The 288,358-nt window shown below is 36.1% G+C and overlaps 14 protein-coding genes and 5 long non-coding RNA genes across 23 annotated transcripts; 10 read left to right on the top strand and 9 right to left on the bottom strand.

Moving 5' to 3' along the window:
* Window positions 1-10,107: 10,107 nt before the first annotated feature.
* On the bottom strand, window positions 10,108-27,729 carry LOC136801365 (condensin complex subunit 3-like). The gene is given in 15 exon segments (XM_067058002.1): window positions 10,108-10,192; window positions 11,884-12,065; window positions 19,540-19,739; window positions 19,741-19,745; window positions 20,295-20,380; window positions 20,686-20,805; window positions 21,096-21,212; window positions 21,607-21,789; window positions 22,868-23,081; window positions 23,420-23,554; window positions 23,956-24,178; window positions 24,521-24,793; window positions 25,183-25,419; window positions 27,087-27,258; window positions 27,442-27,729. Coding segments are annotated over 15 exon segments (2,463 nt in total). The 5' UTR covers window positions 27,697-27,729; the 3' UTR covers window positions 10,108-10,131.
* Window positions 13,075-17,587, top strand: LOC136801364 (uncharacterized). The gene is made up of 6 exons (XM_067058001.1): window positions 13,075-13,293; window positions 13,405-13,941; window positions 14,139-15,376; window positions 15,494-15,969; window positions 16,141-16,313; window positions 16,447-17,587. Exons 3-6 carry the CDS (start codon window positions 14,477-14,479, stop codon window positions 16,902-16,904), a joined length of 2,007 nt encoding a protein of 668 aa, XP_066914102.1. The 5' UTR covers window positions 13,075-13,293; window positions 13,405-13,941; window positions 14,139-14,476; the 3' UTR covers window positions 16,905-17,587.
* A 20,416-nt stretch (window positions 27,730-48,145) lies between the features above and the next one.
* On the top strand, window positions 48,146-49,763 carry LOC136801337 (uncharacterized). The gene is made up of 2 exons (XM_067057976.1): window positions 48,146-48,582; window positions 48,691-49,763. The coding sequence occupies exons 1-2, from the start codon at window positions 48,214-48,216 to the stop codon at window positions 49,687-49,689; spliced, it is 1,368 nt and encodes a 455-aa protein (XP_066914077.1). The 5' UTR covers window positions 48,146-48,213; the 3' UTR covers window positions 49,690-49,763.
* A 222-nt stretch (window positions 49,764-49,985) lies between these two features.
* On the top strand, window positions 49,986-75,558 carry LOC136801363 (uncharacterized). 2 transcript variants are annotated; one of them, XM_067057998.1, is made up of 4 exons: window positions 55,080-55,150; window positions 65,082-66,475; window positions 69,859-69,954; window positions 70,269-71,115. In XM_067057998.1, exons 2-4 carry the CDS (start codon window positions 65,099-65,101, stop codon window positions 70,770-70,772), a joined length of 1,977 nt encoding a protein of 658 aa, XP_066914099.1. In that variant the 5' UTR covers window positions 55,080-55,150; window positions 65,082-65,098; the 3' UTR covers window positions 70,773-71,115. The 2 variants fall into 2 exon arrangements, with proteins under 2 accessions (XP_066914100.1, XP_066914099.1); XM_067057999.1 differs by lacking the exons at window positions 65,082-66,475; window positions 69,859-69,954; window positions 70,269-71,115 and adding exons at window positions 49,986-50,958; window positions 73,916-75,558 and having other exon boundaries at window positions 55,081-55,150.
* A 285-nt stretch (window positions 75,559-75,843) lies between these two features.
* LOC136801361 (uncharacterized) lies at window positions 75,844-79,083 on the top strand. Its single transcript, XR_010845847.1, has 3 exons — window positions 75,844-76,048; window positions 76,882-77,242; window positions 77,413-79,083. It is a non-coding gene; the product is annotated as an uncharacterized lncRNA (long non-coding RNA).
* Window positions 79,084-85,298: 6,215 nt separating this feature from the next.
* Window positions 85,299-91,550, bottom strand: LOC136801387 (uncharacterized). Its single transcript, XM_067058026.1, has 12 exons — window positions 89,984-91,550; window positions 89,742-89,879; window positions 89,528-89,650; window positions 88,693-89,295; window positions 87,588-88,586; window positions 87,324-87,506; window positions 86,801-87,222; window positions 86,294-86,672; window positions 86,110-86,208; window positions 85,763-85,992; window positions 85,467-85,650; window positions 85,299-85,369 (listed from the first exon to the last, which is right to left on the bottom strand). Exons 1-12 carry the CDS (start codon window positions 90,303-90,305, stop codon window positions 85,299-85,301), a joined length of 3,753 nt encoding a protein of 1,250 aa, XP_066914127.1. The 5' UTR covers window positions 90,306-91,550.
* A 3,988-nt stretch (window positions 91,551-95,538) lies between these two features.
* On the top strand, window positions 95,539-96,855 carry LOC136801386 (uncharacterized protein F54H12.2-like). The gene has a single exon (XM_067058025.1). It carries the CDS (start codon window positions 95,539-95,541, stop codon window positions 96,853-96,855), a length of 1,317 nt encoding a protein of 438 aa, XP_066914126.1.
* A 682-nt stretch (window positions 96,856-97,537) lies between these two features.
* Window positions 97,538-98,398, top strand: LOC136801362 (uncharacterized). The gene is made up of 2 exons (XR_010845848.1): window positions 97,538-97,891; window positions 98,175-98,398. It is a non-coding gene; the product is annotated as an uncharacterized lncRNA (long non-coding RNA).
* Window positions 98,399-103,902: 5,504 nt separating this feature from the next.
* On the top strand, window positions 103,903-104,325 carry LOC136801336 (uncharacterized). Its single transcript, XR_010845837.1, has 2 exons — window positions 103,903-104,170; window positions 104,290-104,325. It is a non-coding gene; the product is annotated as an uncharacterized lncRNA (long non-coding RNA).
* A 10,964-nt stretch (window positions 104,326-115,289) lies between these two features.
* LOC136801385 (uncharacterized) lies at window positions 115,290-118,313 on the bottom strand. Its single transcript, XM_067058024.1, has 8 exons — window positions 118,258-118,313; window positions 117,803-117,905; window positions 117,288-117,542; window positions 116,874-117,096; window positions 116,508-116,643; window positions 115,940-115,972; window positions 115,742-115,829; window positions 115,290-115,503 (listed from the first exon to the last, which is right to left on the bottom strand). The coding sequence occupies exons 1-8, from the start codon at window positions 118,311-118,313 to the stop codon at window positions 115,381-115,383; spliced, it is 1,017 nt and encodes a 338-aa protein (XP_066914125.1). The 3' UTR covers window positions 115,290-115,380.
* Window positions 118,314-118,941: 628 nt separating this feature from the next.
* Window positions 118,942-122,808, bottom strand: LOC136801384 (uncharacterized). The gene is made up of 7 exons (XM_067058023.1): window positions 122,720-122,808; window positions 121,482-122,552; window positions 120,729-121,207; window positions 120,440-120,590; window positions 120,056-120,252; window positions 119,564-119,883; window positions 118,942-119,425 (listed from the first exon to the last, which is right to left on the bottom strand). The coding sequence occupies exons 2-7, from the start codon at window positions 122,500-122,502 to the stop codon at window positions 118,942-118,944; spliced, it is 2,652 nt and encodes an 883-aa protein (XP_066914124.1). The 5' UTR covers window positions 122,503-122,552; window positions 122,720-122,808.
* Window positions 122,809-128,948: 6,140 nt separating this feature from the next.
* LOC136801353 (TNF receptor-associated factor 3-like) lies at window positions 128,949-212,347 on the bottom strand. The gene is made up of 6 exons (XM_067057992.1): window positions 212,277-212,347; window positions 201,385-201,544; window positions 188,658-188,811; window positions 160,330-160,482; window positions 132,814-133,095; window positions 128,949-132,539 (listed from the first exon to the last, which is right to left on the bottom strand). Exons 2-6 carry the CDS (start codon window positions 201,534-201,536, stop codon window positions 131,919-131,921), a joined length of 1,362 nt encoding a protein of 453 aa, XP_066914093.1. The 5' UTR covers window positions 201,537-201,544; window positions 212,277-212,347; the 3' UTR covers window positions 128,949-131,918.
* LOC136801350 (uncharacterized) lies at window positions 165,920-174,530 on the bottom strand. The gene is made up of 8 exons (XM_067057987.1): window positions 172,957-174,530; window positions 171,750-172,468; window positions 171,300-171,470; window positions 170,487-170,651; window positions 169,523-169,891; window positions 168,690-169,059; window positions 167,975-168,107; window positions 165,920-167,079 (listed from the first exon to the last, which is right to left on the bottom strand). Exons 1-8 carry the CDS (start codon window positions 173,523-173,525, stop codon window positions 166,564-166,566), a joined length of 3,012 nt encoding a protein of 1,003 aa, XP_066914088.1. The 5' UTR covers window positions 173,526-174,530; the 3' UTR covers window positions 165,920-166,563.
* Window positions 175,940-180,155, top strand: LOC136801355 (uncharacterized). Of its 2 annotated transcripts, none has more exons than XM_067057996.1 (8): window positions 175,940-176,126; window positions 176,760-176,961; window positions 177,178-177,412; window positions 177,844-177,996; window positions 178,335-178,427; window positions 178,569-178,665; window positions 178,889-178,939; window positions 179,185-180,155. In XM_067057996.1, exons 1-8 carry the CDS (start codon window positions 176,024-176,026, stop codon window positions 179,424-179,426), a joined length of 1,176 nt encoding a protein of 391 aa, XP_066914097.1. In that variant the 5' UTR covers window positions 175,940-176,023; the 3' UTR covers window positions 179,427-180,155. The 2 variants fall into 2 exon arrangements, with proteins under 2 accessions (XP_066914097.1, XP_066914096.1); XM_067057995.1 differs by having other exon boundaries at window positions 175,941-176,126; window positions 178,335-178,433.
* On the top strand, window positions 201,667-213,219 carry LOC136801357 (uncharacterized). Of its 2 annotated transcripts, none has more exons than XR_010845844.1 (5): window positions 201,667-201,883; window positions 211,948-212,435; window positions 212,658-212,679; window positions 212,929-212,950; window positions 213,161-213,219. It is a non-coding gene; the product is annotated as an uncharacterized lncRNA (long non-coding RNA). The 2 variants fall into 2 exon arrangements; XR_010845845.1 differs by lacking the exon at window positions 201,667-201,883 and adding an exon at window positions 203,034-203,445.
* Window positions 213,220-213,411: 192 nt separating this feature from the next.
* On the top strand, window positions 213,412-283,928 carry LOC136801383 (DNA repair and recombination protein RAD54B-like). Its single transcript, XM_067058022.1, has 16 exons — window positions 213,412-213,420; window positions 214,441-214,583; window positions 215,394-215,441; window positions 215,577-215,655; window positions 216,455-216,535; window positions 247,328-247,589; window positions 248,454-248,560; window positions 249,064-249,136; window positions 249,679-249,900; window positions 250,562-250,767; window positions 259,914-260,051; window positions 260,695-260,821; window positions 261,428-261,534; window positions 265,619-265,684; window positions 282,021-282,134; window positions 283,755-283,928. Exons 1-16 carry the CDS (start codon window positions 213,412-213,414, stop codon window positions 283,926-283,928), a joined length of 1,956 nt encoding a protein of 651 aa, XP_066914123.1.
* LOC136801360 (uncharacterized) lies at window positions 226,128-226,898 on the bottom strand. The gene is made up of 2 exons (XR_010845846.1): window positions 226,731-226,898; window positions 226,128-226,436 (listed from the first exon to the last, which is right to left on the bottom strand). It is a non-coding gene; the product is annotated as an uncharacterized lncRNA (long non-coding RNA).
* LOC136801356 (uncharacterized) lies at window positions 228,824-234,707 on the bottom strand. The gene is made up of 4 exons (XM_067057997.1): window positions 234,282-234,707; window positions 231,465-231,623; window positions 230,185-230,465; window positions 228,824-229,290 (listed from the first exon to the last, which is right to left on the bottom strand). The coding sequence occupies exons 1-4, from the start codon at window positions 234,382-234,384 to the stop codon at window positions 229,165-229,167; spliced, it is 669 nt and encodes a 222-aa protein (XP_066914098.1). The 5' UTR covers window positions 234,385-234,707; the 3' UTR covers window positions 228,824-229,164.
* Window positions 235,291-244,953, bottom strand: LOC136801354 (uncharacterized). 2 transcript variants are annotated; one of them, XM_067057993.1, is made up of 9 exons: window positions 244,879-244,953; window positions 243,386-243,730; window positions 242,596-242,690; window positions 241,365-241,763; window positions 240,373-240,702; window positions 239,792-239,932; window positions 239,239-239,323; window positions 237,783-237,904; window positions 235,291-235,455 (listed from the first exon to the last, which is right to left on the bottom strand). In XM_067057993.1, exons 3-9 carry the CDS (start codon window positions 242,609-242,611, stop codon window positions 235,292-235,294), a joined length of 1,257 nt encoding a protein of 418 aa, XP_066914094.1. In that variant the 5' UTR covers window positions 242,612-242,690; window positions 243,386-243,730; window positions 244,879-244,953; the 3' UTR covers window position 235,291. The 2 variants fall into 2 exon arrangements, with proteins under 2 accessions (XP_066914094.1, XP_066914095.1); XM_067057994.1 differs by lacking the exon at window positions 237,783-237,904 and having other exon boundaries at window positions 235,348-235,455.
* Window positions 283,929-288,358: the final 4,430 nt, after the last annotated feature.

The following is a 288,358-nucleotide window of genomic DNA, read 5'->3' as shown; positions in this document are numbered from 1 at the left end:
AGCCAAAATTACCGCCACGTAAAAATGTTATTATATTTGGAGGAAAAAAACCCTTATCTTCAATTCCCAACCAAACACCAGTCATTGGTAACCCTAAACCATTTTCTTTATTTATCGGAGGATTCCATCCACAACTACAAATTACAGACATTCAGGAAACAATCGAAAAGGATGTAGGAATTAAAGTAATTAAAATCGAACTCAATAAAGAAAACCAGTACAATAAGTCGGTCAAAGTGGACATCAACGTCAGAGACAAAAACAAAGCTTTAGAGGAGAAAGCCTGGTTTGAAGGTCTTATTGTTAAGCCATATCGTCACAGGAGAACACCCAGAAACATGGACAACCACCCAGAACGACAATATCAGCAATCAGAGGATAATCATCATAAACGAACAAATCATTACAACCATCAAACCAGATTGAGGCGAAACACTCACGATGTAAACCATTGGGACTCACTTAATGATGGAAGGTGGTAGAAAGGATACAACCACTACAGACAAAATTAAATTTATAGCTTTAAACTGTAGTGGATATAAAGCTAACAGTGCATACGTTGACTCTCTAACAAATACCTATGATTGTCTCTTCCTGAATGAACTCTGGATAACAAAAACAGAAGAGCACCTCTTAAATCATTACAAAAACAAATTTAAAACAATATTTCAACCAGCGAAGAAAAGTAACACTGGTCGTCCGTCTGGTGGAACTGTTCTTCTACTGAGAAAACAAACATTCCACAACACAGTCACCATCATACAAGAAGATTTCCTAACCACTGTCAAAGCTTTCATCAACAACACGCAAATTCTTATCTCCGGAGTATATCTTCAATCAACCTCTTCGAACACAGAATATATCTACAGATCCCAATTAGCCACACTCACCGGTATTACCGAACAATTTTCAGAATCATGTGAAACAATCATCCTCGGTGACTTTCAATCATATCCAAAAGTACAAAAAACAACAAGATTTGCTCAGCAAAATAGACTCTCTAAATACCTCATTGAATTTATTGAAGATAATGAACTAAATCCAATAGACATAACTAAAGGCGAAGGTCCCACCTACACGTATCATCACATATCGCTACCAAACAGATCTTACATTGACAATATCCTAACCTCGAACGAGCTTACGTCGAATGCATATGAAACCAAAGTGTTAGAACCCTCAGCATCCAACACCAGTGATCACCTACCGGTAACCACAACTCTCAATATTCAGTGTTCAGTTCCTGTACAACAATCAACAAACCCAAACGAATCAAACCAACAATTTCAACTACCCAATTATATATGGCACAATAATCACTTCATTTCTATATACCAAAATAAAGTTACCACCGCTATTCAACAACTAGAAGCTACAAATGACGTTGAAACAGACTTAACAAACTTAAATGAACTCCTCTTACAGTGTGCTCCTCTGACAGCTATGCCAACCTGAAAAACAATAAGTTTCATTTCCAACCAAAGAAATGGTGGAACAAAGACCTTGCCGAGGCAAAAAACAAATTGAATCAAATGTTCAATCCATGGAGAGATCAAGGATTCCCCCCGCTCGCAGGACAATGTGACATACCAGAGATATATCTTCGCCAGATAAAGATTTCGGAATATGGTAAAGCGCGCAAAAAATCAAGCCAATGTTGACCATTTCATAAATGTAGACAATCTTAAAAACCTGGATCCAAGATCTTACTGGAAGAGCATCAAAGTAAATAAAGCTTCAACACAAAAACTATTCACTATCAACGGAAAGACCACAAGCTCAGAAATCACAACAGAATTCCACAATCACTTTGAAAATCTTTTGAACACACCACGAACTCAAAATATCGATAACACAAAATCGAGAACCAGACTCCAGGAACTACTAACTACCTTAGAAAGATCTACTTCCACTGACTTTTACATCTCGGAATGTGACGTTAAACAAGCTATACTTTCTCTATCAAAAAATAAAACTCGGGATCCTTTCAATCTTAGAGCTGAACACTACATCCATGCTTCAAATGACGTGTTTATCCAACATATTACAGAATTAATCAATAAACTCTTTCAAACTTCCACAATTCCATCGGCGCTGTGTACATCCCTAATCATCCCTCTTGTGAAAAACCACAAAAAACCTCTTTCAGATCCCAACAACTACCGTGGCATTAGCATCATCCCAATTATAACTAAGATTGCTGAACTAGTCATAATAAAGAAATGTCCGAACATAAAGAACAATAATCCATCTCAGTTCGGCTTCGTTAACGGGTCTTCAACAATCCACGCAGAAATCCTCATCCAAGATACGATCCATTATTACAATAAGAATGATTCTCCTGTGTACGTTTGTAGTCTCGATGCAGAGAAAGCTTTTGACTGTTGCAATTGGCAGGTGTTATTTGAAAAGTTATCAGTCAGAGAAGACATCCCAAATGAAATCCTCAATTTTTTGATAAAACTCTACTTGAACAGTGAATCAGCAATCATGTACAACGGTCATAAAACAAAATCTTTCAATCTCAGTCAAGGAGTTAGGCAAGGCTCACTACTCTCCCCCTACCTGTATAACTTTTACACAGAAGATCTGCTTACAAAGATCAAAGATTTAAAAATTGGAGCGACCTTGGGAAATGGACTGAATACTTCAATAATTGCATATGCTGATGACCTAATTCTGCTCAGCCCAACGCTAAGATCCCTTCAAGTTATGATAGACAAATGCATTGAGTACGGCCAGGAACATGGGCTCAAATTCAACCATTCGAAAACACAATTCTGCATTTCGGGAAAGTGTCAACTACCTAAACCCACCTTAACTATGTACAACACACAAATCCTTCCGAAACAACAACTCGAACACTTGGGTTTTAAATGGAAAACCAAAAGGTTTGATTTGTTCGTTTTGAGTGGTTGACCTGACTAGGCCCTTTTCCACTATTTACTTGATTAAAGGAGTGTATCTCAAGAACGTGAAGAAGAGTATCTATAGATGTCTGTAAGCGATGGACTATGTCTTTTTGTGGTGGAGGAATATGTAGTTATTAATTGTGATTATTTGATAAGTACTTTCAGAGAGAATTACAATATTTTTATTTGATTTGGTTTATGTATCAGAGATAAAGAGTAAAATTAGTTAAAAAGATATTATGACATAGATGTAGACCCAGAGGGTAGAAGTCAGAGAAGTGGTGAGTGTGCATGAAATGAAGATTTTTTTTGTCATAAGATATCCACGAATGTTAAAATAGATACTATGTCGAAGGTGAGGTTCCCAAAGAGGGTAAGAAAAAGGTTGGAGGTGTGTGTGTATGAAATGAAGATTTTTTTGTGACATAGTATCTAGGTATGGTTAGAAATAACCTCATGAGGAGTGAGAAGATTGTCAAAACCATTGAAGTAGACTTCACGAAACAGAGAAACACTGTTTTTGTCGTTGGACTTTGCTTGGGTCAACCAAGATTTTGCAAGATCTTTAATTCTTTTGCATAATGGTTGAATGTTGCTCTCGTCCTGGAGAGTTTGGACTCTAGTATACTTTGATGAGTTTGTGACTAATCTCAAGCATTTATTCTGAAAGATCTCAAGTTTAGATTCATTGACTTTAGAAAGAGTGCACAGCATAGCTGATCCGTACTCTAGAATTGGTCTGATGAGTTGAATGTATGCCTTTCTTTTTGCCTTCATACTGAAGTTGAGGTTATTCATCTTGATCAGAAAGTCTAGTTTGGAATGAGCTTGACCTATCTTCTTGGATGTATGAGCGTTAAGGCTTAGAGTGGAGTCGAGGGTCATACCTAAGAATTTACATTCCAGTTTAGATGTGATAGGTTGATTTTCTATCATGTAATTGGTAATAATAGGTATGCCCTTGGAGATACGTAATAAGATCGTTTTTTTAACATTGATCTTCATTCTCCACTTCAAACACCACTTGTTGATGTCGTTGAGAAGCTTTTGGAGGTCTCTGTTGGCTGTGTTAATGTTCTTTCGTCTCTTTCCTTTGCTAACCTGTGCCATGAGTGCCAGATCATCAGCAAACTTAGTCTGTTTGACTTTGTCATGGGTTGGAATGTCAACAACAAACAAAATGAAAAGCAGTGGGCTAAGACAGCTACCTTGAGGAACACCATTTTCAGGTGAGAAGGTATCACTTTTCTCTTTGCCATTTTGGATGTAACACTTTCTGTCTTCAAGGAAGCTTTTAATGATGGATAGATCTTCATCAGGCATTCCCAGTGCTTTAAGTTTGTACAAGAGTCCTTTATGCCACACCTTGTCAAAGGCTTTTTCAAAGTCTATGAAGATTGTGTCTGTTTGCTTTTTCCTGTTGAATCCTTCAAAACAGAATTGAGAGACAGTGTACAGTTGGTCGTTGGTGGATCTTTTGTTTCTGAATCCTGCTTGTATTAGATCTAATTTGTTATTATCTTCTGCCCAGAATCTAATGATGTCAGCGATAAGTGATTCAAAGATTTTCCCAAATTGGTTTAGGAGAGATATAGGGCGGTAGTTGGAAGGATCGAGCTTACTCTCTTTCTTGTGAAGCATTTTGATTTTGGCTATTTTCCAGTTATCTGGAAAGTAACCATAGTTATAGCAGGCGTTGAAGATAATGTATAATAGTTCAGTAATAGATGGTTCTAGATATTTGATTATTATGTTTGTGACTCCATCTGGACCAGGTGCTTTTTTGTTCTTGAGTTTAGTAATTTTTTTCTTGATTTCAGCTTTTTCAATATATATCTGGATGGGTCTATGGTTGTTTCTGAGTGAATCAAACCATCTATTGACTCTGTCTTCATGGATCTGATCAGAGACAGGATTTCCTTTAAAGATGTTGGATTGGCTTGTTTTGAAAACTTCAGCTATATCTTTTTCAGAAGTTTTTGTTGAGTTATCAGATGGATCTATTATTTCACTTATTAAAGGTGTTTTCTTTTTTCTGAAGATATTGTTGAAGTTCTTCCACGATTTTTTTGGATCTCCAGACTCTACTTCGTTTATTTGTTTTTGGAGTTTTCTTTGTTCTGATTGTTTGATGTCCTTTTTTATTTCTTTTGTCAGTCTGTTAACATTCCTTTTGTCTGATGGGTTTCTGGTTCGTTTATGGATCTTGATCAATCTACGTTTTTCTTTAATCTTTTCTCTTAATGCTTTAGATATACCTTGATTGCTAGTTGTGATTTTTTTGAAAGGAATTTTATCTTGGATATTAATTATTGTGTTCTCAAGAGTGTTGATGAGATTTGAGATTCCTTGTCTTGAGAGGTCTGTTCTATCAATATCAGATATTTTCTGATTTGCTTCTTGCCAGTTAACTTGATGGTACAGAGGTATTGATTTGGTGTATTTGGGTTTGGACAGATTGCATCGATATTGAACAAAAGAGGTAGGTGATCACTACCTATGTCATCCAAAATTAGGGGTGCGACAGATTTGATGTATCTGTGTTGAGATCTCCACAGAGCTATGTCAATGACACTATCTGTATGAGGAGGAGTATGACTTCTGTAAGTTGGTTTGTCATGAAAGGTGTGAGAGATGTTTTCGTTTTGTATAAGGTTGTGAAGTTTTATTCCTCCAGGGTTGTGTGATTGATCTCCCCAAGTTTGATGTTTGCAGTTCAAATCTCCAACAATGATGGAGGTGTCTGTTAGTAGTTTGGAGATTTCTAGAATATCAATATTATTGGAGCTTGGGTTATATAGTGAGATTAGCTCAAGTGGTTTATCGTCGTGAATGAATTTTGAGATGATATATTCGTTGTTTTTTTTGGTGACAATTTTCTCAGATTTGGAGTGTTTGATGCTATCTCTGTAGGCTAGAATGATGCCTCCATGGCATTTAAGAGGTCTACGAAAGTCTTTTAAGGTGTAGCCTTTGAAGTTGATTTTTGGAGGTCTGTTTTTTGAGAGGAAGGTTTCCTGGATAGAGATAAAGTCTGGATTATGGGTTTGTATCAGATCCTGTAGTTGATGTAGTTTGGATTGGATTCCTTGTATATTTATATGGAGAATTGTAATAATCATATTGTTGGTTGGCCGTTAAGAGATAGTTTTGTTCTCAGGATGACATGGTTCTGGACTTAGATGGTTTTTTTGTGAAACCACAACTAGCCATCAGCTGGTCTAGTTTTGGGATGTCAATGTTTCTGTTGAATAAGGTTGAGAGGTATGTTTTTAGTTTATTAGATGTTTTCGTTTCGTCGTTGCAGTTTCTTGAGAGACTCCACAAAGCTATTGATAGGGTCATTAGAGTTTCAGGTAGGTCATTCACTGGTGACTCTTGAATTTTTGTTTCTGCTAGGATAAGCCTATTGTCAAGAGTGTTGATTTTGTTTACTTGGTCCTGTAGCTCTTTGTTTTTTTCCTTAAGAGATTTGTTTTCTTCTTCTAACATTTTGATTTTTTCCTCAAGACTTGTTAAAGTTTGGGAATTTTTGGTGATGTTGGTCTCGTTTGTTTGGGTGATCTTTGTTATGTTAGCATATGAAGTTTTGTTTGTTTCTGATGATATTTCATTAATGGCTAAGGATAATTCTTTGATTTTTTTGTTTTGTTTTGATTCTTTACGTTCGACATAGGCTTTTTCCATTTCTTCCCTATATGTTGGGCATCCTCTGTAGTAGGTGCTGTGGTTGCCTTGGCAGTTGAGACATTTTTTGTTTTTGTCGTTAGGGCAGTTTAATCTGATGCAATCTTTTTTGTGGCATCCAGTGCATATTTTCTCTTCACAGGTGTTGTGTTTGAAGGAGTGGCAGCTTTTGCAACGAAAGATGTAGTTGGATAAAGGATCATATGGTTTAACGTAGGTGATCTGGTTGTTGATAGGGATTTTTTTGTCTGAGTGTTGTTTGTTTTCCAGGTCTGAGGTGGTGAAGACGATTGTGCCGTTATAGGTACGTTCTATGTGGATTATTTCTATGTTTAAGGTATTGTTTATAGTGGTTGAGATGTCTGATAGATCGGTTTCTTTACTAACTTTCATGAGGCAATAAGAATTATGGTCAATGAAGTTTTTGGTAAGGGAGCATTCCATATGATTGGTCAGCCAGTTTTCTTTGGATAGTACCTTAGAGATGTCCTTACGATAGATCTTGAGGGTGGTTCCACTTTTTAGTTCCCGTGCATTAAGGATGAGGGCGTTTTTGGATAGTTCGTTGAATAGTTCAGTGGTGTCTTTACGAGCGTTGTCATTAGTATATTTGGAATAAATAAAAATTGTAGGTTCGGTGTTTTTGTTTTGTTTTTTGTTTTGCTCATTTGCTGTTGGGGATTCAAGTGGTCGTTTTTGTTGCGTTGATTTGGTAGCGGTTGGGGTTTCAGGTAAGGAGGATTCAGACATTTTTAAAGATAAAATATAAAGTGGAAATAAAGGTGGATAGATAGATAATTATAATATAAATAATATATGATAAGTTAATGATAATATATAAATTTCCAGACAAGTGAGTCAACGTATCACTTTTTAGGTGAGTTAGTTGACTTCACTTCAAAATTTCAGAGAAAAGACGAGTTAAGCTATTGCCGCTTTCAACACTTAAGTGATTAACGCAGCTGAGATCACGCTAATCGTGTCTCGAAGTGAAATAGGTTTCCAGACAGTAGCTTGATTAGATTTCCTAGAGGTGAACTCTAGAGGGGAGGTCAAATGAATGACCTACCCTTTAGCTTTAGTAATTTTCCTAGAGATTAACTCTAGAGGGATAGTCAAGTGAATGGCTTACCCTTTCTTTCCTTTAACTAAGAGTTGAACTCTTAGAGGGGGAGTCAAATGAATGACTCCACCTAAGAGGTTTTCCGCACTAAAATAACAGTGATTGCTCACTGCTAGGTATACGATTGTCCGCTGCTTACGATGTCCGCAAGAACGTTTTTCCGCACAGGAATTGATTTCTGACTTTGGAGAGATGTTCACCCTTGGAAAACCAAAAGAAATATCCTCAAACTTAACCATCACAAAGATGTACGTTTATCTGAACTTTGGGCCGTTACTTCCTCCTTGATCTCAGCAGGAATCAGAAACACTCACCCAAACACATGTCTTCAACACCGTTGTTATACCAAACCTGCTCTACGGATTAGAAATTGTTAAACTGTCCAACTCCGACATCGCACAACTAGAAGCCCAAGCTAGTTCAAGCCTCAAAGCACTTATGGGAGTCTCCAAGCACAGTCGAAATCTTATCAGTCAGATCTACAAAATACCAGACACTTCATCGTTAATCAAGAAACGTGCAATGCTACTACCACATCAACTACTCAAATGCAACATGTTACGAAAATATCTTCTACACCTAGCAACCCTGGATAGCGCTCAAAGATCCTACTCTTCAATCGATACAGTCTTTCAATTGTATGCTCAAAATGACTTGTCCATTGTCTCTACCCTAATAGGAAACAAACCAAATATACAGTTTATGAAACTACCTGAAGACTCAGAAAACCTTGAAATCACCAGCTGCAAAACTCACTTAGAAAACTGGCACGTCTACGAGCATAGAGTTGCATTCAAGGCCCTCCTAGAGGCAAAAATTCAAAGATGAATCTAGTTTATTTTATGATATATTGGTCTACTGAATAATATAATTATACAATGTTAGGTTTTATATCACTTAAGGTCACTACATACTCCTTGTGAGCTTTCACTCCCAACTAATCCATTTGCATTTTCCATAGCTCCAGGACAGAATTCTTCAGGACCTCTATTCGTCCTGTTTTGTCCTATGTTTACATTTTCGGGGAATCTCCTGCTTAAATATTAGTATCTCAATCGGTTAGGTTCTACTTTGTTTTTGTTTATCAAGAGGGAGATTCCTACAGTCCGGGCGGAACGTAATCTCGGGAGAAACAACCCTCACCTGCGGATAGACCCCGTAACGGAGTGTTGTTTCTTTCCAGAGCCCGCTTTTCGCGCTTAGTGGTCTACTGATCACTATTCTGTTCGCACGCACTTTAAAAAACGAAAACTTATTTTTTTTTCTAGATATATTTAGGATTTTTCTCTTCTTTTTTTTTTCTTAAATGTAAATATTTACCTTCAGAGACTTATTATATATACTGATATATACCAGATTATTGGTGGCAAAAGAGAATCAATCGTAAAAGGGGTTACGCACGGAGAACGAGTCTCGTGTTCGCAAAGCGAAATGATTCTATAGACGCCTCAAGCCCACACTAGTTATGTAAGAAGAGGTGAAGACTATCAATCCGCTGCTCAAAAGAATATCGCACGTACTCTTTTTCCGAAAATCCCAAACCCCAAACAAATTCCGAAAATCCAAAATTTCATAAATCTAAAAATCACAACTTAAAACGGATCAAATCAAAACTCAAAATACTGTGAATCTTGTGCCCATGAGGACGTCATTTTGGCCCTAAATGTCGTCACCGCGAAAGGGTAATAAATTTTTAACTTTACTGAAATAAAATCGATTTCTAATTGATCCGATAGATTCTATCTATCGATGATTACCAATCCAATGAAGACTCAATAAGTAATAGTTCGCATGACTTGAGTGTCAATAGCGGAAATAATTTACGAGCGAGGCGAACCTTTTTATTCAACGTAAAATGTAATAGATTTAGTCTATTTACAGAAGTTAAAAAAAGAAACAATCGGATAGTTAAAGGAAGCACAATTTCCCGAGTTAGAAATCAAAATAACTCGGAAAGCTAAAGAAAGCAAAAATTCCAAAGTTAAAAATGAAAAATCGAGTGAAAAATAACTTCCGGGTCTCTAGATAATTTCGAATGTTTTTGTTCGAAAATCTTGTTAATTCGAATTAAGATTCGAACAAAAACATTCGACTGAGTTCCGCGCTGAAATAGCACATCAAAATAAAGAAAAAGTTTGTCATCCAGAAGCTTCAAAATAAATGCAGCAGCTTTTTCAGAGATGTGAAATGATTATACATTACTATACACAGAAAAAGAAGATGTATTGTATTTTTCGATTGAGAAGAAATTCTTCATTATTGCGTTTCTCTATCAGATTGATAACACTTTTCGATGTTTTTGTTTCGATGCATAGATGAGAAAATGCAGCTGGTTTAAGCCATTAATAGTCTGAAACAACATTTTTGCAACAGAACTAATGGGGCGAACTTTTCGACTTTCAACTATCGTCAAGCTGTAAATGTGTCGAATTTTCGAAGTAATGAAGTGTTGATTGTTGAAGAATTGATGCTGAAAAGTCAAAGACACAGTTTTGTGGAGGATGGAGAGAGACACAAGGGATTTTTTACAAAATCCCTCGTTGGTTACCTGGTTTAATCAAAGACATTGAAATTCCCTTGTTTTGTTAAGAAAATATTCTTGAAAGTATTAAAGAATTTCAATTTTTATGGCATGCATTGATAAAAAGAACTGTTTGGTTTTCACGAAACGAACGAAAGTGGCGAAAGCTGATTTATTTGCTTTGGATCGTGTCACGGTGTGTCGAGTAGTTTTGTAATAATTTCTACGTATTTCATCAGTTTTAATTCACTGACTGTGACTTTTTGGAAAGAATGGAGTAAGAGCTCATCAAAAAAGTTTTTTTTACGTTTTTCCATTATTTATTCCGAGTTCAGTTTTTTCGGCTGTTTGGTTTGATTTTTTCACGCTGCTTACCCAAATGTTAACCAATTTTTATTTAAGTCGTCTAAGGCCTCATAACCCCCTCTCTCATTGCATCTTGATAAATTTTTCGATCCAAGAGGGGTTAGCCATTTCCAAACTCCTTTCCAATCTCGAGTTATCGCATTTTTTTGTTTTGATGACATCATCAACTGAAAATGGCTAAAGATTCAGCCAAATTTAAAAATCGTACTCAAGCCTTATAAACCCTCCCATCTTATTCACCATAAAATCCCCGATAGAATGAGGGGTCAACGACCTCCCAATTCCTTTCCAATCTCGAGTTATCGCATTTTTTTGTTTTGATGACGTCATCAGCTGAAAATGGCTAAAAATTCAGCCAAATTTTAGAGTCCTACTTATGCCTTATAAACCTTTCGATTTCATTCCCCATAAAGTTCTCGATCTAATGAGGGGTCAACAACCTCTCAACTCCGTTTCAAACTCGAGATATCGCATGTTTTCTATTTTGATTACGTCATCAGCTGAAAATGGCTAAAAATTCAGCCAAATTTAAAAGTCCTACTCAAGCCTTATAAACCCTCTCATCTCATTCCCCATAAAATTCCCGATAGAATGAGGGGTCAACGAGCTCTCCACTCTTCTTCAAACTCGAGATATCGCATTTTGAAGTTTTTCCCAAACCCGTGACGTCATTGGGTCCCTTTGCCCCTAATGTTGTCAACGGTCAATTCGCAAATTTTGAAAATTTTGCGGTCAACAGGTACCTTATGCCCCAAGGGTCCCAAAAAACTAAAAAACGTCAATTTTTTCCAAGGGAAAGTGGGTTTTTAAATTTGCGAAAGATTGACACTGCAACGACTTCTTCTTAAAAAACGCTAATTTTCACGAAATCTTTAAAGTTGAAACATTCTAGAGGCTAAACATGTTGGAATAGCGGCTAGACGAAAAAAAAGGTGAAAAAAAAAAACTGAATTTCCATTTTTAGTACCCGCATATCATTGAAATTTTGTAAATTTTGCTTACGCGCATGCGTTTGCCAAAAGAGTCGCACTCCGCTCGCTTACGCTCGCTCCGTGCGTAACAAGAAAAAAAAAAAAAAAAAAAATGGCTGATGAAATAATCCAAATTGATGATGCAATCACACGCACCACGATTTAAATCCGAAAAGAAATCGAAATTGATAATCGGGAAACCGGGGTAACACATTTTGAGTTTTCGATCGTCTTATGCCCCGGAATAATAGGGAAATGAATGCTCAGCTGAGGCTGACCAATTAAAAATAACAATCAGTTTACCTATTCTCAAAGGAGAAGAGTGGAAGAAACACGCCAATACAATGACGTAATTTGATGTCGTCCTCTGTGATTGGATTATACCATAACAAGATCAAACGCGTCAAAATCTTTGCGCTCACGATTCGTCCTGAGGTCAGTAATTTAGCCATCCCTTCTGCGACTGATGTACGTAAATCTGGACTCTACAAAGGAATACCGTAAAACATCAAATTGTTACAATGACAGCAATGAATAAAAATTTTAAAAACTTCTATTTAGTCCAGGCAATATGGGGCATGTACCCCCACCTTGGTGCCTTGGTGGTGAAAAAGGTTTGACACTGTTTTTGAGTTCCAACATACCTATATTTTGAGATTCAGGATGGTTTCTGGGCTAACTAGGTGGCAACCTTGCCGGGTAGGGGGTAGAAGGGGGTAGGTAGAAGAAATTTCGATCAAACCTAACTCCTGGGGTAGGTCACTAATTTGGTTAATTTCTTCAAAACTACTAACGATGTAGTAATGAAATTTTATACATAGGTAGCAAAGATATCAAATAATATTCCTGAAAATTTTCAGGTCATTTCCATAAAAAATGTGTATTTTACAGACCAGAATGTGAAATTTTCTTCCAAAAATCACCTTTTTTGTCCAAAATGGAGCAAAAAAGTTTTTTTTCAGAATTTTTCATCTTCGTGAACCGTACCAAAAGTGCTTTTTCATCAAATGTAGTGCTCCAGGAGCGATTTGGGAAAGTTTCTTGCATTAAGGAAAATTAGTTGATATTTTACAGACCATTCAATTTCACTGTTATTTTATTATATTTTCAAAAATATATATCTCCTCAGGGCCCTCAGGCTTGCATTTGTCATGTTAACTAAACCATTAGTTTCAGCCTTCAGGTATTTCATATGATAGTGTAAAATATAACTGAAAGCATCTCTACAAGCTTTCAGGATGTCTCAACAACTATTGTCTATTTTACAGACCAGAATGTGCGAAAAATCCTCCAAATTAGATGTTTTCGTTTTATAAAATAGCCATCTGATAAAAGTTGGTAGAATTACTCAAATAATAGCCACTCTAATGAGGGAACTACTGAGTTTGCTTTGAAGGGCCCAACTTAATGTGTAATTTACAGACCAGAACGTTTACAAACCTTTATATGATCATTAGATTTGTCTTTTACAAATTCCGATCTGTTTATATTTTTAGAATTATAAATAATGAACTGCATAATACACTATGAAAACCGAAATAATTACTCAACAATTAAGAAACTCTCGCAGAGGAACATTGAAAGAATATTGGAGGCAAAGGAGAAAAGAACGAAGCTTGGAGGTGATTTTGAGCATAAAGATCAAATTAGACAAATTCCAGACGAGATTGATGAAAATTTACATGGAATCCATCTTAACCCTTGCTATAAAAGGTAAATCCTTCGTTCAGATCTTTATTTAATAGTCCTTACATTTGTATATGTATAATAATTTAACGTACAATTCGATATTGAATTGAATTCACAATCATTTTTTATCGTTAGATTTACCGTTGTCCTTGGTGACCGAAGATTCTCCGAAACAACTGATAATGTAGCTGAGCCAGTGGAAAGAAAAAGACGTCGACTGTCTAGCCCTGATACATCAGTGTCACCTGCTGATCTTTTTGGAAAGGAATGCCAATTATGCGGTAAAGAACGGGTTCAAGTAAAAGGAAGTAGAATTAAACCACAAAATTCTAACAAGAGTGGCAGAGGCAGCCATCAAGAACACAGCAAAGTCGAAAGATCCTGTGCACTATTTCGACATTGTAAATGTTGACCTTGTTACCAAGGACTACAAAGTGCACAACTCGTGTTATAAAAGATTTGTTAAACCCACAACCGTTGCGACAAAATCAAACAAATCGTCGACTTCATCAGCCAGTTCAACATCAAATGGCAACGAGGAAAAAATAGGATGTCCCTCATATGAAACTTCCAACTTCGCTGAAGTAAAGGAGTTCGTTTCCGATGTAATCTTGGGTGATCAACGTGCTGTATCAATTGCTTCCTTACACGAAATTTATGGATTAGGGATAGGTAAATATTTGCGTACTTTTCTAGAAAGTTCTAGAAAAGATATTAAAATTTTGAAATCGAATCTTTATTTTCAAATTTCACGAGATTTTCTGGTATCTTTGACTCTATTTATTGCTCACACCTTTAAGAATATTTTCAATACTCAGAACTCCTTGTGTAAAGTTCGATTGACATTGTCAATTGTCTTTTTTTTTAAGGTGACTCCCGCTATCGAAGCAAGTTGAAGCAACGTCTTAAAGCAGAATTTTCCGATAAAATATGCTTCCTATCATCTGAAGATAATAAGCCTGAAATAGTGGTCGCTACAGAATCGCTGACGTCGACAAGTCGCCTTTACCACGACCCTGAGCGAATCGTTTCGAAAGCAGGAGAGATAATCCAAGAAGCTATTCAACAAAAATTTAAAGATACACCAGAGCTTACATGGCCCCCTGATCCTGACGTTATCAATAGCCAGACATTCAAACCACCGAATATTCTATTAAAACTCATCAAAACTATATTGACCACGTCCAAAAATAGAGCTTCCAGATCAATGTCAATCGATCGGCTGACTCATTCCATTGCAGAGGATATTGTATTTTGTTGCATGAAAGGGAAAGTGTTCCAAACTAAACACTTGCTTCTTGGGCTCGGCCTGCACAATTTAACCGGATCGCGTATGGTGATTGATCTTCTTAATCGACTTGGGCATTCCATAAGCTACAATAGTGTTTGCGACATAGAAACTGCACAAGCTGAAGCGGCTCAAGAGGCAGCAAAATCAACCTCTGTGTTGCCATACCAACCAAGCTCCATCACAGCTTTGTTTGCCCATTATTGGATTGACAATTTCGATATAAAAACGGACAAAGAAATAGGAGAACGTTCCATACACACGACCCATATGATGGCTTTTCAAAACATCAAACCATCAGACAATGTCAGAAAGACACCAGCCTTATCTGTTCCAAAGCCCAAGAGTCGTAAGATATTCGTTGATGATTTAAATGTTGGAAGCATCACTATCGAAAGGAAAAAAGATCCATTGATCAATTTTCAACAGCAACCTGACTTATGTGACAGCTCATCTTTCGACCAAAAGTACCTCCTTTGGCTCGTATTGCGATATCAGTGTAACACTAATCAGCAGATAGCAGCATTCAAGGGCTGGAATCTCAAGCAGAACATGGAAAATTCAAAAGAAAAACCTATCAAGACCACTGAGACATACCTCCCGCCTATCAATTCCAAAGTGACCGAGTTTAGAACAATCTTACAATATCTTCAGTATCTTCAAAATCTAAGCACAACAATGAATATGAAATACGTTCATGTTACGATGGATGTCGGAGCTGCCATCAACTGCTATCTAATGTTATGGAACAATCCAGATTTATTCAAAAATATTCTAGTTCATCTTGGTGGTTTCCACTTCTTGAAAGAAAATTTTCAGGTATGATTATTTCTTTTCAACTTATTAAACTTTCTTGTACTGTCATAACATTTTAAAGGTTTTGAGCATTCGCACATTTCTATCCTTGTTTCACTTCGAATTTAATTTCACTTTAAGGTACTTGGTGACTTCGTGAGAGGCACTGGCTTCAAAGACGTCATTTTTGAATCAGACCTCTGTCGTATGGGAAGTCTTGAGGGCGTTTTGGCAGGATCCCACTACAATCGTGCATGGGTCATTCACGATGCATTCTCAGAGGCACTTGAGAGATTACTGCTCAGACGTTTTCTATTTGACAAAAGTCCTCACATTCCTCACGCCTTGAGAGCAGTTAACTTTGAAATGTCAAAGCTAGATGACAAATCTTCCGAAGGCTTAGATACCTTTTTCAAGAAGTATATATCCTATCGTAAAGAAGTTTCAACAGGAACAATCGGAAACACAGCAAGATTCTGGATGATCTACCTCGATCTCATTAGAGCGCAAACGATGGCCCATACTGCCATCCAGGAGAACGACTGGAAGTCTCTCATGCACTGTTGGAAGGAATTCGTGCCGATGTACTTTATTCTAAACAAACGGAACTACGCAAGGTATGATAATCAATAAATTTGCATTAAATGTATCATGAACAAATCAATCAGCCTAACAACAAATTGATGACTAATAGGCTCAATTCTTTTTATGAAAAGGAAGGTTTAGGTTACCATCATGATATACTATACTGATTTTGTATTTTTGTGTTAATCTTTGATACACAACAGGTACGGGGCTTATTACTACGAAAATATGACGAATCTCAAATCAAACTATCCTGGTGCAGAGAACGATTTATCACTAAACGGCATATCGGTTCAAGCGCAAAGTAACTACCCCATAATGACTGCCGCAGATCAGAGAGGGGAGCAGACAATTAATAGAGATGCCAAAACTACAGGTGAATTTTGAAATGAATTTGAACTGTAAATGTAACATTCTAGAAAAGTATCGAAATACCTTTTGCGTTGGCAATACTGAAGGACATGGGACTTTTTTTGCTTTATACTAAATAAACCTGTTCAAAATTATAGGTGGAGTCAAAGGATTTGCGTCCGATCAGATGAACGTACGAAAATGGTGCCTTAATCGCCCTAAGCAAGCGGACGTCATGCGAAGACTTAAAGATCTATGCGGGCTGGATGGAAAAGATACACAATACAAACCACTTCGAAAGTCTCAAGTTGCCAAGTCAGAAAAGTACGTTCAGACCGTGACTGGGGTTTTGGATGAAAGGTTCCTGAATCCTTTTGGTGCTGATACCGACAAAGAAGAATGTGTTTACAACCTGAGTTCTGGCTTGCCGTTCAAAGGAGATGCAGATGATCTACTAAATATTAGAAAAAATGGCGATGAGCTGTATAAAGATTTCAGAACTCAACGCTTACACTCTAATGAAAAATCGATTCATGCCAGGCTACCGAAACAAAAACCAACATTGTTTAGCCAAACGCTAAAAAAAAACAAAGACAAAGAAAAGCAATTCATCTGAAGTCATAAAGGCAAACCAAAACATCTTAGGGAAACTTCTAACACTATCATCAATTATGAAGCAACCAATCGATTTTGAAAAGGCGTTATCATACCCACTTTATGATGTACCACTCAGTTTAGCTTTTCCCGATGGTACAAAGAGGTCAAACCAGAAAAGTCTCTTGCTCGATATCATCAAGGCAACAATGGAAACTAAAGACAAACTGAAAGCGAAGGAAAAAACGCTGGCAGAAAGAAAGATTACCACTCTCATCGTCGATATGATTGCCCACTATCGAGTGATCTCGCAAAACCTCCCAGAGACGTTCGAAGAATGGATCAAAAAATTTCTGAGTACAATCCATAACGACGAGAGGTACGAGCGCATTGATATTGTAGCCGACACGTACAGATCTTTCAGCATCAAATCTGGGGAACGCGCAAAGAGAGGGTCGTCAGACAGAATTTTGATGAAGTCAGTAAAAGGAAAAGTCCCGAGAGACATTGACAACTTTTTTAAAAATGATGAAAATAAGACACGACTAATCAATATGACATTTGATTACATCAGAGACAATGCTGAAGAGTGTTTGAAACTCCTAAAGTGTGATAAAGTTGTCATGTCTGGAGATGGTTACTGCAATATTCTAACCAAAACAGAATATATATCTCTAGATGAGCTTGCTAGTGACCGTGAAGAGGCTGACACTAAAGTCATTCTGCATGCCCTGAGTGTATTGTCCAACAGCCATGACAAAAAAGAATGCGTTTGTATTCGATCCCCGTCAGGCGACACTGACATCATTGTGATTGCTTTAGGTACAATAGCCGAAAGATCTAGAGTCCTCTTTGACTGTGGACCGTCTCGTCAAAAGACTTGGCTTGATTCAATAAGAATGCCAACAGATCTGCGCCAGGCATTGATTGGGTTTCATGCGTTAACAGGGAATGACTACGTCTCATCTTTCTTCAGAAAAAGTAAAGTACGTTGTTGGGAAGTCCTAAAAAACGATAACCTTGCCATTGAGGCCCTTACCAAGCTTGGAGAAGGATGGGACCTAGCTGACGAAACCATAGATGTGTTGGAAAGCTACATATGCAAGATATATGGATCTACCAAGAAAACCGTAAACGAGGCTCGCTTTCAACTATTTGAAAGAAAACAGAAGAAAGGAGTAATTGTTGACTTGTCGTTGATACCGCCTTGCAGGTCAGCTCTATATCTACAGTTCGAAAGAGCCAACCATGTTGCAAAAATATGGAAGCTTTCCGGTACATCTATAATCGATGCTCCTCATCCAGCAGGGCGTGGTTGGGACGTCGATGGGGACATAGAATGGATTAGAGAGATGTTTCCTGATGACATTAGGACTTTACTAATTTCTACACAGCATGATAGTGACGGAGAGAGCGACAGCGAAAGTGAAGAACAAGAGGAGTATGGAGAAGAAGAAAGCGATGTTGAAGAATCCGATGACGACGAAAGTGACGAAGACGACGATTGTGATGAAAAAAGTGACACGGACGATGAAGCTTTTGAATGAAATGGACAATAAACTCAAACATCCCTTAATTTTTATATTGCAGAGCATACGTAAATTTTCATTTTGATGTTATTCACTATAAATTTTATCAAATCGCTACTTTTAACACGAAAACATCTAATTTGGAGGACTTTTTGCACATTCTGGTCTGTAAAATAGACAATAATTGTTAAGACATTCTGAAAGCTTGTAGAGATGCTTTCAGTTATATTTTACACTATCATATGAAATATCTGAAGGTCTCTGAAGGCTAATGACAAATGCAAGCCATCTAGCTGAGGGCCCTGAGGAGATATATAATCATTTTTTAAAATATAATAAAATGACAGTGAAATTGAATGGTCTGTAAAATATCAACTAATTTTCCTTAATGCAAGAAACTTTCCCAAATCGCTCCTGGAGCACTATATTTGATGAAAAAGCACTTTTGGTACGGTTTACTAAGATAAAAAATTCTGAAAAAAAACTTTTTTGCTCCATTTTGGACGAAAAAGAAGATTTTTGGAAGAAAATTTCACATTCTGGTCTGTAAAATACACATTTTTTATGGAAATAACCTGAAAATTTTCAGGAATATTATTTGATATCTTTGCTACCTATGTATAAAATTTCATTACTATATCGTTAGTAGTTTTGAAGAAATTAACCAAATTAGTGACCTACCCCAGGAGTTAGGTTTGATCGAAATTTCTTCTACCTACCCCCCTTCTACCCCCTACCCGGCAAGGTTGCCACCTAGTTAGCCCAGAAACCATCCTGAATCTCAAAATATAGTTATGTTGGAACTCAAAAACAGTGTCAAACCTTTTTCACCACCAAGGTGGGGGTACATGCCCCATATTGCCTGGACTAATTCTCTGAGGCTGGGATCAATTGAGAAAAATAGTCCCTTATTTCGACAAAAAAAACTATAGTTTTTTTTGGGCAAAAGTTTGGAGACAAGAAATTAATCGCACTATATAAACATGGCAGAACAAGATTTTCCATTTGTGTAGGAGAGCAGATTTTTATGACACAGTTACTGTGTCACTAAGATCTGGTCTCCTACACAAATTTCGTGCCTCTCGTCTACGCAATAAAGTTGTTCTACGGTCTTTGACCCAATCTTACCTCCCCTTCAAGAAACATGACCATAATTTCGAGTACACTTTCTGCAGCATTGCCAGCATTACTTTTCTGTTCTTCAGGTGGTGTTTCTTCAATAATTGTTGGCTCTTCATTTTCACCTTCTTCTTCTTCAATATTTGTTTTGTTCCCTTCCGTTTCTTCTTGTTCTTCTTGTGAAACCATTGTAGTGTCTTCTTCATTGTTTGATTCTTAAAAAAAGACGACCAATAGGCATTTTCATAAATTACTTTGAGCGCAACGACTGCCTTGTTTTGAAAACATTACAAGTGTTAATTTTAAATGATAGAGTAAACTTATTATGAACTCGACTCTGGGAATAAACTAACAAAGTAATATTTTGGAAACGAGTTAAGCGTTGCTCATGACATAATTCATGAAACAATCAATGATTGTAACAAGCCGGGTAGGAGTAAGTTTATTAGGATCAAAACCTATCCAAACGATTTCATTAACATAGACACGATAGACGTGATCCAAGATTTACACTTAGTGTTTCTTTCGTGCTTCAAGCCAAACATCCCATATGACCTTATTGAAGTCGTTCTTGGTAATAAACGCTTATCCTTATAGCATCCAAGTTATGATTAGCAAGCATAACCATATGTCCGCGGTATTGAGGCATGATAAAGAGAGATAAAAATAATCAACACAGGCCTGCTTCTGAGTTACCACATTTGAAAGCATCCTATGAAGCGAAGATCGTGAAAATTTTGTACTGCATTGAGAAAAGATAATACCTTCCTTCTAGACCATACATGAGGAACAAATCAAATATCGTGTTGACAGATGTGATTTGTAATAATTCTTGATCCACTTGAGCAACCTAACAATCATAATGAGAAGTGTTTTTGAAAAATGTGATCTTATGAAAATTTCATCTCACCTTGTTCTCTTCCTTCAGGTTTGTCTTACTTATTTCTATGGTATGATTACCCATGATGCATTGGTATCGTCATCAATATCGTCCGTGAATTTTTTTGCACAATGCATCATGGGTATTCATTCGGGGAGAATTTGGTAAAGCCGATATCGTCTATTATAGTGTCATCGTGGCGATGGTGGATAAGTGGAAAGTGAACTGTAAAATTCACCAGCATAATCAACACCATAGAAATAAGTAAGACAAACCTGAAGGAAGAGAACAAGGTGTTGTGCAGCAAAATCTTTGCTGATCAACGAAATATGACCAAGACATTTGATGGCTTCATTACGAATGAATGGATCTTCATTCTTCATACCTTCGAAAATCTAAAAAAAAAAGAATAGAAGTTGGTTTTAGTATGAACAAGCATCTGAAAATATTCATGCTAAATGGACGTTTCTGACATTTTATTCTGAAATATTGGTGGCGCAAAACCTTTTTATGTGACGTAGATAAAAGTTGAATATCAGCACCACCCCCAATTGTTTCATTTTAAGTCTACTGGACTCTCAAATGCAAAACTAATAAAATGATGGCAAAAAAGTTTTTTTAATCTTTTGAGCATGGATTTGATCAAAAAAAGGCTGAAACCATATGATTCTTGTTGCCTACTCACCAATTCGTCTTTCAAGGTTAGGAGAGTTGATGACTTAGCCAAATGAGCAGATTTTCTGACATGGTAGAGCATCGAAGACGCGACTGTCATACATTTTAACATTGTTTCAGGGTCATCCTAAAATAAAGAAACAAAGATTTGAAACTTTTCCGGGAAAACAGAGAAGTAATTTCCATACAAAATAATCACAAAAGTTTTCTCATAATTATTGCTGGTTGCACTAAAAGTCTTGAATTTCTTAAAATCTAGATGGATCGGAAAGTGGGATGAAATTACACTTTTTCAACTTATACAGTTAAAGATACATGTAAAAAACTTATAAAGACCTTCCTCAGCTATACAAAGTCAATATTATTATTTTTTCGATTTTGGCTTTTAAACAAGGTCGGTCGGACCCGTTCGGACTCGTAGAACAATAAATTAATTTGGTCTCGCCTAGTTGAAAACTTCCTAGAATACTTGCTTTGTTAAGTTTCCAATGATAGCCGAACGAAAAAAAAAAGTCCCTAACCTTTTCCACGCGTTGAGGTTCATTGATTTTGCCCATGTTCATTTCATCTAACAAACTTTCTTTTTCTTTTTCATGTGACGTCATCTGCTCTTTCAATACTGCAGCTTGATGAAAATCATTAGACTTGACAGCGTTGTCAAGATCTTCTTGGCATTCATTGATCGCAACTCTGATCCTTGCAAGCTAGGTAAGAAAAAGCGAAAGCATCCAACGAGGACCTTTTTTTAAATATCTGTTTCCCAGACATAGGCTTCCTGGAAAATTTGATCTGTTGGCCGAATATTTCAAAAATCTTATTCCTAGAAACTAAGATCTGTTTCTCCGCAAAACCTAAATTTTTAATCTCAAAGTATCTTTCCTAGAAAATTTGATCTGTTTCCACAATTTTCAGAATTAAAATTTTGATCTGTTTTCCCAAATAGGATATCTGTTCCCATCTCCTGGAAATTTTCATTTGTTTCCCTTTCTTTTTGTTATTGATATCTGTTTCCCCCATAAAGTCCAATCTGTTTCCGAAGCAATATCATCTTTTTTGGAAACAGATATCTGTTTCCCAATTCATTATGTCATCTCCTAGAAATATTGATCTGTTTCTCTCTGATGACGTCATCAGCTGGAGCGGGGAAACAGATAGTTTTAAGGAAAAGGTCTCTCCTAGAAAATCGGATCTGTTTCCCCATTTTTCAAAAAAAGTTCTCTCCTGGAAAAGGGAAACAGATATTTCGGGGAAATGGGCTCGTTGGCTGCTTCTGAAAAAGGAATTCAGATTAAAGATAAGTGATAAGTGGAATACTTAGCGATAAATTTACTTAGGAAATCCTTTGAGAAATGGAGACTTTCTTACACGGATTTCGTAGCTGAAGGGGTCACTGTAATTCTTTAGTTTAAACTGCGATTCAAACGATTCATAACGCTAAACCCAAAGAAACCTGCGTTTTTTGTATTCTTTTAGAATGAAAAAAGAACAGATATGGAGGCGATATTTTACATGAATAATTCTATTATCTTATACATATAGACAAACTTTCGATTATTTAACGGGACCAACGGCCAGCCGAAGCGATTAATTATGAAATGAGCAGAAAATTGGAAGGGGTTTATATTGTAATCCTTAAAGGGTTGTTTCAAAGAATTCGGGAAAAGTTTTCTTGCTTGGTTGTTGACGATGAGCAATCTCAGCTCATCTGAGAAAAATTCTCACAGAATTAAGTGTAAGTTTTTGGAGGTCAGGATAAAATATTGACATAATATGTTTAAGAACCTTTAATTCATTTCTTCGGTTGTTCTCCTTCATAACTGTAGTGTCCACTTGAACAAGAGGTTGTTTGATGTCTGCAATAGTTTCCACAAGGTCTGTGACGAATTTATTCTCGTCACTTTCAGCATTGATGTATCTTTCAACCAAAACTGATGCCAAGGAGAGAGGCATGGTTTCTGCAACCAATAAATCATGCACCAAAGACTTCAAATTCTTCCTGAAATTTTTTTTTATTTTTTAATGAAGAGACATAAAGACGCATGAAAAATGATGGTCACGACAATCTTACATCGACGATAAGTAACAGTTAAGTAGCGTAATTTGAGAACAGTTTCGATAAAATCATTGCTTTGAAAAATTGCGTTACCATATAATTGGTTGATGAACAGGGAAAGTTTGATTAAATTTGATTAATTAGCACAATGAATACAACGAGGCCTTTCCACAGAAACACTAAGTCAAAAAGATACTTCTCTTTCATCCAAAAAATTTTCAAAACGCTGCAGACATTATTTGGCAAACCTATTACATTCAAGCTAAACATATTTTTTTTACCTTCCCACTTCATCAGAGAAATCAAGGAGCCCAGCAATTTTCAAGAGGTTTTCCAAAATGAACTCTTGGGTTCCACTTTCATCTCCGTTGAATGCTGTGATGATGGCAGAATCGATGAAATTCTTTTCTGCATAACTAATGGACAAAAGTATAATATCCAGTTGCCGAAACACATTGAGCAAAGCCTCCAGTCCGATTAACTTTGGCTCTTTTTCGTATTGCAGTGGGAAAGGGCAAGCAAGAAAACTTTTGTCATAATTTACATACCCACGAGTCATCCTCGCTCCCCTGAATACTTAAATAATATGAACTATGGCGGATTGGCTTCCAGTTCCATCAATTCATGTGGCGTAGTTTCAGTGATATCTATTATTTCAGTAAATCTTATTCAGTAATTCTTCTCAAAAGCTCAACCAAATTATAAAAACATTCAAACAAAAATTATATTTTCCCCACCATAAACATTGCGATTAATTTACAATTCTACAAAACGAAAAGCATAAACATGGTTGGTATGAGATTTGATGAAAACTTACAATTTAATATATTCGCAAAAGTTGGTCAATTCTGGCAGCAACTGTTGAAACATCAGTTCACCATTTTCACCCATCCCAATCAAATGTTTGCACAACATGTACCAAAAATAACTGATCTCTGGTGTCAGCTTATCAAATGTCACAAGTTTAACTGGACCGTTTGTCTCTTCACCCAAGTCTTTGACCAGTTTGATATACTCTTGGAGCTTTTCTGGTAAGGCCTCTGCAAATTATAAAAACTTTTTTTTGTCATTTTTGGAATGAAAATTTTTAATTCTTTAAAATAAACAAAAGAGTATAGGTATAACTTACACAAAGTCATTGTCATTGTCCAATTGGGAAAAATCTATCAGAAAACAGGTCAACATAACAAAAGCCAAGTGACGTTGATAAGCACTCTTTTCTTGCAGTAGACCATCCCACCGAAGTTGAGTTACATGGCTAGCAAACGTTTAATTAAAACTTTGCTTTAGAATACTAATAGTAAAAAGAGTGAAAGGATCCTATTTTCATCAATTCCTAATCTAAGAGCCAAACAAAATACATATTCAGATTATAGTATTACCTTTCAAGATGTAATCAATTAGATTCTCAGCGCATTCCACAGATTCTTCAAGATCGATTGCTTCCAATAATTTGAAGATATCTTGATTGTAAGAACGCAACCAGGCTTTCACCATCTGACCACAGGCTTGTTTCACAGCATTGGAACGATCTTTCAGCCCCACAGACAATAACCTAACACGCTGAGCAATAGTGAAAGCTCGTATGGATACTTTCTCAGCAAGGGTCAAAAATGCACTTTTCCGGCTAGAATCTTTGACGTCTCTTGTACGACCTATTATGATGAAATTCACATGAAAAAATCAGAAAATAATCAAAAAAATCATAAAAAAAAACTTCATATTGGTATAATCTTTTAATCGTGTTTTAAAAAGGAACATATCATTTCCATTTTAATTCTGCAGCGCAAGCTACTTCTTAATGTAATGCAAGTTATGATACACAAATAGGGTGATCAGCAAAAGTGCTTAAGGCAGTACAAACAGTAAAAGAATATGTTTGATTGACTATGAATCTATCCATTTGTTTGATGTTCCCTAAATAATCATTTAAATAAATTTGAATCATAGGTGCAACATAAAAGGCTATCAGATGTGTAACCAAAAATCAAAATAAAACTAAACAAATTGTTTTAACAACAAATGAAATGAATAGCATCTTTACCAATGACGTAAGGTAATGTTTTCCTTGATAAAGCTATATTGGCCAGGATGGTTCGCCTGACATCTGCATTGCCATCAGTTCTCATAGAATGCAAGAAAGCATCGATAACTGGACATTCTTCGTCTTCAGGGTCTTGCAAACGAACCAGGGCTAGTACTGCTTGAATGCGGATACGAGGTGATCTATCTTTGATTCGAATCATCATACATTCATAAATACTATCACTAAGATCTTCATCTGAAAGGTTAATAAGAATAAAAAATGTACTATTGCTTTGTATTGTATTGTAATGTAAAATGTGTTAAAAGTGTATTTACTTCTGAAGCATGGAATGCACCCCCCCTGTGCTTAGGGGGGCTAAACCATTTTTGCTTGATTGGAAGCTGTATTTTTCAAAAAATACTGGGGGCTGGTTTGCTAGGGGGGAGGCTGAATGTTGTGTAATAGAACTGGGATGCAGAGATGATAGGTTACATATATTTTAAATTATGTTAAAAATCTATGCTGTGGTGAAGGTTTCAACCCTCTTGAAAAATTTTTTAGCCTGCGGCGCAATAAATTTATTGTGTATTTTCATGCAAAATTTTTTGATATTTTGCTTTGTGAAGGTGGGGGCTATGTTTCAAGAATTTAGCCGGGGGGCTATTTTCCTTAGCCCCCCCCTGAAAAATGCTGGGGGCTGAGCCCCTCTACTATGCTTCTATAGGGGAGTTACAAATTATATTCAAGGCATTTTTAGCTAATTTAGTCCAAAATGTTGTCAAGAATTTTTTGAGATATAAAGGAGAAACCATGAACATATAAATGACTGGACATCTAGCTTCGTTGTTGCCTGTATTTCAAAATTGATATGAAAACTCCGACAATATTCCGTCAGAATTTTATTTCTTTGAATTATTTAGGTAAAAGGATTAATAGAGCTTGAACATTAGTCCCAATTCACAAAAAAAATTATTCTCAATATTTTTTCACAAGTTTGCAATATATTTTACCAGCACTTTCACCTCTAAAATGCAGAATTTCAACTGCGTGTATACTTTTGAATCACTTTTGTCACTCCAATAATTTTTATGACTTGAAAAAAAATAGCTTGCCAAATTTGAGAGCCTGTGTCATATGAATATCAAAATTTGAATGTGACACTCTCTAAAATTTTGACACTTTTAAGTCAAAATTTAGAAATATTGGTAGGAGTTTTGACAAGCTGACGACAATTTTTCCTCTGTTATCAATTATCATATAGATTAAAAGACTTGAAAAGAGTAGAACAACAGAGACTTTTGTCGAAGTTTTGACGTTGTTAGCAAGGTATTCCCAAAATTTATTGTTTCACTTTATGTTTTTAACGAGGCGGCAACGAAGCTAGCAGCGCTTTCTACAAAAAAAAACAAAGGAGATGGATGTCCAGTCATTTATATGTTCATGGAGAAACTGAGTAAACCAAATTTAAGTGAGCAAACTAACTAAGAATGAACGCAGTATATTAATACAATATCAACCCGTGGTCAGCAACTGGTAATGAATTTACGAGGAATATTTTTTCTTGGCGCATGTTATTAGGCTACATTTTACAACTAAATCAAACTGAGAAAAATTTCACCAAAACTCTAGAGACATTTTCCTAAGTCTCTGCAGTGCAAACTATTTTCAGCAATCAAATAGCTTAACTATATCGACGTTACCTTATCCCATCAATGCAAGGATATCTTACATTTTTCACAGGAGCACTCCTAAACTTGTGTTTTTGATACCGTCCTCAAGAAGAGATTTTCTTTTATTTTCGTTACCAGTCTCCTCAAATAAAAAGCTGACCGCGTCACTAAAGGTTTGATAGGTGTCTCTTTCCAAGAATGTCACAAAGGGTACAAAAGAAATGACTAGCAAGCAATCACAGCCATCCTTACCTATCATGGCATCTTCTCCCATGCAATTCAAGATCTTGTTGATGAGTTGGCAACACCGGTATCGGACAGCTTTATCTCTTGAGTTATGATTTTGTACCAAAAATTTCAAAATGTTTGCTAAGAAGACTTCTGTGACGTCATCTTCCAGCTCACTTGCCATGGAATCTCCTTCCTTGAAAAATAGTCAACGATTTCAATTTCATTTTGAAACATCAAAACATTTTTCTTTGATGACGCAATGAGATTTCTTCATTATAACAAAATAAGAAAGGGTGTGCAAGTTAAAAAAAGACTATACAACACTTTTTAACTTTTTAAAATATTTTGAGCCTACCCAACAAAAATAAAGATTTACCTTTGCTTCTTTCTGTTTCTTGATAGTTGCAAAAGTAGTGAAAGCAGCAGCAAACTCCATCACTCTCTCAACACACGTTGCAGCATTATAAAAAACCATGGCTTTTTGTAGATGATTAATGAAGCCAGCATAAAAAGCATCCTCATTGTTGTTCTTTTGGATATCTTCCATCATATTGCACAGCTTGGATGCTACAACTCCATCTTGAGCCATGTTAAAAAGCTTCCGCATTTCCGATACAAGATTGTCTGCCATATCTATTTTATTTTGAAAACAATATTTCAAATACTAAAAGAGATAGAATTAAGAAATAATAATAAACAGTTATATCCAGAAGCAGCCAACGAGCCCATTTCCCCGAAATATCTGTTTCCCTTTTCCAGGAGAGAACTTTTTTTGAAAAATGGGGAAACAGATCCGATTTTCTAGGAGAGACCTTTTCCTTAAAACTATCTGTTTCCCCGCTCCAGCTGATGACGTCATCAGAGAGAAACAGATCAATATTTCTAGGAGATGACATAATAAATTGGGAAACAGATATCTGTTTCCAAAAAAGATGATATTGCTTCGGAAACAGATTGGACTTTATGGGGGAAACAGATATCAATAACAAAAAGAAAGGGAAACAAATGAAAATTTCCAGGAGATGGGAACAGATATCCTATTTGGGAAAACACAGGCCAGTCTCTCTAAAATATCTACAAAATAGAGCGATGCATAAATTTTCAAAATTCTACAGATGCCTGTAGATTTACGGGACCCTCTCAATATCGACATAAAACGTAGAATGATAAAATCTACAAATTCCGTAGAAAAAGTAACTGACGATGGAAGATTCAGCCCGTCAAGTAAGACTGGCGTGGAAAATCTAACCCACTACTCAAGCATACAGGTAATCTAGATTTGGTTCCTTTGGATGACACCCACTGACCTTATATCTTTATATAAAAGGTCAGTGATGACACCCCAGGATGGTAGGATGGTAGCAGAAGATTGTGATATCGCGTAAGAAAGAAAATAATGGAAAATTAATATATTCTGAATGGCTTTGTGTTTAATCATGTCTTTGATGTCGATCAATGGGCTGCCCTGCCTCCTTCTAACTTGTCACTTCTGTGGGACACAAACATAACAGAGCCTGACCACCAGCCAGGTCCCCGTGCCTGGCCCTGCCCTGCTCGCTGCTGGTGCCTCTACTATCCTCTCTCTTCTCTCAGCCTAGGCCTGGGCAGAGCAGGCTCCACCGGCTAGGAAGTATGAAATATCTGTTCTTAAAGCCTCTTTCTCCTGAAAAAAACGATATGTTCATTCTGTTCCTGGATTCTTCTGGCGGATTAGCTATGTATCTATTTCTGGGGAAAAATGAGACTCCTGGAAAATGTATAGCTATCTGTTCTCTCATCTCATGCTACTCCAGTAGTCTGAATGCAAAAGTCTACAGGTCCACGCCAAACAAAAAAAGTTCTGCTAAGTGAAAATCAAGGGGGGTTTATGGGGCACACTCTAACGGCATCAATCTAAAAAATATGTTCCATGCGTGTCGCCAGACCGACTCACCTTCAAAACATAAATCTCGATTCAGACAAAATTTTTGATAGCAAACACTTCTTTAATCATCATCGCATTTGCTTTGAGTTTTCGTTTACTTAACCCACATTGAATCCTGTTTTGAGTTTTTTCATGTACCCTTTTATTGAAATTTTCAAGTCAAAATTAGGCAACTTGGCACCAGTACTTATAGCGCTGATGTGAAAATAGGTCTGCGTGAGGGGAGGTATTCTGCGTGAGTATGAGTTTTCGAAGCTGCAGCGGAGGAGATCATCTTTTATTTCATAAATTCTCTTTACGGGGGTAAAACATAAGTTCACGAGCGTGTTTATGGAACTTGTTTTTGTTTGATTTTTCTTTATTTGAACAATTATTAAAAGGGTATTCTTCGTCATTATGCATCAAATAATGGTTAATATTTTATTTGAACAATTATTAAAAGGATTTTTTGTCATTATGCATCAAGTAATGGAACAATGGATGAAAATATTTTCTCTCATGGAACAACATTGGACATTTTCTATTACACTTTCATTACACACACGCGCTTTATTTTGCAACTTTTTTCTGGTCAGTTTTTGTTGGAGAAATTTTTGGATTTTGTGCCAGGTACAGAAACCGTTTTGGAAAGAAAAAAGAATAAAAGTAAGATCGAGAAAAAGATGAGGTAATTAAAATTAGATATTTTTTATCAGGTTTTTGTAAAGATTCATTACTATAACTTCCCTATGTATATCACCCGTCAACTTAGTAGCTCACTATTTTTTCAAGGAATCGAAAAGCATTTTTTGGAGTGATATTTAAAAGCATTATTTGGAAAAAAGATGGCTATATGAAAAGTGAAGAAAGTATGAAATATCTGTTCTTGGGGTTTCCCTTTTCTCCTGAAAAAAACTATCTGTTCTGTGTGTTTTTCCTTAAAATGTGCTCCTAGATTTTAAGAACAGATGTCTTTAAGGCAACCTTTGGATTTTACCTGGTGTGTCTTTCCTAGATTTATCCATAAAATTTACTTTCCTGAAAAAAAAAACGATATTTCGAAAGCTACATTAGGAACAGCTATTAATTAGCAAAAGTGAATATGGGTTTTCGTTTTTTATAAGAATTATTTGGAGTAAAAGAAAGCTTAAGTAGGAAAAGTGAATATAGGTTTTCGTTTTTTATAAGCATTGTTTGGAGTAAAAGATGGCTAAATTAGGAAAAGTGAATATGGGTTTTCGTTTTTTATAAGCATTGTTTGAAGTAAAAGATCGCTAAATTAGGAAAAGTGAATATAGGTTTTCGTTTTTTATAAGCATTCTTTGAAGTAAAAGATGGCTAAATTAGGAAAAGTGAATATAGGTTTTCGTCTTTTATAAGCATGGTTTGAAGTAAAAGATGGCTAAATTAGGAAAAGTGAATATGGGTTTTTCGTTTTTTATAAGCATTGTTTGAAGTAAAAGATGGCTAAATTAGGAAAAGTGAATATGGGTTTTCGTTTTTTATAAGCATGGTTTGAAGTAAAAGATGGCTAAATTAGGAAAAGTGAATATGGGTTTTTCGTTTTTTATAAGCATTGTTTGGAGTAAAAGATGGCTAAATTAGGAAAAGTGAATATAGGTTTTCGTTTTTTATAAGCATTGTTTGAAGTAAAAGAAAGCTTAAATAGGAAAAGTGAATATAAGTTTTCGTTTTTTATAAGCATTATTTGGAGTAAAAGAAGGCTAAATTAGGAAAAGTGAATATATATAGGTTTTCGTTTTTTATAAGCATTGTTTGAAGTAAAGGATGGCTAAATTAGGAAAAGTGAATATAGGTTTTCGTTTTTTATAAGCATTATTTGGAGTAAAAGATAGCTAAATTAGGAAAAGTGAATATAGGTTTTCGTTTTTTATAAGCATTGTTTGGAGTAAAAGATGGCTAAATTAGGAAAAGTGAATATAGGTTTTTGTTTTTTATAAGCATTATTTGGAGTAAAAGATGGCTAAATTAGGAAAAGTGAATATAGGTTTTCGTTTTTTATAAGCATGCTTTGAAATAAAAGATGGCTAAATTAGGAAAAGTGAATATAGGTTTTCGTTTTTTATAAGCATTGTTTGAAGTAAAAGATGGCTAAATTAGGAAAAGTGAATATAGGTTTTTGTTTTTTATAAGCATTGTTTGGAGTAAAAGAAAGCTATTAGCAAAAGTGAATATGGGTTTTCGTTTTTTATAAGCATTATTTGGAGTAAAAGATGGCTAAATTAGGAAAAGTGAATATAGGTTTTTCGTTTTTTATAAGCATTGTTTGGAGTAAAAGATGGCTAAATTAGGAAAAGTGAATATAGGTTTTCGTTTTTTATAAGCATTGTTTGAAGTAAAAGATGGCTAAATTAGGAAAAGTGAATATAGGTTTTTGTTTTTTATAAGCATTGTTTGAAGTAAAAGATGGCTAAATTAGGAAAAGTGAATATAGGATTTCGTCTTTTATAAGCATTGTTTGGAGTAAAAGAAAGCTATTAGCAAAAGTGAATATGGGTTTTCGTTTTTTATAAGCATTGTTTGAAGTAAAAGATGGCTAAATTAGGAAAAGTGAATATAGGTTTTCGTCTTTTATAAGCATTATTTGGAGTAAAAGATGGCTAAATTAGGAAAAGTGAATATAGGTTTTCGTTTTTTATAAGCATTGTTTGAAGTAAAAGATGGCTAAATTAGGAAAAGTGAATATGGGTTTTCGTTTTTATAAGCATTGTTTGAAGTAAAAGATGGCTAAATTAGGAAAAGTGAATATGGGTTTTCGTTTTTTATAAGCATGGTTTGAAGTAAAAGATGGCTAAATTAGGAAAAGTGAATATAGGTTTTCGTCTTTTATAAGCATTGTTTGAAGTAAAAGATGGCTAAATTAGGAAAAGTGAATATGGGTTTTCGTTTTTTATAAGCATTGTTTGAAGTAAAAGATGGCTAAATTGGGAAAAGTGAATATGGGTTTTTGTCTTTTATAAGCATTGTTTGAAGTAAAAGATGGCTAAATTGGGAAAAGTGAATATGGGTTTTCGTCTTTTATAAGCATTGTTTGAAGTAAAAGATGGCTAAATTAGGAAAAGTGAATATAGGTTTTCGTCTTTTATAAGCATTGTTTGAAGTAAAAGATGGCTAAATTAGGAAAAGTGAATATAGGTTTTCGTTTTTTATAAGCATTGTTTGAAGTAAAAGATGGCTAAATTAGGAAAAGTGAATATAGGTTTTCGTTTTTTATAAGCATTGTTTGAAGTAAAAGATGGCTAAATTAGGAAAAGTGAATATAGGTTTTTGTTTTTTATAAGCATTGTTTGGAGTAAAAGAAAGCTATTAGCAAAAGTGAATATGGGTTTTCGTTTTTTATAAGCATTCTTTGAAGTAAAAGATGGCTAAATTAGGAAAAGTGAATATAGGTTTTCGTTTTTTATAAGCATTGTTTGAAGTAAAAGATGGCTAAATTAGGAAAAGTGAATATAGGTTTTCGTTTTTTATAAGCATTGTTTGAAGTAAAAGATGGCTAAATTAGGAAAAGTGAATATAGGTTTTTGTTTTTTATAAGCATTGTTTGGAGTAAAAGAAAGCTATTAGCAAAAGTGAATATGGGTTTTCGTTTTTTATAAGCATTCTTTGAAGTAAAAGATGGCTAAATTAGGAAAAGTGAATATAGGTTTTCGTTTTTTATAAGCATTGTTTGAAGTAAAAGATGGCTAAATTAGGAAAAGTGAATATAGGTTTTCGTTTTTTATAAGCATTGTTTGAAGTAAAAGATGGCTAAATTAGGAAAAGTGAATATGGGTTTTCGTTTTTTATAAGCATGGTTTGAAGTAAAAGATGGCTAAATTAGGAAAAGTGAATATGGGTTTTTCGTTTTTTATAAGCATTGTTTGGAGTAAAAGATGGCTAAATTAGGAAAAGTGAATATAGGTTTTCGTTTTTTATAAGCATTGTTTGAAGTAAAAGAAAGCTTAAATAGGAAAAGTGAATATAAGTTTTCGTTTTTTATAAGCATTATTTGGAGTAAAAGAAGGCTAAATTAGGAAAAGTGAATATATATAGGTTTTCGTTTTTTATAAGCATTGTTGAAGTAAGGATGGCTAAATTAGGAAAAGTGAATATAGGTTTTCGTTTTTTATAAGCATTATTTGGAGTAAAAGATAGCTAAATTAGGAAAAGTGAATATAGGTTTTCGTTTTTTATAAGCATTGTTTGAAGTAAAAGATGGCTAAATTAGGAAAAGTGAATATAGGTTTTCGTTTTTTATAAGCATTGTTTGAAGTAAAAGATGGCTAAATTAGGAAAAGTGAATATAGGTTTTCGTCTTTTATAAGCATTGTTTGAAGTAAAAGATGGCTAAATTAGGAAAAGTGAATATGGGTTTTCGTTTTTTATAAGCATTGTTTGAAGTAAAAGATGGCTAAATTAGGAAAAGTGAATATAGGTTTTCGTTTTTTATAAGCATTGTTTGAAGTAAAAGATGGCTAAATTAGGAAAAGTGAATATAGGTTTTTGTTTTTTATAAGCATTGTTTGGAGTAAAAGAAAGCTATTAGCAAAAGTGAATATGGGTTTTCGTTTTTTATAAGCATTGTTTGGAGTAAAAAAAAGCTATTAGCAAAAGTGAATATAGGTTTTTGTTTTTTATAAGCATTGTTTGAAGTAAAAGATGGCTAAATTAGGAAAAGTGAATATAGGTTTTTGTTTTTTATAAGCATTCTTTGGAGTAAAAGATAGCTAAATTAGGAAAAGTGAATATAGGTTTTCGTTTTTTATAAGCATTGTTTGGAGTAAAAGATGGCTAAATTAGGAAAAGTGAATATAGGTTTTCTTTTTTATAAGCATTGTTTGAAGTAAAAGATGGCTAAATTAGGAAAAGTGAATATAGGTTTTCGTTTTTTATAAGCATTGTTTGAAGTAAAAGATGGCTAAATTAGGAAAAGTGAATATAGGTTTTTGTTTTTTATAAGCATTCTTTGGAGTAAAAGATAGCTAAATTAGGAAAAGTGAATATAGGTTTTCGTTTTTATAAGCATTGTTTGGAGTAAAAGATGGCTAAATTAGGAAAAGTGAATATAGGTTTTTGTTTTTTATAAGCATTGTTTGGAGTAAAAGATGGCTAAATTAGGAAAAGTGAATATAGGTTTTCGTTTTTTATAAGCATTGTTTGAAGTAAAAGATGGCTAAATTAGGAAAAGTGAATATAGGTTTTTGTTTTTTATAAGCATTGTTTGAAGTAAAAGATGGCTAAATTAGGAAAAGTGAATATGGGTTTTCGTTTTTTATAAGCATGGTTTGAAGTAAAAGATGGCTAAATTAGGAAAAGTGAATATAGGTTTTCGTCTTTTATAGGCTTACTGTATTTTAAGAAATAAAATATTTCTAGAAATAAAATATTTCTAATTTGTAATTTAAGAAATATTTTATTTCTTAAAATACGAAAATGAGAAATACCCTTATAACTTATCAATGGATGATCCAAATGACATAACACTCCACTGATGTAAGGCACAGGTATTGACAGTTTAGAACACAAAAAATTGACTTCATATGCTGACGTCAGCAAATTGTGCTAGGACATTACTTAAATTACGAAAATGAGAAATATAATGAACCCAAATGGTATCTGCACGAAATTTTGCTCACAGACTTGTATTGGTAGGAGGAGGGCTTCTGAAAAATTTCATCTCGTTTTGCTGACGTTAGCACTTTTTATAAGAATATTTCTTAAATTCGTAATTTGAGAAATAAAATATTTCTCAAAATACTAATTTAAGAAATATGCTCGTAACTTTTGATTGGAAGATGACAGCAAATTCAAATTTTGCAGTATTGTACCACATCATACTCCGGAGTCTCGGTCCAAATTTGAAATCAATCCAATGACGTCATCGATTTATATGGCAAAATCATCATTTTCGACTTATGCAGCCAAACGTGTAAACTTGGCCAAAAGCTAGAAATGGCCATAAATTCTGAACTAGGAATAGCCAGTCGCCAAAATTTTGCTCACAAGCTCGTATTGGTAGGAGGAGAGCTCCTGCAAAATTTCATCTCGTTTTACTGACGTTAGCACTTTTTATAAGAATATTTCTTAATTCGTAATTGAGAAATAAAATATTTCTCAAAATACTAATTTAAGAAATATGCTCGTAACTTTGGATTAGAAGATGACAGCAAATTCGAATTTTTCAGTCTTGTACCACATCATCCTCCGGAGTCTCGGTCCAAATTTGAAATCAATCCGATGACGTCATCGATTTATATGGCAAAATCATCATTTTCGACTTATTCAGCCAAACGTGTAAGCTTGGCCAAAAGCTAGAACGGCCATAAATTCTGAACTAGGAATAGCCAGTCGCCAAAATTTTGCTAACAAACTTGTATTAGTAGGAGGAGGGCTTCTGCAAAATTTCATCTCGTTTTGCTGACGTTAGCACTTTTTATAAGAATATTTCTTAAATTCGTAATTTGAGAAATAAAATATTTCTCAAAATACTAATTTAAGAAATATGCTCGTAACTTTGGATTGGAAAATGGCAGCAAATTCAAATTTTGCAGTCTTGTACCACATCATACTCCGGAGTCTCGGTCCAAATTTGAAATCGATCCGATGACGTCATCGATTTATATGGCAAAATCATCATTTTCGACTTATGCAGCCAAACGTGTAAGCTTGGCCAAAAGCTAGAACGGCCATAAATTCTGAACTAGGAATAGCCAGTCGCCAAAATTTTGCTCACAAACTTGTATTAGTAGGAGGAGGGCTTCTGAAAAATTTCATCTCGTTTTGCTGACGTTAGCACTTTTTATAAGAATATTTCTTAAATTCGTAATTTGAGAAATAAAATATTTCTCAAAATACTAATTTAAGAAATATGCTCGTAACTTTGGATTGGAAGATGACAGCAAATTCAAATTTTGCAGTCTTGTACCACAACATACTCCGGAGTCTCGGTCCAAATTTGAAATCAATGCAATGACGTCATCGATTTATATGGCAAAATCATCATTTTCGACTTATGCAGCTTAACGTGTAAACTTGGCCAAAAGCTAGAAATGGCCATAAATTCTGAACTAGGAATAGCCAGTCGCCAAAATTTTGCTCACAAACTTGTATTAGTAGGAGGAGGGCTTCTGCAAAATTTCATCTCGTTTTGCTGACGTTAGCACTTTTTATAAGAATATTTCTTAAATTCGTAATTTGAGAAATAAAATATTTCTCAAAATACTAATTTAAGAAATATGCTCGTAACTTTGGATTGGAAAATGGCAGCAAATTCAAATTTTGCAGTCTTGTACCACATCATACTCCAGAGTCTCGGTCCAAATCTGAAATCAATCCGATGACGTCATCGATTTATATGGCAAAATCATCATTTTCGACTTATGCAGCCAAACGTGTAAGCTTGGCCAAAAGCTAGAACGGCCATAAATTCTGAACTAGGAATAGCCAGTCGCCAAAATTTTGCTCACAAACTTGTATTAGTAGGAGGAGGGCTTCTGAAAAATTTCATCTCGTTTTGCTGACGTTAGCACTTTTTATAAGAATATTTCTTAAATTCGTAATTTGAGAAATAAAATATTTCTCAAAATACTAATTTAAGAAATATGCTCGTAACTTTGGATTGGAAGATGACAGCAAATTCAAATTTTGCAGTCTTGTACCACATCATACTCCGGAGTCTCGGTCCAAATTTGAAATCAATCCAATGACGTCATCGATTTATATGGCAAAATCATCATTTTCGACTTATGCAGCTTAACGTGTAAACTTGGCCAAAAGCTAGAAATGGCCATAAATTCTGAACTAGGAATAGCCAGTCGCCAAAATTTTGCTCACAAACTTGTATTAGTAGGAGGAGGGCTTCTGCAAAATTTCATCTCGTTTTGCTGACGTTAGCACTTTTTATAAGAATATTTCTTAAATTCGTAATTTGAGAAATAAAATATTTCTCAAAATACTAATTTAAGAAATATGCTCGTAACTTTTGATTGGAAGATGACAGCAAATTCAAATTTTGCAGTCTTGTACCACATCATACTCCGGAGTCTCGGTCCAAATTTGAAATCAATCCAATTACGTCATCGATTTATATGGCAAAATCATCATTTTCAACTTATGCAGCTTAACGTGTAAACTTGGCCAAAAGCTAGAAATGGCCATAAATTCTGAACTAGGAATAGCCAGTCGTCAAAATTTTGCTCACAAGCTCGTATTGGTAGGAGGAGAGCTCCTGTAAAATTTCATCTCGTTTTACTGACGTTAGCACTTTTTATAAGAATATTTCTTAAATTCGTAATTTGAGAAATAAAATATTTCTCAAAATACTAATTTAAGAAATATGCTCGTAACTTTTGATTGGAAAATGACAGCAAATTCAAATTTTGCAGTCTTGTACCACATCATACTCCGGAGTCTCGGTCAAAATTTGAAATCAATCCGATGACGTCATCGACTTATATGGCAAAATCATCATTTTCGACTTATGCAGCCAAACGTGTAAGCTTGGCCAAAAGCTAGAACGGCCATAAATTCTGAACTAGGAATAGCCAGTCGCCAAAATTTTGCTCACAAACTGGTATTGATAGGAGGAGGGCTTCTGCAAAATTTCATTTCGTTTTGCCGACGTTAGCACTTTTTATAAGAATATTTCTTAAATTCGTAATTTGAGAAATAAAATATTTCTCAAAATACTAATTTAAGAAATATGCTCGTAACTTTGGATTGGAAAATGGCAGCAAATTCAAATTTTGCAGTCTTGTACCACATCATACTCCGGAGTCTCGGTCAAAATTTGAAATCAATCCGATGACGTCATCGACTTATATGGCAAAATCATCATTTTCGACTTATGCAGCCAAACGTGTAAGCTTGGCCAAAAGCTAGAACGGCCATAAATTCTGAACTAGGAATAGCCAGTCGCCATAATTTTGCTCACAAACTTGTATTAGTAGGAGGAGGGTTTCTGAAAAATTTCATCTCGTTTTGCCGACGTTAGCACTTTTTATAAGAATATTTCTTAAATTCGTAATTTGAGAAATAAAATATTTCTCAAAATACTAATTTAAGAAATATGCTCGTAACTTTGGATTGGAAGATGACAGCAAATTCAAATTTTGCAGTCTTGTACCACATCATACTCCGGAGTTTGGGTCCAAATTTGAAATCAATTCAATGACGTTATCGATTTGTATGGTAAAATCATTTTTTTTGACTTATGCAGCCTAACACGTCAGCTTGGCTAAAAGCTAAAAATGGCCATAAATTCTGAGCTACGAATAGCCAGTCGCCCAAATTTTGCTCACAAACTCGTATTGGTATGGGAAGGGCTGCTGAATAATTTCATCTCGTGTTGCTGACGCTAGCACTCTTTATAAGAATATATCCATTTATATCAGCATATTTCGGTTTTTGGCCTTCCTTTGGGCTCTACGAAGCTAATTAACTACGAGAACTAATTTCCGAACCACTAGTAGGGGGGAATTCGTTCGTTTTTTTGAGGTCGCTCGATTTTTTTAGTCAAAGCACTTGTTATACATTTTTGGAAAGCTAAGGGGTAGGGGAATCAAAATAACTTGGGTGCCAATTTTTTTTCGGACACTTTGGTGTGATTTTCGGATAAATACGACGGTCGCAGGCAAAAATCATAGGTTGAAAAATTAATGAAAATTTTAGCTTGAGAAAATTAAAATCTAAATGTTTTACACCTTTATTAACCGAAATTAGTGCTTTAAACCTCGAATTACAAGATCTTTTTTGGAGCTAGTAAAGGAAACCATTTCATTTGGACAATTTAGTTGGGTCATAGTGACTAAATTGTAAATTTTGTCGAGGAGAAAAGTGACGAATTTGAAAATTAGGTCGGGGGAAAGTAACGAAAATGCCTCTAGATGACAAAAATTTTTCCCCGACTAAATAAAACTCTGACATTTTTTTCCCCGATAAGGTATTCCCTTGAGAACGGACGAGTCCGAAACATGTCGGGAAAAATCAAAATATAATAGCTGCATTCTTCTTCGCCGTTCAACATAAATCGCATTTAATATTAAGATAAATTTCTGCGTTTAGTTTAGATGAGGTTGCGGGTCATGTCTGATTTGCTTTTTCAGACCTTTGCTGAGAAAATGAAAGGCAGAGCGATTATGTAGTAGGGCACTTGAGAGAGCTTGTTAACTTAACCAGCTTCTCCTTGTAACTGTACTGAGCTGACGTACAGGTCAGATCAGCGAGGTGATTTTTCAGTGATGACATTTACATAACTGTATGAAGGCAAACGACCCCGAGATGCCCGAGACACTTTTAGACCAGTTTAGACCACAAAAGGGAAAACATTATGACTTTCTCTTCATAAAAATATCATCTTTCAAGAATGAAGAGTGAATCATCCCTATTTTTCATTTTCAAAAATTAATAGTAAAAATTTAAAGAGACAATTTTATACGAAATAAACGGAGTAGGATAGAAACTGGGGGGGGGAGAAGGCAAATGGAGGGTACGGTATGTGCCGCCCTTAAGGCTACCTTTTTTTGACTCCCAAAGTCCCGCTAAGGGTTGGAAAAATGAGAAAATCGAATTTCAGTCCCACTAAGGGTCGGAAAAATAGGAAAATTTCAACTTTTTACCCACTGAAAGATCGAAATTTGGTCAAAATTGGTCAAATTTGTCCCGCTGAGGGTCGTAAAATTCCCAAAACTTTCCTTTCTTTTCTCTTTTTTAGTCCCGGTAAAGGTCCAAAGTTCGACACCCCCCATCAGCTCGCAACCCAAGTACCCCCCGGATAGAAATAACACACTCATGGGGTTTTGAAATTAGCATGAGTTGTTGCAGTAAACAGACTGTACACATTTAAAAATCATAATGGTTGGTGAGTCCAGTCAAAACACAGATTTGATCTGTAGCGTCACACGCTTCACCATTTCTCAATAGATGAGTCAAGTTGAAACAACTATCGCAAAACACAAACTCTCTGGTAATTTTTCTTAACTTCAGAAAAAGTAAATACCCTATTTTATGTTACAAAAATTGGGAGGGGCGTACGGGGTTTGCGATTTACGAAATACCGATGAATTTTGCCAAGATACCGATTTTTGGCGTATTTTTAATCGTTTTGACTAATTTTTCATCAAATTTGATTTTTCATGTACGAATTCCGAAATAAGAGGATAAAAACTTTATAATACCGAAATTTCGAAGCAAAACTTCATGGATTTCCGATACCGAAACAATTTCAGAATTGGGCCATAGAGATTCTTCAACGAAGAAAAGCTTCATATTCCCTTTGGGATAAAAAGAAGCTGGGGGATTTTATTCATTCATACAAACTGTTATCTAAAATATTAAAAGACTTACCGTTTTTTTGCAAGACTTCGTCGTTACTGACAAACACAGGACACAAGCCAAAAATAGATCAATATCACTATCACTGGAAGTATATATTTTGACTTTTTCATCGCAAACTGTAGTGTGATAGTTTTAGAATCCAATCTAAAAATTTTCCTCTTCAACTCCTTCAGTTCAAAGGAAAATTTGAGTACTTTAATCAGGTAAAACATTCGCATCAGTCATCAAAAGGGGCTATCTTGTGCAAATTTTCTTGTTGAAAAGTTTATTTGTTCTATAGATACGCAGACTTGTATTTTTTCACTACGTCACATTACGTTTTTCTATTGGTTAGGGTTATACACAGACTGGTATTTTTGCACTACGTCGAATTACGTTTTTCTTACGTAACTCCCGTCAACAAGGTACCGCAAATCTGATTTTTGGCGTGAAGCAGCGTCTTTTAGATACTAACACACGTGCCAAATTTCTCTGAATGATATATAACGGTTCAAAAGTTATTTGAGAATTCTGCAGATTAGTAATTTGCGGAATTTCAACGTAACTCTCGATGACGTCATTGTATTGGTCTGAAATTTTTCATGTGAGCTTTTGTCACAAAGGGGCTACCTTGTGCAAATTTTCTTGTTGTGAAACATATTCATTCCATAGATACGCAGACTTGTATTTTTGCACTACGTCACATTACGTTTTTCTTACGTATCTTCTTCCCACGTCGGTTAGGGGATTTAATTTTTTTAGAGAGGACTTTTATATATACCTTACGTGTTCACACCTAGTTTGGGCTTGTTGGTCCAATTTCTCTTTGAATTAGAGTAGTTCTAGGTTTTGGTGCTGAACGGTTATAGGATGATTACGTGATTTTACGTTTTTCTTATGTAACTCCCGTCAACAAAGTACTACAGAGCTGATTTTTGGCATGAAGCAGAGTCATACGGATACTAAGATACGTGCCAAATTTCGTTTTAAGATATACAACGGTTCGAAAGTTATTTGAGAATTCCGTAGATTAGTAATTTGCGGAATCTTTGTAATCAGTACGGCACTAAATGCTTTATTGGCCGTAATTACGGTTTACGTAGGTTTCATATTTCAAAATTTGGCATGTAGCAGCATTGATCCATTATGAAGACACGTGTGAAGTTTTAACAATATACCTCTATTGCTTCAAGAGATATCAACGTATTCCGTAGATTAGTAATTTGCGGAATAAAATTCCGTAAATTAAAAGGCGGAATTTTATTCCGCAAATTACTATAAGCCCTTTGAGAAGACGTTAAAAAGACTTTAAATTGTCCACAAAGAATTGAACTACCTTAAAAGCTTAAACCCCCCTAATCCCTCCGAAAAAATTATTTTAAGAACTACAAATGTTTCAAAAACAATTTTTATGTATAGTTTATAAGTGCTTTCATCCCTACTCTGAACCATAGTAAGTCCCCCAACTGGAGGGGCCTGGAATTCCCGAAATATTTTTTCCCAAGTTATTTTTTTCCGAGTTATTTTGCAAACGACGTCATAATTTCAGTTTTTATGAAATCACCACAAAATGAAAACTCGAGTTTTTTTCGTGCCTTTAACTTCTCGAGTTATTTGGTATTTCTTAACTCGGTTTTTTTTTATGCCTTTAACTTTTCAAGTTACTTGATAAAAATTATAACTCAGTTTTTTTTGTGTACCTTTATCTTTTCGAGTTATTTGATAAATTTTAACCCGGTTTGTTTCCATGCCTTTAACTCCTCCTCGGGTTATAAAGACTTGATTATACAGTTGACACTCTCTAATTCGACGTTCTGTTATTCGATAAGCTCCCGTTTTCGGTCAAATTGAAAGTCACTGTCAAATATCCTTAAGAAACTCTATTAAACGACGCTCTACTATTCGACATTCTTTCGATAAGCTCCCGTTTTCGATAAAAATTTAAAGTCCCATGAAGGTTTTGGCCAAGCTGCTGCCGAATTTGGACCCAGACTCCGGTGTGTGGTGTGGTACAAGACTGCAAAATTTGAATTTGCTGTCATCTTCCAATCAAAAGTTACGAGCATATTTCTTAAATTAGTATTTTGAGAAATATTTTATTTCTCAAATTACGAATTTAAGAAATATTCTTATAAAAAGTGCTAACGTCGGCAAAACGAGATGAAATTTTTCAGAAGCCCTCCTCCTACTAATACAAGTTTGTGAGCAAAATTTTGGCGACTGGCTATTCCTAGTTCAGAATTTATGGCCGTTCTAGCTTTTGGCCAAGCTTACACGTTTGGTTGCATAAGTCGAAAATGATGATTTTGCCATATAAATCGATGACGTCATTGGATTGATTTCAAATTTTGACCGAGACTCCGGAGTAAGATGTGGTACAAGACTGCAAAATTTGAATTTGCTGTCATCTTCCAATCCAAAGTTACGAGCATATTTCTTAAATTAGTATTTTGAGAAATATTTTATTTCTCAAATTACGAATTTAAGAAATATTCTTATAAAAAGTGCTAACGTCAGCAAAAGGAGATGAATTTTTTCAGAAGCCCTCCTCCTACTAATACAAGTTTGTGAGCAAAATTTTGGCGACTGGCTATTCCTAGTTCAGAATTTATGGCCGTTCTAGCTTTTGGCCAAGCTTACAATTTTGGCTGCATAAGTCAAAAATGATGATTTTGCCATATAAATCGATGACGTCATTGGATTGATTTCAAATTTTGACCGAGACTCCGGAGTAAGATGTGGTACAAGACTGCAAAATTTGAATTTGCTGTCATCTTCCAATCAAAAGTTACGAGCATATTTCTTAAATTAGTATTTTGAGAAATATTTTATTTCTCAAATTACGAATTTAAGAAATATTCTTATAAAAAGTGCTAACGTCGGCAAAACGAGATGAAATTTTTCAGAAACCCTCCTCCTACTAATACAAGTTTGTGAGCAAAATTATGGCGACTGGCTATTCCTCGTTCAGAATTTATAGCCGTTCTAGCTTTTGGCCAAGCTTACACGTTTGGCTGCATAAGTCGAAAATGATGATTTTGCCATATAAGTCGATGACGTCATCGGATTGATTTCAAATTTTGACCGAGACTCCGGAGTATGATGTGGTACAAGACTGCAAAATTTGAATTTGCTGTCATCTTCCAATCAAAAGTTACGAGCATATTTCTTAAATTAGTATTTTGAGAAATATTTTATTTCTCAAATTACGAATTTAAGAAATATTCTTATAAAAAGTGCTAACGTCAGTAAAACGAGATGAAATTTTACAGGAGCTCTCCTCCTACCAATACGAGCTTGTGAGCAAAATTTTGACGACTGGCTATTCCTAGTTCAGAATTTATGGCCATTTCTAGCTTTTGGCCAAGTTTACACGTTAAGCTGCATAAGTCGAAAATGATGATTTTGCCATATAAATCGATGACGTCATTGGATTGATTTCAAATTTGGACCGAGACTCCGGAGTATGATGTGGTACAAGACTGCAAAATTTGAATTTGCTGCCATTTTCCAATCCATCATACTCTGACTGCTAACGTCAGCAAAACGAGATGAAATTTTTCAGAAGCCCTCCTCCTACTAATACAAGTTTGTGAGCAAAATTTTGGCGACTGGCTATTCCTAGTTCAGAATTTATGGCCGTTCTAGCTTTTGGCCAAGCTTACACGTTTGGCTGCATAAGTCGAAAATGATGATTTTGCCATATAAATCGATGACGTCATCGGATTGATTTCAGATTTGGACCGAGACTCCGGAGTATGATGTGGTACAAGACTGCAAAATTTGAATTTGCTGCCATTTTCCAATCCAAAGTTACGAGCATATTTCTTAAATTAGTATTTTGAGAAATATTTTATTTCTCAAATTACGAATTTAAGAAATATTCTTATAAAAAGTGCTAACGTCAGCAAAACGAGATGAAATTTTTCAGAAGCCCTCCTCCTACTAATACAAGTTTGTGAGCAAAATTTTGGCGACTGGCTATTCCTAGTTCAGAATTTATGGCCGTTCTAGCTTTTGGCCAAGCTTACACGTTTGGCTGCATAAGTCGAAAATGATGATTTTGCCATATAAATCGATGACGTCATCGGATCGATTTCAAATTTGGACCGAGACTCCGGAGTATGATGTGGTACAAGACTGCAAAATTTGAATTTGCTGCCATTTTCCAATCCAAAGTTACGAGCATATTTCTTAAATTAGTATTTTGAGAAATATTTTATTTCCTCCTACCAATATTTTATTTCTCAAATTACGAATTTAAGAAATATTCTTATAAAAAGTGCTAACGTCAGCAAAACGAGATGAAATTTTGCAGAAGCCGTCCTCCTACTAATACAAGTTTGTTAGCAAAATTTTGGCGACTGGCTATTCCTAGTTCAGAATTTATGGCCGTTCTAGCTTTTGGCCAAGCTTACACGTTTGGCTGAATAAGTCGAAAATGATGATTTTGCCATATAAATCGATGACGTCATCGGATTGATTTCAAATTTGGACCGAGACTCCGGAGGATGATGTGGTACAAGACTGAAAAATTCGAATTTGCTGTCATCTTCTAATCCAAAGTTACGAGCATATTTCTTAAATTAGTATTTTGAGAAATATTTTATTTCTCAAATTACGAATTTAAGAAATATTCTTATAAAAAGTGCTAACGTCAGTAAAACGAGATGAAATTTTGCAGGAGCTCTCCTCCTACCAATACGAGCTTGTGAGCAAAATTTTGGCGACTGGCTATTCCTAGTTCAGAATTTATGGCCATTTCTAGCTTTTGGCCAAGTTTACACGTTTGGCTGCATAAGTCGAAAATGATGATTTTGCCATATAAATCGATGACGTCATTGGATTGATTTCAAATTTGGACCGAGACTCCGGAGTATGATGTGGTACAAGACTGCAAAATTTGAATTTGCTGTCATCTTCCAATCAAAAGTTACGAGCATATTTCTTAAATTAGTATTTTGAGAAATATTTTATTTCTCAAATTACGAATTTAAGAAATATTCTTATAAAAAGTGCTAACGTCAGCAAAACGAGATGAAATTTTTCAGAAGCCCTCCTCCTACCAATACAAGTCTGTGAGCAAAATTTCGTGCAGATACCATTTGGGTTCATTATATTTCTCATTTTCGTAATTTAAGTAATGTCCTAGCACAATTTGCTGACGTCAGCATATGAAGTCAATTTTTTGTGTTCTAAACTGTCAATACCTGTGCCTTACATCAGTGGAGTGTTATGTCATTTGGATCATCCATTGATAAGTTATAAGGGTATTTCTCATTTTCGTATTTTAAGAAATAAAATATTTCTTAAATTACAAATTAGAAATATTTTATTTCTAGAAATATTTTATTTCTTAAAATACAGTAAGCCCTACGATCCGATCACCAAACTGAAGCTCAAAACGTTTTCCTACATGACAACGAAGACAACGATGAAGATTAATGATAAATTAGTGACACTTGCTGCTGAAAGGTCGATGTTTGGTCGGCTTCTCGTCATCGCTAAATGTGAGTCAGGAATATCCCTACGTCAGGTGCTCCAGTATTCCCTCAGTCCAATTCCATGGGCTCTTGGTCTTCCTGATGGTACAATGGTGAAAACAATGAAATCCAAGCTGATGAGTAAGTAGAATGATAGCCTTGCTATTTTTTGTTTTGAGTTTTCTGACTTATTTATGTCAATGTCAAATAAGAAATATAATTGCCCCCGCAGGAGCGCAGCGACGAGGAGGCACTCATAGTTTCACGCATAGATATTGGACTGGAATCTCGAAATTTTGTTGTTTTTTTGTTTTGTCGCGCAAGCATCCCCGTAGTTAGTCTCTTCCGTAAATGTTCGGTTTTTAGTAGTATGCGTATTTTCATATTACGTTATATGCTATTACCATTATTACGTATTACAATTTATTAGTTTTGATTTAGCTTTGAAAAGCTGAAGCGAGTGTTATAAATGCAAATTATTTATAACAGTGTATGATATAACACGAATTACAATATTACTTGTGCAAATCAAAACAAACAAAATGGTAGACTGGTTATGATGATGAGCTGATTCATTGACTGGAAAAAGTGTTTTGTATGTCAAGTTTTGTTTCTTGTCTTTGAAACTGAATACTAAATACTGTAATTTAGTCAGAAGTTCATTTCAGCAATGATTTCAATTCTTTTTCTGGAATCTTTAAAGAAATTTGCTCAAGTTTTTTAATGTACGTACATTTGATATTTGATATTTTTTGTTCAAACTGTAATTTATCTTTGTCTGTTATTATATTAATAACTAGCTTTATTGTTTATAGAGCTTCTTGAGCTTTAAATACCATAATATGGTCGTAACTCGAGAAAGTCCTTCTTAACTTAGTAAAACAAGATACCGGCAAAGTTCAAAAATGTTGAATGTATGCATATGGCCATATGTAAAGTTGAATCCAAAAGTGGTTGAATGAATGTTGAATGTTGAATTTCTTTTGGATTTACCTCACTTAGAGTGTATTCACTGTTTTAACATTCGTTTAACTTTACATGCGCCAACATGCGCATATTCAACTTTTTCTAAATAACCTATGCTCCAGTGGTTTGGTGAAATAGCTCCAATTCTGGCTTTCCAAGTTAGGAGGGACCTTCCCGAAGGCATTTAACGGTGGTTAGACTAGATACACAGACAGTCATACGGAAACACAATAAAGTGAAAGTATATAGCTATAAACTCAAAAAGTCTAGCTTCCTGGAGACACGTCTCTTCATTGTCTGCGCTGCGATCATCTTAATGGCTTCGATCCTTTCAGCATGGAGAAAAGATTGCATCTCATCATGAAAAAGTACTATGCACTTGAAAAAAAATTAAAGCGCATTTCAACTTTTCTCAACTGTAAGTCTGAATAGACCACAATGGCATTTTCCTTTATTTTTTTCTTTTGACCAACAACATAGAAGATTTTGCTTGAGAAGTGCAATCACAGCGTACACAAGAGGAGCCCGGGCCTTAACTAGGATTGATTTCTATTTCACCCAATTTAAGATGGCGCAGAACTTTGTGATAAATTTTATACGTAGTATTTTCTTGACTATTGTTTATTAGGCAAAGTAGCAATAGAGAATTGTTGAAATATAGCAGCCAATGAAAAAAGCAAGCTATTTCTGATTGGTTGCCTTGTTGATTTATAGACCTTTTTTTAAAGAGGCAGCCATGTTGAATAATTATGTACTCCAGCATAAAAACAGTGACACAGCCATGCATAATTACTGTATTATGCATATTTTAAAAATTATGCATGGCTGTATCATTGTTTTTATGCTGGAGTACATAATTATTCAAAATGGCTGCCTCTTGTTAAAAAAAGGTCTATTCACCGCTATATATTTTGCCTACAATCTAAGAGTCTGCGGCATTATCAGAAAAGGTCTATTGTGAATAATAATCATGACATATATTGTTGTAAGAAAGAGACTGGGAGAAAAAAAACAAACAGGAGATGTGAAAACCAGTAAACTAATGATACCATAATTTTTTAAATAAATTTTTGAGAAACTTTTCCTTAAATTTTATCAAATTATCAAGCTGCATGAATTCTTCAAGTATTGTGTTAATGGAATATAATTTTTTTTAAGCATATGCCTCAATCAATTAATCAATCATTCAATAATTAAATCAATCAATTATTCCTGATTATTTTTAATGCTTTAATCTTTAAAGCATTAAAAGCTTTATAAGTGCATGACATGATCTTCTGCGTGGGCATTTAGTGAAAGCTATGACTAGTTTTAATTAAGGAGTGATTATTTTCTTGTTTTGTCTCCTCCCCTATTTTCAGCTGTTTTAGAGAATGTGTAATCAATTTCTTTTTTGCTTTACCTTTAAGCTGCGATCGAATCTGAATGTTCTGGTCCAGTGACGTATACCCTTCCGAACGACATCCCCTATATCTTTGATGGAATGGTCCTTCTCCAACAAGTTGACCCGAAGAAAGTTGAAACGTTTGGTGATGTATCCAAATCAATTCTCGAGAGGATAGCAGTCAGCTCTATTGTATATTTTGTGACAGACCAGTATAAGGAAGGTTCGGTGAAGTCTTTCGAAAGACAGAGAAGACAGAACAACGGTACAATCAAAATGGAAGTAGGAAAACATCGTTTGTGTCCAAAACAATGGAGCAAGTTTTTGGCAGATTCATCCAACAAGTTGGAGCTGTGTGATTTTATTTTGAAAGATTGGATTAATCATCACTCAAACATCATTGAAGGTCGGACCATCTACTTCAACTTGGGATCAAAATTCTTCAAGCTGACTTCATCTAACGGCCAGGTTTGTGATATACTTACTATTCTTATAGCACTTTAGTACAAAGTTTGTGACAAAGAATTAATATTTAGTAGATTATAGCTAATGATTTTTCTTGTCTCTATTGTTCAGGTACTCTGTGAAGAAGAACTCAACCTATCGACGGATCAAGAAGAAGCCGACACTAAAGTGTTCCTGTGTGGAAAACATGCTGCTCGTCAACATCTAGCCGAGAAAGTTTGCATCAAGACCGTCGACAGTGACATATCGATTTATGCCATCTATTTCCAATCCCATTTCAATGGAACAAAGCTGTACGTCGAGACTGGTTCGGGTGAGAATCTCCGAACCCTTGATATCACGGCCATTGCCAAGCATCTTGGAGAAGGTTGTTGTAAAGTGTTGCCAGCACTCCATGCTTTCACTGGCAATGACTATACCAGCGCTTTCCATGGTATTGGGAAGGTCAAAGCCATGAAACTGATCAAAGACTCAAAGAAATTTCGGAAAGCATTCAAACGAATCGGTGAGAGCTTTGATTTTAATGCGAAGTACTTTCCCGTCATCGAGGAGTTTGTCTGCATGTTGTATGGTGCAAAAGGATGTACAAACGTCAACGAGGCGAGATACACAAAATTCTTTTCCGCCAAAAATGGTAGCACCGAGCCTAAAAAATTACCACCTACACGAGACGCACTACTTCAACACTGCAAACGCGTCTCCTACGTCACTGCCGTCATCAAACGATCCTTGGAGAACAATCCCAATATTCCAGACACTGATGGTTATGGTTGGTCGAGAAACGGTGACACACTTAGTATCAAGTGGATGCTTCTCCCCCCAGCACCTCCGCAAATCTTGGAACAAATTTCGTGTGGCTGTAAGAAAGGGTGTACGACCCGTTCCTGCTCTTGCAGAGCCCACGGGATTATTTCTTTGGTTGTACAGAGTTTTGCAGATGTAAAGGGTGCACAAATATCTCAAACGAAGACCACATTGATCAAGACGAAGGCGATGAACACGAGGAGGGCTTCAATGAGGATCAGCTCCAAGACATGTTGGAGGAAGAAGTGGACGCGGACACTGATGTTGATTTTGACGTTGATAACGAACGCTTTGAAAATGTTTTGAAAGTGTTGACATGATGAAATTTAAACTCTAGATTATGTATATATTATGTATATAATGATTTATATTGTATGTATGGGTGGGTACTTTTTCTATTGTCGGATTTTCGGATTTAAAGTCTAAAGCTGTGCTAGTAAAGTACTCTTGATCGAGTTACAATTTTTACTTTTTCCTCCCGTTTTCTTTTAAACCCATAGTAGTTTATGGTATTTCTCATTATTTTTTAGAATTGTTTTTAACCCAACTTGAGTGTAGATAGTTATTTCGCATTAAAATGGTCACAAAACTTTTATTGTTTCTGATATATGTTTGTATATCAGAGTTTAGATGCATTTGGTTTGTTTTGGTTTTATCCGGACTCTTGGTTCAGCCTCACTCTCATGTCTATATAAGGCCTCAGTTTCTTCACATGGACCTTTTTCAGTTCTTCATTTCTTAGTGCTGACTGCTGTATTTTTGCTGTTCTGTATCCTGTTCTATCTACTCTGTATACTGTATACTGTATTAAACTCTACTTCAACATGCTTGCCGAAAGATTATGCTTCACTATACTAATGTTCTTGACCACACCACCTTGTACTCCTCCACCCACCACTGAGGGAAGTGGGACACGTAAAAAGAAATGCCCTGGCTGTCAGAGGACCCATGACGATCATACCTTTGGTCCTCCAAGCAAGAATTGTCAAGGACCAGTGTCGCCATCTCCCTCTCCTACTGATACTTCTCGTGCTGATCGTACCGAACAACGCAGACAACAACAAACTCCAAGCTCCAGGGAAAACCCTGATGCTGGGTTGTCCTCTGATCAGATCGATCAATATCGCCGCCACTTACAATTCTTGAAGGATCAAGAGAATGAACTCCTAGAATCAATTAGGAAAGATCAAGAAAATCGCGAAGAAAATGTTTTGAGGGATGAGATTAAACGTCAAACAGAAAAACTGGAACGTTTGAAAGCTTCAAGGTCCCTCTCTTCTCGTTCCGCCACTCCGCCCGTTTCTTCTCGCTCAGAGGAAACCCATTCGTCACGATCCGCCATTTTGAATCGCTCTTCGACTGACACTATGTCTACTTTGCTCCACCGTCCGCTCCTTGCTCAACCACAACAACAACAAACACAATCGCATCTCTCTGGTTCTTCGTTTGATGTTGCTGCTTCCCTTCCTCATTTGAATTCTGGTTTGGCTTCGCAAGACTCGCTCCTGGCTAACCGTCCAATCTCTCACAATGAACTGTTCCTTCGTCCAACTCGTGCAAATGATGTAACTAGAGGTAAAGCCTTACGTATAATTGACTTTGTTTCTCGAATTCGACCAGCTGAAGATGAGAAAGTTCTCTCTTATGATAACAACTGTAAGCTGGCCTTAATTTTACAAGACACAAAACCTAAATTGTCTAGTGTTACTATTGAACAGTATAATATTGCAAACCTTCGTATTTTTTATGAATTACTTTTTTCTGGGAAGCTTTCCACTCTCCTCCATGTACAGGAATACCTCTCCTATGCGATCAAGGTCTTAGAGCTGGCGACTAAGTACACATGGCAATCCGTGCTGCAGTATGATGATGAATTTCGGATTCTGCAGCACACCTATGGTTTCTCATGGAGTACTGACCATAGTCACCTACATGAGGTCGTTCTTATGCCTCGCTGGGCTGCGAAGCTACCTCGTGGATTTGGGCTGGGCAATGATACTTCCACACCCAAGAGTGATTCCTCTTTTTTGTCAGGCCTTGCGGGTAACAATAAGGGTCCAGCCATCATGTCTCATCTCTCCTCCGGTTTGGAGATTTGTCGCATGTTCAATTCTCGGAAAGGATGTCAGAAGTCTCCTTGCAAGTTTGCTCATGCTTGTAACCGAAAGGTTGGTTCACAGGTTTGTGGAAAATCTCACCAAGGTTTCCTTCATCCTGTGGGCGAGGGTGGCTCTCAATGACTCCTTTCCAATAAACCTGCTCCATCTCCGCTTGACTCTGCAGTTTGGGACAAAGAACTCCTGAATGATCCGGACCGTCAATTTCTATTTGACGGGGTGGTCAATGGGTTTCAATTGCTCCCAGCAGATGCGACAATCAGCCCTGCGGAGATGGACAACTACAATTCTGCAGTTGGCCCGGGTTCCAAAGAAAAAGTTGAAGCTACTATTTTGGAGGAACTCTCAGCCGGAAATTATATTTTAGCGAATGAAAAACCTGTTATTGTCAGTGCACTTGGAGCAGTTCCAAAGCCTGATTCAGAGGATCTCCGTTTGATCCACGACTGTTCGATGCCCCACGGTTTGGGTGTCAATTCTTATATTGATATTGAGAAACAATCTTTTCAGACCCTAGACGACGCCTGTCGGTTGATAGGGGAATATTTCTTTATCGCCAAGATAGATTTGAGACACGCGTACAGATCTGTCCCTGTCCACCCTGCTAACCATGCTGCTCTTGGTTTGAAGTGGAAATTTAGTGGGGATGAGCACTACACGTATCTAAAAGACACACGTCTCCCTTTTGGAGCCCGCAGCGCTCCTGGTATATTTCATCGTTTGACCCAGAGTGTTCGGCGCATGATGCAGAGAAGAGGCTTTCCTTTGATCATTGTATATCTTGATGATTTCCTGGTCATTGGTCGGACTCAGCAGGAATGCCAAGCTGCTTTTGATACCCTTCACTCACTCCTGATATCCCTAGGTTTCACTATCAGTCCTTCTAAGCTTGTTTCACCTTGCCAGAAACTTGTGTTTCTTGGTGTTGAGATTGATACTACAACATTGACTCTCGCACTTCCTGCCAAAAAGCTAGGTGACCTGAGAGACGTTCTAATGTCTTTTCAGTCCCGAGCTCGTGCATCTAAAAGACAGTTACAACAGCTGGCTGGCCGTCTCAATTGGGCCTGCAAAGTCATCTATGGCGGCAGGACCTTCTTGCGTCGGATCTTGGACCTTATGGGTTCCTTGCATAAGCAGTCATCCAAGTGTCTGCTCAATGAGGAATTTTTTAAGGACATCTCTTGGTGGCTAGATTTTCTTGACGTTTTTAACGGTCAGTGCTCATTCCATGACATGCGACCTGTGACTAATATCCACACAGATGCCTGCAAGACAGGTATTGGAGCAGTGTTTGAGAACGACTGGTTTTATTCCAACTTGTTAATTGATGCCCCTGCTTTAGCAGGTTTGCACATCAATTACAAGGAGGCTCTTTGCATTGTGTTTGCCTTAGAACGCTGGGCTCCTTACTTGTGTAATAAGGTAGTCCATATTTACTGTGACAACACGGCTGCAGTGGGTATGCTAAACAAAGGATCATCTCGCAACCCGCTCATGATGACTTACCTCAGGCGTCTGTTCTGGTGCTCAGCCACATACAACTTTCGCCTCAAAGTTTTCCATGTCCCGGGGGTCCTGAATGTTGTTGCTGATCATGTCTCTCGGTTGCATGAACACAAACATCTTGCAGCTTTTCTCCAGTATCTTTGTAACTGTTTCGATCAGTTTGATCCTTCCGATGACATTGTCTGGCACATGTCTGAGAACTGTTTCTTTTTTCTTCTTGGTTTATATGGGTCTGGCTCATGCCTTCGCTCTGCCTTTTAGAGTTTGCGTCTTCGCTGCTGGCAGAAGTGCAGTTATATCGTGAAGCCACCTACGCTGTCAATACCCGCAAGGCCTACCGTACTCACCGAAAGGTCTATCTCCAGTTTTGTAATATGCTTAATATTTCGCCTGCTCCTGTTCAACGTATTCACCTCTGTATGTATGCTGCCTACCTAGCACGATTCCTGTTGCCACAGTCTGTTTGTGTTTATTTGAATTTTGTTGGTCTTCTTCACCGGGAGATGGGTTTCCCCAACCCCCTCCTCGACAACTGGTTCCTGTCCTCTGTGCTCAAGGGTATTAAGCGATCTAAGGGTATCCCTCCTGTCCCCAGGCTCCCCATCACTGTGGATATCCTCTCTTTCATTCATTCCCAACTCAACCTCCTAGATAGCAAGCAGGCTTCCTTCTGGGCACTGTGTCTGGTCTCCTTTTTTGGTCTTTTCAGGAAGAGCCACCTTTTGCCTGTTTCCCAGAGGGACTTCTCGTCTAGTACCTTTCTCACTAGGTCTGATTTTTCGTTTGTTGGTTCAGGGGTGCATATCAGAGTGAGGTGGAGCAAAACCATCCAGTTTGGTCAACGTACTGTTACTATACCACTGGTTGCCATACCCTCTTCTCACCTCTGTCCGGTTTTGGCTGTGTCCCGTGCTTTTTCCCTCACCCCGGGAGCCCTTCCTTGCGATCAAGCCTTTTGTTGGAGGGATTCCCACCTTGCCTCGAATCGGGTTTTTGTGTACCGGGATTTTATGTGCATCCTTCAGGCTCACCTCTCTCGTTCTGGGCTCTCACCCCGTCAATATGGGTCACACTCGTTCAGACGTGGTGGGGCCACCTTTGCTTTGGAGGCCGGGGTACCTCTTGACTCCATTGCAGTCATGGGTGATTGGAAGTCTGATGCAATGTACCTCTATTTACATATGCCCCTGTCCCAGCGCTTGCACGCCCAGCATTCTATTTCTTCCTATATTTCATCTTTACCTAACTAACACCCACATTGGATTTGGACATTTATTTTATTCTAGTTTTTATTCCTGTACATATTTGCCATGTCATTGTCTTCATTTCAAGAACTGAAAATACCATGTAGATCACACTGTGTGCCTTCCTGCCTAGTCCCCCTTTCGACCACTTGTGTTTAAGTTTCTGATATATGTTTGTATATCAGAGTTTAGATGCATTTGGTTTGTTTTGGTTTTATCCGGACTCTTGGTTCAGCCTCACTCTCATGTCTATATAAGGCCTCAGTTTCTTCACATGGACCTTTTTCAGTTCTTCATTTCTTAGTGCTGACTGCTGTATTTTTGCTCCTCCACCCACCCCAGCATCTAGGGAGCTTCCTTTTAATTTAGCAATTTCGTTTTATTTTAAGCCTTGTTTATTTATACCTGCCTTTTAGTACTATTACTCCTGTTTTGTCATTTTAAGCCATATACTCAATATTGTTTACATGTACTATTTACTGTTTACTGTTTTTGTCATTTTGTCACTTTTGCTGTTTTATAACTATATGTGTTTGTATGTGTTTTCTTTACGCGTATCTGTGTATTCATTTATTTTATTCTAGTTTTTATTCCTGTACATATTTGCCATGTCATTGTCTTCATTTCAAGAACTGAAAATACCATGTAGATCACACTGTGTGCCTTCCTGCCTAGTCCCCCTTTCGACCACTTGTGTTTAATGTATTGATTTTCGCAGAAAACGACATCCCTCAGCAAGAGGTCACGTGACATATTTCAATGGCTTATAACTTTCGATAGAACAGTTTTTAGGTATCGTTCCTGACCTTTTTCTTAATCTACGTTAGGAGAAGAAGAAGGGTGGAGAAAGAAGCTGAAACACATGGAAATCCAATCCATTCCTATCTTGAGAAGAAGGTGAGCATAAATTTCTTTCTGATTTCCATCATGTATATATTGTCTAGATATTTAAATGGTCAAAACTTGGAAAAGCTTGCACTCTTCTCAGTGCCCCATTTTTAGCCTTGATGCCAGATGCTCAAAAGAAAACTAGATCATAATAGATGCTCTTTTCTCCCTGTTTACCTTTCTGTATGCTCCCCTCCCTTGTATCTTTTGTGGGCTCTCTGGGATCCTTTGGTACGTTTTGTGTGGTTCTTTTTGTACACTACCCATGGTCCTTTTTGAATGCTTTCAGGGTACCTTTTGTACGCTCTCTGTTGGTCCTTTTTGTGTGTTCCTGGGTACCTTTTTGTACGCTCCCCGTGTACCTTATTGTACGTTCCAGTGTATCTTATTGTGCCGTTCCCCGTATACATTATTGTACGTACCCCATGTACCTTATTATACGTTCCCCAGTACCTTATTGTATGTTCCCCGTGTATATACCTTATTGTACGTTCCCTGTGTACCTTATTGTACGTCCCCCGTGAACCTTATTTTATGGGCAGGTCTAAAACGCCTAATACCTACTACTTAATACTTACTACCTAATACTTAATACTGACTACCTAATCTGTTTGGATACTTTACAGACCAGAACTTCAATGCCCTGGCTCTCTCCTCCGCCTTCGAAATCTCTATTCTGAGAAAATTGGTTTCGTAGAATTTGAATGTGTTATCTAAAAGAATATTTAAACAAAGTAAATATTTTCTTCACCTCATATGAGTACAAAGCAATTAAGGTTATTATCTTAGTTTTTCTTCCTTTTACTGCTCTTGTGACTTTGATTTAAATTTAATTATAAGAACACATGTGCAAATATCTAAAACAGTAATATTCTTATACACCCCTGTCTCCTTTATAAAGATCCAAATGGCTAAAACGTTACTAAAACGTTCTTTGAGGTTAAATATAGGTCATCATATATTAAACATAGGCATTCTATCGAGTAAAGTGTCATACATTAGTTTGTAGGGCTTTATCATCTCAACTGATTCTTATAAATAAAACTAATATGAATGAGCAAGCGAAATATTTTTCTCCTACGAAAAAGTGTGTCTTGACAAAATGTGTGTAGTCTGTAAACTATATAGAAAAAGCGCAGGAAAATGAAGTGAAGAGAAAAAAAGAGAGAAAATATTTTCATGTCTTTAAAACGCTATAAGACAAAAAGTTGAAATTTTTTTAACACCAAATTTTCAGATTTGGTCATATTTGGCATGCTGATTATTTTAAAGGTATTTTCGAGCAATTTTGAGGTATATACAGTAAATATTAAGTATTAGGTAGTAAGTATTAGGTAGTAGGTATTAGGCGTTTTAGACCTGCCCCTTATTTTATGTTCCCGTGTACCTTATTCAGTAGCGGCCTGGCTTAATTTTCTTGGTGGTGCAAACTATGAAATTGGCGCCCCTGGTATTTTTGCGGCTAGTTCGAAACGCAGGTCACAGGTCAACAGGTCACAGGTCACAGGTCACAGGTCAACAAAGTGCAGACCGGAAAAAAGATAATAAGATCATAACATATACATAACATAACATCAATACATAACGCATTAAATTACAAAAAAGTAATACATGTTATTTAGATATTATAAAATGACAATTGAATAAAATAACAACCTAGTGACACTTACTTACAAAAATAATGACAAAATCATAAAATATGATGCCTAACAAGACAAAAGCACGAAAAATATTTATTATACAAAATGTGATGTGGATGGTGTGAATGGATAAAAAATGGCACCAAACAGAAGCTTGCAAGGTCCCTAAGAGAGTGGTTTTAGAAGGATGGAACTAATTAATTATTCAGTTATTATTTTAATGACTTAATGACAACTTTTGACAAAAATGTTGACAGAATCACAAAATATCATGTCTTACAAGAGAAAAACACCAAAAATATTTAGCATACCGAATGTGATGATAACAATATGGCTGGATATAAAATTACACCAATCAGAAGCTCGTGAATTCTCTGAGAAAGTAGTTTTAGAGCGATGAGTTTTATTATATGTAACCATCATATAACATTACAAACATTACAATATGTAATATACCTGTTATACGTATAATATGGTTTTAAATCTTCTGGTCTGCATTATACACGGCGCAAACTGCGAAAGATCCATAAAAGCACATGGTTAAATTTTGATGTTTGAAATGGTTTTATATGGATGAAATTGCTTGAGAATTATGTTTTTGATAATTCTTTGTGTTTTCCAAACATTTTCCTCTGCAATGACATTGATTAGAGTCAACCTGTCATCACTGACCTGTGACCTGTGACCTGTTGACCTGTGACCTGTGACCTGCGTTTCGAACTAGCCGGTATTTTTGTCCTTATTTGCGCCCTCCACCATTAAGTGAAAATATTAAACTGTAAGAGCAGTGACTGGTTGAAAGTAACACCCGGAATTTCTGAGTTAACAAACTTTTATTTATAGAAAGGTGGTGGTAATTATAACTTGATATCTATTTCCTTGTTATTTCCTGGTGTTACTTTACTCTCCATTAAAGATCAATGGCTGAAAGAGGCCCTGAAATTCCGAAAGTTGGCAGGAATAAGGGTTCTTTGTAATTGTGGCGCGGCAGGCAAAAAAATTTGGTGTAAGAAAGGTCAAACAGCTCAAAAGATATTCTAAAAAGGAGAAAGTCAGTCCGCATGGGAAGTCGTCAGTAGTCCGACACTTTCTAGTCCGACAGTAAAAATGTCCGACGTTGGATTTGACGAATGCGTCAGTATTCTGACAGCAATTTTGTCCGACGAGTAAAAAAAACATATAAAAAACGAAATATGAATGGCTGAAGAGGAGGCACTTTTATAAAAATCCAAAGTTCCGACTTTGATGTTAGGCCCCTAAACCCGACTTTTCTTGAATTTTAGGAAGCTTATTAGGATTTAGGATTAGGCTTTCAAGAGTCAATAAATTGGATTTAACTGTTTTTGCCACCCTCCTTTTGTGATTTAAAACCCTTATAATAGCATAATTCTGAACATGCAAATAGGGAACTTGATTGGTCCTTTATTTCTAGTTATGTCAAAATGCTGCTAAAATGAACTTTTATTAATATTCATCTCCGTGAAAAACCCTTATTCAACATTCGACACTCTTTCAAATCTTTCCTTTTCGGACAAAAGTGACGTCGGAAAAAAAGACCTCCAAATTGTAAATTTATTTTATAGATTCGGACTATTTTACTGTCGGACTAGAAAATGTCGGACTAGTGACATGCACCCGTCCGCATAAGACCACAAAAACCACAGCGAGCAGTTTCGATCAATCCATCATTTTTGGGGAAAGCATCCTCTTTAACCCCTGGTGGATACACAACACTTCTCTTGCTTTGACGTTTCGCAATTCAATGTTGATAGTAGTTTTGGAAGCGGAAGGAAGCGCCACAGGCGAAAAAAATTTACATTGCACTTATAAAAGGCACTAAAAACGTGTCAAAGGGCGCCAAATCGCCCAACCAAAGATCAAAGAAAATTTTGGCGCCCCCTTGAAAAGCTTTTTTGGCGCCCCTCTCAGGTCTTTCTGGGTGGTGCACTGCACACCCTGCACCCCCTGCCAGGCCGCCACTGACCTTATTGTATGTTCCCAATGTACCTTATTGTACGTTCCCAGAGTACCTTAATTGTACGTTCCCAGTGTACCTTATTGTATGTTCCCTGTGAACCTTATTGTATGTTCCCCGTGAACCTTATTGTATGACCTTATTGTACGGTCCCAGTGCGCCTTATTGTACGTTCCTCGTGTACCTTATTGTATGTTCCCCTTGTACCTTATTGTACGTTCCCCTTGTAGCTTATTGTATGTTCCCCGTGTATGGTTGGTTTTTGGTAGCAAAATTGCATCAAATTTTTTCAGGTCATCAAAATCACAATCTGATTCGTCAGACATGCCCGATGGACGAAAATACGTTCATCAGGCACGCCTGATAACTAAAATACATTCATCGGGCCCGCCTGAAGAACTAAAATACGTTCATCAGGCATGCCCGATGAAATAAATTAATTCATCAGGCATTTCTTTAGACAAACAGCAATCTGGTCTGTAAAATTTCAAAATTCTGAAATCTGTTCTGTAAATTAAATATTCCGGTCTGGAATTTTTACGTGCGCACGAGGTGATTGCTGGAGTGGAAAGTAGACAGTACGAAACCTTTCATTATTATAGTTACGTAGCTAAATAAAGCGACGTAGCTAAATCTAAGTATGTTAGCTGATGTTAGCTCAATCGTGATTTCAATACGTAGCTATATTTAGTAACGTAACAAAATTAATGAAAGGCGTATACTGGTAGAAGAAGCTTTGAACTGGTCGAACGGTCTGCTGTGCACCAGTACAGATTCTTGCTTCAAAGGACATTAAAGCCAGCAGGCAATAAAGAAGAAAATATTTATAAGATTTCGGCATTGTTTTGTCAGGTTTGTCTGTTTGTGTTTTTTATCATCACATCACATCATTTTCCATAGTCTCAGCTCCAACAAAATAAAGGGGGAAATCCCACTTGTTCGACAGTACATTTGATCGACAATTGTCGAACAACTGAACTGTCTAACAAGTGACCGCTCAGTTGTTCGACAGCCCAGTTGTTCAACATCTCAGTTGTTCAACAAATGCGGTAATTAGCATTTTTAATGCACTATTCTGATGGGTGCATGTCACTAGTCCGACACTTTCTAGTCCGACAGTAAAATAGTCCGAATCTATAAAATAAACTTAAAATTTGGAAGTCTTTTTTTCCGACGTCACTTTTTAAAGTGTCGAATGTTGAATAAGGGTTTTTCAGTGAGATAATATTAATATTAATAAAAGTTCATTTTGGCGGAATTTTCACATAATTAGAAATAAAGGAACAGTCAGGGTTGTAAATCACTAAAGAAGGGTCGTAAAACAGCTAAATCCAATTTCTTGACTCTTGAAAGCCTAATCCTAACAAGCTTCCCAAAATTTAAGAAAAGTCGGGTTTAGGGGCCTAACCTCAAAATCGGAACTTTGGATTTTTTTAAAAGATGTGCCTCCTCTTCCGCGATTCATATTAAGTTTTTTATATGTTTTTTTTTACTATCGTTGTCGGACAAAATTGTTGTCGGAATACTGACGCATTCGTCAAACCCAACGTCGGACATTTTTACTGTCGGACTAGAAAGTGTCGGAGTACTGACGACCTCCCATTCTGATGTCTATTTTAAGAAATTCTATTTTCAATTCATTATCTGATCTTTTCTGGGGTCAGGATTAGAGTACAACAAAGTGCGAAAAGAATAAAAACTTTGAATTAAGGATGAGAAAGAGTTGTAATTGTCGAAAATATCAGAGTCGATCAAGTGAATGACAAACAACTCCAGACGATCTCAATCGAACGGAATCGACGATCGAACCAGTCGAACCAAATCGAACGCAATCGACCAATTGAAATTCGATTGTCGAATGCAATCGAATCTCAATCGAATAGACCTTTTTTCAAAGAGGACGTCCTGTTGAATAATTATGTAGTCCAGCCATAAAAACAATGATAGAGACATGCATAATTACTGTATCATGCATATTGTAATAATTATGCATGGTTTTATCATTGTTTTTCTGCTGGACTACATAATTATTCAACAGGGTGGCCTCTTTGAAAAAAGGTATATATTACCGCAATTTTCAGATTCGATTGATATTCGATTGCGTTCGATTGATGTTCGATTGCGTTTGATTGCGTTTGATTGCGTTCGATCTTCGAATCATTGACCCCCAGATAGTTCATCGCATAATTTCTACGGAAAATCGAAAGTAATTTCATTCGGCTTGTGATATTTGAGAGCTTGGATGTTGGGAAGCTGCAAGAATAGACCTTTTTTTAAAGAGGCAGCCATGTTGAATAATTATGTACTCCAGCATTGTGTTGTTGGCGTTGTGGTATAACCTTGATTCCTGTACAGGCGAGGTTCGATTCCCACTCACAACGGTTCACTTGGCAAGTGAACAAACCTTCGCCCGGTCAACCCATACCATGTGAGGGGAATTGGGTAGTCAGTTCAAGGTGCTGACGGGATGCTTACTTAAAGCATCTATAGTTGCGAGAATGGGCTCCCAGAGCCTCCTGTAACTCAACCATAATAGAATAGATAAAAACAATGATACAGCCATGCATAATTTTTAAAATATGCATGATACAGTAATTATGTATATGGCTGTATCATTGTTTTTATGCTGGAGTACATAATTATTCAACATGGCTGCCTCTTTAAAAAAAGGTCTATAAAGCCAGACGATCTCAATCGAACGGAATCGACGATCGAACCAGTCGAACAACAATCGAACCAATCGAATATTACCCAGAATTTTGACATTCGATTGAGATTCGATTGCGTTCGACAATCGAATTTCAATCGGTCGATTGCGTTCGATTTGGTTCGACTGGTTCGATCGTCGATTCCGTTCGATTGAGATCGTCTGGACAACTGGGCTGTCGAACAACTGAGCGCTCACTTGTTACTTGTTAGACTGCCCACTTGTTCGACAATTTCATCAAAATGTCGAACAACTAAGCTGTCGAACAAGCGCACTGTCGAACAAGTGACATGGCACCAAATAAAAGCCTTATCAGAGTTCCTTTTGTGGAAATGAGAGCCATTACTAATATTTAAATCTAAGCTTTTTCTATGCTAACAGTATAATTTAAAAAGATGTATATTATTAGCTTAGTTGCAAACAAATCTGGCAAAACATGCTTGCCTATGCTTTTTTGATTGAGTTCGATCAAGTTTGGTTGCTTTGATCGATCAGTTCAATTGATTTCAATTGACTGACTGGTTTGAAGAATTCTCTTTTAAAAATAGCATCTACATTATTCCCAAGAGCAAGACCAGGGGATGTCAATCGTAAATTTTGATTGTCGAATCGTTTGTAGTCAATCAATGTCGAATTAAGTTAAGTGGTAGGTTGAATCGATCGAAGTGATCGGTTGAAGCCAATGTAAATTTGGCTTTTTACGACGCAAAAGTACTGTACTATTCATGATATTCATGACGTAATCTTTTATATGGAAGCATCCGAAATAACCAGAACTAGTGGCAAAATAACAAAAGAACTAGTTCCGGTTTCCGGTTATTTCTGGGTGCTTCCGTATAAAAAGATTACGTCATGAATATCATGAATACTGTACTATAGAAGCCAGAATCTTTTGCCAACGCAAATAAATCTGAATTTTATATGCGCGACAGATAGGAAACAGAATTATGCCGTTGTTTACCAGTCTAGGATTATACTAAATTAAGGGGTCCTTATATTAAGGGACAGTCCCTAAATTAAAGGACACTGTCCCTAAATTAAGGGACAAAAATATTAAAGTGCAAATATCTTTAGATTGGTGCATCAGCGGTTTCTGAAATTTGCACTCCATTGAAAGTATGTTATTACGACCATTTTGGCTGAGCTAGAATTCAAAAATTACGTCAGACGAACGCTGAATCAACAAATTAATTGATCTTTCTAAATTAAACGCGTTTGAACTATAAAGCGTGTAAAACTAAGACCAAATAAAATAAAGAAATTTTGAAAAATAGAGACCAAAATGTTACTCAAAACTTTATTATTTTCTTTTATAAAACAAAATTGTATTGTAAATTTGAATAATAGAATCATTAAAATGACCAAAAACATGAAACTTAATATCAAAAGTCTTTGTTTTACACGATTAGGACCAAGTTCCGACGACTTTCAGATGCAAACATAGCTTTTTTCTTCCCAGAATTCTTATTTGATAATAAGTTCCGACGACTTTCAGATGTAAACATAGCTTTTTTCTTCCCAGAATTTTTATTTGATAAAAAGCGCGTGGAAAAAGCTGCAACAAAAATAACTCTAGTCTAAGCTCTCGACCGGTTAGTGTAAAACGCAGGTCACAGGTCACAGGTCGCAGGTCACAGGTCACAGGTCAGTGATGACAGGTTAACTATAATCAATGTCATTGCAGAGGAAAATGTTTGGAAAACACAAAGAATTATCAAAAACATAATTCTCAAGCAATTTCATCCATATAAAACCATTTCAAACATCGAAATTTAACCATGTGCTTTTATCGATCTTTCGTGGTTTGCGCCGTGTATAACGCAGACCAGAAAATATTTGAAACCATATTATACATATAACAGGTATATTACATATTGTAATGTTTGTAATGTTATACGATGGTTCCATATAATTAAACAAATCGCTCTAAAACTACCTTCTCTGAGAACTCACGAGCTTCTGAAGGGTGTAATTTTATATCCAGCCATATTGTTATCATCACATTCGGCATGCTGAATATTTTTGGTGTTTTTCTCTTGTAAGACATGATATTTTGTAATTCTGTCAATATTTTTGTCAAAAATTGTCGTTAAGTCATTAAAAAGACAATTGAATAATTAATTAGTTTCATCCTTCTAAAACCACTCTCTTAGGGACCTCACAAGCTTCTGATTGGTGTCGTTTTATATCCATTCACACTATCTACATCACGTTCTGTATTATAAATATTTTTCGTTTTTTTGTCTGTTCTTGCATCATATTTTATGATTCTGTTAATATTTTTGTCAAAAATTGTCATTAAGACATTAAAATAATAACTGAATAATTAATTAGTTCCATCCTTCTAAAACCACTCTCTTAGGGTCCTTGCAAGCTTCTGTTTGGTTTCATTTTATATCCATTCACACCATCCACATCACATTTTGCATAATAAATATTTTTCGTGCTTTTGTCTTGCTAGGCATCATATTTTATGATTTTGTCATTATTTTTGTAAGTAAGTGTCAATATGTCAAAATAGGTTGTTATTCTATTCAATTGTCATTTTATAATATCTAAATAGCATGTATTACTTTTTTGTAATTTAATGCGCTATGTATTGATGTTATGTTATGTATCTGTTATGATCTTATTTTTTTTTCCGGTCTGCACTTTGTTGACCTGTGACCGCGACCTGTGACCTGCGACCTGTGACCTGTGACCTGCGACCTGTGACCTGCGTTTTACACTAACCGGCTCTCGACTTTGTTGGGATTTCATATTTTGCAAGCTCGTAGGGCTAGTGGAGAAGCATTGTAAAAATGGAGGCCCGCTGATGAATGGTTGTCAAAAAATTGAGGTTTGAAAATTTATGTCCCTTTATTTAGAGACTGTCCTTAAATTTAGGGACATGATTTTAATCAATGTCCTTTAATTTAGGGACGCCCTTAATTTAGGGATGTCCCTTAATTTAGTATAATCCTAGACTGTTTACATTTTATCTACTTAGGCGAAAATATAAAAAAATGTTGTGTTTCCGGAATGCGGGTGAGGCAAAAGCTTTGTCATGCGGCCGACCGCAAAATAATTTTTTTGCTATTTGGCGGCTATTGAAAGACAAAAATTTATGTGAAAATTGCATAAAAAGACTTCGAAAATGTATTTTGTTATCTAACTTTGTCGGACCAGGTCGGACTAATATATTTGTCGAACTTGTCGAACAAATTATGTTATCAAACTTTGTCAAACTCGAAACGATTAAAATCGAACTACCTTTAAGGGAACTAATTTTCGCTGGAGCTAACTTTCGCGGTCGAAAAAAAAATTGAAAAAACCGCATTTCGCAAGAATTAATTTTCACGATTTTCCCCTTTTTGGGACAAATTTCTTTTATTTTCCTATTTTCCTTTTATTTTCCTTCGTAAATCTTTTGCCAAAAAACCGCGAATAAAGCGAAAATTAGTTCCCTTAAGGTAATCGAATTCTCACAATTATTACGATTTTCAATTAGTTCGATTAATCAATTTAATTGAACTTTTGTTGTTTGACTAAGTTTGATTGAGTTCGATTAGTTCGATTGTCGAACTGTTCAATTAAGGCGGTCTGGTATTTTGAGAATGGTTTCTCACTTTATTCCAGCTTTTTGTTAATAAAAAATGGATGCTTTACGGCAGCAAGTAATCCAAGAAGTTATAACAGCATTATCACCACAAACAGCTGGTGGCTCAGCTTCACAAACTCCCAATCAGGGATCAACACCTACTTCAGCACCTCGCCTACAGGGATCAACACCTGCTCCATCACCTTCACAAGCAGGGCCTTCATCCTATCCACGCCCTATTCGAGCAACAGCGTCAGCCTTGATTGATCGGACCCAAAGCTTAATTCGAAATTCAGCACGATCGTGTTCTATTCCTACTCCCAACCACCCGAACAGAGCAGGAAAGCGTAAGAAGGTGGAAATAAAAATTACAACCCATGAAATTTGTTTGTTGCACCCATTTAACCCAGAAGAAACTTCTTGTGATCCAGTTACCGGTTATGTTGATGACTATGCCATAACCCAGGCAAGTGTTCACACAAAACAAGTATTTGTCGAATTGAAAAGCGACTTCAAAGAAGATGATATAAGGGAAAAAATCTGTAATGTTCTGAGAAACCGAATTCCCAACATAAAAAAAACAGACTTTGAGTTTGTTAAAAGAGATCTGGGTCGTATATATACCCCAGTTGTTGAAGAAACATTCAGCTTTGATTACAAGCAAATTAAAAAGATTGAGGGTACTGGGAAGCTTTATGTTAGATTGAACAGAAAACCTGTAGTTGATGATGAAACATCTTCAGATGATGATGATGACTTTTTACCACCGGTTTTGAGGCCACGACCTGCAATTTCAACAACCTCAAACCAACCAGGATGTAGCAGAGATGTTAATTTATCAGAGATTTTCCCAGATGTTCCAGCAGATACCCTCAATGAACTTCTAAACAGTAACTCAGACATAAATGAGGCTGCCAATGCCATTGCAGATTTTAACAATAACACCTCTACACCTGAGGAGGAAAGAAATGATAACTCTGCCCCAAATATTACTACCAATCCTTCACGAAGTAGACACACATTGGCGGTGAACGAGGACACGTTATTTGAAGATTGCTTTTCATATTACAAAAATCCCAACTTTGATCCTGAGACACCAATTAGAATCAAATTTGAAAATCAACCTGGCATTGATGCTGGTGGTCTCACCCGCCAGTTCTTTATGTTAGTGTCTCACCAAATCATTGATAAGCTCTTTGAGGGTAATGCAGGCAACATGTTGCCTAAAACCAGTGCAAACACTATATTGAGCGAAATCTATGTTGCTGTTGGAAAAGTGATAGCTCACTCCATAGTCCATGGTTGTCAGGGATTGCCATTTCTCTCGCCAGCAGTGTACAATTACATCTGTAGTGGATCTATTTCGAAAGCAGCAAGATTTGTAACATTGGAACAGGTTGCAAATGGTGTCTATGTACATTACATCAAAGAGGTATGTTTTTTACTTCAGAACTTTCATATTTTTCTCCCAGGGGGGGGATTTTTCCCCAAAAATTTTCCAAAAGGGGGGGGGCAAATTTTTTGCAAATTATACAAAGGGCCCAATAATTTTTTCTGGGAGGAGCCTAAGGTTTCTGGGGGGAACTGACCCAGGAGGAAACTATACCTTTGTTAACATGATATAAAGCAGATTTCAGTCAGTACGCTAAAGCTCTAAAGACACAGTAAATATTCCATCTGGCATATTTGGCGTTTTTACTGCATGACCGCGTTTTTAGGAAATCTAGGGGAGTCGAGCGTGCTCTTCCGTGCTAAATTGTAGTTTTGCACTTTTTCAATGTTTACACCAAAGTCATTTTATAATAACCCCTCATTTAATGACTTTAGTCCCAAAAGTGTCAAAAACCTTCATTTCCTTAGGGAAAATCACTCCAATATCCTTTAACTATGATCCCCCATTTAATGATTTTACCGGAGCTTTCCCCTGCTTATCTGACCTCCCCTATAATTTTTAAGCATTGAAGAGTAATGAGGTGTTATAATTAGCAAAATTTCAACACCACAGGTGACATCAAACCAACAAGTCTATTCTGATTTCCAGAAAAAAAATAGTTTGAGTTCTGTTTAAAAAGTTTAAAATTAAAGTTTAAAAATTTGGGCCAAAAACTGCCTAAAAATAGGGTTTTTTGGACTTTGTGCAAAATTCTTCATTAGTTTTTTTTTTATTTTTGGCAGAAAGATAGAGTGCAAGGTACCCTAAAATATGGCCGAAAATTTTTTCGGTTTTTGGGGTAATTCCCTTTGACCATTTTCCTGTTGCTTTCATTATAGTTGCTAATAAATTTTGATGACCATTTTGTTTATTGTTTTTGAGTGCCTAGGGGGCATTCAGAAAGTACTTTTGTCGCCAAAGGAAGGAGGGGGGGTCAAGTTTACATTCAGTGTACTTTCAGTTTTTTGAAGAAGGGGGGTCGAGCTTCGATCATGATTTTTTTCCGTAATGTTATATGTGAAACAATGCTTTCTATCTTTATTGATAACACTTTAGGGATCTTCTCAAAAATATAATCGATTTTCGATTATCAAGTTCGATTAATGATTCGACTATTTAATCGAATAGCTGCCGTCGTTTAGTCGAATAGGTTCGACTATTTAATCTCCTATATTCGATTATTTAATCTCCTTTATTCGATTATTTAATCCTTGTATTCGATTAATTAATCCTTTTTTGCTTATATCTTAGGGATCCTCTCAAAAATACCGAATTTCGGTAAATTGGTTTTCGGTTAAACTCGGCTGTTTGTTTTGGACAATTTTCCCACCCATCGCAAGTGAAGAGGATAAAAAATGCTAAAAAATGATATATAAAAAAGTACAGGTTGTAATCCAATTTTCATCGATATTTTTGCCTTGAAGTTATATCTTTTTTCAACGTCAATTTTAACTTCACGTTTCAATGGAAGCGCAATTTCGAAAAAGAAATCCCTTTATTTTACAAATCATCGACACATATCTACTCATTCTCTTTAGCATTTTTTACCTCCAAAATAAATAAAACTTACTGGTTATCCTTGGGAGTTTTTGATATCCAAAAATGAATCACCATTGATAAAAACAAAGTTTAGATAAATAAAGGCTCCCATCGAAAACTAAATTTCGAAGGGAGGAAAGTCTGTAGTGAAAACTGAAGCAAACAAAGCATTCCATTTCCATACATACATACCTCTTACAACCATATCTCAATGTAATAAATGTTATAACTTTCTGTTTCAAAGTCTTTTCAAAAATACAAAATATGAATAAAATCACAATATTTTAGGTTTAATTTTTAGAAAATGTTTTCTTCTCAAAACCAAACTCACAAATGAATTCAATGTTTTGATTGCAACATTTTCGAATCTTTCGAATGCGTGACGCAATTTGATTGGCAAAAAATAGAACTCACGCGAAAAACAATGCAACGACTTCATTTTTTAGATGAGAAAAAGTGCAACAACATCAATAATTCTGCGCGATGATTCGATCTCTTATCTAGCCATTAAAAAAAACCTGGATGTAAAATTCGAATCCATTTTTGCAAACAGAATAATAGAGCATGACGTAACTTGTAAGAAAAAAATGTTGCATTGACCAATCAAAATGCCATGATTGACTTTTGCGAACAGAACAATAGAGCAAAAGATTGTTTTCTTCCTGCTTTTATATGACGTAATGACGTATTCTTGATCTTGTGAGTGCTCTCCCTTTTATCCTTTTATCTTTTTTTTGTTTTGCCCTTTTTGATTTGAACATGAACACAGCGATGGAGTGCTATTTTCGAATCGAAAAACAATAACAAAGACATAAGAAGCAACTGTGTTGAGAGGTTGATCACAGAGGAAAGTGTGTGGAAATTAAAAAGATAGAAAAAGAAAGAAGTACTTTATCGTGGAGAGATCGTGGAATTGTTATCCAAACATTAAGAAACTTAAAGATGATGCGATAATGTGATTCACAAAAGGATTATTCTATCATTTCATAATTTATGATGCCCCTTGGTAGATCAAAAATCCTTAAAGGTAAGAAGAATTATGCAGTCATTGGTTGATTTGACTACGGCTTTTTGAAAATATTTTTTCTTTTGTCTTTCAAATCCACAGTAGACAAAGGCTTGTTTGCGCTGTTTTCGATCTACGTAAGAAAAAATAACCGATATTCGACTATCTTTTGGAAAAAATTCGATTATATTTTGGAATCAAAAGGATTAATTAATCGAATCATAAGATCAAATAGTCGAACCGAGGGGACTAAATAATCGAACTGAGGGGACTAAATAATCGAACTGAGGTGACTAAATAATCGAATTTCGATTGTTAAATAATCGAAGTACTTCGATTCTTTAAGCGAATTTTTCGCTTAAATTCGATTATTTAAGCGAATTTATTTTTGAGAAGATCCCTTACTACATAAATGACAGAGCAGACTGACCATACATGTTATAATAATTGGAGTTTTTTTATTATAAAAACCAACCAATTTTCAATAAGAGCATGACAAAAGAAAAGTGTAAAAAATATTAACTTTGAAGTCACCTTGTCTAATTTTCCAATTAAGGGCAATTAACTCCAAAGTAATTTTATACACTGAAAAAACATTTTAATTTTAATGGGTATAAAAATCAAAACTTTCACTATTTCGGGGGGGGGGGGTAAGAAATAGGAGACAATTTAAAACAAACGTACAAAGGGGGTACCTTAAACGAACGCCGACGGAAAAATAGGTGAAAATGGATGAACATACTATTTGTTTCTTATTTTATATCCATTTCTATTTCCATTCTATATTTATCATAAGGTAGGTCCAATATGCAATGTGCTTGTTCCATTTTCAATTTAGATTACAGATGCCGATTCTGAGCTACTGCACACGTTGTCTCAAGATGAGAATCTAATTCAGATAATTGAGGAAGTCGGCGAAGTGTGTATTCTAAATGTAAGTTCATTTTGATCTATTGACACCCCTCCATCTTGTAGGCCTAGCCATTATAGCGTGCTATGGCTACGTCGACAGTCCAAAATCAATTGCATGTGTCAAAAATAGCACGTCCAAACTCTGCTAAAATTTACTAGAATTTGCCGAAGTATTGGTTTGCGTATTATAGCACACACAAGGTTTGACTCATGGGCAGGCCTAATATTGGATTTTTTTAGCGTTTGGTTTATTAGCAATAGATTTTGCTTGTTGGCTGAACAACCAGAAGATTCATGATTTTGATTCTGATTTTGATGTCATTTTTTTGTTTTTAGGAAACAACTAAATTCATAATAATCCAATCCATGATGATCCATGATATCATTGTAAAGAGGAAGGCATCCTTAGACCAATTGAGATGTGGTCTCCAAATCCTTGGAGTGTTACGCGCTATCACTAACAATCCTGATTCGATGGCAAAGTTTTTCATTCAAAGCACAAATGAAATTTCTCCAGAAGCTCTTGTCTCAAAACTTGAATTTGCGGCAAATGAATTGGCAACAGAATCCAACAAAGAAAAGTTAAGATTTGCTCTATCTACTTTTACCAATGAAGATATAAACAAACTTTTGCTATTTGTCACAGGAACATCAAATATCTTTTCTCTGTACCCTTCTCAAAAAATTAAAGTGAGATTTTTACAAGTAGATGAAATTTGTGCATCAACTTGTGACTTTTCCCTCGTTATACCTGATGGAATGGAGGACGTTGACATGATGAAATCAGCACTAATTGTTGCAATGGAGGAAGATAAAAAAAAGAGCTTCAATACATATTAGTTTTACTTGTTCGGCTCTTTCAACATGCATGCCTTTTGATCTTTTGATTTGAACACTATTTGATGTCTTTTTGTTTTGTATATATTTTGAAAGTTATAGAGAGCCAACTTGTACTCCAGGAACGTTAAAATATTTTGCTCAGTAATGTTGACAGTGCCGTTAATATGCAGCTTTTGCAGTTCATTTCTCTCAGCCAATTTTTCAAAACTTATAGTGATAAGAACAACATTAGGAATTAGAAGTTCTCGTAGGTTTTTCAGTTTCAATATGCACAAGACAACGTCTTCATTCATCTCTTGATAATATAGTCTTAAATTCAAATTTCTAACGTTTTTAAATTTGCTCACGATTGCAATGATGTTTTCATTGAAAAAGTGGTAATAAAAACGTTCGCATTGTATTATAATTGTTTCAACTCTAGATGATTTACATGAATCCAGCACCCTCGTTAAATTTTGTATTGTTGCGTCCTCATTTTCATTGTCCTTCTTCCTATTTTCTTGAAACGTCAATGCTCTGGTATGTTTCAAATTATCAAGCTTTGAAGAAACTTCATCTTCTTTAATTGGTAAATGCACAAATATTGTGTGCCAAAGATGCGGTGTCACTAATTCCTTGAGAAACTTATTACAGCAAGCTATAGTTTTTAAAGTTTCAACTTTACAGTAATCAAAAACCAGCTTTATGATTTCCTCATATTTAGGTACTCCAACAGAATTAGTTTCAGAGATTTGTTATATAACACTTATTGCAGTATTACTCTAATGGAATCTTCTAACAGAATCTCTTCAGATCTCTTACAATGTTTGAAATTGCATAATAAGCAAGCGGAAGCTCTTTTGATTTTGTTTTATTTTTTAGGTTTTGCTGTTCCTTTTCAAGTAATTCTTTTGATATTGGCTCTGCAGTGCTTTTTCACAATAGCATTATAGCTTCTATGAAACTCTAAAAACGAAAACACTTTATTTTTTTGATGACATTTTACATGGTGATATTTAGCTTTATACCTCACCATAGCACATCATTATATATTTTATTTTAGATTATATATTTTATATGTTGATATTTATTTTTATACCTAACCACTCAGTGCTTTTTCGCAATAGCATTATAGCTTTTATGAAAATTCTAAAAAGGTTTATTTTTTATTTTTTTTGATGACATATATTTTACATGCTGGTATTTACCTCTATACCTCACCATAGTGTCATTATATATTTTATTTTAGATTATATATGATTATGTTGATATTTATCTTTATATCTAACCATATAGTGGTTAGGTTAGTGGTTGGCTTTATGGTGTGTTCATTCAAATTTAGTATTTAAAAAAAGCCAGTGCGAAAAATCTTGCCTTCATAAGCAGAATTACAGGTGGCTGACTCTTAATTAAATTTCCTCTGAACGTACTTGTATGATTGACTTTTTTCTTTTGATTGTACATTAAACATATTTTTGTCCATACCTAAAACAAATTTCACAGCACATTCATTAGCAGTAATTAGGGTTAGTATTTATCTATGTCTTTTTCTTTTTGAAACAAAATTAACTACTGGCTAGTTTATTTTCTGTGTTCAAAAGAGATTTTCTTCTGTTATATTTGATGTCCCATGTTCATTTGTTTGTCTCCTAACCAAGTTGAATATGTGCAGGGTAGTTTCGGTGTACCAAACAAGGATTGTTTTCGTCCAAAAAAATATTGAGTAACATGGGAAAAATGTGACTTTTTACACCCCAGAATGCAGTTCTTCGTTCTGTTACTCAAAATTTCTTCTTTATCATTCGAAAGTGTCCCCTGAGCTTAGGGGGGGGGGGGCTAAACCATTTTTGCTTGATTGGGGGCTGCATTTTTCAAAAAATACTGGGGCTAGCTTGCTAGAGGGGGGCTGAGTGTTGAGTAATGGAACTGGGGGCAGAGCTTATAGGTTACAAATATTTTAAATTATGTTAAAAATCTATGCTGTGGGGAAGGTTTTGACCCCTCTTTGAAAAAATTTTTTGCCTGTGGTACAATAAATTTAGTAAAAGTTTTCAAACAATTATTCCTTGATACTTTGCTTAATGAAGGTGGGGGCTACGTTTTTAAATTAATTTAGTTGGGGGCTATTTTCCTTAGCTATTTTCCTATTTTCCCCTGAAAAATGCTGGGGGCTGGACCCCTCTGCACACTATGTGTCCAAACTGAAGAATACGCGAATATTCTGACAGTTTTATTAGCCTAAAAAAAGCAAAATATTGTTGCTAGGGAAAATCTGGTTATTCCCATCATTTAGAATAATTGACATCATTTACATTTTCATTAAATCAACCATCAGTCTAAAATTGATTGCCTTTATGAATTACAAAAACTGTGAAAATTTCAGAGCACTACCTATTTCCAATCAAAAGTTTTTTTAGCGAACATTCGATTTAGCGCAAGAAATCACTTAAAATCACAATGCACCTCAGAATGCAGGTGAAAATTGACGTTATTCAACACTTTATATCTCATGGTACAAAGAAGCTACAGATCTAAAATTTTGACCTATTATTCTTCTCATGTGTATCTTCAAATTCCACCCTGGCTTTTTTGACTTATTTTCTAACACTGTGGCGATAGAATCATTTAAATTCAAAAATGGCATAATGTTTTTGAAGATAATTTTGCAATAAAGCTAATAAAAGTCAACCCTTGAGTTAAAAAGTTCAGAAACTTGTCTGATTTGGTGGTAGAATTAACATACAATGTATTAAAGAAAGATTTGTTCCTCTTGTGAGTTTGGGTCAAAAAGTACAAAAGAAAAACTAACGACCAGCATTCTGGGGAGCAGAACCTGTAGTTGAATTATTAAATCAGTTTCAATGCTAAAAATTATAAAGATTTATAAAGACTTGCTTGTATAATTCATTTATGTTTTTAATGATAAAATTTACATGCCAAAATTTTGAAGATACCCAAAAATTGGCTCTGAAAAAAATCCAGTCATTTATGGAAGGGTGCATTGTAATTATATTAGTTTTACATTCATGAAATTAACCCCCTGAACATTGCAATTTTTGAATCAAGGGCTATTTTTGAGGTAAAATCAACTTCAAGAATATTTAAACCTGGCTAAACAGCAAATTTAAATCTAAAATTTAAAACACTTTTATTTTTTTTTACAGAAGTGTGTTAAAAATGGCAGAAACATGGGAACAGTTTTTTGATGATATAATACAGCTACTTGACACTGCTAATCAAGCTAGCACAAGAAATGAAACTGAAATTGTTATTTCTCGGCTTGAAGGTGTAGCATTTGCTCTTGCTCAGATATTGCCAGGTCCAGGGAATTATGCACCATTCATTTCAGAAATTTTGAATAATATTAATGAATTGATTAACCTGTTTTCGTCTTCGCTGGCAACTATGGGGACTAGGCCAAGTTCACTGGCAACATTATTTCATGAAACTCCAAGAGTAAATGATAATAGACCTGGCAGACCTAAATTTGTCATTCCTAGAGACATTTTAATTAACTTGAGGGAGATGGGTAATTCCTGGACCAAAATAGCAGAAATGTTCATGGTATCAAAGTCAACTATTTTGAGACGTGTTCAAGAATATTGCTTAGAAAACTTTGGAAGGTTTTCAGATATTTCAGATATGGAGCTGAATCAAGTTGTACGTTCCTTTTTCCAACAACATGGCTGTTTTGTTGGTTTTTCACTGGTGTATGGATTTTTAGAAGCAAACGGAATTCATGTTCAGCAAAAACGTGTTAAAGAAAGTATTAGGTTCGTTGATCCAGAAGGTACAAGTATTAGATGGGCTATAGTTGTGTCACGAAGAAGCTATAATGTCCGCGCTCCAAATAGCCTGTGGCATATTGATGGACACCATAGTTTGGTGTCCTGGAAATTTGTTATCCACGGGGCCATTGATGGCTATTCCAGAATGATTACCTATCTTAAGTGTTCTACAAATAATAAGTCTGAAACAGTACTGCAAAACTTTGAACATGCAACGGAAAACTTCGGTGTGCCTTCTAGGGTTAGAAGTGACTATGGAGGTGAAAATGTTTTAGTATGGCAAAGAATGGAACAGTTACGTGGTTTAAACAGAGGTAGTGCCTTGAAAGGTACCTCTCAGCAAAACCAGCGCATCGAGAGGCTATGGCGTGATGTTTTTAGGTGTGTTTGTTGTACGTTTTATTACTTGTTTCAAAACATGGAGAGTGATGGGTTGCTTGACAGAATAATGAGGTTCACCTTTTCATCTTACATTATGTATTCCTCCCTCGAATCAATCATTCATTAATTTCGTTTACAATGTCCTGGAATATGCATCCTGTAAGAACAGAACATAACTGGAGTCCAATGAGAATGTGGGACAATGGAATGATTGATTTACGTAACCGTGACTTGAATACAGTTCAAAGTCTTGCATATGACGAAGATGATGAAAGGATTGCACTTGATGATTTAGAATGGTATGGCTATGATGCAAACGTAAATGATGTCAATCAACCTCAGTTAAGTCAAGTTGAGGTTGATGACATTGATGAGCCACAAGATGGTTTGCTAGCACGTTTAATTGATAATATTGATCCCTTACAACAGTCAGATAGTATGGGTATTGATATTTTTATTCAGGCACTAAACTTAAACAATATTTAGAGGTTGCTTGACTTTAATTAATCTTAGTCTATTTTTTCCTCGAATTTTAAGATTAGATTGTAAAATATTTTAGGAAAATGAAAGATTGTCACGTTTTGATGAATTATTGGAGGTTTATTTCAAAATAAAAAGTTATGTTTTCTAAAACTTTACCAAGTTGCCATTCATTGGAACCAAAAATGATTCTGAAAATCAATTTATTCCTTAAATCTTGGATTACTTGACGTTTCCCCGAACAGACAGTTCTTCAACGGACACAAGCCTGACATTTCCCTGACCACACCATCTATCTTCAAGGGAGACTCAGACCCCGTTTCCATACAAATGAAAATTTTAATCGCTCCCCCATTTTGTTTACCTTTGCATTGGTTCCAAAGTTTTTCTTTGCTTGAGTTTCATTAATTATAATTTGTTTTCTTTTTTCTTTTTTTAGAATCTAAAATTACTAAAACTGAAAAATTTTAATTGAGTTTAAATTTATGTCTTGGTGCGGCTTTAAAATTATATGGATTGGCACTGGTTTATTGGTAATTTGATTCATGATAAACAAACTGGAAGACATCACGAGAGTTACTATTGTACATATTTGGAACTTTGGAACTATTGATGCATTTCTGTTTGAACTTATGGAGAACAAATATTGTGAGTTTGTATTGCTATATAATTTGAACTTTTTAACTTGAATTTAAAAGAGCCATTACTTGAAGAATTGATTTTTGTAACAATAAGAAAATTAATTTTGGGTTTATGTGGGTCTTCTTAATGAATGCAGTGAATTTCAAAAATATATTCGACAAAGTGACCATTCCTTTAAAAAGGAAAGGAGACATTATATTCTAAATTCCTCACCCATGATTAAAATAGTTTTGAAGTCTTAACCTCATATATCATGCAGTTTTAATGAACTCCTTTATCTCAATTGGCGAAACCTTATTGACTCATATAAATGTTGAAAATTAGATTAGTTTCCGACATAGGTGTATGAAAATGTGATGTTTCATAGGAAAAAAAAGTACAATATTACTTGTACAATTACAAGTGTCAAAGTGTTTCCACAATCTCTACAAAATCCCTGAAATATTATTGCTTAGGAGAAAGAAATTAAATTCGTTGTATGGGCCCTACTAAACTTCTTTTTACCGAAATTAAAAAAAAAAGATAATATGGAATTTCAACTGTTGTAAATGTTATGCTACATACTGGTTATTAAAAAAAACTGCATTTCGTGAAAGAGCTCAAAATATGAGAATATAAGTATGAAAATATGAATTCAAAGTGCCTTTGAATACATTTCGATCTTCATTTTAAAAGGGTTGATTTTAGATTCATATAAAACTCAAAAAATAAATTTTTGCACTTTGCTGACCATAAATTTTGAAAAAAGTACCGACTGGCTAACCCATATTTCTCCTATGATCTGCCCGTAGAACAACAATTTGATTACTTTCGCCTTATTAATGTTTTTTCTATTTCAGAATCTAAAATTGCAATAGCACTATCAGAAAAATTGGATTGAATTGGATTACATCTGCTTACCACAATGAATGAGTTTGATTTCATCCGTTTACCATACAATGAATGAATGGAGTGGATTGAATTGGATTGCATCCGCCTACCTCAAAGAGTGAATTGGATTAAATTGGATTGCATTCGCTTACCACAACGAATGAATTGTATTTCATCTGCTAACCACACAATGAATGAATTGGATTAAATTGGATTGCATCTGCTTACCTCAATGAATAAATTTAGTTTGACACATCTGAGTTGTACATTATTGGAATAGTTTTATAAAAATGTCCAGAAATGCCAACCTCCTTGATGCTGCTCTACCTGGTATATTTATAGTATTCTAGTATTACCATATCATTTGAGTCACTCCCTTCTTAATTTGAGAATGCTGGGCTGAAACTGCAATTATTCTGGATTTTTCTGATGTATGATTACAAAGTCTGCTTTAGCTTTGCATTATAATTTGTAATTTGTTGTTATTTCTTATGTTTTAGGTAACACCAGGTAACACACGAGAAGATGCAGTGTGAACATGAAACCGTCATTATGGTATGTTAATATTTATTTTTGCATAGTGAAATAACATATTTACTACATTCATTAATATTATTATTCAAATTTTAAGGTATGTCAAAAAAGTGTGCAATTATTCTCATAGTTTGCTTCCTTTTTTCAAAAACTTTCTATTTGAATGACAGATATATAACTTGACATCTCGAGGCCTTTCAGATAGAACAAAATTCAAAAATAACTCTTGAAGAAATTTTTTAGCTTGTCTTCAAACTTCACTGTCCTCAGGTTGTAATGTTGTGGTGTGATGACTGGTTTTTCTCTTTCTAAAACGAATATTACAATTCATCTGGGAATATACGTGTTTCTTTTCTTGATTTCCAAACGTCTGTGATTTCTTTGATTTCAGCATCGCTTAAGGTTCTTTTCTATAAGTGACGCACATTGAAATTCTGGCTGTTATCGTCAAGTGTGCATCTCTTTTTTATCATTATCTGGCTCATCAGATAATTAGTATCCAATACATTTGGCATTTTTGTTAGTGTGTACGGTGTTATCTAAAACGTCTGCAATTTGTGTGTATTGCACAACCATGTAGCACCATCAAGTGTCAGGTAATCAAACCAACATTAGGCATGACTCCAATGATTTCAATTCTTTGCAAGCTTTTCATTCTCATTAAACACAATGCTTCTTTACTCACTACACAATTCTTCGTTTTCTTTTCCCAAACCAATGTGCATGAATATGCGTAATTTTTTCAGTGATGTGCTTTTAGCAATGTGGGTTAGGCACAGTGGTGTTAGTTTCTGGTAGGTTGAACCTTTGCTTCTGTCTAAGAAAGTTAAGTTAAATTTAAAAAGTAACGTCCTCCGCGGACGTAATCGGCATATTTTATCTGAGAATCACCCATTCTAGACCTATAGAATATGCATAATTTATCAAGCGACACGGGCTTGTTGCACTAAATAAATTGTAACGTTCAATGGAAATATGCCGAAAATTGTTTGTTTCAAAACTTGAAGACCATGAGGAATGTTTTTATATTTTAGTTTTTTGTTAGTGCAGTTTGTTTTCTCTATGAATTGAGGCTAATTTGAGCTTGTTCTACCATATATATCACGTTTATATTTACAAACTCTTTTTCCAGCTAGGATTTTTTGTTAAATCAAGCATTTTTTATTTTTATGTACATATGAAAAGTATATCTGATTGGTACTGGAATTTTGGTCCCTGCATACGAATGGATGCATAGACTTGGCGTTGAAAGGGACTTCTCTTCATTAGAGGGATGAAACACTTCCTTCCTTGTCTCTCATTGAAATAGCTGATAATGCCCCTTTTCTCCGTTTCATAATCAATTGCAATATTTGGAGCTAAAGCCTTCTAGGATGCCAAGTTTAAATGATGATTTATCTTTCTTTACATTCCAAGCTCCTTCAGTCTTTCCCAGTAGCTCAATGCTTTGACATATTTGGTTTGCTGTGTAATTGATTTTTTGAACAGCCTCAATTCCTTGGATCAGGCCCTTTTCTTGTGAGTTCGAAAGCTGGGAACAATAGTCCAAATGGGGGATCATAGTATGAACCCCCCCTTTTTTAAGGGGGGGGGATCCGAGTTTTCAAGGAAGGCTTTATAGGGGGGGATGGGCAATTTTCCAGTTAAAATGGGGGGTTTGAGCTTATAGGGGGGGATCAAATAAAAATGGGGGGGATAGTAACTTTTTGGTTAAAAAATTATTAGTTTACTGTTTATTTGCTAGTGTTTTCAAGTTCATTGACTATTGGTACGAATTCACACTGAATAATATATTTCATTCATCAAAATTCTTCCCCAATACTGGGAGTACAAATTATATGCTGGGGGCTCGGACCCCTGTAAATGGTGCGGGATCAAAAAATTTTAAAAATAGGGGGGATACCTTTATAGGGGGGGATGAAATATTAATGGGGGGGTTCAGACCCCTCTGCACACTATGGGGATGATTAACGACTTCCATGGTGTTGTCATCACTTCTTTACTTCTGGATTTAAAAGTTATTAAAACCCAGCCGACAAGTTCTGTTGATTTTTTTATTATACCATTAATATGCTGCTTGAAGTTGTATCCTCTACACTACACCAAGGTCTTTCACTGCAGATTCCTCGTCGATAATTTTCGAGTGATCAGTAATATAGCTATAGCCAATGCCATCTGTTTGCCATAATGAGTGTGTTCAAATAAATTTCTTATCATTAACATTATGTTGTTATCTAATGCCCATTTGTAAACTCAGTCTTCTTGAAGTTTGAAGGTGTCTAGCAGGTTCTGGATAGCCTTTTTCCTTCTTGTGTCATCTGCAAAGCTTGAGTGTTGAATACTCCACATTTTCATCGATGTCACCGATCATGATAATAAACAATAAAGGGCCCAAAACTGAGCCTTGAGGGACACCAGAAATTGTCTCAGCTGCTTTAGAGGTTTCACCGTCAACTACTTGTTGCGTTTGGTTAAGAAAGACTTTATCCATGTCAGAAGTTTTTTCACTTTCCCCATCAGCTTTCAGTTTATTCAATAAAATGACATGGTCTACTTTATCGAAAGCTTTACTGAAGTCAATGTAAATCACGTCAACATCCTTGCCATCCTCCAGTTCTTTCAAGACACTATCAAAATGTGTAAGAAGTTGGCTAAAACAAGATCTCCCCTTTCTAAAACCATGTTGAGAAGAATTTTGTTCATCTTCTGGAAAATTGGTAATAAAAGATGATCGAATCTATTCATAGGGTAAAGGAATCCGGTTATAGCCAAGCTTTTTAGTATTGCTCCACATTGAGTTCCTTACTGATGACTTGACCTTCAACCAGTTTGACCAGAGTTACAACACCATTATTTCGCCTCAACACAATGTGCATTGATCGTTCAATCTCCACAAAATCATAAAGTATATTCAACTCGCCAAGAAGATAGATGGAGTAAGAATACTTCAGCTTACTTTGAGAATCAAACTCTTTAATCTCCAAAGTTTTGCCAAGCTTTTCAATGTATTGATTCATATTGAGTTCCTTGATACTGATGACTTGACCTTGAAGCAGTTTAGCCAGAGTTACAACTCCAGTACATCGTTTTCAGAATCGAATTCTTTAATTATCAGAGTTTCGACAAGCTTTTTAGTATTGCTCCACATTGAGTTCCTTACTGATGACTTGACCTTCAACCAGTTTGACCAGAGTTACAACACCATTATTTCGCCTCAACACAATGTGCATTGATCGTTCAATCTCCACAAAATCATAAAGTATATTCAACTCGCCAAGAAGATAGATGGAGTAAGAATACTTCAGCTTACTTTGAGAATCAAACTCTTTAATCTCCAAAGTTTTGCCAAGCTTTTCAATGTATTGATTCATATTGAGTTCCTTACTGATGACTTGACCTTGAAGCAGTTTAGCTAGGGTTACAACTCCGGTATATCGCTTTCAGAATCGAATTCTTTAATCCGGCTAAAAATTGCTTTGAATTTTCCTGCTCAACGACCGTAAGGAAGGTTTTTTACGTTTTTTTAAAACAGCATGAACTTTTTCCATATAAACATCGCTGTTTTTGGGCTTAAACGGAGCGTATCTATGTATCAGTGAAGGCTCTGGCCAGGCAGATGGTAGAAAATGCATAAAACTCAAAAAATTAAAAAATCAGCCATTTTGATGACGTCATAGACAGAATATAACTTTATGTATAAACATGTTAGAGGTCTCAAATTCCGACCACATACGGTATCTAAATACTTCAATCTATTAAACTTGAAAACATTCAATTTTTTGCAGATGTCAGCATTTTTTAGTCGAAAAAGCTTTTTTTGCAATTTTTTGCTGACGTCATCATTTTTCGAGTTTTATGCATTTTGTACCATCTGCCTGGGCAGAACCTTCACTCATACATAGATACGCTTCGTTTAGGCCCAAAAACAGCGATGTTTATATGGAAAAAGTTCATGCCGTTTTAAAAAAACGTAAAAAACCTTCCTTAGGGTCGTTGAGTGTTCGCTGGTTGCACTCGCACTGAAATATTTCATCTTAAAGCTTTAACCCTATTATTATCAGGCTTTTTCGGATTTTGTATTCTCAAGGGGGGGTGTTTTCCACCAGCCTTGCATAACTTTTGATCTAGAAAAGATATGGACTTGAAATTTGGCAGAAATGTTCTCTACCATAAAAGGAGTTCATAGGAAAAAATTTTGGTTGATGACGTCATCATAAAGGTGATGACGTCATCACAAAGTTTCACAATTATCGCTGACCAATGAAAAAGTACTATTCAATAAAATAGCAATTAAAGTTGAACGAATGGAGATTTTTCCATTCTGTTTTGAATTTCTAAAAGCCAAAAAGAATATCTTTATCATATTTGCCGGTTTTTAACATACTAATAAAATTGAGGTTTAAAATCCATGCAGAAAATGAGTAAATTTTTTCAAAAAACAATGACATCATTGTTGATGACGTCAGCAGTTTTTGAAAAATTTTAAATGATTTTTTAAAATTTATTATTGATACCTAAAACCTGTCAAAATTTGAAGTCAGTTGGATGCCTAGATCAAAAATTATGCTAAATTTAAGATTATGGGATTTTACAGGGTTTTAGCTGGATTTTATGATTTATGCCTGCACAAAAAAGTCATAAAACCTGATCTGGTCGGTGTATAATTGTAAAATTTGGTATACATGCTGCTAATAGAATTATATTAAAAGTCAAAAACTTTCAGAGTGTTAAAAAAAATTTTCAGTGAGCTATTAGCAAAAGAGTGCCAGCCTGGTGGAAAACACCCCCCTGATAAAAATAGGGTTAAAGTGATCTCAACAGTAAAGAATTTTTTTTTAAATTTCGCTCGCATTCATTGTCTTATATCAAAACAAAAAATAAGCAACATAACGACATCGTAGTTTTTAATGGAAGGGGCGCAAAATAGACTAATTAGCGGGCGCTAAAAGCAAAGATTCTCATTTTGCCTCCTGGATACTTGCTCCTTGGATAAATACGAGTCTGCTAAATTGCATGGGTGCGTGGGTTGTAAACCAGTGTGGGTGCGTGGGTCAAAGCTTTTTGTGCGTGGGTCCAAATTTTTTTTCACGTGGGTCGATTTTTTTTGCGTTACAGATTGCGTATCACGTGACATAAACATTCGAAATATTTTCGAACTGTAGCATCCTTCAAGACAAGAAAACTGAAAGCTAAAATTGACATATGTTATATACACAGTAGACTTATACTAAAACTTTGCAATTCTAACTATTTTGTTCTAGTTATTTTCTGAAATTTTGACCTTTTATTGACACCATATTTGGTTAACAAGTGAACCAAAAACCTCAAAATTTGTTCCTGCAGTATTTATTAGACTAGTGGTCCCATAGGCCGTTTAAAGTTTGACTTTGAACTGCTTTGAACTTGTTAATTTTTTTTAAAAACTTAGAAGAAAAAAGGGCTCGGCACTTAAAGGGTTAAAAGGAAGAAACGTTACATTAGTAACATTAGACCAGGGTTTGTGAAAAGAGGATGGGAAATGAGCTAATCAGTTTTCGATATTTTCCTATTAGATTATTAGTACAAAGCATACTTGCTTATCATTAGCAGCAAATTAAATGGTCAAGATGAGCGATTTTTCTCATAAGAACTTTGCCACTTTTGAAAAGATGAAAAAAAGAAAAGCTTGAAAAGTTTCATGTATTTGAATAATATCACGGTAATATATAGTATATACTAGAACAACAAATTTAGAGAACTTATTGCACAAAATGGTCAAATGTACCAACTAGGATTTCGAAAAGATTTTTGGCTTGTGCAACTGTTTGGGGATAAGTTAAACCATGTTCTCCCATAATGATTCTTGCAAACTGTACACATTCCTGTGAGCAGCCGAACATTAAAGGTTGTTTGATCATGTCATCCGTCAATGCATCTAAATCTTGACCTAAAATATCAAACCTACAGTCTCTTCCACCATATCGCGCGGATAAGTCGTATAAAAGATCTGGTTTTCCCGCCGGGCACTCTGAATTATTCACATGTCGAATTCTATGAGTGTTCCAAATCTTTCGAAATTCATCTAACTCTTGCTGTATAACTCCAGTAAAACAAAACCTTGCACACTGCAAATGATAATTCAAACTAGGATCATACAATCCATCATCAATCATATCTTTAAAAAAGTCTATCCACCAATAGTAGTAAGATATGGAGAGAGCTGGCACATTTTTAACACCTCCAGCAATGCCGAAAGTGAGTGACACTACAGAAAGTGAGTGACACTACAGAAAGTGAGTGACACTACAGAAAGTGAGTACATTTTTACAATAACACCATGTGAAAGGTTTGATATATATAGCAATGTTTATATTAACATGTTATTATTATTGTTATTTGAGTAAGGAGAGAATGAGCTTCATTCGAATTTGTTCTAAGCTCTGGAATACTTGGTTCACATCTCGTGGTTTTCTTTACGCTTTGGGTTTCATTTTCTTCGCACTCTCATTACATTAATCAAGTAAGCAATGGAAGCATCAACGCCGATTCAAAAAAGAAATGAAGTGCTAAACCGCTGTCCAGCTGCTCCGAAAAAGAAGAAATGCTTTGAGACTAGAATTTCAAAATGGAAGGATAATCGTAGTCTCAGTTTCGGTGTTGAAACCTACTTCGATCAAGATGGAGACGAGTTCATCATAATCGAACAAAAATTCATTGGACAGCAATCAAACTCCTTTATCATACTAACACCTGGCAAAGCAGAAGTTTTAATCGATAATGTTTCGAAACGTTTGACTGAATACAATCGAAAGAGATACAAAGAAGAAATGCAAAGTGTATATTTTCTATTAATTCGTGAAAAAGTTTTCAACGTGCGAAGGGAGATGTGCGAAGGGTGTTTAGAAGGTTATCCAAGTCAAATTCACCATTACTGTCTTACAACTGAAGCAGAACGATTCGTTGAAGACGCATTCTCGAATCTCCTTAAACATGTAGACGAAGAGGAAGCAAATAGAAATTGTAACAAAGCTATGAACATGAATGGCGAAGTCATATTTAGTAAATCTGAACTTTTAGTAGATGATTATTGGGTTAAAGGTTTAAAGAGTAGGATTGTAAACTTTTAGATTCTTAAATTTATATTTACATCTATTTAAAAATGATGAATAAAATGAATATAAAAAGTACAAAAGATCAATAAAAATATGTTCGGATTAATTCCTCAATGAGTAGTGTCCATGGGCTAGAGTATGAATACCATCATCTAAAATGTAGCGCTTGTCATCGAACGGTGATAGACTTTTTTTATTTTGTTCGATGGTATAGAGAACGTGCTTGAAACTTCGGATCGAATTAAATGTTGTGGATACGGTTGACATATCCATCAATGTAGATTTGTAATCATCGTGTGTCACTCTATTTTTCAAAGTGATCTTTTTAACACCTTTTGCCTTCTTTGATTCGATAGGGATGACTTTTTTCTGCTTCTTGTCATATGTATGATAGTACATCGAGTACATTTTTGCCTTGAGACCGATGAACTCCCTCAAGTTGTCACCTCCTAACTCATCTTTAAACTTGCCAATGACCTTCTTGTTCGTAAGATCATAACACATATGTGAGTCAGGATAATTACTGAAATCGAAGAGGTCACGATCGTCAGAAAACACTTGGTACATATTTTGATCTCGGATCGCGTAGCACAAACTATCCGTATCAGTGAACAATAATCGAGATTTTTCTTCTGGAAAACGTTGCTTTATGTACTTATAATGAAAATCATACATGAGGATCTTGCTTAGATCTAACACTGTGAATCCAATGTATATTGGTTTGTTCAATACAATATTTTGCTGGATCCGTTCCACACCCACTAAGTTTTCATGGAAAATGTGCAGCTTTTAAATGATGGTTGAGCTACAAATCTTCTCAACGAGTTCGGTGCTGAAAGAGAGAAAGAGAGAGTAAAACAATGATGTACTTGTTAAAGTAAAAATAATAAGAATAAATAATAATCAGAAATCATGAAAATTAAAAGTACCTGTAACCAGATTGACTTTCCGTCTTTTTCTCATATTTTCCATGGTCTTCCCAAACATTGAGTTATTCATTAACTTAAAGAAGTCTTTCTCAAAATCATTGGTCGATCGACTTCTTTGAATGGTATTGTACTCGATGTATGGCTTCAACCACTTGGATTGCTTGAATGTGAGGATTCTGGAAATCTGAAAAATATATAATAATAATAATATGGTTATATACGCTATTCAATCACCATCAATACCACAACTACACGCATACATTCATACTAAATAGCTTTTTAAAAATATTTCTTACCGATTTCAATTTCATACCCAATGATAGATAGCACTTGAGGTTACGGTAGTGGAGAACATACTTTCTTTTATCGAAAAGATTTGGTACGAGTTTAGGATAACTTTTGAATTCGGTGTTCTCTTTTCTTAGAATTTCTTTTTGTTTAGGTGAAAGCATGTCTTCTGCAACTTCCATTCGTTCTGGCGCCAGTGGATATTCAGAGTGTGCATCGTGTAAGATAGCAGGATAATCTGAAATAGTATGATGATACGATGAAAATAAAAAAATTCATCAATAGTTTATGTTTAGTAACTTCAATCTTTCAGAACATCATCTATTATTCTATGAGTAAATCATTCATCGTTTACCTAAATCACACTCGATGATGAAACCATCTTCTGCCTCATCTGAAATTATGCTAACATCGAATTGTTCAATCTCGTCATCCTGTAACCATTGAAAATTTCCTAAGATAAAAACAAAAAGATAGATAGAAAAATGAAGTTGAATTGAAATAAACAAACCACATGAAAAGTGAAACTACATTTTTACCTATGGGTAATGATTGGGACATTGCCCAACCATAAAGGTTGTTGGCGTCGAGATAAACCAAATGTGTATCTTTTATTGTCGGGTCGTAGTTCGGAAGATCTTCAAGATTTGCTTTCGCATAACGTTGTGTTATCATCGATATGCCACCTTTGATTCCTTTCTCCACGAAAAGATATTGGTCAGGGTCGGTAAGTAGTTGCAAACTGATACCTGTCTTTTTCAAAGCTGCTTCCCATGACATCCCTGGAGCTGTGAAATAGTGAGCTGGATCTAGTTGGTAATGTTGTAAACAGTTTTTACGGAAGGCTTCGAAGACATCAGCCATAATCAACACATCCGTCAACACGTACAAGTTATGATAGTCTTTCAGGCTTTCCATCTAGATAAATGTTAACAATAAATATAATCACCGTCATAAGAAATCTCATCTCACCTTCTCATTTGTTACGCATAAACAAACAGGAAACTTCATTTATAAAATCAAAATTTCAAATCAAAAGCCTTTACCTCGAACTTGTTCCATACATTTTTCGCATGATTGTAATCTTCTTCGCTCACATTCTCTTCTGAAAGTGTGCTGTAGAAGGATTCTCTTGGTGGAAGTTCAGTTTCATCAAATCTCGTGATGTCATCGAAGTATTCGTAAGGATATATACCTTTTCTAGTCAAAAGGATGAAGCGCTCTTCAACTTCATTCGTTTGTCGAGGGGAGAGGTTAGGTTCTTCATAACACCTATGGTCTCTGTAGTCACCGCTGATATCGTTTCCATCCACATTCATACTGTTATCGTCCTTGTTTGAGGTTGTTGACTTCAGATACCGAATGACTTGAAGGAACTGATCTTTTGCGAGATTCGAAGCGAGCTTAGCCATTGACGAAGGCATGAATTGGAACGAATCGATGAATGTGATGTCTCCGATTGAAAAGCCTAATGTAAAAAGAGTACAGTATTGTTTAAGGATACAAAAGAAAGATAAAAAGAAAAAGAGTGGTGGGGGGGGGGTAGAAAATGGAAATAAAACAACTTACCAATGTATTTCTCACTTGATTGCGGGATACAGAATGTCTTTCCATGCTCTGGCTTTATTGCAGATAATATTAAGTGACTATCATAACCTTTAAGATTATGAAAGACGACAGGAATTTTAATCTTTTTCGGATTTATTCTTAGCTGTAGGTTGCATATCGAATGTGCCGGGCCCCTGTATTTTCCTGAAGGTAAAACAAAGGTTATAAGATTACTTTCAAGCTCAGCCTAAGAAGAATAATCATGGGGAAAAAAAGAAGTCCTACCTGTGACATGGTTATGGTCGCGGACTTTGATTTGATTTCGATCGAAGGTCCATCCTTCTGGGAATGGTTTACCACAAATGTAACAATTTTTGGTTTCTTTGTGTTTTTTCTTCTGACTGCTGCTCAACTCTTCCATTGGGATCTTTCTTGCTAAGATCTTTCTAAGACTAGCCACTTCCTCTATCAATTTATCCAAAAACTTTTCCGCTGCGTCTTCTCCGAAGTAAACAAACGGTTCTTTATAGAATCGCGGGTCTGAGCTAACAATGTGTAAAGCGAATCCGCTCGGTTTGTGGATGTTGCTCTTCTTTGTTTTCTTGTTAAAATCATCTTCCCCTGTCATCTTCTCAAGGAAGCATTCGAAGTCAGCATAGATTGTGAAAGGTAGTTTCAGTTGATGCTCGATTTTAGTGAATGAAATTACATCGTCAATACCATTGTTCTTTGGATAAGACACAGCCTGCACGCCATGTTGTTTACAAATCTTTGTGTGTTCTATTTGAACCGAGCTTTTATGAAAACCATGCAAGCAATACATGCAAATATACTTTTGGCCATTGTGGTTTGAAAGTTGCTTAGTTAATAGTTTAGATAAGTCTTTAATCCATGCGTAGTGAGTTGATCCTTCACCGTTGGAGAAGTACAGCAAGTTGACGTGTTTCTTTCCATCTTCGATGTTACTGCTCACGAACAGAGGGAAGAAGGTCTCATCTTCATATCCAATCACGTTCACCGAAATGTTGTTCTGGGTTTCAAATTTGGGTACATCTTTGATCAAGACAGGGAAGGGGATTCCCTTGAAGTTCAACTTACTCACATGCTTACGATAATGGGTATGCCTCTGACTATTCCTCTCACATGAGTATAGAGCAGCTAGGATGGCCCACATAAAACATCTTTCATCTGTGTTGTCAACGTTTACACATGCGTTTTTCGATGACACGAATTTTGGTAAGGGGATGTATGATGATGCATTTAGTGGATCATATTTAACTGCAGCTGAAAAAAGAGAAGAAATTATGTTAGCTTAACTTTACAACACACTGAAAAGTAGAAATACTTGTTAATGTAAGATAGGGAGCATGTAAAAAGTCTTTACGTTTACCTAAATCAATAGAGAGCAATTGATCAACAACCCATCCGCTACCATTTCGCTCGTAGGCTTCTATCTTGTCTATTATTCTCTTTAGTGCTGATTCTATTTGTTCTGGTATCATCGTATCATCGTCTAGAAACGTGTAGACATTTGAGGTGTGGATGACAGGAGGGTTGGTGATATGGCTTGGATCCTTAGCCTGATGGTAAAGCAGTTTGACGGAAAAATAGAATTTGATGGAATGATTAGAGCGAATAACATCAAGGAATTCTCTAAGATCTGCAATTGTTGGAATGATGTTCCCTCTGTTTGCTTGCACCTTTCTTCGGTAGATTTTTACCATGCGGTTTATGGATGTCTGCACCAACCTGATGTTGTTGTTGTTGGCTTCATCACCATCATACACAGTTTCGTTGATAGCTGCAGTCTGGTCCTCGTCATTGATATTACTATTACCCGCACCAGTTTGATCTTTGTTTGAGCATATCCGCATGTGATATGTGCGATTAGCTTTGCTGCTTAGTTTCTTGTTACAGTAAGGACAAAAGAAACCTTTTGTTGTTTTAGTAATGTGATCGGTAATTCTATCATCGGTTACAGTTGTTGACGATTCTGTTGTTGGAGGAAATAGATAATTTCGGTAGGTTTTTTTTTTTTTTTTTTTTTTTGGAGGGTCATTTTTGTTACTATGTAGAAACCATGCTAACATAATTAGATTCCTTTGTGAGTGGTTTCTACATTATGATAAAAAAGAGTGCAGTTTAAAAGCGAATGGACTTTAGTAGGCTAAGAGTACTATAAATATAGAACACTTTTCGAAAGCAATATATGAATACCTGCCTACCTTCTGGGGAAATCAATTCCTCTTCACCTTCAGTATTGATCACGGAAGTGTTCATTGGGAGACCAGTCGATGTTGGTGGAAGACCATCCACTGTTAAAGCATCAGTTTGGATATCGTCTAAATCTGAAAGATAAAGAGATAAAGTCTCAACTTCTTCTTAAAGAATAACTCAAGAGATATATGGTATGAAAACAAAAACAAAATATTTACTCACCATTTTGCAGAAAGAATAAGTCTTCAATATTAATGTTACTGAAATCATGATCTGATCCAATGCTCTCAGTGTTGGGTATTATATTGCTGAAAAACGTGTCATCATCATTTCTTTCTTGAGCGGCTTCGAATCTTGATACTGTTCAGTAATGAGAAGAAAATAAAAAGATGTAAAAGCAAAAATTATAACAACAAAGGGAGTAGGGTTAAAAAAAATAGTAAGTAAGTAAAGAAGAATCTTACAAAAGTCTCTGGAAAATTCAGCCTCGCTTTCCCTAGCAGTTTCGAGTATATTGTTAAGTTCTTGTGAATTTATCAAAGATGAATTCTCTTGATGTTGTTGTTGTTGTTGCTGTGACGTAACTTCTTCTACTTGAGGCGAAGATTGATCAAATAAAAAATCAAAATCAAAATCCACATTAGAGCTTTCATTATTTTGCTCAATCTGTTCATCACCAATAACTGAATTACGAAGTTGACAACGCGTTATGTGTCGTCTTAAACTCCACTCTCGATTGAAAGAGCTGCAACATAATTCACAAAAGTATTTTTTCGACTTCCCCATTTTTCAAAGATGAAATGAAAATGTCACTATATCCTCGCCTTTTATAGCCTGTTTTTCTCTTCTTGTTGCAAAATGTTTTGTTTTTTTCGGTATTGTCACTCATCTTCTGTAGTGTCACTCACCTTCTGTAGTGGGGTTTTTTCGAAAACCAAAACATGATGATAAAGTGTGAAAAAATGCAAATGTGATGAATAGTGCAGCTGAAATACTTATCTCGTGCTTCTCATCTTCGTCATGCTTGTGGTATGTTGTTGTTGTTGTTTTTACTTTTACTTGTGTGCGCGTGCGTTTTTTTAATTGGCTTGGGTTTTTTTTTGTTTTTTTTTTTATTTTGTTAGTTACACCCGTAAGCCCCGCCTAGGCGGGGCTTACGCCCCGGGGCCAGCCAGAAGTGCAGTGAAGGTAATCTTTGAGGGTGCTATAAATCAGGTCAACTTTGACGTTTAGGTCATCACTTTGTGATACATACCTTTGAAGCTAACACGTTCACAGTAAAAAGTTGTAACAGCCACTAAGAAATTAAACTATGATTGAAACAATGGATGTAGAGTTGAAGCATCCTTTCAGTCTACTCGTCAGTGGTTCAAGAGGTGCAGGGAAATCTGTTTTTGCCCGAAATCTTATCAAATACAGAAATGATGTTTTCGATAAACAGTTTGATAGAATAGTATGGTTGTTCGCCAAGCATCAAGAAGATCTTTTGGAGGAATTGAAATCCTACTTTCCAACTGTAGAATATGTATTTGGATTACCCGCTGACCTTGATGAAATGTTCGACAAATCGAAAAACAATCTGTTGGTTTTGGATGATTTGATGAACCAGGCGAGCTCTGATCAACGTATCGAACAGCTCTTCACGCGTGGAAGACATGATAATCTTTCCATCATATACCTGACGCAAAATCTCTTTCACTCCAAGCAAAGGACCATCAGTTTGAATTCTGACTACATTGTTGTTTTCAAGACGCCCCGTGATCAATCGCAATTTCACCATCTGGCAAAACAGTTTCTTCCTGGAAATTCCAAATTTTTGCTTTGGGCTTTCAAAGATGCTACCAAAAAGCCTTTCTCCTATATCTTTCTGGATGCGCGACCTCAAACGAACGACAAACATAGAGTGAGAACGAACATCCTACCCAACGAAGCTCCACAGTACGTTTACATTCCATCCTAAGCACCCCTAACAATCATCGTCATATCAACTATACTTGTCTGTGGATTATTGAATGTACTAAGAACAGTAACAACGAATTGCTATAAAAGAATGTTGTGGTATGCTCTACTCTTCATTTCACACACGTAAAGGATGCAGTTAACATCGTCATGACTCAACGAATGAAAAAGAATATCTCATACCTCAAATTTTTACAACAGTGTTCACCATCAGAACGGAAACAACTCTTAAAGGTGGCAAAACCTGAAGCTGTCAACACGATTTGTGATTGCATAGCTAACGTTGTTCACGGTAATATTCCCATCAACAGCAAACAAAAGTGTCAACTCAAAAAGAAGGTGAACGTCTTGAAGTCCCTTTGCGACTCTAAAAAGAAATCTGCCAGTAAAAAGAAACTTTTGATTCAACACGGTGCCGGAATCTTTTCTTCTATTCTCGGTCCGATTATCAAAGCCATTGCTGAAATTTAGATAGATACCGTTGCGCGCTCACCATGAGCGAAGTTGGTGGGAAAAAGTTCATTGTCATCACACCGGAGGAGTATGAACTATTAGTGAAAAACAGTAAAAGGGAAATTTCTTCAACGCTGTCAACATTTAACAATGGTAAATTGTTGGAACCACCAGAGAAAGTAGCTTTACACCAGTCCAACGAAAAAATCCAAAGTGTGTGGGACCGTCAGGATGTCGGAGAAGACGAAAAGGTTCGGATATTCATGAAGGAATTCAAAAAGTTTAAAACATACTATGATCAACTTTCCAAACCAAAGATTGTCGAGATTCGCAACTCAGTTCCATCGTCATCATTATCAGCATCAATGGGAGCCGTTAGACAGAATGATAGCAACCAAGGTGATCAAATACTGAAAGATTTGGGGAAAGTCCACAGGGGAAATGCTGAGAAGTTGATGAAGCATATCGAAGAGTACGGTGGCGATAGTGTTAGGTGGGATAAAAAGAGTGGAGAGCTTGTGTACAATGACATCCGCTTACAGACTTCTAATATTAGCAAGTTGCTTAAAGATGTTGTATCAGCTGGGAAAAGGCAATCTTCAGAGCCACAGCATCTTTCCACTTTTCTGAAAGCTCTCTCTGAGATCGAGACCCCTCTTTCGATGGTTAAAAACCCTAAGAGTCTCTCCTTAATGAGAGCATACGCTGAGAAAGGTGAAGAGGAGAACAAATCAAACGTTATGAATGAGGTCACCCCCAGCCCAAGGAAAAAGATGAAAACCACTGGAACTCCGCTTAAACCGAATAATCGAAATATGATGATACCATCGCTGGAAAGTCCCCCTGTGAAGAAGTCTTGGATTTCATCGACTCGTGCACAACGTGTTAAAAGGTGAAATCCGTTGCTCTAGCTACTTATTCACCCTCTACGCGTCATACAATCAACATCGTTTTTCCTGCAGAGAGTGATGACAGCGTTAAGAATACGTATTCGTGATGTGTTACGGAGATTTCGTTTGATGGTGGTTTGTTGTAACTCAAAACTGATCGTGGAGAACAGTCAAATTGATGGAAAACCAAGGTCAGAAGAGACAGAAGAAAAAGAAGACGAAAAGCACGACCAATGAAGAGCTTCCATTTTTACATAGACTTTGTAAAGCTATAAAATAGCTGCAACCCATTTTCATATATTCATTTGTAATTATTGTATCGAGAGACATGGAAGATAAGACTGAACAAAGAGAACTGTTGAAGAAATTGTACTATTCCTTTGATCACCCCTCAGCCTACTCAAGTGCCTATTCGCTTTATCGAGAAGCTAAGAAACACAGCAAAGACGTCAGTTTCAAAGATGTCAAGAAATGGCTGAGCAAAGAACTCGCCTACACGCTTCACCGTCCCGTTCGAAGAAAATTCAAGACTCGTAGGGTGATGGTATATTCCAAGGATGAAAGCTGGCAAGCAGATCTCGTCGACTTGTCTAAACTCGCAAAGCAGAATGATGGTCACAAGCATCTGCTCGTTTTGATTGATGTTTTTTCGAAATTTGCATGGGTCAGACCTTTACCCACCAAATCTGCGAGTGGCATTGAGAGGGAACTGAAAAGTATACTGCTGACATCAAAAAGACAACCGAAAACCTTACAAACAGACAAGGGGAGCGAGTTTTTAAACAAATCCGTGAAGCAACTCTTACAAAATCGAAACATTAAACTTTTCACTACGTACAGTGAGCGAAAGGCATCTGTTGTGGAAAGATTCAACCGCACATTGAAGAATCATATGTTTCGATATTTCACAAAGCAGGACACTCGTCGTTACGTTGACGTCTTGCAAGAATTGGTTAGGAAATACAACAATACAGTCCACAGATCAATTAAAATGAAGCCTTCAGACGTTACCGAGGGGAATTCACCTCAAGTATGGATCAATCTTTATGGTGAAACAAAAACCGAAAAGAGAAAACCTAAGAAACCCAAATTCAACATAGGGGACTTGGTGAGGATAAGTGTTGAGCGTGGACCCTTTAGAAAGGGCTATCTCGAAGGTTGGAGCGAGGAGATTTTTGTTGTTAAGGTAACCGTGACAGGGGGTAGTGTTGTTGTCTACAAGTTAATGGATCAAAATAACGAGGAGTTAAAAGGTACTTTCTACACAGAGGAACTTCAAAAGGTTCTTTTACCTTCGAGCTTTCGTATCGAAAGGATCATCCGTAAAAAACGACAAAAAGGCGGGAAGACGTTGCTATTTGTTAAGTGGAGTGGATACCCTGATACGTTCAACAGTTACATAGAAGAGGACGATCTAATCAGTGGAAGTCGATAGGAAATGGAACAATCTCAATTTTCAATCGTACTACCTAGCAACAGTTCGATGGAAATGTTTCCAGACAACAAGACCTCAAGCTACAAGGTGGTATTACCCCACACGTTGAAGGTTGACAGAGAACGTTACGAAGTGGCATTGTCAGAAATACAATTTCCAGTCACATGGTATAACATGCGAGAGGGGAAAAACTTTTTTGTCAAGACAGTTCACAATGTTACGGATAAGGAGTTTTACAGTTACTACGAACGCAACGATATGATTCCTCTGGCTAAGGAGCACAAATTCAAACCGACACCGGGTACTGTCAAAGTAACGATTCCACCGGGACATTATTCAAAACCAGAGGAGATTGTCACATTGTTAAATGAAAAGGAGTCGAAAAGACTGAGACCCATCAAATTTCATTATGATTCGATCGGGAGACGTATCAAGATGACTTTGGAAAAGCACTGTACTTTGAAAATGTCTTCGTCCGACATTGCCCTTTGTCTGGGGTTTCATGGACAGGAGTACAAGACAGAAAAGGAATCGAAGTCGTTCATCTCAGAATCGATTGCATCCGTCACGAGCATGTATCATTCGATTTATGTGTATACAAACATAATTGAGAACCAGCACACTGGGAATTTCAAAGTCCCACTTCTCAGGGTGGTCCCTGTCCAAGCAAATTATGGTCAGCTAAGCTGTGTCAACTATGATCGTCCGCACTACATGCCTCTGAGTCAGTCAGAGATACAAACTATTGAAGTAGACTTAAGGGATGACACTGGAGATTTAGTTTCATTCGAGTCTGGGAAAGTGGTGACGACGCTACTGTTCAGAAGAAAGCAAGCTAAATTCTACTATTAAAGTTATATCACGGAAAAGGAAAATGACCAAGCGTCCTATTCTTCAACATGGTAATGGTCTTCCAGCATTTAGAGGAGGTATCATGCAAAGAGGGTATGGTATCGGGGGGCTCTTTAAAAGTCTCCTGCGAGCTGCTGCACCTAAACTCAAAAGTGTTGGAAAGCAAATTGGAAAAACCGCAGTGAAGGCAGGACTACAAACGTTTGGTGATGTTATTGGTGGGGAGAGTTTGAAGAGTTCTGTAAAGAGAAGAGCTACCGAAAACTTTAAACAATTGATTGCGCCCCCACCTCCAACCAAACGTATAAATGCAAGCACAAAGGGGAAAAGCGTCACTCGCCAATCGAACAGCAAAGGAAGAAGGACAACAACACAAAGACGTGGAAAAGGAAAGAAAAAATCTTCATTCGGTATATTCTAGACAAACGAAATGATGGAATCAAAGAATAAAGAAAATCCTCATCACATAGAGTGTGGACTCTCGGATGTTGATTTGTTCAGCCCAACAGTTGTCCAGACTGATATACTAAAGAGCACCTTTGAGGAAATTTATCCCACCACCAAACTGGAAGACAATGGTCCCATCGATTTTACCATTGAAAATAACACTAAGAATTTCTTGGATCTCTCGAACAGTTACGTGAGAGCTAAGGTTCAAATCTTGAATGGAGATGGTACAAACATAGGGGTAGACGATGATGTTACCAGTGTAAATTATACTATTGGTACACTTTTTCGACAGTTGGATGTGATGTTAAATGGTTCAATCATTTCAGACTCTACGAACACATACGCATATCGTGCTTACATGGAAACTCTGTTGAATTATGGAGAGGAGGCTAAAAAAACTTCTCTTAGCATGGGGTTATACACGAAGGATGAGGCAAAAAAGCTGGATGAGTTAAAAACAGCAAATGGGAACAGAGGTTTGGATGAGCGAAGCGCGTACACAGAGAACAGCAAAATTGTTACAATATGTGGACGCCCTCATATTGATATAGCTCATCAAGGTAAACTGCTTGTCAACGGTTTACCTATTAAAATTACGCTTCACCGTCAGAAGGATGCATTTTCTCTTTTGACAAATGATGAGACACCGACTTATAAGTTCAAAATTGTCGATATAGTTCTCCGTATCAAAAAGATTGAGCTTACACCTCATAAATTTGGAGAGATACAACAAACCCTTGAAAAAGAATCGATTGCATACCCAATAAATCGGGTTACAATTAAGACACGTTCTATTCCTATCGGACTGGGAAGTATGAACTGGGAGAATTGTATCATGGGACAAATGCCCAACAGAGTTATCATTGGAATGGTAGAGAACAACGCATTCAACGGCTCCTACAAGAAGAACCCGTACAATTTTCAACACTTTAACGTTTCAAGCATTGGGGTTTATGTTAACGGTGAATCTCTCCCAGCAAATCCTATGAAACTAAACTTTGACCAGAGTGATTTTTTAGATGGATACAGAAGTCTTTTTGATATCACTGGAAAGTTATACCGTGACGAAGGATGCGCTATTAAAAGAAGTGACTATCCAAACGGCTATTCATTTTTCGCTTTCGATTTGTCCCCTTCACAGTGCGGGAGTCATCAAGAAGTTCAAAAGACTGGGAGTTTGAGGATCTCTTTTGAGTTCTCGAAAGCTCTTGAAAAATCTGTGACGGTGATTTTATATAGTGAATTCGATAATAGTATTTCAATCAACAAGGCAAGAAACATTCTCAAGGATTTTTGATGCAATGAACACTACAGAACTAGAAGCACTTTTGAGTTTGGACCAGAAAATTGAAAGACATTTTTATCATGGTGTTTTTGCACTCGATCAATTCGTGGAGAATACAGAAGTTGAGAAGGAAAATCGTGGTGTTTGCATCGTAAATGAGCAAGCGTCAGAGGCAGCTGGAACGCATTGGGTGTTAATATATTTTGATGAAAAGAAAGTTGTTTTCTTTGATTCTTTTGGTAGACCGCCCGCCTATTTCAAACTCAAGGCAAAGATAAACAAACTGTCGAGAAGAAAGAAAAAGACATTAGAAGTTTCCAAACAACGGCTGCAGAGTTATCAAAGTGTGATGTGTGGTGGATTCGTGATTTGTTTTGCTTTCTTTTTGTCACGTAATTACAACTTGAAAACAATCTCACGTTTCTTTTCTAAAGTTGACACCGCGTATAATGACACTTTAATTAGACGCTTCATGGTGAAGGTGTTTAGTTTTTACTTCTACTAATTATTATTTAATGTTTATTTAGTATATTCCAATTAATTGTTGTATCTTTAATTAGATAATTTTTAAAAGAAAACCGACCATAGATGAGACAAAAAATTTATGTTTTCTATTCATTTTCATCCAAGCAGGTGACTTAAGATTGAGGTTTTTTCAAGATTGTCCCTTCTGAAAACAAAAAGGTGATTTTCTTTGTCTTGCGAAGTGTATAAATTTCCATGAAATTTGACTTCCACTTCATCAGATCTGATCTACAGTCGCAATGGTTTTTCATTTCGCAGACATTGTCTTTGCCATTTGCGCTTTTATCAAACTACAGCAACTGCCCCACTTAGTGGTGTGGGCATTCAAAAATAATAAATATCGTGATTTGAGAAAATTTTTGGAAGTCAATTCTTATTGTACAGCGTTAAGGGAGGAAACTCAACAAAAAACGATGATGATGTTTTTGGAGCTGAGGATGCGAGAAAGTGAAGAAGGTGGTGTGCGTCGGTGGGCGAAGAGAGTTTTGCTGGAATTTAAGTGTACGTGTGGGATCTGTCGATGGTAAGTTTATTTTCTTTTTTCTTTTTCCTTTTTCTTCTTCATTTTCTTTTTTTTTTTTTCTTTTTCATGCTAAGTTTTATATAATTTTATTTACCTCACAGACCTCAGACTGGCTTGTTCTTTACTTTTAACATTTGAAGACTTTAATCTACTTTGTTTATTTGCTTTATTTGGGAGTTCAGATGATGTTTGATATCAGCGGTGTCTTCTAAATTGTTCTTAGGAATTCAAGCTTTGAAGTGCATTTAACTTAAAACATTCTCACTATTTTTTTATTTCCCAGGCTCAGAGACGAGGATGGATTGACGGATCCCACAAAATGCTTGATATGCACGACGAAGGAACGAAACGCTGTTCTGAGTGGGTGTGGATGTGTGGGGATTTGTCATGGATGTGCAAGTATGCTGTTGATGTTGGACAAAAAGTGCCCAACTTGTAGAACCCCATTCACATCCATTAAGAAATTGTTTTATCAATAAAATAAACAATTTACATATATAAAATTGATTTGATTTTGTCCTTTTCTTTCTTTCCTTTTAATTACTGTAAATATTTTACAAGATATTTCAAACATCTACATCAGGATTTGAAAATAATGTTTAATACTTTTCGACATTAAATTCGTTAATTGATACTTAGACTTGATAATTTTCAGACTATCAGATGAATTCTTCAACACAAAACATGTTTAAGGAAAAGAAAAAATAAATAAAAAATTTAGTTGTTCTGCTTCTTGATCTCTTTCACTTTTTAAAGAAAAGTTTTTATAAATTATGTATGTGATGACAGATATTTCGATCATTATGATTAAAAAAAATTATCACCTACTAAGTCTGCATCGTTTACAAAAAGGGTTTGATATTTTTCAATATCAAATTTTTCAACAATATATCTTAATAAATTTATAGCTTCTAAGTCATACATATAGACACTACCTCTAAAATTTCCTAGATGATAGTTTGTTAATCTTAGTTGTGGTGTAGATTTTTCGAACTTGACAAGACTCATGATGATTGCGTTTTTCTTCTCTTCGTCTAGAAAATGTTTGATTTGAACGACTTCTGCTTCACTATCCTCACTGAGCATTATTTGAAAATTTTCAGCATCTAGCGGTTCTAATTTTAGTGCTTTGATTTCATCGAACATTGCCTTGTCAACAAACTCTCCAGGTTTTTCGAGTTTTTGTAAAAGGGATAGCACACCGTTGATCAATACTTCAGCATTAGCTCGTCCTTTGAAACCGAATCTGTAATCTACTGTATCTGAGAAGACATCTCTAACGACCATAGCATCTTCCTCCCCATCACGTAAATAAACCACTTTGTATTTTGATAGACATTTTGCCATCGACTTTGTTTTCAAAAGATTTAGTTTTCTTGATACGGCTTCCTTTTTCACTTCTTTCTTCATTTTTTTACCACGAGGTTCACCACTTGAACTAGTATCTGATGAGCGTTTTTCACCTTTCGATTCCATTTTTCAGTTTTTGTTTCTTCGTTGATGACTTTTGAATGATTAGACTGTGATGGTTAGTGCTTTTATAGATTACCAGAAAATTATTTACCACTCAGAACTTATTCTGTAGTGTCACTCACTTTCTGTAGTGTCACTCACTTTCTGTAGTGTCACTCACTTTCTGTAGTGTCACTCACTTTCTGCAGTGTCACTCACTTTCTGTAGTGTTAAAATAATTTTCAATCAAATGCCTTGAAGACTTTCAAAAAACGAACGTTTCCAAATTCATCTTTTAAAATCAAAAATAAGACTTGGTCATTTTCTTTAATCAGAATTGTTACTATCTCACACATGTTTTCTATAATAACCTGTTAGTATAAATATTGCTCTATGTATCATACCTTTCATATGCTGTTTTTGTCAACAATGTACTCACTTTCTGTAGTGTCACTCACTTTCTGTAGTGTCACTCACTTTCTGTAGTGTCACTCACTTTCGGCATTGCTGGAGGTGTTAAAAATGTGCCAGCTCTCTCCATATCTTACTACTACCAATGTGAAAAACCCCTTTTCAACTGCGACCACCATGCCTCTATTCTTTGGTTTGCTGTTGAAGTACCATACTGGAAACTTCTCTGGCCAGCGAATGAATCATTATGCGACCTTCGAAAAAATCTTTGAATTCCACAAATGTTAACGTTTTCAGTTCCACGGTCCGTTCTAATCAGCCTTGGTACAAATTTTGTTTCTTTAATGCAGTCTACGTAAAAAGATGCAGTGACTTTAGGGTCATTATTCGTTTCTGAAACTCTTAGCCAAAGTATTTTTCTGCTGTAACCATCAATACAGGCGTGGATTGGAAACCCGAATGGTTTGATTTTATCGTAACCATCCAAGTGCCATGTGTAATTTGGACCAACAGATCTGTATAAACGACGGTGCAAACGATGCTGTGCTCTATTTTCGACCCCCTCAGGATCAAGCTGCTTCAATATGAGACGAACAGTTTCTCTGTCTACAGTCAAACCTTTGCTTCTCAAAACTTTATGCATCATTCGGTAACCCAAACATTTCTTCGAGCTTCTCAATTCCTTTGCTACAGTTTCAAATATTATGTTTATTGTGTCTTTTCTTTTTCTTCGATACAAACCAAGGTTTCTAAGTATACGATGAAGGGTTCTTATAGTTATCTGAATGCCTTGTTTATCCTCTAGCGTCCATAACATCTCCTGATATGAGTAGTTTTGTAGGAACATACGTTTGATCTCATCCTCTCTTCTGTCCATCTTGGAATCTATGAAAATTTGTTCACATTGTTTTTGTTGATGAATATCCATTCTACGCATGCTGATTTGCTTCTTTGCGCATGCTCAGGTATTTCATTGCGCATGCTCAACTTCTTTCTAACAAGCTAACTGGCGAATCGCCACTTAATAGTTTCCGAATCGCCACTTAATAATGTGCTAACTGGCGAATCGCCACTTAATAATTTGCTAAGTGGCGAATCGCCACTTAATAATTTGCTAAGTGGCGAATCGCCACTTAATACTTTGCTAAGTGGCGAATCGCCCTGGCTAAGTGGCGAATCGCCGCTTTTTAAATTTTCATTAAAAAACACGTCTAAAATGTCATATATGGGCCACGGTAAAAAGTAGATCAAAAATAGATCTTTTGCTTTGTTTCATTTTTGAGCGGTGTCAAATCAGAAGCTAAAAGCGGAAAGTCCAGATTTCACATGTAAATATATGACTCCCGTACTCCTATGTTCTGTCTTTGAATGCAAATGTGTGAAATTGACTATAGGTAAACTAGAAATAATGCAAATCTTTTTGACAGATACTTAATCATATTATGAAATCGATTTTTGTAAATTTATATTATTAGTACGACATAATATTAGTTTTAAAGAAATAAAAAATTTTCTCCATCCATTTATTGCTGACTCGCATCTCATCAATCCCCGTTTTACAAGTTAGATTAGTCTAGAAACGCCTTTTCAAGTAAAATGTATATTTCAAATTGCGGTGTAATTTTACGAATGCCTTATCGGTCGGGGAAAACTTCGAGAAAGAAAAATTTCTTCACCTGGAGACATTTTCGTCACTTTTCCTCGACCAAAATTTCATACTTGTCACTTTTCCAAGACCAAATTTATAATTTAGACCACCTACTCTTTTGTGCTTAATTGTAGGGGGTGTAATTAAATGGCGGGGGGGGGGGTCGAACAAAATTTTTTTTTCTAAGGTAGTAGGAGGGGTAATCAATGGCTTAAAGTGTTTCTCTCACTGTAGGTGTTTCAAAACCGTTTAAAATATATTTCAAGTATTCTTTGAAATAGAACACTTTTTTGGTCAAAATCTTTTCCCAAAAAATGGAAAATGACCTCCCTCCCTCCTACAATTAAGCACAAAAGAGTACTAAAGGAAGATAGTTTGGTGGGCGGATGACGGATTTTTAGATCCAAAATTAGCGTAAAAACATTGATATCGCATTATTTTGGGGATAAATTGTGAAAAATCGGATGGCCGATGGCCGATAAAAAATTAATTTTGGCGGGAACTTAATTCGGCGGATTTCAGAAAAATTTGCCAAAATTTCTTCCTTTAAGGTATGAATTGTCCAAAAATGAAATACACTCTTTTTTATAAGCATACGGAAAATCGGGTCGAGGCTCAATATGCTTAGCAAAATCTCATTTTCAACCTTAATTTACCTTAAGTGTATTAATTTTGGCGGGGATTAAATTTGGCGGATTTGGCGGTTTTTGGTAAAATCCGCCAAAATTTTAGAAATTGATTGCCCGCCAAATTAAATACACGCCAAAATTAATACACTTAAGGTATGATTATTTAGAATTTTCAAGTCGAATATCTCATCAAGACGAACGAGTTTTCTGTAGCCTTCATTCGCGATACGGCAGTTTTTCACACGGTTTTCAACGGTTTTTTTCAAGATTTTTCGTTCTTGAGCAAAATAGATATTTGTAGCCGTGCTATGTCTGCCTTGATCCCGTACTAGTCTGTGAAAAACAGCCGTATTGCGAATGAAGGCTACAGTGTACAGAAAACTCGTTCGTCGTGGTGAGATAACTCGGGGTAATTTTGCGCCGCAGGTGAAAATTTTGTCCAAGAAAGCTCAAACAGTAACCCCAAATAGGTCAACGTTTTAGAAAAGCTGTAAGAATTTTTGCATTTCAACTTGGAGGTATGCTTATTTTTTGGCGAATCTGAGCCTAAGTATGCTTTTAAACGTTATGCTTATAAAAAAGAGTGTAGTTTCCTTCTTTTTGTTGACTACCTCAGACAAGAATAACATTATTTTTATCGGGGTCACAATCGTACTCTGTACCAGAGTGTACCTCACGTTAATCGTTTCGTAGTACACTCTGTGCGCATTTTCTGTTTTGCCGATAATCCCCCGTAAAAAAGTCTCTGTGGAAAAGTGCATTCGTGGGGCGCACGCCGGGGTGTGCTCTGTCTGTGCACATATTTTGTTTGAAAAATCTGCGCGGGTATGAGAAAAGACAATGACAACAGACCCTCTACGTCTACGGAAATTAATTTTGAAATTTCCGTCTACGGAAATTAATTTTGAAATTTTTGAAATTTCCGTAGATATCGGGTCTGTGTACAGACAATCTCAATCGCTGCTAATCTGCTAATGGTGTAAAAATATTGCATTTTTTCAATCCAGCCATCAAAACAAAAAACGCGCTTGCTTGTTTTTCACCTTTAAACCTCATTTTTCAACTCTACTGTAAATAGTTTTTTTGTTATTTGGAATTTTGTTCAAAATGGCGATTTTGCCAATAGCTCCTAGTCTACTCAACTGAACTCAGCGTCATAAAAAATTATCAGAAAGCAAAGCCAGGAGTAGACTTTAATCTAGTCAAGATAATTGTCCGAGTTAACAATAGACTGTGTTCTTCCTAATACTTGGATAGCACACCGTGTTTAATCTATAAATAGACATGACTTTCTCTAGTTGACCGGCTTTCAATCCCATCGTTCATACAGTAGAGTCTCCATAACTCGAACAGCCAGGGAGGAAGGAAATCGTTCGAAAGATAGAGACATTCGAGTTGTAGAGGTTTAGAAGTTTTTACGAAACACCCTTCTTATTTGCGGACCAGGTGTGTAAAAACGGTAAATGCATCATATATTCTTGTGTATAGGGGGTTTTGGGTTAGTTTAAAGTCACTCCTCATAACGATGAGCAGCCACATATGGGAAGCTGAGTTGATGTTATCAAAATTTTCAGGCTTTTTTTTATAAGAGTCCGTTGTTATTCGAATCCTGCGTTCGAATAATGTAAGGCCCGCGCCACACGTAAATATTTAAATAAAGACTCAAAATATGAGAAAAACTTTGCTAAATTTTGCATAACATTGCAGGAAAATTCGAGTTATGGAGACCAAAACCTTCAAGGGACAAGAAAATTCGTTCGAAAAAAGGAAATTTTCGAGTTATGGAGGTTCGAGTTGTAGAGGTTATTTATAAGAGTTTATTAGGAAATTTTCACGGTGCCAGCGAATGTGTTCGAAAGAAGGAGTGTAACTGCCGCAGAGCTGCAGTTTATATTTATTGTAATGTCATTGTGTTTATTTGTAGTTAATTAGGTTTATATACTTTATTGTTTGCTAATAGCTTTGTACTTTGTAATTATCTTAGGAATATCAATGTCTCTTGTGTATTGTAATGTCTTGTAAGTCCCTTGAGACAGTTCGTTGTATGTTTCTTGTTAAATGTTCAGTGAATTTCCGTGCTTGAAAAAGTGTGTTAATATTGCTGTCAGTGTATGTTAGTGTACGTGGAAAGTGTTTTTAGTAAGTATATTTTATATCTTATTTCTTGATATTTCTCGACTTTCTTGTACTTTAACCTAGACCTTTGTATATAGTTTGTCAGAGTTTGTTTAAACTTGTGTTCTATATTTGCTTTATAGCCGTTATTCACAGAATACACGCGTATGAAAACCCAACCACTTGACTCCCTTACTGTTGCCTAATCTGAGGACTGGACGACAGTAACAGGAGACATTCGAGTTATAGAGGTTCGAGTTATGGAGACTCTACTGTAATTATGACGTTTGCATAACGGAACGCTATTGGATAAATTTTCGTAGGGACTCGATTTTTGGGGAGACTTCAGCCGCCTCCCCACTTTTGAGCAAAATAAACTATTTGTCTCGATTTCCTAGCGAAGTTTAAACTATTTCAGCCTTCAGCCTCCCAACTTTTACGGTCGTTCCGCCGGCCCTGTTAGACTGCTACATTTTCGTCCGTCGTCGTGATTTCTGCCGATTTACTGCTACATGCTATTTTCTATTCAATTTTCAGGGGGAAAATGCACAAATATTTGCAGATTTCCCTTCAATATTGAGGATTGAAGGGATATGTGCAGTGCATTTTAAAATTGAATAGAAAATAGCATGTAGCAGATGCACGAATCCTATGAAATAGGCTAATACTTTCACGATTTTGTGCCTTTTTACTACCAAATCATGATGGATGGTGGTTTTCGAAATACGCGTTAGCGCTTCTTTGATCCCAGTAAACATTTCAAAAGCAGTTAAACCTTATAATTGGAACCAGTAATTTATAAGGTCTAACTGCTTTTGAAATGTTTACTGGGATCACCAACAAACTATCATTGAATGTTAAAAAAACGAAGTACATACTTTTCTGTAAAGGCAATAAAGTTGACGACCTACCTCTAAGACTCCCTCCTTTAAAAATTAACGGTACAGAGATTAAACGTGTTTACGACACAAGCTTCCTTGGAGTTATAATTGATGAATCTTTAAACTGGAGTAAACACATTAAAGCTATAGAAAATAAAATCTCTAAAAACATCGGAATTCTATTTAAAGCTAAACAGGTTCTTGAAATCAACTCGCTAAAAAAACTTTACTTTGCATTTATTTATAATAGTTATTTAAATTATTGTAATATAATATGGGGTAGCACATTTAAATCTAACCTAAAAAAACTCTATAGTAAACAAAAACATGCACTCCGCATTATGTTTGGTGTAAATAAATTTAGTCCGGTCAGCCAACACACTTTAAAGACTTAGGCGCGCTTAATATTTATCAAATAAACACCTACCAAACTATTGCATTCATGCAAAGCGTTAAAACCAAAACCTGTCCTGATTTATTTTTGAACCAATTTTCTCAAATAAGCCACAAGTACCAGACAAGATATTCAAAAAATGCTTTCAAAATACAAATGCACGATCTGATGTTAAAAGGTTTGCCATTAGATATAGGGGTCCTTTTATGTGGAACAATGTTCTTAGTAATGATCTCAAACAATCATGTGAAAAAATATCAAAGCTATGTTTCAAAAAGTCTGTTAAAAAATATATCATTAATGTAGATGTTGAGAACTATTATTAAAACACCTCGTTTTTTTTTCACTTAGGCGAGACCAATTTGATTAGTTGTTTTACGGGCCCGACCGACCCTAAAATCTGAAAAATCGAAATAAAAATAAAATTGAATTTGTTAGTCCATATTTTTATTTTTATTGTTGCCGACTGTCAGTTGTTCAGAATTTTGTTAGGTTTTTCAAGTTTGTAAGAGTTTCATGTTCAATTTTTTGTCTTTACCACCAAGCCACTCTTTCCATGTCCTCTAATATTCTACTTCGTGATTTTATCATGATTTGGTAATTTTTGTTGTCATTTTAGGGTGTTTTATGGCCTAAATTTAACCTTTATTTTAATTTTTTTGCCGACCGACCGACCCTCCTTTTTGAGCAGCTTGGCCCGTAAAACAACAAATTAAATTGGCCTCGCCTTATAGTGCCCATAAATTATAATTATCTTAAGCACTTTTTTTTCATATTACTTTATTTCTCTTTATTTTATTTTATCATATGAAAAGTGGAAAAAAGATTTTGAATTTTCGGTCCATTATATTGGCAGCAATTCTCAAAAAAAAAATAATTCAAAAACACTTTTACTTTGCTGGCAGCCAGCATTTTTCTAAAATAAAAATCGAAAAATCACCACGGAAGAGTGCTAACTTCAGCCTCGTTTGCAAAATCGTCCGGTAGGACTTTTTACGACCTGGGTTTCCATAATCAGCATAAAATTTCCGTTCCAATGGTATATACTTTAAGGGCTCTGGATACACTTAATTTTTTGATTTCACACCAACTTAAATGGCAATTTCTGCATTTTACAGAGATTAATGTATAACTTTTTTTATATGTCCTGTTGATCTGAGAAGTACTTTCAGCGCTTGAGTTAAAATAGGTAATTGCGTGAGAATAGGTGTTGAAGTGAAAATGGGTTTCAATAGAGAGAGGGAAAAAGTAGTAAACAATAGCTTAACAGATGTGCTATTTACTGTCTCTCCTACGTTGTGACTTTTCTAACACGGGGGTAGGGTTTTTTTGCTAAGGATTTCACAAATGAGTAAATCTATTGTTTAGGTGAATTTTATTATAAGAACGTTTTTAATCTAAAGACACCTTTAATTCTTATAAGGCGTGAAAAGCTACACTGTATTGAAAATATCTTTATAAAGATTCTTAAATGCAGGGGCAATGCAAGGTTATTAAAGAACGAAAGTGCTATCAGAATATGGTAGTAAAAATAGAGTTTCATCTCGTTTCATCTCAAGCAAGGAACTTTAATATCTTGGCTCCAGCTATATGTTGTAGAAATTACGGCATTGGTCTTATCTTTAAACGAGCCTAAGTTCTATGTTAAATGTTGTCGAAATTACAGCAAAGTGAAAATAGGTTTTATCTTCTAATGGGTCTAAGTTCCAGCTGAATGACGTCGAAATTACGACAAAGTGAAAATAGGTTTTATCTTTTAATGGGTCTAAGTTCCTGCTGAATGACGTCGAAATTACGACAAAGTGAAAATAGGTTTTATCTTCTAATGGGTCTAAGTTCCCTGCTGAATGACGTCGAAATTACGAAAAAGTGAAAATAGGTTTTATCTTTAATGGGTCTAAGTTCCTGCTGAATGACGTCGAAATTACGACAAAGTGAAAATAGGTTTTATCTTTAAACCAGCCCAAGTTCCCTGCTAAATGTCGAAATTACGACAAAGTGAAAATAGGTTTTATCTTTAAACCAGCCCAAGTTCCCTGCTGAATGTTGTGGAAATTACGAAAAAGTGAAAATAGTTTTTATCTTTAAACGAGCCTAAGTTCCCTGCTAAATGTTGTCGAAATTACGGCAAAGTGAAAATAGGTTTTATCTTTAAACGAGCCTAAGTTCTAGCTGAATGTTGTGAAAATTACGAAAAAGTGAAAATAGTTTTTATCTTTAAACGAGCCTAAGTTCATCCAGCTGAATGTTGTCGAAATTACGAAAAAGTGAAAAAGGTTTTATCTTTTAATGGGTCCAAGAGTTCCCTGCCAGTCCCTGCTAAACGTTGTCGAAATTACGGCGAAGTGAAAATTAATTAACCAAAGCTGCTTGCTGCAAAATGTCGAAATTACGGCAAAGTAAAAATAAGGTTTGATCATCTTAAAGAGTCTAAGTTCCAGATGAATGTTATCGAAATTATGGAAACGTGAAAATAGGTTTTCATCTTGATCAACCAAAGCTCCTTCTATACTTTTATGAAATTTCATTGAAAACGGGGGCTATTTCGCGCAATTTATGAGACTTTCTTTTGCAAATTTTCGTTTAAGGAGGGGCGTTCATTCATGGGGGCGTTTATTTGATTTCGAAGTATTACGGTATCTAATGGTTGGTATTAGAAAGAAACAAGTAGTTTTTACAAAGTAATGATTTTTTCAGAAAAATATAAACCTGGTATATAATACAAATATCTACAAAATTTTAAGATCAGTTTTTTAGCAAAGAAATCATACGTTTACCGTGATCAATCAAATTTTAAAGAATGCTGAAGAAGCATTAACTGTACAAGGAAATATAAATGCAGTGTAAATATAAAATATAGGTTGAGGATAGCAACCTTTTAGAAAAGAAAGAATTGTGATGGCTCTTACTTGGAAAACGTAAATGTTTACTGGCTTGTTTCTGAGCGATTAGAGGTTTTGAAACAAACATTTGTTGGAGTTTTACACCGAGAACTAATAGGAATCACACATAGCTCCGAAGGTTGTATCGCAAATTGCTCATCTGCCGTGAAATAAGGGATAGGTCTCAATCAATTCTTAAATTTCGATAGTTTTGACCAAGCAAAGGTGTTGCTTTAATAAAACACATACGCAATGACAAATTTAAATGAGGTCCCATAAACAGGTATTATTTGAAAGAATTTTCATATGAGATGTGTTACAGAGGTGTGGTGGTGAGACATGTAACATCAAAAATAGGTGCCTTAATATTTCACCAAACCGCATGGGATTGTAACTCTATCTTCCGAGATAATTATCATGGAAAAACTTAAGATGATAACTTTTTTCCACAATGTTCAAGAACAAGTAGGGTGGTCTGGAAACCGCCATAGAAGATTCTGGCAAAGAGTTGTATAATTTTTTATGAACAACATATTTAAGATAACAAATTTCATTCAGTTTGAAAATCTCCCTTTTCTAAATTGAAAGCACAGTGCCAGCAATAACCAACGAACCTATTCGTCTCTTCTAGGTTAGTATAGACTTTCACGCAACCCCCAGAAGTCCGGTGAAAACCGGATTCGAATTTAAAAGAATCACCACACTTCATACAAAAATCTACTACGACACCTGAATAGTAATATTTACGCCTTGTCTCTTCGTCCCATTTTGCTGCTCCAAAGTCTATATCCAAAAACTTCCTTTGAACGATCGCTCGAAAAACATCATTATCGACGATTTCTCTCCATTTTTTACAAACTCGTGCAATAGTACTGTGCATCGCCTCTTTTCGATAACAAACTTCTACGAAAATATATTTAAGAATTTTGGTTGGCAATCCATTGATCATTGACCCGTCCGGATTGGAACATAATCTACAAGTCCAATTTTCCCACTTTACACGATTACTCTTATTAATCTCATTAACAATGCAATTTTCATGGAACAATTTATTGCATATCTTACATTCACGCATCCCAGTCGTGCGAGGCTCCGGTTGGGAGCAAATAGAGTGCAATATATTTTCCCACTCGTAAAGTATCACACTTTCAGTAAAGCTATGTTCTTCCATTGTTTGCAATAAAATCGCATCGTCAAGGCCTTCTCCCATTTCCAAAAATCTTACAAACGAACTCAACAGTTCGTCATTCTTAAAAATGTAGTTACCTGGATTCTTGCCCTCAGATAAAAGGTATACAAAAAACAAGGAATAAATACCGCTGAGTTTTGCTGTGTTAGCCTGGGGTACATCCATCACTTCGAACCGAATACTTTGTCCAGGGTATTTTATCAACGAGCGGAGCTCCTTAACAAATGAAAATGGATATTGTATTAACCCTTCTTCTCTTCTCTCCGATGGAAAACGAAAAGGGTCAAAAATATATATTGTCTCTGTTGGAACTTGTCGACCAAAAGTTGCAGGAAAGTTGCTACAGACAACAAGCCATTGACTAGAATAAAGATGAATCATTTGCAAGAAACCATCCTCAGGTGCGTAAAAGCCACCTTCTTTCCCTATAGATTGAAGATCCGTTCTTCTTGGAAGTGTGAACAAGTCGAAAACAACATTCATCAACGCAGCAGAAAATTCATCACCTGAAAGGATGCAACACTTATCTTTTACATATAATGTGGCTTGGCCTCCATATCGATCTTCACGAAGTTCCCACACGTCATCGAGTTTCTTACGATGTTCAGTTACCGATACACGATTCCGCTTTGTTATCTGTTCATCAACTACAAAGTCAGTGAATCGTTTACGCTTATTCCTCTTCGGGTTTTTGCGTATTTCTAAGGCATTGCAATCTGGATCATTCACAATCATAGGTATTTCACCTGCTGAAGAGGATTGTGGATTTGGGCTCAGAGTTTGGGAGGTCTGAGATTGTGGACTCCAAGGTTTAGAGCTTGCAGGTTGGGAACTCAAAGATTGTGGACTCCAAGGTGGGGAACTTTGGGGCTGAAAACTCGAAGGTTGTGGACTCCAGGGCGGGGAACTTTGAGACTGTAGACTCGGAGAACGTGGACTTGCAGGGGCTTCCGGTTCTCCGCAATGAACCCTTCCAAACGAATCGAAATGAACGTGACCGAACTTGGCGGAAATTTTTCTTAGTTTCTCTTGGTCTCTTTGCTTGTTGGTATGACCAAGCATTGAGCGGAGCAAAAAAATGTGATTCACTGGGTGACACATATTCAAAAAATGATTTGACTCTTTGAATTTCCTGTGTAGCTGTTCCTCTACTTGACTGTTTATTAATCCATCAAGTTCAGGAATAAGGGTAATTCTTCTCAAGATTTCAATTTCCGAATTTGTGTTACGTTCGTGAAACCTGTCAAATAAACAAAAGCGTCTTTCGCTACCAGTCACAGGGTGACAACCTGGTTCGATGTTTGCATGACACGGTAGATGTTTTTCTTTCTTCATCCACGGAAAAGATCGTTTTAAGTCGCCACTAGTTGCAGCATCCACCATATCACGATCATCTGGATCTTCAACCATGCCATCAAATGGGTGAAATAAATTACCTTCATCGTCTCCTTTTCCATATCGTATAGTATCTTCTCTTCGAGCTCCATTAGCATGACGGGCTAATATATGAGCCATATCAATAACAATCACATTCGGCACGTGTTTGAAGGAAAGAATCCCGTCAATGTAATCCCTACAACTTTCAGCCCTGATGAGAAACTTTACATAATAAACAATACCATGTAAGCATGAAAAAGTAAGCCAACCTCCCGAGTGACCCCAAAGTTTCGTAAAAAGTTTTTTGAACTTTCCCCCGTCAACCTTAATGGTATCTTTTATACGACTCAATACATCCAGCTTTGTCCCGTCGGCATTGAATCCACAAGATCTTGCGATAGTTTTTACTCGTTTTGATTTTTCCTGGGTAAGCATTTCTAGGATTCTCTCCTCCGTTAGCTCTCTGAAATCTTCCTCCATGACGTCTCCGCGGGAAGATACTTTCTTAAATTCAGTATTTATAAGTTTATCTGAATTCCTTGACTTTCTACTCATGAAAGGAGCCCAGTTTTTCAAATTTGGCTTAACAAATGACATCGACTTCCCTGGGAATGATCTGCTGATAATTTCGATTTCGATATCTTCCCAAAATTTATCAGCGTCCATTTCACCGTCAAAGTCGTCATCAATGTCATCTGCCCCGATGTCTTCCATGGAGCATTTAAATGCTATTTTGCGGTTAACATCGGTTACTAATGCCCATGGATGATCTCCGCAGATGGAACATTTAAATTGCACTTCAGGTGTTGAAAGGGTTTCAAAAAGTAAATAAGCATTTGAAACTTTCTGCTGGTCTAAGGAGACGCCAGTAACTAAGCTCGTAGCAGAAATAAATGAGTTGATGGAATTGTTCTGTAAAACATGACCTCGAAGATGCATACAAAAATCAAAACCAAGCAGCAGAACGTTATTAAAGTTATGTATTCCATCCTTACTTTCCTGATATCGGTAATACACGTTACACAAAGAACAATATTTACTGTATGTCGTGAAACCCGTGTATATTCGGTTCAACGTAACTAATCTAGCTTTTCGAGAAACGACTTCTGCAACAGGCAAAGCTTCTCCACAATAAAAGCACACAGTTTCCGTTGGTTTGAGTTCTTTAGGAACCTCAGAAATATCTAAATACATGTTATTCTGTATATCAGATTCGGAATAAAGCTTTTGTTCTCGTATATATTTACACGTTCGCACAATATCAAACTGCGATTCAGTTTCATCATTGCCCTGTTTGTCGACTACACCTGACATTGTTATTATATCCCCAGAATTCCTATCTTTGCTTGGCGTCTCAGCATGACAATTTTCAAAAAGAATTTCCAATTCTGTGCGACATGATACAAGGTTTTGGATTTGAAGAAACAAAAGTGCAATTGCTTTGTGAACACAAACATACTTTCGTTTGTTACACCTGCAATCAAATTGTCCAGACGATCGATTATAACTAACTACAAATCTTTGAAGTTTCGCATTGTAATGCACTTTCTCAGAAAAAACCGACATGTGGATATAACTTTCAAATACCCAGGGAACAATGGCTTGTTTCGATTGTTCTCTCGCCGAATGAAGCAAATGAACACATTTGTCAATAGTTTCTTCTTTCAGAATTCTAATCGTGCTATCTTCACTTGCCGCCTCTCTAATAAGTTCTTCTGTGAGCTGAAATAATTTGGGATACTCAACTTTGTCATCTACATCACGCAAATGATCACAAAAGGTAGCCTTTCGGTTACTCAAACTGGAAACTCCAAAAATAATGTTGCAATCGGTTGACTCACATATAATTTTGGGATCCTCAACATGTATTAGCTTCTGGACATGGATCGGGAATGGCAAGCCTGTTGTACTTTTCATGACCATAAAGATAGCGTTCTCCCTGTCCACACAAATTGCTTTTGGGGGCAAATCATCGGCATGTTTAGTTGAAATGTGTCGTTTGATTGAACTTTTCAACATGGACAGCCCACAAATATTACAATTTGTAGATTCGGTAGGTAAACGGTTTATTTTAGATTTACCAACAGCCTTTGTTGAATCAACACTGCATCCTTTGGCTTCATTCGAATTCAAATCTTTACTCGTTTGCTTGGGCTTATTCTCAATATCAGCCAGTTGTTTATGATTGTGATAATGTTTTAAGAAGTTACCTCGCTGCTTGATAACTAAAGGACATACTGGACAATGGTAATGGTAATGATTGTTTTTTTTGTCAGATGTTTTACAATGACTTGATTTTTTGCATGGGATACTAAAAACTTCGAACAATTCAACTGCATGAAGAACTGAAAAGTGAGTCTGCTTCAAATGTCGATTTAAACGCCCGGGTGTTGGAAATGTCACATCATCACATAACATGCAGTGAAAATGGTCCTGTGCATTATTGGAGCATATTTTGTTATCTTCGTTACACACTGAACCAGCTATTTCAAATTTTTCAGCTACAGTGAGATTTTTAAATATTTCAATCGGCATATTGTATTCAAAGCTAGGGAGCTGCTTATCAGTAGCCCTTTTTGTATCAGAAATAACGGAAAAATCAACCTTACAGTTTTCCAATTCTGTATCTGACAACCGCTTTGAATCAGAATGAAGATCAGCTGATCGCGAATCAGAAATGATTTTCGAATCATTTGTGCACCTTTTCAAGTCGACCAATAAAACGTTCACATCTATGTTTCCAAATAACCAACGGAAAAGGCAACACCTCAGGAAGCAGTCATAAGACGAAACATCTCTCAAATAAGAATACTCAAAGTTGCTCCGAGCAACGCGAATCAACAAAAAAAAACTTTCTTTCTCATATGTACATATCACAGCCATCAAAGACACCAGTACTCCACATATGACTCCACATGATTGTAAAGGGTAATTTTCAGAACATCTACCCTTCTTACAAGAATGCGGGACGATGCTTGAGCTACTGTGACACTGGACAAAACTATCGATTCTATCAATTCCCAGCTTCAACAGTAAGAGATTCATTCTTTCACAAAATAGCTCGGGTAATTCCCAGCCTGTCGAACATGCATAAATGATGTTCTGGTTTTTTAAATCAACGATTGCAATAGAGTAATGACAAGAAGGAATTTCGTTATTGTCTTCACCTACACCCTGCCCTACAAATGTTTTGAATTCGTTTATCGAATCGTAATGGTAGCGACCTGTATTCAAGAACACAATGAGAAATTCCGGTGCGCCACTTTCAGCTTTACGCTGAAACCCAGAGAGAACATTGTCACTCCATTGCTCACCATAAAACTCCTCCGTAAACGATAAACAAAATGTTTTGCTTTGTTCATCAGAGTTTAGCTTTTCTATAACCAGGGAAATAATGTCATCGCTGACACGCTGGTTCGTAGAAAAGTCCATAGCCAAACGACGTAGGTTGCTATCCTCAAGAACTGATATATTTGATAACAAATCTATAACAGAGTTTTTGAAAGCTGGACTTAAGTTTCTCGGTGATCGAAATTCTTGTTTTACCTCTGCAAGAAGGTTCCATCGATGATCCTCCTCCACTGAATCGGCTCTTGTCTTCTCTCCTCCAGCTCGTCTTGGCTCAACAGTCAGGTCAAATGAAGATTTCTTTTTGCAAGTGACCATATGATCCAACCATTGGTTTTCATCCAAAAAACGTTTACTTCTGCAGTAAATACAAATCGATTTCTAAAAAAGATTGTATTGTAAAATTTTAGTTGCTTATCCTTAATCGTTAATAGATTTAACTTTCATAGTGTGAACCTAACTCTAAAAGCCGTAACCGCAAGTAATGAGGACGAGATCGATTTTCAAAAGCCAGAACTTTTATAACAACATTTCGATCATGTGCCATAAAGCCTGTTTTTTTATTACTTTAGTTTCAAATGTATGTGAAATTATGACCCAAAGATACCGGTCTATTGTAAATTATGATCTTACCATTTTCAGAAGCAGCCAACGAGCCCATTTCCCCGAAATATCTGTTTCCCTTTTCCAGGAGAGAACTTTTTTTGAAAAATGGGGAAACAGATCCGATTTTCTAGGAGAGACCTTTTCCTTAAAACTATCTGTTTCCCCGCTCCAGCTGATGACGTCATCAGAGAGAAACAGATCAATATTTCTAGGAGATGACATAATGAATTGGGAAACAGATATCTGTTTCCAAAAAAGATGATATTGCTTCGGAAACAGATTGGACTTTATGGGGGAAACAGATATCAATAACAAAAAGAAAGGGAAACAAATGAAAATTTCCAGGAGATGGGAACAGATATCCTATTTGGGAAAACAGATCAAAATTTTAATTCTGAAAATTGTGGAAACAGATCAAATTTTCTAGGAAAGATACTTTGAGATTAAAAATTTAGGTTTTGCGGAGAAACAGATCTTAGTTTCTAGGAATAAGATTTTTGAAATATTCGGCCAACAGATCAAATTTTCCAGGAAGCCTATGTCTGGGAAACAGATATTTAAAAAAAGGTCCTCGTTGGATGCTTTCGCATTTTTGAAGTGGGTTTTTCTTTTTTCGCTTTTTCTTGATTTTTAAACCTTTTAACGCTCGATGAAAGTTCTGTCTTTATTGGTCTTTTCTTCTAAGAAGGAAAACAATGATTAACAAATGTGTAATTATTGATATACCCTAACTAAAACACATAAAAATCCCGCTGAAACCTGGCTTGCTAAAATAGAAATGGATAGTGTAACGAATCGTTCTTATAAAGCCAATATTTAGTTACCTTAAAAGGCGTATTCTTACAGACATAATGGAATCACAAGACTTGCTTTGTGCTACCCAGTATCAAAAAAGTGTTACTTATTAGAGCTTCTTACGTTTCGAACATAATGCTTTAGGGTTTCAGTCTTCACAAAAGTCTGATGATGAGGAGTAACGTTCTGAATGAATGTGTACTTGTCCAATCTGTAATTGAAATATTCAAATCATTAAAAGAGATATCAGATTTATTAAAGCATATAAATAACACTATAAACGTTCGATAAACAAGTGTATAGTAATTATGTTATACGTACGGTTTGATATTTTTTCTTTTTGACGTTGGTTTCCTAATAAGTGTAAAGGACAAAATGCACAAGATTAGACCACTGTATTAATGCGTCTTAGTAGCTGAATACATTAAGCAGCTCGTATATAAGATAAAAGTCTGCTGGGGTTTGGAATCGCCAGGTCTTTCTGATATCTTAATATTTTCGGACCGTCAGTAGAAATGCAATCTTTACTTTAACGAAAAGCAAAATATTATTCAACATTCAGTGAGCCATTGACCTATGAAGTATATATACCCAAAGGGCTAGAATCGAAACTCCTTGGTAGGATTTGAAGCCTACTAAATCCCACCAAAGTTGCGCGGTCTAGCGCGGTCCGCCTGGTTTTTACACATATGACAGATTGAAACTAAAATCTACACCTAAAAAACAAAGGAATCGCTATCTCAATCCTACGTCAAAGATACGGCGCATATTTTAAGGCTTCACTTTTTCTTGCCTGAGAGAGGGTAAAGATTCGATTCTAGTCCTTCTGGGACTACTTCATTACCATTGACAACGCTAGCCTTGATCTCAACTTTTATATTGAGTATACCTTTTGAACCATTTATAAGCATTACCACGTTGCTCGTTATTTGTGGGAAGATGATTTTGATTTACAAAGCAATTACGCTGAAATGCTCCTGGCGTTTTGAATATTCTTTTGCTTTCTCTTTTTGTGAGAATGCGATCTATAAAGAAACAAAAAAAACACATGTCAATAAAAAGTTGCTTACTGTAGTGCTTCCTTCAAATGTCCTCAATTTTAAAAGCGTACTTTAATATCGATTGTTCGTTACCAACAAGTTTTCTAAATACTTTGAACAAAATCTAAAATCAATTACATTGTTTAAAAAAATTGCGTTTCAAGCGTTTCAAGAGTTGAACCTATACGTACTAACCACTTGGTTGGACGACTTACTTGACTTGACTGAGTCTACAACAATGGCGTCGAAAAATGCAGGGAGCCCACAACTGTCAAGACTGAGATGGACTTTGTCTTTCAGTTTCCATGTATTGGGATTGCTGTAATCCAAATCCACCTCCAGAAATCCTACACTTTCGTTGCAAGCTACTTCCTTCCATAATTTGTTAATCCAAGTGACATCAGCGTCCAGTCGTTTGGGTACAGAAACAACGGTTATCTAAAGATATCAGCATAAACTTACTTTTAATTATGGAAACTCCAAACTATATGGTTAATTGGCTCTTTTCAGTACTCTCTAAGGTTTCAGGCTCCCTATATTGCACTGTAAGGGTCAGAGAGACGAAGTGATGTCTTAGATAAATCGAGACTAGTTCCAAAAAACTTAGGATAATACTTCCAGAATCTTACCGGAGTACGTGGAAATTTTTGTTTGGCAGCATAAATTAGATTCTGAAATTGTCGAAGCGTAACGTAATCACTGGACGATGAATTATTGGTTCCGGCAACAAAATAAACACAAGAAGGCTGAACGATGGAAGCTTCCAGTTCAATTTGAATATGTCCTGCTGTCCCACCAGGTGTACAATTGACATAAAAATTGGGAGGAGCTTTCAAGAGCTTTTGTACGACTGGTCGTAGCAGGGAATCAGAAAACACTGCAATCTGAAAAAGTACAATTTTCAAACATTTCTAACAATTTTTCAAAAATTTATAGATGATCATGCATGCAATCAAATCTCGTTTCATTAATAGTACGCCTAAATTATCATATAAAATGAATTGTTTTGAAAAAGATTTGTTGAATTACAAGGATTATACCAAATGAAAGTGATACCGAAAATAATGATAAAAGTATAAAGTACATACTTATAAAGCCTATAAACTACTAAGAGAGTAAACAATTGAATAGAAAAGATACTTACCGGATTCTGGCTGCAATAAGAAGCAGGATAGAGCGACTTGTTTTGTTTCGTCGAAATTCCGCGTCTCCAGAAATCAGGAGTATAGGTCTTACCAGTTCCAAAACTAAAAATAATTTTAAAATTATTCTACACCTATTTATTGCTTTTTATAACTATCTTTCACTCCAAACAATGATTATAAAAAACAAAAATCTAGGTATTTTCACTTTGGCTACTTTAGCTTTCCCTTGCTTCTTTAGCTATCATTACAAGCTTTTTTTTTTATAAGAATAGTGTACTTTGGTTGAGGGTGAGCATTATTCTTATTTTTCTATTGTTCTAAACAATAGGCCTATTGTTTTAAACCCGAAATCTCACCCTGATATTCTTATAGAAGTTATTCTTATAAAAGAAAAAGCGTGTACTCCAAAAAAACGAAAACCCATAATTCACTTTTGCTAATAGCTTTCTTTTACTCCAAACAATGCTTATAAAAACGAAAACCCATATTCACTTTTCCTAATTTAGCCATCTTTTACTTCAAAAAATGCTTATAAAAAACGAAAACCCATATTCACTTTTGCTAATAGCTTTCTTTTACTCCAAACAATGCTTATAAAAAACGAAAACCCATATTCACTTTTGCTAATAGCATTCTTTTACTCCAAAGAATGCTTATAAAAAACAAAAACCTATATTCACTTTTCCTAATTTAGCCATCTTTTACTTCAAACAATGCTTATAAAAAACGAAAACCCATATTCACTTTTCCTAATTTAGCCATCTTTTACTTCAAACAATGCTTATAAAAAACGAAAACCTATATTCACTTTTCCTAATTTAGCCATCTTTTACTTCAAACAATGCTTATAAAAAACAAAAACCTATATTCACTTTTCCTAATTTAGCCATCTTTTACTCCAAACAATGCTTATAAAAAACGAAAACCTATATTCACTTTTCCTAATTTAGCTATCTTTTACTCCAAAGAATGCTTATAAAAAACAAAAACCTATATTCACTTTTCCTAATTTAGCCATCTTTTACTTCAAACAATGCTTATAAAAAACAAAAACCTATATTCACTTTTCCTAATTTAGCCATCTTTTACTTCAAACAATGCTTATAAAAAACGAAAACCTATATTCACTTTTCCTAATTTAGCCATCTTTTACTTCGTAGAACAATTTCTGCGACGTTTCAATACGATCACGAATGAAACTTTTCATCGCAGTCTCACCCTTTCCAACAGCCTTGATCAAATTATTTTCAACCAAAGGAGATGCTTTGTGCCCAGAAGATACATTGATGAGGGCGTCCCGCTTTTGAAAAGGGGAACCCCAGCAATTCAAAACCTCGTAGGCTTTTTCAACGGTACAGTTATTGAACGTGTGGCGAGATTTTCCTAAATCTTTAGGGATTGTTGGTTTCTTCGTTTTACCAAAAGAATTTTCAATGTCGTTGATACATTTCGAAGCAATGTGGCTAGTCAATACCCAACGTTGAATCGTTCCAGGAGAAGTGCTATATCCTTTGATACCACCATGACACTTCTGATCCCTGTTGATTGTTTGTTCAATCGCTTGATCAGATGGAACCTTGTTAAACTTTCCACAAGTTCTTTGGACAGCAAAATTCCCGTTTCTAAAAAAGAGCGTAACTTAAGTTTAAGATTTCCGAGAAAGATTTTTTGAACAGCAATTAAGGGATGAATCAAAAAGTATGTGATGACAAGACAAATATGAAGACCGAAAAAGTGAAATAATGATTAATTGGCCTTACTTGAATTCTTCGTAGATATTTGGATGCGAAGTAGGAAGTTGAATCATGTCTGACCAGTAATACGTAAAGAAGCGTGAATAATTAGGGCGATCGTACGCGAAAAACCACGGAATCATCTTTTTCGTCGTCTCTAAATGTAAGTTCCAATCGCCAAGCTTGATGGACCGTTGAAAGTTGAAGAGAATGTCCATCATCTCAATGAATGAATACCAAAACGTTGATGCTGGACCGCGTTCGTTTTTCAAAACCTTTTCGTGTAGCTCGATAAGTTCAATGAACTCAGTATCGTCAAATACGGCGGAAAGCGCTTCCAGAGTTGGCTTAAATTGAACAATAATTCAAAAAACTTACAACTACTCTTAACACCCCTGTCTCTTTGTCTCCTAAACTGCAGAGCAACCGGAATGGTAAAGACTTCAAATTATGCTTTTATGCTTATTCCGAAGATGAAAATCATTGCTAAAAATACGTCTGATTAAATTCAAAAAGTACCTTTTCTTTACACGACTCAAAGTCTGATGAAGAAATCACTCGTTCAAGGATGTTTTCGCTGGCCTTGCCTCTTTCACGGATCCATTCTTTGAAATTTTCCACCTTGAAGCGTGACAAAGCGTCGTACACGTTCTCTAACACCCTTGTTGCATAGTTATATTGCTTGCCGTTGAGAACACCTTCCAACGATCCGCTCCCTGATTGAATAGGAAAAATATACATAAATCGAAAAACAGATAGAAGTTACTTACAAATTTTAGATGCTAAAATAACTCTTGATTACAGATAAGGTCCATTTAGAATTAAGCTGTTCGCTCGAGTTATGGATACATGACATGTAACGATCTTATTAGTATTATTCAAAACTTTATTTTATTCTCTCACCAATCAAGTCTCCTTCGATAATCCAATCTCTCAAACCAGCGTCTGCAAACCTCTTCCCAATAACAGCAATAAAAATGCATTGTGCATGGAAGGCACCCATTCGAAGAACGATGAAGTCTTTTAGCTCCTTGTAGACTGGATTCATCAAAATCTAAAAAATAAGGACAAATCGATTTGATTGACTTGGACCCAGTAGATTCTTGATGAGATAAAATTACATACCAAAAAAAACTTGAACATGGGATATGACTCGATTAAATAATGAGGAATCTGCCAATGGCGAACCCACCTCACAAGCCTTGGCATAAATAGCCTGATCCAAGACAACATCAGTTTCTGCTAACCCGAGTTTTTCAGCTTTTATTTTCGATTGGGTTAACAGCTCCAAGACAGCATCCATCTTGGTTGGTGATTTATTTATTGCTGGTAAGTAGCAAATATTGTGAACTTGGTCGTTAGGCTCTGGTGTTATGAGGTAGTTAAATCCTTTCCATCCTGGCACAAGATTGGAATGAGCCCGTAAGAATACCCAAAAGAAATTCAGCAGCTCGCAAGCACGAAACAAGTCACTTTCATTCTCTTTAGGTAGTTTCTTGTTCTCTGGCCCATCTCTCTTCTTTGTTGAATTGTATTTTAGGAGCGGGTTTTCCACAGCTTCGAAAGAACGTTTTCGGTTTGTATTTAGGCGTTGACTTATCCTTCTCGTTTGATTGTTCGATTCATGTTTTAGTTGGATAACGATACCGTTGGTAACGTGCATTGATACACCTAAATTAAGAAATTCTTAAATTAAGAAATGTTTAACTATGATTAACAGGCCCAATTTGGCGAGCTTCTCCCTAAGCTGAAAAAGGAAAGAAATTATCACACACACTTAAAGAATCAAACTGAAAATTTAAGCTTCAATGCTGGTCAACTTGTTCTTTTATGAAGTCCTTTAGCTTGACTCGAAGTTAACGCATGACTGTGTAAATTGATTGGCAAACCATTTCAGTAAAGTATAGAAACACTAAAATGAAAAAGCGACCTATAATAAACAAACCTTTGATCGATTTCGGATTGATATCATTGTTGTCCCAGACGAACGTAACAAATATAGATGGTAGAATTAGTGATGGACAAAAACTTCGGATTGATTCGTTGTACATTGCATCCATTGCGAGAATAGTTTCAAGGTAGTTAACATCGTCATAAGAAATGCAATGGCCGAACTTATTCATCCAACCGACCAGTGTTTTCGAGCCCGTTTTCCTTTTGATACAAAATCCCAGTTTTGTTTGTTTCGAGCACCGAAAACGACCAGCTCTACTGTTATAAATCACGTCCTCGCAAAGTGATGAAATAATGGCTTTCTTACGTTCGCTTAGTCTTGAGATAGGAGTTGCCGTGAGCACAGTCGTCATTAATAGTTCTAACTCGGCAGGGATATGTGTTTTGGATGTAATGAGTTCGTTTTCATTCGGTGGCCAACTTGTGTATGTATCAGGGAGATTTTTAATGTTTTTCTTGATTAATTTTCCCACGTTTTTAATTTGTGTTTGTAAGGAAGGTGCTTTTTGCTCCTTAGCCTGTTCAATCTTTTTAAACAGGATCTCAATGATTTCACCCTTTTCAATTTCTTCATTGAAGAGGAAAGCCTCTCCATACTTAGGTGACCACATCGAAACTTTACCACAGAAATGTGCAATGACTTTGTCCGTCAAAGTTCGTTTGTGCAACTTTTTGCCCTTACGAGGGAGAGCATTTTCGTAAACTTCTACCAATCGGTCAAGGGTAACTAACTCTCTCTCATCTAAGACTGTTGATTGAACGTAGTTGATAACAGCGAGTAAAGATTCCTCGTTTTCAGGACTTTTTGGAGCTTCAACTATTGGCCGTGTGAAAGATTGATAGCAAGTTCTATGGTAATGAATTTCCTGTGGGACAATCGAATTCCAATTCAAACCACTCATATATGCGCGAAGATTGGGATTAGAATCACATGCTAAAGCATATCTCTGAAGTGTCTCGGCAGCTTGTCGCGTGGTACATTTCGTAACTGGCTCATAGCCTCCACCTTTCATACATTTCTTTTTGTAGCAGATACAACATTCCACGTCAGCCAATACCCGTCCTAAAAATTTGAATGCAAATAATCTGGTTCGAAAATGTTGACTAGAAGAAAATAAGGGTAGCATCAAAACGATTTTTCCCTTTCGCATTATAAAAAAAGTACTTAATAGGAGTAAACTCCGTGCCGTTACTCGGAAAGGTAAGCTTGAAAATGATTTAAGTGCTTACCACAACGATCTCGCTTCCGGTTTGATCTGCGTAACGGATTCGAATCATCATCATCATCATCGTCATTCGAAGTGGTTTCCTCCTCTGCGTACCTCTTTTGAATGCGTTTGAGAGTGGTTGAATGGGTATAAATGCCGTAGCATTCGTTATGGAATTGCAATTCATTAGAAATCTCAAGATTCAGATCACGAACCAGATGGATGACTTTGTCGTCTTTGCGTATTTCACTGATAAAAATGAGCAAGAAGCGAGTAGAAGGAAAAGATAACTCCGTAGATTTAGTATTTCGGACATAATAAGATCATAAAATTATTGATAAGATAAGTAAGCTATGGCTCCATAAATAAACCCGTAAATAAAGCACATCCACTCCTTCTTATGTGCGCCTATAAATCAAACTGTAAACTCGAGCGTCATGTGCTGCTCGAAAATCTTTGACTAATGTTTCTTTCTTGCGCGGATACGGGCTAGAGCTTGCTCTGTTTTAAATCCGTAGCATTTTTTTACCACGGACCCAGGCTAGTGGAGGGTTTGTTGCACTCTCACCCAAAAAAGTACGTAAGAAGTTTAAAAAGTAGAAAAATAAAACTACTATAATGTCAAAAATCAAACAACCAGCTTTTAATGAATTAAGGAAGAGGTTCACTCACCTTGCATTTTTTACTTTATCCAAAGCATTTTGCGAGAACTTTCTCAACTTCAAATTTTGGGCACTTGCTCCAGAGTTAGCGTGGTGTAAGATACATCTCGATACAAGCTCCTGTGTTTTCTTACTTCTTCTCTTAGGAGTCAAAACCAATCTTTTATTTTTCTTCTTGGTCGAAGGAGGGGATGAAGGCAGTTCCATTACAGAAAAAAAAACAAAAACAAAAACACCATCTTCTTTTTCTCTCCGAAATTTATTTTTCTAAGACGCACATTTTTACTTTTTCCCGCGTTAAAATAATTAGAAATGTAAATAGAAACAATTCAGGGGGTTCATGTTGCTTTTCTTTTTAACTACTTTTCCTAATTTAACACTAGTTTGATAACAATAAGCTAAATGAGTTATTTCAAAGTAAATAAGAAAAAGAGTTGATAAAGTAGATTGAGTTTAATAATTTGTTTATCAACATTTTAATGGGATTTATAAAAACTTACAAACCCCCGTCATTGTTGTATGTTTTGAAATCGAACGATTGAGAAAAAGAGAGAAACAGTAGAAGAGAAGTGTAAAAGATGGCGGATTTTGAGTGAGAGATGAATCGTATTTTTTATGATTTGTTTTGTGAATATCATTGACCTTAAATGATTTCAAGAACGCCGAGTAAGTGCATTTGTATCAAAAATGTATTTGTAACATGAATATCTACTTTATGAATTGTCCCTTAATTTTTCACTGTTTCACTTTTTTTGATGCAATTAGCTGCCTGTCTATGAGCTTTATGGAAGGATGTATACTATTTTTTTCCCCGCTAAATCTTCGCGACGATTTTTAGTCACGTGACTGAAGAGCCTTTACATAATGTGCAGCACGAATAAAGAAAACATTAACATCGAAAATGGAAGAAGAAACGGAAAAAGGCCGTTTTAACAAATATTCCCCTAGGGAAATATTTAACTAAAGGGTTTAGTTTACATGGAATGACTCGCAGATTTTTATACCTTTAAAAAAAGAAAAATGGCCAAAATTAGAAGAAAGTCGCAACAATTAATTCTAATCTAAAATGTTGTTTGTTTATCATCCGACAGTGACCTTGGTTGAGTCTAATGTCTTTACATTACGCACATTGGAAATGCACCGTTTGTGAACAAGCTGTAACTTCAAATGATAGTGTGAATGTTTCTTGAGTCCCAACTTGAATGTGAAGTCGCTTTAAAGACTACTCTAGGGTACTACTAATAGCCGTCCCCCTGCTAATTATTTTTTTCGCAAAATTTCCACCCAGGACATTCTTATTCCAACCCCCAAACCCCCCACTTATTAATTTTTAAGAAAATGTTTTTGAAAATTCCCTCTTTTGTCCTAATTGTCTTCCTTGTCTTCAAAAAATTTCTGACAATATAATCATCAATGACCTTCCACCTACAGACAATAATGAAATAGAGAAACACATCCGTCTCCTCAAAAACAACAAAGCTAGCAATGATGTTGAAGCCGAGCTACTAAAAAAATTTCTCATCCGATAATGATGCAAGTAATTCAAAGAATCACCAACAATTTGTGGGAATAATTAGATATACCGAATGCTTGGGGTAACTCCCACCTGAGAACATTGCGTCATTACGTCAATTACGAATGACGCGATTACGAATTTCGTTACGTCAATGTTCAAAAGACAGACGATAATTCTTAATCATCCAGTCAACTCTACATACCCACAATCAATTGTCGAATTAAACGAATGCCAACTATCCAACGTATCCGAATTCAAATACTTTGGAGCCTATCTCGATTGTAAGACCAACCAAACACTGGTGAAAAGGAGATAACCCACCGTATCCAACTTGCCAACGCTAAATTTCAGCAATTATCAAATTTGATTCAAAATATTTTCGAGTTAATCTGAAAACTCGCATATTATTCTTGAACAGTTTTGTGCAAAGTAGGCACATAGTATCTGATAGTATACGCATGTCAGAATGGGAATCTGACTCGACAACAACTTGATCGCGTGAATGCTGCGTATCGAAATCTTTTTCGTCGAATGATTCGAGGTGGATTCAAATTCGTGAATCTAGATGCCAACGACGATATGCAATAAGTAACGCTCAACTTCATGGTATATGTGGCACATCAGATTGTCAGCTTTTTTATTAGATCATAGCAACAAAAATACGTCAGCCATACAATTCGAATGCCAGTAACACGAACTGTTAAATTACTAACATTCAATGAGGACCACTATACTAAAAGAGGTCGGTCAACAAAATCGTTAATGACCAAGTCATAGAATTTGAAAATGTTACTCTGAACTAATATTCCACTCTTGCCTTAAGCAAGAAAACTTAATTTCTAAAATTTTGATAGCTCGACATAGTCATGGCTCTCAGAAGTGATTAGGCCTCGCAGACGAGAGTCATGGCTCTATGTCCAACCATGCCCAGCAATGGGTGGTTGTAGAGTTGTTATCATTATCATTATTATTTTACAAGAGAATTCGGTCCGTCTATGAAACGGGTAAGAAAAAATGAATTCTTTGGTGTCTTATTACACGGCGACACCGACAACTCGTGTAACGTATGGCATATCCGAAATGAACATAATTTTGGCGCAGAAAATTTGGGGACCTTAGACATGGTCATTTATACGTCAAAAGAAGCGTATTAGGGTGTAGATTTCAGAACTGCTTGTTAATAGAATTAATTTTTTGACTTTTTTGAAAAATTAGGGAAAAAGTAATTTATGACGACATAATTTGAATATCTCAAAAACTAGCGATCAAAATAGGATTAAATCAAAATACCTAATCATTTTCTCAGCCATAATAAACTTTTCTGACGTCCTCAAAAGTTAGCAAAATTTCATAATCTTTTGATAAATACTTTTCGAGATGTTCAAATTTTGAATTTTATGACGTCATCAATGACGTCATAAAGCAAGTTTTCCCTAATTTCTCAAAAAAGACAACAATTTAATTCTATTAATAGGCAGTTCTGAAATCTACACCCTAATACGCTTCTTTTGACGATTAAATAACCATGTCTAAGGTCCCCAAATTTCTGCACCAAACTTACGTCCTTTTTGGACATGCCATAAGTTACTCGATCCAATATCGAATCATTACCAAGAAGAGTTTTTCTATTCCACATTACACCTTTACGAACTTTCAGCAAATCCAATATCGAATCATTACCAAGAAGAGTTTTTCTATTCCACATAACATCATTACGAACTTTTAGCAAATCCAATATCGAATCATTACCAAGAAGAGTTTTTCTTGTCCACATAACACCATTACGAACTTTAAGCAATAATTGACCATTCATGAAACATAAAATATATTCTACTTTTTGACAGTCTGGCGAGAGGCATGTCATAATAGCAAAGCATAATAACTTCTTTCCCATAAAATGGTCACAGATGAGAATGGTATTACTGTTTCTGGTGCATGATGAACTTTCCAACGATTTTGTAGATCGTTGTGATGTAGTGTTTATGAAAAACAAATTAATTGTTCTTTGAACAAATATTGAATTCAAACAATAATAAATTGTCGAGTTCACCATTGTAAGTTTTTGAAAACTCTTGTTCATCTCCGAGAAGAGTAAGAAATCTTTCAATGTGTTCATAGTGAAGATAACGGTTGATGTAAAATCTTCTTTTGGACCAAATTTGGCTCAAACCAGTCCTCAAAAGGAAAAAAAACAAAATGCGGTCTCGTTCCCTCGAATTTGGTAAAGTGCCTGTCTGTTATACAGAATAGCACTCTAAGGATCAAATTTGGGTCAAATCAGTCCTCAAAAGGGGAAAAAACAAAATGCGGTTTCGTTCCCTCGAATTCCGTAAATTGGCTGTCTGTTATACAGAAGTCTAAGGCAATCTGACGGGATTCTCGTAATAGTAAAACCCTAACTCATATAACATGACTATTGACAAACTAAAACAACGCTTTTCATAAGCATTTCGAAAATTAAGTTTGAGTAACAGGGAAGGGGTCTGACGGGATTCTCATAATAGTCAAACCCCGACTTCGTCTAACATTAGTCAACAGTCACCCCGGTGAAACAAGATGATGGAAATTAGAAACCCAGTATAAAACCATAGAACTAAACAAATTTGCTAAAACCCCGGGCAGTAGCTCATATCCTTTCGATACCCCAGCCTAGCCAAAACCAATTATGTCAAACAAAGTACAGAAACAAAAAAGCCAAAAAAGAAGAAAAAACCTTCACACTTGCGAAAAGTCAGTTTAATAATAAAAAGCCTCCCGTAAAATCCCGACTTCGTTTAACACGACTAATTTGACAAAGTAAACCGAGGCTTTTAATAAGAATTTCGAAAATGAAGTCCGAGTAACTTGGGATCTGACGGTGGGATTCTCGTAATAATCAAACCCCGATTCTTTTAATATGACTCATTTGACAAACTAAACCAACCAAGACTAGATCCATAGGCATTAAAAATGATGTCACAAAAAAATCACATCTGCTACGATAGTCATTATGATGGAAATTTTTACGGGAGTACCAGTTGTGGGAATTAGAATTTCTTAGAAAAACCGCACCCATAAATGGAAAATAAGTATTCGTGACATCAGAATTTACTTCAAATAACAAATCTTTTCTGTGATTAACAAAAATTTTCTGTGATTATCAAAAATTACAAACAATTATCAAAAATGGCCAACGGCATCATAAAAATAAAACTGTCCTTTTTAAATATAACTTTCTGTTGTTAAAGTTGCTAAAAATATGAAAATGTTCAAGTTGGATTATAAAAAAACTATTTAGTTTCCAATGTAAAACAATATGAAATTGAAATTGAAATGAATAAAAATATCGTTTTTAAAATATCTAAAAATAAAAGAAGAAGCCGCTTAAAAACAGACACTCACTCCATATATAGGTATAATCCGCATCAAAATATGAATTTTATAGTAAAGAAACACGACGTCAAAAAGCGACACCGGTAAGAGATCTGCAAAGCAATGTGCTATCAAGAAGAAAGGGAACTTTTCTTTGTGGAACGTAATTTTACAGGTTTTCGACTTGCAACAAAAATTACAGCTATCGCGTAACTTGTTTAACATATTAGATGCAGTCCAAAAATTAGTTCCTGCAAAAAGTAATTCCCTTAAGGTAAATGTTTTCGAAGATTTTAAATAATACATGAACTATTAAATACATAAATGGTTTCTTTTTTTGAGCTTTTAAAATAATACATAGTCTACTAAATACATAAATGGTTTCTTTTTTTGAACTTTAAAAATAATACATGGTTTAAAAACATAAATGGCTGTATCCTTTAAAATAAAATATGATACTTTAAAGGAAGAAACTTTCGCGGAAAGAAAATTTTGGGCAAATTCGCGAAATTTATTTCCGCGAAAAATTCTCCAAAGGCTGATTCGCGAAAGTTTCTTTCCGAGGAAGTTTCTTCTTTTAAAGTATACTAAATATATACTACTTTCTTTACAAGTTTCTTTAATAAAACAAGACCTGCTAAAATCAGAAGTCTTATCAATGAAAAGTATTCTTTTGGGTAGCAAAAGTATCTTATTCAGACTTTTTCCGAAAATTTTTTTTGAAACGATCCTGAAGCTTTCTGACTTTAAATCTACTTAAGGGAAAGTATGGTTACTTCATCCAACCGATCAATCTAAAAAATTGGAGATTCCGAAAAACGGAACTGAAACAGATTATGACACGTGGTATAATAAAAATGTAGATGGCCATTTTTATTACGGGAATAAAAATTCTGTCATTGTTTTCGGTATGATAAAATAATCATTTATTATAACTATAAGCTATCGTTTAAATCTACTTTTTTCTAAGAAATTATATTCCTTCACCCCTGTCTCCGCTATTACCTGTGTATTTTCGGATTTTTGATGCTTACTGTTAGCACCCAAACCTCTAAAAATCTGGTCTATAAAATGTTATGTCTCAAGGAGCCTGTTAGGGAAATAAAGATTTTAGAACATAGGGAATTGACTGAAAAGGATCAGCCTGGATAAAGCAGAAGTTCTAAAAACTAACTACCTTATCGGCCAAAACTTAGTCAGCCCTAAGTGACTTGGTGACTAAGATTAGGGCCGACTAAAATTTAAGGCCGACTAGAAATTTGGGCCGACTAAAATTAAGGCCGATTTAGCTTTGGCCGATAAGGTAACTGGTTTCTGGAATACAGTTTGCTGCCAGAAGAAGGGAGATGGATTTGTATTTTGTATTGGAGAGTTGAATTTCCTATTCATTTTTCTCTTTTCAGGATTCTTCGGACTTGTTAGGAACCATCGTGTCTTCAGGCAATGGCAAATATCTTTCAACACTTGTAAAGCCGAATGTTATTAAAGTCTGGGTTCGAGAGGGCGGAAGGTTTGTAGATACGCATGTCTTGCATGTAGTGCCCTTCTAGTCGATTCCAGAATAAAGATCTAGAAATACTCTTAAGGTTTTTACGTAAAAAAGCACTTTGATCTACCAATACACCTTTTTTATGAGAATATCTAAAATGTTTGAAGCCATTGAGCCTAAAAATGTTCTCAAAATGTTCTTAAAATGGTCTTAACTTCACCATTTGAAAGTATTTTATTGCCAAATTCTCTATGAAATCGGGTGGTTTTGAGTCTGTAAACTCTTGATGTTCTTAACTTCTTCTTAATATTTTGGCCATCGAAGCCTCATGTTCTTGAATATAGTTTGTTCTTATAAGAAAACGTAAATCCCTACCATCCTATGATAAAACCCAAAACCCTGAGTCTTCAAACATTTCACAACAGAAATCCGCCGCCAACGCGCAAATTGATGTCGTATTTTCAAAACCATTCACAAAAAAACAGATATTGAGTCACAACTTACCATCAGATTTTATCAAGTGATTGAATCAATCTGGCTTAGATTTCTAGGCTATTTTTGGCGGTGATGAGTTGTAAAATCGATACGACTATTGGGTACTTTAATCGCAGAAATTTCAGCGAGACTAATTTTAGCGTTTTAGCGAGTTTTCCCTATTTTCGCTAAAATAAATCTCGCTAAAACACGCCGAATCACCAGATCGCTAAAATTTATCCGCGCGAAATTGCTGGTTATATTGCCTTGATACATTTTTATCAATAGGAAGGGTTTCAGTGCAAAGAAATGCTAGAAATCGAAAGCAATCAATAATGTAATACGAGTATTCGCTAAAATTTATCCACGCGAAATTTTTTGAAATCGTGATTCGTGACTCGCTAATATACGCTAAAATAAGTCTCGCTAAAATTTCTACGATTAAAGTATATGTATTTCAAGAATTCTAAGGGTGTGCGGCCGTTAATAAATGAGTAAATGACGGGTAGGTAGAAAACCTGGCCCACCTCTCTGGCCCGGGCCATATGGCCTACCCTTGGCCTACCCTTTGGCCCACCTTACAACTCTAAAAAAGATTTGATTCTTATCATTCTGAAAATCTGCAAACCAATTCTGAGGTTGGACTTTGGTTTTTCTGGCATTTAGAAAAACAACGAGACTGAAATAAACAAAAAAAATAAAAAGTTTTGAGTCTGCATTTTATACACCTGGCATAGATTAAGGGGACCCCCGGGAGAGGGTCTGGTTAAGTCCTGTACGGGTGCCAAAAACCCCCGTAGCGCTGTTTCTTCAACTTTTCAGGACTTCGGACCCCTTTTTTCAGAATCTTCACCCAAATAAACATAAAGTATCAAAACCAGGGCTTCAATTTCGCCGTTGATAGTGACGGTATTGACGCCGATGATAAGATTGACGGCTTTCTAACATAGCTAGCACACGTGCTCCATATTTCTAAAACCATAAGTGTTGCTTGAGGTTCCTGTATCATGGTTTTCATATCTATCTTCGAACTATTTTTCGTAAGATTTAAAGATTCGGATCGATGTGTTATATAGTGTAAATCTACCAGATCAGGACTCGAAACATCTTTACATGAAATTAGTTTGTGCGTTTTTCGGTTAAGTCGATTCACAGCGTTGATATAATGTAGTGTAATCGAAGGACAATCAAACTTTGAAATGTAATGTTGTGGTAAGAATGTACAACTCCAATATTTTTGGTTAATTTTCAATGACTTTGATATCCGAGGAGTGTACGGTTTTAATGTAACTGAAGATATAAAGTTAACATAAGTTTGTGTGTTGACGCCAATTCTCCTGGGTAGCAAGGTAGGTGAAAATCTCCGTGAAGTTCGAACCGACTTCATATCTGTTTGGTAATAAAATGAAGATCTGCAGGAACATATGTGGCAATGGCAGGTTCTGATTGTCTTTTGCTGATAATAGGTATAAACATGATTATAATTTTTAAGATAATGTTCAATGTGTTTATTGTATAGATCAAAGGTTTGGAATTTTGCAGAAAAAAATACAGTTTTGAAATTCCATTTTGTACAAGGGTTGCGGAAACGAAAATATCCGCAAGAAGTTTATAACAAAAATGAAGTCTAATATAAATTTATTACTTCTAAGTCCTGTAAATCTTTCAGAGTGAACTGGCGTTATTTTACAAACTACATTTCGTGATTCTGGGTTAAGTTTACCAGCATTTACTTGAGCTTTATCTCTAAAAAAAAGCATCCATCCTTGATAAAACCCGAGTTTGGCTTCTTCAGTTTTTCCTGCGAAACAAAATAAGGGCATCCTGATGCGATATTCATGTGTTTGGTCGGTTTCTTGAAACTTGAGGAGTTAACATCAGCATTGAACGTTTCCACAACATTCCTTTCTTGGTTTTCCTGATTGATTAAAGTGAAAGTAACTTTCTTGTTAAAAGGCCATTCTAACAGAGTATCGAACTCAGATTTCATTAGGACAAAGAAAAGCGACACATGGGTGCCTTTACCCATTCCGTCACCGTTCAGGTAGAGTCGTGCGCAGAATTTGTACCCATATCGAGAGGTGAATGAAGGTGCACTGTGTAAAGCTGTTGTTTTTCCAATTACCGCTTGCTGGTATCGCGTTTCAAAATTGTCGATCTTCCAAATCATATGTCCGTCGAATGTCGTGTTTTCGTGGAGCTGATGACGTAAGTCGACGTCGGCGAGATTGTGGGTGATGTTGCTGACAGTCTTGTTCATTTGTGTGACGTCATCGCGTGTCTTCTTTATCTCTTTGTGAATGCCAGACGACATCTCCGCACTCATGACTGTGCCATCGCCACCGCTTGGCTGGAAAAAAAAACCCGTAGGCTTTCCTAAGACAGTGTAAGGACCCGTAGGCCGTTCGTAGATACCTTTGGCTAACTATCCTTTGGCTAAGTATTTCGTTCATCTTTCTTGTGAATAAAAGAAAGTAGCCTACGATTTAACGACTCCTGAGGTTCGAGGATAAAACTTAAAATCAAGAAAGCTTCCTGGCACAAAACTTCTCGTAAAAATAAATCATAGCGAGTGCCGTTCCCACCAAATCATAAGTCGAAAAAGAAATTAGCATGAAACTTACGCCTCGGGCTTTAATAGCCTCCACCTCTGATAATTTGACCTGCAAAACTTTTTGAAACTCTTCAATTTTGTTTTCAAACTCTTGCTGCATTTGTCGAGTAGTTTGTGTAAATTTTTCTTTCGTTGAATGCAACTCGAGTTGTAATCCTTTGATCTGGTTAACCATATCAGTTTTTTCTTGCTGGTGCTTAGTTTCGTTTGCTTTGTAATGTTCGGAAAACATTTTGGCATGAAGTAAAGCATTTCTTGTGATGTGCTCATCCACTGACTCGAATTCGGAAACCTGTGAAAATGTAAATAACTTAAATAACAGAGAAACCTCCACGAGTCCCAGGTAGGGTCGCAAAAACACCAAAATAGAAAAATCAGTCCCTCGTAGGGTGCCTATTTTTGGACAATTTGGGGAAAAAGTAGAAAATTTGAGAACATTTTGGAATTTCAGTCCTATTCAGGGTTTTTTCGCAAAATTCGAGTCCCACGTAGGGTCCATTTTTAGAACCGTCGGTCGACAAGGGTAGTACCCCCTCCCCCGGGAGAAATTGTAATAAGATCGCCCGACTAATTGACCCTTTTACCTTGGATTGACATCCAACATGCAAGCAAAACGACATTAGTTGTTTCTTGTCGACGGTGTCACAACTTGAAGAAAGACGACCGTTTACTTTTAAATTAGCAGCCTCTCCAGAGGCATGTAATTAAAAAGGGTTTCCACTAGCCGTCACCCGGCGTCGCACCCGCCGAGTAGAGTGTTGTTGAACATATCAAAAGCCCTTTGGATGGTGGGGGGGGGAGGGTAATAAGGTTTTTTCTGTTTTGATGACGTCATCAACTGAAAACACCTAAAAATTCAGCCAAATTTTAAAGTCACACTCAAGCCTCATAACCCATCCCATCTCATTCTACATAAAATTCTCGATCCAATGAGGGGTCACCAACCTCCCAACTCCTTTTCAAACTCGAGATATCGCATTTTGAAAATTTTCCCAAATCTGTGACGTCATTGGTTCCCTTTACCCCTAATGTTGTCAACGGTCAATTCGCGAATTTCAGAATTTTTGCGATCAACGGGTACCTTGTGCCCCAAGGGTCCCAAAAAACCAAAAAACGTCAATCATTTCCACGGGAAAGTGGGTTTTTAAATTTGCGAAAAATTTGCACTGCAACGACTTCTTCACAAAAACGCTAATTTCCACACTCTTCCCCTGACCACTTTCGCTTTCGTTTTCAACCACCCACCCAACCATCCAACCAAAAAATCGGTCACGTAATTCTCGAACCCCCATCTCAAAAATCCATAATGGCTTCCCCACGGCTCATAGAAAATTAGCTTTTTAGTATATAGACTAGCCGTCACCCGGCGTCGCACCCGCCGAGTAGAGTGTTGTTGAACACATCAAAAGCCCTTAGGATGGTGGGGGAGTATAAAAAGATCTAATTTGTATATTGTAAGCCGAAAAAACGAAATATTACCATTTATCAATAATCGAAGCTTGAAAAATCGCATATTTTATGTTTGGTGACGTCATTTTGGCCCTAAGTGACGTCATCGAAAGGGTAATCAACTTTTTACTTCACTGAAATCAATTTGTCATTTAACCAAAATATTCTCTTGATGATTTCCGATCCAATGAGGGGTCAATCATTGCTTAAATCGTTCTCAAACTCGAGATATTATATTTTTCCGTTTTTAATGACGTCATCGGACCGAAAAAGCCTCAATTTGACTATTTCTAATTTTGAAAGTTTCTATATAGCTACTCTTACCCCTCCCAACTTATTCTTCATTAAATTTCCGATCCAATGAGGGGTCAACGACTTCCCAGCTCCTATCCAATCTCGAGATATAGCATTTTCCCTGCTTTGATGACGTCATCAACTGAAAACGCCTAAAAATTCAGCCAAATTTTAAAGTGACACTCAAGCCATATAAACCCTCCCATCTTATTCTCCATAAAATTCTCGATCCAATGAGGGGTCACCGACCTCCCAACTCCTTTTCAAACTCGAGATATCGCATTTTGAAGTTTTTCACAAATCTGTGACGTCATTGGGTCCCTTTACCCCTAATGTTGTCAACGGTCAATTCGCGAATTTCGGAATTTTTGCGGTCAACGGGTAGCTTATGCCCCAAGGGTCCCAAAAAACCAAAAAACGTCAATTATTTCCACGGGAAAGTGGTTTTTTAAATAGTCGAACGTGCGCAACGCACTGGGCTCAACTTCAGTGGCTTCAAATTATTCATAGGCCCAATTGTAGACCCCAAGATATTCACCCAATGAACAAGTGTGCCAAATTTCAACCAAATCCGACCATTTAGGAGGCCTGTAGGCTGCTCCAAAGCTTTAGCCTCGTTTTGGCAAAAAACTCGTCCCCATGCCCCAAAAATCAAAATTTTTGAAAAATGCAAAAACCACACCCAGATATTCACCCAAGGAACAATTGTGCAGAATTTCAGCCAAATCAAACAATTTTTGAAGTCTCCAGGCTGCCCTAAGGTTTTAGCCTCGTTTTGGCGAAAAACTCGTCCCCAGGCCCCAAAAATCAAAATTTTCAAAAAATGAAAAAAAACACCCCCAGATATTCACCCAAGGAACAAGTGTGCAAAATTTCAGCCAAATCGAACAATTTTTGAAGTCTCCAGGCTGCCCCAAAGTTTTAGCCTCGTTTTGGCGAAAAACTCGTCCCAGGCCCCAAAAATCAAAATTTTTGAAAAATGAAAAAAACACCCCCAGATATTCACCCAAGGAACAAGTGTGCCAAATTTCAGCCAAATCGAACAATTTTTGAAGTCTCCAGGCTGCCCCAAAGTTTTAGCCTCGTTTTGGCGAAAAACTCGTCCCAGGCCCCAAAAATCAAAATTTTTGAAAAATGAAAAAAACACCCCCAGATATTCACCCAAGGAACAAGTGTGCCAAATTTCAGCCAAATCAAACAATTTTTGAAGTCTCCAGGCTGCCACAAAGTTTTGGGACATACACACACACAGACACACAGACAGACACACACACACACATTGTCAGATTCTAACTCAACTGAAGTTGAGAATTTGCGAAAGATTTGCACTGCAACGACTTCTTTAAAAAACGCTAATTTTCACACTCTTCCCCTGACCACTTTCGGTTTCGTTTTCAACCACCCATCCAACCAAACAACCAACCAAAATCGGTCACGTAACTCTCGAACCCCCATCTCAAAAATCCATAATGGCTCCCCCACGGCTCATAGAGAATTAGACTTTTAGTATATAGACTAGCCGTCACCCGGCGTCGCACCCGCCGAGGAGTAGATACGCTGAACGCATCATAAGCCCTTTGGATGTTGGGGAGGATAAAAAGATCTGATTTGTAAGCCCAAACAACGAAAAATTACCTCTTTAAATGGTTGAAAACTAAAAATGTTGAAAGATTTAATGTTTTGTGACGTCATTTGGGACCTAAATGACGTCATCGAAAGGGTAATAAACTTTTCACTCCACTGAAAGTATTTCTTCATTGACTAAAAAAATTCTCTTGATGATTTCCGATCCAATGAGGGGTCAACCATTGCTTAAATCCTTATCAAACTCGAGATATTGTATTTTTAAGGTTTTGATGACGTCATCGGACCCAAAAAGCCTCAATTTGAATATTTTTAATTTCGAAAGTTTCTATATACCCACTCTTAGACCCTCCCAACTTATTCTCCATAAAATTTCTGATCCAATGAGGGGTCAACGACTTCCCAACCCCTCTCCGGTCTCGAGATATCGCATTTTTCCTGTTTTGATGACGTCATCAACTGAAAACGCCTAAAAATTCAGCCAAATTTCAAAGTCACACTTAAGCCTCATAACCCCTCCCATATTATTCTCCATAAAATTCTCGATCCAATGAGGGGTCACCGACCTCCCAACTCCTTTTCAAACTCGAGATATCGCATTTTGAAGTTTTTCCCAAATCTGTGACGTCATTGGCTCCCTTTACCCCTAATGTTGTCAACGGTCAATTCGCGAATTTCGGAATTTTTGCGGTCAACGGGTAGCTTATGCCCCAAGGGTCCCAAAAAACCAAAAAACGTCAATTATTTCCACGGGAAAGTGGGTTTTTAAATTTGCGAAAGATTTGCACTGCAACGACTTCTTAAAAAAACGCTAATTTTCACACTCTTCCCCTGACCACTTTCGCTTTCGTTTTCAACCACCCATCCAACCAAGCAACCAACCAAAAAAATCGGTCACGTAACTCTCGAACCTCCATCTCAAAAATCCATAATGGCTCCCCCGCGGCTCATAGAGAATTAGACTTTTAGTATATAGACTAGCCGTCACCCGGCGTCGCACCCGCCGAGTAGAGTGTTGTTGAACACATCAAAAGCCCTTTGGATGGTGGGGGAGGGTAATAAGCTTGAATTCTAAGCCCAAAGAACGAAATATTACCACTTATTACTGATTGAAGCTCGAGAAATCGCATATTTAATGTTTTGTGACGTCATTTGGGGCCTAAATGACGTCATCGAGAGGGTAATAAACTTTTCACTACACTGAAATCAATTTATCATTTACCCAGAATATTCTCTCGATGATTTCCGATCCAATGAGGGGTCATCCATTGCTTAAATCCTTCTCAAACTCGAAATATTGTATTGTTCAGGTTTTCATCACGTCATCGGACCCAAAATGCCTCAATTTGAATAAATTTATTTTTTAATGTTTCTATATACCCACTCTTACCCCTCCCACCTTATTCTACATTAAATTTCCGATCCAATGAGGGGTCAACCATCTCCCAACTCCTTTCCAATCTCGAGATATCGCATTATTCCTGTTTTGATGACGTCATCAACTGAAAACGCCTAAAAATTCAGCCAAATTTTAAAGTCACACTCAAGCCATATAAACCCTCCCATCTTATTCTCCATAAAATTCTCGATCCAATGAGGGGTCACCAACCTCCCAACTCCTTTTCAAACTCGAGATATCGCATTTTGAAGTTTTTCCCAAATCTGTGACGTCATTGGGTCCCTTTACCCCTAATGTTGTCAACGGTCAATTCGCGAATTTTGAAATTTTTGCGGTCAACGGGTAGCTTGTGCCCCAAGGGTCCCAAAAAACCCAAAAACGTCAATTCTGCCATTTCAGAGCCAAAGGAGGTAAGTTACAAATTTTCAAAAAATATTTTTTTTCAAAAATCATGGTTTTTTGACCTGCTCTATCAGATGGTGTTACTAATTTTCATTGAAAATGCCTATTTCAGACTTGCCAAAAGAGGTATGTTACAAAAATTCATAAATTTCTCATTTAAAATGATGAAAAAATGTTTTGAAAGTGAAAAATTGGAGGTAAGTTACAAAATCTGTTTAAATAAAAAGCTGTAAGTAACAAAGATTTTCCAAAATTTTGCTTAAAAAGATGTAAGTAACACATTTCTGAACAAAAAATATATTTAATCAAAATACTTTAAATAAGATCTGAATAGATTTTATGGAAATCGATTCTTTGCTAGATTCTCTATATTTAGTGTAAAAATTGGTACTAAATGGACAAAATTGATCCTTCTGACACGTTTTTCTTGATTTATTCCTAATCCAAAATATTCAGAAATTGTTACATACCTCCTTTGGCTCTAAAACGGCAGAATTATTTCCACGGGAAAGTGGGTTTTTAAATTTGCGAAAGATTTGCACTGCAACGACTTCTTTAAAAAAAACGCTAATTTTCACGCTCTTCCCTTGACCACTTTCGCTTTCGTTTTCAACCACCCACCCAAACACACAATCGGTCACGTAACTCTCGAACCCCCATCTCAACAATCCATAATGGCTCCCCCACGGCTCATAGAGAATTCTACGTTTAGTAATATAGACTAGCCGTCACCCGGCGTCGCACCCGCCGAGTAGAGTGTTGTTGAACACATCAAAAGCCCTTTGGATGGCAAGGGACGTGTCCAAATTCACAGCAAAAATTTCCACATTTTAAACGCACGTCTGCGCACGTGGAAGAAAATGTCCAAATTCAAAGCAAAAATTTCCATATTTTAAACGCAAGTGGAAGAAAGTGTCCAAATTCACAGCAAAAATTTCCACGTTTTACACGCACAGCGGGAAGAAAATGTCCAAATTCACAGCCAAAAGTTTTTTCCACGTTTTAAACGCATGTGGAAGAAAATGTTGACCAATGCGATAATGATATATTGTATCATGTCGGTCGATTATCTTTGAATATTAAATCTAAACGTGCATTTTAAACGTGAAAAACCTTTTGGTTGTGAATTTGGACGTTTAGATTCTAAAAAGTGAGTCGGTCGGTTTAAAAAGTGAGTCGGTCGGTCTAAAAAGTGAGTCAGTCGGTTTAAAAAGTGAGTCGGTCGGTCTAATAAGTGAGTCGGTCGGTCTAATAAGTGAGTCGGTTGGTCTAAAAAGTGAGTCGGTCGGTCTAATAAGTGAGTCGGCCGGTCTAAAAAGTGAGTCGGTCGGTCTATAAAGTGAGTCGGTCGGTCTATAAAGTGAGTCGGTCGGTCTATAAAGTGAGTCGGTCGGTTTAAAAGGTGAGTCGGTCGGTTTAAAAAGTGAGTCGGTCGGTTTAAAAAGTGAGTCGGTCGGTTTAAAAAGTGAGTCGGTCGGTTTAAAAAGTGAGTCAGTCGGTCTAATAAGTGAGTCAGTCGGTCTAATAAGTGAGTCGGTCGGTCTAATAAGTGAGTCGGTCGGTCTAAATAGTGAGTCGTTCGGTCTAATGGACCATCTCAAGTCAAAACCCCCAAAAATCGCCTAACTTTTTCAAAAGAACTTTTTTGACTTTAACAAAGGATAAATAAATGAGGTTAACTTATTTTTATTTGCTACTTTACATGCTAACTCAAAATTTATTCAGGTTCACAATGATATATACATTATAGAGGTTAAGTGTTGAATTTAAAGAGATATTCTTGGTCAAAGTAGGGTTAAAAATATGAGGTTAACTTGCACTGAGGTTAACCTAATGGTCCTTAAAGATAGACCAAAATTGGTATGAAATGTGAGGTTAAAGTAAAAATAATGATTGGGTTTTACTATTTAATGATTGGGCAACAAGGCAGGCTAGAAAAAATGAGGTTAACATTTCAAGTAGGGTGTAAAATTTGAGGTTATTTCACAAAAACACCCTAATTGTGAGGTTAACAATGATATTTCAGTCTAATTTTGGATATCAGACAAACAGTAGCCTATTATCAAAAACAACTAAACATGAAAAATTATACTTTGGTATCAAAAGTGAGGTTAACTCGTATATTAACTTGAGAGACACAAGTACCTGAGAAAGGGGTTGATTTTAAGCTTTCAGATAACCTCATAAAAAGGGAAAATTGTGTGATAAAAATAGTGGGATCCATTATTCAATGGTTGAGGAACAAGGTAAGGTGGAAAAAATGAGGTTAATATCTTAGTTTGGGTATCAAAATTGAGGTTATTTGTGAATTGGGCTTATAGGGTTTTTTAATTCTTTGTTGTATACTTTAATGGCTTATAAATCTGTTTTTGATATCAATACTGATCTTAAAAGTAAAGCTTGAGTCTTAATTAAGTCTGAATTAAAAATCTTTGAGGTTAACTTTTTATCGTAGTATAGCTTAAACATTTTTCGTTCAGTTGTTTAAGTTTGAATGTATAAGCGAAAACATCCTACTTTTTCAGATTGTTTAACCTCGTTTTAAGAACCTTTTTGGTCTATTTCATATATTTTTAGCTTAGTTACTTTATGAAAACTTTTAAAAAGTAATTTTGTTCCTGTAGCTTTAATAGAATAGAACTATTTAGGTCAATTAGAGAAACAAATTTCTCACATTCCTTAACATAGAGTTCTAATTTTAACCTCAATTTTTAACCCTACGTTAGAGCAAAGATTGTCAATTTTATAAAAACCCTATTGATCTAAGCTTCTAGTATCATTTTACTTTTGTCCCATAACTTAATACAAATGCTAGCAGAAGATATGGTTAAGAATGTGAGGTTACTTGTTACCATTTTTTTAACCTCATGGATTGCACCTTTCTTGTGGGAAATCTCTAACCTTTTTTAAACAAGCTTGATATTTGAAGCCTTTTTGATGACTCCCTAATAATTTTTTCCCCAATAATTCAATAAGCGTCTCTATATTTTGAGGTTAACAAAAGTCTATAAATTGTCATATTAACCTCAAATAACAAACCTTTTTCAAGTTTTTTTTTCATTTTTGGGTATAAGCCATCAATTATGACCAACACTCAAAATTTTAACTTTTTTAGATAAAAAATTAAGATTATATGGCCAATTATGTAAATTTTCCACTTTTTCCTCAAAAAAATTAACTTTTTCTTAGGCGACATTGATTTGAGATTGTCCTAATAAGTGAGTCGGTTGGTCGGTCTAAAAAGTGAGTCGGCCGGTCTAAAAAGTGAGTCGGTCGGTCTACAAAGTGAGGCGGTCGGTCGGTCAGTCTACAAAGTGAGGCGGTTTAATTTTTCAAATATACCTAGCATGATCAAAGTTGATATTAAAATGTCCTAAGAGATTGCACCTCTCATGCCAAACCAAACAAAGCATCAAATCCAGGAAAGATTAACAATAAACTTCATCATCGTCCATTTCTTGTAACAATCACACAAAAATCATGATCCAATTCAACTCATTAAAGCATAAATTAACCCAAAGAAAAAGAGCAAAAGAGCAGTAGCAACCAGTCGTTTTTTTTGCCGCCATCTTTATTTTGACTGTTAGAAAGCAGTATGGTCCGATCAAAAATACGCTTCCGAACCGGGCGACGTTTCCCGATCGGCAAGGAGCCGTAGGCATGTTTTCCGATGACGTGTCTAAAAAGAAACGTACTCCGCCTCAAAAAAAAAAACTCTACTGTTTTCCCGCTCGGAGCTCGATTTAAAAAGAAACTTGGAAAAAAAATCCATAATGGCCCCCCCACGGCTCACTCACATTAGACTTTTAGTATATGAGGGGAAGAAAGGACCTTATTCGCAGCAATCTAAAATCTTACAAAAACGAAGATTTTCAATTTTGTCAGTGGGTCCAATTAACCCTAAAGTGACTCTAAATGGGTCCAGGGCACTCAGTTGTGACTCTCGAGTCCAACCCTGACCCTAACTGGTAGTGACCCAATAAGCGACAAATACGTCACTAAAGAACGTCACAATACGTCACTAAAAAACGTCACATCTAAAAAATGGATTCGGCCGTCCACAACCCCGACCGAAAAAGTGAGTCCACCCCTCCCTGATTATTTGACTTGGTTCTAGCCATTAAATATCCACTACCGGTTGAAAATTACGCATGCGCAGTATTATGAAATAGAATTGCGAGAAAGGTCCTTACTGCCTGTGATATAGACTAGCCGTCACCCGGCGTCGCACCCGCCGAGTAGAGTGTTGTTGAACACATCAAAAGCCCTTTGGATGGTGGGGGGGGGAAGGGTAATAAGGTTGAATTCTAAGCCCAAAGAACGAAATACTACCACTTATCACTGATCGAAGTTTGAAAAATCGCATATTTTATGTTTGGTGACGTCAATTGCGCCCTAAATGACGTTATCGAAAAGGTAATAAATTTATCACTTCACTGAAATCAATTTGACATTTACCAAAAAGATTCTTTTGATGATTTCCGATCCAATGAGGGGTCAATCATTGCTTAAATCCTTATCAAATTCGAGATATTGTATTTTTTAGGTTTTGATGACGTCATCTGACTCAAAATGGCCCCAATTTGAATACATTTACTTTTGAAAGTTTCTATATACCCACTTTTACCCCTGCCAACTTATTCTCCATTAAATTTCCGATCCGATGAGGGGTCAACCATCTCCTAACTCCTTTCCAATCTCGAGATATCGCATTTTTCCGGTTTTGATGACGTCATCAACTGAAAACGCCTAAAAATTCAGCCGAATTTCAAAGTCGCACTCAAGCCATATAAACCCTCCCATCTTATTCTCCATAAAATTATCGATCCAATGAGGGGTCACCGACCTCCCAACTCCTTTTCAAACTCGAGATATCGCAATTTGAAGTTTTTCCCAAATCTGTGACGTCATTGGGTCCCTTTACCCCTAATGTTCTCAACGGTCAATTCGCGAATTTTGGAATTTTTGCGGTGAACTGGTAGCTTATGCCCCAAGGGTCCCAAAAAACCAAAAAACGTCAATTATTTCCACGGGAAAGTGGGTTTTTAAATTTGCGAAAGATTTGCACTGCAACGACTTCTTACAAAAACGCTAATTTTCACTCTCTTCCCCTGACCACTTTCGCTTTCGTTTTCAACCACCCACCCAACCATCCAACCAAAAAATCGGTCACGTAACTCTCGAACCCCCATCTCAAAAATCTATAATGGCCCCCTCACGGCTCACTCACATTCTACGTTTAGTAATATAGACTAGCCGTCACCCGGCGTCGCACCCGCCGAGTAGAGTGTTGTTGAACACATCAAAAGCCCTTTGGATGGCAAGGGACGTGTCCAAATTCACAGCAAAAATTTCCACATTTTAAACGCACGTGGAAGAAAATGTCCAAATTCAAAGCAAAAATTTCCATGTTTTAAACGCAAGTGGAAGAAAGAGTCCAAATTCACAGCAAAAATTTCCACGTTTTACACGCACAGCGGGAAGAAAATGTCCAAATTCACAGCCAAAAGTTTTTTGTTTCTGATATATGTTTGTATATCAGAGTTTAGATGCATTTGGTTTGTTTTGGTTTATCCGGACTCTTGGTTCAGCCTCACTCTCATGTCTATATAAGGCCTCAGTTTCTTCACATGGCCCTTTTTCAGTTCTTCATTTCTTACCTTAGTGCTGACTGCTGTATTTTTGCTCCTCCACCCACCCCAGCATCTAGGGAGCTTCCTTTTTTAGCAATTTCTTTTTATTTTGAAGCCTTGTTTATTTACACCTGCCTTTTAGTACTATTACTCCTGTTTTGTAATTTTCAGCCATATACTCAATATTGTTTACACGTACTATTTACTGTTTACTGTTTACTGTTTTTTGTCATTTTGTCACTTTTGCTGTTTTATAACTATATGTGTTTGTATTGTGTTTTCTTTACGCGTATCTGTGTATTCATTTATTTTATTCTAGTTTTTATTCCTGTACATATTTGCCATGTCATTGTCTTCATTTCAAGAACTGAAAATACCATATGTAGATCACACTGTGTGCCTTCCTGCCTAGTCCCCCTTTCGACCACTTGTGTTTAACCACGTTTTAAACGCATGTGGAAGAAAATGTCGACCGATAATGATATATTGTATCATGTCGGTCGATTATCTTTGAATATTAAATCTAAACGTGCATTTTAAACGTGAAAAACCTTTTGGTTGTGAATTTGGACGTTTAGATTCTAAAAAGTGAGTCGGTCGGTTTAAAAAGTGAGTCGGTCGGTCTATAAAGTGAGTCGGTCGGTCTATAAAGTGAGTTGGTTGGTTTAAAAAGTGAGTCGGTCGGTTTAAAAAGTGAGTCGGTCGGTGTAAAAAGTGAGTCGGTCGGTTTAAAAAGTGAGTCGGTCGGTCTAATAAGTGAGTCGGTCGGTCTAATAAGTGAGTCGGTCGGTCTAAAAAGTGAGTCAGCCGGTATAATAAGTGAGTCGGCCGGTCTAAAAAGTGAGTCGGCCGGTCTAAAAAGTGAGTCGGTCGGTCTAAAAAGTGAGTCGGTTGGTCTAAAAAGTGAGTCGGTCGGTCTAAAAAGTGAGTCGGTCGGTCTACAAAGTGAGGCGGTCGGTCGGTCTACAAAGTGAGGCGGTCGGTCGGTCTACAAAGTGAGGCGGTCGGTCGGTCTACAAAGTGAGGCGGTTTAATTTTTCAAATATACCTAGCATGATCAAAGTTGATAAAATGTCCTGTTTTTCAAGAATAGAAGAGAAGAGATTGCATCTCTCATGCCAAACCAAACGAAGCATCAAATCCAGGAAAGATTAACAATAAACTTCATCATCGTCCATTTCTTGTAACAATCACACAAAAATCATGATCCAATTCAACTCATTAAAGCATGAAACCCAAAGAAAAAGAGCAAATGAGCAGTAGCAACCAGTTGTTTTTTTGCCGCCATCTTTATTTTGACTGTTAGAAAGCAGTATGGTCCGATCAAAAATACGCTTCCGAACCGGGCGACGTTTCCCGATCTGCAAGGAACCGTAGGCATGTTTTCCGATGACGTGTCTCAAAAAAAACGTACTCCGCCTCAAAAAAAAAACTCTACTGTTTTCCCGCTCGGAGCTCGATTTAAAAAGAAACTTGGAAAAAAATTCCATAATGGCCCCCCCACGGCTCACTCACATTAGACTTTTAGTATATAGACTAGCCGTCACCCGGCGTCGCACCCGCCGAGTAGAGTGTTGTTGAACACATCAAAAGCCCTTTGGATGCTGGGGGGAGGGTAATAAGGTTGAATTCTAAGCCCAAACAACAAAAAATTACCCTTTTAAATGGTTGAAAACTAAAAATATTGCAAATTTCATGTTTTGTGACGTCATTTGGGCCCTAATTGACGTTATCGAAAGGGTAATGAACTTTTTACTTCACTTAAATCAATCTGTCATATAGCCAAAAGATTCTCACGATGATTTCCGATCCAATGAGGGGTCATCCATTGCTTAAATCCTTATCAAATTCGAGATATTGTATTTTTTTAGGTTTTGATGACGTCATCGGACTCAAAATGGCCCCAATTTGAATACATTTACTTTTGAAAGTTTCTATATACCCACTTTTACCCCTGCCAACTTATTCTCCATTAATTTTCCGATCCGATGAGGGGTCAACCATCTCCTAACTCCTTTCCAATCTCGAGATATTGCATTTTTCCTGTTTTGATGACGTCATCAAATGAAAACGCCTAAAATTTAAGCCAAATTTCAAAGTCACTTTCAAGCCTTACAACCCCTTCCATCTTATTCGCCATAGAATTCTCGATCCAATGAGGGGTCAACGACCTCCCAACTCCTTTTCAAACTCGAGATATCGCATTTTGAAGATTTTCCGAAATCTGTGACGTCATTGGGTCTCTTTACCCCTAATGTTATCAACGGTCGATTCGCGAATTTTGAAATTTTTGCGGTCAACGGGTAGCTTGTGCCCCAAGGGTCCCAAAAAACCAAAAAACGTCAATTATTTCCACGGGAAAGTGGGTTTTTAAATTTGCGAAAGATTTGCACTGCAACGACTTCTTTAAAAAAACGCTAATTTTCACACTCTTCCCCTGACCACTTTCGCTTTCGTTTTCACCACCCATACAATCAGTCGGTCACGTAACTCTGGAACCCCAATCTCAAAAATCCATAATGGCTCCCCCACAGCTCAATACGAATTAGACTTTTAGTATATAGACTAGCCGTCACCCGGCGTCGCACCCGCCGAGTAGAGTGTTGTTGAACACATCAAAAGCCCTTTGGATGCATAATTGGCATTCATAATTTCCAAAAATATCAAAAAGAAAAAAAGTCGTGATCATGCCAGGAAATTGCTTAAAAAAACTTTCGATTGAGGCGAAAATATAAAAATGTAGTGTTTCCGGAAAACAGCCGGATGAAAAATAATAATCTTATGACCCGGCCGCAGACTATGGATTCATCTATATAGTTAATCACAAAAAAAAGTTGGAGCATTCAAGCTATCAAAGTAGTTTTAAACGCACGTGGAAGAAAATGTCCAAATTCACAACCAAAAGTTATCCCGTTAAACGCACGTGGAAGAAAATGTCCAAATTCACAACCAAAATTTTTCCACGTTTTAAACGCATGTGGAACTGGAAGAAAATGTCAAGTTTACGACAAAAGTGAAAGTTTTCCACATTTTAGACGCACAGGAAATAAAACGTCAAAATTCACAACCAAAATTTTTTCCACGTTTTAAACCGCGTTGAAGAAAATGTCAAGTTTACGACAAAAGTGAAAGTTTTCCACATTTTTTAAACGCACAGGGAAGAAAATGTCCAATTTCACAGCAAATATTTCCACATTTCAAATGCACGTGGAAGAAAATGTCCGAATTCACAGCAAAAATTTCCACGCTTTAAACGCACGTGGAAGAAAATGTCCAAATTCATAGCAAATATGTCCATGTTTTAAACGCACATGGAAGAAAATGTCCAAATTCACAGCGAAAAGTTTTCCACGTTCAGTCTGGGAAATCCTCTCAATTACACGCTTATGTTCCGAGGGCTAAGCGCGAATTGCATGGTTATAATTTACGCCCGCTCCCGCCCCGGTTGAACTTGCTTAGGGATTTCAAGGGGTTTAGAATTCTCTAATTCGGGCGAAGGCATGGTTTAACGGGCAATCCATTTTTACGGAATCTTCTTCTACGATAAATTTTGAGTAAAACTGCCCTAGGCTTTTGAAATTCAACAAAGCTTTCGGAAGGAATTGCATGTCAAAAATATAGGAAATTTTAAAGCGTGCAATTGCTCGCTTACCGCAAAAGCCGTCACCCGTCAATCTTGCTTAACGCTTACCGCCCGTTTCAGAACAATTTTGATAACCGTGCAATTGCGCGCTTACTGCCTCGGAACATAAGCGTGCAATTGAGAGGATTTCTCAGACTGACGTTTAAAACGCATGCGGAAGAAAATGTCCAAATTCACAACCAAAAGTTTTCCACGTTTAATAAAATGCATTTTAAAATACCAAGGGAAACTCAATCATTAATCAGTAAATTCCGTTCAGGATTTGAATTTTTACTTACAGTTCTTATCCAACCACAACCATTTGGTACATCTACCATCCATTCTGACAACATCATAAAAAAGTGAGTTCAAACTTTTTTGATGTTGCAAGTATTTAATTTTTCAAATAGACCTAGCATGGTCAGATTTATCCACAAATGTTGCGTCCTTGTTAGAATTTGTGTAAATATACAGCCAAAATTGAGATAAGTTGGTTGTGAAAGTTGATAAAGTGTCCTCTTTTTCAAGAATTCAAGAGATTGCATTGCATCTCTCAAGCCACACCAAACGAAGCATCAAATCCAGCAAAGAATAATAAAACTTCATCATCAACCATTTCTTGTAACAATCACACAAAAATCAAATCAATTCAACTTATTAAAGCATCATAAAAACCAAACAAAAATAGCAAAAGAGCAGTAGCAACCAGTTGTTTATTGCCGCCATCTTTATTTTGACTGTTATAAAGCAGTATGGGCTGATCATAGATACGCTTCCGAACCGGGCGACGTTTCCCGATCGGCAAGGAACCGTAGGCATGTTTTCCGGTGACGTGTCTCAAAAGAAACGTACTCCGCCTCGAAAAAAGAACACTGTACTGTTTTCCCGCTCGGAGCTCGATCTAAAAAGAGACTTGGAAAAAAATCCATAATGGCTCCCCCACGGCTCATAGACTAGCCGTCACCCGGCGTCGCACCCGCCGAGTAGAGTGTTGTTGAACACATCAAAAGCCCTTTCGATGGTGGGGGAGGCTAATGAGCTTGAATTCTTAGCCCAAGCAACGAAAAATTACCATTTTAAATAATTGAAACAAAAAATATTGCAAATTTCATGTTTTGTGACGTCATTTGGGCCATAAGTGACGTCATCGAAAGGGTAATAAACTTTTTACTTCACTGAAAGTATTTCTTCGTTGACTTAAAAGATTCTCTCGATGATTTCCGATCCAATGAGGGGTCAACCATTGCTTTAATCTTTCTCGAGATATTGTATTTTTTAGGTTTTTATGACGTCATCGGACCAAAAATACCCCAATTGAATATATTCATTTTTGAAAGTTTCTATATACCCTCTTTTACCCCTCCCAAATTATTCTCCATTAAATTCCCGATCCAATGAGGGGTCAATGACCTTCCAACTCCTTTCCAATCTTGAGATTTTGCATTTTTTCCTTTTATTTTAATGACGTCATCAACTGAAAACGCCTAAAAATTCAGCCAAATTTTAAAATCACACTCAAGCCTCATAACACCTCCCATCTTATTCTCCATAAAATTCTCGATCCAATGAGGGGTCAACGACCTTTCAACTCCTTTTCAAACTCGAGATATCTCATTTTCAAGTTTTTCCCAAACCTGTGACGTCATTGGGTCCCTTTACCCCTAATGTTGTCAACGGTCAATTCGCGAATTTTGAAATTTTTGCGGTCATCGGGTAGCTTGTGCCCCAAGGGTCCCAAAAACCCCAAAAACGTCAATTATTTCCACGGGAAAGTGGGTTTTTAAATTTGCGAAAGATTTGCACTGCAACGACTTCTTTAAAAAACGCTAATTTTCACACTCTTCCCTTGACCACTTTCGCTTTCGTTTTCAACCACCCAACCAACCATCCAACCAAAAAGTCGGTCACGTAACTCTCGAACCCCCATCTCAAAAATCCAAAATGGCCACCCCACGGCTCATAGAAAATTAGACTTTTAGTATATAGACTAGCCGTCACCCGGCGTCGCACCCGCCGAGTAGAGTGTTGTTGAACACATCAAAAGCCCTTTGGATGGTGGGGGAGGGTAAAAATTGTATATTGTAAGCCCAAAGAACGAAATATTACCACTTTTCACTGATCGAAGTTTGAAAAATCGCATATTTTATGTTTGGTGACGTCAATTGCGCCCTAAATGACGTTATCGAAAAGGTAATAAATTTATCACTTCACTGAAATCAATTTGACATTTACCAAAAAGATACATTTGATGATTTCCGATCCAATGAGGGGTCAATCATTGCTTAAATCCTTATCAAATTCGAGATATTGTATTTTTTAGGTTTTGATGACGTCATCTGACTCAAAATGGCCCCAATTTGAATACATTTACTTTTGAAAGTTTCTATATACCCACTTTTACCCCTGCCAACTTATTCTCCATTAAATTTCCGATCCGATGAGGGGTCAACCATCTCCTAACTCCTTTCCAATCTCGAGATATCGCATTTTTTCCGGTTTTGATGACGTCATCAACTGAAAAACGCCTAAAATTCAGCCGAATTTCAAAGTCGCACTCAAGCCATATAAACCCTCCCATCTTATTCTCCATAAAATTATCGATCCAATGAGGGGTCACCGACCTCCCAACTCCTTTTCAAACTCGAGATATCGCAATTTGAAGTTTTTCCCAAATCTGTGACGTCATTGGGTCCCTTTACCCCTAATGTTCTCAACGGTCAATTCGCGAATTTTGGAATTTTTGCGGTGAACTGGTAGCTTATGCCCCAAGGGTTCCAAAAAACCAAAAAACGTCAATTATTTCCACGGGAAAGTGGGTTTTTAAATTTGCGAAAGATTTGCACTGCAACGACTTCTTACAAAAACGCTAATTTTCACTCTCTTCCCCTGACCACTTTCGCTTTCGTTTTCAACCACCCACCCAACCATCCAACCAAAAAATCGGTCACCTAACTCTCGAACCCCCATCTCAAAAATCCATAATGGCCCCCTCACGGCTCACTCACATTCTACGTTTAGTAATATAGACTAGCCGTCACCCGGCGTCGCACCCGCCGAGGAGTAGATAAGCTGAACGCATCATAAGCCCTTTGGATAGTAAGTAAAGGGAATATTATGGACTGATTTATTCCCAAAGAACGAAAAATTGTCACTCAAGCAGACCAATCAAAAATCGAAAAATCGTAAATTTAATGTTTTGTGACGTCATTTGGGTCCTAAATGACGTCATTGAAAGGGTAATTAATATTTTGCTTGACTGAAATCAATTTATCATTTACCGAAAGATTCTCTCGATGATTTCCGATACAATATGAGGGGTCAACCATTGCTTAAATCCTTCTCAAACTTTAGATATTCTATTTTTTAGGTTCTGATGACGTCATCGGGCCAAAGATGCCCGAATATATTTATTTTCGAAAGTCTCTTTATACCCACTCTTACCTTTCTTAACTTATTCTCTATTAAATTCCCGATCCAATGAGGGGTCAACCATCTCTTAACTCCTTTCCAATCTCGAGATATTGCCTTGTTAAGTTTCTTAGCTCTCTTCCGTAAAAGCCCGGGCTATAAAATATACGGTCTATCACGTTGCTATGTGAACGGATTTAAAGAAAAATGGCGGATTCCCGATATAAACAAAACACAAGGAACAAAAATGTGTCACAGATTAGAAAAAGTTTTTTTCCTATTTTCCTTCCCTATTACCCATTTTACTTTTTATATTATATAGACATATAATGATTAACAACTGAATACTTTAAAAGCAAGAAGCTAAGCTCGAAGGCCAAAACCATTTACTACACAGACAACATGAAGTTATTGAGGACAAAAAACTGGTATGGTATAAAATGAAAATAACATCCGCTCAATACTATAAAGGAACCCAAAGAAATGGAAGATAGGATAATGTCAATATTTTTATAATGAGGTTTAGTGTTAATTGAAGAGGTGCTAGTGATAAATTTAATGTGTACAAATCTGAATGAAATTAGAATGATTCATTTTATCATATAATGGTGTCAATAAAACTATAACCTTTTCCTATCTACAACAACATAATAAAAATGATTACAATATTGTACGTACCAAATATTCATTGTTGCTGCTTCTTCTTGCGCAGCACAGCCCGCAACCAAAGTAAAGTATCGAAGAGAAACGTATAATGCGGCAATCACAAATATCTTCATTTTGCGTCCTTGTTGGGTCTAAAAAGTGAGTCGGTCGATCAGTCTAAAAAGTGAGTCGGTCGGGCGGTCAAGTGAGTCGGTCGGTCAAGTGAGTATGTCGGTCAAGTGAGTCAGACGGTCGATCAGTCTAAAAAGTGAGTCAGTCTACAAAATGAGGCGGTCGGTTGGTCTACAAAATGAGGCGGTCGGACGGTCTACAAAATGAGGCGGTCGGTCGGTCTACAAAATGAGGCGGTTTGTCGGTCTACAAACTGAGGCGGTCGGTTGGTCGGTCTACAAAATGAGGCTGTTGGTCCGTCTACAAAATGAGGCGGTCGGTAGGGCTACAAAATGAGGCGGTCGGTAGGGCTACAAAATGAGGCGGTCGGAAGGGCTACAAAATGAGGCGGTCGGTCGGTCGGTCTACAAAGTGAGGCGGTCGGTTGGTCGGTCTACAAAGTGAGGCGGTCGGTCGATCTACAAAATGAGGCGGTCGGTTGATCTAAAAAGTGAGTCAGCCGGTCGGTCGGTCGGTCGGTCGGTCAGTCGGTCGGTCGGTCGGTCGGTCGGTCGGTCGTTTGAAACGAACACATTTGTGATTGCCGCCTACAAAGACTACCAAATTACTTGGATACCATTTTAAATAATTGAAACAAAAAATATTGCAAATTTCATGTTTTGTGACGTCATTTGGGCCATAAGTGACGTCATCGAAAGGGTAATAAACTTTTTACTTCACTGAAAGTATTTCTTCGTTGACTTAAAAGATTCTCTCGATGATTTCCGATCCAATGAGGGGTCAACCATTGCTTTAATCTTTCTCGAGATATTGTATTTTTTAGGTTTTTATGACGTCATCGGACCAAAAATACCCCAATTGAATATATTCATTTTTGAAAGTTTCTATATACCCTCTTTTACCCCTCCCAAATTATTCTCCATTAAATTCCCGATCCAATGAGGGGTCAATGACCTTCCAACTCCTTTCCAATCTTGAGATTTTGCATTTTTCCTTTTTATTTTAATGACGTCATCAACTGAAAACGCCTAAAAATTCAGCCAAATTTTAAAATCACACTCAAGCCTCATAACACCTCCCATCTTATTCTCCATAAAATTCTCGATCCAATGAGGGGTCAACGACCTTTCAACTCCTTTTCAAACTCGAGATATCTCATTTTCAAGTTTTTCCCAAACCTGTGACGTCATTGGGTCCCTTTACCCCTAATGTTGTCAACGGTCAATTCGCGAATTTTGAAATTTTTGCGGTCATCGGGTAGCTTGTGCCCCAAGGGTCCCAAAAACCCCAAAAACGTCAATTATTTCCACGGGAAAGTGGGTTTTTAAATTTGCAAAAGATTTGCACTGCAACGACTTCTTTAAAAAACGCTAATTTTCACACTCTTCCCTTGACCACTTTCGCTTTCGTTTTCAACCACCCAACCAACCATCCAACCAAAAAGTCGGTCACGTAACTCTCGAACCCCCATCTCAAAAATCCAAAATGGCCACCCCACGGCTCATAGAAAATTAGACTTTTAGTATATAGACTAGCCGTCACCCGGCGTCGCACCCGCCGAGTAGAGTGTTGTTGAACACATCAAAAGCCCTTTGGATGGTGGGGGAGGGTAAAAATTGTATATTGTAAGCCCAAAGAACGAAATATTACCACTTTTCACTGATCAAAACTCGGAAAACAGCATATTTCATGTTTGGTGACGTCATTTTGGCCCTAAGTGACGTCAACGAAAGGGTAATAAACTTTTCACTTCACTGAAATCAATTTGTCATTTATCCAAAAGATTCTCTTGATGATTTCCGATCCAATGAGGGGTCAACCATTGCTTAAATCCTACTCAAACTCAAGATATTGTATTTTTCCGTTTTTGATGACGTCATCGGACCCATAAAGCCACACAAATTGAATATATTTATTTTTGAAAGTCTCTATATACCAACTCCTACCCTCCCAGCTTATTCTCCATTAAATTTACGATCCAATGAGGGGTCAACGACCTCCCAACCCCTTTCCAATCTCGAGATATCGCATATTTCCTGTTTTGATGACGTCATGAACTGAAAATGCCTAAAAATTCAGCCAAATTTTAAGGTCACACTCAAGCCATATAAACCCTCCCATCTTATTCTCCATAAAATTCTCGATCCAATGAGGGGTCACCGACCTCCCAACTCCTTTTCAAACTCGAGATATCGCATTTTGAAGTTTTTCCCAAATCTGTGACGTCATTGGATCCCTTTACCCCTAATGTTGTCAACGGTCAATTCGTGAATTTCGAAATTTTTGCGGTCAACGGGTAGCTTATGCCCCAAGGGTCCCAAAAAACCAAAAAACGTCAATTATTTCCACGGGAAAGTGGGTTTTTAAATTTGCGAAAGATTTGCACTGCAACGACTTCTTTAATAAAACGCTAATTTCCACACTCTTCCCCTGACCACTTTTGCTTTCGTTTTCAACCACCCATCCAACCACCCAACCAAAAAATCGGTCACGTAACTCTCGAACCCCCATCCCAAAAATCCATAATGGCTCCCCCACGACTCATAGAAAATTAGACTTTTAGTATATAGACTAGCCGTCACCCGGCGTCGCACCCGCCGAGTAGAGTGTTGTTGAACACATCAAAAGCCCTTTGGATGGTGGGGGGGAAGGGTAATAAGGTTGAATTCTAAGCCCAAAGAACGAAATACTACCACTTATCACTGATCGAAGTTTGAAAAATCGCATATTTTATGTTTGGTGACGTCAATTGCGCCCTAAATGACGTTATCGAAAAGGTAATAAATTTATCACTTCACTGAAATCAATTTGACATTTACCAAAAAGATTCTTTTGATGATTTCCGATCCAATGAGGGGTCAATCATTGCTTAAATCCTTATCAAATTCGAGATATTGTATTTTTTAGGTTTTGATGACGTCATCTGACTCAAAATGGCCCCAATTTGAATACATTTACTTTTGAAAGTTTCTATATACCCACTTTTACCCCTGCCAACTTATTCTCCATTAAATTTCCGATCCGATGAGGGGTCAACCATCTCCTAACTCCTTTCCAATCTCGAGATATCGCATTTTTCCGGTTTTGATGACGTCATCAACTGAAAACGCCTAAAAATTCAGCCGAATTTCAAAGTCGCACTCAAGCCATATAAACCCTCCCATCTTATTCTCCATAAAATTATCGATCCAATGAGGGGTCACCGACCTCCCAACTCCTTTTCAAACTCGAGATATCGCAATTTGAAGTTTTTCCCAAATCTGTGACGTCATTGGGTCCCTTTACCCCTAATGTTCTCAACGGTCAATTCGCGAATTTTGGAATTTTTGCGGTGAACTGGTAGCTTATGCCCCAAGGGTTCCAAAAAACCAAAAAACGTCAATTATTTCCACGGGAAAGTGGGTTTTTAAATTTGCGAAAGATTTGCACTGCAACGACTTCTTACAAAAACGCTAATTTTCACTCTCTTCCCCTGACCACTTTCGCTTTCGTTTTCAACCACCCACCCAACCATCCAACCAAAAAATCGGTCACCTAACTCTCGAACCCCCATCTCAAAAATCTATAATGGCCCCCTCACGGCTCACTCACATTCTACGTTTAGTAATATAGACTAGCCGTGTTTGTAACGATCATGCTAGGTATATTTGAAAAATTAAACCGCCTCACTTTGTAGACTGACCGACCGACCGCCTCACTTTGTAGACCGACCGACCGCCTCACTTTGTAGACCGACCAACCGACTCACTTTTTAGACCGACCGACTCACTTTTTAGACCGGCCGACTCACTTTTTAGACCGACCAACCGACTCACTTATTAGACCGAACGACTCACTATTTAGACCGACCGACTCACTTATTAGACCGACCGACTCACTTATTAGACTGACTGACTCACTTATTAGACCGACCGACTCACTTTTTAAACCGACCGACTCACTTTTTAAACCGACCGACTCACTTTTTAAACCGACCGACTCACTTTTTAAACCGACCGACTCACTTTTTAAACCGACCGACTCACTTTATAGACCGACCGACTCACTTTATAGACCGACCGACTCACTTTATAGACCGACCGACTCACTTTTTAGACCGGCCGACTCACTTATTAGACCGACCGACTCACTTTTTAGACCAACCGACTCACTTATTAGACCGACCGACTCACTTATTAGACCGACCGACTCACTTTTTAAACCGACTGACTCACTTTTTAGACCCACCGACTCACTTTTTAAACCGACCGACTCACTTTTTAGAATCTAAACGTCCAAATTCACAACCAAAAGGTTTTTCACGTTTAAAATGCACGTTTAGATTTAATATTCAAAGATAATCGACCGACATGATACAATATATCATTATCGCATTGGTCAACATTTTCTTCCGCATGCGTTTAAAACGTGGAAAAAACTTTTGGCTGTGAATTTGGACATTTTCTTCCCGCTGTGCGTGTAAAACGTGGAAATTTTTGCTGTGAATTTGGACACTTTCTTCCACTTGCGTTTAAAATATGGAAATTTTTGCTTTGAATTTGGACATTTTCTTCCACGTGCGCAGACGTGCGTTTAAAATGTGGAAATTTTTGCTGTGAATTTGGACACGTCCCTTGCCATCCAAAGGGCTTTTGATGTGTTCAACAACACTCTACTCGGTGGGGCTCTAAATGACGTCATCAAAAAGTAATATATTTTTTGCTTCACTGAAATCAATTTGTCATCTAACCAAAATATTCTCTTGATGATTTCCGATCCAATGAGGGGTCAATCATTGCTTGAATCCTTCTCAAACTCCAGATATTAGATTTTTCAGGTTTTGATGACGTCATCGGACCCAAAATGCCTCAGTTTGAATATATTTTTTATTTTCGAAAGTCTGTATATACCAACTCTTACCCCTCCTAACTTATTCTTCATTAAATTTCCGATCCAATGAGGGGTCAACGACTTCCCAACCCCTTTCCAGTCTCGAGATATCGCATTTTTCATGTTTTGATGACGTCATCAACTGAAAACGCCTAAAATTTCAGCCAAGTTTAAAAGTCACTTTCAAGCCTTATAACCCCTCCCATCTTATTCTCTATAAAATAATCGATCCAATGAGGGGTCACCGACCTTCCAACTCCTTTTCAAACTCGAGATATCGCATTTTGAAGTTTTTCCCAAATCTCTGACGTCATTGGGTCCCTTTACCCCTAATGTTGTTAACGGTCGATTCGCGAATTTCGGAATTTTTGCGGTCAACGGGTAGCTTATGCCCCAAGGGTCCCAAAAAACCAAAAAACGTCAATTATTTCCACGGGAAAGTGGGTTTTTAAATTTGCGAAAGATTTGCACTGCAACGACCTCTTCACAAAAACGCTAATTTCCACACTCTTCCCCTGACCACTTTCGCTTTCGTTTTAAACCACCCACCCAACCATCCAACCAAAAAATCGGTCACGTAACTCTCGAACCCCCATCTCAAAAATCCATAATGGCCCCCTCACGGCTCACTCACATTCTACGTTTAGTAATATAGACTAGCCGTCACCCGGCGTCGCACCCGCCGAGGAGTAGATAAGCTGAACGCGGCATAAGCCCTTTGGATAGTAAAGGGGAAACTATAGACTGAATTAATCCCAAAGTACAAACACGTCCCTTCTTTAAAAAAACGCTAATTTTCACACTCTTCCCCTGACCACTTTCGCTTTCGTTTTCAACCACCCATCCATCCAACCAACCGAATTCGGTCACGTAACTCGCGAACCCCATCTCAAAAATCCATAATGGCCCCCTCACGGCTCACTCACATTCTACGTTTAGTAATATAGACTAGCCGTCACCCGGCGTCGCACCCGCCGAGGAGTAGATAAGCTGAACGCGGCATAAGCCCTTTGGATAGTAAAGGGGAAACTATAGACTGAATTAATCCCAAAGTACAAACACGTCCCTTCTTTAAAAAAACGCAGGTTTTAATGTTTTTTTGGGACCCTTGGGGCATAAGCTACCCGTTGACCGCAAAAATTTCAAAATTCGCGAATTGACCGTTGACAACATTAGGGGTAAAGGGACCCATTGACGTCACAGATTTGGGAAAAACTTCAAAATGCGATATCTCGAGTTTGAAAAGGAGTTGGAAGGTCGGTGACCCCTCATTGGATTGAGAATTTTATGGCGAATAAGATGGGAGGGGTTATAAGGCTTGAAAATGACTTTGAAATTTGGCTGAATTTTTAGGCGTTTTCAGTTGATGACGTCATCAAAACAGGAAAAATGCGATATCTCGATATTGGATAGGGGTTGGGAGGTCGTTGACCCCTCATTTGATCGGAAATTTAATGGAGAACAAGTTGGGAGGGGTAAGAGTGGGTATATAGAAACTTTCGAAAATAAATATATTCAAATTGAGGCATTTTGGGTCCGATGACATCATCAAAACCTGACAAATACAATATCTGGAGTTTGAGAAGGATTTAAGCAATGGTTGACCCCTCATTGGATCAGAAATCATCGAGACAATCTTTTGGGTAAATGACAAATTGATTTCAGTGAAGTGAAAAGTTTATTACCCTTTGGAAGACGTCATTTAGGGCCCAAATGACGTCACCAAACATTATATTTGCGATTTCTCGAGTTTTGATCGGTCTCAAGTGGCAATTTTTCGTTCTTAGGGATTAATTCAGTCTATGGTTTCTCCTTTACTATCTAAAGGGCTTAGGATGCGTTCAGCTTATCTAATCCTCGGCGGGTGCGAGACTGAATTAATCCCAAAGTACAAACAATTGCAATTTAAGACCGAGGGGTCATCCATTGCTTAAATCCTTATCAAACTCGAGATATTGTATCTTTTAGGTTTTGATGACGTCATCGGACTCAAAATGCCCTCAATTTGAATACATTTACTTTTGAAAGTTTCTATATACCCACTTTTACCCCTGCCAACTTATTCTCCTTTAAATTTCCGATCCAATGAGGGGTCAACGACCTCCCAACACCTATCCAATCTCGAGATATCGCATTTTTCCTGTTTTGATGACGTCATCAACTGAAAACGCCTAAAAATTCAGCCAAATTTCAAAGTCGCACTCAAGCCATATAAACCCTCCCATCTTATTCCCCATAAAATTCTCGATCCAATGAGGGGTCACCGACCTCCCAACTCCTTTTCAAACTCGAGATATCGCATTTTGAAGTTTTTCCCAAATCTGTGACGTCATTGAGTCCCTTTACCCCTAATGTTGTCAACGGTCAATTCGCGAATTTTGAAATTTTTGCGGTCAACGGGTACCTTGTGCCTCAAGGGTCCCAAAAAACCCAAAAACGTCAATTATTTCCACGGGAAAGTGGGTTTTTAAATTTGCGAAAGATTTGCACTGCAACGACTTCTTCACAAAAACGCTAATTTCCACACTCTTCCCCTAACCACTTTCGCTTTCGTTTTTAACCACCCACCCAACTATCCAACCAAAAAATCGGTCACGTAACTCTCGAACCCCCATCTCAAAAATCCATAAGGGCCCCCTCACGGCTCACTCACATTCTACGTTTAGTAATATAGACTAGCCGTCACCCGGCGTCGCACCCGCCGAGTAGAGTGTTGTTGAACACATCAAAAGCCCTTTGGATGGTGGGGGGGGGGTAAAAATTGTATATTGTAAGCCCAAAGAACGAAATATTACCACTTTTCACTGATCAAAACTCGGAAAACAGCATATTTCATGTTTGGTGACGTCATTTTGGCCCTAAGTGACGTCATCGAAAGGGTAATAATTTTTTCACTTCACTGAAATCAATTTGTCATTTATCCAAAAGATTCTCTTGATGATTTCCGATCCAATGAGGGGTCAACCATTGCTTAAATCCTACTCAAACTCAAGATATTGTATTTTTCCGTTTTTGATGACGTCATCGGACCCATAAAGCCACAATTTGAATATATTTATTTTTGAAAGTCTCTATATACCCACTCTAACCCCTCCCAGCTAATTCCACGTAAAATTTCCGATCAAATGAGGGGTTAGCCATTTCCTAACTCCTATCCAATCTTGAGATATCGCATTTTTCCTGTTTTGATGACGTCATCAACTGAAAACGCCTAAAAATTCAGCCAAATTTCAAAGTCACACTCAAGCCTCATAACCCATCCCATCTTATGCTCCATAAAATTCTCGATCCAATGAGGGGTCACCGACCTCCCAACTCCTTTTCAAACTCGAGATAACGCATTTTGAAGTTTTTTCCCAAATCTGTGACGTCATTGGGTCCCTTTACCCCTAATGTTGTCAACGGTCAATTCGCGAATTTTGAAATTTTTGCGGTCAACGGGTAGCTTATGCCCCAAGGGTCCCAGAAAACCAAAAAACGTCAATTATTTCCACGGGAAAGTGGTTTTTTAAATTTGCGAAAGATTTGCACTGCAACGACTTCTTCACAAAAACGCTAATTTTCACACTCTTCCCCTGACCACTTTCGCTTTCGTTTTCAACCAAATACCACCGATATATGTTTGTATATATCGGTGCCAAATACCCACCCATCCAACAAAACAATCGGTCACGTAACTCTCGAACCCCCATCTCAAAAATCCATAATGGCTCCCCCACGGCTCACTCACATTAGACTTTTAGTATATAGATTATAGTCCATACCAATGTTTCTGATAATCCATAAACCTTTCCAACAATGTTAATTGATCGTTTTAATGAAGAAGTCGAAGTGTTTATCAAATTGAAGGCTAATACACACTTTTTTATAACAATAATGTATTTTGGCTAGTTTGGTTGTACTCACCCTGAAGTTATTCTTATAAAAAAAGCGTGTATTCTATTTGGACAGCCTAGTTAGCATACCACATAGCTGGAAAGTAAAACTTGATTTCAATATGGCAGCCACAAGTCGAAACAAACACCGTTTCTGATCAACCATAAACCACTGAATTTTGATGATCTTGAAAATCAAGCCTTGTTAATTTACCTTAAATTGGCATCCAGCGTGTGCAAAAGGACATGCCATGTTGCTCATTGCCAGAACACATTGTTTCTGATGTTGTTCCATTTCGCTGGGAGGAAATTTCTTGGAACAAAAGACACATTCTGTTGGACCGAATTGACATACTGCATTGTGATCCTAGAATGAAATGATTTTTTAAAGATACACACAGAGTTATGTTCAGGGATTATGTTAGTTGGGACAGGTCAAGTGTGTTGATTTGAGTAACCCTTTTGCAGCAGTTTTATCTTATTCGTTAATTCATAGTACATTAAAGTCTTAGCTGGCAGTGTTTTTTCAAACCTCGATAACTTTTGATAGAATTTGAATTAAGTAGCCGATTTTGTGCTCGTTAAAAAAGATATTCCGGAGTGGAATATTATCAAAAAAGATAGGTAGCCTTTGCAGAAAAAAAAATAATCTAGGCGTTTTGATTTTGCTTGTTTTTTGGTTTTTAAACATACTTCGAGTTCCATATTATACTACGGTTCTTATCCCTATTAAAATACTTAAAAAAATAAATAATTAAATAACATCTAAAAAAAACTTAATTTATAAAACAAAACAAATTTGTCGGAAAATCGACCAAAATACGAGACAATTGTCGCAGAAACGATAGAGTAATTGCGAAATTATGAAAGCAAGATAGAACTGGAAGGGGCTTAGAAAATTGTTCAAATTTAACTCTAGTTCATAAATAAAAAAATACTTTATACTAAATATAGTAACCTAGCATAATCTAAATATTACTCTATGTGCTTTTAATGCAGAGATGGCTTGAGCTCAGATAAACTGGGAAAAAAAAGATTATGGATATCCGACCGGATCAGGCGTGGATTGGCTAGAATTGGCTTTGGGAAACGGAGGACATACTCGAGCGCAGAAACAAAGAAGTCATTAAATAAAATAAAAACAAGACGACTTGAAGTCGAAAATTTCGCCTAAAGTTTAAACTGCATGGGAAAAAAACAAGAAGTAGAGATGAAAGCTAATCTGAAGTCTACTTTACATCGAGCCTTGATGAAACAATTTGATATGAACAACGAGGCTCAAAATCGCTAAAAAGATAAGATCAATGGTTGTTTAATTCTTAAGAACTAATAACTGAAGGGCATATCACCATCTATAAAGAGTTAATAATTTGATTCTTATAGAAAAAAAACCTTATCAGGGAAAACTTCGTCGGGGAAAAGTGACGAAATTTTGGCCAAGTGACGAATATTTTTCCCCGACGAGAATTTAGCCCGGCCTTAACGCCTTTACCAACTACCAGCAAGTGACGAATATTTTTCCCCAACGAAGTTTTCCCCGATAATGTAAATATGTTCATATGTGCGCCATCCCTTGATTACTTTGTAAGAACTAATTACCGAAAGGTATATCACCTTCTATCAAGAGTTATTGATTTGATTCTTATAAAGTGTATGCTTATAAGAAAAAAAAATATGCTCATATTGTGTGCCATCCCTTGTTTACCTTGTAAGAACTAATTACCGAAGGGTATATCACAATCTATCAAGAGTTATTGATTTGATTCTTATAAAGTATATGCTTATAAGAAAAATAATTATGCTTATATTGTGCGCCATCCCTTGTTTACTTTGTAAGAACTAAATACCGAAGGGTATATCACCGTCTATCAAGAGTTATTGGTTTGATTCTTATAAAGTATATGCTTATAAGAAAAATAAATATGCTCATATTGTGCGCCATCCCTTGTTTACTTTGTAAGAACTAATTACCGAAGGGTATATCACCGTCTATCAAGAGTTGTTGATTTGATTCTTATAAAGTATATACTTATAAGAAAAATAAATATGATCATATTGTGCGCCATCCCTTATTTACTTTGTAAGAACTAATTACCGAAAGGTATATCACAGTCTATCAAGAGTTATTGATTTGATTCTTATAAAGTGTATGCTTATAAGAAAAATAAATATGCTCATATTGTGTGCCATCCCTTGATTACTTTGTAAGAACTAATTACCGAAAGGTATATCACCTTCTATCAAGAGTTATTGATTTGATTCTTATAAAGTGTATGCTTATAAGAAAAATAAATATGCTCATATTGTGTGCCATCCCTTGTTTACCTTGTAAGAACTAATTACCGAAGGGTATATCACAATCTATCAAGAGTTATTGATTTGATTCTTATAAAGTATATGCTTATAAGAAAAATAATTATGCTTATATTGTGCGCCATCCCTTGTTTACTTTGTAAGAACTAAATACCGAAGGGTATATCACCGTCTATCAAGAGTTATTGGTTTGATTCTTATAAAGTATATGCTTATAAGAAAAATAAATATGCTCATATTGTGCGCCATCCCTTGTTTACTTTGTAAGAACTAATTACCGAAGGGTATATCACCGTCTATCAAGAGTTGTTGATTTGATTCTTATAAAGTATATACTTATAAGAAAAATAAATATGATCATATTGTGCGCCATCCCTTATTTACTTTGTAAGAACTAATTACCGAAAGGTATATCACAGTCTATCAAGAGTTATTGATTTGATTCTTATAAAGTGTATGCTTATAAGAAAAATAAATATGCTCATATTGTGTGCCATCCCTTGTTTACTTTGTAAGAACTAATTACCGAAGGGTATATCACCGTCTATCAAGAGTTGTTGATTTGATTCTTATAAAGTATATACTTATAAGAAAAATAAATATGATCATATTGTGCGCCATCCCTTATTTACTTTGTAAGAACTAATTACCGAAAGGTATATCACAGTCTATCAAGAGTTATTGATTTGATTCTTATAAAGTGTATGCTTATAAGAAAAACAAATATGCTCATATTGTGTGCCATCCCTTGATTACTTTGTAAGAACTAATTACCGAAAGGTATATCACCTTCTATCAAGAGTTATTGATTTGATTCTTATAAAGTGTATGCTTATAAGAAAAATAAATATGCTCATATTGTGTGCCATCCCTTGTTTACCTTGTAAGAACTAATTACCGAAGGGTATATCACAATCTATCAAGAGTTATTGATTTGATTCTTATAAAGTATATGCTTATAAGAAAAATAATTATGCTTATATTGTGCGCCATCCCTTGTTTACTTTGTAAGAACTAAATACCGAAGGGTATATCACCGTCTATCAAGAGTTATTGGTTTGATTCTTATAAAGTATATGCTTATAAGAAAAATAAATATGCTCATATTGTGCGCCATCCCTTGTTTACTTTGTAAGAACTAATTACCGAAGGGTATATCACCGTCTATCAAGAGTTGTTGATTTGATTCTTATAAAGTATATACTTATAAGAAAAATAAATATGATCATATTGTGCGCCATCCCTTATTTACTTTGTAAGAACTAATTACCGAAAGGTATATCACAGTCTATCAAGAGTTATTGATTTGATTCTTATAAAGTGTATGCTTATAAGAAAAATAAATATGCTCATATTGTGTGCCATCCCTTGTTTACTTTGTAAGAACTAATTACCGAAAGGTATATCACAGTCTATCAAGAGTTGTTGATTTGATTCTTATAAAGTATATGCTTATAAGAAAAATAAATATGCTCATATTGCCTGCCATCTCTTGTTTACTTTGTAAGAACTAATTACCGAAGGGTATATCACCGTTTATCAAGAGTTATTGATTTGATTCTTATAAAGTATATGCTTATAAGAAAAATAAATATGCTTATATTGTGCGCCACCCCTTGTTTACTTCGTAAGAACTAATTACCGAAGGGTATATCACCTTCTATCAAGAGTTGTTGATTTGATTCTTATAAAGTACATGCTTATAAGAAAAATAAATATGATCATATTGTGCGCCATCCCTTATTTACTTTGTAAGAACTAATTACCGAAGGGTATATCACCGTCTATCAAGAGTTGTTGATTTGATTCTTATAAAGTACATGCTTATAAGAAAAATAAATATGATCATATTGTGCGCCATCCTTTATTTACTTTGTAAGAACTAATTACCGAAGGGTATATCACCGTCTATCAAGAGTTGTTGATTTGATTCTTATAAAGTACATGCTTATAAGAAAAATAAATATGATCATATTGTGCGCCATCCTTTATTTACTTTGTAAGAACTAATTACCGAAGGGTATATCACAGTCTATCAAGAGTTATTGATTTGATTCTTATAAAGTGTATGCTTATAAGAAAAATAAATATGCTCATATTGTGTGCCATCCCTTGTTTACTTTGTAAGAACTAATTACCGAAAGGTATATTATCGTTTATCAAGAGTTATTGATTTGACTCTTATAAAGTATATGCTTATAAGAAAAAAAAGAAAAAATCCAAACTGTGAAGCTAAAGGACACAAAGATATATGACGTAATCCAAAGAAAACCCGCGAAAATCGTCCGTGGTTATACGAGGGTATAATTTGTAAATTAAATTTAGTGAGTTCGTCCACCGTATCGAGTACTTTCGTTTTCTTTTTTTTTTTCCGACGACACCGCCGCGAAAGACGATTGTAATACTTTCGCTAGGCGAAATTAATAAATATTTTTTAGAAATTAAAATAAATTTTAACTTTTAAATATATTGTTTTGAAAATTGGAGACTGAGAAAATTTTGTAACAATGAAACACAGGAAAAAATGTTAAAAACCCAGGCCTGGGAACAGGGCATTTTCGGGGTGGGTTTTCATCAAAAAAATTTTTGCCTTGGGATTTTCATTTTGCTATAAGTTGAATAAAAATGTGGGTGTCTTTTTAGCTATTTTACAGACCTGAAAAAATTTTCGGATGAAAAACCCACCTGGGATTTGACCATTTCCCAGGCCTGGGTTTTTAAAATGAGGACTGGATTGGGATTTGGCAATTTCCCAGGCCTGTGTTTTTATAGCTCAAAAAATGAAAATTGTCTAAAAAGCAAACCCAAAACCCACCCTTGTATACAGGTCATTTCAAAGGCATGGGTTTTTTGAAGTCGGGTCCGAAAATGGCCAAATCCCAGGCCTGGGTTTTTCAAAGTGAGGACTCCATTGGGATTTGGCAATTTCCCAGGCCTGCGTTTTTATAGCTCAAAAAATGAAAATTGTTTAAAAAGCAAACCCAAAACCCACCCTTGTATACGGGTCATTTCCAAGGCATGGGTTTTTTGAAGTCGGGTCCGAAAATGGCCAAATCCCAGGCCTGGGTTTTTCAAAGTGAGGACTCCATTGGGATTTGGCAATTTCCCAGGCCTGCGTTTTTATAGCTCAAAAAATGAAAATTGTCTAAAAAGCAAACCCAAAACCCACCCTTGTATACGGGTCATTTCCAAGGCTTGGGTTTTTTGAAGTCGGGTCCGAAAATGGCCAAATCCCAGGCCTGGGTTTTGGGGCTGTAAAACAGCCGTTTTCGGGTGGTTTTTCCATTGGAAAATTGTATGAGTTAAAAGGAAAACAATCTTAGACTAGTTAACTGGCCAAATCCAAAGCCTGTATTCTTGTAGATGCGTTGAGAAGCTTATACTTAAAAGTGAAAGTAGATAGATTATTTGAAATGTCGGGGTATCTTGGCAGAGACTTTGTTTTTATCCTGAACCAAGATGAACAAAAAATAGAACATTGACGTAGAATATTTGTTTCAAACTAATATCCTATTTTTCTGTCTATTTTTTGAGGAACTTATTTAAATAAGTTTATATATAGCTATTAAAATCTTTACAATCCTCTGATAAATATTTATACAAACAAAACTTGATTTTGTGACCAAATACTTCCTTAAATATACCTATGCTCAAAAAACCGTTCTGATATCTCAGAAAATCTCTAATTACCAAAAATACAATCCAATAAGAATTTGAACTTGAGGAAAAGGACGCATGCCCATCTCCTTCCACCACATATTGAGGGTTTTCCACACCGATATTCATACTTTAACCGGATTATATTTCGCGAGCCAAAAAATTCGATTTGGATTTAATTTCGCGAGTCAGCGTTTTGAAAATATTTTGCGTGGATTTGATTTCGCGAATGAGCCTGAAAACAGCTGAAACAGCTGAAGCAGTTTTTTGGCATAAATAGCATGTTAAAAATTTCGCGTGATCGCGAAATTTAATCTCGCAAAAGTTAATCCGATTAAAGTAGTACACTCAAAAGAGCAAAAATAATTAGATTCGTTCGGAAATTGTTAAAGTACCGAGGAAAACAAGCCGAAGGATAATAATATAATAATACACAATGTTATAATAAGTTATTTTCCCTTAAATTAGTTGTATTAAATTACGAAAGTACTTGATAATCAAAACTGAAATTAGGTCTCTTCAGATCTACACATAAATATGTTTCTTCGTCTGTTTGATAGAGAATAACAACACGTTTGATAAGACTTGCTTTTTTAACAACCACCTTTCCCGCATCTTTGTAAATAGAAAATTCTTTGAGGAGTGAGTTTGTTTTCTCGAAGGATTCTGCCCTCACGTATTTATGAGGCTCTCCGTTGAGTAATTTTATTAAAATGAATTGAGTCAATTGTCCTATCGAATTGTCTGAAAACAAGACGAATGATCCCTTTTTAAGATGGGTATTTGTTGAGGGTAAATAACAGGAGCGATACTCGGTGTAGAGTTCTGCATTTAGTCCATCTGAACTTGTTACGTCAGCAATGGATTTGTCTAGTTCGTGCGTGTTTCTATCACCACCAGCACCGATAAAAATGATCAAAGTCGATGGATCATCATCAAAGCCGACCATGCATACCCAAGCGTAGATCTTTGCACCTTCCAGACTTGAAACAACCTGGAGAATTAACACAAAAAGAGTTCTTTCAAACATCGGGCTCTTCCAGAAAAAAAAAACGTTCATGGGGGGGGGGGAGATAAGTTATCTTGAAAGAAAACCCTGAAAAACTGCCATGTCCATGGGATGAATTTGCGATGTCCAGGGGGTGAAAAAAAGATCACTGAAAAAATAATAAATCCACTATCCCCCATGAACGGATTTTTTCTGGAAGAACCCATTAATAAATGGTTACAATAAGGTACGAGGGTGAAAAAATAAAACCAAAGTCTAATACAATAGACATTCCATGATTCCGTTAAGCTTGCTTAAAATTTTGAAAATGAACCAATCAGCACTCGAAAAAAAAACCACGAAAGAATTGGAAATTTCCGCTGGGTAAGTACTTTAAGCTTCTACTTTAGTACTTTAAGCGAACAAACTTTCACGAGGTCGAAAATTCGCGAAATTTACGACATTTACTTTCGCGAATTCAAGGAAAAAATGTTTTTCGCGAGCATAGCGAGCATAAACTTTCGCGATTTGGGTAATCAAAACGAAAAATGGCTAGTTGTTATTTTGATTTCGAAGCTTTACAGATTTTAAACTTTTTAAAGAATCTTTTGCGTATACTTTCGCGAATCGCCTCGTTAAAAATTTTCAAAGACATTTACTTCCGCGAAAAAAGCCAAAATTCGAGAAAACCGTGAAAGTTTCTGCTCGCGGAAGTTTGTACACGCCTAAAGTAATTTTGAATGTCCAGGGAAGCCATGTATGAGATGGTTGCCCTCGGTGTAAAAGCTGATGTTTGGGGAGTAAAAACTTAGAATTTTCGTGGGGGGGGGGGGTCAGTGAAATATTTCTATCCTCTACCCCCAACAAAATTGTTTTCTAGAAAGACCCCAATGTTACTTACAGCGTTTTTATCGTCTTCCTTATGAGTCCAAGGAGGGGTTTCTTTCCCATGAACCATTCTTGTTTCTCGCGCTATCTCAGCCTTGGCGTATGTATACTCAATATTTTTGAAATTGGTTTGAACAGCTTTGTGTCTAAAAAGAAAGAAAATTCAAAAAGAAAGTTTTGTAGAAAGCATTTCCATATTAGGGGGCAACGCGAAGGTTGACCATGGTTTGAAAATTGTGTGAAATGTAGTGGCTAAAAACGCATTCAAAACCTAAAATCATTCGAATAAAGGCAAATTTTACCATTAGAAAGTCTGTCCATTTCATAGCATTTTAATATTTTGCTTTATATCATTAATTTGTAATTTGTAGTTAATTGAAAGACATGTTCACAGGCTCTGCTCCAATCCGAGCCATATCTCGGCGAGGGTATTAATGAAGTTACAGTGAATACTGTCTTGTACTTGATTGTAGGGGGTGCGGGTGGAAAGAGTAGGGGGTGGGTACTTCAAGGAAAACAACTTAAAATGGAAGGCGTCATCATAGCGTGATATTGGTGTGATTTTCTCTAGGAAAATGAAAATTTTAGCACTTTCTTAGACTTTTTTTGAGAAAAATCATAAAATGGGGAGTGATTTTTTCCAATAACTGTAAAGCACAAAAGAGTTAAGGCTATAGTGGTTCAAGTGAAATTGGTGTTTGAAATAACACACATACACATACACTCACCGTTTGATTGATCTCTCATTCTTCCAAACCCAATGATTGTCACTGTGAGAAAATCGCAAAATATCTTGTGCAATATGTATGCTGTTGTGACATGTTATCACGCACTGTTTCGGTCCAATCTGCTCTTCTAGGAGAATGAGACGACGCCAGCATATGGAATCCAAATCCTTCACCTCTTGCTCTGTTAAGCCAGACCTGTGATGGAAGAGGAGCTCGACGATTCGAGCAGTCAACCATATCAGATGGTACTCATGGTCCGGTAAATCAATGAGTAACACTTCGGCCATCGGGAATGTAAATTTATGCCACTCTTCAGCCGTCCAAGAGTTACATTTCTCAATGTGTTTTGGGCAGTGACCATCTTGTAAATCTAAATTAAAACAGGCAAGAAAATAATGAATGAAAGTGAATGAGAAACTCTGAAATATGGCATGAGCTTTGTTTTATTGTCTTGATTTTGTCTCGAAATCTAAATAAACAGTTCGAAAAGGGTCACTACCCTCATATCTTATCCTAGAGCAACCCCCTATCATACCTTATACCATGTTTCAAAATTCAATAACCCCTTTTCAAATAAGGGTGTCAGTGAAACTTTTTCCCAACTTTCAACTTTCATCTGGCACTCTAAATAACCTAATAAATTTAAAAGATTTTAAATTCGTTCTTTTTGTAATATTTTTGTTTCCATCAGACCTTTCCTATGTAGAGAAATGAGGCACATGAATTTTCTGACCTTAGATACCCTTTAAACTAGACATCGTCTCAATCCGATTAGTGAAAATCCTAGCGTGAATATAGAATAAGAAAAGATGGTTTAAAAAGGTTCAGCTCACCAGGAGTAAGCGGGAAATTTTGCATTTTTTCATTAAACTCATCTTGAGAAGCTCCCGTGATGTACGTCTCAAATATACGTTTGAGTAGTTTTTTGCAGAGGTTCAAAGCCACCAGATGCATTATATCTCGAGTCGTATCCGTTATGTAGTTGAACTCGTATAATTTATATGGAATATACAGGAGGGACAAACCAGTGTACCCTGTATCCGTTGCAGCTGAAAGCTTAGCTTGAATTGAAGGTTTCATTTCGATCTCGTACATCTTACGATATTCATCTGTCAACTTTCTCTCCTTCCAGCGATTTGCAATCACGTAGTTTTCGCGGTTACGCTTAAAATATTTTGTACTTGAATTGTCAACAGATTCACCTGTAGGATAGAATACAGGAAGGATACTAGTTTTCTTATTTTCGAAATAACGGTTCTGAGAAATTTGTCCCAAGAAATCACCCCGGGAAAATGGCCCTTATTTTAATAGATTTATCTTTGTGTTTAATTGTAGGGGTGGGTGGAATAAGCAGGGGGTTGGTACTCTTGGAGAAAATCAACAAAATAAGGGAGGGTCATTATTAAAGTGATTTTGGGGGCTGACACCTTCTGAAAAACCAAAAAAGGGGGATTGGAAATTTTCCTCAAAAGGGGGGTAGCACGAAAGGGGGATCCCTTTGGAAGGGATTGACATGAAGTCTTCCTTTTCTGGTCAGAATTGTGTATTTTTCTGTATTTTTGTACTTTCAATGGGGAAATTTGCTCAATTTACAATGCATTTCCTATTTTTATAAGGCAATTTTAGTGTGGCATTTGAGTGTTACACAGTCAATACCATGCAGTATTTTCCAAACTCGAAAAGCCCGAAAACCTTGGGGGATCGGCATTTTTCAAGGTTGGGGGATGCCAAGAAGGGGGGATCAGACCCCCTTCCGCACTATGGACAATATTATAAGCCACTGCTTGGTGTGCTTACCTTTACATTTATCCAAACGACAACCATGTGTTCCTCCTCTTGAAAACTTGCCGATTTGACAGTGTCCAGGATAGTCTCCAGTCCAGCAAAGTAGCATACATCGGACTGTAAACTTACCCCCATTCAAACCTTCCATGATATCGGATGGGTAATCGACTTCCATTCCTGAGGAAAAATATGAACAATTGATTTCCCGCATTAAGCAGACGTTTGTTAGTGTTGGATTAATCCATTCACTGTAAAGTGGTTTGTTTACAAGGTACGATCGAATCTAAAACTGAGCTGAAAATCAGAGATTCAGACAGTCCTGCCTTTGAAACATTAACTCAAATACTTTTAACCATAAAACTGTCAGTACAGAACAAAAAATAGGCGCAGTAGTGTAGTGGTTATCAGCTTTGACAAACCACAACTCCTGCACGAAAGCAGGAGTTCGGGGTTCCCACTCAGTGCTGTGATTCACTTGGCAAGAAAATGTACCTTCGCCCGGGTCAACCCATGCCATGTGAGGGGAATGGGGTACCATCACTCTGATACAAGAGTATGGGGAGATATGCCTGGCACTATGGTGTGGTAACTTGTCAAGTTCGACCATGCGAGTGATGCACTGTCCTCCCGAGTCGTCCGAGTGCCGCTACTATACGCCATTAGCGCTGTGTGTCGCAAGCACAGAGTTAGTAGAGTCAGGCAAGCGCAGTGATTTCCCTATCCTAGGATAGTGATTGGGATAGGGCCTCTTCCGTTCATCGGAAGGACTATCTCTCTCACACAGAAGAAAAATTTCAACTTGCCATGTAAAAATAAATCAATTACCATTGATGAATAATTCTACAAGCTCATCAATTAAAGGATTCAGATAAGGATCCAGAGCTGTTGGTTGCTTGTTTGGTAGGTGATGTTCCGGTACAAATGATGTGACAAAAACATTTTCACTTTTAGAACGTTCTCTCTTTTCCATATTGGCAATGGTTACTTCAATTGAGCCTAAAAATCAGTTTAAAGTATTAACTTTCTTGGTGAAATGACAGATCTGAGGGAGTTGAGTTGGAGCGAATTGCTATTATCCATATCTCAAAGAACATATCAACAATCTCTGTCATACAATTTGATCCACTTTCAAAATGGGTATAGTTACTATCTTTAAAGTATTTATTTGGGAGATTCTAATTTAGAGAAGATGAATGATGAGATTGTTTCTATAGGGCCGAAAATTTTATGACCATTATTAAATAAGAATAACAGCAAAAAGTGTAGCTTGATTACCTGATCCTTTAGAATATCCACGACCAAAACCAGGCTGCCAACCGTCCCAATGACCAATAAGGGCAATATTTCGTGGGTCCCCATTTGCATATTTAAGTCGCACTGACTGTTCACGCTGACATTCATCACATGTGACAGTGAAAACTTTATTCTGACCACTGTTCAATTTTTGCATATTGATAATATTTTCACAAAAATTACATTGATGAGGAAGTGCCCATGATGCAGCTGGGTCCCAGAACCATTGGACCTCTTTAAATCTTGAGCCATCCCAAATCTCATTCAATGGGAACGTAGAACCTGTCTTGTGCAGCCAGCTATCTTTATTTTTCCAATGACCTAACATTGAACAGCACATGGTTTCGGATGAAAACCAACGGATGATCTTCCCTTTAAGAGGTAAGTAATAGCGGTATAAACTTGGAATGGACAAACAATGAGGACATGGTTCGCCCACATCTAACTCATACCAATGAAGAGGATGCTCTTTCTTGTCAAAACATATAGCTTTGGCTTCTGGTGTGGAATATAACTGTCCTGCTTCTGAAATCGATTTTGCCCTTGCGTAGCTGCTAGGCCAATGATCACATATTTCAGTGTTTAAAAGCTGTAGTATTTCTCCTGTGTGTTTCAGTAATTTCTCTGTCATGTGGTGAGAGGCATTCATTTCGGCTGCCAAATCCATGGTCTTCACAACATGAAATGTGACAAATTTCTCGCTAAATAAAAGAAAAAGAATTTAAAATCTTACTCATTCTCACTTCAAATGCCTTAATACTTTTGAAATTCAAAGCTTTCATTATTCAAATAATTGATAAAATGTATGTTAAGTTGGTCCAAACTTTTCATTTGGTTGAGAGTTTTACATTGTTTAGATTGTATACAATGGTTCTGACCTTTTTCTCAATCAGCATAAAATTTGTGATGGATTGGTATATAATATGTCTAGGTTTGAAGTCAAAAGTTTTTTTTTCTCAAGCAAGAGAGCTAAAAAGGGTTAAAAATCTAAAATCCGCCATTATGGAAAATTGGGCCTGATCCAAATCACGGCACAGACGTTTTCTGACTCTCTAAGGTCTATACTTTCATGATCAAAAGAAAAAATGGCTATACGCGGATATGCATATGACACCTAACTCAGCCCCTAGAGTAAAAGAGAAAAGACACTGTGAAGGACCATCAGACCATCAGACATTTTAGTACTTACATTTCAACAGCATCATTCGGATCTTCTTCACCATCAGTGTTTTCCATTCCAGCAAGATTATCACCATTGGTACTATGAGCACTCTGTTGGATGCTTGATCTAATAGAGGTATTGTTCATATTTCCAACAAATTGATAGAGTTCAATTGGTTCAACAGATTCACTGGCATTGTTTTCACTTTCAAATGTTTTATTGACACTGCTATTCTCATGACTTTCATCAGTATCATCAGGTTCAGAAGATTGAATGGAATCACTTTCACTTTCAAAAGTTTCGTTAAAAGTACTATTCTGATTAATTTCACTATCAATATCATCTGGATTGTAATAATCACTTTCAATGATCATAATATTGTCAGAACTCTTCTGGGTATCATTATCACTGTCATTATCACTAGTGACATCACCATAAATTGATTGTGATAATTTCCAATGATTGTATTCTGTAGATCTTGATACTGCAGAGTTCTCGCAAATCGTGCAAGGACAGTGAATATGTTCACCTGGTAAAGAGTCACAGTAACAAATTTCTATCGAGGTTCTACTCCATTTTAATTTTGGTTTTTCCATTGTGAAATAATCCTTTCTTACATAGGCTTTATTGATTATTGTATTTCCCTTTAAATTAAAGATAATTCTGAGAGTAAAAATTTGCTAAGACTTTGTTTATGGTGCACAAATTTTAGTTAAGTACTATATAAATCTAGAAAATTCTTTTAATGGAATAAGATATGGCAAAGTGAAATATTCTATTAACACTGTCAAACATGCTAACTTAATTGGCTCAACTTCAGTATCTTTCATTTTTCTAGCACCCGGGGGTGTACTAGGGCAAAAAGGGGTACAGGGATGCTCCGCTGGTCAGGGTACCTTTTTTCACCTCCACCAGTCCCACGCAGGGTTGCAAAAACATCAAAATCGAAAAATCCCTCATAAAAATTTGGAAAATTTAGGAATTTTAGCTATTCAGGGTCACTTTTTGGATTTTTCTCAGCTTCTATCTTATAGAATTTTAAAATCTACTATGTTCTTCTTACTTTCCATGATACAGTATTACACATAGAAAATTTCATTTCAAATCAAATCACAAATCAAAAACGAACTTTTCATAAGCAAACTCAAGCAAAAACTACAGGATTCTTATCTCCAAAACTTTTATACACAACGTGGAATTTCCGGGCAAAATTTGAATACACCTTTCCCGTATTTCGAAAAACATATGCGTGCGCATATTTTTTTCTCTCCATCGTTTCTTGGATGGGAGGTAAACAAACCCATTTTTGCTGCCGATTACTTAGGAAAGGATTACTTAGGAAAAGGTGGTTTTTTGGACTTTTCTTAACTTCCATCGTATAGAATTTCTTCAAATTTTGGACTATGTTTCTACTATCCATGATACAATAGACCTTTTTTCAAAGAGGACGTCCTGTTGAATAATTATGTAGTCCAGCCATAAAAACAATGATAGAGCCATGCATAATTACTGTATCATGCATATTGTATTAATTATGCATGGTTTTATCATTGTTTTTCTGCTGGACTACATAATTATTCAACAGGGTGGCCTCTTTGAAAAAAGGTCTATACTACCCTCCAAATCTTTTTTAAAACAAATTTGGGCATCGAAAGATAGAAGACAAAAACTGCTTTCCCCTAAGCAAATGCAGGCAAAATCGAGTTTGTTTACCTCCCGTGAATTTTTATCACAACGGTGGAGAACAATTTTTTTCCGGGAAATCTGAATTACGGGAAAGGTGTATTACACAGGAATGGTATTAGATGAAAACTGATGACGAATCACAAACTAAGACAGTCTTATTAACTTCTATAAAATAGCTCCCCACTCCATGAAGGCAAAAGCCTAACTGAATACTCAGTGATCTAAGGCTCTATTTATACTAAAACCATTAAAAATCAATTATGTCATTAATTACCTTGTGGGGGAAAACAATTTCTACATTCTTTAATGTCTTTTGTGTAGGTAGTTAATGAGATAATTGATTTTTAATGGTTTTAGTATAAATAGAGCCTTAGATCAATAAGTATTCAGTTAGGCTTTTGCCTTCATGGAGTGAGGAGCTATTTTATAGAAGTGTGTCTGACTGTCTGTAAGAATAGATTGATGTATAAAAAAAAACACACTTTTTGTGTGTACTGTTCGTTAAGAATAGGATTTAGTCAACTTAACCATCGAAAATAATGTCATCAAATTTGTCCTTGTTGTCAAAAAATTTGTTCCCAGCAGTTCCCCAGAATAATTTTCCCTGACTTTGGGTAAAAAATCCACCCTTTTTCCCTGCCCTGACAAAAGTGTTGAAAAAGGGTAGTTTTTCCCTGACTCAAGATGAAAATAGATCTTTTTTCCCTGACTAAAACAACGGCAAATTTTTCATGTTGTAGTAAAAAAAATTATCGCGCTCTTCAAAAACACCCCTGTCAGTTTTACAATAGTCAAGTGTGCTGATTTTAGTGGTTATCATGATTATTTGGAGGACCCACCATGGTTGGATCCGACAAGAAAAACTTTGAAAAATGGAGATTCCAAGATTGGCTAAAAACCATTAAATTCAAGGCATTCTGGAAAAAAATTCCCTGACTTTTGAGAAACAGCCCCTTTTCCAGGTTTTCCCTGACCGCTGGGAACTCTGCATAGAGAATCCCATCCCCGAAGATGAAAATAGGCATTTCATTACCCAGAAAATGCCCTGTTCCCCAGTGTGTGTTCCCCCACAGCCAGATTATCCCTTCTTTCCACCATAGTCAAAAGATACCCTTGTTTGAGTGTGAATTTCTCTTCTGTTTACATCGTATTCCCCCATTATGGAAAATCAAAAACATCTAGCACTGGCCTCACGTACCTACTTACTGTAACCTTAATCTAATTGATGATTTGCTACCGTCAAAATGACCAAGGACACAAAAATTAATTCAGCGCGCACGCGCATGGCAGACCTCGTGGATGGAAGAAATCCGCCAAATTTTTGAAAAAGTTCTTTCTTTTCTGCGAGCAAGGAACTTGCGGCTAGCTGGTTGACCATCAAATCACTTCTCGAGAAAACAAGAAAATCATGCCTTCTTCTACTGCTCGGTGCATGAGTAAAATGGATACAGATGAACTATTCGAATTTTTATCACGAAAATATGGTTTGTCGTTGTCAAACAAAGTGAAAGGTTTGTGGAATTCATGTATTTTTAGTTACATTTCTTACTAGCCACACACCTGTGTTTTTTGTTTACTGGTTTAGGATTGGGAACTGGTCATTTTCGGCCCCGAAAAAAAACCAGGCCTGGGAAAAGACCTGTGGTTGTTTCCATTTTCAAACCCAAGCCTGGGTTTTCAACATTTTTTCCTGTGAGGGTTCCCAGTGGTCAGTGAAACCTGGAAAATGCCTATCTCAAAAACTTTCTTTTCATATCAATTCTAGAATTTGAATTAGCTTTTCCTGCATCCAGTATATCCATGAATTTGGGGTTCATCGGGGATGGACTTCAAAGGGATAACAGATGGATTTTGATACTTAGCCTAGAGATACATTCTATAGTTCTGAGAAAAACCTCAGTTGAGATATTTGATTTTGAATTTTCTAAAAATGAGACTAAAAAACCATCTGATTATCCCTTTAAGTGGGAGTCGAGGGCATTGTAACTTTTATGTTTTTTAATTAAGTTTCAAAGTTCTATCTTAAACTTTAATAAAATTAAAAATATTCTGAACTGTCATGAAAAATTGTGTGGGTTTTCAATCAAGGTATAGCATGTCGATTAAAACACTCAAACTTTAGAAGTCTTTGAATTCATTTGTAGATCTTGGTTTGGATGGTGAGTTGTTTGATGTTCTCCTTGGTTGTGCGCAGAGGGTGTTTTACTTTGAGAAAATGGAGATTACAATCAAACAAATGCTGATTCTGGAACGTGATTTCAACGCACCTTGCAATAATCAGTTAATGACTGGAGGGCAAATGACTCCTTCGGGGAGAGCACTTGCCTCTCAAAGACACAAATTGAGGTAAGAATTCGGAATCTAATAAATATTATTAAGTTCTTTGTGCTTGATAGACCCTGTGCAGCCTCTAACAGGTTATCATCAATCTAGCAGGCCTAGTTTGTGGTTTTGAGACGGGTAAATCACACCAAGAAATAGTGTGAGGGCTCTTCAATTTTTGAGAGGTTTGAGATTGAGGGTCTACAAGTCTTATTTTATATTTTCAATTTGTTTAAACAGATTGAGAACGATAAGGAAATCAACTGATGCTGTCTGGCCACCCAAGGCGGTAGATCTTCCGACATTTGAAAGCGACAAGTTATCAAACATCATGAAATTGGAAGACATTGTGACGGACCTAAAATCAAAAAGCCTCTTCGGGCAAATGGACTTGGATGACATTAGAACTATGGTCAAGAATAGGATGACCCAGCGACGACGAGAATCAAGGAAAAGAAGCATTGACTTTACCAAGGTTAGATACTGTTTTCATTTTACAGAATTCATTTTTCATTTTACAGAATTCATACAGTGTCGTTTTTATTTCCCCTGTGTAACTGATGTATAAGTAAGTAAGTATATTCATCTGGTGGCTGTCGGCGGAGCCGGAAGTGAGGGAGTCTATCCCCTTTTCTATTTGCGCTAGACCTGGGTGATCGAATGCTCAGGTGGAGTGCCACACCTACTCTCTGCTCCCAGTTACTTACCGCTTAGATCAGATTACCCAATCTTAGCTACTCATTCGCTGAGTTGCCTGTGACCGGCGATCGAACCCACAACCCTTGGATTGTAAGGCGAATGCCCTAACGACCAAGCTACTCGGCCTCAAATGTATATTGATGTATATTCTAGTGAAATCACTTTACAAAGAGCCTCAATACAGTCAGCTATTCTCATTTTTCTTAGGAAAGCTTATCAACATCCAAAATTCATAAAATTACAACACCAAAGAAACCAAAAACGCCAATAAGAAAGGGATCTCCGAAAAATGGACCAATATCTCCTATAAGAACAAAATCTCCAAAAACCAGACCAACATCAGCAAAGAATTTAGAAAAGGTAAATAAATTCATTTATTTGGTAATAGCTTGATCTAAGGGCTTCAATTCTTAAATTAAATAGTTTTTTTCTCAAGTTTTAGGGGTATTTTATGCTTTTTCAGGAGATTCAACAATTAACTTTTCTCCTATTGTCAACAGATTTCCTTAAAATCCTTGAAATCTAGCAAAGATCGAATTCAAAACCCTAAAAACCCTTGAAACCCTTGAAAATTGGTAAAAACTGACCCTTGAAACCCTTGAATTTGTTAAAAGAAGGAAGTGCTGGCCACCATGAATAGGGAAATTTTATATCACCAAAATCAATCTGATCAAAGTATTTTATTATATATATTTCAGAGGAAGCATCTCCGTTCCACCCCCCAAATAACTGAAGATTCGCAAGAGGATACTGAGGAGACTCCGTTTCATTTTGGCAGTCCCATCAAAAAGGTAAAGGTATGTGACAGTTATATCTTATTTTTTGGCCCGTAAAACCGAAACCAGCCAGCTAACTTGACCAGACCTGACCTGTGAAAAAGGTATGAATTTTTTTGGACTGATAGTTTATTACACATTCAAATTTTCTTTTAGGCTGCATGTGCTACACAGGAAGAGTCAAGTCAGTTCGAATCGCAAACACAGTCTCTTGAATCACAAACACAGTCCCTCAACAACAGTGGTGCCAACAGTAAGCTAAATTCTTGTCAATTTTTTTATGTTGATAGCAAATTTTCATGGGTTCAATTAAGCATTAAAAATTTTTTCTGCTAAAACGGGGTTCCCCGTGGTCAGTGAAAACCTGGAAAGTCAATGAGTTTTTGTAAAATTCCTCAAAAGTCAGGGAAGTTCTTTCCAGAATCCCTTGAAATTGATGGTTTTTTTAAATTTAATCATTCCTATATTTCTTTTAGTTCAGCACTCTCACTCGCCAAGATCACCGAGACCCATCAAAAAGTTATCAGGTAGGTGCATGTGTTTCTTTTTAAAAACTCAAATTTTAAGAGTCAAGCCGGCAAAGTTTAAGTTTGCCTAAATTTCCTACCCTGTCAAAAAATTTTCAAGTTTAAAAATGGGTAAAATGTATTTTTGTAGTTTTCCAAAAAACTTTTCTGGTATAAATGTTGGTAATGAATAGGCACTGTGTGTAAAATTTTAGTCTCAATCAAGACTTCAATATTGATAAATAACATGACTTCATTTCTTTTAGATCTCACAAGCAATGACCTGAGAGAAGTGACGAGATTGTTTACAGATAAAACAGAACTGAACAAGCGTGCAATCTTCAATGAAGTCTCGTCTTTCAAACAACTAAAAATCAAAACACAAAATGTTATGACCGTGGAGGCAATGGCTGAAGATGTAGGTCGACAATTAATTAAACACAAAATGGTATTGGTGTATAGTGTGCCTGTTAAAGACCTAGACGATGTTTTCATTATCGCAAAGTAACTCTTTACGAAGATAGAACCTCTTAAAATTTTGTTTTATTATTGCTTTCATTGTTGGATGGATGGATTTCCCATGTTTGTATTTATATTACAACCCACGAAAACCAAAAACGTTTTTCTATATTTTCACTGGCAGATTTTTTTTATCATGTTACGTCTTTTTAATTAGTATTCTGCTTAATGCAACAAACATAGTGTAAAAACTGAAAGCTAGTAATTTATTCGCTTTTTGTATTTGTTTTTTAATTTGATACCCCTGTTGGGGTAGGGTAGGGACTACTAGTAGTAAAAGTATTGCCACGTTAAACACATTTTCAAATCTTTCTGGATATATTTCAGGATCGACATGAAATTGAAATCACTAGCTAAAGAACTCTTGAAGTTGCCCAGAATATATACAGATATTTATTATATCTTTATATCAAGCTTTTGTTAATATTTCATTGATTTTAAATAATATCAGATAAACAATTTCAGATATTTATCTTTAAAATATCTATTTTTATCTTTAAATTTTTATTTGCATACAAAAGTGTATAAAATATTTTAATATATATAAAATAGTTCTTGTTTCCAAGGAAAAAAGCAATTATCCCCAAAAGATAAAGGTCAAATCCGTTTTTTCATGTGCTTCCGATGAGAAACTTGACGTAATTTTGACCATGTTGAGGGGGTGGGATTTGGCTTTGGAAAAAGGAACATGTACAGGTCTGGGAACAGTACATTTTTGGGGTGGAAAATGCCTTTTTTCGGGGCTGGGGAAAATGGAACGTGTACAGGTCTGAGAACAGGGCATTTTCGGGGTAGGAAATGCCTTTTTTCGGGGATGGGATTTGGCTTTGGAAAATGTACAGGTCTCGGAACAGGGCATTTTCGGGGTGGGATTTTTTAATTTTGGGGCAGAAAATGAACAGTTCCACAACCCGTGATTTTTGGCTACTGAAAACTCTGACCTGAAAACTAGCAATGGAACATGTACAGGTCTGGGAACAGGGCATTTTCGGGTTGGGAAATGCCCATTTTCGGGGGTGGGATTTGGCTTTGGAATATGAAGCATTTTCCACCCCGGATTTTTTTTAATTTCGGGGCCGAAAATGACCAGCTCCACAACCCGTGATTTTTGTCTACTAAAAACACCGACCTGAAAACTAGCAATTTTCGACCCCGAAAGTTTAAAAATCTAGCCCTTGGGAACAGGCCAAACTCAGCCCCGAAATGTTGAAAACACAGGCCTGGAAACAGGCCATTTTCGGCCCCGAAATTTTAATATCCTTGACCTGGGAACAGGGCAATTTCGACTCCAAATTAAAAAAATTCGGGGTGCGAAATGCCTTTGGCATGTTTCATGTTCCAAACCCAAATCCCACCCCCGAAAACAGGCATTTCCCACCCCGAAAATGCCCTGTTCCCAGGCCTGGGTTTTTAACATTTTTTCCTGTGAAAGGTGATTGAAAATTAGAGAACTTGAATACACTCGCGAGAAAAGATTATGTTGGTCAGGTGAATAAATTTAAGCTAAAGTTGCTGCTAATGATCTATGTATCTAAGAAATATTTTTTCAAATTCTTATAAAAGATCTTTACAGATTTTTCCTCCCTCAGAGGTCTGGGAAGGTCATTAAAACACCATTACAATTTGTTCCTGAAAGGAACCATTTTCACCATTTTCAATAGTAATCGTCAGCCGTGCAAAATTACTCGAATCTGATTGGTTTAGAGGAGTGCGATTAATCGTTAATTGCACTATTACCACTTTTTGCACTCTTCGGCGGGGGGACACTTTTGTTCCCTTATTCTTTTCTCTCCCAAGTCAGAGACTTTTTTTTACTATATAATAAAAAACAAAGAAATTTTACATTACAATAGCTTCTTTTAATTGAAAACAAAGAAAAATTACACTGCAATGTTTTCTTTTTAAACAAAAGAAAAAAAGGAGGTTTTCGAATGTTTACAAAAATATAAAAGTTAGAAAAAGATTCTTTTTCAAAACTATTTACTGTCGATTACCTCGGAATCGTATGTTTTGTCGTGCAATTAACGATTAATCACTCGTAACAAAGGAGAAAATACCGTAATTTGCACTCGTCCTTCGGACGGCAGCACAATTTTGAATTCGCTGTAACTTTTTCTTCGTGTACTGTGTCCAAGAGTATACAGTATTTCAGTAGTTCACTTTAGACAGGACTAGCGACTCTGCCAGCGTTTTCCTGACGTTGAAAGGTGTAAATCGTTGAAATTGCTTCAACACTTGAAGATAAGACTGAGCAAATTTTGTTACGTGATTAATTTGATCTATCCATGTAAGGTTTTGGTCGATCATGTCCCCCAAAAGACTTACCGTTAACTCCTGTTTAATAGAGTGACCATTTTTTGATCGAACAAGGTAGGATCGGTCAGTAGGGAGGGGTCTTGGTTTGTGAAATACTATCATTTGAAGTTCGTCGTCCTTGAATATTAGACCATTATTGGTGTACCATCTCGATAGTTCCGTGAGATCCCTTTCCAAGGATATAACATTCTCCGATATTTGAATTTGACGGGGTTTCGATGACTTCCTGACTCGATGTGATCAAGGATCTGCATGAGAATGATTTTTTTTAAATCCTTTGGTAGTAAATGTAGAATAGAAACAGGTCGAAAGTCCTTTGAAACCGCAGGATTTCTCACCTTCAGGATAGGGCAGACACTTGTCCGGGAAGATACCGGTTTTAATTGAGTTGTTAATGATGTGAACGAGGGGCGATGTGATGTAGTCGCTGACCGGCTGAGCGATAATAACATTATTTTTGTGACTGTTTCTGACCTTTCGGTATCCATCATCTGATTCGGCGACTTTTCTTTTTTCGAAGGTCTTCTAAATAGTTTCTAGATCGGACAATATCAGGATCTTGCATCCACGGAGCAGGGGACGTGTAAGCTTAACTCGTTTCTCTGGAGCGTGTCTGGATAAGCAGTTAGTAATTAGCGTGTTAAAGCGTTTATCGACTTGAGCATCGGGATCATAAAAACTGTAAATAATGTTCAAAGGGAGCTGAGAAAAATCCTCACATAATCTCGAAGTGAGAAATTCTTTTCGTTTCGGATGATCTTGTGCCATGGCTCGAACCTTTGTTTTCGAATGTTCATAATAGTATAAGTGAGGTCGTGATCCAGCGTGATCACTTATTTCGCTGGGATGACATTTACGCTCGTTCGGGATGGTGCTGGAAATGTGATAGAGTTTTTATTTTTACCTTTTACTTTTCATGTTGTATCTCTCAATGCCGAGTCTCCTTTTTATAGGTAAGCTCTTCTCGGATGTAAAAAGCTACTCCAACTCCCTTTACGTTCAGTCGATTTTTCGGTATGAAAAGATAATTGTCTATCTTTACGACTTTTTCTTGTTTTGTGTTCGTAATCCATGTTTCGGTAACACTAACAGCGATAATATTAAACTTATAACATTCAAACTGTGAGAAGGTTGACATGATAGATTGAGTGTTCAAATTTGCAATGGACGTATGCTTACGATTTTGGTTGAAGATTATCTGGTCCGTTGTTTGGATGAACTTCCGTTGTTCGACTGGACGATCGAGTTGAAGGTCGAGTAAATCTTGGTCTGAGATGTCGGGAAATGGAAGCTCTGTATGGATGCAAGTTGGACAAACCCAGTGAGTTTCATCTCTAGACTACTAACAGTTTTCGGTCGATTTTCGTGTAATAAACGTGAGTTATATCAACCCAGGAGGTGCATTAGAATCTTTTCTGGTTGCGACGGACTGTCTTGAAACAAATTTGACATGGCGATGGTCCAGGATTGGTTTCGATGTCAACCGAGAGCAGTAGAAGTAAATATATAAAGTATTTGTTGTTAAGCTTTCTTCTGGATTGAAGATTTACTTTCTGTACCCATAAAGAAGAGACTACAAACGTTTCTTCGAGGTTACATTTGTTCGTTCGGCTCGATCCCATTTGAAGTGGTGAACTGTCTTTCGTGAATGAAAAGAAAAGAAAAGGTAAGAAGAAGGCCAAAAATAACGTCAGTTTAAATAATTGTTCATTTTTGGACGTTTCTTCACAATTTTCGGAACTTCTGGATCAATCTGGAGTGCGTACTTCACCTTTAAGCAACTTTTTAACTACTTTTTGCTGCTTTAACGACGAGTTTATAACACTTAAAAGTAAAAAAAAATCATATATAAGAAGGGAAATCAGAAGAGTGTGACCAGACTCAATTTTGTAGAAAATGTCTTTTTTATGAGAATCGACAAACTTTTGGACTTTTCGTGCTGTTTGTGACACCTTTAAATCGTCACTTTTTTTTAATTTTCGTTCGTGGGGCTACATCCAGCTATATTAATGGGATTAATTTTCGCGGGGCTTAATTTCGCGGATGGCATTATTAGGAGTCAATATTTTCATGATTTTGCTAGTTGTCAAAATACACATTATTAGCGCTTTTTTATGCAAGTTAACATTTAAAAGAAATCATCTGTCATTATTTGAGTAGTGTTCAAAAAAATTTCGCGGATAAGACCTTTCCAAATTTTTCATTGGGATTTCGCGGATGACACCCAAATCCGCAAAATCTGCGAAATTTATCCCATTAAAGTAAGTATTCGCAAAAAAGGCTGTCTATCAAAACAAAACGTGAAATCAGAAAGTGCCCTTTGGAAGCCGAAAACCAATATAAGACAATTATACTGAAATAAGATTGAAGTCAACATTTGATTTTGTTAGAAATATTTCCTTTCAAGTTATATGATGGTTGAAGCTGACCCAACTCACCATATAGCAACTTTGATGAATTCAAAAAGACGAATTTGGATGAGAATATGAATTTTAGTAGACCAGTGCAATGATGCAGGATAGTTTTCGAAATGTTTGCCACTGGAGATAGGAGCAAAACATTTCATTCACCATTCTCACCAAAGGATTTGGGAGACCGTAAGTTGTGACTTAAGAGAATAATGGCAATGGAAACAAAAAAAAGCTTTAAACGCCAGAATTATCCAAATCAGCGCACAGTTCGGTGTACAATCAAAAACAGATTGTGAAGCAGGAAGGGACGGTGCGGGCGAGTGTCCGCCAATGTCGTTCGTCGGGATGTTAGAGCTGGCTGCCGTTTCGGCCAATATAAAATAAGTTAACAATAAGTTGTCTGTATCACTTGGTGAAGTGCAGAAGCTGGACCCCGTACAAAATATGGATTCTTTGCAAAATTCGTAAACTTCATAACTCCTTTTCTTGCCCAAAATTCCCATTGGATCAAATGAACAAAATACTTCATTCGATAGAACAAGTTTTCATACTACTAAGAACCAGTGATAACACTATATCCAGTACAACCAACCAACAACCGGAAAAATAAAATCCAGCGCTCTGGATTAAGAACAACGGTAAAAAAGTCTGAAAGATCAAAGTTGAGAATTGTATGTTTCGAAGCACAACTTCACTAAAGGGTGACCCTTGGGTGCCCCAGACAAGGGGCTGTTTACCCAATGTCAAGTAGATGACTCTTTTCGAAATTAAGCTCTATTTTCCATAGGGGAATGATTTAAAATTCCTTTCTTGATAGTTGAATCTTGAATAACCAATCGTGGTCCAACTTTCGCTTTGCTTAAAATTGATTTCATTCGTTTACAAATTATCTGATTGTTTTCAGTTGCTATGGTGACACCAAGTTTCCAACAACTTTAAGTTTACCGCCGTAGCATCACACATTGTTTAATCGTCGACGTCGACTCCCTAAAAGATGGAAACACTTTTAATGACTATATATAACAAACAAATGTTTGTGAGACAAGAACATATTAAAATATACTAAGGTTCTTCGCAAAAAGATGGTTGAAGTAATAATACATAACTCCCCCAATTTCAAAATAGTAATATATAAAACTTTATCGTTGTATTTAGCTAGAAAAGGGATTTTAGAGGCCATGTATTATTAACGAGCAATCGTAAGCAGTGACATCTAAATGATATATTATATCACACTTAGAGCGATTAGTCGTTTGGGAGAATGCGACGGTCTTTTGAATAACTAAATACTCCAGCAGATTTTTTTTAAATTGTACAACACAGCTGTTACCTGGGTACAAGATAAGTTATCTTATACCACTTTACTGTCTGGAGTAATTTGTTATTTAATAGATTGTCGTGTTCTCCCAAACGACTATAGACTTTAATTTTTCAAATATTGAAGTAAATAGTACGCGTGCTAAGATAGAAGATTATTTGAAAATTTGAAACTTCTCCAAGGAGATCATATTTCTGTTATTGTGACTGGTTCCCTTTCTCGACCACACAAATTAACAGCCTCGTAAATAAGAACATATTTGTTCACACTTTGAATCTGCTATGCTTTTTACGCTTTCACATAAGAATTCAAACAGTATTTGTAAACCACTTAACTTACCCCGCATTTAACTTCTCTTTTTCTCCTTTTTCTCCTCATTCCTCCTCACACATGGGATTCATCATCAGAGTTCTCAATGTATGGGATCCATGATGTAATCTTTTAAAGTTCAAAAACTCTTGGATTCAAATTAAGGGTAAATACCATTGATCGTAATGCATATATTATTTTTTTTTCGCAGGAAAGTTAACAGCAAATTCCGCGGATGAGCTCGATTAAATTATATTCCATCATCAAAGAATAATGAATACGCGCCTTATATTTTTGCAGGGGTTCTCATTTTCAAAAAGATTACGCAATAGATAGCATGTATGGAAATTTCAGCTACATTTTGGTAACGATCTGGTAAAATGGGACCAAGTCTTTATCAAATTGAAGGATTTATTTCCCATGAGAAGATCATCTGTGATCCGATTTGCTGAGTCTTTATCGATCATTTTCACCTCTCCTCGCAAACTCACAAAGATGACAGAACAAACCAAAAGGAGGGCCAGATTGGACAAAATTGGTTCCGAATTAATGTAAGCATTTCTAAATAGGTACGAAGAAGCCCATTTACAAATTCCTCCACAAAAGTAGCAGCAGTGAAACTAATATCAAAACATTTTCCATTTTTCATTCACAAAAAGATACACAGTTGGTTCTAGCTGATTCGAACTAAATATTAGAATCCTGGAAAATCTGCTCTCATTGATTTCTTTAGGGATTGTTGAGAGAAGGAATCAACAGTGGCATTCATATCCCAAGACTTTGCATTCTACAAAAGTTAGCTTGATTAATATTGATTACTACTCGTTTTGGCAGTTTAAAAAACTAGGAGTTGATTGTAGGCGTGACACTATACTCGCCATACGATTTAGCACAATAGAGACTCAGTTAATTCTCACAGTAGCAAGTTTTTGTGCTGTTTGTAGCCCTTATTTTTATAGGGGTTTTAAGACAGTTATGTAAAAAGGGCCAGTGTAAGAATGGTTGATATAGAGTTTCTGTCGTGACGTCTGACAGAAATCCAAGGGTATTTTGCTATACTGTATCAAGTCAATTCTTGGGTATTTGTCGACTGTGGATATTTCAATGAATGTCGTATTCTAATGGATTTTTAGGTTTCGTCTACTAGATCAAATAAATATTATTTTGAATATAATTTGATGAGCTTTGAATTACAGTGTTTTACCATCACTCGGTACAATGAACTTCAAAAGTGGATGAGTTGCAATGAAGAATGCGATAACGTCTTTATCAGATAAGTGGCACGTGATTAAAATGCACATGTTATGTGAACATGATAATGATTAATTTCTGTGTAAAAACCTTTTGATTGCTTTTGGAACTCGGCAAATTTTCTCATCTTTATCGGTACAGATTTTATGTCAAGCGCGTATTTTTTAGGAATCTAGCCCCATATTTGCTTGAAATAGTAATTGCAATCATTTTTGACAATCAGCAGATCTATAAAAATGTTCTTATAAACAAAAACATGAATTTTATTAATGACGCTATAAGTTACTCATCACCTAATAACCACAAAGGGGCACGGATTTTGACCTCGTTCGCACTATTTTTTAAGCTGTGAAAGATTTAGTAATTCTGTATAATCTTTTCTATGTTTTTTCAAGGAGGAAGGATAAAAATAGTTTAATGGCAAATTATTAAATTGAATTTAGAGTCAGTTTCAATTTACCCAGTCTACTCAAAAAATAAAAGGGGAAGTTTGAAGGAGTTCCTTTTCTAATTATAATTCCATTGTTACATGTGAGAGTTTTACTAGTATAGTTTTTAGCTGAAAATTCATTTCAAGTTTTTTTAATTTGTAGCCTACAGTCTGTTCCTCTAAAGGATCCTGCATTGTAACACGCATGCGTAATTTGTCGTTCTTTTAGACCACATGTAGTTAATTCCCGTGATAAACGAAGGGGAATGAATCGCAAGGGTGGTACAGTCACTTTCGGTCGGGGTTGTGGACGGCGAAATATGTCGTTTTTTATGAAATTTGTCGTTCTTTTTGTCTATTTTTAGCAATACAGGATTCTTTAGATAAACCCCCTCCCTAGCAAGAATATGCAACGAGCAACATATTAAAAGATATTTGGTTGGCATCGATATCTATTTAAATATCTTAAATTTATACGATAAGCCTTCATTTTTACCCGCGGCAATAGGACGAACCTTTTAAAAACGAACCGGGTTGTTTTGATATTAACAATCTTTTTTCAGTACATTCTAGATATATAACAATTACTCAAGAGGGGAAAGCTCCCATCGAGCATAATGCAAAAGTAATCATTCCCTATCTACATTTAGATTTAATTTGGCAAAATTACCGAAAGATTCATGATTCATTAGCAGAATGAATTAAGTTAGGGCCTTTTTAATAAAACTATTGATTCTGACCAGAGTTGCCAATTCAGCCGTGGCGCAAGTTAGCAGCAAATAATATTTTAGGCGGAAAATGTTAACTTTTAAGATCAGAAATCAAATATTTTGCTATTATAATCCACAAAAAAGTTAAATTTGGTACTTTTGGAAAGCTCGCCATATTATTACGATATAGCTTCACGTGGCTTAATTAAAATTGAAAGATTCTTTTTTACCTAAAAGTATTAAACTGTCTTAAACATATGAAGACAATGTAATACTTCTTTTTGAGTTTTGTATATTTTACAGAGCCTGTTTTAGTATTCATTGGGTATCAAATTACATTTCAAAATTTATAAAGGTGCATTTGTGTTGGGATTGTGTAACATGCTTTTCAAGAAAATTCGATTTTTTTTAATCAGAGTCTCATAACAAAGCATAAAAACCTTATAGTAAAAGAAAATTTTAAGTAAGAAAATACCTCTAACAGTCTGACGGATCCTTGCCAGCCACATCCAAACTTTGCATTTGGGCAAAAGCATGCCAGCATAAAAATATCTCGTTGTTTTGCTCTATCTGGATAAGTGCCGTCTAGCTCAATAACTTCATGGTCGATTGGACATATGTTTGAGTCCCTAAAAGACAAAATTTCAAAGTCTGTTTATTTTGATTTTACAATTATATATACCAAAGCAATTTCTGTAAAAAAAATTTACACCGGGTGACAAAATATTTAAAAAAAAAAAATGAAGAGGATTTATAACTCGCCTCACTAAGAAGGTCAATGTTCAGAAGATTTTTTTTAAAGTCACAATCACATCAAAGAGCTCCTCCTGAATTTTCTTCTCGTAGTAACTAAATATTCCTGCATATATACAATTAAGATGACAGTCCCTTCCTCTTATATACGTTTTTTATAAGAAAATGTATAGACACCTATAATAAGGCTTGCATTATGCTTAGCATTCTACTTTTCTTATTTGTTCTTAAAACAATAGAGCTTTTGTTTACTTTAGGTACCCAAAAACTGAGCCTGCATATGCTTAAACTTATAGAAAAAACCTGTAGACCTTAACAGTTGCCCCTCCCTGTCAGAAACCAATTTTTAACAAAAATAAGATCCTTAGAGAAAAAAAATTACTTCTAAAGGCTCTGATTTCGCATACTTTCTTGGTGCCGAAGCGATTTAGAGGGATAAGTACTGGCTGGGATCTGTACGTTTGCCAGAAAACTAGTTTTCAGGTCTCCAGAGCCACCTAGGCTTAGTATGATGTAAGCTTACAGTGCTTTACTACTGGAGCCCTAGTAGTCGGGGAGCAGAATCCAAAAATGGCATTTTTGCTTAACCCTAAAAAAGAATGGGGTTGTTATATACCGTTGGAACGGAAATTTTATGCTGATTATGGAAACCTAGGTCTTAAAAAGTCTATCCTGGACGATTTTGAAAACGAGGCTGGAGTTTGCACTCCTCCGTGGTGTTTTTTCGATTTTACCTGTTTTAGAAAAATGCTGACTGTCAGCAAAGTAAAGGTTTTTAGAACTCAATTTTTTTTGAAAATTGCTACCAATAGAATTGCCTTTTAGCAAAAAATTCAAAATTTTTGAAAAAAACATTTTTTGCACTCCTTCTTGGAGGCTTTTTGCAAAAATCAGCGTTTTTACAAAAATATACTGCTAAAACAAGTCTGCTGGCAACTGAAATCCGGTTCAAATGACCCCTTTAATGGTTTTGACGGAAGAACTATATCTTACCACGACAAAAAACCGAAAACTGCTGTCAAAAAACAATTATTTGGCTTTTTGCTCTCCTTCTTTGGTGTTTTTTGACAAAAATCGATTTTAGCCGTTTTTAACCAAAATTCGACTTTTACAAACTATTCCCTTAATTTTGGAAACTGAATGCCTTCGTCTCTCTAAAAGTTATTCTCCATTATGTAAAATGATGAAAAAAATCAAAAATTGATCTCCTCTGTTGATGCTTTTTGACCAAAAAGTTATGTTTTTGAACGAATTTCTGCCTAATGGTCCAGGGGAATTTCAGGCTTAATTTAGGGAACCCAAAATTTGCGTACACATGAAATTTTTTGATTGAAATGTGTTCGTTAGGTCCTTAGGAGTGAAAAACCATCGAGTGACACTTTTCACACCTTGGGCATTTTCCATAATGGTGGAAATTTCAAAATGGCGGATTTTGTATTTTTTTGAAATTTTGATGTCTCTGAACATGGACATATTATATACCGTTGGAAAGAGTTTTTCATGATGAACAACTTTTTTGCTTACAAAAAAGTCATAAAATGTACTCAATGTGAGTAAAAGTAAAAAAGGTGTTAAAATGATGTCATCATCACCACCAAAAATTTGACATTTGCTTCAAATTATTGAAAAGAGAGTGACTACAGGACCTTGAAAACCTTGAAAAGCTTATGAAGAAACTTTAAAATAGACCAAACAACCTTGAAAAGTGTACATGATCTAAACGAATTCCTTGAAAACCTTGAAAAAGAGCATTTTGTCTTGTGGTTCGATTTGTGTTTTCCCGAAGTCTCTTTCTATACAAGCAATATTTCCAAAAAAATTGCGTGCTTGCTTCTCTCGTTTCTCTCGTAATCTCGAGAATACTACGAAATAATCTTTTATACACACCTCGTTCAAGAGTATTGTACTACCAGTCAAAATCAAATGGAGCCCCGAGAAACCTTAAAGATACTCAATAAATGAACCGAAAACCGTGAAAAATGCCTAAAATTTGACCCTACAAAACTTAAAACCTTGCAACTAATGAGAACAATTCTGTAGACACCCCGGAAAAGGATTTTTCGAGCTGAACATTCTTTTCGCTTAATACTAAAAAGTCTGAAATTTTACTGAGTAATGTGTTATGTAGGATGTAATGTAGAGTATAAAGCAATAGCAATGAAATATAAGCCGAAGGCTAGAAGTCATGCTCTGAAAAACTGATTGAAAGTGGAAGAGATTCCAATGGTTTTAACTCTCTAGACCATCTTTTCTTTGTTCGCTTGACCCACAAGGGTAATCTAGTTCATTACAGATTTGCTTCATCTAGTTCGCTTACGTAGCAGGCAGCTACAAAGAAGCCATCTGTGTCATCAAGCAAAACTAAATAATCGTCATTTTTATTTTTACACCCCTGTAGCATCAATAAACCGTTGAGAATTTCTTAGCAGGTGGGGAGCTTGAAGGGGCTAAGTGCTAACGGGAATGGCAAATCTCTTTTTTTATCATCGAGATGGTTTTTTAGTCCACTTTTTTCAATTGATATGAGTTCTGGGGTTATACGTTTGTGTGTTTTTACAATGCCTTGCATCTGTGGTACATCACATCACATCCTGTCTGTAGAACTGGCGCTTAAACCCTTTAGGTAGATCTCCTATTTGACGATGGATTAGGTTAAAAGGTTTGATTACCAGGTCAAACTAAGAGGCCCCCAGCGGACCAAAAATACACGCATTCACGCAAGTTTTTCTCAAATTCATGCAAACCCGATTTTTTGGGAAATCGGGGAAATTTTCGGAAAAAATCAGGGAAATTGTCAAAGATAGGGGAAATTTGCACAAATTTTGGTGAGAAGGAAAAATTCACGCGTTCACGCAAAAAACAGGGCAGATTCACGCATTCACGCAATAAAAAAATGGATTTTCACGCATTAACACAAACCGCTGGGGGCCCAACTAAGTAATAGTAAAGCTTTACAGATTCCGAAGCAAGCACATGGGCATCTATAAATCACTCACACATTGGTTTGTTTTATTACAAGATACAGATATTACAGATATGCAACAATAGTGACATTTTCAATCATACCCAAACATTTCCTCTTTCCAAGATCTTCTTTAAACTCTTATATCTTGGATGATTGATGATTTAACTACTTTTTCAGACAGACTATTCCACTGTTTGATGCATCGATAGTAAAGAGAGTTGCTATAGGGTCCACGATCACCATAACTTTCGAAAACTTTTACCAGTTCAGAGCTGTGTTCTCAGGTCTTATGTATTTGTTGGTTAAATTTTTTAGAAACACATGATTTGTTGTCATAGTGATTCAAAAGTTTGAAGATCTCAACTATATCATAACGCAAGCCTATATTTCAGACTTGGGATTCCGATTCTTTGTAATCCAATCATCAATTCAATTACAGAACAAATACCATCGTTAAATCGCCTTTAAATGATACAGATGCCTTCGATAAAAGTGCACTGGCACCTTTTCTATTAAACTGTCGCTAGACTATATATTGAAGACTTCACTCAACCGCCATAAACATACGGTGTAATAGAGGCGTAGCCACGAGTTTTCGTTTCGGGGGGCGAGATTGGAAAAATTTTCACCTTTTTTAGAGGAAATTTATGCGCCGCAGGCGTAAATTTTTGCTGTAAGCAAGTTCAAATAGCTTAACAAATGGCATTGGAAATCTCAAAGTTAGTGAGAATAAGGTCATAAAAAGTGTAAAAAACGTAAAAAAAAATTTCTAAGAAATGTCAAGCAGCTTAAAGGATGCCTTAAAAAGGTCAGATGTAGCCAGAAAAATGTTACAAAAACTACAGACCCCTTCACATTCTATTGGGAAAACTTTGACCTTTTTGGTCAATTTTTATTTTTTTTGGGAGAATTGCCCATCCCCCCGTGGATATGCCACTGTGTTATTCCCCAAAGATCAAGAAGCAGGTACTACTTTACAGATACAATCTGGGCAATTCCGAAGATGCAGAAAAACTCTTCCACACTATCAAAGTTTCTCCTGTCATAGTTCTACATGTTAGCTCAAAAAAGATCGAATACATGGATATACTCTTGTAATGTAAAATGTAGAAGAATTCAACTGCCTTGGCAGTCACAAAGCCTCCCCAAAGCCTCCACTGGCATGTTAATGTGAGAATCTCAAAATGATTTTTAAGTAATTACTACTGAATCAAACCTTCATGGCAAGATTAAACACAACCTTTTTCGTGCTACAGTCGAATCAGTGCTTTTTTATGGTGCACCAACATCAGCATGAAAATACTTTTCAATGGTATATAGCATTCATCAATATAATGGAGCAAATGTCAATGCTTTGGACAGTGATGACGTTATTTTGATACCTTCTATCACTTTTTACTCGTACATTGCACATTACTTATTAGATTTTCAGACTTTTTCGTGAGTAATGAAAAATCCTTTTCAATAATTTGAAGCAAATGTCAAATTTTTGGTGGTGATGATGACATCATTTTAACACCTTCTGTCCCCTTTTACTCACATTGAGTACATTTTATGCCTTTTTTGTAAGCAAAAAAGTTGTTCAGCATGAAAAACCCTTTCCAACGGTATATAATATGTCCATGTTCAGAGACATCAAAATTTCAAAAAAAATCCGCCATTTTGAAATTTCCACCATTATGGAAAATGACCAAGGTGTGAAAAGTGTCACTCGATGGTTTTTCACTCCTAAGGACCTAATGAACACATTTCAATCAAAAAATTCCACGTGTACGCAAATTTTGGGTTCCCTAAATTAAGCCTGAAATTCCCCTGGACCATTAGGCAGAAATTCGTTCAAAAACATAACTTTTTGGTCAAAAAGCATCAACGGAGGAGATCAACTTTTGATTTTTTTCATCATTTTACATAATGGAGAATAACTTTTAGAGATACGAAGGCATTCAGTTTCCAAAATTAAGGGAATAGTTTGTAAAAGTCGAATTTTAGTTAAAAACGGCTAAAATCGATTTTTGTCAAAAAACACCAAAGAAGGAGAGCAAAAAGCCAAATAATTGTTTTTTGACAGCAGTTTTCGGTTTTTTTGTCGTGGTAAGATATAGTTCTTCCGTCAAAACCATTAAAGGGGTCATTTGAACCGGATTTCAGTTGCCAGCAGACTTGTTTTAGCAGTATATTTTTGTAAAAACGCTGATTTTTGCAAAAAACCTCCAAGAAGGAGTGCAAAAAATATTTTTTTCAAAAATTTTGAATTTTTTGCTAAAAGGAAATTCTATTGGTAGCAATTTTCAAAAAAAATTAAATTCTAAAAACCTTTACTTTGCTGACAGTCAGCATTTTTCTAAAACAGGTAAAATCGAAAAATCACCACGGAGGAGTGCAAACTCCAGCCTCGTTTTCAAAATCGTCCAGGATAGACTTTTTAAGACCTAGGTTTCCATTTCCCATTCTTTTTTAGGGTTAAGCAAAAACGCTTCTAACTCGAGATATTGAATTCTGCTCCCTGACTATAGTTAAAGGTTTTGTTTTTACATAGTGTTCTAGTTTCATATCAGACACATATTTCATATTTAGACAGTGTCTGCCTATATTGTTATGTTATGCTGATGTAAGCAAAAAAATGTTTTTCTCTTCCTCTTTTTGACCAATCTTCCTCCACATTCGTGTCAATACAATGTGAAAAAAAGCTTGTGAATCAAAATTGATGAGTAAGCAAAACGATATCACTTTAATCTAAAAACAAAACCTTTAAAGCTTTCAGCATTCAACACAACTAATCTAGAAAGCCAGAAACGCAGTTCACAGGTTACAGGTCATAACACAGGTTACATATCATATAAACCACAGACCGGAAAATTGTAATGTACTTGTAACATATAATTTATAACATAAGCTCCTAACATATGAAATTATTATATAAATTCGCCCGATAGTGTCATTTGCGCCCTCAGATATATGCAACGGAAATGTTGTATACAAAATATACTATTCAAATCAGCCCCAATTGACAAAGTGACACTTAGTAAATTATGAAAATAATGACATCATCACAAAGTAAGAGGTGTGTACACCAATTTACAACAAAATATTTTTTCATGCTCAACATGATGCTGACGATGCAAGTGGATATAGATTGACAAGTGCTCCAAGAGAGCTGTTTTAGAGATAGAAGATTTAAGTGACATCATTGTTATCAAAAAATACAAAGAAGGGAAAAAAATAGTCAAATATTTATAAAATAAGATCCTTTTGGTGCTATTTTCATCAATTCTTGTTATCATACCCAAGGTGATGCAGGAGATATAATGCAGGATATGATAAAGCGATTCTGTACAGTAGCTATTTTTCTGTCAGGGGGCTCTGCTTGAAGGCAAAATTAATGTTTTTATCTAAAACATGTGTACGTATATAACATTTGTAACATACATATAACATTAAAAAGATAACTCAAATTACATGTGTGATAAAGGTGTAATATACCGTGAGATTGGGTAACTTGCATCAGTGGAGGCTAACATGCATAGCCCTCAAATGAAAGACCTGGCTGGTCATTAAAATACAAAGTTAAATCAAAACAAAAATGGTAGAGTAGAGCTGCGAGCGGAGCTGCGTAGTTGTATTTTAATGACCAGCCAGGTCTTTTATTTGAGGGCTATGCATGTTAGCATGTTGAAGCAATAAAAATAGAATAAATTTTTTAGCCTCCTTAGCCTCCACTGATGCAAGTTACCCAATCTCACGGTATATAATACAAGTAATTACAGGTCAGGTCAGTGTAACCTGATAACAGATGTTCATGATTTTCTTACGCACACGGTAAACCTCTAAAGGCGCTTGAAAATTATACATGAGGAAAATAGTCCTCCCGTGGAAAATTCTACAACAAGAATCTTGTTGTGCGCCGGAAAAGTAAAAACTGATACGGCGCCCTATTTAGGGTTGGTGTAATTTAAGATGCACGATTCGCGATCCGTGCATAAAATATGTTAGTTCATGCGTTATTATGCAAATTATGAATAAATATTTAGGCAATTTTCAAACTTTCATTTGCTGAAACTCAATTATTTTTGAAAAAATCATTTATGTAAGATTATACAAATTATATTAAAATAAAAGAAAGTGAGAACCACGTGCATTCACCTTCGGTACTCTCTCTCTTTTTCATAACTTGAATCAATAGGGGAATTGTTTACCGAAAGAAAATTCTTTCTCATAATAGAGCACCAGTTTTTTGCTTCGTACATTACGGTCTGCAAAACATATTGTTTGCCAATATATATTCTTTTATTTGCTTTAAGAAAGAAATTCCTATATTTGATTACGAGAGAAAATATTTCTTGTGCATTATGTTCACAAGATAGCTTCCATTATCAACATTATGATTATGTAAGTTAGTTTTTTCATAATTTTACGGTCGTAATTATTCATAGTTCCATTACTTACTCATTTCTTTTTTGTTGCATAAATTTACTGTGGTAAACAAAAGCGAGAAAAGATTATGCCATTGTTTTAGAATTATGTTATATAATTTAAGTTTTATGATAATTATTAGGAATAATCAGCATACTTTATGCATGTATCGCGCATCGTGAATCGTAAATCGTTTTATCGTGCATCTTGAATTACACCAACCCCCCTATTTATAAACACAATCGCGCAACTTTGTTGTCGTTCCTAGTCCATTTAGACGAACGCGGTCCTTACAATTTCGAGATTGCATATTTGTCAGATTGTTTGTTTTCACACATCCCTTTGGAGCTTCAGCGTGGTGTGCAGAAAACATTCACAATCTGATCTCAGGTTAGAACAGAACAGAATGCAAAAGCACGTGGATATATTTTGACCTTCAAAAATGTTCTACATTAATAAAATACCTTTAGTAAGATATTTTTGACAAAACAAGCATTTTTCAAATATTTTCTTTTCTTTTGTAGTGTTTTTTTACAGTAATTATTAGAGCTGACCTGTGTAGATAGATAAGATAGATAGAGAGAGAGATAAACCTTCCCTTAGCACAGGGAATAGGCCCTATCCTAAGATAGAGATCACAGCGCTAGGTAGATAGATAGATAGATAAATATATTTACCGGGGACGATCGTAAAAATATATACATGTTCGTAAGAGCATATAAAATGTACATTTGCTCTAGTTTTATGGTAATAAATGTATCTAGAATCAACAGATGATCGCTATAACGTATATAAACAAAATCTTATGAAAATAAATATATGTTTTCTTTTTTTTAACTGTGTATATTATGTTACTGAGATAAATTTTTACAATCAACAAACAGGAAGTGGTGACTTTGGGATTTATGGACGGATGGGCAGCTAAGAAAATTAGTAGGAAACTAGTACAAGCCAAAAGTGGTTTTGTTGTGCAATTTCAGCCTGTTTCTTCAGATCTTGACACAGTACTATCGCGATTGATAAGGTTGTGAAAGCTAGAAGTGTGATAGAGATAAAATAGAAAAGAGAGAGTAAAAAAGAAAGAAAAAACATAGATAAGATAATAATACTGAATAAGAAAACAAAATAATTAATACACGTTTTTTTCTTTATTAGAACACAGTTTATAAGAACATTTAGGCTGAAATTCGTCGAAAAATTAAGAACATCGTAAGAACATGCCCAGCCTCAGTTTGGAAAAAAATGACAAGAAACTACAATTTTTTCCTCTTTTCAAGCAGTTTTAACCAAACTTAGGGGTGGATTTTCTAAAATCGAGAGTTAAATACTGTCCAAATTTTACCAACTTTAAGTGCTCTTTATTTTGCATGATGCTGTCGATTTAAAGTAGTCCGAAAAATTAAGAACGCATTTAAGAACATTTTAGGCTGAAAATTGCTAAAAAAATAAGCACATCCAGGCTCAGCCAAATTTTAGGTGTTCTAATAAAAAAAAAAACGTGTAATAATATTAATAATAACAATAATAATAATGATAAAAGTAAGGAAAGAGAGAAAAAAAAAAAAAAAAAAAAAAAAATAATAATAATTAATAATGTATAAAAAATAAAGAAGGGAGGGGATAGGTGCCTTTATAACTCAGGTGGAAAACTCAGTGAGAATATAAGCATGAAGATGTTTTTTGAAGGTAGATTTTGATACTTGATGGAATGGAGGTATATGAGGGTGAATATTGTTCCAATCTTTTGTGATCAAATTGGGGATGTTGTAGGAGCCATACGTTACCGTGTTCGTCATTTTGATGTTAAGAACGTTACCAGCAGCTCTTGTTCTGATTTGATGATTATGACCTAAAGGTGATAGAAAGTCTTTAAAGTATTTGGGTAGATTACCTTTGAGAAAGTCGTAGGCAAAGAGACAGTTTTTCAGTTTAATTTGTCTTGGAATTGGAAGAATCCTGCAATTAACATAAAGCGGTTTGACGTTATCTCTGGGTCCTTTGAAATGTATTATTCTAATGACCTTGTTCTGAAGCTTTTCGATCTTGTCTAGGATACCTACCTTGATGTGGCCAAGTGGTTGTAAGCAGTAGTTGATGTGAGAATCAAATAAAGCATAGTAGACAGAGATTAGAGCTCTGTAGTTGAGATAGTGTCTAATTTTACTGATGATTCCCACAGCTCTGGAAAGTTTAGTGGTTAGACTCTGAAAATGGTCATCCCAGGCTAGGTGTTCGTCAATGATTACTCCTAGGTACTTAGTGCTTCTTGATAATTTCATTTTTTGTCCACTTAATCTGAAATTTAGAGTCTTGTTGATGAACTTGTTTTTTCTTTTAAAGAGCAAGATTTCTGTTTTTGAAGTGTTTAGACATATTTTATTGGCTCTGAGCCAGTGTACCAGAAGAGATAGATCTCTATTGACCATTTTGTTGAGCTTTTTGAGGGACTTTTCACTGCAGATCAGAAAAATCAGCAAAATGGATTGTGGAACTGCTCATGACTGCTTTGTTTAAGTCATTGATGTAAATGATAAAAAAGAGAGGGCCCAAGACTGAGCCCTGTGGGACACAATGATCTTGTCTAATAAACTTTGAGAATGTGTTGTTAATCTGTGTACAATGAGATCTATTGCTGAGGTAGGAGGTTAGAAATTCGTGAGCTTTACCTCTTATACCATAATGGTTAAGTTTATGAAGGAGTATTTTGTGGTCGACCGTGTCGAATGCTTTTTTAAAGTCTATGAAAATACCAGCAGCGAATTGATTATTGTCCAGAGACTTCCTAACTAATTCAGTTAGTGCAATAAGGGCATGGTTTGTGTTATGGCCTTTCCTGAAACCAAATTGATTATCAAAAATGATGTTGTGTTTATTTATGAAATCCGTCAGACTAGTGTGAATTATTTTTTCAAAAATTTTGTTAATATTTGATAATAAGGAAATGGGTCTGTAGTTGCCAATATCGAGTTTAGATTCTTTTTTATGGAGGGGTTTAATCGATGCCCTCTTCAAACATTCCGGATATATACCAGCCTGAATACATTCATTGAAGATTCCACATAAAATTTCTGATGCTGTTGGATTTATCATCTTGAGGAAAGAAGTGGGGATGCTGTTGGGACCTGATGCCTTAGTGACATCTAGTTGAATGATTGATGTAGCAATCACTTGGTGTGTGGTAGGCTGCATATAAATGGAGTGTTGATTCGGGGGTTCTAAAAAATCTGTAAACATTTTATCAGTTTGAGGGATTTCACTTTTGGTTATCTCAGCAATAGAACCATAATAATTGTTAAAAGTATCTGCAATTTCTTTTTCGTTGGTTATTTTCTTGTTGTTGTGTATGACTAGTTTTGGAGAAAGATCTTGTTTGCTTTTGTTATTGGTGACCTCATTAATTGCTTTCCAGACTAGTTTTAGATTTGACTTGTGAGTTTCAAAATAGTTTTTGTAGTAATTATTTTTGCTTTTTCTGAGTAGTTTGACAAGAAGGTTTTTGTAGGTTTTGTAATTTTGATGTTTGATAGATTTAAGAGCTTGTTGTTTTGATTTTAGAAACTTTTTGTATAAAAAGTCCTTCGTTTTGATTGATTTTAGGAGCCCTATAGTGACCCAGGGTTTATGAGCAGAGGCATGTTTTTGGTTTGTGAGTTTAATATAGCGACTCCAGAAGTCACGCAACTTTCGTTGACGTCAAACCGAATGTTTCATTTTTCCGTGAACTTTGAGCCCTTGGAACTTTTTTCTATGTATGCTAAAGCGTTCCGGTTTTTACTAAATGAAAGCCCGTGATCTTAGCTTTCCAGTGGTATATAACACTGTGGACACAGGCTAGACGGCAAATTGGTAAAATGCCGAACGTTTTGCAACATTTTGAAAATTGTTTGCTGACGGGAGAAAAAAAATTTGCAACTATCGAAGAACAAATGTGTCTGGAAACGGAGGAAAATGTATTTGGAGGCTGAAACTTTGTATGTTTATCAGAAAAAGGGTGAGGAATTCAAAAATCACAATCGCTGATTCTAGTTCTTTCATTTTCATGTAGTTTTTTTAATTTTTTTGCTTCTTTAGCATGGGAATGTCCCAAAAAAAAGTTTTTATTTCTGCCGAAATGGATTTTCTTTTCATTTGGGGTTTCTCCTTTCAGAAAAACTTATTCTTTACTCATAAGTTTTTGTTCCTCTATTTCCAGAGGCCCCTTGAAAATGGGTCCTACCACCTTTTTTAACTCATTTCAACCTTTTCCAAGCTATTTTCTTCAAAAACAAAAATAAAACAATGCAATGTCTTCTTTTTTCAAAAAAAGATATATCTTTTGTTATTTTGATAAATATACTAAATATTTTACAAATATTTTTATATAATAATATTTTAACACCATCAAAGAATTCTCCCTCCAAATTTGAGGTCTCTAGCTACACTAGAAAAAGAGATATGCAAAATTTAAGAAGCATGACTGGAAAATTCCTTTTTTTGTTTTTTGACACATTTTTCGAATTTTTCCAAGCTATTTTCCTAACCTTTTTTTTGACATTTTTAGTCAAATTTTTGACACTAAAATTTGAATATCTTTACAACCACTAATCCTGTGGAGGCCTATGACCCCTCATTTTCTTTCTTTTTCAAAATTCTTTTTCAAAGCTCTACAAGATAGGATGGATTTTGAAAAAAAAATTAAAACTTGAAAAATCTTCTGGAGTTGCTATTTAATAGGAGCATGACATGAGTGTCAATTTTTTCTTGTGATGTTTTGATAAAAATTTCTAGTTTTTCACTTGGGTTTTTATTAAGAAGAAGTTCATCCCATGGTATACCAAGGTAATCCAATAGAAAATTTTCACGATTAAAGTTTTTCATAAACCCTTTTTGGTTTTTTGATTTTATTGACCTTCCCTTCTTGTGTCAATGATGACCTGTGTCCTGTGACCTGTTGACCTGTGACCTACGTTTCGAACTAGCTGAATAAATTTCAAGATTTAAAAGAAGATTTATGTATCTATCAAACTAGGAAACTTAGTTTTTTTGTTTTAAATTTAACAAACAAGAAAAACAAAAGCAGAAATAATATGCTTACCCCTTATGTTTCTTATAACAAGCAGAACATGCAACTTCACCTCTTGGCGTTTGTAGAGGTTTTCTCATCAATTTCTGACATAATGGACACTGTAAGCGTGGTGGCAAGCCATTGACCAAGTTAACGTTGTATCCTTCTTCTTGAGAATCCATTTTTACCACTGAAATCCAGAAGTTTAAGAAAAATTTGCAGTCGGGTTCAACCTGAATGCTTGTCAAATAACCTAATTTCAAAAGATGAACCCGACTGTTGTTTAAAATGGCGTCAAGTTCAGTGGGAAAAATCAAACGAACAGGGAATTTAAACTTTTCATCAATTTAACCGGTTCCGAACTCATCTTGACTTGTTTGAAATAACAATCTAGACCAATCAGAAAGGGATACTTTAGTGGGAATTTTTCGATACCGTAGACTTTATTTAGCGCGAAAAGTCAATTTAGATCGAAATTTTATTTACGATGACCCAGAAACCAAGATCATCACTGGCTCGTGCTCACCAGGTAATCAAACTTCCAAACTTTTAAAAACAATATGCTTTTTTTCCTCTTTTGAAGGGCAGTGTAAATCTTTTATACAAATGTGTGTGAACCATCTTACATCTCCAGCAGAAACTTAACAAGTGGTAATTTTCTCTTGGCTTTGAAAAAATGTACAAAAATGTTTACCCCAGGCAGGCTGGGTACACAGCACAGGGTACACAAAAGTCCTGTTTTCACATCCTTGAACTTGATTTTCTCTAATGCACCTTTACTGTATTTTTCAAAACAGTGTGCGCGTATTTTGGTTAAGGGTAAACTTTGTCTGCGTTTCCTATGCTTTTTGGGGAATTCAGTTTTTTGAGCTTTTTCTTATTAAGTTCTGTTGAACAGAAACCTCTCAAATTTTAATATGTTCTTTCTATTTACGATATTATACCACCCTGAAAAGTTTTTCCCAAAAAGATATTTATCAAGGATCGTGTTCAAAAATAAAGGCCTGTTTTGTGACATTTTCAAAGTGGCTGACAATTTTTTTAATAAGATGAGTATTTTTGGTGGCTAACAGTTTATTTTTTCACCAAGCATAAGTAGAACGATTAACCTTTCCAATTGTTTTGGAGCGAAATTAAGTGGCTCACTAGGTTACAAGATATTTCAAGATAAGCTATAAGTCGTTTATGTGGCTGACAACACTGGTGGCTTTTTGAAACCAACCAGTTTCAAAATGTTGCTCTTTTATCTGTTTTGAGATAATATGATACCTCTAGTTACCGATTCAAGTGTCATTTTCAAACAAACCATTTCCTCCTTTGAGGTGGCTGACAAAACATATATTTGGACATATTTGGACCTGGAGCCACACATTTTACTCATTTTACCATTTTTTTTCATCAAAATATGTTCTTTGTGTAAATACCGATCATCATATAAAATTTCAACGTTGTTATTTGAAATATTTCCCAAGTTATTCAAGAAATACTATATTTTTATCAATTTTTGAGTTCCCTAAATGTCACACTATTTTTGAACATGATCCAAGAGTTAGACTGTCAGTTAGTCACACTAGCGTCCCGCCGAAATGTGTATCGAAGATTAATGCTGCGAAAGCGCTGTATCGATTACCTGACTCTCAAGCAAAAAAATGCGCCGCAAAACTTCTAAAGGGATTCATGAAAAAATAACCCGGCGCTTTTTAATGAAATTAACATTCTCAAAAACTATGAGAAATTGCCTAAAATTTGAGCCATAGATGAAAAAATTTGAGCCAAGCCAACCTTGAGAACTAATTTAAAGAGCAACTTGCCAAGAAAAAGATCTACGGGGAAACGGAACCTACCTAGATCCGCGCACTGTCAGATAGGCTATTTTCCGGAAATTTTGCCGGACCTCAAACACTGACCCATTTGCATGTGCGGAATTGTTTTTACTTTAGCATGTAAACAAGGCCTTAAAAATCGAAGCGCTGTCTCGGGAATTGAATCTGATTGAATGACAAATTTTGGTTTGTTGATTTTGGCTGCTGCACGTTTTATTTTGTTTCAAACTTTCAAGTTTTAATTAATTGTCTTGCGAACTTGATTCAGGTAACTTTCATCCTTATTGTTGCAAATACATCCTGTAGATGACTGATGTTGTTTTTTCTGAAAGCTTGATTTCCTAGTGTGACTAACTGACTGTTAGAAGCTGAAAACCCACTTTCCTCCCTAACCCCTCGCAGCAGTCAAAAACGTTTCAAATTACCGGTTGCATTACTTTGGTGGTTCGAACCAAGGTTGGGACAGAATTTTCAAAAAATATTCTAAGTCCTTCCGTTAGGGCAGGACCAGGATTTAGCCGCGCCTGACTGATTCTGTGTGAAGTCATGATCAGCCATTTTACTAAGAGATGATAGAAAGAATGTGGTATATTCTAGAATGTATTCTAGTATATTGTAGAATCTTGTACCAGCTTGCTTAGCAAGCCTTCCCATTTGGACCTGCACATAGTTTTGTTTTTATTTTTAGTTTGTGGGTGAAAGTTATGTCAGTCAGAATGTCAGTAGGAACAGGCAGCTTGCTTAAGATTAGGTTGAAGATAGTGCCTAACTGGATTTTCGAATCAGTTACCTCTCGAACAATTTTTTTACACAACAGTCAGACAGTGGAGTGTGAATTTTTCCGGGCCATTTCTGAGAAGTTGGAATTAAGGAAAAGGTGTATTACGTTGAGAAATTAACTAAATTCAAATGTGCTCCTTATTGAAAATCAATTTAAAATCTTTATCCCTACCTAAACCTGTATAGACCTTTTGCTAGACACAATACCATTTTTGGTGTCTATACATAAGCGGTGAAAATTATGAAATAACTTTTATAGGTTAAAGATTAATTTTTCTAATAGCTATGGGGTTTATCTACATCACATAGTGCTTCTTTCAAGCCATGTTTAACATAATGAAAGTGAGTGGAACTGCTTCAAGCCTTTACTTTGGACATGCTGTAACTCACTTGCGTAAATTTTCTTTTTAAACTTTATCACAACTTTTTAAAAAGCCTAAGGCAAATACTTTTTTATTTATTGGTTTACGGATCCGCTGACGTTATTTTTGCCGAAATAAAAAAAAAATGGAGATTTCAAAAACTTTTATTTACTTTTTCTCCTCCGACCTTCAAAAAGGAAGAAATAAATAAAAAAAACCTTTACTTAAACAGGAAAACAAAAGAAAATAAGAGAAAGAGAAAGGGGGTTAAATGATTTAACACAGCTGTGCCCTATTCTGCCAATGTAAAGATACTTTGATCCTTCCCTAATGTCAGGGAACTTCCCTATGGAATTTCCCTATCCACAAAAAGCAAACTAAATTATATATCTTTGTGTACACAATGGATTTTTTTCATTTTTTTCTTTCTTTTATAATTGCTTTTATCTAAAGTCCTTTATGTGATTGTTAAAATTCAAGAGTAGATATAAAATAGGCATACCAGAAAAGTGGGATGGGGGAACCTAAGTGGGAACCCTAAAGTGGGAACCCTAAGGGTGAACCCTATGGGAACCTACTATGTCAGTCTTACACATATACATATATGAGTCTTTCTGTGTACATATTTATGTTTCAGTTTATTTTTAGTGTTTTTTTATCCATAGACTCTACCTATAACAACATCTTGCACTTTATTCTTTTGTCTTTAAATCTAAAAAATCTATACTTTAGGAAATTTCATAAAATTTCATTTCATTATTTCCTCCGATTTCAGATTTTTAAAAAGGAAATAAAAAGAATTTAAAACATCAATTTTGTTTTAATTTTCTTTCCATCCTCCTGTCCAAAACTTTTCCTCATGATGTCCGTAAACCAGAAAATAAAAAAGTAATTGCCTAATGACTGTGTACAGACAATTGTATACCAAAATCAACAAAGATAAAAATTGAAAAAGAAGCAGATCCACCATCAGGTTATTCAGTTTATATAATGCATTTGGAGTCATTACATAATGTTTTTGCTGCAAATTTATTATGGAGTAAAATGGTATTGTGTCTATAAAAAGGTCTCTAATACTACAAAGATATGAACCAATGCATGCGATTTTTTAGGGATTGTTGGAAGGTTAATGAAGTCTGAAAATGAAAAATTTTGATGCTTTTCTTTTTCAATTTCTCTAGATTAGTTAGAGCTTCATCCATTGGGAAATGAGAGTTAGAAAAGTTATTCATTGTAAAAAAGAATCTTTAAAGAATGTTTTGGTGAATTACTTTGATATAGCTTGGATATCCAGTCAGAAAACTATTTCACAGTCTAGTTCTTTATATTTTATGTTCTGATTTACCACCTGATCGTGTCGTCCTTTGGAAACCATTTTGTACCTGCTACATGGATCGTCTCTCCATCGCCATCGTGAGGCTTTCGTTTGGTTCTTCTCCAGAAAACGAAACACCTTTGAGTCGAAAGTTTCCTTTGCTGAGAACGAATTCGAGATTGTCGAGCTTGGGTGCGTCCCCTCTCCCAGACAGGCAATCGTCTACGTACATGTCATTGTGACAGGTCGGCGATCTTGCGAAGTCCATGTTCAGCTTGATTCCTTGACAAACAAACTCCATAAATCAGGGTCTTGATGATCTTCTCTTCTGAAAGCTTTGTTGGGTCAAGGTTAGGTTCCCAGATGTATCTTTGGAAACACCAATTGGATTCTTCGAGTTTCATGGTATTGTACATCTTACTAATGTGTACGGCGTGTATTGCAACTTGATGAGTGAACCAGCGAATGACGATTTCTTGCAATTTGTTGAGATTATTTTGTCCTTTGGCAAAGAGGAGGAGGAGAGGCGAGGAGATCATAGCTGTATCCTGATGACGTGGGTTGAGAAACACCACCCTGCACGTTGTGCTCACTGAGTTCCCTTTCCATACAGCACGCCAAGGGATGTAGTATTGAGTGGTTCGGTCACGAAGATATTGTTGTGTTGCTTCAGGAAGATTCCTTAGGTTAGGTAACTCAACGTACCCAAGTCTTTGGAGTTACGACTCAGAACCCAAGATGTCTTGTTTGTCCTTGACTTTCATTGGTAGATTGAGCTTTAGTAGCTGTTGGTATTTCATTGCTTTAGTTTTGTTGTTTGCAAGTCTCTTTGAATCTGATTTGAATGGTCGAGTTACGCAACGGTGATGGATGACTTGTCAGGATTGAGAGTGATTGACAAATCGATGATGTGTTGCTCAACTTCTTCTCTCAAGCTGATTGTTTCGTATTCATTGTGGTTCTTGCATTGCTTGCAGGTTCTGCAGACTGGGCAACCGTAGGTAATTTCACTTCCGGTTGTCTCTGCTAGCTCGAAGAGACGCTGGTGTGATGTCAGATGAGCTTGAGTGTCGATGGAGTTGATCGATTGAGAAAAGTCGATGTAGTGCCAAGGAGTGGAACTTCGTTGTTGAAATGATTTGGTCCACATTGATGAAGAATGATTGAGTTGTGAAGTATCCATCGTGGATTTGGGTGAATAGCTTGTGTGGACCACCACCATCTGAATTGAGGAAGGGTGATTCAAACAATGATAACCCGGATTCCATCTGATAAACAAGCTTTGGAACATGAGACGTGTGTCGCCACCAACGGCAGGAGGGAGCTTTAATGGCAACACTCTCGATCCTTGAGGATGGATGTTCTTTTATTCTTGATGAATTTCTTGCTCAACGTCAATGGACAGTAAAGTTAGAGGTGATTCTGTCGAGGCAGATACCAACAAAAGAAATGATCTCACCATCGTGCATTGGAATGTTGACTTGGTAGGTACCATGTGTTGATCTGGTGATGGATTCTCCAAGTCCACCTACAGTGATCTGTTCTTGATTGGCGATACGAGTTTTGCTGCAGGGCCAAGTAACGTGACTGCTTTGGCTGAAATGATGAAATCGCTACATCCATCGTTGAAGAAAGCATTGATTCAATTGCCAGTGTTTGATTCGACTTGTCATTGTTTGAAGCTTGTATTGTAGATTCCTTTGTCTGGGACGGATTCTTCATAGGAAGGTAGAGTCAGTGATGAGTCAGGATGAGTAAGGATTGGTGAAGAACGATAGCTTGATCTGTTTTGAGAAGTCTGACAGGTGTGCATTCCTCAGACATCTTGCTTTGAACCAATTGAGGATGTCTTTGTTTTGCTGATCTTCCTTGTGGTCTTCACAGACGAGTACGTGACGCCTCATTGATGCAATTGATGACTGGAATGAGGGCATACGAAATCTCCATAGTGTCCTCCAGGGTTTGTTCCGGTGTTCACCAAATTCTTGATTTTTTTAAATGTCCTCCCTCTTTATCTCCCCCTTATGACATTTCAGTTTTTTAGTTTCCCCACTCTTTTTTGCTTTCCCCCCAGAAAACTCTGAAAATATTAGTTCCCCCCATATACCCATATAAATTTCTCAAATTTCAACCTGACACAAACGTAAAATTTTGCTGCAAAAGGAATACTATACAAAATGTAAACAAGCAAATAAATGAAAAATTAAAATCCCAAATAAAATCAAAACAACTGACCTTGTCGATGTTTCCCCCCTCTTTCCCCCTCTTTACCCGGGGGGGGGGGTACTAGGTTTGCGAGGTGACGGGTATGTCCGAGCCGAAAATCGAAAATCGACCCCTTGAGAGACAAAATTTTGGTGATTTTGGGACCCTTTGAGAGACTTTTTCCTAAATTTTGGTCCATTTTTTCCAAATTTTGGTTTGATTTTCACCAAATTTTGGTCAAAATTCTTGGAAATCGTGACCCTTTGAGAGAGAAATTTTTGATTTTTGTGATTTTGGGACCCTTTCAGAGACTAACTTTAGAATTTGTACCCCTTTGAGAGACTTTTGAGGAATGAAAAAAGGTACCCTTATGGCTCGCACATACCCGGCACTCATTTTGCCTAAGTACCCCCCCCCGGGCCTCTTTACTATTCGAATTTTCATTTCCCCCCTCACCCATCCAAAATTGGAAAATTGGTTTCCCCCCTTTATAAAGGGGAGGGGGAGAGGACACTTTGATAATCTCGTTGACACTTTCCATTCTTGTGCTTCTCTGATGTACCTGGAAGAAGACATTGTGTGCAGAAACCTTTGGCTTTGATGGGTGAGAGACGAGCAACTGGTGTGTTTTCGACGAATCTGAGACAGGTGTAATATTGTATGATCTTCATACCATTTAGACCGTTGGATTGATGATGTTGATCAGGTGTTGGCGATTCCCACAGAGTTGACATTTGTTTTGGTGTCGTTTAGGTTCACCGTGATAAGAATCTCGCTTGTTTGGTTCGCTGGGTCCCTGTCTTTAGCCATCTATCAATTACTTGTCGCTTTTTGGTCCTTGAGGAAGAAGGTTTTGTTGGTTGAAATGCACATCCTTGTTTAGAAAAACTAGCAGTCTCTCACATGCTTCCTTTTTGTTGGGCTTGTCGTCGATTGTTGCAAGGAATCTTGCGAATCGTCCATCAACAAGTTGTTGATAGATGTCTGATAGGGCGTTGCTGAAGTAGAGATTGTTCTCGATGTTGAACTTCTTGGCAAGTGACATGGCTTCACAAATGATGTTCTTAAACTTGTTCTTAAACAAGTTTTTCAGGATCGCGTGATGACTTGAGTTCAGATAGGGACAGAGTCTGGAGTTTCTTGTGAAGCATTGTTTTGGTATTTCCATAAGCATTCTCCAGTTTGTTCCATATTTCGTCAAAGGTTTCAAATGATTGGACATGGCTGTTAGCTCGGATAGATAGTTTTTCTTTAGAAGGTCAGGAAGCAGTCGAGTTGGTGTGTTGATAAGATGAAGCTTCTCGAAGTTGCTGCGAGATTTGTAGAAGTCAGTGCGAGTGGCTGGATCGTAACCACTGAATTTATCAAGCTTGATATGCAAAAGCTTTGTGTTGTAGTTCTTTTCGAGCTCCCTCTTGTTGTACTCTTTGCTCACTTTGGCAAAGTCAGATTTGGAGGAATTTAAAGCTTCATAAAGTTTATCAATCATTGGGACTTCTGCCAGAATTGTCTCATCAGCAATTGTTAGTTGTAAAAGTTTCTCATACTTCAAGGCGATCTTGTCTAACTTGTCGAAAACACTGGGATTGTCTTTCTTGATTTGAATCAGTTGTTTATCAGTAACCTTGGTGACATCAGTGACATCTTGAGTAATGAAGGTTTTGATTTCTTTCAGGTTTTGGTTGATGTCTTTGATGATGAATGCAGCAGGAAGACCCTCGTTTGTAGAAGGTAATATCATTAGTGTCAGCAGAGATGAGTGTATTTTTCTGGGCTTTTGCTTTGGTAAGATATGTCCTAGTATTGAACAAGCCTGTATTGGTCAAAACAGCTAGTGGATGAATGTTGGCCACTAGATCGATCTCTGCAGCTCATGCTTTGTCTCGAAGAACCTTGCGAAGATTTTCAAGGAAGTCGATGGATCTCGAGATTTTGGAAAGAGGGCAGTCTTCGATTATGAATTCATCGATATGATCGTTTACTTTGTCGATAAGACTGTGGATTTCCTTGCTGTCTTCTTCTGACATGCGGACGGTTGGTTTGGAAATGACGAGTTTGTCCAAGGATGAGAAGAGTTGCGATTTCAGCCAAGATGTGGTAGCAGATACTACCTGTTTTGAATGACAGTTGATGGGAGATTTGGTAACAGTATCACCAATGGGCTATTCCAGAAAATGTTCGTACCCCAATGTTGAGGTCTTTTTCGGGAAAGGTGACAGACACCCTGGGTGTTTTTTTCAAATTTTGAGGACCCCTTGGATTTTTTTCTCATTTTTTAGACCACCCTGGATTTACCTCCTCCATATATAGTTCTACAGTCCAACAGCCCCCTTGGATTTTTCTATTTTCTCCTCAACATATGGTAACAACCCTGGATATTTTCATTTCCTATACCGCCCTGGACGTCACACCTCCTCAACATAGGGGGGGGGGGTACAGACTATTTCTGAGATAGCCCAATAGTGGTTAGTTTTTGATTGAAATAATTGTAATAAGGTTAAGTAAGTGATAACAATTAACGCTGGTCTCCACTTACGCTCGCTTCGATCGCACTTTTTCGAGCAAAGCTTTCACGCTATTGGTCAAATGAAGCAACTCAATTGGCGCGATCTGACGTAACGGTTGAAAAAAGTTGAAATGCAGTGTGTTCAATTTTTTTTTCGAGCGCAAACTACATTTTTCTGACGTAATCTTTTTTCCAAGCAAAAAGGATTGAAGCCAAAAGTTGCGATCGCAGCGCGTGGATGTGGAGACCGGCCTTTAGACTGCTAGAGTAGGATGTATGAAATAGAGATGAAGTTTTGACGTGCCGTCATGTTAATGACAGTCGTTTAAAGAGCGATGGTCGAATGGTTAAGACGTCATCTTCTGGAACCAGGGGTTCCCGTTTCTATTCCCCGCTAGATATTTCTTAGATAGCCGGTCCAGCTAGTGCACCCCGTGAAAACAATCTAGTCTAGATTAGTCTAGATTAGTCCTAGATGACGGGGCTATACACGTTAAATATCGACTCTAACGATGCTACCCAATATTGAAAAATGGTTGAATTTCGCAAAGTTTCGGCTGTAGTCAGATTACCGATCTCAGAAAATTCACGTTTAGTTAACCTAAGGACTACATACACTACACAATATATTGTCGATACGAATATATTGTTAAGTACCGGCAATAAATTGAAAATGTGTCCGCAATATTATTGTCAGCTTCAATTTGCAATTTTCAACAAATCTAGGGGCGGGATTGTTTACAGAAAAAAAATTCTTTATATAATATAGTATCCGTTATTTACTTCATACATTACGGTCCGAAAACGATATTGTCAAATATTGTTCGTCAATATATTGTGTAGTCTATAAGTAGCCTTTTGGCTTTCACAATTAGAAACAAGGAATATTGATCTCGGAAAACACCATAACACTTTCTTCAAATACTTCAGAAAGGTCAAAGATCTGTTATATAGAACAAAATTCTTTCTCGTTGAATTTGCTGAATTCGGAGCAACTGTAGAAGCTGTAGAACGGTAATTCCGTCAGAATTCGTAGAAACTTTGCATTCTATGAGACAGGGACTTTAGCTCCAGTATAAGTATAATATATCAGGCATCAGTGGTTTGTAAATCAAAAATTAATCTCTTTGCACCGCCATTTCGAAAATATTTAAAGCAGTTTCGGCGGGAAAATGGAACGTTTTTTTAAGCATAGGAGATTTCCGCGCGGATAATGAAAACTGATGTAAATTTTCTGCGCGGACTATAGTGAATACAGTCTGTTATGCCTGTTGATGCAAGTTCCCTCGGGATTTATTGCCAAAGAAAGTCCCGACCTTTGTTTTGATAAAACTTTTTCTGTCTAAACAATGAGTAATGGGCTATTCATAAAAAGTCTTGCTTTTACCCATCGTTTAATATGGGGATTCAACCCAGTTCTCGTTTTGGATCATCTACCAACGCAGTGGCTTTTATACCAAAATTTGAAAAAGCTTGTTATTATAGATTGCCTAATGGAATGCATACAACAGTCGTTAGAGTTTTTGTAAACTCACGTTGCGGCCCTGTCAATTTGTTTCTCTAATGTTTTTCCGTTACTTAATGATTTTCTCCTTTTTCTAGATTAAAAATGAGAAAATCTTCTGTCCCTTCATTACAAGAGCAATCTGCTAAAAAACGTAAATTTTGTACACCATTCAATGGGAATTCTACGCAGAAAGAACAAAATTGTAGTTCTGGAACAAAGTTTCAAACACCTTTCAAAGCAAAGACTGTTGCCAAGGAAACATTGCATAACGAAGAAAGATATGATACTGATGTTGGGAATGTTAAGAATGTCATAGTTGGGAACACTCTTCCGGAGGAAAACCGGCGAATAAACTTACTGTTCAATCTTGGAAAACCTCTAATGAAAAAGATGTCTCTGCAGAGAAACAATCACGTACACTTACCTTAAAGCCGTCAAAACCGTTTGTAAAACCTTCAAATTCCCGTCCAAATATTGGTAAAACAAAAAGTCTTCACAAAACTAAATTAATATCTAGCCAACAAGAAATTTCATCCAAACCAACTGCTTCAACTGAGGATGAAAAGCACTATGAAGTTCTCTGGTAACTAAACTAATTTTGTTAACCTCTTTTGGTTTTATCGTAATCCAGTGTACGTTTAAGAATTCCCTGTACGTACAGGTATATCAAAACAAATACCTATTTATATTTTTAACGAACGTATTTTGTACTAGTACAATTTGCTTTGCATAGAAGTTGGAGAGGGTGCTTATTGTAGGTAGTCAATGGTAAGCTGCTTGGAATGATTTTTATTCTTTTACATAGGTGCAAGTGTTCATCGAAAAAGGTATCTACTTACTTATTATCAACGAACTGGCGAGTTCATTTTAGTAAGTGTAAAGTAATGTTTAATGAGTGTTCTCGTTTACCTTATGATCCTACTAATAATTCGTCAATATTATCTTCATAGTAAATAAAATATCACGTATTTCCGAAAGCTATTATCATAATTGATTCTCCTTAGTAATTTGACCTACAAAATTTGTTTAGTTTTGACTTGAGTTTTGTTTTTAAGTATCAAAGTTATTTTTTTTAGAACAAAGTGTGGGAAGGCGATGGTAAGTGTTTGCTTAGTTCCTACTTTGAATATTCTCACAATTAAACGGTTTTTAGTTTGGATAGCCATCTTTCGAGCATCCAGCTTCCCTTAAACATGTCATTTAATTCAACTATAACAACAGTGTTTTAATCTGAAAATAACAGCTTTTTGAAGTTAAGATGAACATTTCCGATTACTTTCAAGTATTTGGAAATTTCATTTTTCTTAGGAGTTTTGGTGGTCAAAAACAACAAACTTGCCATTTTATACGATACACAGAGGAATCAGTAAGTGATATTTTCCCACCAAAATTAAAGTTCATGAAACACCCTTAATTTTTCTTTCCTTCCTTGGAAATACCATAAAAAACCCTTGAATTTTTCCCGTGCTCTAAATACAAAATTATTGCTATGAGTACGTTTTAATTTTCCCATTTAACACGGGAGATCCAATATTTTTAAGAGTCTTGGAAATTGCGCAATGATTAATGTATATGTATTGACATAATCTTGTTTTGTCAAGAAAAATAGATTTCTTATTTCTTGCAAGACCCTGTTTACTTTTGTGTTGACAGATATCAACTTTCAACTGTAGCTTTTTCTTTTCCTCTTTTGTTCATTTAAGAGTATGTGTCTACTAAAGCTAAAAAGCTGTAAATCAAACTTAAGTATCAACCCCCGTCCAAAGTCTTCAAAAAACTGCTTACTAAGTTTCATTTCAGAAATTCCGAGAAAAGCAATTTGTGTGGTACTTGAATTGAGTCGTTTAGCGCTTTTTTACTAAAAGTACATGTAACATTTTTTATGAGAACAAACTATATAAGACTTCGATGGCCAAAATATTAAGCTTGGCGGGCTCAAAAACACCCGATTTCTTAGGAAAATAGATAAAAATACTCATTGGCTTAAAACATGATCAAGTTGTAATAAAATTTCACCCTTATCATACAGTGAAATATATAAAATCACAAAGTGCTCAAGTAAATATTAATATATTGAAAAGATTCGAGCGAAATATTAGAATAAAGAACTAACTTTACACGTGTTTCATGCTGGCACAATCTTCAAGAAATTTAGTGAATGGTGGATTTAATTGAATTCCAATACACATATTTTTATAAGAAACTCCAATTTTCGGGTCAGGACCTAGCATTTTAGCTCATTTTGTGAAAAATTTGCTTTGACCACCCATAATACAATTTTAAAGCTTATTGGGTCAAGAGCTATCGTCTTCCATGGTTAGTTTGTCTAAAAAGCTTTTAGTTTACGAGATAGTGAAAAAAATGGGTAATTTAAGCACTTGAGCCTTATGAAAATAATTTGTTTAGCGGATTTAAGAGTCTTTAGAGTCACCATGATTTTCTCAGTAGTTAAAGAGAGAACCCGACGTCTTAAATAGGGGATGAGAGTCCCTTCCCTTGTCAACACTTATTGATTGAATAACCATCTATTGTTCAATAATAAAAAAAAGGTTAATCAGTTCATTACAACTTTAGTCTTCACATTACAGGGTACAGTACCGGTGGTTGTGGACCCATACATAGCGCTATGTTTGCGCCCGCATCAACGCCAAGGTGTGACATTTCTTTACGAATGTATTATGGGTATGCGCAGCGAAGATTGTGAAAGTCCAACATATGGTGCAATATTAGCGTGAGTTAGAACTCAATTTTGTTTTTTTTTCAAAAAGTAGGCACCATGGGGAATGCAAAATCAAGTACACGCTTTTAATGAAAGTCGGTAAATTTTGTCCAGCCTCGACTGTTAACATTCTTCATACAGTAATAATCTTCTTACTTATTAGTTTCAAAGCAGTTTAAAACGTCCTCTTCAGTCTCTTGATTGATTTTTTTTCAATTATTACTTAATAGCTTGAAGGAAGCTGAAAACGTCCTCTTCAGTCTCTTGATTGATTTTTTTTCAATTAGTCGTTACAATTTTCTTTTTCAAAAAGTATTCCACCGTTGGGGAATGCAAAATGTCAAGAAACGCTTTTTTTATGAAATTCGGTATATTTTTATCCAGCCTCGACTGTTCACATTCACAATCTTCTTACCCTATAGCTTGAAGGAAGCTGAGAAAGTCCTCTACAGTCTCTTTGGTTGATTTTTTTCAATTAATCGCTACTTTGTACAAACCAGTTAATTTACAGAAAATCTTCCATCGTAAATTTCAATTCATTCTTCGGCGCAATGTTAAAGTGAATAAAGGGATAAATTATTACACATCTCGACATGGAGAAAGTATTATCTAGAATAATTTCTGAGGAGCAATGACCGAATGGTCAATGCGTCAATCCTCGCGCGACTCAAAACAAAGAATTTGCGGCTTGAATCCTCGCGCCGTTCATAGATAGCCGTGTCGACTGACCATGGAGCCCGTGACAAAAATTAAAAGCCTTAGATCTCTGGGCTATACACGTAAAATATGGACTCTATCTACCTTTCTTAATCTTTATTTTAGTGATGAAATGGGTCTTGGAAAAACAATACAATGTATTTCACTCATTTGGTATATGTTTTTTCTTTCTTTCAATTTATGATCTATAACGCTTTCGCTTTAGTCATTGTGTTTTCAGTTTTTCAATTATTAGCAGGACGCCGTTCCATTAATTACAAAGGTATTTTTTGAAATATTCTTTTTCAGGACTCTATTGAAGCAAGGTATTTACGGGCGTCCGACAGTTAAAAATGTAATTGTTGTCACACCTAACAGTCTTGCTAAGGTAACCATTTGCTTTGACCACTCTAATCAGCCGTTAAGAGTAGCCTAGTTTGGGAATCAAATCCGGGCCAAAAATCAATAAAATAGTGTCAAGTTGATATCGTTTGGAGGTGTACGTGAATGTGAAAGTAAAAGTAAATGTTCCAATTATGTAGAGTATCTGCGGACTGTTATGTCTGTATGTTTTCAAAAATGGTTGAATTCTTGATATGCGTAAGTCAAGATGGCGTCATATTTTTTAACGGAAGCACCCAAAAAAGCCGGTTTTTGACCTCTGTGTTTCTATTCTTAGTAACAGAGAGAGGTCAAATCCCGGCTTTTTTAGGGTGTTTCCGCTAGAAATATGACTTACGCATATCAAGAATTGATTGTTAGGCTTTTGTAGAAAGATATTACTTGCGTCTTGTTCCGAAATAGATTTTTCTCACTTTATTTAGATAAATATCACTCGTGAACTATTTATTATTATGAAAAATGAACCATCTAGCATACATCTGAATGGACTTATTTTTTTTTTAGTTTTTGGTTAAACTTACCAGAGAAAATTCTTTTTTGTTCTTGGGTTTGAGTGTGAAAGTGTCAGAACTCTATACTTGAACACTTGGTCTCAAAAGTTGAAGTAATTAAACAAAAACGTGAATTTAAATAGATCCACAGACCCTGAGTGACTAGAGACCAAGCTAAAGAAAGGGCGTTGGGAGGACTTTCTTCTCTTAACGATAAACTATTTTCAAAGTGTCTTTCCTTGAAGCTGTAGCAATAATTACCTAACTGTTCCATGTTTTTTATTTATATTATAGAATTGGTCTAAAGAATTTTGTAAATGGTTGGGAAGTGAGCGTTTGAATCCTTTTGTAGTTTCCTCAACCAATAGAGTTGATGTAAGTGACTTTCATTTTCATTTTCATAAAAATTTTATTGAATTTTACTTGAATGTTGAAAAATTGAAAACGTAAAAGAGCGTTATTCTTTTAGGATAAAGTTTTTTACGTAGTTTGTATGCTCTTCAAGACTTTAAGTTAAGATGGCATTAGAACGAAGTTTTTCGAGGGTATTTCATCTTTTGTGAAAAAAACGAATTATGAAAATATTCGCTGCTTCGCGAAATATTTTACTAGTAAGGTTACGTATCTGCGCTTATGAGGGCGTAAGAGTGACTGAAACAACTTGAAACCAACTCCAATTTGACCCGCAAAATCAAGTACTATAAAAACGTTGATTAACTGTCGTTCTCAGTCAGTCATGATCTAGTCTGTACACAGACCCGATATCAACGGCTTATTTCAAAATTTATTACCGTAGAGGATCTGTTGTCATTGTCTTGTTTAAAATTTTTTATCAAGTGGATAATGCGCACAGAGTGTACTACGAAACGATAAACTCTGGTACAAAGTAGTCAGGATCTGGAAAAACTGTCTCCTCCGAAGAAAATAAAGGATTCACAAACTCGCTTACAATGCGAAGATTTTGGACGATTGCAGGTCCTCATTTTTTGCAAAGTTTATTTTGTCATACATTTTCAAGAAACAGTAACTATGTTCTAAAATTTATTGTTTTGCTCTAAAAATCATAATTTTCCGAAAATTCAAATCGTTAATTTTTCAATTTTTACTATTTCTTGGGCATTAATGAAATGATGTACAATTTTTATTTTGATACATTGTTTTCTCTTATTGCATCAACATTCTTAGGAAAGAGATGGTATGTTTTTAGAGGTGTGATTTAAGGTGAGTCTTTTAAGGGGGCTTCTCGAATACCGGTGTAATATAATTTTTGGCCAACCTGTATACTTTGGTCAATGGCCAAGACCAAAAGATATTTCCAATAATTTACTTAAAATTTGTTACGAATTCGGAAGAAAAAACAGTCGTCTGTGGATAACACCGATCAAATCTAATTGAACGTATTTGTTATTACGTATTATCTTTCCAGAAATCTTTTAACAACAACATAAATTATTACCATTACACCAAAACATGTAATAGAATTAAGATTTAAAATTTACTGTTCAAATAAGTGACCTAGTTTCTGAAAAACGTACTTCTCTGTATATTTACATGTTTTTTCCTAAAAGCATACAAAAATCCAAAAACTAGCTCGGAGATGCTTTTATCATAAGAGATTGATAAGGCTGAAAAATGCTTGAAGGATGCTAATATCCTGAGCAAAATTTTTCGTAATCTTTCTTACTGTTCCTTAACTTGATCTCTTAATTTCAGCCTGATGAACTTTCAACCCTACAAACGTGTTCCTTATAAAAAAAACGTGTACATGTTTGACGTTTAATGATAAAAAATATTACAGTGAGTGCGAGTGAGGCCCGGAATCTTCGAGTTAGAAAACTTCGAGTTAGAAAACTTCGAGTTAGCAATTTTCGAGATAGCAATTTTCGAGTTAGCTAAATTATGACGTCATAAAAGTGCAAATTATGACGTCACTCGACTCTAACTCAATTTTTCATCTTCAAAAAATATTTTTCGAGTTAAAATTAACTCGAATTTTATTTTTCGAAAAAACCTTTTCGAGTTAGCTAACTCGAATTAATGTTTCACAAAACCTTTTTTCGAGTGAGCTAACTCGGAATTTATTTTTCGTTCATAAGTTTTCGAGTTAGCTATCTTTGATTTTTTTGTATGGTAGTAGAAAAATCCAAAAAATTTCGAAAAAGAAGAAGGCGGAAGGAAGTTTGCTTTCCTCCTTTCTTCATGTTTAATGTGGAGTGGAGATTTTGTAAACGATGAGAAATTAGAATTATTGAATTTAAGTGCCCATATGTATGTACATGTATCTTCTGTGTGCACCAACAAAATTTTGCTTCATAAAACTACATTTTGATGCTTGAATTTCGACTTGCATGAGTGAATGAGTGTATGATTTTTTACCACACTGGGTGTTCTTTGCATATACTTTGGCTCCAGAAAAATTTTTTTGTCAGTTCTACAGATATTGCAGATTATTTCAAGGTATGTTAGTTATGTATATACAATACCTTTGAGAGTTATATTGAATATTTCTAACATTACTTCTTTATGATTCTACAAATTCAAAAGGGAGTGTGTTGTTGTTCCTTAAAAAGGTTAAAACAAACCAACAACTTTTCTTCAGCTTTTGCATTTCACTTTTCGATACTGCGTGGCCTTTGTGTTTATCTTTTTCAGGTACTTAGCTTCAATTCCTTTGAGGAGATTGGAGTGTTTTTTTTTTGTTTACTTTCCTTTTGTTCATATTTGTATTTTGGAGCTTCGACGACCATAGAGCTAAGAATTCGAATTTCCAGACCAACATTCGAATTTCGAATGAAAACATTCGAATTGTGAATAAAAATATTCGAATTATGAATAAAAACGAGGCACATAATCTTCGAGTTATATGATCGAGTTATATGGCTTCGAGTTAAGAAATCTTCGAGTTAAGGCCCGTAACTCGAAATAAAAATGAAGCATTTTTATTTCGAGTTAATTTTTTAACTCGGTTTTTTTATTGACCATTTTCCTCTCGAGTTAAATCAAGGAAAATAACTCGAAATCATTTATACAGCATTTTGATTTCAAGTTAAATAACTCGAAATGAAAATTTCGTAAAAATGATTTCGAGTTATATAACTCGAAATTAAAAGAGTCACATAATCTTCGAGTTATATGATCGAGTTATATGGCTTCGAGTTATGAAATCTTCGAGTTAAGGCCCGTAACTCGAAATAAAAATGAAGCATTTTTATTTCGAATTAATTTTTTAACTCGTTTTTTTTATTGGCCATTTTCCTCTCGAGTTATATAACTCGGAATTTTTATTCCAAATAATTTCATCGAGTTATATTCCTCGTTTTAACTCGAGAGAAAAATAATGATTTTTTCCATCGAGTTAAAATGTTGTTTTTAACTCGAAATTAAAATGGAAAATTTTTTCATCGAGTTATATAACATATTTTAACTCGAAAGAAAAGAGGCAAATTTTTCCATCGAGTTAATAATGACAGGCTCTTTTTTCGTCGATTTCCACGGATTGTGGATGGGCTATAGCTTTCTTATAGTAGTAGAGTCAAATAAATATATAGAATAATCACACCAAGCGTGTCTATTTTTTATTTGTCAATCACCTCAGGGACAAAAACTAGACTACACTGTAATGTTATTCGACTTGGCGAAAAATGCACTGTAAGGGTGTATTTTTTGGGAAAACCACTGCGATTTTTAGCCCGCACATACCGTCAGTCCAAAATCTACAATCTACAACTACACCCCCTGGGCTCTTAGAGAGACTGCCTTTCGAAGATTCTGCCCATTTTTGGACTTTTCCTCACCCTAAGAGAATAGGGACTATTTCCTCCCTCAAAATTTTAGCCAGAATTGTAGCACGGATTTTGCACAATTCGTCTGAGATGATCTGAGGTTCGTCTCAATAATAGATTGTTTCGCATCTATTATAACTTTATGTCCTTAAAATATGCATCTGAGACGTCTCAGGGCCCTCAGACTTTTCGAGATTATCTGAGGTTCGTCTCAATTTTAAAATCTTTCTGTCCTTAAAATGTGCATCTGAGACGTCTCAGGGCCCTCAGACTTTTCGAGATTATCTGAGGTTCGTCTCAATTTTAAAATCTTTCTGTCCTTAAAATGTGCATCTGAGACGTCTCAGGGCCCTCAGACTTTTCGAGATTATCTGAGGTTCGTCTCAATTTTAAAGTCTTTCTGTCCTTAAAATATGCATCTGAGACGTCTCAGGGCCCTCAGACTTTTCGAGATTATCTGAGGTTCGTCTCAATTTTAAAGTCTTTCTGTCCTTAAAATATGCATCTGAGACGTCTCAGGGCCCTCAGACTTTTCGAGATTATCTGAGGTTCGTCTCAATTTTAAAGTCTTTCTGTCCTTAAAATATGCATCTGAGACGTCTCAGGGCCCTCAGACTTTTCGAGATTATCTGAGGTTCGTCTCAATTTTAAAGTCTTTCTGTCCTTAAAATATGCATCTGAGACGTCTCCAGATGATCTGAGACGTCTGATACGCTATTTTTAAGGAAAAAATAGTCAAGATTTGAGATGAAATTTAGATGATCTCAGATGTCTAAGACGAATTCATCAAAATCCGTGCCTAAGTGGAGTGATTCAAGAATTTATGACCCTTTGAGGGAGTCGGTTTTTTTATTTCGGTAATTTTGGAACCCTTACAGGGACTCAAATGTTTGTTAATGGTTTTTATACTCCTTTGAGGAACTTCGAGGGCGTCTGAAAAGAACCCTTATTATGGCTCGCACATACCCGGCATCCATTTTGCCTAAGTGGGGGAACTTAGGCTTTAACGGTTCTAGAACCACCTGAATGCAGAAAGCATAGTCGATTGATAAGGTTTTGGGCATTTTTTGACGATGCCACTTTTTAATACAAATTCCTGTAAATAAGATTTTCAAAAAGTTCTCGAAAGGCAATTCTGACTATTTTATGACGAAACTGGGGTCAATTGTAAAACTTCGTCGTTTATAACCCCTAAAATGGCTGAAAAAATGGCCAAAAATCCGCAACATTGCTTGATTACTCAGCAAAAATTCATTTGCTTCCATGGTTTTAAACTGCTGAAATTGTTATTTGAAAAGTCAATTTTTCCATCCGACATGTAACTAACTTACAGACACAACTAACCCTATTTACGTAACTCGAAACCAATATTGTAACATTTTGAGTTCGAGTTATATAACTCGAGATCATTTTGATGGCATTTTAATTTCGAATTATATAACTCGAAATCATTTTGACGAAATTTTCATTTCGAGTTATTTAACTTGAAACCAAAATGCTGTATAAATGATTTCGAGTTATTTTCCTTGAATTAACTCGAGAGGAAAATGGTCAATAAAAAAACCGAGTTAAAAGATTAACTCGAAATAAAAATGCTTCATTTTTATTTCGAGTTACGGGCCTTAACTCGAAGATTTCATAACTCGAAGCCATATAACTCGATCATATAACTCGAAGATTATGTGCCTCTTTTTTTATTGACCATTTTCCTCTTGAGTTATATAACTCGGATTTTTTATTTCAAATAATTTCATCGAGTTATATTCCTCATTTTAACTCGAGAGAAAAATAATGATTTTTTCCATCGAGTTAAAATGTTGTTTTTAACTCGAAATTAAAATGGCAAATTTTTTCATCGAGTTATATAAGGTATTTTAACTCGAAAGAAAAAAGGCAAATTTTTCCATCGAGTTAATGATGACAGGCTATTTTGTCGTCGATTTCCACGGATTGTGGATGGGCTATAGCTTTCTTATATTAGTAGAGTCAGTAAGGACCGAACTTTCAAATTGTGAACAGAGTAGAACCCTTTGAAAAGTTCAAAACAATATCTTTTAGTTTTAGAATTTTCTTGACTAAAAACTGCTTAATTCGCTCCGCGAGTTATGAGAATCTACCGCCTTATTTACTGTTTTTTTACCACAGTAATATTTCTCAACTTCAGTTGAGCTAGAATCTTAGTATTTTTGTATGTCCGCAAACTTTTGGGCAGCGTAGAGAGGGTACTAATGAGGGGGTACTAGTTTTGCGAGGTGACGAGTATGTCCAAGCCAAAAATCGAAACTTTTTGACATTTTGGAACCCTATTAGAAATTGTCACCAAATTTTGGTCGATTTTTCCCAAATATCTTGTACTCCTTTGACTTTGAGGGACTTTCGAGGGCGTGTGAAAAGAACCCTTATTATGGCTCGCACATACCCGGCACCCATTTTGCCTAAATACCCCCAGGCTTTAAGGGTGTACAGCCCCAAGATGTGACCCCTGCCCTAAGATGTGAAACCTGCCCCAAGATGTGACCCGATTGCCCCAAGATGTGAAACCGGTGCCCTTGTGAAACCTGCCCTAAGATGTGACCCGTTTGCCCCAAGATTCGACCCGAAAAGCTGCGCCGAGATGTGACCCCACTTGCCCCAAGATGTGACCCCAAAAAGCTGCCCTAAGATGTGACCCACTTGCCCCAAGATGTGACCCCAGAAAGAATCACTGGGAAATTATAGGTTTTGGTAAAATGTACTGGTAGAGTTGATGGTCTGATATTGTTATTTGAAAAGTCATAATATTTCCATCTGACATTTACCTAACTGACAGACACAACTAACCTTATTTACGTAACTCGAGACCAATATTGTAATATTTTGAGTTCGAGTTATATAACTCGAGATCATTTTGATGCCATTTTAATTTCGAGTTATATAACTCGAAATCATCTTCGAGTTATTTAACTTGAAATCAAAATGCTGTATAAATGATTTCGAGTTATTTTCCTTGATTTAACTCGAGAGGAAAACGGTCAATGATAAAACTGAGTTAAAAAATTAACGCGAAATAAAAATACTTCACTTTTATTTCGAGTTACAGGCCTTAACTCGAAGATTTCTTAACTCGAAGCCATATAACTCGATCATATAACTCGAAGATTATGTGCCTCCCTATTAGAGATTGTCACCAAATTTTGGTCGATTTTTCCCAAATTTCTTGTACTCCTTTGACTTTGAGGGACTTTCGAGGGCGTGTGAAAAGAACCCTTATTATGGCTCGCACATATGGCCCGGCACCCATTTTGCCTAAATACCCCAAGGCTTTAAGGGTGTACAGCCCCAAGATGTGACCCCTGCCTTAAGATGTGACCCCTGCCCTAAGATGTGACCCCTGCCCTAAGATGTGAAACCTGCCCCAAGATGTGACCCGATTGCCCCAAGATGTGAAACCGGTGCCCTTGTGAAACCTGCCCTAAGATGTGACCCGTTTGCCCCAAGATTCGACCCGAAAAGCTGCCCCAAGATGTGACCCCACTTGTCCCAAGATGTGACCCCAAAAAGCTGCCCTAAGATGTGACCCACTTGCCCCAAGATGTGACCCCAGAAAAAATCACTGGGAAATTATAGGTTTTGGTAAAATGTACTGGTAGAGTTGATGGTCTGAAATTGTTATTTGAAAAGTCATAATTTTTCCATCTGACATTTACCTAACTGACAGACACAACTTTACGTAACTCGAAACCAATATTGTAATATTTTGAGTTCGAGTTATATAACTCGAGATCATTTTGATGGCATTTTAATTTCGAGTTATATAACTCGAAATCATTTTGACGAAATTTTCATTTCGAGTTATTTAACTTGAAATCAAAATGCTGTATAAATGATTTCGAGTTATTTTCCTTGATTTAACTCGAGAGGAAAATTGTCAATAAAAAAACTGAGTTAAAAAAATAACTCGAAATAAAAATGCTTCATTTTTATTTCGAGTTACGGGCCTTAACTCGAAGATTTCATAACTCGAAGCCATATAACTCGATCATATAACTCGAAGATTATGTGCCTCTAAAAACATTCGAATTTTTTTGATTTACCTACTACCATACAAAAAAAATTTCAAGTTAACTTTCTCTAAAAGATTCCGAGTTAGCTAACTCGAAAAAAGTTTTTGTGAAAAAGAAATTCGAGTTAGCTAACTCGAAAAGGTTTTTTCGAAAAATAAAATTCGAGTTAATTTTAACTCGAAAAATATTTTTTGAAGATAAAAAATCGAGTTAGAGTCGAGTGACGTCATAGTTTGCACTTTTATGACGTCATAATTTAGCTTACTCGAAAATTCCTAACTCGAAGTTTTCTAACTCGAAGATTCCGGGCCTCAGTACGAGTGCAACATTTTTTTATAATCTATATTTTAAATAATACAACTTCAATGGCTGTTTCGTACCAAAAGCTTTTCTTGTAACGACATATAATTCATTCCAAATGTTGCAAAAAGCAAAAGCAAAAACGAATATATTATAAAAGTATTTATTTAATGATTTATTCACACCCGAGAGATTAAATAAAGTGATAAAAGTTCTCAAATTCTTCAGCTCACTGAAACTTACACCAGAGATTTGGGAAAAGAGGATAAGAAATGCGTTATTCATCTATTTGAAGCTAGGCTGTAGAATCTTTTGTTTCTATTGAAATGTCTGCGGCCGATCGATTGTTTTCGTTCTGAACCAATCAGAGCGCTTGATTCGTTATGCGCACAAGACTAGAAGTACAAACAAAAAATGGTAGCCGTGATTGATATCGAAAGTGAAATTTTTTTTTCTTTCTGAAATCGAGAATTTTGTTATTTTTTATAAGCACTTTTCTACTTTGGACAAGGGATGCAGTGGGTTGCGAGCCTAAAACGAAGCTGGTAAAACTAGTTTGTCATTATTCTTGGGCTAAAGTTTCTAAGAAACAATACTATAAAGGCCTCTTCAGTAGGGATAGCGAGGTTGAAAATAAAACCTTGGAGGACAAAAAAACAACAACAAATGTCAAGGAAAGAAAAGGAAAAAAGAAACGATGTTCATTCATGATATCAATGCCAGGAGGTCATAAATACCATGAAGGCTTTCTTGTAAGAGCTTTATGAGTTCTAGACAACAAAACATAAAATTATCTTACAATACCATTGAAAAAATACAAAAATTATACCGAAGACATCACCAGGGGATTTCCCCAGATATGTTAGAAAAAATATTGTATATACAAAAACATCGTAAAAATGAGGTTAAAAAAAACTATGCATTTCCATCCAACCCAACAAATAATAGTGTATAAAAATTAAATATTCTTCCACAGTGTATATGTATATTTGAATTACAGATTTTCATTGTTAGTTTGTATTTTTTTCAGTGCATAATATGACTTCACTATTTCTCTGAATATAAATCACAGGTGACTCTTCTTTGCAACTGCTGCAAAAGATTAAGAACAAAAAGTTCTTTTCAGTATAATTCAACTTCCTTATACACCTCAAATCAATGTGTATTGCAGAGCATGAAGAAAAATCAATCACCATTGACTTTACTTGAAGTAAAAAATTGGATATACAATAAAAATGACCAAAGCCTTTCCAACTGTGTTCTTGAGTAGTACATTTCATACATATTTTAAGACTTCAAAGCTGATTAAAAATTATATTATTGCTCCATGAACACTGAATGCAAAAGGTGTATGACTCAATGCTAAAAAAATTTAAATCTAAATTTGAAAAATATAGTTTAAAAATAATATCAGACTGAAATTATGTGATTGTCAAAATAGTCCACTGCACAATTTAAATTTAAATTATAGAAGCATTTCTGGCTCTTCCTGGTTTGTTTACATTTGGTAATTTTGGCCTACATGTTCCCTGATTTGATGAATTGTTTTGACGTGCTTCCCAAATTAAGGGGTAGCTCCAGGGCAAAAGCCCCCAAATCAAAATATAGACAAATCAAGTAGACTTATCATCACAGCATGTATCCATTTCATCTATACCATGCAATATGTATTTATGCCTCAAAATTCAGTTTCCAAGGACAACGTGGATAAAAAACAAACATCGAAATAAAGATTCCAAAAAGAAGTTGCATCAAAATCCACTTCGCCAGAGAACATTTACATAATAATGTGTATATCGAACAAATCCCCAATTTATCGACATCCATTTTTCAAAGGGCATACAGGTCCAACCGCTCAAATCCACTTTTTCCATAAATATAACATCAACACCATAGAATTATTATTCCATTCTGTTCCTGTTGAGTCAAATATATAATACACGTAAAGTTTTCATCAGTTCCCACTCATCTTTTAGCAGACCTTTTCTGCTGGAACTATAGAGAACAAACATGACAGTTAACATGCAAAAATGTCTGATAATCTTGAGTCAATCGTCGTTGCATCGGCAACCTGTACTTGGATGGCCAATACTTCTATGGGACGGTGTTGTTAACAGCCTTTTACAAAGAATATGATAACTAGCGACTAGCCTGAAAATATATAAAATGGAAATCTGTATATGAAATTACCCTAATCCGTTAAATACAAAATGTAAATTCCACGGACTAAATAATATTTTAAATGTAAAAGTACCAAAGCCTGAGTCAATCCATTGACTGGTCAAAATCATGGCCCTTCAGGTAGTCACAATTTATAAATATCACCTGTCAAAGTTATTTTTTCTGAGATGTTTTTGTTGTTGCAACTTGAAATTTCCAACCCAAAAGTCAATGGTTTCCCTAGATAAAGCTAAAAGTACCACAGAGGAAATCAAGTATACTTACTGAATCTCAATTCCATTACCATGGAGGAAGATTTTCTAAGATTACACTATTTTTTTCATCTAAAAGTTGAAAAAAACAACAAAACTATCAATCGATTTTGCCCTTCTAAAATCAAAATGCCGAGAAGTTCTAGAGAGTGCCATGGAAAACTAAGGTATAGGTGGTCACAATCAACCTACCTTCCTACTACCCATAAAAATTATGTCTGCAACACAAAAAATTCATTCAGTGCAGTACAAGCCAGAGAGAAATGAGTCCCAATTTTTCAAAATTTCAAGCATGCCTCATGTCCGCCATCTTTACTCCCAGAATATAGAATGAATTTCCTCGATTTTCTCAGGGGAAACCCCCAAAAGATCAAAGTTTCACTCCCCAGTCTCTTTTTCACAGAGAACCCACTGGAAAGCTTTATTCAAGGACTTCTTTCTTGAACATTGGTTAACCTGTACGTAACGCCATTTTGTTTCGGCGTTCCTTCTTGCTCAACTATTCTACAGCCTTGCTTCTTCAAAGAGTGCCGAATTCAAAGGGAAAGAATAGGAAAACAGCGAGCGGCAGCGGCGTTTCTTATCCTCTTTTCCCAAATCTCTGCTTACACGTATTACCTAATTTCCGATGGGGCACTAAAGGTTAAGTGACTAACCAGACGTGCGGCACTTAAAGGTCGGTTTTTTCAAGGTTCAGCTAGTGCACCGTAAGGGGCCGTCAACATAGCACGTACGCACTAAGGGGGGAGGGGATCTTCTCAAAAGCGTATGCTTGCGTACAGGGGAGGGGAGGGGTCAAATGAAAATGTACGTACACAGAGAAAATGTTTTCATAGCCCTTTTTTTCTTGTAAAATCTTTTGAATAAGAATAAAAAGAGATTTATTGTTCGTTTGTTCCTTACGAAATACCAGCTGTTTCTTTCTCTTACGCTTCTTATACGCATCAAGGAAAAGAAAAGAAAGTCAATTTTAAGGCTGAACGTATGGTCGTTTGCAGGATTAGTGCCCCCCTCCCGGGCGTAATCTACACTTATTTTTGACGAAATATCTGTACATTCTTCATATGGCAAATGGAAAGGATATTCCACTAAATTTCAAAGGAAAAAAGGAAAAAATAATAGGGTCTTATACGGCTTTTGTGTTTTTTTGGACCTACCCCGGTGGAGGTCCTATAAATTAACCTGTGTTTGTTCGTCCGTTCGTCCGTTCGTCCGTTCGTCCGTTCGTCCGTCCGTTCGTCTGTTACCAACTTTTCTCAGGATTGAATCATAGGAATCTTTTGATTTTTAGTACAAAGGTGCAAAATGGTGGTGGCCAAAATGTGACGGAGCCCGATTTTCGAAAAAAAAAATTTTGGGGCAAATTTGGGCCAAAAAACGGCTAAAAAACGGGTTTTTTAGACTTTGTGAAAAATTGGGTCATTAATTTTTTCTGATTTTTTGTATGAAAGTAGGGTACCATCATAGGTAAAAGATGGCTCAAGCAGATTTTTTCAAAAAAATTTTGTTGGCTCAAAAAACGCATGTTTATCTATAAGAATCACTATTAATAAGCATACATCAATGTTCTTAGTCAAATTACTCAATTTTTTTATGAGATAGATGTTTTTTTTGCTCATGAGGGCTTACTTTTAGAGAGTATGTGTGTTTAGACATGAAATTTTGGTTGCTTAGCGTGTTTTTATAGAAAAACTGGCCGAATTCGGTATTTTTTTATAAGCACATTATCAATTACTTAGGTATTAGCTTTTCTTGAGATTAGCTCTTTCATTGTTTATGATTTTTTGCACAAAGATGCATAACTTTAAACCCTTAAATGTGACGGAGCCCGATTTTCGAAAAAAAATGTTTTTGGGCAAATTTGGGCCAAAAAACGGCCAAAAAAAGGGTTTTTTGAACTTTGTGAAACATTGGATCAATGTTTTTTTCTGATTTTTTACATGAAAGCAGGTAAAAGATGGCTCGAGCAGATTTTTGTAAAAAAAGAATTTTTCAGCTAAAAAACGCATCTTTATCTATAAGAATCACTATTAATAAGCATACACCAATATTCTTAGCCAAATTACTCAATTTTTTAATAAGAAATATGTTTTTTTTTGCTCACGAAGTCCTGAATATGAAAGATTATTTCAAGAGCATGAAATTTTGGCTTCTAAACGTTTTTTTTATAAGAAACAAACGACTAATTTTAATAGATCGTCACTATTTCTGTTCTGAATGATTGTTTAACGGTCATGCTCACGTAGATATCAATTATATTTGTTAAATGCATAACCAGGTAGGTCCATAAAAGTATCACTTGTTTTTCTGGAAATAAAACATCACATCAAATGACCAATAAATCACCGAATGTACCATGTAAACACCCTGCCAGTTTTGACAGCATTATTGAGACCATCAGTTTGACAAAGACCAGTATTTGGATCAAATTGACCGGCATCCGAAGCTCAATAACTGAACAAGAGTTGGAAGATTCGATCATTGGCAATACCTTCTTTTCCCACGTATTTGTCTGTAAATTTACTGCAATCAAAATCATCATATGATAGATAGGAATTGTCGATCTCCATAATCTGAAAATTGATAAAATAGAAGATATCACGAATTATGTTTCTTGTGTCAGTTGCCATAGATACTTTCGTTCTCCGATGAATTAAACCGCAAACCACAAATCAGGGCATCAGGTGATACTCATGGTATGCAATTTGGAGGTTTTTATTATTATTTTTCCTTTTTTTTGTCACAGCTCCGCCCAAAATTTGCTTTAATCCACACTTCTTAAAGCCGAGTTACGCTTCATCATTGAAGTCAGTAAATTGAAAGAAAATGCTGAGTTTGCAAAAAAATCGAAGTTATTAAGACGAATCATCAGATCAAAAGAGCGCACGTTAAGTCGGTCGATTGTTCTATTTTTGACAATGGCATGCCTGTTTTCTAAATCTCCTAAAAAACAAAACATTTAATAAACGCCCCAATTTCGCGTGGATTAATTTTCGCCATTTTGCGAATTTTAACCCTTTTCGCAAAATTTAGTCCTAGGAAAATAGAAGAAACTAGTCGAAATAGAAGCTGATTCGCGAACTATAATCCACGCGAAAGTTTTAAGATTTTCAATTCACGAAAAAAGTCCAAAGCGAAAATTAATCCGATAAATACTATTTATACTAGCTGTAAAGATGATGATAATATACGGGGGGTGTACTTAGGCAAAAATGGGTGCTGGGTCACAGACGGTAAGGGTCGGGTTTATCACCCTTCAAAGTCTCTCTAAGGGTCGGAAAATTCACGATTTTAGGAAAGTTTTTTGATTTTATATGAAAAAATTATAAAAAAGTCTCTCTAAGGGTACCACTTTTTTCAAAAATCAAAGGAAATTTTTCAAAAAAGTCTCTCTAAGGGTCGGTTTTCGGAGGTCCCGTCCGCACATACCCATCATCCGCCAACCCTAGTACCCCCCGGGTACATACCTCAAGGTCACAAACGTTTATCCTGTCATTACTCTCTTCTTTGACAAAATAGTCGATCACTTCTTCCCATTGCTCTAAGGGCGTTGCAAAATCCATGCGTAGACCTCCAGGTGCATCACAAGCGAAACGAATTTGCTTGAAAGGGTATATATTGTATAAATGCTTGAGTAAAACTCCTGTTACCCAATGGTCTGTGAGAATGTTTGATTCATCCAAGTTATGTACAGGCGCCTCAGTTGATTTCTTATCTTCTGTCAAATATGATATCCGTGTCCAGCCACCTTGGAAAGAATTTGAATTTTTCATAAATTACGTCACGAACATCACTTGCCTCGTATTCAAACAATTACCATGGTGGTTATGTCCCTTGAGACATTATATGATTTTTTTATAAATAGAAAATTGTTTTAATAAAATCCACTGGGAGTTAATCACCATGACAATATTTTCAAAACGAGGCAAGTGATCTTCGTGACGTAATTTATGAAAAGGTCTATTATAATTTTTAGACTGAGGCTTTACGATTCAACATCTTAACATAGCCATTATAAAAAAACCGTTCTGGTTATGTAGTATTTTGGCTTCACCATAAAATTTTCCTTTGCTGTAAATAATACACCTTTTCGACCGTAGCCGGCAATTGATGCGTGGGCATTTTTTTGTCCGCTTTATCCCACTAAAACCGTCCCAGTCCTTTTTTTAGCACCTATAGACAATAGAAAAATGTGTCAAAAAAGGATTGGATCGAGTTTGGGGATAATTAAATAATTAAGTGGCACGCACCTATACGATACAAATCCAATTACGAACGAAAGCTCTAACTGTTAACAATGGAAAAAACAAAAGTCTTCCAGACTGGGTTTTTTTCTATAATGATTAAATGCTCTTATTCACGTGGTCTGTGGTCGGTATCGCAGACCGCTACAAAACCTCCGGTAGTATAAGAAGGACGAAGCTGTTAGTGGATATCAGCAGCCTACGCGGTCTGACAAAAATTGAGATAGAAATTGACGGAATAGGTTACCTTCTGAATTCCCTCCCACTCATGAAATAGTTAATGCTACTTGATTGATCACTGGATAAGATAACGCCACTTTGGTAAGAAGATTGTTTCCAAACAAAACTTATTTATTATTAAATTGGGGATATTCTCCTGCTCGTATCATGAAAACTAGCCATACAAAGGTTTATTTAGTTGATTGTTCTTGTTTCTCTTCTCTGATTGGCTAGTTTCAGATCACGTGCTCAAATTGCAGACATGTGATTGGTTGATAACTAACCTCCATCAGTTTTCATGTCACACCATACTGGTTTGTACTTGTTATCGTGAAACACCCAATAATATCCACTGATGGTGTACGGTTGTTGTCGTTGTAATTCTTCACATGATCGGGCTGTCACGAAATTCAGGTCTCTTCGCCATTCATCAATCTCCATGTCTGAAAGGAAAAAAACACGTGATAGTGGCTTAATCTAAAGAATGGGCTATTCCAGAAAAAGTGTGCAACCCCTATGTTGAGGAGGTGTGACGTCGAGGGTGATCTGGAAAATAAAAAATCCAGGGTGGTGTGTTTTTTTGAATGAAATAATCCATGGTGGTGTGTTTTTTTGAATGAAATAATCCAGGGTGGTGTGTTTTTTTGAATGAAATAATCCAGGGTGGTCTGCTGTTTTGAATGGAAAAATCGTTAGTAAAATCGGGTTGAAAATCTAGGGTGGTCAGTATAACGAGGTCGAAAATCCAGGGTGGTCCAAAACAATGGGAGAAAAAAATCCAAGGGTTTCCTGAAAAATTTAAAATCACCTTTTTAGAAAAAGACCTCCTCAATATAGGGGGTACGATTTATTTTACTAAACATACCTTATCGGCCAAAACTTAGTCGGCCTTAATTTTAGTCGGCCCTAATTTTAGTCACCTTGTCAAAATTTAGTCACTAAGGGCCAACTAATAATTAGGACCGACTAAAAATTTGGGCGAGAAAGGTTAAAATACTAGAAAATAAGGAAAGCTTAATTATAAACTTTTAATTTGGCCCAAATTTTTAGTCGGCCTAAATTTTAGTCGGTCCAAATTTTTAGTCGGCCCTAATTTTAGTCACCAAGCCAAAATTTAGTCACCAAGCCAAAATTTAGTCACTTAGGGCCAACTAAGTTTTGGCCGATAAGGTAGTCAAAAAGAGCAAAACCCCGTCCCGGTTAGTTTTGAGATGCCTTGGAGTTTTTACAAGATGCTTAACTGATTGGTTATTTTTAAGCAATAGGGATGACGCGTTCTTTAGAAAAAGTAATAAAATCGTTTGTCTCAACATTTAACGACCAACAGAGTCATCAAAGAACTTGTAAAAACTCCAGCTTGACCCTTAGTTTTGTCCACCATTACGAATTCATTCCTTTTTGTTTATTACAAAGATTAACTACATATGGTTAAAAGAACGACAAATTACACATGCGTGTTATAATGCAGGATTCTTTAGAGGAACAGAGTGTTTACAGTGGATTTTCTTCAAATTGAACCTCTATAACTTGAGCAAATTTTCTCCTTCCTTCACTCAACAATGCATTATTACCTCACCCCATAACTCGCAATTTCAATAATTCGAAAAAATCTTGTGCTCCCCGTCCGTGTTCAAATTATCAAGACTCAATTGTATAATTTTTCGTCCTAAAATACAAACTTGCAGCTTTTCTCATTTATAATGGAGTCTTTTTAACTCGTACCTTGATAAATCGAATATGGAGGTTTTGTTTTTAAATAAAGGTGATATCGTTTGCTTATTCATCAATATTAACTCACAAGGTTTTTCACATTCAATTGACACGGATGTGGAGCAAGATTGGTCGGAGAGAGGAAAAGAAAAACATTTTTTGCTTGTATTTGCGAAATGTAAAAACATTGTTCTGATATGAAATATGTGACTGATATGAAACGGAAACACTTTATGTAAAATAAAACCTTTAACTCGGACAAGTTTTTTATGGTCCCTTTGTTAACAAAACCTCTCTCCATCAATTTCCTAAACTTGTGTTTCCCGTGCATACTCGAGTTTTGGGGACTCAGCTGTATTAGAAAAATATCCATCCACAGAAACATGTTTTTTCCTTCGTAGGAATCATCAGTTCTGTCAAGGAGTTCTGTTTTTACAATCGGTACCGAAATAAATTTTTTCCAAAATTCAAAGCTCGAGGGTGAAATTGGGATTTCAATACTTTATTTCATTAGATTTTTCGATATGGGAGGGGTTAAGTGGATTCCAGGCTATATTCTAGACCTAATGGAATATTTTTGAACTTTTAGTTCCTGAGATCCTAAGGTCCTAAGAAGTCTTAAGTCTCATGTTAAAACTCTTCTTTCCAACAGTACTTTAAGACACTTCAAAATAACTTGCGTTTTAAACTTTTTGAGGAAATCCCCCTTTTGTGAGAAATATTACGCTGGGGATTGTAGAATGGTCCAAATACTAGTGTTGAGCTTCGTATCATCGCTTGTGATGAGTGGAGAAAGCTATTTAACTGAGTCTGAGAAAAGTATGTAAGATGTAACCTGATAACAGCTGGTCATAATTTTCTTACGTGCACGGTAAACCTCTGAAGGCGCTTGAAAATTAACCATCTGAGGAAAATAGTCCTCCCGCGGAAAATTCTACAATAAGAATCTTGTTGTGCGCCAGATAGTCAAAAACTAAATTTTCCTGATATGGCGCCCTATTTTCAAACAAAATTACGCAATTTTGTTGTCATTTCCAGTCCTTTTAAAAGAGCGCGGTCCTTATGATTTTGAGATAGCATATTCGTCAGATTGTTACGTTTTCACGTTTTCACCCATCCCTTCAGACTTCAGAGCTTCAGCGTGGTGGGCAGAAGACGATCGCAATCTGATCTCAGGTTAGTAAAATGAGAATTAAGATGAGTATAATAATACGACTCGTAGTTTTCAAGGCTGAAAACCATTTTAAGACTTAGTAGACTTTAGAACGTACACTTTCTTTACATGAAATTACACCAAAATACTCTTAAAGTGAGAGAATGTCATTAAGCCTAAAAGAATTACGAACATCCGATAACTTTTGACGCTTTCATAAATACAAAAACTAGTTTACCTGACTTCACGAGATGTTTTATTTGATGATCGTTCAACGGTAAATCCCAAATGGCCAGATCACTGAAGTATCCTCCTTTTCCGTTATGTATAGCTGCATTCATGATGAAGTTATGTGAGTATGGGAAGCTTCTCCTTGCACCGTAAGAAGTCCCGTTGATGAAAAGTCGAAGTACGTTTTGCGCTGGAATATACAAAAAATTTCATATGATATATTGTCACTTTAGAGGTTATTTATATTTTGTTAAGTTGTTATGGAACTTCTACCATTTTGGAATTGGAGTTCGATTTGCGTAAAGGCTCGGATAATGGCGGAAGTTAATTCGCTAAACAAAACATGAAAACACTGCAATGTCTTCTTTGCGGGCACCACAAAAAAAATAAAGAAATTCCTTGTAAGAAGGATAATTTTAAGACAATTTGAAAATTTAAAAATCAATAGTATATTAAAAGGTTTGTTGGGACATGCCAACCTTGTCGCCGATGTGTCCCAGGCTTTACTTACGTTACTGATGGACAACAGAGAATATTATCTGGCGCTGTCAGTAAGCATAACAATCCAATAATTCATGATATGTATCATTGCTGTCTTCTGACAATACATCACGGACCCAATATCTAATTGGGTGTAAACGACTTAATGGCTGATTTTACGTCACTTTCAACCAATCAGCTGTTGGGTCCGTGGAAGACATTGCCATGGTGCATATCAGAAATACACAGGAACGAGGTTGTAGTAAAATAAAAAGTTAAAAATAAGGGTAATTCAGAGTAAAATCAACTTTGTCGCCGATGTATCCCAGGCTTTACTTACGTTACTGATGGACAACAGAGAATATTAACTGGTGCTGTCAGTAAGCATAAGAAAGTCGATAATACAGAGGGGAACGAAGTTGTAGTACATGTACCATCCCAGACGGCACACAACGTCAAAGCAACGTCACATTTGACATTCATAACGTCCAAATAACGTTATTTGAACGTTAAAACAACGTTGAGTGCCAGTTGGGATTACAAAATGACGTCAATGACGGCTGCCACATGTGTCCAGTATCTCCAAGTCTTTTTTTTAGTTTCTTGGTAGCGGACATCAACGTTTCCTTTTTCTATAACAACTATACCTAACTCGAGAACGTTGTTAAAGCCTTGTTTCTCCGTAATGTACAGGTGTATGCCTAAGAAATAACAGAAAATAACGAGGAAAATAAATTTGATGAAAAAGTACGTCGCACAGAACTACATAGCGAACACAGTCTGAATTTTTCGACGATCGCCCAGATGTATTCTATACTAGATGTTACGGTTTTTTGCTATGTTTCATTGTGAGCTACTCTATGACTGTTTTGGAAACCAAAGCTATTGTGCAACAGGGAGAACGACATCATGTAAAGCCACCCGTTTTGTTGTATGTTTATACCAAACGAAGACTAAATAATAGACAATTAGTTAGGTGGTGCCCATGAAGTTCTAAATCCATGGCCTAACAGACGCGAATTGACGTTAAAATCCAAAAAGCCTTATGAAGTCGCTACATTGTTGCGTTAAAGAAATATAACTATAAATCAGCAAATTCAAATACAAATTATTTGAATAGACATTTTCGCGCGGCTGACCTTTATATATCTCTGGACCAAGCTCTATCCGCCATCTTTGATCGAAATTTCTTTTGAATTGGTATACTCGTAAAGAAGTAATTGCAGTGTTAAAAATTAACGTCTAACGGCGCTACATCATCAAAAGTTCTTGAGGGAAAGTAGATCTAGCGCTCTCGATGCATTTACACCGCTATCGAGTAGTGCCGCCATTAGGGTATCACTTTTCAAAAAACTCCGGGGATGGTTATCGCGGAGATATTTTACACGATTAATAACTTTCTTTCTTCTCACGTGGCATATTTTTCAAAATCTGGCGATGGGTTTTACTTTCAATTTAACATTTGTATGAAAACCACGAGGGTCATGTTTTCAGATGAGGAATGAGTGGTTTCATCATAGTATAAGAAAGCCGCGGCTGGAATGATAACATCTAAATTTCTACTGTTCTATCTCTGTCGTATTTGATGACCATTTGTTGATCAAGAAATAAGTAGTGTAGCATCTTTAATGGTAAACTTTATTAGTTTGTCGTTAATACTTACTTCGCAGTGTGTTTTAGACATTAATGATATGCCCTTGATAATACACTTGTATTATAATATCATTGTGCAGGAAAGATCAACAATAAGAAATTTAAACAAGCACAAAATGGCTGGGCTGAAAGAACTAAAAAATTAATAAGGTGCCTCGAAATGCCTTCACAATATTTCAGTGAAATCTTTCTAGAAATCAATGAAATAGTAAATCAAGTTAATTCTGTGAAAATTTCAAGCCAGCACTAAAGCTCGGAGACAGAGATGGAACAGCGATTAACTGAAAAGACAATGCGTACATATTCCAGCCGCGGCTTTCTTATACTATGGTTTCATTTTCCATTCAATGGTTTCAACTTTAGTCTAGTCTCTCTATGTTGAAATATAAATATTTCTTGATTTGAAAGTACAATTAAGTAAGTACACCTTTTTCATAAGAACATCCAAAACCTTTGAAGCTTTTTTGGATGTTCTTTAACTTTTTGAGTTTAGACCCTAAGAATGTTCTTGTTCTTATTCGCACCATTTTGTGAGTATTTTTGTCTATTTTCCTAAGAAAATAGGTGTTTTAGGGTCCTCAAAGCCTTAGAATGTTCTTATCTTGTTCTTAAAGGGACATTAAAGTAGTAAAATGTAAACATTGCGCGAACCACGTGTTATTAAAGAGAACAATTAAAATCACGTGGCCAAAACAAACTTGTAAAACAATTGAACAATTAAAATTAGCCATATTTGGTTTGATTTCTTATTTTGACATGTGACATTTGTTTTGATTTTGTATCCGCTGCATACAGTTTGTTTACAAATTTCGCAAGTACTGTTATGTCCCTTTAATATTTTAATGTTCTTATATAGTTTATTCTTCTAACCGCAATCGATTGTTAGACCCGAAGACTCCTTTTTCTTTAACTGTCAACCCGAAGTCGGAGGAGGGTGCCACTTATATGGCGTACTTTTGCTGAAAAGTGTGCAGTGGTTAAGTAGGAAATCCTATCTAGGTCACATGACTACAATAGAACTTCAGCGCTCGACCAATCAGAAGCTTCGCGGGTTTTCGAAAACAATAGCAATAATATTTTTTCCGATATTCACTTTTTTCCTGCGATGGTTTAAAGCACGACATTTAGCGCTTCGGGCTTTATAAATCTATGATGCCACTCCTTGCTTCCCTGGATTTCTCCATTAGCCTTGATTCATCTTTTTACTTGCTAAGCATCTAAACAGACACGTACCAAGTACCATTTTCGGATCTTTGGTGTGAGGTTCGAGTCCACAACCTGGCGCATTTTATCTGGATGCTCTACTCTCATGTAAGAGCTACATGGAAAGGAACTAATCAAATAATAGATTAATAAAAAACACATTAGTCCTGACCTTGTTCTTTTCCATTGATATTCTTAACTGTCCAAAATGGTGAAAAACTTCCCCCATTGTATGCATCCAAAAGCACCAAGCAGACCCAACACGTGATTGTTAAAGCTCGACCGATTGGTTGGCTATAAAGTAATGCATTAAAGCTTAGATTTTTCAAGAGGGCGCATGGCGTAGAATTGACGTTGTGTTTTGTGTCATGCGTTGAAATCCGTGGGTTTGACGTCACTTTTTTACGTCAAAAAGAGAAGCTTTTTAAAATTTTAATGTTAGCACTTATCAACAACCATTATCACCTTAAGTCTCCCAGAAATATTTAAGAAATGGAAGAAAAAACAATTGAAAATCAACGTAAAATCTTCGACCTTTACATTTTTTTTATAAGAACCAGTAATTTTTTGATGAGGCTCGGTTGTTCTTATTTTGTTGGTACTTCGAGTCTCAAATTGTTCTTATCCTGTTCTAATTTATAGGGTGAAATTGAGGTATTCTAGGCTTCATACCCAATTTTTACCACTTTGACCCCTAAATTGCTTGAAATTGAGTAATTCCAGGCCGTGCATTGTTCTTAAATTGTTCTTATTTTTTATCTATTTTGAGCCTCACTGTTCTTATAAAAAAAAGAAAGTGTATTCAACAATAAGAACTCACTGGAATTTTCTAGAACCGTCATTAAACTTACAAACCACCGGCTTACTCAATAAAGATTATGGACTTTTGACGACCTCTGAGAACAAATATTTTCTTGGCTTCCCTCAAAGTTACTTTTATTGGATAGAATTTAAATAAAAATTTAAGAGAAGAGTCTAACCTAAACGTCTTAAGTAAGTTTTAACTTATAAAGCTTGAACTTGATTGACAACTGTTGTACTAAATTTAAAAAGTCATATCGCATTGCCTCAATAAAGTTCCGGCAGCGCTCTTTTTACAAAAAAAGGTCTGGAACTAGCGAGAAAATATAAATGGTAGCTAATCAAATATAAAATAATTACGGTCAATATGGCGTTCTCTTTCGCTTTCGTTTACATGTAGGTTAAAGTAAAAATTGCAAATCTTACTTACAAAGGGTTTTTTTGTGGCTTTTTATATTTAAAATTGTTTTAATCTTTAACTCGGGACGTCAAACGTCCATATTCTTCTATATCCGTTATAGGTTTTATGTATTAAGTTCAGGAAAACTCGAAAAATGGAAGACTTGTTAAAGGCTGGTTTCCACTTGCGCGCACTCCGATTGCATCTTTTGTCTCCGATTCTTTATTTGCTTGGAAAAAAGATTACGTCATATTATTGTAGCGCGCGCTCGAAAAAAAAGTTGAACACATTTCAACTTTTTTCAACCGTTCCGTCTGATGGCGCCAATGGAGTTGCTTCATTTTTCTTTTGACCAATAGCGTGGACGCTTTGCTCGAAAAAATGCGATCGAAGCGTGTGCAAGTGGAGACCGGCCTTTAGTAATCACCTGAAATGGTTGTCATCAAATTTTCCGAGCACCACACGTTCATAACTTGAAGCCAATACATAACCTTTACCGAATTGATCGATACCTGGAACACAAAACATAAACCGGTTGTCATGGTACTGCACACCCCTGTGCCAAAGACCCGATTGGACCCTCAACACACTGGAAAGTTGGGCTAAAATCTCGTGCTCAGTGGGAAAAATACCTTACATTTTCAGCCACACTGGAAAATTGACTTTTTTTTTCATCTCCACTAAAATTTCAAGGGAAAAAAATTGCACTCAAAACGGGGCTGTGAGACGGGGCTGTGAGACAAGGGTGTTCTAAAGCATTCTCCCTTAATGAAACAGTTTTTATTTGAACTAAAAGAAAATCTAATACCATGTTTAAGCATTTTAGTGCTAAATGATCAATACGCTAATTCGAATTATAAAAATATTCGAATGATAGAGGTTCGAATAAGAGAGAATTGGTTCAATTTTTTTCTATACAATTAAGGGGACGAAATTACTAATAAAAGTAATTACTCATTACAGCAATTACTCATAAGTACCTATTTCTGCATGGTTCACGCTTGCCGTTAGATCAACGTATTGTTTTCCGTTGTCGTCCGTACCTCTACCGTACGGGATACGCGTCCCATTTTGATGTTTGAACGGGAAATGGAGACTAGGCTGCGGAACGAAATTATGGTCTGTAATAAAAATATATAATGATAATTAGATTAATCTATGATATGTTCCACTGCAATGTCTTCTGACTTTACATCATAGACCTAACAGCTGTTCGGTTGTAACTGACATAAAATCCGTCAATGTGACAACCAATCATTCGTAATAATAGCGGCTTTGTTAGTATTTCGTCTATTCTTTATTTTCTAGATTTATAGCAGAAATGACATTTTCTGTAAAATATTTTTCATATAGAGAAAGTTATTAATCTCAATTATTAGGTTTTTGGCATAATTTTAAGTGTCATGTTCTTAAAAAATCTGTTCTCATAATATAAAAGAGTGTATTAAGGATATATTGAAGGATTATTCGTAATTTCTGATTCTTAGGATTTGACAGAATATCAGCTTTTTGTTCTTATCAAATTGTTCTTATGAAAATAGGCTTTTATTAGTAAACTTACGATACACAAAGGAGCCATTTGAAATCACACAAATGAATTCTCTCTCCACCTCATATGGTTCGCAATCCTGTCTACTGACGTCAGTCCATTTATCATCATTTCCAGTCCATTGATAAACATGCTTGTCACCGTCAAATTGTGCGTAAATTTCTCCATTGAAAATCATCTTGAACGATTTGATCGTTTTTTGTGATACAGGCTGAGCGTATGTCAACCATTTATCACCTTCTCTGACAAAGATAGCACGTTTTCCTTGTTGAAGTGCGTATATCTTTCCCTTGTGGTTTTGGACGCATGTCACTTGACCAACGTTCATCGCTTCAGAGGCTCCTTAAAAACGTTAATTTTTGTAATTAGTATTACAAAAACAAATGCATATCTTATTAATGAAAAATTTCTCAAATTTGCACTCGTGCGGTGCTGGAAGGTGAGAAAGTTCTTCTTTCTTTTGTTTAGAAATGATATAAGCAAATGGTAGGAGATCCTTTAGGCGTACAAACTTTTGTGAGCATAGACACTTTCGCGATTTTTGCGAATAGTTCATGCTCGCTAAAAGTTCTTAAAAATGGAAATCTATAAACCTTTTTTTAGCATACTTTTGAAGGTCAAAGAGCAACCGTTTTTATCAGATTCAAAGAACATTTGTTAGTGTTTAGCAAAATTAACAAGGAAAAAAATGTTTTTCTCAAATTCGCGAAAGTAAATATCGCCAAAGTTTGTACGCCTAAAATACGTTAAATAATGACCTTTTTAAAGAGCAAGGTTTTTAAAGAAAGGGCACTAAGAATTTGCTATTTTCATCAGAAAGTTTGTTGAATTTCCAAAAGTTATCTTTGGGGTGTGAGTGTTTTTACTTTGACAAAATAGAGTACAAGAACCTTTAAAATTGGGTTTTACTTGACAAGATAACTTTGTCAGTGCCACCCCACCCCCAACCCCGTTCACTTATATCAATACAAAAGTTAAAATGAAATTAAAAAAAGCTTTATCACCTGTATTTGCATTTATTTTGTACAATTTGTTGTCAGATATTCCGATGCATAAATATTCGTGAATGATCGGTAGCAATGCTATATATGAACACCTGATGGACTGACTAAGGTATTGTTCAAAGTTGTCGATTGTCCCGATACGAGGAGTTCGTCTTATTTTGCCATCCCCAGTTAAAAAGATAAATGAATGCGAAAGGGCGAAGTTACGTTCGATTTGCACTATATCTGACATCCAACCTTCGTAAAACATTGTATCGCCAACGAAATTGGTGTCACCGATTTTGATGGCTATTAATAGGGCCGTTGTTGCTTGGGAAACGAGTGCTAAACGGTTATGCCGACCGAATAATTTAATGAATTTGACGCCACCGACATTTCCTGATAGGACTTCATTTGAAACTAGATTTGAAAAATGATTGTTTTGTTTAATTTTCTATACCTTATCGGCCGTTTTTACGCCGGCCCCTTTTACGCCGGCCCTTATTCCGCTACAGCCTAATTTTGGGCTTACGTCAATTAGGGCCGTAAATAACGCCAAAACTTGTAAAAAATCGCTATTCAGGCTTCAAAACAGTAAGTATTAACTAAAATTTACATTGAAATGTCATCTTTCAATATTAAACTGTTGAAAATTCCATTGAAAATCATTGATTTTCGTAAAGTTTTGGATATAGTAAAAAATGGATAGTTTTCATCCTTTAATCATGCCTAAAATCCTTTAAATTGAGAAAAAATGGTCAAACATTAACGCCGGTTTTAGGTAAAAATTGCAAAATTAGATAGCGGTTTGTGCTTTTTAAAAATGTTTTCAGGAGCGAAGATTAACAATAAAAAAATAAAAAAATTGAAGAACTGTTTAATGATCTTAAAGATGAGGTGATTATTTTAGTTCAAATCTCAGAAAGATTCGAATGATAGGGGTTCAATTTCATTAGAGAATTATAGAGAGTCTTCTTTTAACGAGCTTTCCGAGAGACGAGTCCTAGGGTGGGAAGTTTCGGGTATGTGTGGTCTGGATTTCTTAAAAACAGCCCTTGAAGAACCTTTGCGAAATTTTTGCGAAAAAGTGACCGTCTAAGAAACAATTTTCTAACCTTTTTCATGCCGATCCTTACAGAAACTGTTTTGATTTTTTGTTGTTTCTGTAGTCCCTTGCCGTTCGAAAATGCCCATACCCAGTAAGTACTCCTACCCTGGACGACCTGCAAAAGTTTTGCTTAAAAATACTTACAGTATAAATTTGCCATACAATCAGATCGATAAAAGCCATGACTGAAGCTGATATGGATAACATGAGTTCACCTCATTGCAAACATCACGAAAAACCTATAAAAAAAGAAAAAGATGTTAGCGATATTCGACTGTGAGAGATAACATAGTTCTAATGAATCTACTGAATTCCGTTAGGATCACATCAAGAAAAACTGTTAACCCGTCATATTTCATACTTTCGAAAATCGGGCAGCACCCCTACCCCCCTCATTTCGCAAACCTAGCTCCTCTTGAGTTGCCTTAGCTTATCTCCTATCGCCACAAAAAATCTCAATTTCCATTAATCTTTGAAACCTGCCTTCTTATTTTTGCTTCCTGATTTCGAACATATTTCCCGAACCAAGGAAATTTAATAAAACAGTACGGAGCACAAAAAGTCGGTGGAAAATCAAGATATGGGTTGGTTTAAAAAAAAGTGTCCAAATTTCGGAATGTGTTTCATTTTATGGCAACACCACACTGCTTTCTCTGATGTCGTACTGTGATAAAGAATTATTTTGTCAATACAGTGTGTCCCAATAAAAGCGGACAAATTTTATATAAAGTTTAATCCTCATAATTTTATTACTTGTGGATTTAATATTTCAACTTCAAAAACCTATTTAATCATCTTGGGAATTGATTGAACGGAGAATTTTAATTCTATTTCAAACATTTTAAGCCCAGTTAAAGATACTGTAATGAGTCTTGAGGATCTTATTTTATACAAAATTTTTGGACACTCTGTATAAAAAAGTACTGTATCTTACCGTATCCATATAAAGACAATCATATCGATAAACAAAATCTTCTCTGCGTAAAGTCTTCATATCAACATCATGCAAATAACAAATATCGGTATCCATTTCATAACACACTGATAAACATTGCGCATGCGCTAGACAGTGTTGTGCACATAAAGAATCGTACGCAATATTGTTGACTGACGTCAGCGCTTCATGAAGTGATTTCTTTAAACATTGTCCAGTGAGTGCGTTTTGGCTGAATGTTGCTTGTTGTTTACGGAGGTATCGACTTAAAGCTTGACTGAGTACTTCATTGTAAAGAAGATTGAAGACGAATAATCGAACGATAAACATGATGATGATGTAATACTGAAAGGAAGAAATTTCATCTTTTAGTTTAGATGTCAATTTTCATTCTGTTCTGTAGCTTGTTCTTTATGATTATAGACTGGCACGCCAGTCAGGCTGGAACGATGTCATGCGGGAAGAGTAGGAGTAGGAGTAGTCTAGCAAGCTAGACGAACTAATTCAGACATAGTAGAAATAAAGCATAAAGTAATGGAGGGAACAATTTTAGTTATACAAACTAAATCCCGTAACAATAATCGTATTATCATATAACGCCTATACTTCTGTATTACGCGCATTATGAACGACTCCAGTCTAGAGTAGGAGTGAGGCAAGCGTAGGAAGAAAATTTGTCGGCGGAAGGAGCTGAAACCTGTTAATCAACAGCCTCTTATGTTCCCGCCCTCTTAAATGATCAATTAGCAGACTAGTTTACTAGTCTATTCAGATTGTAGAGCCACACCCTCCCCCCAGTGGAGTCTCTGATTACGCCGTCTAAATAATTAATTCTCTCATCGTGCCATCAAACCACAAAAAAAAATCCTTTTATCAATCACGTTTTTCGAAAATACAGAACAAGTCATCGCGCCAAAAAAAGGTCCAATCACACCATCACATAAACCACTGGAAGGGATCTCATATATTTTAAGGAAAGAAATTCAGCGAAGAGAAATTATCCGTGTCAATTTTAATTTCCGATCTAGAAAAATTGGGATTTCTCTTGAATAAACAATCTGGAAAATCAAATATTTTATCAATTTGGTTGGTCACTGCGAGATTTTTTGCATTGTACAAAGTGACGCCAGATCAGGATGATCAATATCTTAATCTTGACGTTTGTTTTTATTATTCGTCTGGCTAATTATACTGACGGATATTCCTGATGATATATTAAACAATTTTTTATAAGAACCATTAAATTTTGACCTAGTCTCGGCTTTTCTTATTCCTTCGTGAATTTCAGGCTTAGATGTTCTTAAGATGTTCTCAATATGCTTACTATATTCACTTACTGACTTTTTTCAACCATTTCTAAACTGTATAGGGATGTGATTGTTCTCAATTTGTTCTAAGGTTTCGGCCACTTTTCGACCCTCATTTTCTTATAAAATTGTTTTTATAATAGATTAAAAAAATATGTAATCAAAAAAAAAATTGGTTTTCATTACCTCTGTAAATTAATCAATTCCTGCAACCAAACATTTTATTTTTAACCTACTTAAATCAAGATGTTTCATTTCCACTTTCTCACTTTGAGTGTATGGAAACTACTTTATTTTTACGCCCTGTTAATTTTTCAGATGCTGTGATTTCTCGAAAAGAAAAGCTTATAAAAATAAAATATTGATGATAAAAATTAAAAAGAGTATGGTTTTTTTTTTGAAATTATTTAAGCAATGGTGTTATTTTATATTGTGTCAAACGACAAAATTCGATTGATGTGTCATCTTTTAGTTTTCATTTTTTTCACTTTTTTTTATTTTTGAAATGCCAAACAAGTGATTGAGAAGATTTTATTTCAATAAACTGCGATACATAAATTGTCACCTAGAATTTTATATTGAATTGTAAAAGGTATTTTTTCTGACAATTTTTTTTTTCTGTCAAATTTGTCTAGAATTTTTAATTTATAAGTGTTTTTTTTTTCAATCCGTTTTTTATCTTTAAATGTTTATAATCAATGAAAATTTGAATCGATCTTCCGAAAAATTTTCCAAGGTTCCTAAAGTGATAACAGACCATATTCATTCGCTAAATGTAATCTTATACGAAAATATAAAGAATAGTATCTAATTTTTGATTTTGTTTCCCCCGGGGGTACTATACTCTGAACCTGAGTGTATCTTGCATTTATCATTTCGTATTACTCTACGGCAATGAATTTTGAGATTACCCGTAAATATCGGGTTTGTGTATAGACTATGGGTACTGGGATTGGAGAATCTCGGGTATATGCGGAGTGGACTTCCGTTACCCTGAGAGAAACAAAATTAACAAAAAGTTACCCTTCAGGAGCAATTATCAAAGAAACATCCTAACCTTAGAGATTTTTTTGACTTCTTTTGCTATTCGCACCCTCAAGAGACCCAAAAAGGGGAAAGTGTCGATTCTCGGATATCAGTCCTCTGTTTGAGGCTATTCCTGAGATATTGTTTGCTATTAGGGTAAAAAAACAACTGTGGCTATTTTGACAACAATTAAGCCTGAGATTTCATCAGATTGTACTCTTCTTAATTTATAATTAGGGTCTTGATGTCCCTGAAATTCAGTGTGGAGTACAAAGGGCCCGGATTTACCCCCCCCTTCCGTACCTAGGAAAAATAGGTGCTAGGTATATGCGGGCATATATACTCTAATGTATGTTTCCGGAGGTCTGGTGCGCGCATAACCGACATTATCCAACCTTAGTAGCACCTCCTCCCCGGATGCAGAGATGCAGTATGTTTTTGACTGTTATGTTTTTTTGGACCTACCTAAGGTAGTCTTTTAAATTAACCCTTGTCCGTTCGTTCGTTCGTCCGTTCGTTCGTCCGTCCGTTCGTCTGTTGCCAGCTTTTTTCGGGATCGGCTCATTAGTTTTTTCTAATTTTTTGCACAATGATGCAAAATGGCAATGCCCAACATGTGACGGAGCCCGATTTTCGAAAAAAAAAATTTTCCGACCGAAAATGGCGGAAATATGCCGGAAAAACTGGTTTTTCGGCATTTTCTCGAGATTTCATCATTAGTTTTTTCTGATTTTTTGCTCAAAGATGCGTATTAACAATGCCCAAAACATGGTCTAGTCCGATTTTTGAGAAAAAATTTTTTCCGGCCGAAAATGCCGGAAATATGCCGGAAATCGCCGTTTTTCTAGATTTTCATTGGACTTTTCCATATAATTGGTTGTTTTTTCATTCAAAAACATTATCAATAGCAATGCCCACCATCAAGCATGTTTCAATTTTCAATAAAATTGATTTTTGAAGCCGGAACTATTTTAAAACTCTCCGGAACAACCTATTTTCGCCGGAAAGACAGTATTTCTTGAATTTCTCGAGCTGTACTTTATATATTTTTATGAAATTTTGCACACTGATGCAATATGACAATACCTAAAATGTGATGGAGCCCGATTTTCGAAAAATATTTTTTTCTTGCCGAAAATATGCTGGAAAAACCGGTTTTTTGACTTTTTCTCGAATTTTCATTTTTAGTTTTTTCTGATTTTTTGCAGAAAGATGCGTATTCGCAATGCTCAAAAAATGACCGAGTTCGATTTTTGAGAAAAAAATGTTTCCGGCTGCCGGAAATCGCCGTTTTTGCAGATTTTCATTGGATTTTTTCCTTGTATTTCTATGATTTTCACACAAAAACATTATTGATAACAATGTTCACCATCAAGCATGATTCAATTGTCAATAAAACTGATTTTTGCGACCAGAACTTCCTATTTATTTTTTCCCTACATCCCTTCTCTCTTCCCCCATCAACAATCAATGATGAATCTATTGTGTTGTGTATTTTCGCTAAATGCTATATTTTCTGACTGATTTTTTTTCATTTTTCTTTTCGCATTGCTAACTAACTTTCATCATCAGGTAGGTCCATTCAGCATGTTGCTTGTTTTTTTTACAGGAATTCTTACTACGCCCGAACAACCAAGTCATGATTATCAGTTACGAGATGGTTACGCGGTGTATCGATGACATTCGTAAAGTTGCTTTCGATCTGCTTGTTTGTGATGAAGCACACATACTTAAGAACACTAATGTTAAAATCACATCTATAATTTCTGGTCTGCAAATTCCAAAATGTATTTTATTAACCGGAACACCCATACAGAATAATCTTGAAGAGTTTCATACACTAGCGGATTTGGCTTGCCCAGGTGTTTTCGGTAAGTTTCTATAATCCACATGTTCTTTTAACATCCTTATGTTCGTCTTTTTTTGGTCATCTGTGCAGATTCAGGACAGAAATTTTCGACTGCCTCTTTTTTTGGGTTATCAAGGTTAGGCACTATATCTTGGAAAATAGTTTCTCATTAGCGAGCTCATGCATCAGAGGATATCAAGCGCGACGGTAAGTGAAGTCGATTCAAAACAAAATTGATAGTTGATGTACGGCTATATATCGCCTTAGTTCACCTAGACAGGTGACGTTATTTTGGTGTTTTTACCGTCCCAGAGCAAAGTTAACGGCGATTTTGGAGACATGTCAACTTTTCTTTATACCGTATCCTTCGATTTATCTTGAATACATAAACTTGATAATACGACTGACGACGGGAACAAAAAGGGTTTTACTCTAATACTTGTACGTCTTGTTTTAGTCTAAATTTTATTGAAGTCAATCTCTATCGGATGAAGCAGATTCGTACCTAGTCCCTTATTAAGTAGTGCGGCTTTTTATGACACGGTTTTTCTGATGCGGTTAGTTGAGTACACGTTTTTTTATAAGAATGGTGTTTTGTTATTGCATCACGGATATTTTCAACTTTTTGGAGAAAACCATCCTAGAGTATTGTTACGATAGCCTTTCTTGGTGACAGTTGACAATTTACAGTTAAAACAAAATGTTTTTCAAAACGCATTCTTTCGTCCTGTCGCTAAATTCCATGATAGTAATATGCTTAGCATATTCTTAATCGTTTGGCCAATTTCATCATGAATTTTCTTAGAAAAGAAACGCGTGTATGTGATTTCTGATATTCTAGAGTTTTTCTTTTCACTTTAATGAAAATTACTTTCTTTGTTCTAAGGGACCATTTCGGCCTTTCGACGTAATTTCATCGAACCAATCACTCGAGCACAACAACCTGGTTGTACAGCAGATGAGAAAGAACTTTCAGAAACGTGTCTACAAAATGTAAGTAAAGTTTACTATGCATGGAAGTGTTCTGGTTTTTCAGGAATTTGTTGGTCCAGTTTTGACCTTCTTTGTGCAAAAAGCTGCTTTGAAAAATTCCTTGTAATTCCGCAGGGCAGCTGAAAATATTTATCTTCAATGGCTTTGAATGCATGAAAAAGACGTGCAAAATACCCAAAATAAGGTCAAATATGTCTTTGTATGTCTTTGCCAAGGTTTTTTTATTCGGCTCTTTATGAGATCATGAAGAACAATTTTGAAATTCTCTAATCTTTTTGCAAGTTATATTTGCCGACTCTTTCTCCCTTGATTGCTCCACTTACCCTTGATTAAGAGAAGTCGTAAAAGCTGAGCATCAAGCTGAGAGACATCAATAACCATTTTCGTACTAAGTACGTTAATTGTTTATGAGCCGGCCGGGGATTCGTATCCGGATGCTCTACCACTGCACTACGGTAGCTTTACCTACTGACAATCGATCATTTGTTCTGTTTACTTACTAGCTGACAGAGATTATGAATCGATTTTGTTTACGTCGAACATCAGAAGTCAACCAGAAACACCTCCCTCCTAAAGGTTTGTACTGAGATTATTCCACGTGTATTTGTATAAGAAAACCAGGCTTAAATTTTGCAAAAACCTGAGAACAGATTAAGAATAATTCCAGCCTCAAATTGTAACAAGTAAGAAAATACAAATTTTCAAGCCCCTTTGTGCCTTCAAGCAAAGAAACTGAGACAATTACTAGTTCTTATGAGAAAGTAGAGCCTCCGAGCTCCACTAAATCTTTTAAGTAGAGCCATCCATATTACTTTTTATTGAGCTTTTCCTTTGATGCAGTTAAGTCTGTCAACAAATTTCTGTTAATCAAAAATATTTCATGTTTTTGTGCCTAACCAGAAGGAAGCTGTTATAGAGGTGCATTCTGTCCTGATTACCCATGATTCATTTCGACCGAGAAATGGCCAATATAAAAAAGCCAAAGGTGTTCTCCAGGCTAAACGAACGGTAATTTCGCCAAACATGAGATCGCCAAACGAATCTACAGACCAAACTTTGTAATATATCTTTTTCTACCATTTTTATCTTTTTATCCTTTACGTTTTTTGTTATAACAGTGGAATATGTTGTGTTTGTTCAAATGTCATCGCTCCAAAGAACACTCTACAATTCATTGATTCAAAGCACGTTGTATACTGATTGTATGTCAAACCAGGAGAGCGGTTCAAAACACCTGTTATGTATTGGCGCTTTGAAGAAATTGTGTAATAGCCCTCATATACTTCGACAGTTCGTGGAAAATAAAACAGATTGCAAAAACCAGGTAACTTCCATACACTGTATACACTTTTCTCAAGAACTATGATTACTCAGCTGGTGCACGATGTTCTTTTTACGTCCATCTAATGTCCCCAACGTCTTTTTAACGTTAATGAGACTAGGTAGTCTATTCGAGTTGCATTTATCTCATAAAATATCACCAAATATAAAAAATGCTCTGCTCCAAAGGCATTTGGTCAATTCAACACTGCGTTGTACAAGAAAACGAAAGCGATAGCTAAAGCGAAAGTAGCTGGGTTCTAATGGTTTTGTCTATATAATTGATATTTTGATATTTTTTTTTTGGTAAAATTATTTTGCTTTAGCCAATCATCGCTCAAAAGCTCATTTTAGATCATTTAAGATCAAAGCGGTTCGACAACTCGAGCCAACGTCTTTATTCCCAATGCGAGGTGCTATCGTTGGTTGTGCTATTTTTGAATTGAAGAGAACTTTTCATTTTGCCCTATGAGTAGGGTTTAAATTTCCCATTTTGATTTATTAACGGCGTAGTGGTATAGTGATTATCATCCTTGACTCCCGCCTGGGAGGCCCGAGTTCGATGTGGGTATCGTGTCTCTACGATTCACTTGGCAAGTGGATATACCTTCGCCCGGGTCAACCCATGATACAAGAGTGTGAGTTTTATCTTTTTATCCTTTACGTTTTTTGTTATAACAGTGGAATATGTTGTGTTTGTTCAAATGTCATCGCTCCAAAGAACACTCTACAATTCATTGATTCAAAGCACGTTGTATACTGATTGTATGTCAAACCAGGAGAGCGGTTCAAAACACCTGTTATGTATTGGCGCTTTGAAGAAATTGTGTAATAGCCCTCATATACTTCGACAGTTCGTGGAAAATAAAACAGATTGCAAAAACCAGGTAACTTCCATACACTGTATACACTTTTCTCAAGAACTATGATTACTCAGCTGGTGCACGATGTTCTTTTTACGTCCATCTAATGTCCCAACGTCTTTTTAACGTTAATGAGACTAGGTAGTCTATTCGAGTTGCATTTATCTCATAAAATATCACCAAATATAAAAAATGCTCTGCTCCAAAGGCATTTGGTCAATTCAACACTGCGTTGTACAAGAAAACGAAAGCGATAGCTAAAGCGAAAGTAGCTGGGTTCTAATGGTTTTGTCTATATAATTGATATTTTGATTACTTTTTTTTGGTAAAATTATTTTGCTTTAGCCAATCATCGCTCAAAAGCTCATTTTAGATCATTTAAGATCAAAGCGGTTCGACAACTCGAGCCAACGTCTTTATTCCCAATGCGAGGTGCTATCGTTGGTTGTGCTATTTTTGAATTGAAGAGAACTTTTCATTTTGCCCTATGAGTAGGGTTTAAATTTCCCATTTTGATTTATTAACGGCGTAGTGGTATAGTGATTATCATCCTTGACTCCCGCCTGGGAGGCCCGAGTTCGATGTGGGTATCGTGTCTCTACGATTCACTTGGCAAGTGGATATACCTTCGCCCGGGTCAACCCATGATACAAGAGTGTGAGTAGATTAGACAGACACTGTGACGTGTCGTGGCACTCATAAGGCTCGATCTCGCGTGAGCATCGCTCTCTCTCTCAGTGTCGTTCGAGGGTCATAATATACGCCATGACTTGGCAGCTTGCGCCTGTCAACGGCCGAAGACCTGATTTAGCAAGTCGCCGACCGAATACCTGATAGATAAGTTAAGGTTAGTTAAACTAGCTTAAACCACTCGGCTAGGCATCAGTTGCGGTGGTCCAGTGGTTAGTGTAGTGGTATCGAAGACGAGAAATGGGTAGTTCGAGACGAGTTATCGACATTAATTTTCATTCTTTTTAGTTTAAAACCTTTTAGCTTAATTTGTTTTCAATACTATTTCCCATTGAAACATCATATAAAGATCTTGATTGAATTTATTAAAAAAATTTATAACAAATTTCCACAATTCATTTTCTCCAGGTCTTCGGCCGTTGAAAAAGGTATTCGACCGCTGCATCAAGTCTTCGGTATTTAATTCAGGTCTGCGACCGCTAATTCAGGTCTGCGTCCGCTGACAGAAAAAAAATCTGCAGTTTTACCTGAATTCAATCACGGTCACAAAGAAAGGGAATTTCACTCAACATATAATTTTTCTGGTGATAATATTTTTGTAGCAAATGAAATATATTATCTATTTTCGCTTTTCCCCTAATTAATTTGATAATTCTGCAGATGTTTCTATATTCTTTCTGAAATATCTTTGACTATTTTTTGCGATAAAAATATGTACTATTGGTTGTGTTTATTAATGATATTCATGACGTAATGTTTTCTACGAAAAGATCCTGGTTTTTGCCAGTAGCGGCAAACTTTATACAACTTTTGTCTAGTTTAATTTTGCCACTACTGGCTAAAACCGGGGTATTTCCGTAGAAAGTATTACGTCATGAATATCATGAATTCTTTCCTGGTATGACTTAAAGAATTTACAGCTCAAAAAAAATTTTCCAGTAAGTCTGAAAAATATTCCCCCTTTCACTTTTGATAGACAGTTGACTCCCTCTAATTCGATCTTATAGAGGACCAAAAATTTTGTTCGAATTAGAAAAAGAATCAGATTACAGTGAGTAATTTTAATACATTTTTCAGTTGAAGGGACCAATAGTTTAGTTCGAGTTAAAGAAAGATTCGAATGATAGAAGTTCGAATTAGAGAGAGTTGACTGTATTCAATCCATCAACGCGTAATATTGATTTAATTTGTTAAAATATCTCTAATCCTTCTCCCTTTTGTTGCAAAGCGAATGAAAACATTTGCTATACCAGAGATACTGGCAATCGCCAGACAAGCTTGATAAGCGACGCCTTTTGCTCGATCCTTAAAACCACCTACAGTACGAACACTATATTCAGATAATTTACCACAAATGGTGAATAACAGGCCAGTATAATTCCCAAATAGATCTTGGCAAGTCGTGTTATATCTTTATCAGTTTTGGTCAATTTCCGAGAGTTCTCCTGATGTTTTCGTAGATGAATTATAGATAAAATGTAAAACGTTAAACCAGAAATCAAAACAAAGAAATCCACTAAAGCCAGCAGATATGTAGCGACTGGTTTGAAAATCTCAAAACCAAAATTAGCAACAACGGATTGCCAAATTGCTAAAAATATGTATATAATGTACAGGGTATAATATTTTCGCTTGGTAATCTTGATACCTCCAACGGACATGAATCGAACGCGTAGGAATCGATCTAATGCCAAGAACAAAAGAGTAGCATGTGTTGAATAACTGAATAAGTCAGATACCATGTGTAACATTCTAGCTTGAAAACATTCCATAGTTTCCACCAAAAGTAGTAAAATAATCCACAAAGAACAAGTAATGAAACCATAAGATAGTTGCAGTATAGATAAGAGGAATAAGATTCTGTACGCGAATTTCGTGTGAATTTTACGTAATATCATTACATAGATAACCAAGGAGTTGACAGCAATGATGAGGATTGCCAGAAGCGTAAAAATGATTGAGAAAACAAACCGATCTTCTTTGGCCAAAACCAGTTGAAATAAACAAGGCATGTCTTTCTGTATGGTTTTTATATTTCCTACATAAATGATTAGTTAAAAATGACGAGATTGCAAAGCCTTTCCAAGTTAAAAATGACGAGATTGCAAAGCCTTTCCAAGGTGAATACCAAGAATCTTGGTGTCATGGAGAAAAGTTTAGTGTGCAATCATGGTCATAATATTTGAGAAAAAAGGGAAATTCCCACGAAATCTTACAACCACAAACGATTTGGAAGTGCTCTAAATTAGGTTTAGAGTCTTAACGCTAGACTTACGTCTTAGGACCTTAGGACCTGAGAATCTGAAAAGTCCAAGAATGACCCAACAGAGCTCGGGATATAGCCTGGAAGACTATAAACCCCTCCCGAATTGAAATATTCGAATAAATTTATCAATTAGCCCAAAAGCGGCTTTCTCGCCCCAACTTTAAATTGCTAAAAACGAGGAATTAACCAAAATTCTCAATATATTTTGACCGAGATTGTAGTTTAGCAATTAAATTGTTTCAATTATTTCCTTGAACTAACGGAGATTCATATGAAGAACAAATTTGCATATCCTTGGAATCATTGATTGATTTGAAAAACGATATCTTGAAACAAAGTTCTCCCTCCTTTTTATTCAATTTCTTTAGATTATGAAAAATCTTTTTTAGATTAGCTAGCTTATACTTTTTATTAATTTTATACCAGCGGGTGGGACATGATTTTAAGAATTACAACTCAAATTTTTAAATCAAAATTATACGTCTCGTTTTTTAATGGGACGAAGTTTTAGTTCTTTTGTCCACATCGACCTCAGCATGCTTGTTTTTAAGGCTGAATCAATTTATATAATGTCTCCTCCCTAATTGCGTATCTAAGATTCTTAGATACGCATATAGGTTAAAGAATATCTCCAATGATAATAAGTAAATTGTTGGCTAATTAGTTAAGTTTTATTTGTTCAAATTACAAAGAAATTTGAATTAAAGATTTAGAGTACGGTTTTTACGGGAATTTCCCCTTCACGTAAACTTAGACGAATGTTCGGATATAGATTTTATTTATTTTATTTATTCTTTATTTAAAGTTGGGTACTAAAAATCTAGATTTTACAAATGAATATAAAGTCTAATTAAATCCAACTTAGTAAAAAAAAAAAAAAAAAAAAAATAACAAAATATTAATTAATAAAGTTTAAAAACACATTTAAAAGTAGAGTCAACCATATTTCTAAATGCAACCTTTACAGGTGCATATAGGAGAAACAGATTTCAGAGCAGCCTTAAAAGATTTTAGTGAATCTAGGTTCTTAATATTGGATGGTAATTTGTTCCAGGAGACTGCTCTGAAATCGAAAGTATTTACAGCAAAAACACTATCATATTTTTCATATAATGGTAAAGCTAACGAATGACCAGAACGGAGGGTATAAGCAGATTGTCCTGTATTGAAAATATCATGCATAATGCTAGGTCCGATGTGCTGGATTGACTTGAAAACTTCAACGGACAGAAGTTTTAGATTGCGTGCATGAATAGTCTCTACATTACAATCTGCTAGTAAGTCCTCATAACTAACACCACTACTGTTTTTAATAGCACGGAGTGCTCTGTAGTGGCATTTGTCTATAAGGTTGCTTCCCCCTTTACCACAAAACATCCAAACCAGGGGGCAATAATTAAAAGGTGACAAGATATAAGAGTTAACAAGAATCTTAGTTTGATCATCAGACAGAAAGCTTCTCATCCTACGAAGAGCCCTTAATTTTTGGTTGGATTGTTTACAGAGCTCACTCACGTGGGGAAGAAGAGAGATCTTATCATCGATTTTGAGCCCTAGAAGTTTCACAACCTCAACATTATTTAAGACAATATCCTTGATTTTCAAAGAGAGATTTTGGTTAAATGTTCCCGGGTATATCAGCTGGAATTTTGAAGGGTTAGCAACCATAGAGTTATACTCAAACCACTCTAATAAAATTTTCAATTGGTTTAATAAATTTCTATTTACATCGGCAATACTCGAGCCAGTAGAGGATAAAGTATTGTCATCGGCAAAGTTTGAGATTTCTTGAATAATGTAAAATAAATCATTAATGAATATGTTGAATAATAAAGGACCTAAAATAGATCCCTGGGGAACACCTAAGAAAATATCAAGCCAAGAACTAAGATGTGAACCTATACGAACACGGTGCTTTCTATTGCTAAGGTAACTGTGCATGAGTTTAAGGCTGTCATTTCCGAGGCCATACGCTGAAAGTTTGGCTAACAGGAGGTCATGAGGTAAGCAGTCAAAGGCTTTCGATAAGTCAATTAGAACAGCACCCACTTTTTTATTATCAGCAAGAGCATTTTGCCAATTTCTTATTAAGTTTAATACGGCATGCTGAGTGCTATGCCCCTTCCGAAATCCACAAAGGAGTCTTGAAAACGAAGATTCCAAATGCTCATTAAGCTGATCTGCTAAGATACGTTCAAAAATCTTGGAGACGACAGGAAGTAAACTTATGGGTCTGTAATTTGACTTATCAGTTGAGGAGCCTTTTTTAAAACTTGGAATGATGTCAGCGAGTTTAAGCCTATCAGGAAATGTTCCTGATGAAAGACAGTCATTGAAGCAAAAATTTAGAAATGGGACACACGACCTGGCAGCAATTTTAAGCACTCGAGTCGGTATATTTCCACTTACAGATTTCTTTGGCTTAAGGCTCAAAATAGCTTTGAGCATGTCTTGCTCTCCAATTTGGGAAAACTCAAACTTAGCCTCAGAAGTTTTGTGTTTAAGAATTTCCTTAATACTTGGATGATTTTCAAATTTTGAAGTTAAGGAATTATCAGACTTCAAAGGCATGTTATTGCAATCCCAGCTTGGAATGTCAAGATTCTCAGTTATCCTATTGAAATATGAATTGAAAATATCTGCAATATCATTATCAGATGTAAACAAAACAAGCATTCTCAATGAATTCTTCCATCATTAGCACAACTTTTGTTTGAGAATTTAGGTTTTATCGCATCCCAAAAATGTTTTGGTTTATTAGTTGTACTCATGAAGTAAGCTTTCCTTGCTTTTCTGTTCAATTTGACAACCAAATTTCTTTGACGCTTATAACAATCCTTGTCCTCAGGTTTCTTTGTCTTTTGAGCCAAGGCTTTGAGGTGTGATCTTAGCATGATTGCTTTTCTGAGGTTCTTGGTAACATAAGGTTTGTTATTTGCTCTCAGATATTTGGTTTTCAAAGGTGCATGTCTATCTAAAATATTTGTAAAAATATTTTCAAAATCATCATAATTGCTTAGTGCATTGTTGAATATACAAGTGTTAAACTCATAGAGAAATTCATCTTCGTTAAAGTTTTTATAATCTCGATATTTTATGATTTTGGGTGGTAATTTTTCATACTTTGTCTTAAGCATAAAATAAATCAGATTGTGGAAATCGCTTAGCCCTGTCACTACTGTTCCTGATTTTTTTATGGTGCTTGGTGTATTTGTTAAAATTAGGTCAATGCAGGTGCCTTGGGCTGATTTAAAGCATGTTTTAGATTTCATGATATTGGTAAATTCACAAAATTCAAGAAAATTTCTCAACTTAGGATCAGTAGGTTCAAGATTAAAATCACCACAGACATAAATATTATCATACGCTGGTTCATAATGATAAATAGCTTCAGATAAAGTATTAAAAAACAAATCAACATGTATTCTATCAGGTCTATAGATATTAAATACTAGCAGTTTTTTAGATTTAAGTCTTAGTTCCAAAGGCAAGATGTGTAAAGCAGGGTCTATATCAAATTTTGACAACTGACGTACTGGAATGTCACTTTTTACGTAAGTTAATAGGCCTCCACTGTTTGATTTACAATCAATTCGAAAAGGAGGAAAATGATAACCCTCAAATTTAAAATCTGCACTAGGAAAAGACTCATCAAGTTTAGTTTCTGCTATAGTAAGAACATCAAAAGCGTTACCAACAAAAACTTTAAGATCAGAGAATTTATTTCTTATCGAGTTTATATTTAAATAAGCAAGAAGAATATTGGTAGGATTTCTAAGTTTGAGATTAACCACAGTGTTCATACCATTCAGATTATTCAAAACATCAACATTAGACCCATTATCAAATTCATCATCTTTTTCATCAACAACAAGAGACTGGTCAATACAATTAGCTTTAGCATCAAATCAACATGTATTTGGAAATGAAATTTTTCAAATTTTGTGCAAAACATGAGATACCTGATCCGTTAAGGTGTAATTTTCTACTGGAAAGCATCTTATTGGTGATATTCTCGTGCGAGATCAAGTGGAGATTGTATTTTTCACAAAATTTTCCAATAACCAAGTTAACACGTTTGACCTTATCTGCCATCTTTTTCTTATCTTTACTATCCTCTCTGATCAACACTTCTGATATTATTAGTTGTGTCGAGGGGCTATGATTGTGTATTAGCTTACGAATTCCGTCCAAATTTTCTCCTGTGTTGCATCCATCACTTGTGATGTCGTTTGTGCCGACGTGTAGAATAATGTGGTTTGGTTTCCTTTTAAGTATTGGTCGAATGTGGTGTAACATATCATCACTATTTGCCCCAGGAAAGTTTTTCACAGAAACTTTAGCATTTTTATTAGAGAGCCCATTTCCTACAATGTTATTCAAAATACTGTCTCCACAAACAATTATTTCATCTCTTTTCATTTGAGCGTCCTTGTTTTTGTCAACAGCTATCCGAACTTTTTTGTCAGGCTTAGACACTTTCTTGTTCACATCATGGAAATTTTTTTCTTTTGATTGTTTTTTTGAGTTATAGTCAATCCTCATTTTCTCTCTAAAATTTGACAGTTGGTTTTGTAAAGTGTATTCATTCGATTTGGGAATACTTTCAACAACACTTGAATCAAAAGGAATGTCATTTAGCATATCATTGTCAAAAATATCAACAGTTTCTACAACTTTATGACTTTCAACAGATTTTTCTTTAGGAGAGTTTGAGAAACATTTTAATAGCTCCGAGTTTTGTGAGAGTGCAACTTTAAGGCTTTCTTGCGTCCTGTTAAGCTCCTGTTGTAGCAAATTTATCACAACTTCTTTCATCTCTAAAGTTGAATTTTGCCTCTCAACCCTTTCATTAAGAGAAGCCAGTGTCTCTGTTACATGTAATTTAAATTCAAGAAAATCAGAAAACATTTCCTCATTATCATAATGTAACACAGGGTTGGGTATTCCAGGTTGAAGTAAAGAGAAAGTGATACGGTTTAATCTTTTTACCTCTTTGATGCAACCAATGTTTATTAGCTTTGCGATTGATGTTTTGAACCTTTTCTCATCAAGTGAGTATCTTCTCCCCGGGGGGGGGGTACTAGGTTTGCAAGGTGACGGGTATGTCCGAGCCGAAAATCGAAAATCGACCCTTTGAGAGACAAAATTTTGGTGATTTTGGGACCCTTTGAGAGACTTTTTCCTAAATTTTGGTCCATTTTTTCCAAATTTTGGTCAAAATTCTTGGAAATCGTGACCCTTTGAGAGAGAAATTTTTGATTTTTGTGATTTTGGGACCCTTTCAGAGACTAAATTTTGAATTTGTACCCCTTTGAGAGACTTTTGAGGAATGAGAAAAGGTACCCTTATGGCTCGCACATACCCGGCACCCATTTTGCCTAAGTACCCCCCCCCCCCCCGGGATCTTCTCATACATTCCTTCAGCAAAATTTCTGAATCACATCCCTGCTTCTTGTTTTTCCTTTCCTTTATAACCAACAAAACATTATCACAATCTTTATCTTCATTAATCTGATCCTCCTCCTGAATTGTAACATTTATTAATCTGTCAGTGACATTATTCAAATTTGCTTCAAAGCTCGTTTCAGCAGCCATTTTGCCACTCCTTCCTCTACGCGTGTGTACTTCGGAGTGAAAGAAAGAAAGAAGAAAGCCTCGAATAACAATAAGTTCGAACCAGCGAGAGTGTAGTCCAACTCTAAGTAGTTTTTGGTTTGAGTGAACCCTAAGAAAAGGATTATTCTTTTTATTTTATTTATTTTTCAAATAACTTTTTGGAATTATTGTGCATCCAAAGTTTTAAGGTTGAAAACAGGGTGGTTGAAAACAGGGTGCCATGAGCAAATTAAACCCAATGTCGAAACTCTTCGAACCATAGTTGTGCCTCCTCCGTAACTTAACTTTAGATTTACATAATAAAGTCTTGAAACTTTTGATAGAATTCAAATTAGATAGCGGTTTGTATTTGTTGAAAAGATAAAAAGGAGTGGGATGTCATCGAAAAGAATAAAATTTAAAAAAGGCAAGAAAATGAAGAAGAAGAAAATCAACTTCTTGTAGAATTGTGCTATGATACGAGTCCGTTAGAGGTTGCTAGGAGCTGTTAAAATATCGGCTGTTGCCAATATAATTCCGCCCTATATTCTTTAACTTTCCACTTTGAAAACAAACAAAGTCCCTGCTAGGAATAAAAATCGATTTCGTTTTTCAGATATTTGAAGATTTATTGGATCATTTACCAGAAGATGATGATATCAAAGATTGCTGTAAATTGCAAGTTGTTCATTCCCTCATTAGTTCCTTTCGAAGAAAGAAAGAAAAAGTCCTTCTTGTTGCACTTTCTACCAAGGTAATGTGAGCGTTTCATTTTGCCTGGAATACGCGCTTTTTTAAAAAAACAATTCTAAAGAACATATTAAGAACATTTAAGAACATCCGAGCCTCTGCTAAATTTTACTGACTTACATGATTCTTTTTTTTACAAGAATATAGTTTGTGAGAAGAACTTAATAATATTGATAATATTGGCCAAAAAATTCAGAATATGTTAAAAGTATGCCACAACCATGGAATTTGGCAACTGAACCTGAGAACCATTTTTAGAGTATTTTTACCTGCAAATTGTTTATTATTCCCCATTAATGTCAAAAAGTGTCACAGAAATGTAAAATATTTGCTTCAGGTATCTTTTGCATGCTAGATTTAGGCTGGGTTTGGATCCTAACCTAAGAATACTGTAAGAATATTCCAGGATGATCTTTTCCTAAAAAGTTAAGAATATCCATGATGCAATGGAAAGACACCATTCTTATTAAAAAATAGCGTGCATATAAAAAAGTGCGTAGGGAGAAAACCTCTCCGGTCGAGATATTTACTAAACTTTTCTTTTGCTGTTTCAAATTTTGCTTTAAAAATAATCGAAGCAATTGCATTCTGCCTCAATATGATCGACACCCATGTTAAAAAATCATGTCTTCTTTTTCACCCTACAGGTTTTGGATATTTTAGCAAAGTTTTGTGATTCGATAGAAATTAAATATGTTCGCTTGGACGGAAAAATGACGGCAGACCAACGACAAAGTTCGATCGATCGATTCAATGATAAATCGAGTAATATAAGTAAGTTTTCTATGCACCCGCCTTAAGTTTTTTTGGGGTTTACTGTGTTTTCAGTTCGTAAGATTCAAAACCATGCTCGTAAATTTTATAAACTGTGTTCGTAATTTTCAAAACCGTGTTTGTAAAATTCGAAACCGTGCTCAAAAATTTCAAAATGGTGCCTTTAATTCAAGATCTTGCTCGTAAAATTCAAATTATAAATCCTCTATGAATGTTTTCACCATTTTTCGAATCGTCATTTTTGATTATTTGTATATATTTTTCAAAAAGCTTTGTTGTTATCTTGAAGAAGGTCGTGAAGGCGGAAATATTGATAAGGAGACTTTTTTCACTTCGAGTGTCCAGTCTTAAACCTAAGCAGAGGGCTCAGAGGTGGAATATGAAAATTTGTTCTTATGGTAGTCGTGTATTAACCCATTCAAATGTATTTTTTATGGAAAGTCAGGCCCCAACCAAGAAAGCTTTTTCTCGCAGCACTGGAGGACCGTAACATTCTTCTTGCTAAACATGATGCCAGCACTATTATATACGTCAATAGGCTAATAAATCATTATACATTTTTCAAAACAACAATAACTACTTTGTTTAATGTTTTTCTTTTTCCAGTGGTATTTCTCTTGAGCTCCAAAGCTGGTGGAGTTGGTTTAAATCTCACTGCCGCATCCAGGCTAATATTGTATGATATAGATTGGAACCCGGCTAACGACTTGCAGGTATGTAAGCCTCTACTTTCCTTCAATATGATTTTGTTATCACTTGGTTGGTACACCCTTTTTTTTAAGAATACATTTTATATGTCCATTTTTTTATGTCCATGATGAAAATGGCCAAAAAATTAAGAATCTCGTAAGAATATTGTCATCATGGAATTAGGCAACAGAAGCTAAGAATGTCATTTCTATAGCAGCTATTCTTCTATAAAAGTTTCACAAAAATCCGAAATTCTTGCTTGAGGTATATACTTTAATCGTAGAAATTTTAGCGAGACTAATTTTAGCGTTTTAGCGAGTTTTCCCTATTTTCGCTAAAATAAATCTCGCTAAAACATGCCGAATCGACAGATCGCTAAAATTTATCCGCGCGAAATTTCTGGTTATATTGCATTGATACATTTTTATCAATAGGAAGGGTTTCAGTGCAAAGAAATGCTCGAAAACAAATTCAGTCAATAATGTAATACGAGTATTCGCTAAAATTTATCCATGCAAAATTTTTTGAAATCTTGATTCGCTAAAATAAATCCAAAAACAATCAAGATTTTCCTGACTCGCTAATATACGCTAAAATTAGTCTCGCTAAAATTTCTACGATTAAAGTATTGCATGCTACAATCATGGTCGAAAGATATTGAGATTTTAGTGTATTTCAACGTTTTTCAGAATTTAAAGTTCGGGCGAGCATTGCTATTTTAGCACTTCCACTTTCTTTCATTGAATATTTCGATTTTAGAGGGGTTTGGCGGCTTCTAGGCTATATTCCAAGCCTTATTTGAGCAAATTTGAGCTTTTAAATCCTGAGATCCTAAGGTCCTAAGTTTTAAGTCTCATGTTAAAACTCAGAGTTAAAACTCTACTTTCCAACTGTAGTTTAAGGTGCTTAAAAATCATTTGTGGTGTTTCAAATTTCGCCGGGAACTCCCCTTTGTCTCAAATATTTTGTCCATGATTGTAGATTTAGGCTTGGTTTTAATCCTTGATCTAAGAATACTGTAAGAATATTTCAGGATGATTTCGACCAAAAAGCTAAGAATATCTATGGTGGAATGGATTTCCACAAAAATACGTGTATATTACGTTTTATTCAAGATACACGTTTTTTCATAAAAACAAACTATATAAGAACATAAGGCTTCGATAGCCAAACTACGAAGAACAAGTTAAGAACATTTTAAGGCTTTGTGGACTCTAAAACAACCGATTTCTTAGGAAAATGGACAAAAATTCTCAGAAAATGTTAAGAACATCCAAAGGCTACTAAGATTTTGGATGTTCTTATAAAAAAACGTGTGTGCATAGCACTACTTCGTCACATATCCTTACTTCGTCTCCTATTGTTATTTTCTCTTTTACGTCATAATATATGCATGAGTAATCGCATAAATTATTTCTGATTGATCTTGAGATTAGAGGTGGTTTCTACTTGCTTTTTTTTATTGTATTGTTCTGTAACACCTTTATAGCTGTTGAAATTAAACAAAAAAATTGTTCTTTCATTCTTTCATGCGAAGGTGTTACTAAACAAATGATACAAGAAATAGTCTATGGTTGATCTCTCTTTTTTTTAAAGGTGTTAACAAACAAACTAATAAAGTGAATGGATGGTCGCTTTTTTGTTCCGTCTAGCAAAAAGTAATACAAAAGGTTGAAATCTCAATGTCTGAACCCTTTTTTTATCAAAAACTTTGTAAAGAACATACTGTATACGGTTTCTAAGAAGCGTGTATGCACCTTTGCAGTCTCTCCTGACACTACAATCCCGGACTTAACAGCTGATTGGTTGTGAGGGACATATTTACTGATTCTACGTCACTTATGACCAATCAGCTGTTGATTCTATGATGTAATATCAGAAAGCATTGCAACGGCGCACATCTTAAATACAGGCTTTGCTTTACATTGAAGTGATGTCAGCTCCTTGAAACTGTACCTGAAATGACTTCAAAATTAAAAGTGATATCTGAATTTTACCTAGATATTTTACTCCTCAAGTTGAGACATTTAAATGAAATTTCTAAAAAAGTGAGTTGTGAGCCGTGAATAAGCCTATAAGTAGTAAGTAAGTCTGCGACCGCAGTTGGAGGCGACCCGAAGGCTCCTCTTTCGATAGCTATTTACCCGAAGGTAAGGGAGGGCGCCACTCTTTCTCCTTGGAATACTCCACTTGCCCTTGATCCTTCTCTTAATTGCTGAGCATCAAGCAGAGATGCATCAAGTACCATTTTAAGAATCTTTCGTATGACCCGGCTGGGGGTTGAACCCACAACCTTGCGAACCGTAGCCGTGAATTAGCCTAGACGTCACTCGCATTTTTTCTACGCAAGAGACAACGTAACAAACTATAGACCTGTTTCTTTACTCAGCATACCAAGCAAAGTAGTTGAGAAATTTATCTGCTCTCAGCTAAATGATCATCTTGTCACATTTAATTTGTTAAATGAACACCAATGGGGTTTTAGAGCAGCTAGATCAACTGAAGATCTACTATTATACTTGACTGAAACATGGTATAAAGCCTTAGATGACAAAAAGGTTGTAGGAATACTTATGATTGACTTTAAGAAGGCTTTTGACAGTGTGTCTCATGAAGTGCTATTGAATAAACTCTCTGCATGTGGGGTGTCGGGGGATTTCCTCGAATTCATGATGAGCTACCTCAAAGAAAGATCGCAAATCACCAAAGTGAATGGAGTTACATCGACCAAATCCTCTGTTGAATACGGCGTTCCTCAGGGATCGATACTTGGACCTCAATGTTTCTCAATGTACGTGAATGACATGCCAGATGTTGGAGATGAGGAAATCGACCTATAGGCAGATGACTCTGAGACTTACTCGATAGCTGACACTGTTGACGAAGTAATGATTAACTTGCAAAAACAAATGGAACTAATTGCTAATTATTCGTTAGAGAACTGTCTTACAATCCATCCAGATAAATGTCAAATATTGATATTAAGCAAACAGAAGTTCATTGGTCCCCTACCAGATGTTAAGATCAACAACAATTCTATCAAAATAACTGACAAAACAAAATGTCTTGGTGTGATTCTTGACAATAAACTATCATGGGGCCCTCATACGGAAATGGTGTGTAATGCCTTTAGCAACAAACTTAAAAACCTTTACAAAATGAACACTCTTGATAAAGTTACGCTTAGAACAATCTATAATAGCGGTATTTTACCATCAGTAATATATGGTATCTTGATCTGGGGGAATTGTGCTGATCACCTACTGGACGATATAGAAAAGATCCACATTAAAGCTGCTCGTTTCATCGAACGAATCAAGAAGAAAGTAAAAGGCTGTGAAGTTCTCGCTCAAGCAAAGTGGAAGCCTCTTGCTTTCTACTATAAGAAACATCTTACATGCAAAACTTATAAAATCTACAACGACTTGACTTCACCGTTATTGAAAGACTTCATCAACAAATCAACCAAAACAAAACGCACACGAAACGAATGCAAAATCGACCAACCAGCTTTCAACTATGTCGGATATAAACGCTCTTTTGCCTACAGAGCTTCAACATCGTGGAACCTCCTTCCCCTATGTGTTAGAGAGAAAAAATCTTTAGCCACTTTCAAAAAGGCATTACTTGAATCAAAAGTTATACCCAAAATTAACTTTGGCTACAATTCGACATCCAGGGCTCGTGACCCGGAAAATTATCTATACTATTAATATTTTATCTCAGTTTATATATCTTATACATTATAACATACATAGAATTATTTTTTAATTTTTATTTTAAACTACATAGAATGGATCCTGCAGTCAAACCTACATTTAAAATTCTCACAAATTTCTCTAGTCTCTATCAACCTATTCATGCATCCTAACAAAATCTAAGTTAATACTTAAATCTCAATAAATTAAATTTTTCAAAATTTTGAGGACACTAAGATTTTGGTCTAGATTTATAGTAGGTCCACATCAGTGGTTTTTCACTGTCTGCTAGTTTGTATTGACCTTCTTTACCAAATAAATTAATGATAATAATAATAACATTTCCTGTTATTTGGTTGTTGGTACTCGCTAGTGGTGAATTTAATAATGGGCTTTTTTCCACTACTAGGCCATGGCACGGATATGGAGAGATGGTCAAAAAAAGAAAGTACATATTTACCGCCTTCTTGTCAATGTAAGTTTTATCTCATACTCTCGTTTTCATTTATACAAATTGAAATTTTTCTTTAACTGCCCTTCATCTAGCCTTATTACTACAAGGAATTTACAATTTTTTTAAAGGAGTCTGCTAAATGACGCGCCTTACGCGCCCACGCGCCCTCATATTTTTAACGCGCCTTCGCGCCTTACGCGCCTTACGCGCCCACGCGCCCTAAAATGTTACGCGCCCACGTGCCTACGCGCCCTGGTAATTTGACGCGCCTTAAAAATTTGACGCGCCCTGATAATTTGACGCGCCCTAAAAATTTGACGCGCCTTAAAATATCGACGCGCCCTGATAATTTGACGCGCCCTAAAAATTTGACGCGCCCAAATAATTTGACGCGCCTTAAAAATTTGACGCGCCCTAAAATATCGACGCGCCCTAAAAAATCGACCCGCCTTGATAATTTGACACTACCTAAGTAACTGACAGTAATGAGAACAATTACTTCGACTTTATTGATTTATCCTCCATATTCAAACGTCGGGTGAGAGTCTTGTTACGCATAAAAAATACCGTGAGTATCACAGCGCGAATAAATTCGATATTTTCTCTTTGAAAACTTGACCTCTGATATTCAGGGTACATAAAAAACGCTTAGAATGGTAAAGCTTCGGGGCCACGTGAATCATTTTTCATCAAATAGAATCATAAACAAGTTGCAGTTTAATTGATAAACTTTGTTTCAAGTGGCCCACCCCATCTTTGAAACAAAATTAACGAAACAATTTTTAACGGTCTTTCAAAAATTTTTCGAGTTTGATGAATTACGGACAATCTGCCTGGTTAGATTCATCACTGCTAAATTGATACACCTCGTTAAAGCCCAAAAATAGGTATGTTTAAGGGGTAGGAGTACATGCTTTAAGGGGTAGGAGCACATGCAGTTTCAAAAAAAAACGAAAAAGATGCCTTCCGCCGACCCTTTAGCAACAAAACACTTTTCTTTTGTTACTTTTTTAATCTTTTCTAACGCCGACATTCTTTTATAGACCAATCGTGTATGATTAGACCGGTCCCATTATTTCGTCCGTCAAAACCGTCGGAAGCTTAAGGCACATCAAAACCCTAGTGCGTGTCGAAATCTTAGGGCGCGTCAAATTTTCAAGGCGCGTCGAAATTCTTGGGCGCGTCAAATTTTGAAGGCGCGTCGAAATCATAGGGCGCGTCAAATTTTGAAGGCGCGTCGAAATCATAGGGCGCGTCAAATTTTGAAGGCGCGTCGAAATCATAGGGCGCGTCAAAGTTTGAAGGCGCGTCGAAATTCTAGGGCGCGTCAAATTTTGAAGGCGCGTCGAAATTTTAAGGCGCGTCAAATTTTCAAGGCGCGTCAGGCGCGTTAGGCGCGTGGGCGCGTAAGGCGCGTAAGGCGCGAAGGCGCGTTAGAAATATGAGGGCGCGTGGGCGCGTAAGGCGCGTCATTTAGCAGACTCTTTTTAAAGTCAGTATTTTTGCTACTGTGAAGATCGGTTTTAGGCATAGATTAGTTTGCCGTGGGTAGCCCACTTCGGCTTGTACCCACATTTTATACCCTACTGTGGAAGCCCGAAACAGTGTGGTGTGTTACAACGCTCTTTATTGATTCAGAGGCTAGAAAAATACAAAGAAAGTCTAATTAGAATTTAAAATAAAATAAAAATAGCTAAGTTCCGAATTCCGGAAATCAGTCAGTTCCGGATGGAAAGGGCCAATACCGGAATACGGAAAACTATACGGAACTCCAAAAGTAAAATGGCCCTAGAGCAAACAGAGGGCAAATAGAGGCCAGAAATAGAGTATGAAGCCAATACGACCAAAGGACGAAATGTAATGCCCAAAAGACTAACGGTCTGTGACCAGAAAAATAGCTAGGAAAATGACTCCAAAATCAACTAAAACGAAAGTCACAGACCAGGTCAAAGGTGACCAAATACAAGGAAAGATCTAAAGAATCCTAGAGAATCTAGTACCAAAAAAATGTACAAAAATAGGAAAAATTACAAGTCAAAAATATAGGAAAAACTTACTGAAACATAAGCTCCAAAGCACTGTGTATGGATGGCTCCACAGGAAATACCAAAATAAATTCTCAAGTAAATCCAAAATGAAAATCAATTCAATAACTCTAAAATGTTAACTTTAAAGTTTCTCCAACGAGAAGTGAAAACGGAGTTTCTACAAACTCCTCAAAACGTCTACACGTTCTCATAATAATTTCTAGATTGAATTCAAAAGCAAAAAAGGGCGATAAAAATAGAGAAAATTGTGCATTGGAGCATTAAAAACTAATTAAATTAAACATTAAAACGCGATATCATACGCTAATTCCCAAATGGGAATATAGCTACCAAAACAACATACGTCATAATATCACAAGTCTCTTGAGGCCAATGTTATCATTCGACAACTCTTGCTTTTGGTAGATCAGCCATGATCTGATTGGATGTTGATCCTCTGAGGTAACGACAAATGACACAATGGTAGATAATTTTCCGAACAAAGGTGTTTCCATTGACAACCCAGAAACCATGATTTCTCAATTCGTGAAGTGTGTGTAGACGACCTCTGTGAGCACACTTCTCGTGACACCATCGAACGATTGACTCAGATAACTCATGATTCTTTGGTAATAGAATAGGGTGTCTCAGTTGGAAGTCTATGTTGGATCTCCGCAATCTTCCACCAACACGAAGTACTCCTGACTCATCAATGAAGGGATTGAGACTGGAAATTGGGCTGTGTTCTGAGACATGGTTTTGCTTCTGCAAGGCTGCAATTTCGTCTGTAAATCTTACTTGCTGGGTGGTGGTGATGACGAGCCTTTCTGCTCCATTTACTTCTCCAATGGTGGGATGAAGCGATCTTTCGATGTTTGGAGCTTTACAAATGATGCGTACGAAACGTACGATTAATGCTACGATACGACATAGCCTTTTCCAATTTGAGATCTGCTTGATTAACCTCAAAAACACATTATTTGTTGCATCTTTTATCATGATTGCGTTCACTTTCTTTAGTTCTGTATCGTTTGCGTCTAGCTTGGTCGAGGGCTTTGATTTCTTCCACGTACTTTCGTTTTGCCAGAGGAATTCTGGCCCATGTATCCACATTTGGATCTTGTTTGCATCTTTGGTAGAAATTCCTCTTGAGGAGATGTCAGCTGGATTGTCAGTCGTTTTGATGTACCTCCAGGCTTCAAGGTCAGTAGATGAATGAATAGTTTGGACACGATTTGCCACAAAAGTTTTGAATCTCTTGGTAGTGTTGTGGAGATAGCTCAAAACCACCTCACTGTCGGTCCAGAATACATGTTTGGCATCTTTGACTTGTACTTCTTTCTCGACAAGATTGCAGATCTTTGTGGACAATACTCCTGCTGTCAGCTCAAGCCTTGGTATTGATACAAATTTAATTGGTGCAACACGTGATTTGCCAATTACCAAGGAACAATGGATTTCTCCTTCTTTGTTGATTTGTCTTAAGTATGTCACTTGTCCATATCCTCTCTCAGAAGCATCTGAGAAGTGGTGGAATGATTTCTCAACTGGTGTACCGAAGTCATCTGGCTGATAACATCGTGGTATGCTGATCAATTTGATATCTTGAAGGTCGGAATACCATTTTGTCCAATCGGTTGCAATATCCTCTGGAATTTGATCATCCCAGCCATGTTGCATCTTGCACAAAGTTTGGAGAATAAGTCTTCCTTTCAGGATGAATGGTGATATCAATCCAAGAGGGTCATAGATGCTGCTTATCATAGACAACATTCCTCGTCTTGTCAAAGGTTTCTGCTTCAATTCTGTCAGATCGAATTTGAACACGTCATCAGTGAGATTCCAGGACACACCGAGTGCTTTGTCAGTGAGTCCACCCAGTAGGGATGCATCCTTGAGTGACGATCCAAGATCCTCTTTTGGTAGAGAATTGAGCACGGTTTGACTGTTGGTTACGAACTTTACGAGGTTGAATCCTCCTCGTTTACATAGCGATTTGACACCCTGTATCATTTCAATGGTTTCTTGTTCGTCATCTTCTGATTTCAACATATCATCGACGTAGAAATTGTTGAAAAGGATGTTTCGTATCTTGTCGGGGAAATCTTCTTGATTGTCGATGGCTGTTCTTCTGAGTGCATAGCTTGAACAGCTTGGTGATGATCCTGCACCAAAGACGTGGACGTTCATTTCGTAGTCGATAGGTGTTGTAGTTAGATCGTTGTCTTTCCACCAAAGGAAGCGAAGAAGGGATCGTTGGTGTTCAGGAACAAAGACTTGGTAAAACATAGCTTGGATGTCTGCCATTACTCCAATCCGACCTTGACGAAAACGTGACAGAACTCCAACAATTTGATTGGTCAAGTCTGGTCCGGTTAACAATTGTTTATTCAGTGATTGATTCTGGAACTCAGCTCCACAATCCAGGACGACTCGGACCTTCTCTGGTTTTCGTGGATGATACACTCCATGGTGAGGAAGATACCAAACTTGCTTGTCATCTGGTAATTGTTTGGCGATTCTTGCATGACCATTCTTCAATATGGTATCCATAAACGTCATGTAGTGGTCGAAAAAGGTAGGGTTGCGTTCAAGTTTGCGTTTGAGACTTGCTAATCGTCTTTCTGCAACGCGTCTGTTGTTTGGTAAGTTGCTTTCTCCATCTCTAATGGAAGTACATAGTGACCATCCTCCATCGTTGTCTTTTCTTCCATAATGGACATAAACCTTTTGTCTTCGACTGACATGTGTGAATCTTCAAAGTCGATACGTTCGTTAGACTGGTTTTCGACAAAATCAGTGTTGTACAACGACTCGTACATTTCTCCAATGTCCATTTCTTTCACATTGGTCTTGAAAACGAAGTGATTACTCTTTGATTTTTCTGATATGTCAGTGACGATGGTTCTGTGACATCCAATTGATTGGCTCTTTGTGGAGGATTCTAATGGTCCAACGATGCACCATCCAAGAACGGTGCGATAAGCAAATGGACCTCCATCTTGACTTGGGATGACTTCGATTGGTTCGATAGCTTTGAGGCAGTCTGCACCGATAAGAAGCTCGACAGGTTGATGGTCATTGTCAGGTAAGCTATCTTTGATTTTGCCCAGGTAATCCCATGCCTTGATCTTGGATTTGGTGGCGATCTCATTTTGGTCGACTGGTAGATCTTCTCTTGAGAATGCTTTCTTGACAGTGATCGTTTGGTTGCTGTTTAACGCTCTGACACTCAGCTCCTTGACGACGGTAGAATTGACTTCACCAGTTCCATTCACTGTGGTGATTGATAAGGAGGTGGTACGTCCTTTGATGTTAATCCGGTCAACCAAGGTATCAGCAATAAATGATGCTTGGCTGCAGGGGTCGAGCATCGCAAGGGTGTGTCTTTCTGATAAGGGATCGTCTGCATGTTTGATGCAGATTGGAACTACGCACATTGATATAACTTCGTGACAATTGGTTGCACGACAAGTTGTTGTTTTGGTTTGAGGTTGATCTGTGTCTTCCTTCACATCTTTGGTATCTTTATTCATCTGATGATCTGATCTCCCTTGGTCTTTGGTATCAGTTCTATGGTCTGAATTGTCTCCATCAGCATGTGATGATGGTCGATCGTCTCTCTTGGTCTCTCTTGGTCGAAATTTGAAGCCGTGGAGGATAGTTGCATGCTTGGATCGACATACTTTACAGGTTCGTCGCCTTGTGCACGTTCGGGCGTTGTGATCATGGGTCATCTTTTGGAGACATCCAAAACAAAGTTTCTTTGATCTTATCATGATGCTACGTTGGTTGATATCCTTTGCTAGGATGACTGGGCAATCTTCTGCGTCATGTTGTTGCTCACAGAACGGACAGATTTTGATCCTTGGTGTTTGTTCGTTCTTGGTTGCAGCAGTCTTGAAGGAACGTCTTGGGTTTCTTGAGTGACCTTTCTCCAATTGTTTGGGTGAAGAATCTTTACTGATAGCATGACGAGAGTACAATGGATCATTCACAAGGGTTGTCTCTTGCTCCATAAACGCGACGAAATCTTTCAAAGTTGGCTCCGTTGCATTTGATTGACGGAGTATCATAGCCTTTCGATTCCATCTGTCGATGAGAGGTGGTGGTAACTTCTCCAATAGTAGCCTGATGGTCTCTGGTGAATCCAGAACGTTAGAGTGATCACAGTAGAAGGTCTGCCATTTGGTCAGATGGTTCAGGAATTCGCGAAAACCTTTAGGGTTGCTGAATCGTAATGATTGCATATTTTTGATTTGGTTGCGATATGCCGATAAAATCAGATGTGGATTTCCAAATCTCTTCTTGAGTATATCCAATGCGGAGGAGTAGCCATATGCAGACGGTAGTTGGATGCAATGTTTGATTGCTTCATGAGCTTCAGCTGTGGTGTACTTCATCAGTCTTGTCAGCCTTCCTCTAGGATTTGGGATTTTCGATTCAACTGCTTCCTTGAAAACGGAGATGAAATGTGCATAGTTGAGTGGATCTCCATCGTACGATTCCACGTCCACACGTGGTGCCTCTTGTTGTTTCAACATGGCAAATAGTAGATCGTTCGTCGACAGCGGTTCAGGAGACGTCCTTTTCGGTGACGTAATTGGTGAATAAGTCTCCATAATATCATCCATCGATGCAGCCTGAACTGGTAAGCTTGAATGTTGAAATGGTTCTGTGTTAATTGATGTCATGGAATGGCGTGGATGTGATATCGCAGTCGGATTTTGCTTGGCTTGATGCATGTAAATCGATGGGTACAATTTTGTCTGTTTGGAACATTGAGATGCCGCAGGTGGCTCCTGCATGGCTTGGGTATTGACGGGTGATTGGTACATCCTTGACTGATCAATGTTGAATGTCGCCTCAGGTGGCTCCTGCAAGGCTTGTTTGATTGACGATAGGTGTCTCCTTGATGGATCAAAATTGATTGATGCCGCAGGTGGCTTCTGCATGGCTTGTCTACTGGTTGAGGATTGATGCGTCTTTGGTTGATCAAAGCGTGACGCCGTAGGTGGCTCCTGCATGACTTGTCTACCGATTGACGGTAGGAGTGTCGACGATTGATCAAGGTGTGACGCCGCAGGTGGCTCCTGCATGGCTTGTTTGCTGGTTGAAGATTGATGCGTCTTTGGTTGTTCAAAGCGTGACGCCGCAGGTGGCTCCTGCATGACTTGTCTGTCGATTGACGGTAGGTGTGTCGACGATTGATCAAGGTGTGACGCCGCAGGTGGCTCCTGCATGGCTTGTTTTCTGGTTGAAGATTGATGCGTCTTTGGTTGATCAAAGCGTGACGCCGCAGGTGGCTCCTGCATGACTTGTCTGTAGATTGACGGTAGGTGTGTCGACGATTGATCAAGGTGTGACGCCGCAGGTGGCTCCTGCATGGCTTGTCTTCTGATTGGCGATAGAGTCTTTGATGGATCAATGATTGTTGGTGCCGCAGGTGGCTCCTGCTTGGCTTGCCTTGTGTCAGTTTGATCTTCATTCGAGGTTCTTGTACGAAGCACATCAATCCTTGCTGAAGATAATGCTATCTGACGTTGTAGTTGTCAGTTCCTTTGTCCTTTGAGCATGGTCATATTCTTCTTCGATGAATTTTGACTCTGCGAGTAGTTCGGCTCGTTTGATCTCTTCTTCAAGCAGTTGATCAGAAAGTTGACTATGTCTCGATCTTGGTGAACTCCATGTTGGTGATGTGGATCCTGACTTCTTCGACGATTTCGAAGAGTGAGTGGATTTTGACAACTTGGAAACCATTGAAGAACTTGAAGAATGTGACGATCGTAAGGATTTAGGCGACCTTGATGATCGTGATGATTTAGAAGATTTTGATGATCGTGATGATTGCAAAGATTTACGTGATGGTGCAGTGCTTCTTTCTTCTTCTTGAAGATTTAATGTCTGTATTCTGTCGTAAACTGACTGTTTTACGACATTGATTTGATCATCAACTGTGGTAAACCAATACTGGTCTTCAGCCTTTTCGTGTGGGTCGAGTAACTCGTTCAGCTCATTGTGAGTGCCCTCGAAAGTTAATGCTGTCTCGTTGTACTGTTGAAGTCGACTCTTGATAAGACTTTGATCCAGCAGGGCTAATGTTTCCATCATAGACTTGCCTCGTTTCTCTAATCTGTTGAGAAGTCTTTTTCGTTCAGCAAATAAGTGTTGAATGCGTGATTTCTTACCCTTCTCAGTTAGTTGTCTTTCTCTTTTTGGGTAGCGACGTGTTGGGGATAGAGCTGTTGCACCAAGTAAAAGCGATCCTGTTTCATCATCTTGAGATGGTATGCTCTGTTTGTCATCAGGTTCCTCGACAACTTGGGCATCTCCTTCATCTCTGGGTTGATTGACTTCTATGGCGGTCTGGTCAACTTCTATGGTGGTCCGGTCGACATCTGTGACGGTACGGTCAACATCTGTGGCGGTACGGTCAACATCTGTGACGGTACGGTCAACATCTGTGGCGGTACGGTCAACATCTGTGGCGGTACGGTCAACATCTGTGGCAGTACGGTCAACATCTCCATCTCCATTGTGAACTCCAACGAGTTCTAGGGGACGATCGACATCGTCTCCATTCATTCTTATGTTTCACTTTGTGGAAGCCCGAAACAGTGTGGTGTGTTACAACGCTCTTTATTGATTCAGAGGCTAGAAAAATACAAAGAAAGTCTAATTAGAATTTAAAATAAAATAAAAATAGCTAAGTTCCGAATTCCGGAAATCAGTCAGTTCCGGATGGAAAGGGCCAATACCGGAATACGGAAAACTATACGGAACTCCAAAAGTAAAATGGCCCTAGAGCAAACAGAGGGCAAATAGAGGCCAGAAATAGAGTATGAAGCCAATACGACCAAAGGACGAAATGTAATGCCCAAAAGACTAACGGTCTGTGACCAGAAAAATAGCTAGGAAAATGACTCCAAAATCAACTAAAACGAAAGTCACAGACCAGGTCAAAGGTGACCAAATACAAGGAAAGATCTAAAGAATCCTAGAGAATCTAGTACCAAAAAAATGTACAAAAATAGGAAAAATTACAAGTCAAAAATATAGGAAAAACTTACTGAAACATAAGCTCCAAAGCACTGTGTATGGATGGCTCCACAGGAAATACCAAAATAAATTCTCAAGTAAATCCAAAATGAAAATCAATTCAATAACTCTAAAATGTTAACTTTAAAGTTTCTCCAACGAGAAGTGAAAACGGAGTTTCTACAAACTCCTCAAAACGTCTACACGTTCTCATAATAATTTCTAGATTGAATTCAAAAGCAAAAAAGGGCGATAAAAATAGAGAAAATTGTGCATTGGAGCATTAAAAACTAATTAAATTAAACATTAAAACGCGATATCATACGCTAATTCCCAAATGGGAATATAGCTACCAAAACAACATACGTCATAATATCACAAGTCTCTTGAGGCCAATGTTATCATGGCCGCAACACCCTACAGATATTTTTTTAATTCGTTGGCAAAAATTATTAATATGAACGCGCAACTATTCGTAATGCAATCACTCAAAACCTTTTGGATACCTCGTGTAAAATAGGTGATTGCTTTCAATCTTAATTTCAGTAACAATAATTTGACTATAGCTTAGTCTTCTATGTTTTAAATGTAATAGGTAGAGTCAGAAGTGAACTGGGCTACCTATCTACGCTTCAAAGCAGATCTGGAATGTTTTTGCAAGTAAATTAAACTGCAAGATCGACTTTTTCTGTTTTTTCATTTCACGATCGCAAAAATCTGACCTCAGATCAGATCGTCAATGTTTTCGCATGATTTTGACGAATTTCTTGTGTAAAGGCTTTTTTTATAAAAACCAGTAAATTTTTGACTAGGCTTAGCGGTTCTTTTTTATGTCACTTTAAGCTTAAAATTATTCTTATCTAGTTCTTATTTTTAAACTGAGCCATTTTAAATTTAACTTCCTATCTTTACTGATTCGAATCATAATTTATCTAAAATTCAACTATTCCAGACTATAAATGATATATTATTCTCATGAAAAAGAGTGTATCCTTTTTAGGCATTTCAGAATCTAACAAGAAACATGTTGTAAAACTTTCAGCAACATGTTATTAGTCCTCGCATGGTTAATTTTCAAGAGCCTTTTAAGAGTTTCCCCATATATATAAAGCATTGTGACAATTCCGCGGCTGCCATTTTGCTCATGTTCTTTGCGCACTAGGCCTTATCTAATAAGAGAGCGTAATTACTAGGAAACTATTTTGCCGAGTCAACATGTTTCTGGTAAACTCTCGGGTGCCTAAAAAACGGGTGGGGCTTGGAAAAAAAATTCAATAAACGGGGGACGTAATTGCTGGTGCCAGAGGGGCTGGAAATTGTACCTCTGAATACCTCAAAACGAGGTAAATATCTAGAAATAAATCAGGCTGTTTAGGACGGACGGACTTAATGAAATGGACGGGCATCCAGGATTGAACGGACAAGATGGTCAAGATTGTAGAGATGGCATGATACCAAGAAACATTAAACAATGTGCCTGGAAAGATCTTCGTTCTGGATGGAATGGTTTTGATTAGAGGAAGCACGGCATAGTTAAAGTATGTTTAATTTTCTAATGTCTAATTTTCTGGCTTAGTCATATTACCATACATAGCTCAGCTATCTTATCCTACCCTACACTTCTTCCTTCCTTTGCGGGTCTTATTCGTCCATCTTTCTTCATTAACAATACAGTGTGTCTCGAATAAATAGGTCGGTTTCTCTAATTTCATTTGGACGAGCTAAAATCATCTCTTAACCCCTTTGAAATTTCAATCCCCTGGACCCTGCCCTTACGGAAACTAAATGCTCGTATTCCATTGAAAACGAATATAGAATGCATTAAAATAGAATAAAATTCTAGGTTCAAAACTTTGATGAATTTCTAATTCATTGGGTATCAAAATGTATTTAAATTCTAGACTTTAAATTACATATAAATGTATAATAAAAGATTACGTTGAACTTGAGCAAAGAAAATACAATTCAAATGTTGTTTTCAATTAAATTCATTTTCCATTAACTTTTTCAAACGTAGTAAAATTATATTTTTAATGTGAACCACGGATTCACTAAAATAAAATGCAATTCAGATGCTCTCACAAATAAAATGCATTTTTTATTCGATTTTTTAAACGCATTCAAACTAAATTTTTCGATATGCTGATGAATTGACAAAAAAAATGCAGTTCAAATATTTTTAAAAATAAAATGCACTTTCCATTCCATTTTTTGAACGCATTGAAACTAAATTTTTCGATATGGTCATGAATTCGATAAAGTAAAATGCAGTTCAAATAGTTTTACAAATAAAATGCACTTTCCATTCGATATTTAAACGTATTGAAACTAGATTTTTCGATATGGTCACGAATTTGATAAAATAAAATGCAGTTCAAATAGTTTTACAAATAAAATGCACTTTCAATTCCATGCTGTTTTAATTTTTTTTGCTGAAATTCATTATTTTCTAATTTTTAAAATAAAAAAATAAGTAAAAAGATGAATTAGTAAAGATTAATACCAGAAAAAATAGTCACGAGACTAAATGCAACCTAATATATTTTAAGTAAAACTATAGCCAGTCTATTCGATATTCAGAAAAGAGATAGAATGATTAATGGTACAGGGATTACCAAAAATTTCCATTTTCACCTATTTGAATTCATTGCAGAATGGAGATTTTTCGCAAGCTTTCAAATAAAATGTTACCAAAATTCTTGAAACTTAATTGAAATCCCATGTTCTTTCTTTCAGTGTAACATTCTATTTCAAGCTAACCTATTCCGTGGTGAAGTGAAAGACCCAGCGTTTTTGTAATCTTAAAACCATTTACCACAAAAGAATGCGGCTATCGCGAAATCGCACCCTAATAATGAAGATCGTTATCGTCAAAAATAATGCACGCTGATGACAGTACAATATTTCGCCATCAATTTTAAATATTTAATCCATGTTTATCATGTTTTGTTAAATCTCCTCCTTGATTAACTCTCTCGCAGCTGTTTACAAGCTAGAGGAAACAGCCCCTAGAAACAGACTCGGTGGGACCCCTCCTCACTGGAAAAAGCCGCCAAAAATTGGTCCCGGTGATAAAATACCCTGAAATTTCATCCCCATTGAAAAGCTACAAGAGCTCTCATTGCCGCTCGGAAAAAACACTGAGACACTGAGGCCATCCTCACTGGATTTTTGAGCTGTAAACATTAGAATTTGAAATCCCTACTCATTTAAAAACAACAACTTTAACAGGGTCACTGAGACAGGGGTGTCAGGAAATGGATCTGAAAGTAATATATAATGTTATATGTCATTGAATATGCTATTTTTCATGAGTTAAAAATTACAGTTCATTATGGTAGGTTTCAAAATTAAATGATGTCAGAAAGTACTTTTCAGGAGTTCTGTCTTTTTGAGAGCACGACCAGTGCACGAGTTTAAAAAAAATCAAATACAGCTTTTTGTGCACATTGCAGGGCGGGTCGGGAAATCATTTAAAATTTTGAAATTTTAGTGACCCAGCCGTCCTCACGATTAATAACGAAACTTTTTTCTCTGAACCAGATAAACTTTCGATAAGTTTTTTATCGGTCAAAAAGTGAATATTTGTCTAACAACAAATACTTTTAATATTCGAAAAAACTTGGAAAAGCGAGCGCGTAGCAGCCATTTTAGAAGCTCTACGCGCAAGATAACAGAATATGTTAGCTTTTAGTTGCAAGTAGCGCATGATCCTGAAGTAGGATGAATTCTTCCGCAAATTATGAACAAAAGTTTTTGATGTTATTATTATCACATATCATAGTATTTCACAATAATGGCGCAACTTTTTTTTCTGATTCTAATCATAAGTTTTTTGTCTGACAAAAAAAATGAAAATCTAGGGTCTAATTTTCTGTATTACTTGTAAAAACGAGACTAGCACAGTATTTCCATGGATTTGTAAGTTGAGTTAATTCACAATAATAAGGACAGAAATTCATCACAAAGAAAATATCGTTTTTGATGTTTGATTTATTCTTCAATGCAGAAGAAACTTAATCAAAATTGGAAAAATTTGTGACAATTTTTTTACGTTCAAAATTCTTAGATACGTTTAAAATACATTTATTTTTTTCGAATAATTTGGGTTAATTGCTCTGCTCCATTGATAATTGTAGCAAATTAGTTAGCTAAATTGTTTTGTGTATTGGCGGTTTAGTTTGATTAAATTACGAGCAATTAGAACACACAAGATTTGAGAAAATTGATGTTTAAAAGTTTTATTTTAACAAGCCAAGTTGTCAGTTGTGTCAGTCACATGTCCGTCAGGCCATGAGCTATGTTTAGAAATGATGTTAAGGAAGAGTCTCTTCTTGGCTTAAATTTAAAAACTCCAATGTTATTTCCAAAATTTATCTATTAATATTTATTTTCTTTCTAACTTTCAGGTAAAACCATAATATACCGACGGAATACTGACACACAATTGAAGGATGATTAAAATCACGGTACCAAACAAAAGACGAAGACGCCATCTTATTTTTCAATTTTTCAATTTTTAATATTTTATTAGAATTTTCGTTGTAAATTTTAACTTTAACTTCTGTTTATTCCACTAAATAAAAAATTCCATTTGCAACTCAAACGATTAGACTTGTATCCTGTATCTCAAAACGCAGTTAATCTGAGTGAATATTAGCTGATAACCCATCGAATACAGCTCAACAATGTATACCCCTTAAAAAGCATCGATAAACCTCGGAAAATAATCAGAAAATGCCCCGATAAAATCCCTATAAGGACCCGAATACTGGTAGTGGTATTCTTACAAAGAAAAGAGAAAAATAATGCATTACAAATTCTCAATTCTTATGAAAAATCTTTCCTATAAGAAATATTTCGGATATTGAAAAGGCATTTTAAATTTGGATTTTCAATTCATTTGAAATCTTGTCCGCTATTTAAAGTGCATTTTAATTTTGACGCCGTTCATTAAAAATGTATTTATAATTTTCCTCAATTCTCTTTTTCATGTTAAAAATGTATTTGTAATTGTGAAGTAGCAAAAAATTATAAAATTGTTCAAAAAAGTAAATGCATTTTAAATGAAATCCTAATGAATTATACATCCTATTTTTTAAAATGTTATTTCAATGCAATTAAAGTGCATACTGTATGCTATTCCATAATGCATTTTATTTGCAAAGTTTTTACTCTAGCAATGCGATTTAAATTCGTTTAACATTTTTGTCCAGGTCCAGGTTTCACTACATTTAAATTGCAATTAAACTCAAATTTCAATGAAAAATTCGATGCATTTAAAACGCGTGGAAGTTCCGTAAGGGTGGAAATTTCAAATACTGGAAAAAGAAAATATAGATCGAAGATGCTTTTTTATCAACAAGTTCAAAAAAGATTGCTTAGACCTATTTTTTGATGAAAAATGGCACAACCGGCTCCAGACCTTAAGCCTATTCCCTTTAAGTATACACTTTCTTTTGCTACAAGGTGGATACCATGTCAGCGTAATTTAACTACAATCGACTCTCTCTAATTCGACCCTCTATTATTCGAATCTTTCCGTAAATTCGGACTAAAATATTGGTCCCCTCAGTCGAAAGTGGTTTAAATTAACCTCTGTAATTAGAACCTTTCTCTAGTTCGAAGAAAGTTTTTGGTCCCGTGAAGATCAAATTAGAGAAAGTCAACTGTAGAGAAAAACAGTGTACCCTTGAAGCGAATAGACTCTAAATATGAATAAAAAAATGTTCATTCTTCATGCTATAATGTACTTAATAATGAAAGAACAAAAAAGTCAGAATAGACCTTTTCATAAATTACGTCATGAATATCACTTGCCTCGTTTTGAAATCATAAACATGGTGATTAACTCCCAGCGGATTTTATTAAAACTACCTCCAATTCTTAAAAGAATCGTTTAATGTCTCAAGGGACATAATCACCATGGTAATTGTTTGAATACGAGGCAAGTGATGTTCGTGACGTAATTTATGAAAAGGTCTATTGATTACCAAAAACATTATTTTTTGTTATATTTCCCACTTTCGTGTCTTTGAACGATCGTTCTAATTTTATCAATCCCTACCAACCAAAATCTTTGGCCGGAGTTTTTTTTAAGGGGAGAAACTTTTGTCAATGATCGAATTCGCGAAATTTTAGCATATCGTAAGAATTAACTTTCAGGAATCAAGTTTTTTAAGAGAAAGTGATTTCGCGATTTGTCAACTTTTATCCAAGGTTTTAATGATGTTGGTCAAAGGTGACGGAATTTAAGGTACTAGATTATTTGTGACTTAAACGTACCTGCACCTGAGTGAATTCACGCTATTCGAGAAAACTCACAAGATTCTTGGTGATATATAAGATGATTTGGTGTGTGTTGTAGCACCAAGCTGTTTATTTTGTACATAGGTTCTGCAATCCTTGCGTTTTTCACACACATGTTAACTTGAAAGTAAATTTTACGGCCAAATACTGAAAAATATACTACTACTCCCAAATAACATAGCCACAAAAAATTATCAAATTTAACCGGTTGTGCAGCGAAAATTTAAATTTTACTTTTACTCACTTCTAGCGTCTTTGGCTTTTTCACCTCCTGTCCTCTCATAGTCAGTACTATATATAGCATGTTAACTAAGAAAGACAACACACGAGGTTGACAGTGGTAGTTCCCTGCCGTAAAAATGCTTACCGCACCCATTGGTTTATCCTTGGAAGCAACACAACATCAACTAACAACATCGACAAACAACAACTTATACAAGCAACTAGATTTTTAAGAAATATACAAAAACAACACCATATACTCAGATCCTTTTCATCGTCCAATATGTTAACTCTGTGCCTTGCCTGCTCTGTCCAATGGATGATCGCAATTCTTTTCTGCCAACCACGCTGAAGCTCTGTATGGATGGGTAAAAACAAACGCTGAAATTTCGCATCTTACCTTTAGAGCAAAGCATATACTTTTAGGTTTCAAATGAACGCCCCCCCCCCGCTAGTTAATTTTCCCTTCGACCTTATTAGGACCCCCCGTTTATTAATTTTTAAGAATATTTTCTGCTGAGAAAGAGAAGGCCCCTTATTTTGCTCTAAATAGCCTGATTTTAGCCTATATTTACCTTACTTTTGAGTTTTCAGAAGTACAATTTCCAACCCCCCTGGCAATTAGCCCAACCCCGCCCCCCCCCTTTTAGTTGAAACCTAAGAGTAGATAGCCACGTCTGGAAATGGTTTATTTCCAGTGGAGATACTCGTATTGTATGTTATCTTTTGGTCGAAATACAATCTGATTTTTGCTTTTTTAGGGCAGTATTGAAGAGAAGATTTATCAACGGCAGATCATCAAGAATAATTTGAGTGGCACCATTGTCGATTCACTGGCCAACAATAAAGTTCGTTTTTCCACAGAACAATTGAAGGTTTGACAATCTTTTTTCAGTGATCTGTACGCAGGTCATCAAAGCGGTGCATTTCAGAACGAGTCAAACACACAAAAATTTTTCGTTACGGTTCGCTTTCTAAATGCGCTGTATCTAGGGGCTTTCTCATCTTGGCGCAAAAAAGAGTAATTCGGGTGCCCAAAACGCGAATTAATTAACGATTCGTCGTCTTGGATCTTTCCATTGCTAGACAACAGATATTCATGGTATCTGTGCGAAAGTCTTTACATGAAATCACACTTCAGTTCTTAGTCTTTTGGTTCGTTTCTAAATTGAGATAGTTGTGCTCTTTCCGTATTGGTACTATGTAATAACTTCATTGTATCTAGTGCTTTGAAATTACCTTATCGGCCCTTTTTACGCCGGCCCTTATAGGCATTATTTTTGGGCTCGTGGCGTAATAAGGGCCGGTGTTAAAAGAGCCGGCGTAAAAAGGGCCAAAATTTTGCAACTTTTACCTAAAAGCGGCGTTAATTTTCGACCACTTTTTCTCAATTTAAAGGATTTTAGGCATGATTAAAGGATAAAAACTATCCATTTTTTTTACTCTATATCCAAAACTAAACGAAAATCAATGATTTTCAATGGAATTTTCAACAGTTTAATACTGAAAGATGACATTTTGATGTTAAATTTTAGTTAATACTTACTGTTTTGAAGCCTGAATAGCGATTTTTACAAGTTTTGGCGCTTGGCGTAAGCCCAAAATTAGGCTTTGGTGGAATAATGGCCGGCGTTACATTAGGGTCGGCGTATAAAGGCCAGATAAGGTACTAAGAATTCGACGGCCTAGAATACAATATTTTATTCCCTGGTCTGAAAAAAAGCAAAACTGCTGTTGTGTTGTGCTGTCCCCCGGGATTGTTTCACAAAAGTGAAGCTCTAGGCCTCTAGCCGAAACATTTCTTATACAAAATCAATTCTGACAATTAGACTTCCACAGCTTTCGTATTTTGACTCTGAATCTTTTTCTTTTTCACCCCATTCTCACCGACCCGGTAGGATTTTTTCAGCCAGTGGGGATAAAAATAACAGACTGAAGTTCGATGGGGATAGATATTCCCATATTTTTTATGACTGGATTTCAATTCTTTTTTGGGGGATGGGAACAACAGCATTATATTTTGCAGTGAGGATTGTTTTATTTGATTATTTTCAGAGGGGACAAAAATTGGAGGATAATTTTCCACCGGGGACGATATTTTGGACAATTTTTCCAGGGGGGAAGGGGTCCCAGTGGGACCGTGAGTAGGGGGTATTCTATAAAGACCTCGAATTCAGACTTCATTATAGTTCAAAGAAAATTTGCATCAAATGATCGCATTTCGGACAATCTGTTTAGCAGGAACTTACTTAGTCTAAGACATAAATCACTATCTAAGAAATAAGCCCAAAGCCGAAGAAAATTCGCAAACGGGCTTTTTTGCCCAAAAAAGTTTACAACCGGTAGAGTTTTCCGTTTCTTCAAAACTCTTCCGCCAATTTTTTTCCGTGTACCGCCGTAACCCCATACCGCCATATTTTCCCGCCTTTACTATCACTGTAACAGATGATAACATCGTCTAGAACTTACTATGTATTTCAATCTTTTTGTTACAGGATTTGTTCAAGTTGCGAGAAAGTGAAAGTTGCCATACACATGATCTGTTGCAATGCCAATGTTTCAAGGTTTGGTTTAAATCATTTATCTCTTCAAAAATTAACCTTCTTAAGGCCGGTCTCCACTTTCGCGCGAAATGGGCGACATTTTTTTTCTCAACCTTTTTTGCCTGAAGAAAAGATTACGTCATAAAAAAGTTTCGCGCAAACAAAAAAAAAAGTTGAAGGAAGTTCTACTTTTTTCATCCGTTACGTCAATTTCGACCAATGGAATTGCTTCATTTTTCAACCGACCAATGACCTTACAAAAACGTCAAAAAGTTTTCGCTCATGTAGCGCGAAAGTGGAGACCGGCCTTTATATTAATATTGCCTGATTTATATATTTTAAAAACAATTGAGCTTGACTTTTTTGAACAGCACCCTTATTAAAAGCTTCTTAGAAAGGTCTGTAGTATGCTTATTAAGGCTCAGTAAGCAGGACACAATTGTCCATTTTGTGAAGAGATTTTCTTACACATAAGTGAAAAATTACAAAATTTATCTCAAGCGGGCCGTTTGTCTTGTTTCTCAGACAGCGCTCCTGAGCCCCAAAATCTGAAGAATGAAGAATGACAAGGTCTAATACCCGTAACCATTTGAAAGCTCTAAAAAACAAAATAGATGACTCTTATGTGGGTATAATCGATTAGGCGTCTGCTCATCCTCTAGCGAAAAAAAGTTTCTTATAGGAAGTATATCTATAGAGGTCTGCGATTCAGACTAATAATCGATTGGTATATTTCTCAACGTAGCTCAAGAAAATCGACTTCTAAGACAAGCAGGATGTTTTGTTCTTAATTTGACGTCGACGCCTCAATTCGAACATAGTGTGAAAAGGGGTCTGATCCCCCCTTCTTGACATCCCCAACCTACCCCCCCCCCAAGGATTTTAGACAAAAATAGCTAACAAATATATGTGAAATATCTTTAGAGAGACTACTCTAACGGAAAACTTCCTTTATGAAAACAAAATTTCGTAACAGTGCTTGAAAATAATCTACAATATATATGTAACCCCTCCCTTCTTAAACTGTCCCCTCTTTCGTGCCTTTTTTCATGAAAATTTGTGACCCCTCCCCCCTTTTTCATGTTTTTGGAAGGTGTCATCCGAACGGTCTGAACTGTGTTCGAAATTACATTCATCTAAGCCTTCGAATATGCGACAATAAATAATACTGACAATAAATGAGATTTTAACTGTCTTCCCCTTGTTTACCTACCTGTCGAGGAGCTAAGATTCGAAACGCTGCTATATTTGATAAAGAGAATTGGCTCTAAAACCAAAAACAAGATTCGCAAAAATGCGACTAAATATTTCCTTAAAAATGAAGGTCATTATTGACATATACTAGCAAGTAGCTGTCGCTAAGAATGCCCCGCAGAGCTTCCTATCGAAATATCCCTAAGTAAGCAAAATTACGCATGTGTAGATTTTAAATTCGTTTTATCGATAAAATTTAAGTTGGAGGAAGAAAGCTTGGTTTCAACTTTACTTTTGAGATGACATGGGATAGACGGTCGCTCACATCTCAAAAATAGAATTTCGCTCACATGTTATCCCAGTGAAAACGCCAAAAATTCTGAAATTCATTTGATTCTTATAAAGTAGACACTTATAATAAAAATAAATATGCTCATCTTTTTCGCCATACTTTGTTTACTTTGTAAGACTTAATTACCGAAAGATATATTGCCTTCAATCAAGAGTTATTGATTTGATTCTTATAAAGTAGATGCTTATACAGTAAAACCTCTAATTAACGGACACTCTAAAAGGCGGACACCTCTGATTAGCGGACAATTTCATTTTCCCCGGCCGTTTCACAGTCAAATCCTCATCAAAAAGTTTCTAAAAGGCGGACACTCAATTAGCGGACCCTCTGATTAGCGGACAATTTTTTCGCACGAAATGGCCGAAACCCCTATTTTAGCTCTCCAATTAGCGGACATTGAATATCAAACGGATCACAGACGTCCAAAATCGAAAAAAAAATTTTTAGATTAGTCTTATTATTCAAATTATTTCTACAAATTTCCAATTTTCTCTTGACCCATTTAACGAATTGTATTTTCAATTTTGGTGTTATATTTCTAGATTTTCCTTTATTTGTTAAAAACTAAATTTTTGCGTTTTAATAACCTTTCTCTTGTTCTTCTATGGCCTAGTGTCTGCAGATAAGTACTTTAGACCACAATTTTGTATTTTTGACACCCTGGGATGGCCTACTTTCAAAATTGGAGCTCCGAGATTAAAAGTTTCTAAAAGGCGGACACTTCTAATTAGCGGACACTAACACCTTTCCCCGATGGTGTCCGCTAATTAGAGGTTCCACTGTAGTAAAGATAAATATGCTCATCTTTTTTGCCATCCTTTGTTTACTTTCTAATAACTAATTTCCGAAAGATATATTGCCTTCAATCAAGAGATATTGATTTGATTCTTATAAAGTAGATGCTTATAATAAAAATAAATATGCTCATCTTTTTCGCCATCCTTTCTTTAGTTTTTAAGAACTAATTACCAAAAGACATGTTGCCTTCAATTAAGAGTTATTGATTTGATTCTTATAAAGTAGATGCTTATGATAAAAATAAATATGCTTATCTTTTTCGCCATCCTTTGTTTACTTTTTAATAACTAATTACCGAAAGATATATTACCTTCAATCAAGAGTTATTGATTTGATTCTTATAAAGTAGATGCTTATAATAAAAATAAATATGCTCATCTTTTTTGCCATCCTTTGTTTACTTTGTAAGGACTAATTAACGAAAGGGCTATTGCCTTCAATCAAGAGTTCTTGATTTGATTCTTATAAAGTAGATGCTTATAATAAAATAAATATGCTCATCTTTTTTGCCATCCTTTGTTTACTTTGTAAGAACTAATTACCGAAAGGCATATTGCCTTCAATCAAGAGATATTGATTTGATTCTTATAAAGTAGACTTTCTTTAGGCGCTAGAACGGGCGTCAGTCAGGGCGTACGGAAGGCGTTTTGACACTGGAGAAAGCCTGTTTTAACAAATATTTCCCTTTTGGAAAACGGGAAATATTTAATTACCTGAAAGTATTTTAAGGAGGAGTTTGCAACAGGGGTGTACCTTGTGGGGATTTGGTACATATAATATCAATCTTAATAATAAATATTTAGCAAATCAGTGAGACAGGGGTGTAACATATTTAGCATATCTCGATCTTCGGTTCTAGGAAAATTGCCCCCGAGAAAATTGCCCCCCGGAAAACTGCCCCCGGAAAATTGCCCCCCAGAAAATTGCCCCTAGGAAAATTGCCCCCCCCCCCCGCCATCTTTTTTTCCACTTTTTTATAAAATCCAATGAAACTTCAAATGGCCATTGTAGCTGTAAAATTAAGTAGTTTTGAATTACTCTTAGGGTACCTAGTAAACGGGGGTCAGCGGGGGTGGATTGGAAAAAAGGCTAAAACAGCATAATCCGTACAAAGAAGAAGTTTCAGATTCCGAAAAATTGATAAGCGGAAATAATCTTCTAAATTGTTTATCCTTTTTTCCTTTTGTGTTTATATTTATATAAAAGATCTTTCTCGTAGTAGAAACACGTGCATTTCCGGTTCTGTTTATACAAAAATGAGCGAAAAGATGTGTGATTTAAGTAGTTAAAAATCAAGTAAGTTTGCTGTTATTTTTAGGCGAGAAGAATAATTACAGTACTAATTACTCGCATGAAATTCCATAAAGAGCAAAGAGAGCTTGGAAGATTATACCTCCTTCACACAGCCCCACTGGGAACCCTTCCCACTGGAAAAGTTGTCCAAAATATCGTCCCACGTGGGAAATTAACCCCGAACTTCTGGAACTTTTGTCCACACTGAAAATAATCAAATAAACCAAACCTCACTGAATAATATTATGCTATTTTTCCCATCCCCACTGAATTTTCTGATTTTTCCCCAGCCATAGAAAATAAAGGAATATCGACTTTCAGTCCATTATTTTTATCCCCACTGGCTAAAAAAATCCTACTGGGTCTGTGAGAAGAGGGTGAAAGATTTCAAGCAAATTTCGTCAAACTATTCGATTCTCAGGCCGGGTATGTTATTACGATACTCTTAAATTTTTGCCAAATTTCAGTCTGAATGTTCTTAACTGGGTCCTAATAAAAAAAACTAAAACATGCAAAGCAGATCAATGGTCAGCGTGAGGGATATAGTAAGAATGAAGTTATCCATTCCATATGACCAAGAAATTTTGTAAAACCATAAAGAAAATACTTGAATAGCGAGTATAAAACACATTGAAATTGACTATCGCTAAACAGAGAAAACGCTTTCTCTGTATTCCATGGTTAAACCACATTATTCCTTATAAAAAGCGTCAACTTAATGAAAATTACGGCTGCAACCTGCAACCGTTGGACCAAAATATAGCCCCAAAATATTCTAGATCTCTTAATCCGTTAAGACGCGATCACGTAAAATTGCGTAATCCAAAATCTCCCAAATGTTGAAATTGAGTTAGATTTAGTTTCGAAAAATGGAAAAATAGGGGGCAATTTTCCGGGGGGCAATTTTCCTATTCAATTT

The sequence above is a fragment of the Clytia hemisphaerica genome, unplaced genomic scaffold (assembly GCF_902728285.1).
Source record: "Clytia hemisphaerica strain Z4C2 unplaced genomic scaffold, Clytia hemisphaerica genome assembly, whole genome shotgun sequence".
Taxonomy (NCBI): Eukaryota; Metazoa; Cnidaria; class Hydrozoa; order Leptothecata; family Clytiidae; genus Clytia; species Clytia hemisphaerica.
The sequence above is the reverse complement of the archived record's forward strand: the minus strand, read 5'-3'. Positions and strand labels throughout refer to the sequence as shown.

Coding starts and splice junctions, on each gene's coding strand:
- LOC136801353 (XM_067057992.1), bottom strand. CDS start 201,536: ATGGATTCTCAAGAAGAAGGATACAACGTTAACTTGGTCAATGGCTTG. Junction 188,812..201,384: donor TGTTATAAGAAACATAAGGG/GTAAGCATATTA, acceptor TTTGTCTTTTAG/GGACTCAAACATATGTCCAA. Junction 132,540..132,813: donor AGGCTATTAAAGCCCGAGGC/GTAAGTTTCATG, acceptor TTTTTTTTCCAG/CCAAGCGGTGGCGATGGCAC.
- LOC136801384 (XM_067058023.1), bottom strand. CDS start 122,502: ATGAAAGGTGGAGGCTATGAGCCAGTTACGAAATGTACCACGCGACAA. Junction 120,591..120,728: donor TTTATGCCAAGGCTTGTGAG/GTGGGTTCGCCA, acceptor CTTATTTTTTAG/ATTTTGATGAATCCAGTCTA. Junction 119,426..119,563: donor AATATCTACGAAGAATTCAA/GTAAGGCCAATT, acceptor GCTCTTTTTTAG/AAACGGGAATTTTGCTGTCC.
- LOC136801386 (XM_067058025.1), top strand. CDS start 95,539: ATGATGGAATCAAAGAATAAAGAAAATCCTCATCACATAGAGTGTGGA.
- LOC136801354 (XM_067057993.1), bottom strand. Junction 239,933..240,372: donor AAATGGCTCCTTTGTGTATC/GTAAGTTTACTA, acceptor TTTTTATTACAG/ACCATAATTTCGTTCCGCAG. Junction 235,456..237,782: donor TATCAATGGAAAAGAACAAG/GTCAGGACTAAT, acceptor GTTATTTCTTAG/GCATACACCTGTACATTACG.
- LOC136801337 (XM_067057976.1), top strand. CDS start 48,214: ATGGTCCTTCTCCAACAAGTTGACCCGAAGAAAGTTGAAACGTTTGGT. Junction 48,583..48,690: donor TGACTTCATCTAACGGCCAG/GTTTGTGATATA, acceptor TCTATTGTTCAG/GTACTCTGTGAAGAAGAACT.
- LOC136801350 (XM_067057987.1), bottom strand. CDS start 173,525: ATGGAAAAACCAAAATTAAAATGGAGTAGAACCTCGATAGAAATTTGT. Junction 168,108..168,689: donor AATGAGAGATCAATCAAACG/GTGAGTGTATGT, acceptor CTTTCTTTTTAG/ACACAAAGCTGTTCAAACCA. Junction 167,080..167,974: donor AGGAAGACGATAAAAACGCT/GTAAGTAACATT, acceptor TTAATTCTCCAG/GTTGTTTCAAGTCTGGAAGG.
- LOC136801387 (XM_067058026.1), bottom strand. CDS start 90,305: ATGGGGAAGTCGAAAAAATACTTTTGTGAATTATGTTGCAGCTCTTTC. Junction 87,507..87,587: donor CGACCATAACCATGTCACAG/GTAGGACTTCTT, acceptor TTTTACCTTCAG/GAAAATACAGGGGCCCGGCA. Junction 86,209..86,293: donor GTCCCAATCATTACCCATAG/GTAAAAATGTAG, acceptor TTTTTATCTTAG/GAAATTTTCAATGGTTACAG.
- LOC136801383 (XM_067058022.1), top strand. Junction 215,656..216,454: donor CACCTAACAGTCTTGCTAAG/GTAACCATTTGC, acceptor TTTATATTATAG/AATTGGTCTAAAGAATTTTG. Junction 249,901..250,561: donor CCAGGTAACTTCCATACACT/GTATACACTTTT, acceptor TTGTTATAACAG/TGGAATATGTTGTGTTTGTT.
- LOC136801385 (XM_067058024.1), bottom strand. CDS start 118,313: ATGGCTAAATTAGGAAAAGTGAATATGGGTTTTCGTTTTTATAAGCAT. Junction 117,097..117,287: donor AAAAATTTCCACGTACTCCG/GTAAGATTCTGG, acceptor TGATATCTTTAG/ATAACCGTTGTTTCTGTACC. Junction 115,973..116,507: donor GCTTATAAATGGTTCAAAAG/GTATACTCAATA, acceptor TACACTTATTAG/GAAACCAACGTCAAAAAGAA.
- LOC136801363 (XM_067057998.1), top strand. CDS start 65,099: ATGGATGCTTTACGGCAGCAAGTAATCCAAGAAGTTATAACAGCATTA. Junction 66,476..69,858: donor ATGTACATTACATCAAAGAG/GTATGTTTTTTA, acceptor TTTTCAATTTAG/ATTACAGATGCCGATTCTGA. Junction 69,955..70,268: donor GCGAAGTGTGTATTCTAAAT/GTAAGTTCATTT, acceptor TTTTGTTTTTAG/GAAACAACTAAATTCATAAT.
- LOC136801355 (XM_067057995.1), top strand. CDS start 176,024: ATGCCTTCTTCTACTGCTCGGTGCATGAGTAAAATGGATACAGATGAA. Junction 176,962..177,177: donor TCTCAAAGACACAAATTGAG/GTAAGAATTCGG, acceptor TTGTTTAAACAG/ATTGAGAACGATAAGGAAAT. Junction 178,434..178,568: donor GTCCCATCAAAAAGGTAAAG/GTATGTGACAGT, acceptor ATTTTCTTTTAG/GCTGCATGTGCTACACAGGA.
- LOC136801356 (XM_067057997.1), bottom strand. CDS start 234,384: ATGAATGCAGCTATACATAACGGAAAAGGAGGATACTTCAGTGATCTG. Junction 231,624..234,281: donor AAAACATCTCGTGAAGTCAG/GTAAACTAGTTT, acceptor TTTTCCTTTCAG/ACATGGAGATTGATGAATGG. Junction 229,291..230,184: donor TAAACGTTTGTGACCTTGAG/GTATGTACCCGG, acceptor ATCAATTTTCAG/ATTATGGAGATCGACAATTC.
- LOC136801364 (XM_067058001.1), top strand. CDS start 14,477: ATGTCAATCGATCGGCTGACTCATTCCATTGCAGAGGATATTGTATTT. Junction 15,970..16,140: donor AACAAACGGAACTACGCAAG/GTATGATAATCA, acceptor GATACACAACAG/GTACGGGGCTTATTACTACG. Junction 16,314..16,446: donor TAGAGATGCCAAAACTACAG/GTGAATTTTGAA, acceptor TCAAAATTATAG/GTGGAGTCAAAGGATTTGCG.